The 249436-nt window shown below is 42.9% G+C and overlaps 1 protein-coding gene across 8 annotated transcripts; it reads right to left on the reverse strand.

Moving 5' to 3' along the window:
- Window positions 1–44787: 44787 nt before the first annotated feature.
- On the reverse strand, window positions 44788–237212 carry PTPN13 (protein tyrosine phosphatase non-receptor type 13). 8 transcript variants are annotated; one of them, XM_044303787.1, is made up of 49 exons: window positions 237095–237212; window positions 220483–220652; window positions 200431–200496; window positions 196592–196777; window positions 194990–195074; window positions 186264–186809; window positions 147185–147280; window positions 141615–141702; window positions 137438–137657; window positions 132194–132268; window positions 131937–132111; window positions 131420–131573; window positions 131116–131254; window positions 129072–129224; window positions 121184–121366; window positions 119920–120082; window positions 118659–119082; window positions 116566–116663; window positions 111695–111751; window positions 107499–107573; window positions 101804–101890; window positions 99662–99769; window positions 99153–99284; window positions 98004–98428; window positions 97211–97333; window positions 93211–93304; window positions 92257–92342; window positions 88293–88446; window positions 85384–85598; window positions 82127–82225; window positions 80021–80391; window positions 79146–79305; window positions 78437–78595; window positions 78123–78294; window positions 77819–78029; window positions 70954–71024; window positions 70442–70503; window positions 66775–66930; window positions 64251–64398; window positions 61805–61954; window positions 59135–59217; window positions 58735–58787; window positions 57983–58065; window positions 57545–57693; window positions 55817–55907; window positions 48910–49247; window positions 48076–48291; window positions 46387–46449; window positions 44788–45385 (listed from the first exon to the last, which is right to left on the reverse strand). In XM_044303787.1, exons 1-49 carry the CDS (start codon window positions 237207–237209, stop codon window positions 45314–45316), a joined length of 7599 nt encoding a protein of 2532 aa, XP_044159722.1. In that variant the 5' UTR covers window positions 237210–237212; the 3' UTR covers window positions 44788–45313. The 8 variants fall into 8 exon arrangements, with proteins under 8 accessions (XP_044159722.1, XP_044159713.1, XP_044159756.1 ...); XM_044303778.1 differs by having other exon boundaries at window positions 97196–97333; XM_044303821.1 differs by lacking the exon at window positions 186264–186809 and having other exon boundaries at window positions 97196–97333.
- Window positions 237213–249436: the final 12224 nt, after the last annotated feature.

Raw genomic sequence — 249436 nt, forward strand, 5'->3', positions numbered from 1 at the left:
TGTGTATTAGTGGCAAAAAAAATATTTGCCGTTCAGTGGTGAAGTTCCATTCTACTACAGCCATTTACAGGGTGCAATAATAGGATAGATATGTACTGATGGATTACTGACCAAATGGTGACCGAGTGAAGGCGGATGCTCAACAGACAGGATACGTTTTTTGGGAGTTATTGTTCTGACAGATCAGAGGAAGGGCAAAATAATCAGTGACATCAACACAAACTTACTGCTGACACCCTCTCCACTCTGTCGGGGGGCTCTTCTTGTATAAGTGTTTAATAGAACAGGTTCTGTAGACATCTATGTGGAATCAGCTGACGAGGGTGTAAAAGGAGTGCGCTTCTTCTTGGCGCTAACATTGACCTGTAAGGCTGAGTTCACACTTGAGTTATTTGGTCAGTTTTGGCCCCGTGACTACCCTAATATGTGAAGTGTGCAGTGATTCTAAGAGCGACGCCTATCATCTGCATGTCATATGGACTCACAGTATTATTTCACTACAACAGCAGACTCCATATGTGTGTAACTGCAAGGCACAGTGTTTTACACCACTATAAAGGCTCTCTGAAGCCAGGAATTAGCCTTTTTTCTACGCGTTTCACCACTAATAAATTCGGATCGAAACAAATTTTTTCCGGAAATTTGGCGGACCGGCTAAATCGAATTTTTGAAACATCCGCTCATCTCTAATTCTGGTGTCTTCTTATATAGCAGAGGGGGTAAGTACCCAAACACATTTGCACATGATGGTCTGGACCAAATTAAGGAGAAAAGGAAAGTGAACAAATTAAATCCATGGGGACGCCATCTGTAAGTCACTTTGTTAGAAAGTAGAGTCACTGTAAATTGATTCCAGTAGGGTGCTCTATATCTTATTTTTTTAAAACTAAAATATGGTCACCATAGTTTTGTCGACTAGGCTTGAGCGAATTGAACTTTGGATCATAGATCTGAATTCGATTTGTTCAAAAACGTTGTTAATGCTGTTTCCGTATTGCATTTAAATGTATTGGCTCTGTGTAGCCAAACTTCGTATTGCCCGAAGTTGCACGAGACTTCGGGGAATTAGTACGGTATTCCTATCTGCGTATTTAAAAACATTTTAAAATAGGAATCCGAAGTGGGCTTTTACTGAGGTACCACCCAGTACTAAAGCCCACTTCGGATTCCTATTTTAAAATGTTTTAAATACGCAGATAGGAATACCGTACTAATTCCCCGAAGTCTCGCCAACTTCAGGCAAGATGAAGTTTGGCTCCGCGGAGCCAATACATTTTAATGCTGTACAGAAACATTAACAATGAAGTTTTTGAACGAATCAACTTCAGATCTATGATCCAAAGCGCGATTCGCTCAAGCCAATTGTCGACCAGTACCCTGCACTTTACTTATGAGCAGTGCAGGACTAGGGTATCTAGGGACTAGCAGTAAAATTTATTTTGGGGGCCCACCATACAGATACATTAAAATATAATAAATAATCTAACAATTTTTTTGTATATGTACATAGGCTGGTTGAGGTGCTGTACATTGAATATATGTATGTAGTGCAGTAAATCTAATGTATTATGTGCCACTAGTGCAGGGGGTGGGAGACTAGGGGCCCACCTTGCACAGGGGCCCACCGGAGGGTTAACCTGTACCCCTGTGGGCCAGTCCGAGACTGCTTATGAGGGACCAGAACCATTACAGATGGGTGCCTCTAGTTTGGCTGACATGAGCTAATTTTCATACTTTACACATGGAGCATTCCCTGAAAAAAAAAAGTCTCCATATTCCATGCTGTGTCTTTTCACCAACTAAAATGCCTTAAATGTGCAAATATCTGTATAAAAATTATGTGGATCTGAAAACTGCATGTTCTTTTTCAGCCTCCATATGACTTGCTGTTCAACTATCTTTGTGATGGGTATGATGCCCTTAAGTCTTACTAGGGGTTACTGAGTGGATTCACAGTTTATCTTTCCCAATGCCAGAAGCAGTTTTTTCTTTACCTCCACGTTTCGATTAAGTTGCAAAAGTGACAACAGAATATGCAGTCACATTTGTTCTCACAGTTTGCCGGTAGTTTGCTTTTAGAAATTGTAAATTTGTTGTAAAAAGAAAATAATTGACAAAAAATGGGAACTTGATAAATGGCCCCAACTTTTAATTTTGGTTATAAATGCTCTGTTTTTGCCCATAAGCTTTAGATATAGTACAGGGATGTAACAAAAACATGGGGCCTTATAGCTCAACTTGGACACCATGACCACTTTCTGCATCAAGTTCATGGAAGCTTATCCTTGGTTTCCCTAATGAACGTTGCTAATGCACACAGTGATGTCACAGTACATATAATAATGATGTAACAATAGTGGGATAATGTATATACTGATGTAATCATATGGAATAATGTACACAGTGATGTCACAGCACAATGATAATGAACACATTGATGAAATAGTACAGGGATTATGATCATATTATTCCTGTATTGTGACATCACAGTGCTCATTATGTCTGTACAGAGACCATGAACACAATGATGTCACAGAACAGTGCTTATGCATAACTTGATGTTATAGTACAGAGATGATGAACACAGTGATGTAACAGTACCCTGATAATATATACAGTGATGTCACAGAACAGACAATGAACACAGAGATATCCTAGTACAGGTCTTATGCACACACAGTCATGTCACAGTACAAATATAAGAAAGCTCCCAAAATGTAGTAAATTTGCTATCTTTGGGTGCTTTTTTGTCTTCACTTCTCCTCTGGCCTCTTCCTTGCAGTGTCCGGCAAATGGGCGCAGCAGCCTGGTCTCTTCTCCTGGTGTGGAGGAACTTCGCCTTTCACTAGTGTCGTGCCTGGTCTGCACAACAAGATCCGGTAAGGTTTATTGACAGGGATTAGTACAGTGACCTAGGAGGTATCACACCAGGAAGCGCTCCCTCTCTTTTTTCTTTTACAGTACAAACATAATAAACACATTGACAATACAGGGATAATGATGTATTAATAGTGGGCTAATGCACATTCTGATTTAATAATCGTGGGGTATTGTGCACAATGATGTAATTACAATTAGATGCACACAGGGATATCACAGTACAGGGGTAATGAATACAGTGATGTCACAGTACAGGGATAATACACACAGTGATGTCACAGTACTGAGAGAATGAACAGAGTGTTGTCACAGTACAGGGATAATAACCACAGGCCAATTGGAAAATGTTTGATTCAGGTGGAGTTTATTCATACCCAAATTTGATTTTCTGATTCGTAAGAATTCAATTTGTTATAATTCTCTGATCTCTAATAGGGGCACATTCAATTTTCTATGCTACCATACAAACATTTCATCACTAGCTGCACCTGTCAAGTGAAGATGGGCCCCAGGACCCTGAATAGCACACAGGTGGCCGTTTTTCCCCTGCATTCCACCAGCACACAGGTCGCCATCTCTCCCTGCCTCACCACAGACCAATATATGCTTCAATGTAGACCAGGCATGCTCAACCTGCGGCCCTCCAGCTGTTGTAAAACTACGACTCCCACCATGCCCTTCTGTAGGCTGTCCGGGAATGATGGGAGTTGTAGTTTTGCAACAGCTGGAGGGCCGCAGGTTGAGCATGCCTGATGTAGACAGATCCAAAATTCCTCCTGCCACACAAGCTCGCATCTGCTTAAGGCTCCATTCACATGTCCGCAAGTGTTGTCTGCACCCGTTCCGCAATTGTGCGGAACGGGTGCGGACCCATTCATTCTTTACGGGGACTTAATGGATGTGGAGATCTTCCGGTCTGCAGCTCCGGAAAAAAATAGAGCATGTTCTATTGTATTGCAGACAAGAATAGGCATTTCTATGGGGGTGCCGGCCGGGTGTATTGCGGATCCGCAATGCACTACGGACGTGTGAATGAACCCTTAGAGTCACTTGCTTTAAAATGACGTGAGAATGTCAGGTGACCCTGTGACCAGAAGGTCCTTAACCCTTTCATGACCAAAGGTCATTGATGCCCCAGTGTCCAGGTCAAAATTTACAAATCTGACATGCATCACTTTAAGTGATAATAGCTTTGGAACACTTTTACTTATCCACGCCATTCTGAGATTATTTTCTCGTGACACATTGTACTTCATGACAGTCATAAATTTGAGTCGATATATATCACCTTTATTTATGAAAAAATCCCAAATTTACCCAAAAATTGAAAAAATTTGCAATTTTCTAAATTTCAATTTCTCTGCTTCTAAAACAGAAAGTGATACCTCATAAAATATTTATTACATAACATTCCCCACATGTCTACTTTATGTTGGCATCATTTTGGAAATGTTATTTAATTTTTTTAGGACATTACAAGGCTTAGAAGTTTAGAAGCAATTCTTAAAATTTTAAAGAAAATTTCCAAAACCCACTTTTTAAGGACTAGTTCAGGTCTGAAGTCACTTTGTGGGGCTTACATAGTGGAAACCCCCCATAAATGACCCCGTTGTAGAAACTACACCCCTCAAGTTACTTAAAGGGTTTCTACCACTTGCTTTGCACCCATTTCGTTTTCAGACACTAGCGATCCGCTAGTGTCTGATGTACAATACAAGCTAAGTATTATCTTATTCTGTCCGGCCGTTTTGTTTAAAAAAGCACTTTTATGTTTATGCAAATGAGCCTCTAGGTGCTGTGTGGGCGTCTTTCCAGCACCTAGAGGTTCCGTCTACCTTCCTAAATTGCCGCCCAGCTCGTCGCTCCAGACCGCCCTTCTCCTAGCGAATTCGATCCTCCCCTGCTTCTAGCGTCTGAAATCTCGCCAAACAAAACTCAATATTTATTACTTTGATTCTGCGGTTTACAGAAACACCCCACATGTGGTCGTAAACTGATGTAAGGGCGCACAGCAGGGCACAGAAGGAAAGGAACACCGTATGGTTTTTGGAAGGCAGATTTTGCTGGATTGGTTTTCTGAACGCCATATGTTTTTTATTTTTCTACCGATCGTCTTGTGCAGGGGCTCATTTTTTGCAGAAAGAGTTGAGGTTTTTATTGGTACCATTTTTGGGTACATAGGATTTTTTGATCATTCATTATTACACTTTATGGGACAAGGTGGCCAAAAAATTGGCTGTTTTGGATTTTTTTTTTTTTTTTTTTTTTTTACAGCGTTCATCTGAGGGGTTAGTTCATGTGACAGTTTTATAGAGCAGATCGTTACGGACGTGGCAATACCCAATATGTATACTTTTTCTTATTTAAGTTTTATACAATAATAGCTTTGGCTGAGAGCCATAGCTTTTTTATTTTTTGGGCGATTGTCTTAAATATGGGCTCATTTTTTGCGGGATGAGGTAACGGTTTGATTGGTACTATTTTGGGGTATACAGGTCCTTCTAAAAAAATTAGCATATTGTGATAAAGTTCATTATTTTCTGTAATGTACTGATAAACATTAGACTTTCATATATTTTAGATTCATTACACACCAACTGAAGTAGTTCAAGCCTTTTATTGTTTTAATATTGATGATTTTGGCATACAGCTCATGAAAACCCAAAATTCCTATCTCAAAAAATTAGCATATCATGAAAAGGTTCTCTAAACGAGCTATTAACCTAATCATCTGAATCAACTAATTAACTCTAAACACCTGCAAAAGATTCCTGAGGCTTTTAAAAACTCCCAGCCTGGTTCATTACTCAAAACCGCAATCATGGGTAAGACTGCCGACCTGACTGCTGTCCAGAAGGCCATCATTGACACCCTCAAGCAAGAGGGTAAGACACAGAAAGAAATTTCTGAAGGAATAGGCTGTTCCCAGAGTGCTGTATCAAGGCACCTCAGTGGGAAGTCTGTGGGAAGGAAAAAGTGTGGCAGAAAACGCTGCACAACGAGAAGAGGTGACCGGACCCTGAGGAAGATTGTGGAGAAGGACCGATTCCAGACCTTGGGGGAGCTGCAGAAGCAGTGGACTGAGTCTGGAGTAGAAACATCCAGAGCCACCGTGTACAGGCGTGTGCAGGAAATGGGCTACAGGTGCCGCATTCCCCAGGTCAAGCCACTTTTGAACCAGAAAAAGCGGCAGAAGCGCCTGACCTGGGCTACAGAGAAGCAGCACTGGACTGTTGCTCAGTGGTCCAAAGTACTTTTTTCGGATGAAAGCAAATTTTGCATGTTATTCGGAAATCAAGGTGCCAGAGTCTGGAGGAAGACTGGGGAGAGGGAAATTCCAAAATGCCTGAAGTCCAGTGTCAAGTCCCCACAGTCAGTGATGGTCTGCGGTGCCATGTCAGCTGCTGGTGTTGGTCCACTGTGTTTTTATCAAGGGCAGGGTCAATGCAGCTAGCTATCAGGAGATTTTGGAGCACTTCATGCTTCCATCTGCTGAAAAGCGTTATGGAGATGAAGATTTCATTTTTCAGCACGACCTGGCACCTGCTCACAGTGCCAAAACCACTGGTAAATGGTTTGCTGACCATGGTCTTACTGTGCTCAATTGGCCTGCCAACTCTCCTGACCTGAACCCCATAGAGAATCTGTGGGATATTGGGAAGAGAAAGTTGAGAGACGCAAGACCCAACACTCTGGATGAGCTTAAGACCGCTATTGAAGCATTCTGGGCCTCCATAACACCTCAGCAGTGCCACAGGCTGATTGCCTCCATGCCACGCCGCATTGAAGCAGTCATTTCTGCAAAAGGATTCCCGACCAAGTATTGAGTGCATAACTGAACATAATTATTTGAAGGTTGACTTTTTTTGTATTAAAAACACTTTTCTTTTATTGGTCGGATGAAATATGCTAATTTTTTTAGATGGGAAATTTGGGTTTTCATGAGCTGTATGCCAAAATCATCAATATTAAAACAATAAAAGGCTTGAACTACTTCAGTTGTGTGTAATGAATCTAAAATATATGAAAGTCTAATGTTTATCAGTACATTACAGAAAATAATGAACTTTATCACAATATGCTACTTTTTTTAGAAGGACGTGTATATGCCTTTTTTGATCGCTTGGTGTTGCACTTTTTGTGATGTAAGGTGACAAAAATGGCTTATTTTTTTGCACCGTTTTTATTTTTAATTTTTTATGGTGTTTATTGGACGGGGTTGATGATGTGATATATTTATAGAGATGGTCGTTACGGACACGGTGACACCTAATAGGTGTGTTTTTTGTTTGTTTTTTTTGTTTTGTTTTATAGGAAAGGAAATTTATTTTTTACATTTTTATTTATTTATTTTTACTTTTTATTATTTTCACTTTTTTTTTATCAGTTCCCTCTTGGATCTTGAAGATCCAGTGGGGCTGATGGTTGTACTATACTTTGCAATGCTCTTGCATTGCAAAGTATAATACAATCAGATGCCTGTAGGTGGCAGCACCGGACGCCTATACCATGGCAACCTGACACCTTTGCAAAGCGTCCGGTTGCCATGGCAACCATCGGGCGCTGCGATCGCAGCAGCCCTGATGGTTGAGAGAGAGGGAGCCCCCTCCCTCTATTAACCCCATGGATGTCGCTACTGCGGCATCTATGGGGTTACAGCAGTGTCAGCATAGAGCTCAGGAATGGAGCCGCCGCCATCATACACACAAGGGGGACCGCATCGGGGGCAGGGGACAGGGGGCAGCGCTGGAAACGGGGGAGAGGGGGCAGCATTTCACTTATTACAGATCGCGGCAGGAGAGGGCGGACCGCATCGGGGGGGGCAGGACAAGAACAAGAAGGGGGCACAGATCGGGGGCTTCAAGGGGGCACAGATCGGGGGCTTCAGGACACATTACCGATTTCAGGCTCTGATCTGCAGAGCGCAGATCAGAGCCTGAAACTGGCATTTTAACACTGCCGCGATCCGATTGGTTAGTCTACAATTGCACAGACTAGCCAATCGGATCGATTGCCGGCAAGGGGCCACTCTGATTAGTCCCTTGCCGGCATTACTGCACTGTATGCTGTCCGTGACAGCATACAGGGCAGGGGCAGAAGCTTTAATCCAAGCGCTTTGCAGCGCTTGGATTAAAGAGCTGCCAGAAACGTATATATACACGTGGTAGCTGCACGGGGTATGTGCAGCTATCACGTATATATACAGATTGCATTCGTGAAGGGGTTAAGGCACATGGGATTTATACAGTATACATAAAAATAGTATATATAGTTCACATAGGGGGTCATTTACTAATCTGAAATACACCTATATAATGGTTAATTGCACCGCTATCTGCGACTTCTGCCCGCTCACGCCAGGTATAATCATTGTTTGCAGACTGCTGTTGCATTGTGGGTTTGCATTTTATTAACATTTATTAAGAGCACACGTGCCTATGGGTACCTGGCTGTAGATTTATAATTGTATTGCAAAATTTTTCATTACTAAATAAAAGTGATTGGAACACTTTTGTGGTCATTTATCAAACTGGTGTAAAGTAGAACTGACTTAGTTGCTCATAGCAACCAATCAGATTCCATCTTTCATTTTAGACAGCTCCTTTGGAAAATTTAAGGTGAAATCTGATTGGTTCTACTTTACATCAGTTTGATAAAATGACCCCATTTTTGCTTCCTTTCCTTACACAACTAAACATGTTTGTGTTGGGAACAGTGGCAGGTAAGCTAACATGGCTTATTCAGTCTCAGTGTCTAGGACAACATGAGCCGTAAATATTGCCCAGCATACAGCAGTGATATACAGTTCAAGTTCTCGCGGGAGAAGGAGCTGCGATTCTCGCGAGAACTTGAGCTCCTTCTCCCTTGCTAAGAGCGGGGCGCTCTGATTGGATGCTCTGGCAGCCAGGGAGAAGATAACCACGCCCAGGACAAATACAAGTCCACGCTTAGTATAACCGAGTCGCCTAATTAGCATATAAGGCGCCAAAAGATACGGGGACCACAGCGGACGAGCGGGGGGTTCTTTAGAAAAAAAAAAAGTGCCAAGTGTTGTGCATTTTCATAAGTGTACAGTCGTGGCCAAAGGTTTTGAGAATTATATTAATATTGGAAATTGGAAAAGTTGCTGCTTAAGTTTTTATAATAGCAATTTGCATATACTCCAGAATGTTATGAAGAGCGATCAGATGAATTGCATAGTCCTTCTTTGCCATGAAAATTTACTTAATCCCAAAAAAACCTTTCCACTGCATTTCCTTGCTGTCTTTAAAGGACCTGCTGAGATAATTTCAGTAATCGTCTTGTTAACTCAGGTGAGAATGTTGACGAGCACAAGACTGGAGATTATTATTTCAGGCTGATTGGGTTAAAATGGCAGACTTGACCTGTTAAAAGGAGGGTGATGCTTGAAATCATTGTTCTTCCATTGTTAACCATGGTGACCTGCAAAGAAACGTGTGCAGCCATCATTGCGTTGCATAAAACTGGCTTTACAGGCAAGGATATTGTGGCTACTAAGATTGCACCTCAATCAACAATTTATAGGATCATCAAGAACTTCAAGGAAAGAGGTTCAATTCTTGTTAAGAAGGCTTCAGAGCGTCCAAGAAAGTCCAGCAAGCACCAGGATCGTCTCCTAAAGAGGATTCAGCTGCGGGATCGGAGTGCCACCAGTGCAGAGCTTGCTCAGGAATGGCAGCAGGCAGGTGTGAGTGCATCTGCACGCACAGTGAGGCGAAAACTTTTGGAAGATGGCCTGGTGTCAATGAGGGCAGCAAAGAAGCCACTTCTCTCCCAAAAAAACATCAGGGACAGATTGACCTTCTGCAGAAAATATGGTGAATGGACTGCTGAGGACTGGGGCAAAGTCATATTCTCTGATGAAGCCTCTTTCCGATTGTTTGGGGCATCAAGAAAAAGGCTTGTCCGGAGAAGAAAAGGTGAGCGCTACCATTAGTCCTGTGTCATGCCAACAGTAAAGCATCCTGAGACCATTCATGTGTGGGGTTGCTTCTCATCCAAGGGAGTGGGCTGACTCACAATTTTTCCCCAAAACACAGCAATGAATAAAGAATGGTACCAAAACACCCTCCAACAGCAACTTCTTCCAACAATCCAACAACAGTTTGGTGAAGAACAATGCATTTTCCAGCACGATGGAGCACCGTGCCATAAGGCAAAAGTGATAACTAAGTGGCTCGGGGACAAAAACGTTGACATTTTGGGTCCATGGCCTGGAAACTCCTCAGATTTTAATCCCATTGAGAACTTGTGGTCAATCCTCAAGAGGCGGGTGGACAAACAAAAACCCACTAATTCTGACAAACTCCAAGAAGTGATTATGAAAGAATGGGTTGCTATCAGTCAGGAATTGGCCCAGAAGTTGATTGAGAGCATGCCCAGTCGAATTGCAGAGGTCCTGAAAAAGAAGGGCCAACACTGCAAATACTGACTCTTTGCATAAACGTCATGTAATTGTCGATAAAAGCCTTTGAAACGTATGAAGTGCGTGTAATTATATTTCACTACATCACAGAAACAACTGAAACTAAGATCTAAAAGCAGTTTAGCAGCAAACTTTGTGAAAACTAATATTTGTGTCATTCTCAAAACTTTTGACCACGACTGTACAATGTATCTAATGATATTATATTCAATATGGATGATCATTGCCTTTAACAGCATGTGATCAGCATGAACCTGAAAAAAAAAAACAAGATGGGTTCATGGCAAGTTCAGGGTGTTAAAAGGGAATATATATAGAACATTATACTTTTAATTATTGTTTAGAGACATGGATTTATCTATAGGGAGTGTAATAGTTTCTCTAAACATGTCTGTCTGAGGAACAATGGGTGTTTCATGGCTAAGCCATGATCCGATAAGAAGAGATATCCATAAAACACATCTGGTGTGGATTAGATATCTATTCATATATTCACACACATTATATATTCCTGTGTGCATTTATTTAGCATTTGAACTTAATGATTCATATATACTATGCAATATTGATGTATTATAACAAAATATTGTTAATGTATATTTTATACCGTGTGTATCTCACTAAGTGGATATATAGTCTTAGGAGATGTAGAAGAGCCTTTAGTTTAAATTTTCCTAACAGGATCCATTTAGAGGAGCTGATGTTATTTCAAAAACCATTACTCAATAGCTGAGACAGTAGGGCTGGGTTCACACCTGAGCATTTTACAGATCGTTCCTATGCGCTGTAAAACGCTCGAAAGGCAAAAACCAATGTTTCCCTATGGGCATGGTTCTCACCTGAGCGTTTTACAGTGTGTACGAACGCGCTGTAAAACGCCCTACGCCCCAAGAAGTACAGGAGCTTCTTTGGGACGTATTGTCGCGCGTTCCAGCCCATAGACTTCAGCGGGAACACGTCTAAATGGCGTTTGCTTGTTTCCGCCTTTAAAAACACGCGTACGTACGCGCGTTTCTCACATGACAACAGACCACTCCCAGGTGACCAGCCACATTTCTTGGCCGACATCATGGAGGATTTTGCCATAGACAGGGAGACCCTGATTAAGCGATTCGTGTACGACATGCAGGATCCGCAGAACAAGAACAGACGAATCAGGCAGCAGGCCTGGGAAGACATTGGAAAAATTATATGGCCAGAATGGGAGAGTATGTCAAAGCAAGTGAAAGAGGCAAAAGGTACAGACATGTGTGTATTGGCATGTGTATTCTAAATGGATCATTATATTCCTCCACGTATAGTATATATACAGGGAGTGCAGAATTATTAGGCAAGTTGTATTTTTGAGGATTAATTTTATTATTGAACAACAACCATGTTCTCAATGAACCCATAAAACTCATTAATATCAAAGCTGAATATTTTTGGAAGTAGTTTTTAGTTTGTTTTTAGTTTTAGCTATTTTAGGGGGATATCTGTGTGTGCAGGTGACTATTACTGTGCATAATTATTAGGCAACTTAACAAAAAAACAAATATATACCCATTTCAATTATTTATTTTTACCAGTGAAACCAATATAACATCTCAACATTCACAAATATACATTTCTGACATTCAAAAACAAAACAAAAACAAATCAGTGACCAATATAGCCACCTTTCTTTGCAAGGACACTCAAAAGCCTGCCATCCATGGATTCTGTCAGTGTTTTGATCTGTTCACCATCAATATTGCGTGCAGCAGCAACCACAGCCTCCCAGACACTGTTCAGAGAGGTGTACTGTTTTCCCTCCTTGTAAATCTCACATTTGATGATGAACCACAGGTTCTCAATGGGGTTCAGATCAGGTGAACAAGGAGGCCATGTCATTAGATTTTCTTCTTTTATACCCTTTCTTGCCAGCCACGCTGTGGAGTACTTGGATGCGTGTGATGGAGCATTGTCCTGCATGAAAATCAAGTTTTTCTTGAAGGATGCAGACTTCTTCCTGTACCACTGCTTGAAGAAGGTGTCTTCCAGAAACTGGCAGTAGGACTGGTAGTTGAGCTTGACTCCATCCTCAACCCGAAAAGGCCCCGCAAGCTCATCTTTGATGATACCTGCCCAAACCAGTACTCCACCTCCACCTTGCTGGCGTCTGAGTCGGACTGGAGCTCTCTGCCCTTTACCAATCCAGCCACGGGCCCATCCATCTGGCCCATCAAGACTCACTCTCATTTCATCAGTCCATAAAACCTTAGAAAAATCAGTCTTGAGATATTTCTTGGCCCAGTCTTGACGTTTCAGCTTGTGTGTCTTGTTCAGTGGTGGTCGTCTTTCAGCCTTTCTTACCTTGGCCATGTCTCTGAGTATTGCACACCTTGTGCTTTTGGGCACTCCAGTGATGTTGCAGCTCTGAAATATGGCCAAACTGGTGGCAAGTGGCATCTTGGCAGCTGCACGCTTGACTTTTCTCAGTTCATGGGCAGTTATTTTGCGCCTTGGTTTTTCCACACGCTTCTTGCGACCCTGTTGACTATTTTGAATGAAACGCTTGATTGTTCGATGATCACGCTTCAGAAGCTTTGCAATTTTAAGAGTGCTGCATTCCTCTGCAAGATATCTCACTATTTTTGACTTTTCTGAGCCTGTCAAGTCCTTCTTTTGACCCATTTTGCCAAAGGAAAGGAAGTTGCTTAATAATTATGCACACCTGATATAGGGTGTTGATGTCATTAGACCACACCCCTTCTCATTACAGAGATGCACATCACCTAATATGCTTAATTGGTAGTAGGCTTTCGAGCCTATACAGCTTGGAGTAAGACAACATGCATAAAGAGGATGATGTGGTCAAAATACTCATTTGCCTAATAATTCTGCACTCCCTGTAGTATATGCACAGTTATTGCATGCGTTGTTTCTGAGGATATTATGTGATTTCTGAGTAGATCTTTCAGACTGCTGATATCACCACCAGCCAGAGTGGGTGTGCCCAAAATTGCAACATGCAAATTGTCAATAAAAAAAAAAATGTGTTCACAACATAGTCTAATCCAAATCAACTTTATTAATACAAACTACAACTACACAATGCACCACAGAACAAAGAGAAGGCAACGTCTTTATTATAATAATTAAGCTTGTACAGCTTGCAATTGCCATGGCACCTCCCCCTCCGGTGATATGAAATAGGCCGCAAACTTTTCCCTAATGGTGGCTCCATGTGTGGTACCACGGACGCCGGTGCAAGTTGTACTCTCCATGGAATGCACCAATGAATCCTCAAAATTGAATCCATCCCTTTAGCGTACAAAATTGTGAAGGCAACAAACAGCCTTAACCGCAGAGATGGCATTCTCCGATTTCAGGTTGATTGGAGAGTGCAGAAAGCGCCATTTGTTTGACAGTATGCCAAATGCACACTCCACCACCCTGCGAGCTCTGGTTAGTCTATAATTAAAGACCCTTCTCTCAAGGCACAGTCCTCGGCTTGAGTAGGGCCTCATAAGATGCTCACCTAGAGCAAATGCCTAGTCTCCTACAAATACGAAAGGCATAGCTGGATCAGCGGTGCCAGGCAGCTTGGTGTTCCCCGAAGGTCCAGAGCATTGGTATTCAACATTTGTCCAAATTCTGAATGAGCAAATACCACAGAGTCTGAGCTGCTTCCATACGATCCAACATCTATGTATCTGAAGCAGTAGTTGGCATCAGATACGGCAAAAAAGGACAACGGAAAAGTATTTCTTATAATTAAAAAATCTACTGCCACTCCTCTTGGGTTTTATCACGCGGATATGCTTTCCGTCTAGCGCTCCCACACAGTTAGGAAAATTGCATGTTTGGTAAAATGTGTGGGCAATTTTCTGCCACTCATCCTTGTTCAGTTTGGACATCACAGCAGCATGAAGGACATCCCATATGGCAATGCATGTTTCCCGGATGATGTCGCTTGCTGTCGATTTACCAATCATGAAGGCATAGTGCAGACTGACCAATGACTGTCCAGTTGCTAAATACCTAAGAAATGGAAAAGGAAAGATAAATTGCATTAGTTGATGTTTATATCTCTTTTTAACAGTCAATATCCTGAAATCAAAATAGAAGAGCCTCAGGGATGCCTCAAAGACGCAAGGAGCGGGAGTACAGAAGTGGAGCTGCTGCAATGGCCCCATCCAGCTACGTTCATTCTGAACAATTGGCTTTCCTAGTGCCCTGCACAGAAATGCATAGGTAGGTCAATTCAATACCAATGTTTGTGAGGGTTATGTGTGACAGTACATTCATTCACAATCATTTATTGCACGTCCTTATATATACTTTACTTTTTACAGCACTGACAGTAGCTGGAAGGCTACAGAGAGGCAGGATGAGGAAGATGAGGAGGCCACCAGGGAAAGTGACGCCTGCGTCTCTACTGGGCCCGCAAGTACACCGCCACCAAATCCCACCACACCATCATCAACCCCCACACCTACTGCCCCACCTGCCCAGGAACCGACCAGTGGTAGGGCAATTACCAGATCACGGAGAAAGAGGCCGGAACGAGAAGAGGACCGGCTCATTGATTGCCTGGATGCCATGGCCCATCTGGTCCCCAGGCTCTCGTGCGAGGCCCTTTTCCTCCTTAGCTTGGAGGACAAAATGAAAAAGGTGCCCAGTAGTCAACAGACTGAAGTACGGGAAGCAATCACACGCTGTATTGACTCCTTCATTCCACCTGATGGTACCACACATCAGACTATTGCGCCTCTACATGCAACACCTATGCACACACACACGCCCCAAACATACTCACAAACACCCATGCAACACCATCACGACACATGGCAGCCACACACAGATTCGTCCTATGGTTATCCCTCCACCAACCTGGGGCACAGCACCACCACCACCACCACACAAACGCAGATTGGTGCCCGCTCACGTGGAATGAGGGGGGGGGGGATGCAGGAGGACGTGCCAGACTTTGCGTTCTCACAATACCAAAACTTGTGAGTTAGATCTGTCACTCTGGGCACCTTTTTCATTTTGGCCGCCAGGGTGTTTAACCACGTTGAGGAGGCAAAATGCTGTGTACCTTGTCTTTGTTTTGTTGAAAATATTGCACTTGTTTCTTTGCAACGTTTGCACTTTTATTTATAATCATAATGTTATCAATATTGAACTCTCAAGCGTTGGTGTCTTTTTGGTTATATTTTGGGGGTTGGTAGTTTATTTGAATGTGGTTAAACTAGGTATGGTTGTGCTACACATATTTCGGACAGTCACACATGCCATACCCCCTGCACAAACACACATAGGTCACAACCTGCAGCAGCACAGGATTTTTTGTGCAGTGATTTGTCTACTTACCGCAACGTTATGAGCAGTCTTTCCACTGGTGCTATGCTGTCCCTCATGAATGTCTCCTGCCGTTGCAAATGGATGGACATCAATCCCAGAAGCTCATCAAAGCTGTTGAAAAAAAAATTGTGAGGGTTAACTATACTGACATAAAAAACTAATGTAGCATGCTACCATTCTGGACACCACTACAATAAGCTTTGTATATGTACTAACCTGTTTATGGACATCCGTGTGTACGAAAAAAAATTCTCCTTGTGTGCGCGTAGGTTATCTTACATCGCCCAGAACTGTCCTCTTTGCTGTCAGTTCGCAATCACAGGATGGACCCAGAACCGTCACCTGCTCAGTCTCCTTCTCCTCAAACGTCTTATATGCACTGCTGCAACTATTGCTGCTGTTCGCCGTCGTTTGCGGAGATCCATGGTTATTACAGACTGTTACCAACACACTCTACTCTATACAAAAACACACAGGAAATAGCTCCGCAGGAAGTCTCTTTCATTGGACACCTCAAGTGTAGGCATGGCAGTTTTTCATTCGATGCCTCTGTGGTCAATCACACAAACACGCGTACTACACACGTTTCCAAAATACAAAAACGCCCCAAAATACGCCTCAAAAACGCCTGTAAAAAACGCTTATCGAATATGCTCAGGTGTGAACCCAGCCTTAGGGTACACAAACCAGGAGAAAAGTTAAAAGATTATTGTTCTCTTATCTGACCATAAATAAGATGATCTGTTAACTGTCAAACTGGATCCGTGATGTCTGGGAAAGTGATTCTAAAGGCTCAAAGAAGGATCCCTCCTAATTGATATATCTTTGGGAAAGGTTAAAGGTTAAGTTGCATAATGAAGCCATTTATATGTGTTAATTCTTAAAATGTCTGAGATTGTTATGTGGTACAACTGTGCCATCTGGAGGTAGATGGATAATAGTATGTCATTTTCACCAGTATTTCAAGGGTTAAAATGACATTATCTGCATACGAATACACCCACCTTGTCTGATTGGAAATCCCTAATCTAGAAGAGGATGAGTTCTTAGATAACATGGGGTATAAAGTATGCATGTAAGAGGTTAGACACAACTTCTACAACAACTTACTAAAAAAGGAAACTAAAATACAACTACAACACGAGAAAATCTTGCTACAAAGAAACATAGTCCGATTGCCGAGTGGGGTATAATATATTAATATCATATATATTTTTGATTGGTCATAAGGACAGTGGATCAGTTATTCTTCCTGTATTAATCCTTGTTTATCCTTTCTATATTAAATGTTGTATGATATACATTTCATTGGTTTTCGGATAATTTTGTGCTGGTGATAAAGTAATAGTGGGTTACACCACCATCTAGTGGTGGTTTGTTGGTACTGCGTCAATTTGTCTATCCATTTATCTTATGTCTGTTTTATATTGGATTTTACTCATTTGTAAATAAATTATTACCTATATTTTTACATAAATATCTGTCCCTTGTTTCACTGATTGAACAAAACGAATTAAGATTCCTTTTCAAAGAGCTTAGAGGTGATATGTCAGCCTAGAGCAGGCATGTCCAAACTGCGGCCCTCCAGCTGTTGCAAAACTACAACTCCCAGCATGCCTGGGTAGCTTTACAGCTATTAAGGCATGCTGGGAGTTGTAGTTTTGCAACAGCTGGAGGGCCGCAGTTTGGACATGCCTGGCCTAGAGGATCCGATCATTTGATATTTTATTTTTCTAGGATCCTCTCTTTTAGGCCTCATGCACACGACAGTATTTTTTAACGTCCCGCAAAACGTGGTTCCGTTGTTCCGTGATCCGTGGCCGTTTTTGCTTCCGTGTGTCCGTGTTACCGTTTTTTTTGCGGCCCGTCAGAAATCCTGGAATGGTGAAAAAAATGGCATTTTAATAACTCCACCCTGGATACTGGTATAAATGAAGGGCACCTGAGTTTGGTTTTGTGGCCATTTTCTGTAGTCTTTCCAGAGTACAGAGGTTATTTTGGCTGCTTCTCTTTGCTGTTTCACCATGTCTGATTCAGAGGAAGAGGTCTTACTGCATTGGCTCGTTTCTCGGCAATGGGGACAGCGCACTCCTTTGTTGAATGAAGAACTGACTAGAAGGCGACGTTTTTTGGGTCCATCCGATTGTTTCACAACGCTACCGGAAAGGACACTTCCATACCCTATACCAAGATCTTCGAGAGAAGTTCTTTTCCTTCTGTCGGATGTCAGTGGGTACATTTGATCGCTTGCTGTCGTCTCTACGTACTGTCCTTATGGACACCAATATGAGGCGCAGCATTACTCCGGAGGAAAGGCTCATCGTCACGTTGAGGTAAGCAGTATTGTACTTGTAAAGTTTCACCAGTAATGTGCACTGCTTGTGTCAGGAGGAACATGTGCTAGAAAATGGCTGCTGTGAAACATGTGCTACTGTTTCCTGAAGTCACCTTCTTTTTTTCTTTTTCTTTTTTTATTGGGGTGTGTAGTTTTTTGTTTAACCTCTTGAAAACCTGCAACATATGATTCCTTTTTATTTGGTTAGGTTTATTTTGGCTGCTTTAAAACGTGTGTTCATCTAAGGGGCTCCAGACACTCCATGATTCCTCGCCATTCGCCTGTAGTTTGGTTAAAATGTTGTTTTTAGTCAGTCAGTCAGCCATGTTACTGCAGGCTGTAACATGCCTTTTTTGGCTTTTCGACAAGTTTCCACAAATACAGGTGTATGCATTTGTGTTTTGGAGTGTGTGAACGAATTGGGTCACTCTGTCAGGTTCTCTATCGGCGTGTACCACCCTATTAGAAGTCTATATCCCAGTCTGTTCACTTTTTTAGGGGATTGTGCTGCTGCCAACCCCTCAGATTTCCGTCTAACGTTCTCATAATGCCTATTGCTCGCAGATTTCTAACCTTGCACATGACTATCTGCATTTTCCAAAGTGTAGAAACACTGTTTTTGAAATAAATTAGTGTTAGTACTGCCCCCACCCCAAATGATGCTTTTGTATGTTTTGTATTCACCATTGCCAATATAATTTAATTTAAGCAACCATGGACATGGTGCAGTGATGGCAAGCCGTTTTCAGACAGAGTTGCGACTGGTCATCCATCATTTGTCTAGTTCACTGCCAAATGCACACAAGACAATTTTGCAGGAATACTGTAGTACAATATAGTTGTGCCTTTTTGTTTTTAAGCATTTGCTAGCCAATGCATGAATTAATTCCATGCTGCCTGTCGTTTGAATTGTGTGCCTTCTGCAGATGAATGCTCTGTAAAGTCGAGGGTGTATATTTGTAAACCCTCAAATTTACAATGGGTGTGGGCGCACACAGAGAGGGCCTTGAGTGCCGCCTCTGGCACCTGTCCCATTGGTTACGCTCCACTAGACATAGTGTGGTTACAATCATGTAGTGTATAGAACATTGTTCATGAATCCAGACTCTGTTGTTCCCTTACTTTTTGTATTCTTTTTCTCCACAGATTCCTTGCCACTGGGAACTCTTTTGCATCCCTGCATTTCGAGTTTCTATTAGGAACCTCAACGATCTCGAGAATTGTACGACACACTTGCCATGTCTTGTGGCAGCAACTCCGAGAGACGGTGATGCCGCAGCCCAAGGTGGACGATTGGCTTCGGATCGCTGAGGGCTTTCAAAATTCGGCGCAGTTCCCAAACTGCATTGGGGCAATGGATGGCAAGCACAAGCCGGTACTTCAATTATAAACAGTATTTCTCGGTAGTGCTGATTGCAGTGGCTGACAGTCATTACAAGTTTATAATGGTAGATATAGGGTCCTATGGAAGCACTGCGGATGCTCGCATCTTTAGTGCTTCTAGAATGGGTGAGCGGCTTCATGCCAACCAGCTTGCCCTGCCCGAGTCCAGAAGACTGCCCGGATATGCAGGTCCGCCGGCTCCATTTGTCATCGTGGCGGATGAAGGGTTTGCATTGACTCCACATGTTATGCGGCCCTTTCCAAAGCGTGGTTTGGATGTCAGGAGGCGTATCTTCAACTACCGGTTGACTCGTGCCCGTCGGTATGTGGAGTGCGCTTTCGGGATACTCTCTAGCAAGTGGAGGGTGTTTTTGTCATCCCTACAGATGGATCCGGAGAATGCTACCCTGGTGATTAAAGCTTGTGTTGTTCTGCACAACTTCACCAGGATTCACAAGGCTTCCTCTTCTGTAGACTTGGAAGATCTTCCAACGTCTTCAGATTTGGGCTTGGAAAGGACCCTGCATAGATGACCAGGGACTGCAGGCATTGCAGTTCGTGAACTCTTTGCAGACTACTTTCACAGCCCAGAGGGGTCCTTGCCATGGCAGAGGGACGCTATTCGTGGCAGTTTTTGAAATCTTCTGGGCTCTTTCGTTTTTTGTTATTTTCTAGATAGATTACTTGAATTTATTGTATTAGTGGAGTGTAGGGACTCGCAAGATAATGAGGACCCTTGACGTGGGCTTGCGGGCTGAGATTTTGTGGACATCACATATTTTATTCTATCTACACATTAATTTAAATGATGCTTTGGTCTAAATTTAATTAGACTATAACATCTTTATACTTCGAGTCTTTTGTCCATAAAATTTTCTAATACCTCATCTTGAAAGTAATGAAATTTAAAGGTGTGGTGCATCTTAATAAAGTGTTGCATTTGGAGATACTGTGCGTGTGGTTTTTTGCATGAAAGACAAATTGAGAAGGTCAATGTTTTGTGGAATGTTTAAAATAAAAAGCAGACACATTTTGGGTGCACAAATGATTTTTTACGAAAACTATTTTTTACGAAAACTGCACCAAAACAGGTAAGGTAGGACATTGCTTTGCCAAAGACACAACAAACAATTTTAACACTTAAAATCAAAAACAAAACATACAATTCACAACTCAAGAAGGTCCTGAGTAAAAGACCCCGCAGGAAAGGAGGATCGTGGCCTTCCCTGAGCCTGCTGTGGTGGGACAGTTGGCAAACTGCCCGGGTAAATGCCCTGTGCTGCACCTTGCATATGGCCATAGGGTGGGCCGTACTGGGGGTGTGGTGCAAAAGAAGGCGCATGGGTAGGTTGCCTTTCAAATGCAAAGTGTCCTGGCATTTGGGGTTGCCCCTCACTTTCAAGATCCTTCTTCCAGGTATTTAATCTCCCCAGAATGTCCCCATGATTCGGCATCGCAAACAGCTTCAAGACGACCGCAATGGAAGCCACGCACTCGTTATACTCAGTTTCAGGCACTTTCTTCATCAGAGGCCCTAATCCCCTGAGCATTTTTTCCTCCACTCCATCACTCCGCCTCTGGGCCAGAAAATCAATGACGCGTGCGTCAATAACCTCCCGACTCTCTGGCACAGAGGTGGAGGGAGGGACTTGGCGGCGTCGTCTTGGCTGCGGCTGGATGACACGGGGTGGACTGGAGAGTGGTTGTTGGGGCTGGCCCTGTGAAGAATCCTCCGGGTCCTCTGCCGGCGTCGGTGCAGGACTTCGTTCGGGAGAAAAAACAGCCGGAGTTTCACTCCCATCCGAATCAGACTCCTCAGAGGGTTCCAGACTGTCCACAGTACTGTTTTTCAAAGAAATTTAAAAACTCAATTAGATATCTCATTTTAAACTTTGCAGAAATTCAACATTGATATTAGGTGTTATCAGCCGTATACATACAATATATATATATATATATGGAGTGGCTCCATACCACATAATAAAAGAGAATACACAATAAACACATGCATATATGTGAAGAGTGCAATTCCTAATGTATTTCCAATATAAAGGGCAAGATGGGTCACAACTGGTAAAGGGCTAATGGTAATGTAATGGTAAAACATTGTTTGCTGGTTGAAGCTGTCCTGCGAAAGAAGAGGAATACTCATTCCAGGCCCAAAACCAGTGCGGATATTGACGCCATCTCACCAGTATCTGGCCTGCTTCAACCATACCAACATACAAGACGTAGGGTATAACTTGTTGAACTTCTTTTACGGCTAACAATTAACATGTACTGGGCCACAATTGAGCATGATGAGAGTAGTCATTCTGAGACGGCTGGTCAAGCCTAGAAGGAACATCATTTTAAACCATTATCATAGGATTCTGTGTTTTTTTCATTTTACACGAACAATCCAAGGAATCAATGTTGTGCCTGGTGCCATACATTTAAACCAATGTAAATGACATGGGCAATACCGAATGGGTATCAAATTCCTACTTGTCATAAAAAAAAAAGGTATCTATATGGGAACTTTAAAAGCACCCGCTAATGTCAAAAATGATATACTAATCTTGACTCCCATAAAAACGGGAGACATGCACATTTTGAGGTATAAATGACCTATCCCTAGGAAAAGTTCCAAAGATTTTCTTGGTGTATGACCAACAGGAGCCAAACACGCCGAACATCTGTATGATGAGATAATGCGTGCAGAGCGCACGTGGCATGTCGTTTGGGAAATCCTTTTCAAAATTGGTGCAGCAGGAACAAAACAGAGAGGGGGGGGGGTGCTATATGCGCACTACACGTGTCGTCTCATCATACAGCTCATCAGCGGGATTGACTGGTGTGACTCTTCCACATAAAGTGATGGACACAACCAACCCCAGGCATGTACAAACTGTTGCCCACCATCTGATGCACAACGACAACTCCAAGCAGGACTGGTTAACTTACAGCTATTCAGGCATGCTTGGCGTGTAACTTAAAAAATAGCTGGATTGAGTCATTTTGTACATGGCAGGCCCACAGAAAGTATATGCCTTCCAAAGTACAACACAAATGAACCCATTACTTTCGTGTACACATTAGGTGAGCCATACACAATCGTAAGTTTAAGCACAATGAGAAATGGAACAACAAATCATAATTTACTTACGGCCTCAAGTCCATAACGGGTTTTAGAAACTGCAACTGGGCAGTGTATATATATGGTCTCTTCCTGGAGGTACCCTCTCCACTATGGCCATTGCTGGAGACCTCACGCCGAAATTGGTCCCGGCAACTGGCCCACCGTGTTTTAGTTTGTTTCACTGTTCATAAATAAAAAGAAAACAAATTGAGCAACAAATTAAAAAGGAACCAAATAAACCTACATAAAATGTCATTTTACAAAAAAGGGAGCAAATAGGGAAAAACAAGGTACCAACAAAAAAGGACAGAATAAACAGCACATGGTACAGTCGTGTAAGCCCTGTGGCCTTAACTAAAAAAAAATATGTGTAGGTCACAACTCTAAGATGCTCAAATACAAGGACATGTGTCTGGGAAAAAAAGGGCAGAAACATGTGATTATAAACATGAGAACTGTATGCTGGAGCAAAGGGAGGGACAGCCATTTACACATAGAAATGGTGTTGTATGGTATGTAATAGACGTCACTTTAACAAACCATGTTCAGCCCTTTATGGAAAATGAAGCTGAACCGCCCAGAAAACACTATTGGGAACTCTGGGAAAAAAAAACATCTGGTTGCCACCCAGAGGGCACGGACAGCACAACTACATTGCTCTCACTTACCTAATTCGGCCTATCTGCTTTGGCCCAGTCGTTTCTGTGGAGGCTACGGGCCACCTGCTCCCACGCAGCATCTTTTCTGGTACGGTCCAAATAAAGATTGCTGCGGGTATCCCAGATCTCTGGCCTCTCCTGGACCAGGGTTATTAATTTCTCCACATTCCACCTAGGCATTTTGGCTGGAAAATTAATGTAATGGCTCCCTCACCAAACACAGAAGCTTCCAGACACAGGTGGCTAGAAATTAGCATAGCCTGTGACCCTAAACTTCCTGTACATTTTTTTTTTTTCAATTTATTGCCACAACGTTTGCCAGACAGAGTGCCCATGGCAAATGAAATAAATAAAACGGCCGCGGACGCGGGTGTCAAACGGGTGTGCAACCGCGTTTTTAACGGCCCCATTGACTTGAATGGGGCCGCGATCCGTTAGCCGTGAAAAAAATAGGACAGGTTATATTTTCTTCACGGCCTGGAAACACGGGTCACGGGCGCGGTGTAAAAACGGTGCAGAAGCAGAGTTTTCAACGGACCCATTGAAAGTCAATGGAGCCGCAGAAAAACACGTCTAACGGCACAACGGCCACGGGTGCACACAACGGTCGTGTGCATGAGGCCTTATATGAAGATTCATTTTAAATAGAAGATAATTCAACAAGTGGAGGCACTGCTGAGATTAACAGAATTCTTTGATTGTTTTATGCAAATAGTGAAGAGTTACATATTTTTGGGCTAGCCAGATTGTTGTTAACATTTGTGTGTGTAAAAAAATATATATGAGTACAACAGGCAGTGACCCGGGTAATGATCAGGCTACAGCAGGTAGTCCATCTGACCCAGAGAAGGTAATCTCTAAGGTTATCAAATATGTTTATTCCCCGTTTGACGTTAGATAAAAATATAGATGAATGGACTAATAAGCTGCCTGTTGTAGAGCCCTAGAAGAACGTGGGGATATATGGAAGCCATATGGCCTGGTTGAAAGTTACCTGACATATATGGATATGGCACAAGATAATACCAAGAAAGACCAATACCTTTTATACGCATTGCCATCTGTTTTGTATGCATTGTTGGAGGTCAATTATCTTTCTCAAGATAGGTATAAGTCTATAGCGGGTACAAAAACTTATGTATCCAAGATGGAATCAGAACTAAAAGCTAAGATCAAAGACTTAGAGTACAACCTTGGTCATCGCCATGATGCATATCAAAAGGCAAAAAGGGACTTAGAGGAGATGCACCTCCGTTATTAAAAAATTCAACAGACATGCAAATCAAAACCTGTTGTTGTCAATATTGAAAGAGATCCAGATGATATTGAGGGATTTCCTAACCCTCCAGTCCTTAAGCCCCAACATCCAGACATGTCATTACATGCTCTTAAAGCAGAGTCCATCCCAGACTCTGAGCCACACGAAGGTGATGGCATGATTGAACAGGAGGCATTGACCCAATTAAGTCAGGCATTCCAAACTGTAACCGCCTTACTTGGTGCCAGTAACACAGAAGCATATGCTGAAGTGGTCTCTAGGAAGAAAAATCCCCAGTATTCAGAAAAGGATCAGAGTGAATCAAGCATTACTAAATTTCTAAATACCACGGTGCTCAAATTCTCCAAAAAGAGTTCTTTTCAGATTGCGAACCATTTAGAATTGTATGAATCCACTATGGATTCTTTAAAGTTATACTCTGATGCTGACAGGATCAGATTTCTACCCTGGGCATTTAAAGATAAGTACCGGCACTATTTTATTTCCTTTAGTGATGGAGGAAATTAAAATTGGCAAGATGTTTTGCATGAAATTAAAATGGAATTCGGACCTTACCGAACAATTGCTGCCGCAAAACGTGATATTTATAAGCTCACATGTAGGCCCAATCAAAGCCCCCGTGAATTCCTCTCTGTCCTTAAAAATGCCTATGGATTAGTATATGGGCCCCTAAACTGGGAATCTGAGGAGTTTAAGCAGTTGTTCTATGATGCCATGCCAACCCAAATCAAACTTAGCCTAGCTAGAGACATTGATTATGAAACGCCCTTAGATTGGTTGGTGACGGCTGCCACATCACTGTATAATATCAGTGAATGTCATGCTATGGGTGAGAAGAGATCCAAAAAGTCCCCAGAACAAAATGTAGCTGAAGCTAAGGTAAACCCTAGCTTGGGATTTGAATCACAGCCACATAAGTATCCTTAGTCTACAGTCCAACAAACCCAGCGACAACAGGTAGAACCCAAGCAGTCACAACCCCAAAATGCAAATGGGTCAGAGGGGAATAATTCTGGTGCTGGGATGTCCAACTACCGTCCCTATAACAACAGTGGTCCCAAGGGATACAGGCGCTGGAATAACAGGCCCAGACAACAGAGGGGAGGTATGTCTGAACCCTCTTAATTCACCAAGGGATAGGTCACCCTCCAATAACCAGGGCGCACCACAAGACCAAACTGAGCGCAAATCAAACAGTCGATATGATCAGTTGGCAGAACAAGTGGCCAAACTGTGTGACATTGTAGGTAAATTGTCCCAGGGGTCCCTAGGAAGACAACCTGAACCTTTTTTTAGGGGCAACTGCAGGTCTCAGCTCAGCCCCATAAAGCAGATAGGGCAGGGTCAGAGCCCAGGCCAGTGCAAGGTTATCAAAGGGGTTGAGGAAGAATCTAATATGATTTTTTAATCCTATTTTGCCTTTTCAGCGTCCCTGACCCTAAAATTGAGGCCAGGAAGGAGGTGTCTAATATGTTATCTATTTTACAGTCTCATCATGTCGATCCCTGCAATGATGCATCTTCCCCGATGTGTGATCCAAGCCTCTCAGCATTACTCTGTGAGCCGTCTATAAACTGTGACATTGTCCAGTTTTCCCCAAAGGTGGGGTCTACTACAGGAACAGGAATGTCAAGGATTCACCAGAGGTCGCGACGCTGCAGAGAGGTCAAACCCTCCAGAGGAATCATATGGGCAAACATTCTAATTTCTTGTGTGATTTATTTCAGGTTAAAGGCTGATATTTTATGGATTCTTATATTCAAGATGAACATATCGGGCCAATAAGGGGTTTAATTGATACAGGATCACAGGCCACTATCTTATCATATAGTTATTTCCAAAAGGTTCTAGCTTTAACAGCAAAAAGGCTAAGATTGAAATCGTTTGATGGCTCTCTGATAAGTGTAGGTGGAGACGCTTTACAGTTAAAAGGTACATCATGGTTGACATTTAGAATTGGCAAGAAGACCATTAGACACCCCACATTGATTATGGATCTTCCATATGATCGGTTGATCATAGGAATTGACCTTAAGAAAAGGTTGAGTACCATAATAGACTTCATTAATGAAGCAGTTTGGACTCAGGTGAAGGCACGCATTGCATATGAATTCTCTTGCAATGCACAAACCCAACATAGTTGTCATGTAATTGAAGAGAAGTCTAATTCTATTGAAGTTCATTTTAAGAACAGTCAAACGCCGGATGTCTTAAAAATGGTAAGCCCAAGCAAGCTATTAACGGTGCTGCTCACATAATTACCATCCAGAGGGACAGAATCGAGAAGGTATTATGTATTGACTGTGATGAGACCAATCTCGCCACATTGCATTGGAGAAGCCTGGTTGCCCGCCTGCTTCCTTTAGACTATGGCCCCATGTTGAAACGCTTGATTTTCCCCTGTAAAGACATGAAAGCCGGGTCATTTGGTACTTGCCCTATCTGAACAGTGATACCCCAGATAGCTATGCCATGGAACCCATTCGGATAACGAAAGACTATGTGAAAGAATTTGGCTCCATGGCAATTGTATGTATGTGATCTGAGCGCCATTCAGTAATAATGTCCGCTCAGATCCAAGCTATCTGGGGGGGATATGTTAAATGTCTATGTTTACTGTAATGGTTGTGACATTGTATATTTGAATAGGGATTTCTGTCCTGTTGTCCCCACGTGTATAAGGGCGATTTCCCTTTGTCCTGAGAGATAATTGAATTACTCCTCGGTTGTCTCCAGGGCAGAGAGGATGAAACCAGGATGCATTGTGGGGATGTATTGTGTCTGTGTGTCCTGAATTGCTGCCTCTGTCCTTGGAGAGAAATTAGATTACTTCCCAATTGTCTCCAGGACAGAAGACTTTGTGTAAAACTGTGTATTTTCCTGCCTGTGATAATTAAATTAACCCATTGTGTAAGGTAATTGTATCACAGGCAGAGGGGAGGATTTTGTGTGGGAGTATCTGAGTGTATTGTACGTGGTTACTGGTTGTTTTACAAAATCCTGTTGGTTGTACTAATGTGTAAGAATGTATATATAAGAACAATAAATCTACAGCTCTGGCTGACCACTGCTTTACCCTCAACACAGAGCTTGGTCTTGTTCTTGGGGGGATTTATTGTATGCTGTTCCAGATCGACTGCTAGGAGTGTAAACCTTTCATATGTTTTTTCCTATTCGGCTGTATGCAGCATTCATATGGTTTCCAGTTCAGGAGATTGGTGTCTTTAGTAGCTGCCTTTGCATCTGGAAAGGAAATATCTCTTAAACAGCTTTTACCCCCTTTTATGTCCGGGGTGCCGTTACATTGACTATTTCTCTTGAAGGAGGAAATCACAAAGTCGCAGACCTGACCAAACATACTCAATCGTCAATGACAATTTACTGATTCCCATACAGGTGAACAATATAGCTGGGGTGAAATATGCCAAATTGGATCGGAAATCCAAAGCCAGCTAGATAAGCTTAGGACTCTTAAAACAGGTCCCCAATCCTAAAATGATATTAAAAAGTTTCTCTCCACAGGAAAAATGGGTTCATGATCTGGATGGAGAGTCAGAGTCATAATGTGGTTGCAAGTTGTCTTTTATCTATTTCCATAGGAAGTAAGACCACAGAACACGTTTTTGTCGTGTTAAATGAACCATGGCATCAGATGTATATAGGAAACGACCTTCTACACCGATTTGCCGTGCAGATTGATCTGGTCAATAATAATCTATGGTCCAGATTACCAGGAAACCCAGAGGGATTCCAAGATGTAGAGCAAGCCTTAAGATGAGGACAAAAGATGCCCTATGCCGTAAGTATCAGGGTTGCTGAGGAGGTTAAAATCCCTGAAGGATATAAACCATTTCTTCTTCCTATTCAAGTGAAGGGACAAAACTTAACGAACGCAAATGCATTGATCTGTTTGTCCAACTGGATGCGCAACTCGGCCTAAAGGTAAAGCCTGCTCCTATGATAAATATCCATCAGGATCCGTTGCATATGGTAATCCATAACATGGCCCCCCATAGCATATCCCTACAAAAGGACGCCATAATTGGTCTAGCTATGGATTCAGAATACTATACCTTTGGATTCCAGAATGATGTCATTGGACTTATTCCTAGTGAATACCTAACAGAAGAACAGGTAGTGGAACAAAGTTTTTCATCAACACCTGAGGGGTTATTTAATATCCATTCTGTTTATCCTTTCAGCTCTGAAGAAGGTACATGCAACATCGAGTCATCATTGGTTTTCAACCATGAAATCGATGAGGAGTACGAGTCCTGCCAACAAGGAAAGGATAAGGTACGCTACACCCAAAATGACTTAACTAATGAGCTTGAAGAAGCTTACATAGAAACATAGAATGTGTCGGCAGATGAGAACCATTTGGCCCATCTAGTCTGCCCAATATACTAAATACTATGGATAGCCCCTGGCCCTATCTTATATGAAGGATGGCCTTATGCCTATCCCATGCATGCTTAAACTCCTTCACTGTATTTGCAGCTGCCACTTCTGCAGGAAGGCTATTCCATGCATCCACTACTCTCTCAGTAAAGTAATACTTCCTGATATTACTTTTAAACCTTTGCCCCTCAAATTTAAAACTATGTCCTCTTGTAGTTAAGTCACGAGTTAAGTCAGCCTGAAATCTTTTCAGAATTTCAGGAGCAGGTGAAAAAACAAGTCTCTATAGCTGATGCATGCACCAAAGAGTCAGAGCGTCAACAGCTAAAAGAGCTCTTCACAGAGTTCCAGGACATGTTCGCCAAGAATTCTTATGACTGTGGAGAAACAGACCTACATGTTGCAAGAATCCAGACAGATCCCGATGCACCCCCTGTATTTGTCAAACAATACTGACTTCCGCTGGCGAAAACAGTCAGAAACAGTCAAGAACCTGGAGAGGAGGGGCATTATCCGTCCAATACATAGCTCGTTCAACCATCCTATACTTGGAGTCCTCAAACCGAATGGTCAATTCCGTCTCTGCTCAGACCTAAGACAATTAAACAAACGTGTTTACATGTCCAGATGGCCCATGCCATATATTAACCAATGTTTGGCACAAATTCAAGGATCAAAAATTTTCACCGCCTTTGAATGTGCACAAGGATATTGGACGATTAAAGTTGATGAAAGGGATCAGTACAAACTGGCCTTCACATTTGGAAAACAATATGCATGGACCCAACTGACCTTTCGGATACATAAATGCAGACCATGAATTTGCTGTGTTCATGCATAAGGCAATGCCTGATGCCACTGAACGAGGTACCTTATCCTATGTGGATAACATCCTAATCAAAAGTACGACTTTTGAGGAACATGTTGCAGAACTGAGGCATGTACTAACCCAACTGAGAAAAGCTGGTGTGAAACTTTCTTTTCAGAAGGCTCAATGGTGTTGTGCCAAGGTTAATTTCCTAGGTCACGAAATCACTGCTGATGGAATCAATCCACAGAAGAAGAAGGTGGAAGCAGTGATCAATACCAAGTCACCTACAAATATCAAGGAGTTGAGATTATTCTTGGGCATGACGAACTATTCACGTAAGTTTATAGATAATTATGCCAAAATTACAAAACCTCTTTTGCAGTTACTAAAGAAAGGAGTAAAATGGGAATGGAGTGAGCGTCATGAGCAAGCTGTTAATGAACTCAAGGCCAAGCTTGTCCAGGATCCATGCCTTGCCTATCCAGAGGGGTAAAACCTTTCTTTGTGGAAACAGGTTTCACTGACAAAAGCATGAGGGCAGTCCTTTTCCAGAAAAAGGAAAAGTTGAACAAGATCATTGCCTATGCCAGCAAATCCTTATCACCGGTTGAGGTAAAATTAAATAAATTGTGAAAAAGCATTATTGTCAACAGTGTGGGCTTTGCAATATTTCAGGGACTTTATTCAAGGTGAAAAGATCATTGTGTAAACTGCACATCAACCACTGCAATATTTGCAAAGTGATTGAATCAAGGATGGAAATCTGTGAAATAGCAGGATAACTGCCTGGACGATGTCCTTAATGGGATGGCCATTGGAGATCAGGTACAAACAAAATAATAAGAACCCAGTTGCTCAAGGATTGGCTGAACTCCATGATTGTACCAATGCAGAACATAAAGGTGAGTCACAGGAGAATGATACATAGAATTGTCCCATAAATTTTCCAGGTTTGGTCTTCCCCAACGCATCGAGTCTGATCCTGGAAGTCATTTCACTAGTGAGGTGATGACAAAGATGTGGGAGATATTGGGGGTAAAAAGGAAGCTACATATAGCTTATCGGCCAGCCTCTAGTGGTGAAGTGGAGCGCTACAACCAATCCATTGTGTACATTCTAAAAAAGTTTGTCAATGAATCTGGTAAGGACTGGGATGTCAAGTTGCCTTTGGTCCTCATGGCCATCAGAGCCACCCCAAGAGCAGCAACCAAACTTTCTCTCTTTAAAATGATCACAGGCAGGAAGATGGTGTTACCCCAACATTTGCTCTAACGGACGACAGACCACAATTTAATAAATGCTACAACATCCCATCAATATGTGGAAAATCTACACTCAGCATGCTTTTGCGTTTGCCCAGAAGAATATAGAAAAAGCCGCAGTGAGTGCTAAAACGTACTACGGCCTGAAAACTACTCAGAAGGAATACCAAATTTCCGATCAGATTTATCTCTATAATTTCGCTCGGGATCAAGTGAAAGAGAGAAAGTTCTTACCTTCCTGGAAAGGACCATATATCATCACTGACAAGTTGTCACCAGTGGTCTACAAAGTAAAAATCCCTAAGGGGGGTGAATCTGTAGAAAAATGGGTGCACATTAACCAATTACGTGTTTGTCATCCCAGTTCATGATTTCGAGAGATAGGAGTTAGATGAAAAGAGGTGAAGAGATTACAAGGTTCCAGCTAAAGATTGAAATTAGGATTGGTATTGTATGAACAAACGTGTACTAACCCATCCTCACGTGAGTTTCCTCTGTAACTAAACATCTCTTAACTGACCTCTAAAACAAGGAACTTACTCTGTTCAAGAAAAGAACCTATGCCAATCAAAAATATGATAGCATTAACTCTTTTCTTACAGGATAAAAAGTGAAAGATTGTATGTATTCATATGTGTCATACAATATTTTATCGGCAAGATGCAATCAGAGGTTATTGCCATTATCTACGCCTTCCTAATCTTGGGGAAGGAGTTCCACGCCGAGCCGATTGCTGTGCCAGGTCCTTCATCTGGAATCATGCTACCGGACACTGCGGGGTTTATACTGACAAACAAGAGGATTCTATCCCAGAAGATCTACATCAGCCTGGATCCACGCGTCTTCGTAGAAAAACAACTCAACGTGTCTGAGATCCTGTCGCCGGAGCTCCAATGCTGGTATCAGATGCACATTGGATATTCCCAAGAATGCATTACGCAGATCCTGGAACAAGCGAGGAAGACCCTAACCAGAGAACAGTTTTCTACAAACCAAAGACCAAAGCGATTCATTTCTGCAATCGTAGCCGCCATAATCTTTGGCGTACTTGGCACTGTTATTGCTACCGCTGTAACAGTGGCCGAGTCCATCTCTATCAAAACATTAGAACTCAAAGTTGGTTCATTGAAAAGGAACCTATTAAACATTCATGCGGAGATGGAGAATCAAAACAAACCTTTATCGAACTTATATCCTGTTTTGCAAGATCTATGGAATGGTTGAGTTTGTTGACCATCTAAGTCATGCGTTAGATTAGGTTCTCCAGAAGGACTTTAACTAAGCTCTGATTGAAACACTATAAACCAAATCTACGCATTAAAGAAACCATATGAAAAGCCCTTTTGAACATTCCAAATACATTCACACTTGAATGTATTTTTGGAATGAAGGGGGATTTGTTGTGCATTTTCATAAGTATATATATATTCCTGTGTGCATTTATTTAGCATTTGAACTTGTTAACGATTAATCTATACTATGCAATATTGATGTATTATAACCAAATGTGGTATATGAAGTGGTAGCTGCAAATACAGTGGAGGAGTTTAAGCATGCATGGGATAGGCATAAGGCCATCCTTCATATAGGATAGGGCCAGGGGCTATCCATAGTATTTAGTATATTGGGCAGACTAGATGGGCCAAATGGTTCTTATCTGCCGACACATTCTATGTTTCTATGTTTAATGTCTATTTTATACCGTGTGTATCTCACTAAGTGGATATATAGTCTTAGGAGATGTAGAAGAGCCTTTAGGTTGAATTTTCCTGATTGGATCCATTCAGAGGAGCTGATGTTATTTCAAACACCATTACTCAATAGCTGAGACAGTTAGGGTGCACAAACCAGGAGAAAAGTAAAAAAAAAGATTATTGTTCTCTTATCTGACCATAAATAAGATGATCTGTTAACTGTCAAACTGGATCCGTGATGTCTGGGAAAGTGATTCTAAAGGCTCAAAGAAGGATCCTTCCTAATTGATATATCTTTGGGAAAGGTTAAAGGTTAAGTTGCATAATGAAGCCATTTATGTGTGTTAATTCTTAAAATGTCTGAGATTGTTATGTGGTACAACTGTGCCATCTGGAGGTAGATGGATAATAGTATGTCATTTTCACCAGTATTTCAAGGGTTAAAATGACATTGTTATCTGCATACGAATACACCCACCTTGTCTGATTGGAAATCCCTAATCTAGAAGAGGATGAGTTCTTAGATAACATGGGGTATAAAGTATGCATGTAAGAGGTTAGACACAACTTCTACAACAACTTACTAAAAAAGGAAACTAAAATACAACTACAACACGAGAAAATCTTGCGACAAAGAAACATTGGCACAGAGAAAATTGTCCATAAGAAGGATTTATCACAAAGAAACTTGGATTCATTTTTGTCTATTGGAAAAGTTTTTGAGAACTGATCACATCCGAAACTCTGTTCATCCTTGACCCGGTAACTTATATTTGTACTTCCTGATTGTGGTATTAATAAGATATTCCTCTCAGCATATAGTCAAGAGTTCCCATACTGTGGGAACATATAGTGTTAAACACCTCCCTAATGCTAGTTGTCCTCTTAGCAAAGATGCCTATTGCTAATAGGAGATTAGCCATTATCGGAGTAGAGGAAAAAACCTTGGGAAATTATATTTCCATGGTCTGATTGCGGAGTGGGGTATAATATCATATTAATATCATATATATTTTTGATTGGTCATAAGGAAACAGTGGATCAGTTATTCTTCCTGTATTAATCCTTGTTTATCCTTTTCATATTCAATGTTGTATGATATACATTTCATTGGTTTTCGGATAATTTTGTGCTGGTGAGAAAGTAATAGTGGGTTACACCACCATCTAGTTATAGTTCATTGGTACTGAGTCCATTTGTCTATCCATTTATCTTATGTCTGTTTTATATTGGATTTTACTCATTTGTAAATAAATTATTACCTATATTTTTACATAAATATCTGTCCCTTGTTTCACTGATTGCACAAAACGAATTAAGATTCCTTATCAAAGAGCTTAGAGGTGATATGTCCGCCTAGAGCAGGGCTGGCCAACCTGTGGCTCTCCAGCTGTTGTAAAACTACAACTCCCACCATGCTTTGCTGTAGGCTGATACCTGTAGGCAGTCTGGGCATGCTGGGAGTTGTAGTTTTGCAACAGCTGGAGAGCCTCAGGTTGGCCATCCCTGGCCTAGAGGATCCGATAATTTTATATATTTTTTTTTTTAGGATCATCTCTTTTATATGAAGATTAGTTTTATATAGAAGATAATTCGACACAAGACATCAGTGGGGGCCGCACTATAAGGTAGGATAATAATTAGATTAAGGATATCCAGGTGAAAGGTCCTCTTTAAGAGCGACAGTTCAGGAGGCAGGAGTTGGAGGAAAGGGGCCCGATAAGTGGAGAAGGAACATTTTTTTCTTTAATAAGATATAGGACAGTTTATATTCGCTTGTCATAGTGATAGATGGAAAATTGCTTCGTTGTAGTTATACACTTTAAAAGGGGTTGTGTAACTTTAGCAAATGGCATTTATCATGTAGAGAAAGTGAATAAAAGGCACTTACTAATGTATTGTGATTGGCCATATTGCCTCCTTTGCTGGCTTGATTCATTTTTCCATAGATTTATACACTGTTCGTTTCTAGGGGTTACGATCACCGTTGCAGCGCAGATACGAGGTGGATGGGAGCTGCTGTGCACGCCTGCCTACGTACAGCCCCCTGGTCCCAGCCACCAGAGAGGCAGGGGCATCGCTAGGCCAAAACATCTGGGGCTTGAGCCCCGAAACTAGTGACCGCTCTATATACAACTGTATTGCCATCCTCAGAACAGCGATACAGCTGAATAGTGCTGGTTCCCATGACCCGGTGTTCACTCATAGGTCACAGGCCGGCAGGCCTAAAGCCTATAAAGAAGCACAACAGGCTGGAAGAGAAAATATCTGTCATCTGTTTCCAAGACTGCTACTTGGGGGGCATTAGGGAGCACAGCAGGGACAGTACTGGGGGTAGCAGCAGGATAACACTTTTAGGGCACCAGAAGGATGGGATGATGAAAAAGTTAGGAATCTAAGATGACTGTATGGTAAACTCTGCAGACATGAGACATGGCTGAAACATGCCATCATAGTGCTCTGCTCCCAATAAAGAAGATGAGAAAAGAGAACATCTACACCAGAGGAGACGTCACTGGATATAATCGGTATATGGTGCTGTATACTCCTGTATGTTTGGTACTGCTCAATGTAATGCCTATCCAAATTTACCCAATAGCAGGGGAAAGGTTGGATTAAGTGGTGTGTGTGGGGTGGGGGGGTAGGCAGGGCACGAAAACATTTTTCACATTCACCACACAGTGGGTCAGTCGGTTTTAAAATGCCAGGGCTGAATTTGAGTCCCAGTCCGGCCGTGCCAAAATGTTCCCATTCCCAGCACAGAAGCCATAGCTGTAATGTTGGAGCTCACTGTATGGAGCCAGACATTATTTAGTTATTATTACTACCTGAGCTTTTTTGTTTTCACTTCAATGTTTTCTTCTTATTGCTTGGCCACTCATCTCTCATCTTATCCCCTCAGTTATGTTCTTAATTGCATCTGTGCTGTGTTATGGTTACTGTTACCTACACGTTCCTGAACTAATTACTCCACATTATTGGTTTGTATGTCTAGGGAGCACACTTCTATAAATACTCATACATTGAAAGTGCAGTATGTCCCCTGGCACTGGGTTTTGTTTGATTCTGAACATATCCAAGATGCATACTGAAACAGCAACAATACACACCTAAAACCCTGGCTATGTGCTCCAGTCAATGATTTGTGGTGGTATGAACGAACATTCTTCATTTCTGGTGCTGAGAAGCACATGATATATATGGCTCACGTCTTTCTATATCTAGTACATTTACATGATGTCACGGCTGTAAGTGAGCAACACACAGTAAATAGCAACTGACCGGACCCAAACTAGGGAGAATAAAGGGTGACCCCTGTCAGACCCTAAAAACTCTCCCTAAGCTGCTATGCACATGTCCAGATCCATATGGTGGATCGAGACATGCCCGCGTACCTCAGGCTGATGACCACTGAAACCCCTACAATAGTGGAAGGGGCACGGCCACCGGTGCCCTGCTCAGTATATGGACGGAACCGGGGTCGCCTCGGATCCAGTCAGCAAAGAAACAGAAACACACAATGTCTGAACACTTATCTGACGGAGCTGCGGCTGCAGTGAAAACAGATCCAAAGTCAGCAGACAATATCCGAAGTACTTGCTTCAGCAGAACACAGATCCAGTGAAAAGATATCACACAGGTGAAGCTACTCAAGCGAGAGATACAGCTCAAATGAAAAGTATAATCCGCACCTCTACAATGGAGGAGGGGTGATTTAAAGGCAGCGAAATCAAACACAGGAGAGACAGCTGAGAGGAAGGAAACCGAAAGTAAAGACCTCGTCACAGGGGTGGAGAAACAGGGCAGAGGGAACTCCTCCAAGCTCTAGTAGTGACATCATCACAGGGGTGGAGAAACAGAGCTGTGAGAACGTCTCAAAGCTCTGGTAGTGACACATGATCTTTCTATGTAGTAAAGCTGTTTTTTATTTACCGTCCTAGACTATGACAAGCTTAAGCAGGTTGATATCAAAATTGTAGTCTATGCTTTGACTTCGGGCTAGATGTGTGGTAATATATACATATACAGTTGAAACCAGAAGTTTACATACACTATGTAAGAAGACAGATATGAATGTTTTTCTCAGTATCTGACATGAAATCAGAATAAACCTTTCCAGTTTTTGGTCAGTTAGGATTACCATAATTATTATTATTTGCCAAATGCCAGAATAATGAGAGAGAGAGAAAATGTTTTAAAGGCATTTTTATTACTTTCTGCAATGTCAAAAGATTCCATACACTAAGATTACTATGCCATTAAACAATTCTGGACTGCCCATATGATGATGTCTTGTGTTTGGAAGCTTCTGTTAAGTTTGTTGGCAACATCTAAGTTAAATAGAGACACACATGTGGATAAACTTAAATGCACACCTGAAAACACACTGCTTCTTTGTGTAGCATCATGGGAAAGTCTAAAGAAATCATCCAAGATTTCAGGAAGAGAATTGTGGACTTGCACAAGTCTGGCTCAACCTTGGGTACAATTTCAAGATACCTGAAGGTGCCTTGTTCATCTGTACAAACAATTATACACAAGTACAAACAAGAAGGGAATGTCCAGCCATCATACTCCTCAGAAAGGAGACGGGTTCTGTGTCCCAGAGATGAACGTGCTTTGGTCCGACATGTGCATATCAACCCAAGAACAAAAGCAAAATACCTTGTGAAGATGATGGCAGAAGCTGGTAAGATTGTGTCAATATCCACAGTGAAACTAGTACTGTGTCAACATGGCCTGGAAGGCCACTCTGCCTGGAAGAAGCAATTACTCCAAAAGAAACATAAAAAAAGCCAGATTAATGTTTGCAAATGCACAAAGACATGTCCTGTAGTTTGACGAAACTAAAATTAAATTTTCTAGCCATAATGACCATCGTTACGTTTGGAGGAAAAAGGGAGAAGCTTAGAAGCCTAAGAACACCATCCCAACTGTGAAACACTGGGGTGGCAGCATCATGTTGTGGAGTTTTTTTGCTGCATCATGAGAAAGAAGATTATGTGGAAATACTAAAGCAACATGTCAAGCTATCAGCCAGGAAGTTAAAGCTTTGGCGTAAATGGGTTTTCCAAATGGACAATGACCCGAAGCATACTGCCAAACTGGTTACAAAGTGTCTTAATAATAACAAAGTCAATGTTTTGGAGTGGCCATCACAAAGCTCTGATCTCAATCCTATTGAAAATGTATGGGCAAAGTTGAAAAGGCAGGTACGAGCAAGGCGACCAACAAACATGGCTCAGTTACACCAGTTTTGTCAGAAGAAATGGGCCCAAATTCGTACCAACTATTGTGAGAAGCTTGTGGAAGGATATTCAAAATGCTTGACCCAAGTCATACACTTGGTACCAAATATTAATGAAATGTATGTAAACTTTTGACTTTGCAGAAAGTAATAAAAATGCCTTAAAACATTCTCTCTCTCATTATTCTGGCATTTGGCAAAACATAATTATGGTAATGCTAATTCACCAAAAACAGAAACTTTTTCCACCTTTATTGAGACCTATAAACTGTATATTGTAAAACAAACCGAAATCTTTTAGGTGAAAGGAAGAAAAAAATAAAAACTAAAATAATGTGGTTGCATAAGTGTGCACATCCTCTTATAACTGGATACGTAGCTGTGTTCAAAGTTAAGCAATCACATTCAAAATCGTGTTAAATAAGAGTCAGCATACACCTGTCATCATTTAAAGTGCCTCTGATTAACCCCAAATAAAGTTCAGCTGCTCTAGTTGGTCTTTCCCAAAAATTTTAGTCGCATCCCACAGCAAAAGGTATCAGTCAGGAGAAGGGTACAAAAAGAATTTCCAAGGCATTAGATATACCATGGAACACAGTGAAGACAGTCACCATCAAGTAGAGAAAATATGGCACAACAGTGACATTACCAAGAACTGGATGTCTCTCCAAAATTGATGAAAAGACGAGAAAAAAAAACTGGTCTGGGAGGCTACCATTAGAGTTACAGCAACATTAAAGGAACTGCAGGAATATCTGGCAAGTACTGGCTGTGTGGTACATGTGACAACAATCTCCCGTATTCTTCATATGCCTGGGCTATGGGGTAGAGTGGCAAGACGAAAGCCTTTTCTTGCGAAGAAAAACATCCAAGCCAGGCTACATTTTGCAAAAACACATCTGACATCTCCCAAAAGCATGTGGGAAAAGGTGTTATGCACTGATGAAACCAAGGTTGAACGTTTTGGCCATAATTCCAAAAGATATGTTTGGCACAAAAACACACTGCACATCACTAAAAGAACACCATACCCACAGTGAAGCATGGTGGTGGCAGCATTATGCTTTGGGGCTGTTTTTTTTCAGTTGGAAATTGGGGCCTTAGTTAAGCTAGAGGGAATTATGAACAGTTCCAAATACCAGTCAATATTGGTACAAAACCTTCAGGCTTCTGCTAGAAAGCTGAACATGAAGAGGAACTTCATCTTTCAGTATGACAACGACCCAAAGCATACATCCAAATTAACAAAGGAATGGCTTCACCAGAAGAAGATTCAAGTTTTGAAATGGCCCAGCCTGAGCCCAGACCTGAATCCGATTGAAAATCTGTGGGGTGATCTGAAGAGAGCTGTGCACAGGAGATGCCCTCGCATTCTGAGAGATTTAGAGTGTTTTTGCCAAGAAGAGTGGGCAAATTTTGCCAAGTTAAAATGTGCCATGCTGATACTGATACCCAAAAATGATACCATGCTGATACCCAAAAAGACTGAGTGCTGTAATAAAATCAAAAGGTGCTTCAACAAAGTATTAGTTTAAGGGTGTGCACACTTATGCAACCATATTATCTTATTTTTATATTTTTTCTTCCCTCTACCTAAAAGATTTTAGTTTGTTTTTCAATTGAGTTGTACAGTTTACAGGTCACATTAAAGGTGGAAAAAGTTATTATTATTTATCTTTGGCCTCATGCACACAGCCGTTGTTTTGGTCTGCATCCGGCTTGGATGCGGACCCATTCACTTCAATGGGGCCGCATCTGTTGCTCCGTTCCTTGGCCCCGCTAAAAAAATAGGACAAGAATAGGCATTTATATTAAAGGCTGTCCGTGCCGTTCTGTAAATTGGTGTTTTTTGTATTTATATAATTTTTTATAAGCACCTTAACTAGGGAATTGTGGTTATCCACATTCTTTTTGGTATCCCCCCAGGGTCTCGTGAGGGCAACACTCGCCCAGGTTCGAGGACAGAGAGTCCCCACCATTAGGGGCCGACCCTGGGCTAAAAAATAGAATAAGGAGAGCAAAGGGACAGATTTCCCACCTCCCTTTTTCCCTGGGTGCTTATTATTGGTCTGTATATATAAGAACTGCACTGATAACCGTCTGTTTGTATTTGGGATGTCTACTCCCAGTTTTAAAGTGATTGAAATAAAGATGATTAGTTTTAAGGGTTATTTTTTGCTGGAGAATAGTGTGTAGACATACCAGTATATGCATATACTCTGTAGCCAATATGAACAAGCAAAACCACAGTGTAAGGCCTCATGCACACGACCGTTGTGTGCATCCGTGGCCTTTGTGCCGTTTTCCGTTTTTTTTCGCGGACCCATTGACTTTCGGAAAATGCACTGTTTTGCAGCCGAGACCGTGATCCGTGTTTCCTGTCCGTCAAAAAAATAAGACCTGTCCTATTTTTTTGACGGACAACGGTTCACGGACCCATTCAAGTCAATGGGTCCGTGAAAGAACACGGATGCACACAAGATTGGCATCCGTGTCCGTGATCCGTGGCCGTAGGTTACTTTCATACAGACTGATCCGAAGATCCGTCTGCATAAAAGTTTTTCAGAGGTGAGTTTTCACTTCGTGAAAACTCAGATCCGACAGTATATTCTAACACAGAGGCGTTCCCATGGTGATGGGGACGCTTCAGGTTTGAATATACTGAAAAACTGTGTACATGACTGCCGCCTGCTGCCTGGCAGGTGCTGCCAGGCAGCAGGGGGCAGACCCCCCCCCCCCCGTTTTTTAACTTATTGGTGGCCAGTGCGGCCGCCCCCCCCTCCCTCCCCTGTAGTTAACTACTCATTGGTGTCCAGTGGGCCCCCCTCCCTCCCCTGTAGTTAACCCATTGGTGTCCAGTGGACCCCCCCTCCCCTGTAGTTAACTCGTTGGTGGCCAGTGGGCCCTCTCCCCTCCCTCCCCCTCCTAATTTAAATCGCCCCCCCTATCATTGGTGGCAGTGGAGAGTACCGATCGGAGTCCCAGTATAATCGCTGGGGCTCCAATCGGTAACCATGGCAACCGGGACGCTACTGCAGTCCCGGTTGCCATGGTTGCTTAGCAATTTGTAGAAGCTTCATACTTACCTGCGAGCTGTGATGTCTGTGACCGGCCGGGAGCTCCTCCTACTGGTAAGTGACAGGTCTGTGCTATAGGCAATGCGCCGCACAGACCTTTCACTTACCAGTAGGAGGAGCTCCCGGCCGGTCACAGACATCGCAGCTCGCAGGTAAGTATGAAGCTTCTACAAATTGCTGAGCAACCATGGCAACCGGGACTGCAGTAGCGTCCCGGTTGCCATGGTTACCGATCGGAGCCCCAGCGATTATACTGGGACTCCGATCGGTACTCTCCACTGCCACCAATGATAGGGGGGGCGATTTAAATTAGGAGGGGGAGGGAGGGGAGAGGGCCCACTGGACACCAATGAGTTAACTACAGGGGAGGGAGGGGGGTCCCACTGGACACCAATGAGTTAACTACAGGGGAGGGAGGGGGGGCCCACTGGACACCAATGAGTTAACTACAGGGGAGGGAGGGGGGGCCCACTGGACACCAATGAGTTAACTACAGGGGAGGGAGCGGCCGCACTGGCCACCAATGAGTAAACTACAGGGGAGGGGGGGGGGGCAGCCGCACTGGTCACCAATGAGTTAAAAACAGGGGGGGGGGGTCTCTGCCCCCTGCTGCCTGGCAGCACCTGGCAGTCATGTACACAGTTTTTCAGTATATTCTAACCTGAAGCGTCCCCATCACCATGGGAATGCCTCTGTGTTAGAATATACTGCCGGATCTGAGTTTCACGATGTAGCTCATATCCGACAGTATATTCTAACATAAAGGCGTTCCCATGGTGATGGGGACGCTTCAAGTTAAAATATACCATCGGATTGGAGAAAACTCCAATCCGATGGTATAAAAGAACTCCAGACTTTACATTGAAAGTCAATGGGGACGGATCCGTTTGAAATGGCACCATATTGTGTCAACGTCAAACGGATCCGTCCCCATTGACTTGCATTGTAATTCAGGACGGATCCGTTTGGCTCCGCACGGCCAGGCGGACACCAAAACGACTTTTTTTTCATGTCCGTGGATCCTCCAAAAATCAAGGAAGACCCACGGACGAAAAAACGGTCACGGATCACGGACCCACGGGCCCCGTTTTTTGCGGACCGTGAAAAAATACTGTCGTGTGCATGAGGCCTAAAAGAGTGAAAGCAGTCTCCATTGAGGTAACAGGAGATGGGTTTCATACTAAACACCTTATACATTGCTTCACTGAAAAACAAGATGAGAGAAAAAAAAAAAAATTATCTATATATCAATATCTATACAAAAATTAACGCACCCAGATAGAAATACTGGATTGCTGCAAAACTTGGCATGCAGTTAAAGGGAACCTGTCATCTGGATTTTGGGTATAGAGCTGAGGACATGGGTTGCTAGATCGCCACTAGCACATCCGCAATACCCAGTCTCCATAGCTCTGTGTGCTTTTAATTGTGGAAAAAAAACGATTTGATACATATGCAAATTAACATAAGAGTCATATCTTACTTGTGTGACCAGAGAAGTCATATTTTCAAGCTCTGACTCATCTCAGGTTAATTTGCATATGTATCAAATCGGTTTTTATACACAATAAAAGCACATGGGGACTGAGTATTGCGGATGTGCTAGCGGCCATCTAGAAACCTATGTCCTCAGCTCTTTACCCAAAATCCCGGTGACAGGTTCTCTTTAAGTCTCAGGAAGGTATGGTCTGATTAAACACTGGGTCTTGCCACAAAAGCACGCTGCCCTAAAAAAAGGCTCACAGGGGCTACTTTTGAGTAGTGTACCTATTGGTGGGAGATTGCTAGACTTGCCTCTGACGCTTCAGACATTTTGCCTAGTTGACATATTTTGAGATAGGGTGCATCATTGGACTGAGCGAAACAGGATGGGCGTTTTGACAAACTGTATGCCATCTTGGCCTTCTTGACCTAGATGTTGGGAACAGAGGTTTTGTGAGAGGACATACACAGAGCGAAGATGGCCCAGACAGACCACCAACAGAAATGACTGTTTGATCCGCCGACACGCATGAGGTTCTTTGTCCACCATCCAGACCTAGGTGGCACCTTCAATACACACCCCTATCTCTGCCTGGACCATTTCCAGACGCTTAGCAGAAGGAAATTTGGTGTCACAGCGGCCCATTATGTGTCTTGCAATTGACAGATACCGCCGCTTTTGTTGGCAGTGGTGTAGAGAAACCTGGACTGCTACAGACTGGAACCGCATCGTCCTTAGCGATGAACCCAGATTCTTTTTGGGATCCAATGAAATTGGGTTCAAGTATGGAGGACTCCTGCGATTGTGCCTCAATCTTGACTTAGCTGTTGAGTGACACACTGCTCCAACTGCTGGTGTGATGATCTAAAGGGGCCCTCACATATGACAGTCGCTCACCCCTAGTAATGATACGATCGACACTAACAGCTCAGCAATATGTGCAGGACATCATGCGACCACATGTGTTGCCTCTCATGGCTTTTTTTTTTAGCAGGATAATGCTCATCCACATACAGCAAGGGTTTCCCAGGAATGTGTCCACCAGATTGCAACATTTCCTCAGCCTGTCCGGTTGCTAGGTTTATCACCGAACAAACATTTATGGGACAAGCTCAGAAACCAGCTTTAGCAACCATAGGATACCATACGGAATCTGTATGCCTCCATGCCCAACTGTATCTCATCTTGTATCCAGGCAAGAGGCAGCCCAGCCAGTTTCCCAACCGTATCTCCTCCAGGGTAGTAGAATCAAGGAGTACAATTCAGCATACTGCTTAGTACACTACCCAAAGGGTTTATATAATAAAAATTATCTAATAACGGTCAGATAACGGTGGCAGTGCACTGGCTGGCACTCCTCATAATGAGTCATATAATGACATGTGCACATGCTTAATTCAGAGAGAGGACTCAGGAACCCCTTGTTCTCAGAATGGGTGGAGGTCTCAGCAGTTGTACTTCCCTTGGTATCTAATATTTATCACTTAACCTGTGGATATGAGAGAAATCATTTTCAATTGACCCATTTAACTACAGAGAGCACATTTTTTAAATAAAATTTGAAATCCAGACAATCCCTTTAGCCTTAAATTAGTCATGTATTCTCTTTAACGAGGCAACACATGGAAACTCCCACACAGTGCCATGGGCTATAGATGACCACACATATTAGATGCCTGAATTAGGGATGAGCGAATCGACGTCAGATGAAACATCCAAAGTCGATTTGCAAAAAACTTCGGTCCAATACTGTACGGAGCGAGTGCTCCGTACAGTATTAGAATGTATTGGCTCAGATGAGCGAAAGTTATTACTTCGTTAAGTCCCGCGAGACTTCACATAATAACTTCATAAATTAAAGGGGCTCTGCAGTTATTTTAAACTAATGATCTATCCTCTGGATAGATCATCAGCATCTGATCGGCGGGGGTCCAACACCCAGGACCCCCTGCCGATCAGCTGTTTGAGAAGGCATGGGCGCTGGCAGTAGTGCCGCAGCCTTCTCGCTGTTTACCACAGGCCCAGTGACATCGCAACTAGTATCAATGGCCTGGGCGGGGCTAAGCTCCATTCAAGCGAACAGAGCTTAGCCGCGGCCCAGGCAAGTGATACTAGTCGTGGCGTCACGGGCCCTGCGGTAAACAGCGAGAAGGCTGCGGCACTGCTGCCAGCGGCCCTATGTTCTCAAACAGCTGATCGGCGGGGGTCCCGGGTGTCGATCAGATGCTGATGATCTATCCAGAGTTAAAAATAACTGTAGAACCCCTTTAATTTGTACTGTAAAAAAAACATTTCCCGAACTCTGGGCCATGAGAAAAAGACATAACAGCTTAACAGGACGTGATTAAATGAAGAGGAAAACCACACAGTTGTGTATACATTGTAATGTGCACCGTTTATTTACAGGGTAGAGAACAAGCGTGCCAATACATACAGCCAGGCACAGGGTAGTCTTGTATCCTTTTGTAAAAGTATATAAATAGTAATAAAACTCTATATAAGTAAACGTTATGAAATGTATGCAATACTTACAATAAACTTACTAATCTGGGGTCTATAGAAACAATTATTTTTAAACACCGTTTTTATGTGTCAACTACAAAACTAATTTTTTGATTGCGAAAATTGTTGGAAAAAAAAGTTATCTGTGACTATACAGGCGTACCATATTAAGTACCATGTATACTACTGTAACATGTGTCTGTGCATTAAAATACTGTCTTTATAACCTCTTTCAACCCAAACAATATAAAACAGCAGTATAAACAACTGCTCTTGGCATCCACTGGAGCTGATACCTGGCGAGCTTGGTATAAGTAAGCTACTAAAATGCAGCTCTTGTTCATTAACTAGTGGCCCTTTCATTAGGACCCGTATCTAAATTCAGAGATTATATGATCCATTACTGGTTCTCTTCTGCTTGCAGTCTTTGCAGGACATAGAGGATCACTTGATAACAAAACATGTATTGCTCCTGAAATGAAAAAACAAAAACCGTAGTTAGGTGCACTGCAAAAACAAAGTGGTCTCACTGCATATGAATGTGAATCATGCCATGTCGGGGGGCTCCAGCCCGCAGGCAGTGTGTACATCTCCCCCTTCTATTCTTCTCAATACACTCACAGGCCGCCATGCTACACAATCCGCTTTTGATAGAGGGATGAACTTAAGAATACCAGTACATGCTCTGCAGTCAGACTGCCATTGTGAGAAAGCGGCTGCTTCCTCTGCGAATTTGTTTTGGTGCAGGCCACCACCTCCTCCTTTATTAGTAGAAGTCCTGGGGTGGCAGGATGCCCTCCCTATAAGTCAGCCCTGGTTTAGTATGTGAAGCTGCTATGCAAAATACAAACTATGCATACTCTTATTCTGCAGTCATGGTTTACTCCACTCCTTCTACCCCCTGTTCTTGTAAACCTTCAAATACAGTATGAAAAGTTACAAGAGATACACAGGATCCGACTGTCCGTTTTTTTTTTTTTTTTTTAAGCAAACTTATTGACTTCAATGGGTCTATAGTCTGCATTTTGTAGATATTCTATCTTTTTGCGGATAAGACATATGGATACAGAAAGCACACAGATCATCCGTAACAAATACAAATGTGCACACAAGTCCATACACATATATGGTTGGCTTTACATACAATTTTTTTATGCTGTGTTTTTATTTTCTCTGCATTTTTTATATGCAAAATATGAAATGGCCAGTAGGAAGTTATAAAACACCCTACAAGTACTGTGTTTTCTGTAGCGGTGTTTTAAGACCTAGCATTTCCCGAGGTTTTTTTTTGTCCCTTGACATTTTTTATTTATTTTTTTTTTAATCACAAAATGTAAAAAAAAAAAAAAAAGTGAGAAAGCAGCCTTAAACACAACAAAATTAGTCACAAACCACCCATAAACAGTATAAATGTTTAGTATTCATGCCAAGATTACAATACAATGTTAGTAGCAATGACTATGATAAATTTACCTCTGTCTGTATCATCCCATGTCTCTGAAGCCTCATTGTTCGTACCAAATCTGAGATACTGAACTGGGGAACCAAAGAGAATAGCAGTTAGAAGTCATAGTATCTGCTTGTAGATATTAAATGCAGGAAGTAATAGAAGGCTTTTTATCATTCGTTTTATCTTTTGGGAGAAATAAAAACTCCCAGAAAACACTGGCCTCAATAGTACATTGCTGAGACCAGTGACTGGCTGCAGCAGTCATGTGTTGTCAATGTGAAATCACTGCTGCAGTAAAACCACCAGATTCTGGAAAACTCAGATTCCGGACCACCCGCTGACAATATATCTCTAGGCAGTCCATGCATAGCTCTGCAAGGATGTTTCTGAACATCCTTGCAGAGATGGCAACTGCATACTAACAGTGCATCTCCTGGAGTTGGGATCCCTCTGCCGGTGACAACGGGGACCCACACTGACTGTTTATTTTTACCATCCTGGCCTTCTCCATAGCTTTATACACAGTGGTCAATAAGCGCTGTGTATACAGATCAGGAAGCTGCAATACAGCCTCTTCTTGCTCCGGTCCAGGTGATTATGTCATAGCTGGAGGGCATCTGCACAAGCTGCTGGGTCTTTGCAGACCCAGATGAGCTCTGCAGTGAGGCTTTACAGCATTGTAATTGTTCATCAAATTAAAAAATAACCCACCACACCGCAGTTTCTAGCCTCACCCTTGACAGCCAAAACCTATACATCACGTATAACAAAATGAAAAAGGGACATACCGTATATAATCGAGTATAAGCCGACCCGAATATAAGCCGAGGCCCCTAATTTTACCCCCCAAAAATGGGAAAAATTATTGACTCGAGTATAAGACTAGGGTGGGAAATGCAGCATATGTGGGGGATCTGTGGAGGACGCTGTTGTGGGGGATCTGTGGAGGACAGTGTTATGGGGGATCTGTGGAGGACACTTATGGGGACCTGTGGATGGCACTGTTATGGGGTGGATCTGTGGAGGATGCTGTTATGGGGTGGATCTGTGGAGGACGCTGTTATAGGGGATATGTGCTATGACACATAGGGCCATGAGGGGGGGGGGCAGCATAAGACATATAGCATCTTATGCTGGTGCCCCTCATGGCCCTATGTGTCCCCTCATGTGTCCTTAACTGCGCACATAACTGCCTTTGCGTGTAAAGTATGTTATTCCTGTGTAAAAGCAGGAGCGTTACTAAGTGACGTCAGTCACGCGCCGGCCGGGCCGCTCGCTGCAGTGGCATTTTCGGGTCGGCCAAATCGAGACTCGAGTATAAGACGAGGGGGCTTTTTGAGCACAAAAATATGTGCCAAAAAACTTGTCTTATACTCGAGTATATACGGTAATTTGAAAGAAGGTATTTTAGTTGTACTTTGTTCACAGATAAAAATGTGGAAAACAATATATATTTCCAGTTTTTAAAAAAAATTCAGGTACAAAAAATAAATAAAAAATTACTAGAATAAAACGGACATAAAAATAAAGGCCAATAATCTGAGAAAAAAAGGTGCAAAAATTATTTTTGTAACCAAAAAGAAAAAAAAGGAAGGGTGGGGGTCGGGGGTAAATGGCCCGGTCTTAAAGTGGCTATGGCTATACATTGGCAGCAATGTTTTCATGCAGTTCTGGACTCACATCTACAACGTAGCAGACCTGTTTGGACTTACCTCTAAATCCCTGCTGATTAAACCCAGCATGACATCAATACATATAAGTGTGCCGGAGCGGCCAATGCCTGCACTACAGTGTGTGATAATAGGTCCATATTTGTAGATATATCTCATGTAGGAGATGAATGTGAGGAGCTGGTTTGGATCAGTTGGGGTATCATGATCTGGCCATGCAGTGAAGTTCAGATGGGCAATATGTCGTTTTTCTCCAGTCTATGAAAATGTCAAAAAAATAAATAAATTAACTCATTACCCGTCTGTAATAAATATGGCAAAATTGCAGATCCTCACATTACAGCTACGTTAAAGGGGTAATCTCAGCACAGATGTCAAATAATAATGCTTTTCTCAGTAAATGTTCTATACTCAATTACAGAAAATGCTTTTATCAAAAGCTTATCATGGTCTGGTGACGTGTTGATTATGCAGTTCTTCCATCCTCTGGTCTTCACCAGTGCACAGGCTGCAGCAGAATACACGTAATACATAATGCCAGGGCATGTGCTGCAGTGTGTCAGACTGTAATTAGAAACATTTTAAAGAAATCCTAAAACCCTGCAGTTTTTGCACCGGTGACAGCCTAATAACACGCAGACAATCCCTGTTATAGAGATCACTTTTCAGCAGTCATCACATTATCACAGGTAGAATTATAATGCAATTGTATAAGACCTCTGTATAAATAACATAGGATCCACCATTCACAATCGTTGATGGTCCCAGCTTATCTACTCCCCCTCCCTGCACAATGATCTCTGCACATGTCTAGAAAACTCTCCCATAGTCGATGAACATTTCATGTACTGCATCAACAAATTTGTAAATGCTCACCTGAACATCGTGTAATTCCACAACTCGCAAGACAAAACTTTCCAGCTGCTGTGTTTTTACTAGTGTAAGCTGAAGTTCACTGGTTATCCGTACAGGTCTGCGTAGCTCATCGGGCCAGTACCTCTGACACTTTATCTTCCCACCTTCCATTTCCTGGGTCATCATGGCAATCACTGTGGCTTTCTGCTCCCACACCATCTGCCAAAAATCCGAAACTGTACTTGGAAGTGGTCCTTGGCTGGCAATATATATGAATTCCTCATTGCCCACTGGCATCTTGATGTAACTTGCATTGATATAGCCATCCTCTGTACCAAGTGGTACTCTTGTAGAATCATCTGTAACAATATAGGCAAAAAATGGACCTGTAATAGCAGTTAGCACATTAATAAATCCATCTGTCTGATGCCTGTCTGTCTATTTATTCAAATACACCGCACCTGCCACATGCCCTTTACTGTTAGGCGTTTAGTGCAGTGTGTCTCAATGATGGAGATTGAGTGATTTGCCCGGTCACATCACCCTCCATCAGCAGCCATCTTATGGATCGGACCTCTATGTGCATGGCACAGAAGATTTCCTTAACAAGGGACCATGGCAAATAAAATATAGCAAACGGAACATAACATTAACAAAGGATATATTAGTAAGGCTAGCTTCACACTAGCAATCCGGCAGGCTGTTTTGGCAGGGAACAGCCTGCCAGATCTCCCTGCGTTCCAGCATTGCTGGAAGCTTCAATATTGTCATCCGGCCCATTTACTATAATGGGCCCTGGCAGAAATCCGCCAGCAACCCGGCAAATATGCTGAGAATTGGCTGGAAGAAAACTGCTGCGCTCCATTACTGTGGCTGCTTCTTAGCGTGTGCTACAGAGAGTCAGGGAACAGATTTTCCTGTTTCTCCATGTTTATGTATGGGCAGATATGAAACCAGCTAGTCTCCCCCCATTAGCTCAGAAATCTGAGAATTAGAGATGGAAAACTGCTGAAAAGTGGCAGATACAAGTCATATATGGCAAGAAACAGTATTAGTCCTCACGTACACACATATGCAGTGGCGGATTACAATAGGGACGTTTGGGTCGGCAGCCCAGGACCCAGCACCGCTAGGGGGCCAAACGCCAACCCGAACGCCCACATACTGTGGCGGGGCATGGGAGCATATAGTCCAATGCCCCACCGCCGATCACCGCCATAGGATTCAGGCCTAGTAGGCCTGATACCTATGCGGTAGTGAAATCCCGGCGCAGGTGTGCGTGATGACGTCATTGCGCGTGCCTGTGCTGGGACACAGCACAGAGAAGTGTGCGCGCCTGCCATCGCACGCTTGGACATAGGTGAGTATTTAGCCTTTAGTTTTTGGATACAGGAGGATATGTGAAGAGACAGTACATAAGGGGGAAATTGCAGTATGGGGGCAGATTACTATCCGGAGGAAAAATATTATGGTGGGATTACTGTGTGGAGGGCAAATTACTATATGGGGCAATGTGGGGGAAACTACTGTGTGGGGGAAACTGCTGCTGTGTGGGGGCAGTGTGAGGGAAACTACTGTGTGGGAAATTACTGTATGGGGCAAACTACTATATGGGGGCACTGTGGTGGAAATTACTGTGTGGGGGCAAACTACTACATGGGGCAGTGTGGGGGAAATTACTGTGTGGGGGGGCAAATTACTATGGGGGGATTACTATAAGGGGGCAGTTTTTGGGGAAACTACTATATGGGGGCAACGCGGGGGGCCTTGCTATTGGGGAGGCACTGTAGGGTAAATTCTATTATTTATGGGGACACTATACAGGGATTATTACCTGGAGCACAATATAGGGTGTTATTATTATTACTGGGGGCAGGGGCATCGCTAGGTTAAAATATTCGGGGCCTGGGCCCCGGATGTTTTGCCCCATGCCCCGAATGTCCTGCCTGCCTGCTAGATACAACTGCATTGCCGTACACAGAACGGCAATACAATTGAATCTTACACTGGGAAGAGGTGAAGGACCTTTGGTGACATCACAGGTCATGTGATCAGCAAAACAGGCTGTGATAGGATGACCTGGATGATGTCACCATCATGTGAGCAGTGCAGGATTGGACCGGAGTGAAGAGGAGAAGGAGCCTAATGCTGATGTCTGTACAGGAGAGGTAAGTGAAGGGAGAGGCAGAGCAATGCTGGGAGTTGTAGTTATTTAACTGGGATGTATGTTAGGGCTGAAGGGAGGGATGTTATTTACATGGGACTGTATGTGGAAAGTGGATGGTGGGGGGGAATGATGTTTATGTACATGGGACTTAATATTTAGGCCCGTGTTTCCCAACCAGTGTGCCTCCAGCTGTTGCAAAACTACAACTCCCAGCATGCCTGGACAGCCTTTGGCTGTGCGGGCATGCTGGGAGTTGTAGTTTTGCAACAGCTGGAGGCACACTGGTTGGGAAACACTGGTTTAGGCTACGTTCACACTTGCGTTTGGGGATCCGCTTGTGAGATCCGTTTCAGGTCTCTCACAAGCAGCCCCAAATGCATCAGTTTAACCCCAATGCATTCTGAATGATTGCGGATCCATTTAGAATGCATTCGTTCGGCTCCGTACGGCCCCCCGTTCCATTTTGGAGGCGGACCCCAAAATGCTGCAAGCAGCGTTTTTGTGTCCGCATGGCCTTGCGGAGCCAAACTGATCCGTCCTGACTTACAATGTAAGTCAATAGGGACGGATCTCTTTGCATTGACACAAAATGGTGCAATTGTAAACGGATCCGTCCCCTATTGACTTTTAATGTTAGTCAGGACGGATCCGTATTGGGACTTAGAAATTCAAATCTAATACAAACGGATCGGTCCTGAACGGATGCATTGGTTTGTATTATATCGGTGCGGATCCGTCCTGTACAAGTACAGGACAGATCTGCACGAACGCAAGTGTGAAAGTAGCCTTAGGGGGTGATGTTTACATGGGATTGTGCGTTGGAGGCAGCTGGGGAGGAGGTGATGTTATTTACATGGGACTGTATGGTGGAGGGGGGATTATAACTGCAGGGGGCACTGCAGATCCAGGAGACATTATAGGCGGTCTTATTACTACTGGGGGCTCTATAGGAGGGTCTTATAGATCCGCCTTATTTCTACTAAGTGCACTGTGGGGGTCTTATTACTACTGAGGGGTCTGTAGGGAGCTTTATCACCACTGGGGGAACAATAGGGGGCCTTATTTCTACTGGGTACTCTGTGAGGGTATTATTAATATGGGAGGGCTCTTCTAATAATGGGGGAATTGTTGAGGAGCATTATCACGGTTGGGGCAGTGTTACTAACGAGGGCATTCTAGAAGGGAATTACTATTGGTGGGACTATGAGGAGCACTATTACTATGGGGGGCAGTAATTTAGGATAGTATTTGGGGGTATTTGGGGGGGGGGGGGTTGAGGTTTTGGCATAGCAAGCAGCAGGATAACACTGTGGGGACTCCAGTTGGGGGATAATGATAGAATGTGAGGAAACTAAGATGTCCGTGTGTCACACTCTGCAGAGACGAGGCGGCTGAGAGAAGTTGTCCAGACCAAGTGGAGAAGATGATGACAGAGAGGAGACGTCACCTGGAGGCCCTGGATGTGACAGGTAAGTGCCGCTGTATAGCAAGTACAGCATAGTGCGGGGGGGGGGGGGGGGGGGGGACACACATATTTATTGGGGCTTGTGCCCCGGATCTTTTGAGACCCTAGCAACGCCCCTGACTGGGGGCTCTCTAGGGGACATAATTACTGCTGTAGACACTATAAGGACATTTGGGGTAATTTATCAAACTGGTGTAAAGTAGAACTGGTTTAGTTGCCCATAGCAGCCAATCAGATTCCACCTTTCATATTTGACAGCTCTTTTGGAAATCCAGTTCTACTTTACATCAGTTTGATAGATGACCCCAATTATGTCTACTGGGGTCACAATTTTTTCAGCAGTATAGTACCTGGGGCATTGGAGAGCACAACGGGCACAGTATTGGGAATGGCAGCAGGATGACACTGTGGGGACACCAGGATGGGGGGGGGGGGGGGTTGATGGAAAAATTGAGAAATCTAACGTATCTTTGTTACAAACTCTGTAGCGACGAGATGCGGCTGAAAGAATTTCTCATGGCGGTGTAACGGAGGAGAAGAGGAAAGAGAAGGTCTACATGACAGGAGATGTCCCTGGATGTAAGAGGTATGTGGTGCTGTGTTCTCCTCCAAGTCTTTTTTAAATTATAATTCTATGTATTTTAAATTTGGCAACCAAATTTTTTAGTTTAGGAGCCAATTTGGGGTATTTTTATTTTTTGGTCTGGAGATGTCATATGGCCTAGGAAGAGACCGTGGCGCTCATGAAGCCCCGCAGCCTTTTCATAAAAAAAATAAAATTAAAATAAAATAAAATGCACATATGGCATCTTATTCTGAAGAATTACTGAAAACAACCATTACACTTTAAGGACTGGGTGAGTCTGATGCACTCAGAATACTGAGATACCATAGACACATCCATGGGGTTTTTACCGAGGAGGATATAGCACTAATCTGTGCTGATTTTAAAGAGGAGCTGTCACCACTCCTGACATGTCTGTTTTAGTAACTACTTGCATTCCCCATGTATTAACAATTCTGGACCATCTATTCTTATGATTCTGTTGAGCCATTCCTGTATTATTCCTGCTAGAAGTTTACAAATAAATTGCCAGCAGTCTGCAGTAAAGGTACTACTGGGTGTTACCAGTAGCGGGTGTGTCTGACTCTGTCCAACCAGTGATTCTGGTGTGAGACTGTGCAGGGACACCCCCCAACAGGTAACACCCAAATGTACCTTTACTGCAAACTGCTGATAATTCATTAATAACCTTCTAGTAGAAATAACAAAGGAATGGAGTCATAAGAATAGATGCTTCAGAATTGTTATTACATGGGGAATGTAAGTAGTTGCTATAGCAGACATGTCAGGAGAGGTGACAGCTCCCCTTTAAGTGCTTGATCCTTTTTTGCCTCTCCAATACACTGTATGAATGTTTTTTTAGCGCTGGACAGGCAGAAGCTCCAAAGCCAGCACTGCTCTCCTAAAGCCTGGCAGAGGTGTGCTCTGCCAGGTTTTAGCAGAGCGGGCACAGGCAAAGCAGTGATGTGCTATGCTGAACTTCTGTCCTGTGCTTGCTCTCTCCACCAGACCCTGCACAATGCAAGGCTTTAGCAGAGTGGAACGAGTGGGCGCAGGGCAGGAGCTAAGGATGAAAGACAAAATAAGACAAATAAAGTATAATAGAAAAAAAGGTGTTTTAGGGCTTTTGCAGTAGGCTTTAATAAACGTTGTTTATAAGTTTAGGTACACTGTAGTAATAGAGAAATTAGCTAATCTGTACTGCAGTTTAAAGTCAGGTTCTGGACTATCCTCAGATTAAAGGGTTTAATCCTCACTGATCCAGAACGGATGCTCCAATGGTCTCTCCAATCTTAACAAGCAGCGAGCATGAGAGCGCTGCAGCTAATCAATGCCAATCAATTATGTGGCATACTCCTGGCATCATGACTCCCGGGTAGTTATGCCAAAAGTACAGCAAGTGACTACTGAGGCCTATGATTAACTGCAGCGATCATGTACTGGGCACTTGAAAAAAATCTTCTGTGGTTTTCATTCTTTTTTTCCAGAAGTCAGATAGTCCCTTTAAAGAAATGATATTGCACGGTAATATATTACGGTTAAAGCTGATCTGTCACCTTAAAGGGGTAATCCCATGACTAATTAAAAAAATTCTAATCAGACATCATATAGTACATGACAACCTCTTTCTAACAAAGCTAGAACTAGCCCTGTGCCTTACATGGATCCAGAGATCTCCCCATTCAATGCTCTGCTAGATTGATATCAAGCTGGCAGCTCAAAGGGAGTGACTTTTCTGCTGCAGCTAAGGGGGCGTGTCTCAGCTCTGCCTATCACAGCTCAGGTGCCAGTTGAAGGATGGAACTGAGCATGTGCGGCCATCTCAGTGAGCAGGTCAAAGAAATAAGAAAAAAAGCAAACAGCAGGTGACGCTACACAGACACATTTTATTGAATAACTCTGTAGCTATGCCAAATTTTTAATTACATGCAATTAGAAAAGTATTCAGATCCAGGTGCTGGTTTGAAAACTGTAGAATATTAAAGGGGTTCTCCCACAAAAAATATGTTGCCTGGTATACAGAGCAGGGTGAGCAATCTATATAGGTTATAGCTGTATTCTTAATAAGATGCTATTAACCAAACAACACAACTGGGGAATTTATTATTCCCCTGAATGGCAGTTTTCTGGCGTAAAAAAGTCACAAACCCGACTTATTAATTATCATTGCACCTTAATTTAGAAAAGGCACAGAGAGGGCGGGAAGGGGGCGTGAATAAAGATAGACCTCTAGGAGGCTGCAGTAGATTTCAGTCTGGTGCACAAATCTATGACGAGGCCTGCACCTTGGTCTACAGTAGGCGCATCCTCTGGCTGCGCAGTGGAAATCAAGGCTGGTGAAGAAAAACGCCCATCTTGATAAAACTCCCCCAATATTTTTTTGACAATTCGGGCATAGTGTACCTGTCCCCATACTGGGACAGCACATGAGGACCGATCCACTGATATAACCACAGGTTCTTTAAATGGCGAGATCTTCTCAATTATTACTTTATTCATTTCACCAATTTAACCAATTTAGGGTTGTTCGACCCCCATTCGTCCAAAAAATAAAAAAATTAAAATTGTGAAGTGTTTCTTATCTTTGCTATAAACAGTTTCTAGCACTCACAATTTTTTATTTTTTTTTGGGAAGGGGGGGGGGAAGGGGGGGTTTGGACAAGCCCTTTATATGGATACAAAATACCAGAAAGCATATAATAAAGTAGTATCAAACACCTGAATGACTTACATGGAAGGATATTCTTGTATCTGTTTTTCTTTCTGTTATCTTTAGATTGTCCTATAAGGCATTCATCCAGTGGTTTTAAATCTTGTAATTCCTGTGGATATGTAACATAAAAGTTGAATGGATAATTTTATGATCATATTTTTTTTTGTAGAAAAACAGTTAATAAAGAAAGCATGCTCTCTCTGATTAAGTGTATTAAAGGGGTTTTCCGGGATTATTTAACTGAGGACCTATCCTCTGCATCAGTATCTGGTGGGGGAACGACACCTGGGACCTCCAGCAATCAGCTGTTTGAGAAGGCAGCAGTGCTCAGAGTAGACCCGCAACCTTCTCCAGCTTTGCCTAGTCCATGTGACATCACGTTCATCTGTCACGTGGCCTAGGCGCAGCTCAGCCCCAATAAAGTGAATAAAGCCGCTGTATAATGGACGGCGCTATGCTTGGTGAGCAGAGGGAATGCTGCGGTGCTACTGTAAGCGCTGGTGCCTTCTCAAACAGCCTGTCAGCATGTTCAACCCTACTAAACCAGGCATACTGCCTGTAAGGGTTGAGCATGCCAAGTTAAACGATCTCTTAGTAGTTGAAATCTGTGGCCCCATTTTAGGGAAATATGTACTTTTTCAATATACTAATAAAGTGTTCGGGATGGGCGAAGGGATCATTTAAAGTTTTTTTTGGTTATAATTATTTTTTTAGCAAGTGCCCGCAGCCTGTCTGCAGAAACAGAAGATTCATACTTACCTGCTCCACACCTCTCCGGTCTTCCGCTGCCTCCACCTTCTGGTCCCCGCACTGTTTTCTTCTGGCGGTGCATGGTCGTATGCACCGCTCCAACCAATGACTGGCTCCAGCAATGATATGGCCACAAGCAGCATGTCACCACTGAAGCCAGTCTTTGGCTAGAGGGGTCCATGTGACTATGCCCATGCAGAACCGGACAGTGCAGGGATCGGAAGATGGAGGAATCATGGAGGATTGGGGAAGCATGGAGCAAGTAAGTATGAATCTTCTAATTCAACAGGCAGGCTATTGGCACTAGCTTGAAACTCATCATAACCAGAAAACCCCTTTAACTCAGCATGATCAACCCTAACAGGCAGTATGTCTGGTTAATAGGCTTGATCATGCTGAGAGATTCTCTTTAAAGCCCTATACGAGTAAATAGTCAGCCAAATGTGCAGATCATTGGGCCTTGTAAAAACATGGCAGTGATCTGCCGACATGTGAGCGGCCATGTTGGCCAGCGATGTAGATTGCATCTTTATACAATCCTAAAAATCATCATTGTCAGCAGCATAAAATCTTATAATATTTTGCCCTTTATGAGAAACCAATCAGATTGCTGATTTAAACTTTTTTTTTTTATCTGTGAGCAAACTTCCACTTGATATCTGCCCTGGTTCTATCTACATAATGGCGTGTTCACACAGCAAAACTTCTGAAAAATCGGCTGTGGAATCCATGGCAGTAACCCAGTGCAGACCGCCTGATCTGTGCCATGGATTTGCAGTTTGTCCTGCTGTGGATCTACATTTGGACGTGCCTCATTCAATGGGGCTAATCTGTATGTGAAGAAGTGGCAGTATCATTTTATTTCTTTCAACACCGATACTACATCTGCGTCGGAAAATTCAGTGACTGTGTGAACTACGAAATACGTGGAAAAACCATCATGTGAACATGCCCTAAGCGTCTTTTGTTTTCTCCTTGTAAAAGACGCATTATTACCTCAAACTCCTTGGCGGGCACGCCTTGTTCCAGCATACTGTGTATCTGACGTATAACACTCTTCAACTTATTTTCCGAGTACCGGCCCAATGGCATCACTTGGACTAGCGGAAGCGAGGACAGCTTTTCACTTGTCACTCTGAAGCGATCTGCAATGCAAAAATCATGGTTTAGCTAAAAGGAGAAAAAAACGATGTTAGAACATTGTGGAACAAGTATGACCGTTCTTGGGAATCACCAGAAAAGTTTACTAATAGGGACCACAATACATATTAAACATAATACGGGACCTAGCTCGACAATACTATAAACCTACAACGACCACCAATAGTCCCCAACAAAAAATACACATGAATAGTATATATATAAAAGAGGGAATATTACAGGTACACACTTTTTCACAATCACATCAGTATATTGTGGGAAATAAGGATTTACCCAGCAAACTGGACTCTATTTTCACGTCATAACTCTTCGTTTCACCTTTCCCTTGCTTCACGGAGTTGGACTGAGATGGAGATCTAACGAGATACAAAATGGAGAATGGAGAATGCATAAAGATGAACCATGAATAAGATTTAGTTATAATAGATGGCAGGAAGGAAAACTGTCCATTGTATACTGTATGTACTAAATGGGTGATCTCATCAGACACAACCCCTTTCATAATGCCACTGCCACATGGCTGATGTGAGGGGTACCTGCAGCAACTGATATGAAATCAGCCACTGACTGGCATCTCTGGCTTATTCAATTCTTGGTGTTGGGAGAAATTTCTTCCGGCAAAACGAGCACTTGGCCAACAGTCATATCTATGTCTTTTTAGTGTAAAACAATTCTGGAGCATCATTTCTTATAACTGTATGTTGCTCAGCTCCTCTTATTTCTACTATAAATTTCTGAACTGGGTGCTACTATTCCCCTGTGTCCCCACACAGTCTGACACCATCAGCACTGATCCGACAATATCTGGGTGCAAGGAGACGCCTCAAACTGGTAACACCCAGTTGTCAATTTATTCATAAACTTCTAGTAGGACCAATAGAGGAAAGGCACAGAATAGAGTTACAAGAATAGATGACCCAGAATTGTCATTTCATGCGGAATACAATTATTTACTAAAACAGACATGTCAGGAGCGTTGCACGGTCCTCTTTACATTCAGACATCTTTTTTTATAAGCTTCTTACCTTTCATTCCCATTAATATTGTTGTATGATCCCAAGCCATTCACGTTACCTGGCTGCAAACAAGAGAAAGTGATAAATAACATAAGGCCATCGGGCACAACTAGCCTCGGCTGTTTATTTCCAATGACCATGCTCTAGAAACATCCCCCCCCCTTAAATTTTTACTAGCCATATAAAATATTAATATTCTTATATTTAGGACCAACATACTTCTATCTAAGCAGCATATATGGGACAGACCTAATCCATTTCATTTAGTATCATAGCTCCCAACTCTAGCCACCTCCCATGAAATGTATTGTGGATACAGTCTGACAACACAGTGACATAGGACAGTCACAAACCTCTCGTGGTCCAATAAGAGACCTGTAATTAGAGCCAACACTAATCATTCCTGTACCTCAGGAGAGTCATCCGGTAATGAGAAATCATCACAATCTGTGTCTTCTGCTTTTTCATCTATGTCTTCTTCAGTTTGATCCACTATGGTACAAAAGAGTAACAAAACTAAACATTAAAAAAAGACGGTACAAAGTATTAGAAAAAAAAAAAATCGCAGGCAAAATGTGACAATATTTAAAAAATTACAGTTACATGGTATTAGAAAATGTAACTGACACTACCTAAAAGGGAGTCTGTCAGTAGTTTTGACCTGGAAAAACTGCTCACAGGGCTGGAAAGCTTCCAAAGATGCATACCGCACTTCATTCTCAAAATCTGGAAGTCTTTCATATGAAAAAAAATCCCAAGAGTTCAGTCCAGATCATCACCCCTTAATGCCAAATTAAGGAGCTGATGATCTGGATTGACCTTTTATAATGAGCTTCGGTTAGAAAGGGGTATGTTTTTTTTAAAACTCAATATTCATAGAAAACTATGTTTCAAGAACTTTTGATTTTCATTTTGGCCGTACTGTACCGCTGAAAATTAAATACAAAATACTGTCCTGAAGCAGTCAGCAGAGAAGTATGTAACCTATTGTTATTTTACTGCAGCTGTGAGGGAAATATGTCATCTGCTACTATATAGAAGATAATAGAAGATGTAGAATTGGCTTGATGGGGAGACAGCTCTATTGTTCTCTTGATAGGCCTAGATAAAGAAGCCCACGGAACAGCACTCCACTGATTAGTGTAATGTGTGATGCCCTGATCGAGTCACTCATCTCCCTTCCCTCTCTGGTCGGAGTTAGTCAAGGTAAGTTGTTTTGCCATGCTAAAAGTCCAAACAAAAGGGGGAACTTATGAGCCAGGCCATGTCCTCAACACTATCCACCTATTTTATATTTAAAAAAATTACATTTAAAAGGATTTTTTTTTTTTTTTATACTGATGACTAGGGATGAGTGAACCCGACGTTTTCAGGTTCTGATTTGATGTTCGGGTGGTTGGAGGAATTGCGTTATGGATTCCATTAGCACGGAATATAAATGAATTCTATTAAGAGGCATTCTGTTTTGCATCCCATCATAACAGCAGTTTATGGGCAGCATAACGGATCTGTCTGATTTCCTCTATGCAGAACAGGACTTTGTTTTCCGTCCTGCATAACTCTGAAAACGTTGTGTTCGATCATCCCTACTGATGACCTATCCAGAGGATAGGTCATCAGTATCTGATCTGTGGGGATCAGCTGTTTGAGAAGGCATCTGTGCTCACAGTAGCGCTGCGGCCTTCTCCGTGCTCGCCACTATATTGTATAGCAGCTGTGCTTGATATCGCAGCTCAGCCCCATTCACTTCAATGGGGCTGAGCTGCTCCTAGGCCGCATGACCAATGAATGTGAAATAACATGGCCCAGGAAAAGGCTGCAGCGCTACTGCCTTCTCAAACTGCTATTTGGCGTGGGTCCCGGTGTTGGATCCTCACCGATCAGATGCTGATGACCTATCCAGAGAATAGGTTATCAGTTAAAAACTCTGGGAAAACCCCCTTAATGTTCACATATAGGCTGTCAATATGTGACCAAAAAATTGATGGCATTGTCCCTTTAAGTGAGCTGGTAACTCATCTTCACTAAAAACAGATATGAGCAGGGAGGGAAGTGCAGAGGAAGAGAAGAGAGACAGTGGAGCCTGAGAAATAAAGGAGGTATTTTCTATAGCAGGGATCAGCAACCTCCAGCACGCCAGCTGCTGTGAAACTACAACTCCCAGCATGCACACACTTACTCGGCTGTTCTTGTAACTCCCATAGAAGTGTAAGGAGGATTCTGGGAGTTGTAGTTTCTAAACAGCTGGAGGTTGCTGATTCTTCTTCTATAGCAAGATATATTACAAAGTTTCTTAGTCTCATTTGTACTATTTGTTTTGAAACAAAAGCTTCTCTTTAAACATACTGTACCTTTGTGTATCATGGCGGAACCTCAAGTAACCTCTGGCCATTCCCTAACAATGAAGTGCTGTCAGCTCTCTGCAGTAAGTGCTCTACTACCACTCCGCTGTGCTCGGGTGATGGCTCTAGTGCCCAAACAAGAGCCCACTACAGCGGTCACTCAAGAGCAGAGTGGAGGCTGCTGGGGCACTTACTGAAGAGAGCAGAGGACTTAACATTAGGGAACGCAAAGAGGGCAATTGTGGTAGTGGCATGCGTCAGATTAAAACTCTGTCAGTCATGCTGCTAGTAAAACCATACACACAGGTATGTTTCAACAGATTTCCAGATCTAGCACAGGCAGCAGTTTAGCAGGGTCCAAAATTCTGACTCCCTTTAAAGAGGGATTATAGTATCAGTAAAGATTTGCTGTCACTTGCTGATTGGTTGGGCTCACTGATCATCAGAAACTAAGGTCCCCTTGTCATTTTATACGTATAGTGCCAATTACATTCTGGAGGACTGCAAAAATTCTGAAGGAGCTTCAGAGTTCCACGGAGCATTGAAAATATATCATTCTAGCAATCACTGGGTATCCTGGAGATTTTACCTCCAAAAAGCAGCACGTGATAACATGTCCGGGCGATATGCGAGTTTGTGACAAATGAAAAGAACCAAAGTTATTTCGGTAGAGAAGGTTTTCCTTGCAGCAGATGGTCAGTAATGGCAGGTCTATCACCATGTGCGGTTACTAGTACCTGAATAGTTGTCTTCTGAAAGTGCATTCTGACGACTAAGCTGCAGAAGGTTCTGTGTTTGTTCATGGACAACGTCAAGCAGGGACTGTATAACATCATTCTGATCCTCCTCATCGTCCTCACAGTAATTGTTATTGCTCTCATGGAGCTCTGGATTTTTTTTTTTTTTTTAAGAGTAACAAAAATACAAGAAAATGGCACAAATTGATTATATTATTGTAGTTCAACCAAATTAAGAAATAAGAAATGGAGAAAAAAAAACACCTGTAAGACGTGTGGAATACCTGCAAGTAAATCTAACCCAAGGACAATACGGACTAGATGTCATCTCCCCCTCTGTCAAGCTCTCAGTGGTTGGTCACATCACTCATTCATGTAGGTGTGCATGTAGTAATTTGCAAGGCATGTAGTTTAACCCATTAATAACACGCGTGACCAGGTCATCGGTATAATTTTTTTTTTCATGCTATTCAAGTCATTGTGTATTTCTTCGTTATTATGATTTATGGTTAAGCACAATGTATTTGGAATTTTTTATAATTATTGGGCTTTTAGGGTGCAACAAAGAGTAAAAACAATGGGGGTACAAATGTCACTCTTGATATTCCCCTGCGCAGTCGGAGAATGCACTTACACATGCCTTATCATATAAGTGCACTGTTTGGCCATCCATGTGCTTAGATTGAAACCAGTGAGGATTTAAGCCCAAAAACTTTTGTTGATGCCCTGCCCACACCCCGCCACCTTTTCAGAAAGTGGCGAGAGCAGTGTAGAAATGGCACTTGTGCTTAGATTTAGGTGCAATGGCATTTAAAAGGTCACAAACACATTTTGTAATATAATCATTTAATTTTCACTTTTTTTGTGATTTGTGAACTTGTCTCCCGGAAGGTCAGAAGAAACCTCTGGGGGACATGGACTGATTTACATTTACACTGCATATATCCTCTATAAATGGGGATCTCATTGCAGCCAAAATTACAGGTAAAAACAGCCCTGATGATCGGATACAATCAGGGCTATTATGGGTCTAGTTAGGCCCCTTGCAGACTAGCGTTCCTCCCGCAGCGAGTCCGCAATGCAGTTCCCAGCGCTGCCTGGGGTCACATAGCATTATATTTATTTATGATGCTATGTAACCCTTACAGTTCTGGAATGTATTGGATAACACTGGCAGCATTATGTCAGTGTTATCCAATACATTCCAGAACTGTAAGGGTTACATAAAATCATAAATCAACATAATGCTATGTGAATCCCGTCAGTGCTGGGAGGACAAGCCGGGTGCTGCGATGCGGACTCGCTGCGGGAGGAACGCTCGTCTGCAAGGAGCCTTAGACCTAGCAGCTCTGTAATCTGACAGCTATCCAGGAGATCATGTGATCATCAACACCAATTGTGACAGTGGCATTGGCGTTGCTTGAATTGTACACATAGATTGTGGTTGCAGAAGCGTTAAAAAATGTTTCTGCCTTTTCATCTGTCAGACACAGTCAGGTACCTGAACTGTGGCTGGATAAACCACCATGCAGTGTAAAAAACAAGGTGTATCAAAGGAGATCCCTGAATGTCTGCTAAAATACACTATATAGCGGTAGTTAAAGGGGTTCTCTGTTTTATTTATACTGATGACCTATCCTCAGGATAGGTAATCAATATCAGTTCAATGCGGGTGACTCCCGGCACCCGCTCCGATCAGCTGGTTGAAACAAAGGCTGCGGTCCTGCGAGCACTGTCTTCTCCTCAGCCATTGCAATTGCAGCAGTGAGCAGGTGTAATTGCATCTAAACCGTCTCATTCACTTCTATGGGACGGCTCTGTAGTGTTCACTTAAATAGGAAGGAGCTGTCGCATAAAAGTGAATGGGGCGGCTTAGGTGTAATTACCCTTTGCTCACCGCTGCGATATCGACGGCGAACAGGTAAACAATGAACGGAAGGCTGCGCTCGCATAGAGCTGATCTGTGGGGGTGCCCCCACCGATATGATATTGATGACCTATTCTGAGGATAGGTCATCAATATTAAAATCCCGGGTAACACCTTTAAACAATAGGTTATTTTATGATGATACAATGCATACTGGTTACTACAATATTATAGGGTTAATTGTCTCCGTGGGCACAACTGAGGAGAAAGCAGTGCTTGCAGGAGTGCGGCCTTCTATTCAAACAGCTGATCGGCAGGGGTGGTGGGAGTCGGATCCCTGCTGATCTGATGTTGAAGATCTATCCTGAGGATAGGTTTTCAAAATAAAGCAGAGAACCCCTTTCAAGGGTTAATACGAACACATATTAGTAAATCAAGTTACAACAAAAGCCATTGTTTGCTATTAACCTGTAAAAGCTCCAGTTTGTCATAAGTTTCTTACAAAGAGTGACAACTGAAGGTGCTGGACCACAAAAATGGCAGATGCAATAGAATAGTTAGAGCCAAGGCTGCTCTTACCTAAGTTTCCGTTACACTTGTCTAAAGCAAGCGATGCTTCTTTTGGCATTAGTTCACGGGCAACTTCCATTTGTACAAGGCCTTTAGCATTTCGAATACAAGACACTGCTTTGCCATGTGTAGCTCCTTTCATACATTCACCATTGACCTAGAAAATATATTGCATTTATTAGTTGTCAACGTCCTATCTGTTGTCATTAAATGATTCACACTGTCCATTTTAGTAATTTCTTAGTTGATTTTATCAATAAACAATTTGTCTGTAAATATCAGAATTTTTTGTGAAGAAAGACTTTAAACATGTTTAAAAATTCAGCATTTTCTGGACATATTGATATACAAGTAACCATGGGGCCCACTTTGAATAGTGCCCAACTTTATCATGACCACCTTCAGCAGCACGCTCAGAAGATGAAAAGCTTATGATTATTTGAATCGCTCTAATGCACACAGGGATGTCACAGTACAGGGGTAATGCACACAGGGATGTCACAGTACAGGGGTAATGCACACAGGGATGTCACAGTACAGGGGTAATGCACACAGGGATGTCACAGTACAGGGGTAATGCACACAGGGATGTCACAGTACAGGGGTAATGCACACAGGGATGTCACAGTACAGGGGTAATGCACACAGGGATGTCACAGTACAGGGGTAATGCACACAGGGATGTCACAGTACAGGGGTAATGCACACAGGGATGTCACAGTACAGGGGTAATGCACACAGGGATGTCACAGTACAGGGGTAATGCACACAGGGATGTCACAGTACAGGGGTAATGCACACAGGGATGTCACAGTACAGGGGTAATGCACACAGGGATGTCACAGTACAGGGGTAATGCACACAGGGATGTCACAGTACAGGGGTAATGCACACAGGGATGTCACAGTACAGGGGTAATGCACACAGGGATGTCACAGTACAGGGGTAATGCACACAGGGATGTCACAGTACAGGGGTAATGCACACAGGGATGTCACAGTACAGGGGTAATGCACACAGGGATGTCACAGTACAGGGGTAATGCACACAGGGATGTCACAGTACAGGGGTAATGCACACAGGGATGTCACAGTACAGGGGTAATGCACACAGGGATGTCACAGTACAGGGGTAATGCACACAGGGATGTCACAGTACAGGGGTAATGCACACAGGGATGTCACAACACAGAGATAATGCACACAGTGATGTCACAGTACAGGGGTAATGCACACAGTGATGTCACAGTACAGGGGTAATGCACACAGGGATGTCACAACACAGAGATAATGCACACAGTGATGTCACAGTACATCACTTTTATGGTAAGAGCAGTGAGACTATAGAGCTCTCTGCCTGAGGAGGTGGTGATGGTGAGTACAATAAAGGAATTCAAGAGGGGCCTGGATGTATTTCTGGAGTGTAATAATATTACAGGCTATAGCTACTAGAGAGGGGTCGTTGATCCAGGGAGTTATTCTGATTGCCTGATTGGAGTCGGGAAGGAATTTTTTATTCCCCTAAAGTGAGGAAAATTTACTTCTACCTCAGTTTTTATTTGCCTTCCTCTGGATCAACTTGCAAGATGACAGGCCGAACTGGATGGACAAATGTCTTTTTTCGGCCTTATGTACTATGTTACATGGATACTGCAGACAGTGTTATCACAACACAGGCATAAGGCACACAGTGATGTCATAATACAGAGATAATGCACACAGGGAAAAGGCACACAGTGATGTCACGGTAGAGGAATTACACAAACACTGATCACAAAGCACAGGAGTAAAGAACACCATGATATAAGATAGGAATAATGGACACAAAAGACATAATGCATAGGAATAACGCAAAACGTAATAAAGCAGAGAAGGAATAATGCACACATCAGGAGGACAATGGGACTTTACTGTGACTGCATTAGAACGTTAGGGGTCATTGATTATAGTGCTATGCCAGTTTTCTGGAGTAGAAAAGTCACACATTTTGTCAGTGCCAGTCTGTGACAAAATTTGCAGTATTTTAGCTTTCTAATACCCTTGCATCTTTCCGAAAAAAAAACACTGTTGTGAACGACAGGAGGTGGAGCGCAGGCGGAGCCTCTACGGCCTGACTGATCTAACAGCATGTGTACCTCTTGATACATTTTTTGGATCTTCTTCCAGCATGGTTTTTACTCAGACTGGGGTATGATATGCCACTGTTTAGTAAATGACCCCCATTGCCTTGTGATTCCACTCACATATAACAATGCCCTCTAGTGGCTAACATACTATGCTACATGGAAATTCACAGAAGATTTGGTTTTATTGCCTTTTCATATGTCTACTAGGCCATATTTACGTAATACAGAGACCATGCTATAATCTACAGCTAAGAGCATCTTGTAGAATATTTATTACTATGCTGATATGGGTTATTGTTTTATCATTAGAACCTCTAATAAAAGGGAATAAGAATAGTCTCACGTTCTACTTTTAGGTAAACTGGTGTATTTAAGTGCGTATAGAAAATAACATAGGACTTAAATTACCTTAAGTAATCTGTCTCCAACCTGTAAGCTCCCCTCTATGTCAGATACACCCCCAGGATTGATGGACTTGACAAATATCCCATATTCGCCTCCCACCAGGGAAAATCCCAGCTCTCCAGATAGAGGCTTTTCCAAAACAACATGGAATAATCTGGCCTTTATGGGCACACAGAAACAAAGAGATTCAGATTAGGCCACGTATATATATATATATATATATATATATATATATATATATATATATATATATATATATATAGTATAAGGGAGCAACATACTTGTTTACACAGAGTCCTATCTTATACATTTTCCAATTTAAAAAATGTTTACATTTTAAGTCACTTTCTAGTCATTTTGTTAATCATGTTTTATGAAGATCTCATAAATGTACCTATACCTTAGCCACATTCATTAAAACAGATTTTTTCCTCAATTCCTGACATTTCATCCTAGTACACATTCCCTCTCTTAGGTCAGTTAGGATCACTACGATATTTCAAGACTGAAATTTGAAGACAGTCACATGACCGTAATTTATGGGTCCGCATCTGTTCTGCAATTTTGCGGACGAGATCCGGACCCATTTATTTCAATAGGCCCACAAAAGATGCGGACAGCAAACTGTATGCTGTTCTCATGTGTATGTCCGTTCCGCAACCCCGCAAAAAAGATAGAACAGGTCCTATTCTTGTCTGCAATTGAGGACAAGAATAGGCATTTTTATCATAGGCTAGGCTGGTATCCGTGTTTTGCGGATCCACAATTTGTCCAATTTCTCTAATACTAGATACAATGATTCATTTCCGCTTTTATTTCTTTCATCACATTCCCAGTGGCTCAGAAGTTTATATACATGTGGTTAGTATTTGGTAGCATTGCCTTCATCCACAATCTCCTCACAATAAGTTGCTGAAATTTTGGCCCATTCCACCTGGTGTAACTGAGCCATGTTTGTGGCCTTCCCTTCTCACACACTTCTGTTTCAATCAAATTTATTAAAACTTTGAAAAATTATACTGCATCTCCGAATCAAACTGCGTAATAGTAAATCTGTCTTAGTTGTCCATAGCAACCAATCAGAAATCAGCTTTTATTATTTCAGAGCCCTGTAGGAACTGAAAGCTGAGCTCTGATTGGTTGCTATGGACAACTAAAACAGATTAGGCAAATAGACTCTTAGGCAGTTTGATTTGGAGATATTGGAGGTACGCTACTTTTTCATAGGCCACCCTGTACAACAAATGTATAGGCTAAATCAGCTATTGATTGTATATAGAAGATTTCTATATACAGTTTTGATGTGTATATAAATTTAGCAGTTGCTTAATTAGCATTTTTCGAGTCACTCCAGTTATTAGGGTACTTAGGGTGTTAGAATCCGGCATGCAGTTCCGGCAACAGAACTGCCTGTTGGATCCGGCAAGAACTTTTTTTTCTGGATACGTTAGACTGATCCGGTGATATACCGTATCCATCTCATCCGACAAAGTATTGTCACAAGTGGCTTTTCTATGCTGACCATGCCTCTTTCCCAAAGAGGGGGCATGACGAAGGCGGGGAGGGGGCGTCACCAGTGGGCCCAGCTAATGAATCATATTTTAGGCTAGTTTTCTGACGTAAAAAAAGACTAAAAACTACAGCAGGTTGGAGGTGTCAAGATGTCATCCATTAATACCGGCAATCAAAATGAAAAACTAATGTCAATGGCATCATTATTGCAATACAAAATCCAATCACTTCCTTTAAGGCCTCTTTCACACTACAGTATGTTGAATTCAGTGTTTTGCGTTCCGTTTTTCACGGATCCGTTGTTCCGTTTTTTGCTTCCGTTGTGGTTCCGTTTCCGTTCCGTTGTTCCGTTCCGTTTTTCCGTATGGCAAATACAGTATACAGTAATTTCATATTAAAAATTGGGCTGGGCATAACATTTTCAATAGATGGTTCCGCAAAAAACGGAACGGAAACGGAAGACATACGGATGCATTTCCGTATGTGTTCCGTTTTTTTTGCGGACCCATTGACTTGAATGGAGCCACGGACTGTGATTTGCGGCCAAATATAGGACATGTTCTATCTTTTCAACGGAACGGAAAAACGGAAATACGGAAACGGAATGCATACGGAACACATTCCGTTTTTTTGCGGAACCATTGAAATGAATGGTTCCGTATACGGACCGTATACGGAACGCAAAAAACGGACCGTATACGGAACGCAAAAAACTGTAGTGTGAAAGAGGCCTAAGGCTGTATATAACTTACTAAACCTCTCCAGCTCAATCTCGTATGCTAAAATCAATTACGGTAATCTAAATTATTAATACTAGCGCTAAACATTTCCCTAGCTACTGTATGGAACAAATGATTAAAATCACACAGCAAATAAAGTCCATTCCCTATTTAGGAATACGCTCATAGAAGTACCCAGCTAAAACCTTAATAGAAAATCATTTCAAAATAAATTTGAAACATTAAGAAGCAGTAAAATGATGCTGCACAAAATGATAATCTTACCAAAATACTCTATAGACTAAGGATTATTACTATGAAAATCCCTAGTCTAATTTGCCCTTTTTCATGCTCAAATGAATGGCCTAAGAAAATACCAAGAACTGCATTTAACACTATGTTTAAAGAGACATTGAGGATTTGGATTACCAAATTTAAAATTATATCACAAAGCTGTTATTTATGATCAATTGAAGAATTGGTGAAATATTTCTTCCAAAAATGGTCCATTATCAACCGAGGAGGCCCTCTAGATAGTAACACACTATATGCTTTCCATGGGATTGAGGTCAGGGCTTTGTGATGACCACTCTGAAACTTCACTTTGTTGTCCTTAAGCCATTTTCCCACAACTTTGGACGTATGCAGGGGATCACTGTTCATTTGGGAGACCCTTTTGCAGCCAAGCTTAAAGTTCCTGGCTGATGTCTTGAGATGTTGCTCAAGACATACACGGCCACCCTTCAGTCGCAGCTATGGGAGTACTGGCTCGGCTTTTTTTGGCAGTCCCACAGCAGTGAATGGCTTGCTCTAGATTCACTGCTATAGGATTCTTAAAAATAGCTGAGCACGCAGGCTCAGCTATTTTTGGAAGTCTCAGAGTTGAATGGAGAGGACAGCGCACATGTGCACTGTGCTCTCCTTCACTTTGAGGGCCCCATTCTGTTGATAGGAGCAGTTTCTAGAGGTGTGACCTGCATAACCTAGCTGACATTTTGATCAAAATATATTTGCTAAATAACTCATATTCATTTTATATAGAGAATAGCATAGCATTAGTTTTTATAGTCTATGTTTGCAGAGTGCTGTTGCATTGTGTTTGCTTTTATCTGAGATCTGTGACACATCCTAACGCTATGCCACAACTGTTGAGACGGGAAATCCCTTAAAGTGCTGGGATAGCCCTACCAGGCTCAGTGGCTAATTTGATGTTGATGATTTTAGTGACAGATGCCACTATGTTCTAAGTGTTCATGCTAAATTACAAGATACTGAACCGCATGAGACTTGACCTACAGTAGGAAAAAATGTTGGTGGTCACACATTTGCACTGTGAGTGGCATATAGTATTACACAACACCTATTCAAATATTCTTTACTATTGCTTTGCACTCTAGTAAAGAGGTGCTATAGTAGTATAAGCACATAATGACAATTACCTCTGAAGCATACACATCTGAATTGTCTTTTATGTGCTTCAGACGCTCTCCGCTTGAATAACCTAAAAATATAGGAATAGTGTAAGAGCACGGAAAATTACCACATTGGCCAGTGGCATGCTTGCATTCTTATGTGTCCATTTCCACAATTTAAAGAATAAGACAATATCAAGACCTTATTAAAGATATTTTAATTTTACAAATTTAGATATTTCATTTATATACTGTACATATATCATCGGGGCATAGCGAGGGGGGGCAGCTGGGGCACATAGGCTGGGCGGCTCATTTACATGGTAAAGCAGGGAGCCCTTGAGTGGAACAATGCTGGGGGAGTAATGCGGAATCCTTGTCCCAGGTGCTGGAAAACCCAGCTTTACCTCTGCATATATACACATGTATATTTTCACACATGGAGGATATGGGGCACTTCTCTATACTTTCCATCCATCTACATCAGAAACCGGTGAAAAGTAGATTAAAGAAGGCCATAACAGAAAAATGACACTTACCATTAATTTGGATGGGTTTTGAGTCCACGTTAACAAGGTTTTTATTGCTTGGAACCACTGGATTTCCCTCCCTGTGTTAAAAAGGAAAAAAATACAGACATATAAATGACACAGTAAAGAATAAATAACATGAGAATTACATAATAATGTAAAAAAATAAAAATTATATATGTATTAACCCCTTCACTACCGAGCCACTTTTCACGTTTTGCAAATCTGACATGCATCACTTTATGTGCTAAAAACTTTGGAACGCTTTTACTTATCCGAGCAGTTCTGAGACTGTTTTCTTGTGACTCACTGTACTTCATGACAGAGGTAAATTTGAGTTGATATTATTTCACCTTTATTTATAAAACAATCCAAAAATTACCAAAAATGTGGAAAAATTCTAAAATTTTCACAATTAGAATTTCTCTACTTTTAAAACAGATAGTAATACCTCGTGAAATAGTTATCAATGAACATTCCCCATATGTCTGCTTTATTTTGGCATAATTTTGTAAATGTAATTACATTTTTTTAGGATGTTATAAGGCTTTGAATTTTAGAAGCAATTTTTCAAATTTTCAACAAATTTTCCAAAACCATTTTTTTAAGCACCAATTCAAGTGATTTTGAGGGGCTTTCGTAATGGAAACCACCCATAAATGACCCCATTTTAGAAACGACACCATTCAAATTATTCAAAATTGACGTTACAAACTTTGTTAACCCTTGAGGTGTTTCACAAGAATTAAAGGAAAATGGAGGTGAAATTTCAAAATTTCATTTTTTCGGTAGATTTTTTTATGTCAATGAATTTTTTCTTGCAACACAGCAAGGTTTGACAGCAAAATAAACTTCAATATACATTGCTCTGATTCTGCAGTTTACAGAAATACCCCATATGTGGTGGTAAACTGCTCTATGGGCACGTGGCAGTGGTCAGAAGGAAAGGAGCACCATATGGATTTTGGAGGCAGATATTGCTAGAATGGTTTTTAGGCACCATTTTGTATTTGTAGAGACCCTGACTTACCCTACAGTGGAAACCCTCAAAAATGGACCCCATTTTGGAAACTACACCCCTTAAAGAATATATTAAGGGGGGTACTGAGCACTTTGACCCCTTAAGCGTTTTACGGAACTTGGAAACACTTGGCTGTAAAAATGAAAAGTTTCATTTCTTCCAATAAAATGTTGATTTAGCCTCAAAATTTTCTTTTTCACAAGGGGTAACAAGAGAAAAAACACCCCATAATTTGTTACCAATTTTATCATGAATACAGCAACACCCCATATGTGCTGGTAAACTGCTGGGAGGGTACATGGCAGGATTCAGAAGGGAAAAAGCGCCATATGGCCTTTGAAGCAGATTTTGATGGATTGGTTTACTGGTGCCATTGCTTTTTATTTTTTTAATGATTGTCTTATGTAGGGGCTCAATTTTGCGGGATGTTTCCACTGGTACCATTTTGGGGTACATAAGACTTTTTTAATGGTTGGCATTACACTTTTTGTGAGGCAAGGTGAAAAAAAATGGCTGTTTTGGCAGGTTTTTTTTATTTTATTTTTTACAGCATTCACCTGAGGGGCCATCTCATAGGATATTTTTATAGATCAGGTTGTTACAGACACGGCGATACAGAATATGTCTATAATGTTTTATTTTAGTTAAGTTTTACACAGTGAAAGCCTTTTGGAATATAATAAAATCTTATTTTTGTGTTGCCATTTTCTTAAAGCAATAGTTTTTTGGGGCAGATTGTCTTAGCTAGGGTCTAATTTTTTGCAGGATGAGATGATGGTTTGATTGGTAACATTTTTGGGTACATAAAACTTTTTGATCGCTTGATGTTCCATTTTTTGTCACCTTGCCTCACAAAATGTGTCTGTTTTGGTATATATATATATATATATATATATATATATATATATATATATATATATATATATATACACACCAAAACAGACACTTTTTGTGAGGCAAGGTGACAAAAAATGGAACACCAAGCGATCAAAAAGTTTTATGTACCCAAAAACATTAGCCCCTACCTAAGACAATTCCAAAACAAAAACAAGATTTTATTCTGTTCAAAGAGGCTTTCACTGTGTAAAAAATAATACCATCACACCATTCTTTGTAAACCCTAGAAATGGTTGTGCGTGAAAATCCCAGTAACTGAGCAGATTGTGAAATACTCAGACCGGCCCGTCTGGCATCAACAACCATGCCACGCTCAAAATCACCTTTCTTTCCCATTCTGACATTCAGGAGATTGTCTTGACCAGGACCACAACCCTACATGCATTGAAGCAACTGCCATGTAATTGGTTGACTAGATAATCGCATTAATGAGAAATAGAACAGGTGTTCCTAATAATTCTTTAGGTGAGTGTATATAATGAAAGGCTGCATGCTATATTTTAATGTCCAACTAAGGGAGACCTAAGAAGTCACAACTTATGCCAGCAGACCAAAAAAACTGTTCCAACAGGGAATCACTGCAAGATTATTGGACATATGTGAACAGGGCCTAAGTAATCAAGAAAAGCGTGCCAACCTGCTAAACTATAGTTCTGTCATTTCCATTACTAAATTAGTTGAGTTGATTTTTAGATGAGCCTAATACCCTTTACTGTACTACAATGGTTGGTCATAAAATTATGTAAAGAGTAGTGTAGTTATATATTCATATAATCTCTGATGTTATCATCCTTGTCTAGTGTTGGATAGCATGCAAGCAATGATAAGACTGCAGCAAATCTGCTTGATCTTTATTCTTAATGCCAAATTGTACCCATGGACACAATAAACCCTATAATATTGCAGTAAGCAGTCTACATTGTATCATCAGAAAATTATCTATTGTTTAAAGGGGTTTTCCGGGATTTTAATACTGATGACCTACTCCGGCAGGAGTCCAACACCCTGCACCTCCACTGATTGGCTGGTTGAAGAGAAGACCGCGTTCCATGCGAATGCCACTTTCCTTTCATTCTTCACCTGCTCACCGTCGACATCACAGTGGTGAGCAGTGTAGTTACAGCTAAGCCATCGCATTCACTTCTATGGGACGCTCCTTCCTATTCAAGTGTATAGGAACGACGAACAATCCCATAGAAGTGATTGGGACGGCTTGTAATTACACTTGTCGGACCCCCGCCAATCTGATATTGGAATTTTGGGAAGAAAGGGATGCAAATAAGCTCTTTACAAGCTCTGCCTCCAATTCCACCAGATGTAAGGCAGCGATTCTATAAATCAGCGTTTGACCCTTTAAATAGCATGTATGGCCTATAAGTCTCCTCACGCTGATTAAGGAGCTCTCTCCCCAAGGAGAGATAGTACCCCCCAAATCCTGACAGACCTCTCACCCAGTCAAGCCAGTACTCTCTGCTCTAGACTGATGAGGGGAAATCACCCCGAAACACCAGTCTGCAGATGAGGTGCTCACGTATTTATTATCAAAGTCAGGTTTCAAGGTCTATTTAAGGCCCCTTTCAAACGGGCGAGTATTCCACGCGGGTGCAATGCGCGATGTGAACGCATTGCACCAGCACTGAATCCTGACCAATTCATTTCTATGGGGCTGTGCACACGAGCGGTGATTTTCACGCATCACTTGTGCGTTGCGTGAAAATCGCAGCATGCTCTATATTGTGCGTTTTCCACGCAAAGCAGGCACCATAGAAGTGAATGGGGCTGCGTGAAAAATCGCAAGTGCGTATGCGGTGCGATTTTCATGCACGGTTGCTAGGAGACGATCTGGATGGAGACCCGATAATTAAGGGAAAATAATAGCATTCTGAATACAGAATGCATAGTACAATAGGGCTGGAGGGGTTAAAAAAAATAAAAATGTTTAACTCTCCTTAATCCACTTGCTCGCGCAGCCCGGCATCTCTTCTGTCTTCTTCTTTGCTGTGTGCAGGAAAAGGACCTGTGGTGACGTCACTCCGGTCATCACATGATCCATCACCATGGTAAAAGATCATGTGACAGACCATGTGATGACTGGAGTGACGTCACCACAGGTCCTTTTCCTGCACACAGCAAAGAAGAAGACAGAAGAGAAGCCGGGCTGCGCGATCAAGTGGATTAAGGGGAGTTAAGTTATATTTTTTATTTTTTTTAACCCCTCCAGCCCTATTGTACTATGCATTCTGTATTCAGAATGCTATTATTTTCCCTTATAACCATGTTATAAGGGAAAATAATACAACCTACAGAATACCTAACCCAAACCCGAACTTCGGTGAAGAAGTTCGGGTTTGGGTACCAAACATGCCGATTTTTCTCACGCGCGTGCAAAACGCATTACAATGTTTTGCTCTCGCACGGAAAAATCGTGCACCTTTTCCCGCAACGCCCGTGTGAAACCAGCCTAAAGGGTCAAACATTGACTTCTAAGATAGCTGCCTTACATCTGGTAGAATTAGAGGCAGAGCTTGTTAAGAGCTCATTTGCATCCCTTTCTTCCCTATATTCGACTAAGGCCCCTTTCAAATGAGCGAGTGTCACGCTGAGGGTCCGCAGTGCATCACCCGTCCTGAACTTCCAGCACTGCCGTGGTCGCATAGCATTATATTGATTTATGATGCTATATAACTCTTACAGTTCTGGAATGTATTGGATAACACTGACAGTATTATGTCAGTGTTATCCAATATATTCCAGACCTCTAACGGTTACATAGCATCATAAATCAATATAATGCTAATGCTATGAAAGGGGCCTCTTTTACAGCATCTTTTGATAAGGTTACATGGGTTTAAACAAGCAATCCATTTTTCTTGTGCCCCCCAAAAGTAACCTACACAAGCAACCCCTTTCTGGCTACTTTACTGCAGGAGAAAACAACTCTGTTCCCGACTGTTCTATGAAAGTTTATGAAGGCCATGATGTGAGTCTCATAGACTTGTAGTCTATAGTCCTGTAGTGATGACTTTTTGTTTAGCCAAACACCAGCATTAGTGTCAGAAAGCTTAGATCCCATTAGTCAATGGGGATACAGTGGTTTGCGGCAGCATCCAGCTATGCTGGAGCATTCTTCTCCTTTGCCAGAACAGGCTGCCGGAGTTCACAATGCATATGTGAACGTAGCCTAAACTAGAAAGTCAAGCAAGGCTGTTTGTCCAAACAAATGAGGACGTTAAGAACCAGGGCAGGAAATGGAATACATGGAGCGACTTCAAAAAATGATATCCTGTTAATATGTAATAAAACATTTTCATGGCAGTGTCTTTTTAAAAGATAACATGCTTCCTGAAGTGGAGGGTGCAGGCAGCCAGCATTGTATTTTTAAAGAGGTTGCCCTATCCTCAAAAAACTCAAAACCTATCCTCACGCCTGGGTGTACTAGGAAAACAATGTACCTATCACTATAAAGATACATTTAAGGTGGGTTTAGATGCTCCAATGTACAGGTGATTGTCGGGAAGGAAGCGTTCCTTCCCAACAGTCGGCTGCTCGCTCAGTGAAGGAGACCGCTGTATTTACACACATCGATCTCATTCACAGTATCAGGACGAGGGATCACTATTGTGATCACTCGTCCCCATGGAGAATCATTGTTTCTGGGCAATAGACCACACAATATGCTGCCCAGAAACGATGATTGATGTGCCTGCATGACGACAGGATCACCCGATGAACAAGCGTTTCGCTCATTCATCAGGTGATCAGCTCATTAATTAGTACAGGAATATGTATCTACAAATAAAACAAAATGTAAAATTCACTTTAAAGGCTATGGGCACCTTCGGGGGCAATTTATTTTAGGATTGTATTCTAGTTATTTTGGGCTAAAAAAATTATTTTTAATTGGTCTTTATTAAAAATGTCAGCTACTTTCCCAGTATAACTGCGTAATCTGTATCTGCAGATCATTAGGCTTTGTGTTTACATTGAATCCCTTCATCTGACAGCTCATGTGAATCCCTTATCTGTGATCTCCTGAAACTCAACACTTATTTAAGTCATATTCCTATTAGTGTGCAAAGCATTGAGCTGTAATGAGTATTTAAGAGCTGTGGAGAGTTCAAAGAACAGGGTTAGGGTACTTTCACACTTGCAGCAGAGGATTCCAGCAGGCAGTTCCATTGCCGGAACTGCCTGCCGGATCAGTCAAAACGTATGCAAACTGATGGCATTTTTCAGACGGATCAGGATCCTCGTCCGTATGACAAATGCATTGAAATGCCGGATCCGTCTCTCCAGTGTCATCTGGAAAAACGAATCCGGCATTTATTTTTTTCCACATTTTTTGCAGTCTGAGCATGTGCAGACCGCAATGCCAGATCCGTTTTGTCGGAACACTCGGGGCCAGATCTGGCATTAATGAATTTCAATGGGAAAAAATGCCGGCAAGTGTTCCGGAATTTTGAACGGAGATAAAACCGCAGCATGTGGCAGTATTATCTCCATCCTGAAAAGTCAAAAAGACTGAACTGTAGAGATCCTGATGCATCATAAAATGGATTGCTCTCCATTCAGAATATATTAGGATAAAACTGATCAGTTCTTTTCCGGTATTGAGCCCCTAGGACAGAACTCAATGCCGGAAAAGAATAACGCTAGTGTGAAAGTATCCTTACAGACTGAGCCGGTAGCTCTGCTGTATAATGGGACTCAATGTACATAGAAACTGCACATACACTCTCAGTTAACCCCTGTAGTGCAAGAACTGTTGAATTTTTTTTTTTTTTTTTATAAAGACCAATTGAAAAAAAGATTTTTGCTCATAATTAGTAGAATGCAATGATTAAAAAAATTGTCCTCAAAAGGTGTCCATAGCCACTATGCAGTCTAACCACATCTGTCTGCTCCCATTACCGCTAGTTAAACTCTTCATGAGGGCAGCAGTAGATGGGTTCTTACCTGGTAGCCTTCAAAACTACTACTGGAAGAGAAGATTCCAGAATATGTTTTACTTCCTCTAGTGTCATGTTTGAAGTGCTTTCTCCATTTATGTAATGTATGATGTCTAGTGGTCTCAAGGTTCCCTCCTGATCAGCCACGGAGCCTGGTTTGATATCTTCCACATATATCACCTGGGAAGGGCTGTTTGGACCTCCAGAGAGATTAAGACCTAGGTGAAATAATATTACAATGAAGTTAAATGCCACCAAACAGGAACAGAATATACAGCAAGTTGATCATATTACCTCTGTTAGAACCTTACCCAGAATGCCTTTGTTGCATGGAAGCGTAATATCAGGCAGGAGATGAGAAGGCACCTGTGGCTTAGGGATCTCCAGTACACGGCCAAGTACAAGGCGGACAGTTTTTGGAGCTGCCCTCAGTAGATTCACTGCTTCAGTATGGCTCATATTAGACACATCTACATCATTAACCTAATGATATGGGAGATTAAAAATTAACAAGAATTAAAAAAAATGAGAATGTGGAAAAGAAAGGCAGTAAAGGTTAATCATTTATGTGCGTAAACATATCCACATTTTAAGAAAGTCTCACAAAACAAAAAAGACTTCTCACTTTTATAAGCCGATCCCCAGGCTGTAGACGTCCATCACTTTTGGCAGGATCTTGAATGATATCATGAATATAACATCCAATGCAGTCACTGGCCTTGGTTACGGTAAATCCTAGGCTCCCCTTCTCTGATTTGGTCAGTGTGACATGAAGCTCCACCTCCTACAGAAACACGGGATATAAAGGGAGTTTTACATAACAATGCGGTACATGCACTCGGAAATTCTCAAGGAAGACCTACTGAGTTCTGACAGTAAAAATTTAATATACTGGAGATTATGTAATTAAATGGAAATAAGAAATTATAAATTCATTGAATGTGGTTTGGACCTGAAACTGGGATTAAGGCTGGTTTCCTATAAGCAAAATATGGGTATATTTTTGCACCCCTACAATGGATGCAAATTCTGGAATGACTGCAGGTCAAGTGACTATACAGCATCAGAAGGATCTAGGATGCTGTTAGTCTGAGTCATCAAACCTGTGGCTAAGGAGGAATGTGAGCCCCTAATACAGGTGCAAAAAAAGCTCCTGTATTTTGATCATGTGATACTAACTGCCAAACTGTAAGAGTGTGTGTGTATGTGTATATATATCTATTCACCAGGAAATTATAGTCTTATCCTTGATGTTCACATGGAAATTAGTTATTTACCAATGGCAATAGTCTACAGATAACAAAAAAGGTGATGAGGAGCTTAGGATGACTTACTGGCTCATAGTCTTCCAAGTCCTTCAGTCCTAGATTAAATGCTGACTGGTCATCAACAAATGTCTTAGAATTAGATAAGTACTCTTCAGAAAGGAGGACCGGAGGAATACTGGCACTGTGGGTTGGGGTCACATCTAGTGAAACTGGAGAAGGAGGACTGCTGCAGGTGAGAAATTAGTAAATATGTTTTTAAAATGCACTATATTCCATGTGATAAATAGACATACAGGGGTAGGTTCACATATTTTGCAACCAACTCCAGTAGCCTGTACCAGCAGAACAGATTACCGGAATTACCATATCCGGTGTAGCCGGATACTGACATACACTGTCGGATCCCCATTGCCTATAATGAGATCAGATAGACATCCAGCTGCATTCGGGCATAAATGTCGGCTTTTGGACAGAAAAATACTGCTGCATGACGGAAAGCAGCCAGATTCCCATCAGATCATATTGCAGTCGGTGGGGATTTGGCGGTGTGCAACAGTATCTGGCTATGCCGGATATGATAGATCCTGCAGTCTGTTCCTCTCCCAGAACAGACTACTGGGGTTGCTTGCCGCATATGTGAACCTATGTGAGCCCCCACTGATCACGAGAATAGGGACTCCGTATCCCTTGGGTCCCTGGAAATGAGTGGAAGGTTGGGCATCTGAACCGCCACTACATTTATCTCTACGCGAGTTCAGCAATCAACTATTCCCGGAACTCCTGCAGAAATGGAGTGGCAATGCACATGACCGACTTGCCATTCAGTTAATTTCAGGGGGGCCAAAGGGGTACAGGGTTCCCATTTCCATGATTGGTGGAAGTCCCAATGGTAGGACCCCACCAATCTAATAGTTATCCCTTATCCTGTGATAATTTCTCACCTGTCGGCTAGCTGTGGTTTATAAGGAGTCTGCTCTGGAGTGTAAAAGCTGGAACGAATTGTTTCTTCCTGGATGTCAGAGGTATCACACTGGGTGTGGGGCGCAGCCCGCGAAGCATTAGGTGTCTGGTAGACTGTAGCATTCCATGCTGATGTCTCCTCTTGTACGGGTATAAAGTCTTCATCATCCGTCTCACTACTATCACTATAGCTATCCCTCCTAGAAGGGTTTTTTAGCCTCCTAGCACTTGTGTCATTGACCTCCTCACTGTCATCATGGTCGGAGATATCCTCTGGATCCTGAGCAAAGAAATGATTAGCACCACTCTTGCTGCCTTGTGGTGTAGTTTGCTGCGGGGAGTTCAATGGTGTCTGCAAAAAAATTACATGCAAATATTACATTTACTAAACCATCAAACATAAATCAAACTAATAACCCCTTAAAGACCTTCGCCGTATATGTATGGCGGAAGTCCTATTCCCAAACATGGCGCCCGCTCGCATGTGCTGCGGGCACCATAGCCGCGGGGTTTCTATTTTAAATAGCAGAGACCTGCAGCACATGTATGCGATCAGCCATAAGGCTGATCGCATACATTTTACCCTTCAGATGCCGTGGTCAAATGTGACCATGGCATCTGATCAGTCCGGAAGCAGAAGTCGGGCGCTTCCGCTCCGGTAACAGCGTTCCCTAACGGAGATCGGGGAACCTGTTATATCTCTGAAATACATTTCTATTTCAGGAATATACCAATACAGGCCACTAGGTGGCAGCATTGTATTGGTATAGTGCAAATGATGTTTTCAATTATGGCTATTTAGCCATCAATGAACACAATGTTATTGTCACCCAAGTTGACTTAAAGTAAAAGAAAAATAAAAGATAAAAAAAAAAAAAAGTTCAAAAGGTAAAGAAATGTTTTTTCAGTATTAAAACGCAAGAAAAATTATACAAGTGTGGTATCGCTGTAACCGTACAGACCTGGAGAATGAAGATCACAGGTCAATTTTACCACATGGTATACAGTGTAAAAAAAAAAAAAAACACAACAACACTTTATGCGTTTTTTTCCCAATTCTACCCCATTTGGATTTTTTTTCCGCTTCCTTCTACATGGTATGCAACCATAAATGGTGCCATTAGAAAGTACAACTTGTCTCGCAAAAAATAAGCCATTATAAGGCTATGTGAAGGGAAAAATAAAAAATGTAGGACTATGGGAAAGCGGGGAGTGAAAAACGAAAATGCAAAAATGGAAAATCTCAGGGTCCTCAAGTGGTTAGACAAGTAACTGTATGAATATTGCAGAATTTAGTCTTAAAGGGGTTTTCTCAGCAAATAAAATGTATCATGTAAAGTTAATACAAAGCACTTTATTTTGATTGTCTATATTGCTTCCTTTGCTGGCTTCATTCATTTTTTCACCTCATTTTACCCTTCTCGTTTCCATGTTTACAACCACACTGCAATCCAGCAGCAGTGGCCATGCCAATCACAATACATTAGTAAGTGCCTAGTATTAACTGTCTCTACATGATAAATGCCATTTGCTGAAGTGAGACAATACATTTATTTTTATTCTCTGACCTGTTAGAAAGGTACATGACGTAAACTGTAGTGTAGATAATCTTCTCACCAGTGACTGTATTTGTGAGTTATAACCTCCCTTCTGATCCTCAGTTGTGTCATGTGGACAACACTCTGCCTCTCCAACTGACACAGGACAGGAAGTCAATTACTTCTCTATTCATTCCTATGAGACGGACATTGAGGCTGTCATAGGAATACATAGAGTAACTGACTTCCTGTCCACACATAAGATGCTGTGTTATTTGGAAATTCAGAGTGCTGGTCACATGACACAGCTGAGGATCAGAAGGGAGGTTATAACTCACAAATACAGACAACTGGTAAGAAGATTACCTTCACTACAGTTTACATCATGGACTTTTCTAACAGGTCAGAGAATCAAATTTTTTGCGGGAGTTCTTCTTTAAGGTTGCATATTTGGTGCATAGTGTTAATTTTATCCAAATGCATATTACTTAGTGTTTTGGTCTGGTGTGTGTAACATGAGAGGACACAACCCATGTACTGTTTTCTTACCTGGATTACAGAACTGATCTCTGGCAATAAACCACTGGGCGGCCTGCACATCAGCAAGGTGACTTCTGGAGAGGTTCCTCTCAAAGCAGAAATGACTTCCTATAAAGGAGACAAACGACAGTATATCGTTGATGGTTTTACATGCAAGGAAAGAACAAAAAGCTTAGCCACCTTGATGATAATAATGACATATAAGAGATAGATAGACAAATAGATAGATATGTAAAATATAAAAAAAAGAACTGGATCGCACATCCTCAATACTATGCTTTTATCTAAACTGCTTCTCTGCATAATTAACATCGCTTCTCAGCGCAATATATAGTATACCTACCCCTATGCTACATATAGTACATGAGGCATTAGTATAAAATTTGATCAAAAAGCATAGACCCACTCACCGCGACAAGGTTGCCTCATTGAATGGGACCCTAACCTAAGTATGGCGCAGCACTGCACGGCGACCACCAACGCAGCAGCAGCACCCCATCAGGAGACGGCAGGCAGCAGGACCCAGAAGCCAAACAGCACCCGCGCTGTCTGGCAAAGCCACCTTGGCACTGGGCCCCTCCAACCCATCAGGAGACTGCATTAGGGTACAAATTCCTACCTCTCAGTTGGAGTTCCTGAGAGTTACAGGGCGAGTTCCATACCTGTTCACATGGTGAGAGAATGTGATGGGGTCGGTTCCACACCTGTTCACATGGTGCAGTAATGCACGGCGGTCATTTTTTGCCTTGGTGCTGTCCCGATGGGTTGGTGGGGCCCAGTGCTAAGGTGGCTTTGCCAGACAGCGGGGGTGCTGTTTGGCTTCTGGGTCCTGCTGCCTGCTGGGGCGGTGCTGCTGCGTTGGTGGTCGCCGTGCAGTGCTGCACCATACTTAGGTTAGGGTCCCATTCAAAGAGGCAACCTTGTCGAGGCGAGTGGGCCTATGCTTTTTGATCAAATTGTATACTAATGCCTCATGTACTATATGTAGCATAGGGGTAGGTATACTATATACAGGGAGTGCAGAATTATTAGGCAAATGAGTATTTTGACCACATCATCCTCTTTATGCATGTTGTCTTACTCCAAGCTGTATAGGCTCGAATGCCTACTACCAATTAAGCATATTAGGTGATGTGCATCTCTGTAATGAGAAGGGGTGTGGTCTAATGACATCAACACCCTATATCAGGTGTGCATAATTATTAGGCAACTTCCTTTCCTTTGGCAAAATGGGTCAAAAGAAGGACTTGACAGGCTCAGAAAAGTCTAAAATAGTGAGATATCTTGCAGAGGGATGCAGCACTCTTAAAATTGCAAAGCTTCTGAAGCGTGATCATTGAACAATCAAGCGTTTCATTCAAAATAGTCAACAGGGTCGCAAGAAGCGTGTGGAAAAACCAAGGCGCAAAATAACTGCCCATGAACTGAGAAAAGTCAAGCGTGCAGCTGCCAAGATGCCACTTGCCACCAGTTTGGCCATATTTCAGAGCTGCAACATCACTGGAGTGCCCAAAAGCACAAGGTGTGCAATACTCAGAGACATGGCCAAGGTAAGAAAGGCTGAAAGACGACCACCACTGAACAAGACACACAAGCTGAAACGTCAAGACTGGGCCAAGAAATATCTCAAGACTGATTTTTCTAAGGTTTTATGGACTGATGAAATGAGAGTGAGTCTTGATGGGCCAGATGGATGGGCCCGTGGCTGGATTGGTAAAGGGCAGAGAGCTCCAGTCCGACTCAGACGCCAGCAAGGTGGAGGTGGAGTACTGGTTTGGGCTGGTATCATCAAAGATGAGCTTGTGGGGCCTTTTCGGGTTGAGGATGGAGTCAAGCTCAACTCCCAGTCCTACTGCCAGTTTCTGGAAGACACCTTCTTCAAGCAGTGGTACAGGAAGAAGTTTGCATCCTTCAAGAAAAACATGATTTTCATGCAGGACAATGCTCCATCACACGCGTCCAAGTACTCCACAGCGTGGCTGGCAAGAAAGGGTATAAAAGAAGAAAATCTAATGACATGGCCTCCATGTTCACCTGATCTGAACCCCATTGAGAACCTGTGGTCCATCATCAAATGTGAGATTTACAAGGAGGGAAAACAGTACACCTCTCTGAACAGTGTCTGGGAGGCTGTGGTTGCTGCTGCACGCAATGTTGATGGTGAACAGATCAAAACACTGACAGAATCCATGGATGGCAGGCTTCTGAGTGTCCTTGCAAAGAAAGGTGGCTATATTGGTCACTGATTTGTTTTTGTTTTTGAATGTCAGAAATGTATATTTGTGAATGTTGAGATGTTATATTGGTTTCACTGGTAAAAATAAATAATTGAAAAGGGTATATATTTGTTTTTTGTTAAGTGGCCTAATAATTATGCACAGTAATAGTCACCTGCACACACAGATATCCCCCTAAAATAGCTAAAACTAAAAACAAACTAAAAACTACTTCCAAAAATATTCAGCTTTGATATTAATGAGTTTTTTGGGTTCATTGAGAACATGGTTGTTGTTCAATAATAAAATTAATCCTCAAAAATACAACTTGCCTAATAATTCTGCACTCCCTGTATTGCGCTGAGAAGCAAATGTTAATTATGCTGAGAAGCAGTTTAGATAAAAGCATAGTATTGAGGATGTGCGATCCAGTTCTTTTTCTTATATTTTATATGTCCAATAGATAGATAGATCTGATAGATAGACAAACAAAGAAGACAGATAATTCAAAAGAAACAGATGGATATAAAGGTAAAAGATAAACCGATAAATAAATATGATTATTAGATAAATAGACAGATAGATAAATATATGATTAGAAAGCTAAACTAACAGATATACATAGTGACCGAAAGACAGAAACATAAAAGATAGCTAGCTTGCTAGATAGACAGAAATGTAGAAAATATATGATTATTAGAAAGATAGAGTAACAGATAAATAATTAGAAAGACAGATAGCTAGACAGTAACATGGAAGATAGATAAATATATGATTATTAGAAAACTAGACAGACAGATAGATATATGTTCTAGACCAGTGTTTCCCAACCAGTGTGCCTCCAGCTGTTACAAAACTACAACTCCCAGCATGCCCGCACAGCCAAAGGCTGTCCAGGCATGCTGGGAGTTGTAGTTTTGCAACAGCTGGAGGCACACTGGTTGGGAAACACTGTTCTAGACAAATGCAGATGCTAATAAAAAAAAAAAAAAATTTCATTATATATCAATGAAGGCAATTATATATATTTTTTTTAAAGTGCTTCTTTACCTGCTGACTAAGTCCTTTCAGTGAAGCTCCATTCACCTTAAGGATCACATCGCCAACATTTATTTTGCCACTTTCTGAAGCTGGTTGACCTGGGAAGAGCTTCTTCACCCGCACTATGCTTGATCCTACCTGACCAGGAATGAGGTTTTCTTCACGAGAAATGCTGAAGCCCAACCCAGAGCTATTCTTCACCAGTTTGACTTCAAACATATTTTCTGCAACATGAAACGAAGAAAGATAAAATGAATCATTTATACCAGGCAGTGAAAAGCAGTTTTTCTGTGGATTTGAGTGCTTTTCTTCTATCAAACAGAAAAAATAACGCTATGAAGGTAATTGATTTCTTCTATTTCAATATTATTGCGGCAGGAGTTTTCATACTAGACTGATTATAAAGTGAAAATATTGTGGACCACCACTAGGGGGTGGTGTTAGCTAGGATTGTGTAGAGCAGACTGCTCAACCTCACAGTGCGTTCAGAAAGTCTTCAGACCCCTTAACTTTTTTCACATTTTATTATGTTGAGGCCTTGTGCTAAAATTAAAATAAATCAAGTTTTCTCCCCACCTGTCCTCATCATGTCCTTGAGTGACCCAGCCATAGCCCTGACATGAACCCAATCAAACATCTCTGGAGAGATGTGAAAATGGCTCACCACCGATGGTCCCCATCCAACCTGACAGGTTTTGAGAGGATCTGCATAGAAGAATGGCAGAAAATCCCCAAACCAAAAATATAAACCCTTTGGCATGGTACCCAGAAGACAGAAGGCTGTAATCGCTGCCAAAGTTCCTTCAACCAAGTACTGGTAGGGACTGAATACTTATGTCAATGCAAGATTTTAGCTTTTCCTTTTAAATGAAGATTTCTAACATCCTGTTTTCACTCTGTCCTTACCAGGTATTTAGTTCAGATTGACGAGAATAAAGGTTTTTAGTTTTTTTTTGTTTTCGCACAAGGCTGCAACAGTCTGGAGACTTTCCAAATGCACTGTACAATATCACAGGAAGCCCAAATGGGCAGTGAGAAAGGCTGCTCCTTTATATGCATTCCTTGCTTTTATTGCTGTGATAACTAACGAGGTATAAATGATCTTAATTTTGCCATCTAATTGCAGTGTTATTAAGTGACAGTGGAAAATGTAGCAGGTTGCAGTTAGTAGCAATGCCTACGAGTACCTAGGGCATCCCCACACAGTTGGTATGCCCTCTTAGTGTTTCCACACAGTCGTTATGCCCACTGAGTGCCCCCCCCCACACAGTAGAATGCCCCCTAATAATAATAAAGCTGTGCTGTTAAAATAAAGACAAATCACTCACCTTGCCCTGTTCCCCTCGTAAATGGAGCTCATCCTGTTCTCCCCAGAACCTGCTAATGGCGGGACGTTGACAGTCATCGCACTTGTTCAACTGAGCACAAGATGACACAGGCCGGGAGATCATCATTCCCCAATCTCTGCGCTCTATTACGCGATGAGGTTATGACATTGTGCCTGCTGCTAGGCAGGGCACCAGCCGCCCATTGGTGAAGCCAGGACACTGCCATACACAGTAGATGGTCCAATTGGCAGGTTCAACTGATGTTCATTTAATGTGTACGATCACCTTAAAGGGGTTTTCACATCTCAGACAATGGTGGCATATCGCTAGGATATGCCACTATTGTCTCATAGGTGCAGGTCCCACCTCTACACGGAGAACGGAACCTTGAAAGTTGTGGAGGAAGCACTGCGCATGTGCAGCCGCCCTCCATTCATTTCTATGGGGATGCCGAAAATAGCCGAGCGCTGGGTCGGCTTTTTCCGTCGGCCCCATAGAAATGAATGGGAGGAGTGCCCACGGTGCGTTCCCATTTACTACTATAGGGAGAGTGATTGGTGGTGGCTGGACCCGGGGAAACCTGCAGTCCTCTGGCCACCACCTTCCCTGCTCCGTTCTATTTTCGTGGGACCTGCACCTACCAGACAATGGGGACAAATTCTAGCGATATGCCCCTATTGTCTCAGATTGGTTTACCCATTTAAGGTGCTAGACACTAATAAGTTATATCTATATCTGTGTTAGGGTCCATTTTCTGCTCTTTAAAATGGATCACACATGAAGCAGAGCTGTTGCTATCTGCTTTTTCATAGGACTTCAGGTAAACCTACTTCATTGTCATAACACAGTTATTATGATCAAGAACCCATGATGCCCTAAAGAATGATAAGTCAGCTCTGCTGCATCTGCATAGAATAGTAGGATTAATAAGCCAGCCTGATGTAAAGCAGTAGTGCTTGGAAAGCTAGACAGGCGTGAGCTTTAAACACAAATCATTCCTGTGCTGACATTTTGCAGGGCAGAGGCGATGTTCTCTTTCTGACACATGGTATTGATTATAGTCAGAAAACTTGCTGCGCAGCGTCTTTTCAGTGTAATTGCTCAATGTGACGGGGAGGAGCATTTCCCCTTCACTGCTCTGTGCCAGCACAAGTGCATTCTTCTACTGGAAAAGCTGCGCCACCCAAAGCTAGAACTTTATTACAGAACTGTTAGCCCTTCTGTTGAAAAGAACTGTAGTATAGGGACAAGGACTTATGTAGCTCCAAAAAAAAAAGCTCAACACAGATTTAGACGTTCTAGCCATAGATAGCGATTTCTGTTGAGGGTATACATCTGAAAACCCCCCCAAAAATGGTGTTCAAACATATATTGGGATGGGTACAGTCACTTCAATGGGTCAAACAGCGTTCAAAGGATTCTTTGTTGGGCTCCATTTTGAGCTGCTTTCTGTCTGTTTCTGGCTTTTTCGCTATTCTGTTCAGCAAAGAAGCCAGAAACCAGCATCTCCGCTCCATCTGTAATTGTCTTCCTAGGACAAAAGTAATGCAGAAGCAGCAATAGATGACTAGGTAGTCTATGTATCCTCACCGTCAGTAACAAAGCTGTATTCTGTGGGTGTAGTAGTCTTTTTGTTCTGCAGCTTGCTGGCATCTGCCTGGTTAGGTTGGGTGCACTGAGGAGTGACGGGGGCATGGACGTTAACAGCTGGGAGCTGCCCTTTTTCAAGCAGCAGCGTTACCACCTGCAACAATAACTAATATATTATTATTATTATTATTATAATATATATATATATATATATATATATATATATATATATATATATAGTACATAGTATTATAAGTACAATTTATAATAACACTTTTATACCAAGTCATTCCTAAACATATGTTCTTACTATGTGGATCAGGTGCACCCTGCTATCATACAGAAAACAGATGCACCAGGGTATAATGGATAATATGGCCAGATCTATAGGTGACAGTACCTTTACCTGTTCTCATCGAGTTTACAGGTTTACTAGCTTCTATCAAAATCAGACCTACTAAGGCTAGTTTCATACCAGCAGGCTGTTCCGGCATAGAATACTGGGAATCGGCAGGACAAAAACGTTTAATTCTAGGCATATTTACCGGGGAGTGACCAGATTTCTGCCATCCCCTTTATAGTGACAGCGGAATTTATTTATTTTTTTAAACTCAAACATTCTAAAAAAATATGAAAATATGTTTAGCATAAAAATGTGATTTAAAGTATCACTCCTACAATTGTTTTTTATTGAACTCTTAGAAAGGTACATTACGTAATCTGTAGTGAATGTAATCTTCTTCCCTATGACTGTATTTGTGAGTTATCCCCTTCTCTCTGATCCTCAGCTGTGTCATGTGACCAACACTCTGCCTCTCCAACTGACACAGGACAGGAAGTCAGTTACATAATACAGTTGAAAAAAAAAGACATAAGTCCATGAAGTTCAACCAAGGGATAGGTGGGGACGCGAATCCCAGAAGGAAGCGAGACTCCGATTTCTACATGTTTTCAAAAGCATTAATGTTGTTTCATGTATCTAAACCCTTTTTAAAACCGTCCACTGTTCCTGCTGTGACCACATCCTGAGGAAGTCTATTCCACAGATTCACAGTTCTTACAGTAAAGAAGCTATGACTCTTCTGGAGACTGAACTTTTTCTTCCCCAGTCGGAGGCAGTGCCCCCTTGTCTTTTGAGGGCATTTGACATTAAACTGTTTTTTACCGTATTTTTTGTATGGTCCATTTATATATTTGTAGTGCAGTTACATCTCTATTCATTCCTATGAGACTTGCATTGAGAATCCCATAGGAATACATAGAGAAACTGACTTCCTGTCCACAGATAAGATGTTGTATTTTTTGGAAAGTCTGATTGTTGGTCACATGACACAGCTGAGAATGAGAAGGGAGGTTATAACTAACATATACAGCCACTGGTAAGAAAATAACTTTCACTACAGATTACATCATGTACTGTATATTCCTGCGTATAAGACTACTTTTTAACACATGAAAATCTTCTCAAAAGTCGGGGGTCGTCTTATACGCCGGGTATGGCGGGCGCTGCAGTGCCGGGACGCCTGAATTATCAACAGAGAGAGCCCAGGCTATTGCCTGGGATCCCCAGCAGCTGAGAGCTGTGATGTAACCCACGGCATATGCCCCCCCTGCTCTGTACCTCTTATACCGCTCCCTGCTCTGTACCTTGTATGCCTCCCCCCTGCTCTGTACCTTGTATGCTCCTTGTACCGCCATCCTCCCGGCCGCTCGCATCTTGCTCCTACGCATGTGCGAGATTTCATGCAGCGAGCATGGATACACGGGATCCTCACGGCCGCTCGCATCTCGCTCCTGCGCATGTGCGAGATCTCCGTGCGGCGTATCTAAGTGCGGCGCAGATGTGCATATGTGAATGTGAATATGAAGAATAACATAACAAAAACATGTTCAGGGTATAGGTGGCACATGTTTAGGGTCTGGGAGGCAGGGAGGGAGGACAAGGAAGGTGGTGGGATGCAGGGATGGTGGTGATACCATGGGATGGCAGTGGTATCTAGGGATGGTGGTGGGATGCAGGGATGGTGGTGGGATGCAGGGATGGCAGTGGTACCCAGGGATGGTGGTGGGATTCAGGGATGGCAGAGGTACCCAGGGATGGTGGTGGGATGCAGTAATGTACTGCTGTGTGTTGAAAAAGGGGTAGTCTTATACGGCGAGTATATCCCAAACTCTATATTTTCAGTGTAAAAGTTGGGGGTCGTCTTATACGCCGGCATATACGGTACCTTTCTAACAGGTCAGAGTATAACATTTTTGTGGGATGCTTTTTTAAACAGGTTCATTTTCTGATGACACATTCCATTTAAAGGAAACTGTATAAGACTTAAAAGGGGTTGTATCAACTCAAGCATTGTTGGCATATAGCTGGGATATGCCACCCATGTCTGTCAGCTGCTGGTTCCACCTCTGAGACCAGCAGCTATCTCTAAAACAAAGCCCTCAAGTGAGGGAGAGCAGACTCTGCATGCATGGAAGCCTTCTATTCATTTATATGGTAGTGCTTGGCTATTTTTGAAAGTCCCATAAAAACGAATGGGAAGTGCACTGCACAAGCACAGCCATCCCTCCGTTCACTTCGATGGGGATGACTCTAGCAATCTGCTATTTTCGGGAGTCCATGCATGTGCGGTCTGCTCTTCTTCACATTATGAGCTCCCTTTTAGAGGTGGGACCTGCAGCTATCAGACATTGGTGGCATATCCTAGCTATATGCCACCAATGTTCGAGATGACATAACCCCTTTAATATCCTCTTAGGTGGTACTGCTTGGGAATTGAAGACTAGCTGACAGATTCTCCCACATAGATTTCAGCTGATCAGTTTATGGTTGGTGAGCTCTTCTAAGAAAGGGTCCACACAAACAAATCAAGGCAAACATCTGCAATTTGACAGTAAAATCTGAACCCACTCTATGGGTGTAAAATGTAATGCCTTCCATATGTTGCCATAAAATGGACATAGTGGAAACAGAAGAGAAACCGTTACAAAAGTGAAGACACCTTTTGCAAGATTCTAACTACAAAGTCAACGTTACTCATTGCAACACTACACACAGCACGCTCTGGTTTTCCTCATGTGGAATAAAAAGAAAAGGAAATAAAATATAGAGATGAATACAGACATAAATATGAATATAAGACTATGCATATTCATATTTAGCACTGCATTTCATCTGCGTTGAAACAAGGCCTTAACCGTAGTCCAGAAGACAACCATAGGGTTAGAAAGAATAACAGGAGAAAACAGTAACATTCGGCGTGGGACTGGCTCACCAGAGTACCAGGGCATCCTCCGGTGGGCCCGATCTCTGATACTATTATGGGCCCCAAAGATAGAGGGGGAAAATACCCACCTGGCTGCCTTTGGAGCTAATCACTTGCCACTAGGGTCTACTCCTGTGATTCAAAACCCATTAGTGTGCCTTCACATGCAGCAGTTTTTGTTGCAGAAATTTCGGCAACTGAAAATGAGCTCCATTTACCTGAATGGGATTTACAGAAATCTATGTGCTTGTCATCAAAGCAATGCTATTTAGTGAAACAAAATCAGCCATGTGTGAAGGCACCCTAAACATTATTGATGATAGAGGGGTAGGCCTCGAACATTTCCTCTGGTGGGCCTCAGGAACCCTAGTCTGATGCTGGTTACATTCATGCTTTATGACATTGCTGCATTGCATTGATACACAGCAGAAAGCAGTTATAAGATACAGTTACTCTGTGAATGCGGTTTACATGAATTTTGGGTGAGGTTATACTATACAAGCTTTTCTCTTGCGATACTCTCCTGGATGACATATTTGTATTGACTAAGGCTCCACGCATAGTCCAGCACTCATGTAATTGATCTTCAACATAACGATGATTTTATAAGCCGCTGATTACACAATTGTCCTAAATCTAGTGGAACAATCCACTCACAGGGACAAATCCGAATTGAGCTGCCTTTCAGCAAATCCTACCTGACCAGTATTTCTCAACATCTCCACTGCTTGCTTATGAGTGGCGCCCTCCAGACTGGTTCCATTTACAGACAGCACCCGGTCACCTTGGTTAGAGACAAACCGTTGTAATAATCCAACAATTACATAGATAACAAATGTATAAATTAATACCTTGAACTGAGTTAATGGTTTGTTTGAGGATTAAGGAAAAAAATGTAAGGTCAAGAGCTTCACCAAGCAACAAACTGGAGACAGAAGACAATTAGGCTCCATTCAGACGTCTGTAGAATGTGTCCAAACCCGGTTCCCAATTATCCAGAACGGGGGCGGACCCATTCATTCTTTATGGGGCAGGAATTGATGTGGACAGCACTTCCGGTCCGCGGTTTCGGAAAAAAATAGAACATGTCCTATTCTTGTCCGCAATAGCGGACAATAATAGGCAGTTCCATGGGGGATGCCGGCTGGGTGTATTGCTTATCCGCAATACACTACAGACGTGTGAATGGACCCTTATGCTGAATGGAAGATGGCTGACTTGTCTGCAGTAGATCAGTACAATAGTTGAACTTTTTGGGGCACATTTATTAAGGGTACTTTCACACTTGCGTTAAAGTTTTCTGGTATTGAGTTCCGTCACAGGGGCTCATTACCAGAAAAAAAAAATTGTGTCTAGTGTTAGTTCCTGATCAAATCAAGGCCAGAAATACATGGGAATTCTATCATAGAAGGACTTCTCAACATCACATTAGTGGTTCCCAGAAACTGATCAATGCAGTCCTAGAACATTAACCTAATCCTACCTAGCCCTAGTAAATTATTACTATTAAGCTCATTTTGCCCTAGCAGAAGTAGTCACGTGGATGGTCCTGAAATGTCCCCTTTTTGAAATTTGAGGGGAAAGTATAGAACGGTGTCTGGATACAGAAGGAGGAGAGATGAAATTGTGAAACATAAAATCTGGAACAATACCTTTTTGTATCCTGCCATCAGCTTCTGCTGCTCCTTTTGGTATTACTGCTTTCACATAGATGCCTCCATGTTTCACGCTGGTATTTACTCCCCCCTAAAAAAAAAAAAAAAAAAAAAAAAAAGTCACATTATCAAATTACATCATAATAAAATTCAAATACAAAAAGTGTTTGGATCTAAGAGGCTTGTAAATCCTCATTTTAACAAACTATTTAGTAGTAAATTAATAATGATCATAATTAATAAAAAAAATATTACCAAGGAAATAAATAAAATACAGCGATTGAGCAACAATGGTTGCAGAAGTAGCAAGGTCGGGAGGGGGGATTCACTGGACTCTAAAAGCTAGCCATATATTTCCAATAACTGGACCCCACAGTTCATGTGTATGCTCGATTCAGCTGAGCATGCATGTGTTTTCAAGCAGGAAGGCGACAGGCACTTCTGACAGCAGCTTAACTCCCTTGGGAACAAAGGATAGGGATGTTAAAATTCAACATGCCCCATCCTTTCCTCCCCAAACATAAGCCGAACATAGCATGTCATATATTGTGGGATGGTCACCCACAATAAAGCTAACTCACTGTACAGATGAATACTATATAAGTACAGTGTATACAGTGTGATGTATAACTTATATACACTGCTTCCAATTCAAGAGATAATTAGTTGAGTGGCACAGAAACATCAAGGTTTGTCTCCAGTTTACAATAAGGTGAACCTACAGGAGTAAACCTAAAGATCCCCTTACATGGGTCAATAATCAGGGCAATTATTGGGATGGAGGGTTCCTAGGAACAGGAATCTGTTGCCCAGAAACAATGAATGTGTATGGGGACAAGTGATCACTGTAGTGATCGTTGGTCTCCATACAACAGGGTTATTACTGCATGTAAATACAGCTTTTACCTCCTGTAACGAGCAAGCAATTACCGAGAATAAACGGATCATTCCCAATAATTGCCTTCTGTGTCAGCCTGTGTAAAGGGACCTTTAATCATACTATCTTCTGTCTGCCATACAAGTATATGGGAAATATAAACTGATGGCCAGGAGCTTCAGTGAAGTACAGGTATGAAAGGACTGTCTGTGCGACAAAAGACTTTGAACCTACAAGATAGTTGTGCAATGAAAATCTGCAAACAATATCTATCCAAAGACTACAAACACTTGAGCTAGTTGCCACGAAACACACAAGCTCAAACACACACCCACACGAGATGATGAATGTAAAGCACACTGTAGTGCAACATGCTGAACAGGAATAGCAAACGCATAGCAAAGCATGTACAAATGGAATTCCTGGATGATACTCTCACAGTGCAATACCCTAAAAGTATTAGATGCCAAAGAACAGGGATCAGCAACCTCCGTCAGTTGTGAAACTACGACTCCCAATATGCACCCTTGCTTGGCTGTTTTCAGTACTACAATAGAAGTGAATGGAGAATGCTGGGAGTTATAGGTTCACAACAGTTGGCGTTCCAGAGGTTACTGCCCCTGCTGTAGAAGATATTAGACGGATCTAGGACCAATATATTTATATAGTATGTCCCTTGTGGCATATTAACCACTTCCAGACCAGGCCATTTACCCCCTTCCTGACCACGCCTAATTTTGCGAATTGGACATGTGTCACTTTATGTGGTAATTTTTTCTGACACATTGTACGTCATGTTAATTGTAAATTTGTGTCAATATGTTTTACCTTTATATATTAAATAAATCCAAAATTGACCAAAAACTTGAAAAAATTTACTATTTTCCAAATTGAAATTTCTTTGCTTTTAAGACAGATAGTAATTAATTAGCATTCACCACAAGTCTACTTTATGTTTTCATTACAGTGCTTTGAAAAAGTATTCATACCTCTTGAACTTTTCATGTTACACCCACAAACTTAAATGTATTTTATTGGGATTTTTTATGATAGGCCAACACAAAGTAGCAAGTATGTGTGAAGTGAAAAGAAAACTATAATTGTATTTGCAAAATTTTTAATAAAAATATGAAAAGCGTGGTTTGTATTTGTATTCAGTCCCCTGTACTCTGATAACCCTAAATAAAATCCAATGTGACCAATTGCCTTCAGAAGTAATCTAACTAGTAAATAGAGTCCACCTGTATGTAATTTATTCTCAGTATAACTACAGCTATTCTGTGAAGGCCTCAGAGGTTTGTTAGTAAACATTATTGATCAAACAGCATCATGAAACACACCAGACGGGTCAAGGATAAAGTTGTGGAGAAGTATAAAACAGAGTTAGGTTAGGCTACTTTGACACTTGCGTTCAGAGCGGATCCGTCTGAGAGCTGCAAGCAGCGTTCAGGTGTCCGCCTGCTGAGCGGAGCAGAGGCTGAACGCCGCCAGACTGATGCATTCTGAGCGGATCCGCGTCCACTCAGAATGCATTAGGGCTGGACGGATGCGTTCGGGGCCGCTTGTGAGCCCCTTCAAACGGAGCTCACAAGCGGACACCCGAACGCTAGTGTGAAAGTAGCCTTATATGAAAATATCCCAAGCTCCAAACATTTTAGAAGCAATTTTTTTAAACTTTAAGAACCAATTCAGTTCCGAGTCATTTTGAGAAGCTTTCACAATAGAAACTAGGCTTGCGCCAAAAGATGTTAAAAGAATTTGGGGATCATCATGACGGGATAACTTTAGTCTGCAATTTATATAGTTTTTTCATGTTTTACTACTTTTGCATAATAAAATAACTGCTAATGTAGTTATCTGAGGACTTGTCTTTTGCAGGACAGACTATTTTTTATTGGTAACATTTTGGGGTACATAAGACTTTGATGACTTGATATTATGTTTTTTTAGGAGCTGAGGTGAAAAAAAAAAAAAAAAGAAGCTGTTTTGGCATAATTTGTATAAGGCGTTCACATGATGGGGTAGATCATGTGATATTTTATAGAGCTGGTCGTTACGGATGCTGCGATACCAAATATGTCCATTTTAAAGTTTAACACAATAAGTGCATTTTTGAAAAAACGAACTTGTTTTTGTTTTGCCATTCTCTTAGAGCCATATTTAGTTTTATTTTTTTGAAGATGGTCTTGTGTAAGGGCTAGTTTTTTGCAGGATGTGGTGAAGTTTTCATAGGTGACAAAAAATAGCTGTTTTGACATAATTAAAATCATATTTTTTTTACAGCATTCTGCTGATGGGTTAGATTATGTGATATTTTTTAGAGCCGGATGCAGCGATACCAAATATTTTTTTTGTATTTTTTATCATTTTTAAATGACTTAATTGGGGAAAAGGGCACTTTTTACACCTGAAAAATACTTTTTTACTTTTATAACACTTTTTTATTTTTATTTTTTACTCTTATTTTACACTTTGTGCCTCCCATAAGGTCATACAAGACCTTTGGGGGGACATTAACATTGTATCCTGAGCTAACATGTAACATGTTGTATCCTGAGCTAAAAGAGGCAAGAGAGCCAAGACCCTTTCTCATAAAAGTCTGCATCTTGTAGATCATACACCGTCTAGATCTATTCTTGCAAAAGTTATTTATCTAAGGCTGGCAAGATATATGCAATACCCATCGGCTTACCCACCCCATACACATGCATGCTTGGCAGAATGTCTTCTGAATAGGGAGAGGGGAGGAAGCAGCTATTAGACATCTCTGGTGGTGGTTTATCTGTCCAAGAACAATAGGATCAAGCAAGTTGAAAACCAACTGCACAACCCTTATCTCTCCCGACATCTGCATCATATACACCAGCCCAAAATTGGCTTAAATGATATACATCTAACGTGTATGGCCAGCTTAAAAAGTTAATATCTAATAGCCATACCTTAAATAAGTCAGTACTACAGAAATAATTGATGCTCCATGACCCTATTTAGCAAGGAGTGGTAAAAAAGTTTACTTTTTGGCAATTACTACACTTCAAATATTTCATAATAAAACATAAAGACGCTGCATGCAGGACAAAAACGAAGGAGAAAAACCGCAAAAACCTTGTCAAACAGTACCGTGACACTTATCCCCAAACTGTCATCTTTCTTGGCCAACACAACTGTGAAGACATCTCCTGGTTTAAGAGGTGTAGGTGAAAGCTTGCCTATTGTTGGTGATGAGCTTTCCAAAGACTGTTCCTTTATAAAATATAAAACAAATAATATGCAAAATCCATGAGACACGTACATTTTCAGAGGATACAACCTTAAAAGGACACTTCTATTAGAAAAGGGTATTTTTTAAGACAATATTTATAGAAAAAATATTTTTTAAGACAATATTTATAGAAAAAATATTTTTTAAGACAATATTTATAGAAAAAATATTTTTTAAGAATGTGTGCCCATTTTCTTTTGTCAGCACTAGGCAATCAATAATTAAATGCAAAATATTGTCATCTATATCAGAATCTGAGAGATAAATGAGAAAGCAAAGTAAGTAAGTCTCTGCTGCACAGGGAAGGGTTTATCTGCAAGGTAATCCTCATCAGAATAATAGGTGGAGAATCAAAGTGACTGACAGAATGACAGCTCTACTGTTCTGTAGGCCTAGATAAACATGCAAACAGAGGAGTAGTGCATTATAAAATTAATATAGCAATGTGAGAATTGCAAAAGCACAAATTAAGGTTGTAAGTACTGGTAAGGTACTGTTCACACTACCGTTTTGGCTTCTGCATCTCTGTCATATCCATCACCACTGGTGCCTGATGGACCTCACTAACCTATAATGGGGTCTTTCAGAACTCTTTCCAACATATAGATACATAGATAGATAGATAGATAGATAGATAGATAGATAGAAAACCTTCTTTATTGTATGCTGCTCCTGGCTATTAGAATATGTAGCTTCATCCATGTCAGAGTCCCCTCTATCAGAATAGTCTGTAGAATCAGTGAGTCCTGGACTTTTCCCCTTTTCTTTAAGACAGTCTGACTGAGTTTTTCTCTTGTCACTAACTTTAGCACTGACTGATGGAGAGTTCTTGGCAGAAGCTGACAAAGATGTGGTCTGATCCTTTGACAGGTTCCTCATGAGACCACAGATGTGACTGTTAGAAAGGCTTGCACTCTCTGTCCGTGAATCTTGAGAGCTTAAGCTTCCTTCTCGTTTTCCCGCAGAAATTCCAGAAGAGCTTCCAGAGAAAAGTCTTGTTTTTCCAGGCAAACTTTTATGTTCATCACATGAAGATTCTGCTTCATTATCTTTACAAGACCTATTGTATTGATGTTCTATAAAATAACAGGTATAATGTATTTTTAATAGAGTTTGATGAATATTGCTTAGAAAAAAGAGAAACAAAAATCAATTTTTTTAACCACTTGACCAATGACAGATATATCTGTCTCAAGCAGGTTCTAGTTCCCATCTCGTGGGCACTGCCCAATGTCCCCTTGAGATCACGGCAGGAGCTCAGGTGTAATACACAGACAGGCTTCCACCACAACTGCTAGGATCATTACTAGCAGCAATCCCAACAGTTAAGTGTACTTTCACACTGGAACTGCCAGATCTGTCAAAACGTATGCAAACTGATGGACCTCAATGCTGGAAAAGAATAACGCTAGTGTGAAAGTACCATTAACCCCTTAGATGCTGCAGACAGTAGTGACAGGGAGAGGGGACTTCCTGCCGAGACTGATAACTGTTACTAGATGCACAGTTTCCATATGCCATGTTGTATGGACACCTCACTGAACTGTAATCATGTACATGTCATCATGTACTATAAGTAGAGAAAATTAAGCACTGAAATACAGGTTACCGAGCTACACTATGGAAGTACTATGCCCAGCAGCACTAGGGTGGTGGTGTCATGTAACATTGCTGAAGAGGGCCTCTTCCTCACTTAAAAAGGGGGTTTCGTATTAGGACTGTTAGTTTAAACAGAACTTATGTAACTGGTCCAAATAACTCAATGGAAGCACAAGAAGGAAAGAGCAAACAACACTTTACCTTTGGGAAGTTTTTCTTTTGGTTGAGACACAAGAAGTGTGACATCCTCAGAAGAGTTTTGAAGGATGTCTAGTGCCATCTGCTTGCTCACCCCCTCTAGACTTACACTGTTCACGGATATAAGGCGATCCCCTACACAGAACAAGGAGAGAGCGTTTGCTACATTTACAAATGGGAATACAAGATAGAAAGACAGGTAGATAGACATAAAGATCGACAAAGATAGATAGATAGATACACAAAGATAATTAGATAGATGATGGACAGATACGGGGAGCATGTGCCTCATGTGCTGGATGCCAGGGGAGGCCCAAACAAGCCACATTGTCATGGCCATTATTTAGATAGAGTGAGAGCAGTAGATAAATAGAACAATCGATATATAGATATTTAACATTTGTTTCATCTTCTAATATAGTATAGTGTGTTTTCTTATACAGTGTGGAGGGCAGACAAAAACTTTCTTAATTCTCCAGAAATTTAGACTAGTGCATCATCATTTTTCTTACCTGGTTTTAAGCATCCATCTAGGTCAGCTGGCCCCCCTGGTGTTATTGAGCTTATAAATATTCCTAGGTCTAGTTTTCCTGTTGTCTCTCCACCCATGATCTGGAACCCTTCAGAAATTGAAAACCGTAGTAATGAACATCCAACAGATAAGTAGTGTCTGGCACATGACCTTTGCCGTCTTGCGGTCCGCAAACCGTGGATCCACAAGATACGTACTTTCCTCGGTCCCTATCATAGAAATGCCTATTCTTGTCGGCAAAACAGACAAGAATAGGACATGTTAAATGATTTGCGGAACAACTGTACCGATATGGACAGCATGTGGATGACATCTGTGAGCTGTCTGCATTTTTTGCGGCCCCATTGAAATGAAAGAGATCCAAAATACGGTCGTGTGCATGAAGCCCAAGACTGGAGTAACATTTACGCAGATTACCTATTGCCGCCTAAAGCTGGCCATACGCATCAGATATGCCGTGTTTCTGCTGAACCCACTAATTTCAGCAGGATCAACTGACTAATTTTTATGGGGGCTTCCCAACTCTCCCCCAAAGGTAGATGTCGGGAGAGAGAAGGGTCAGCCCTATTTATTTTCAATATTTTTGTTGTCGTAGTCACCCACTAACAGTGTCTGATAGCGTCTTTCTCCCCTCCATCATTCATAAGACTTGTATGCTTGGCCAAAAGATAGCTGTTATGTGTATGGCCAGCTTAAAGCAAATCTGTCACCATGATAAACCCTATTAAACCAGGCATACAGCCTGCTAGGATTGATCCTGATAAATCAAGAGAGGCCTGTATCGCTGCAATCTGATGTATGGCTGTAGCAAAATTTTTACTTTTATTTTTAAGGTGTGCGGAGCTTAGCCATTTGGAGCACCGCTTTACCACCTCCTCTCCCCCATAAACATACCCCCTCAATGTCTAATTGACAAGACCAGGAAACCTCACTGTTCAGATATTATTTATTATTCAAGCACCATTTATTCCATGGCACTGTACATATGAAAAGGGGTATACATACATAATACAAACAAATGCAATAAGCATGAACAAGACGAGTTATAAACTGGTACAAAAGGAGAGAGGACCCCACCCGTGAGGGCTTACAATCTACAGGATTAGCGCATATGCAGTGGATTTTTGGAGGCTCTCCCCCACTGAGATCTGCACTGTGCAAGTGCCAATGATGGAAGTCTCTTCCCAGAGGAGGACTCTCAGAGGAGGACTTTCCCAGGGAAACTGATAATGTCAGTGCTTGTGCAGCACAGTTCTGAGTGGGTCCAACCTCCTGAGATCAACTGCGCCCAAGTGTGAGATTTCAGGGCCAGGCATCCGAAAAGTGAGGCGCCTGGCCCTGTCAATCAGGCCATGAAGGGGCAGTGGCAACTGGGGAGAGGTGAAGTGGTGCTACAAGGGGCTAGACCAGCCCCTTGGTGCCTCGGGCACCTCATCGGCATAAGAATATATATAAAATTTTTGTTGCAATCATACATCAGATCGCTTCAATCGAGAGCTCTTTTGATTCACCATGATCATCCTTACAAGGCAGTATGCCTGGTTTAATAGGGTTAATCATGGTGACAGATGCTCTTTAAGAATTAGACCAGGGATCAACAACCTCTGGCACTCCAGCTGTTCTGAAACCATAACTCCCAGAGTGCTCCATTCACTTATATCGGAGTTAGAACAGCCGAGCATGTTTGCATGCTGGGAGTTGTAGTTTCAAAGCAGTTGAGTACTCGCTACTCCTGAAAACCTCGACAAAAAGGTATACTCCTAAAAAGCTCAAAGAATTTCCTGCTCTACCCAACCCCACTTAGTGCTGTCAACAGTTTAACAAGGTCAAAACTGCTGACAGACTCCCTCGGGGAAAGGGAAGGATCATCTGGTGATTACTACAACTACTTCTTTCTTGCCAGCTTAAACTAAAATTAAGGAACATCACCAAAAATGTAACTGTTCCTAATGTACTGATGAAATAGCCACAGCAATAAAAGCTGAAGAGTAATATTTTATCAACTGATGTAACCACTCTATTTTCAGTCAATGTCCTAATGCGGCCTTCCAAGTGATCAATATCTAATTATCCAGATAAGATACTGCACAATTGATTTTCAAAGTAATATGTATAAACTTACCAAGGTCATATTTGGGATCTTTCTTTAACTTCACCAGATTTATCTCTCTTTCAGGGGTAGATCCAGACATTTTGTTCTGCACAATTTCTAATGAAGAACAATAAATTTATTTAAAAAATGAATAAGAAACGGCATAGGAGATATGTGTCTTTATTGCTAGGGGTTCATCTGCAGGCACCCACACCAATGATGAAAACAGGAGTCCCACATCCCCCTGTATGAAAGGAGTGATGGTGGAACATATACACTATGCTCCACTCATCTTTGTAAGGTTTCTAGAGAAAGCCAAAGCAATCTTCAGCAGTCTTAGAGATGAATGGAGTGGCAGCTCGCTGCTGCATTTATAAAGAGGGGGCCTTCTTAAGATCAGTGGGGTTCCAGCAGCTGTCACTGGTTTTTATGTATGAAGTCATTTTCCTACACCATTCTTCCCCCTCAGACCTACCGTACTAGGGAATACAAATTCTAACTTATGTAAGAAAATAACTAAACTAATGAAACCACAACTGGCATACTTGGCTGTGCACCATGGCATTGAAATGTGTGTCTTTTGACAGTCTCACGCTTGTCATTGACGTATCACAACAACTCCTATATAAAGAAGTTCCTTCACCACTGAAAAGCCCTCAAACTGTTTAATGTTCTTTCAGAAACACCAGAGAACATCCTGATGGGTCTAATTACTTAAACAAAGAAGAATGAGAATAAAAAGAAAAGTTGAAAGTCATTTTGCAAACACTAAGAAATTAATAACTTTCCTTAATTTACCAGTTTTACAGGCTAGGGCAGCGCACCCATTAGTGTCGATGAAGTCCCCGGCAACACTGCTAGGGGGTAGCCTCCTCCTAGCCTTACCCATGGAGAGCCCGGTATGTCACCGGATCTCCCCAAAAAATGCTCCGATGCTCATGTCAAAGGGCCTGCCTCAGTGAAAATAGGGATATCTCCAGGTTCAGCTCTGAACCCGGACAGCCCCTTTAATAGGAAATGGAGTAATTAGCAAATTTACAATCACTTTATTTAAAAAATATGCCTGCATCCACCTGCAAAAAGCTGTAAAGTCATGTCCATTAGGGATCTCATTTCCATCTAATTTGCAGTCCACTCCCTGTTGTCAGGCAAGATCTCTGAATGGCTCACAAGTTATTGGGGCATGTCAGAACTAGCTGAGATCCAGAGCCTGATAAAAGAACAGCTCTTACACAGCTTTTGAAGAATATATGAGCCTCCTGTGTGTCTGTAAGTGTGATTTCCCCCTCCTTATCTGGTCTGTGAGTTCTGGAGCAAAAACAAACATAGTGGGAAGTAAGGGAAAGAACATCACAGCAGTACAATGCTGGCAGATTTCACAGAAAGGAGATGCACCCTGCTGAGTGAAATGCATCTAGCTGTGCAGCTGAAACAGGGAATACTACAGCTGAAAGAGACATTAGGGAAGCCCAAAAAAGACCCATTCCTTCACAGTTACGAATGCATGAAGACTAGCAATTTTGCAAACTTTTTTTTTTTAAACTCAGGTATGCTTTAAAGGACTTATTACTGACACAGACTGAAATGATGGGTCACTTTTTGGCCCAGTCACTCTCTTCAAATTAATACTGAGCTGCACCGACGGGTCTTGAGAACTGGAATCCACTCAATGCAATGTATGGTCTTGAGAGTAATCAGATTCATGAGCTCTTGGCTCTCTTGAACCTCCCCTTCCAGAAGCTGACTGACAGCTTTATCTCATCACACATTATAGGAAGAAAGCTGTCAATAATGCATGGGAAGGCAGGGGGAGCTGCTGCTCATGAATACAAGCACTCCAGCCCTCAGGTCCCGCTGGAGCTTCTCACCAGGGATCTTAGGAAAACAGCTGAGCCAAAAAAAGTAAGTGACCAAGCAATTTAATCAGGGTGTCTCTCACTTTATTATGCCGCCTTCAGCTAGGGCAGCATACAACTGTTGACATACTCGCTTTAACAATAGTAAGAGAGCATTAAAATACTGCATATATAGTTATTTATATATGTAATATTTTACTTTATATTGTCCAGCTCAAATTCAGTGGCTGTCAAAATGTTTCTAATAATTAATCTCTCTGGCCTTAATGGGGTTGCCCTGTCAAGACATTCATGGCATATCCACATTTGGGACCTATTTCTATTTCAAGACTGCTGCTCTGCGTGTAATGACTAAGCAGTCATCCTACAAGCTTCTTATCCAAACGCTGGAGTCACACACAGGTTTTAGTGGTGTTTCCCTTCATTTTTGTGGCTAAGTGTTTTTTTTTTTTTTTTTGTTTGCAGTAAAAGAGTCTGCTCCAGATGTTAGCTGAAGGTCTAGGGGGAATACGAAATGCAGAAGGCAAGTGTTTTTTTTTTTTTGGCTACTTGTTAATTTAATGACATTTTTTGAAAAATCTAGCTTGCTTTTTTTGTGGCGTGTTAAGAGAAAAAAACACCCAGTTGTAAAAAAAAAATAAAAAAAAAATGCAGCTAAAAAAGCCATAAATATTATATAATGATAAAATATAATACTGGAGGAAATTGTGGTCCTCCACTGAACCATGTGAGTAGCACTCGCTGACTCCTTAAAGTGTTTTTGTATTGACCAGAAGTCAGTTTCTCTATTCTCTCTTGTAAGACCCAGACTCTGGTCCACACATAAGAGGTTGCAGGTTTCAGCAAGTCTGACTGCCGAACTTGTAGATTAGGGGAGGATGGAGCTTGAATCGAGAAGCCACCAGTAAGTAGACTACCTACCCTACTATTTACATCATGTAACTTAGTAATGGACCAAAGAATAACATATTTTTCGTGGGAGTGTTTATTTAAATAAAGTGCATACACAAGCAATGGGCTGAGTTACTCTTCCATTAATATGCCTTAAAGTAAGTTGAACAATGACTGGAATCAATGCTAAGAATGTGGGCACTGAAGAATAATTACTCAGAGTGAACTTTCTGCAGTTGATCTATGGATTTCCAAGACAAAGATGGAAGTCATTAGGATAAAAAAAAAGAAAATCAGATCTGTGTTACATCAGTGATTGAAAGGTGTTGTAGAGGAACTGCTCAGCAAAACATACCCACAAGAATGTTAACAACCGCACAGCGAGCATTTCCTATTCCAGAGGGACTCTAAGAATCACCTCCAGAACTTTCTCTTCATATATCTTTACATTGAAATTTTACAACAAGTGATCCTTCCCACACAACTGGTTGACAGACAAACATATCTTTCTGGTCTGCGAACCTAAAATATAAACTACCGAAAATGTTGTTGCTATTACATACAGAATACATACATACAATTGCTTTTAATAGTAGTCTTATGGGGGAGGGGGGGGGGACATAATCTCTAGGAAAATGGCCAATATGCATAATACTAAACAAATATCACAGGAAATCTGGTCTGGAAACAGGGGTATAACAATTGCAATTGTAGAGGGTGCGATGGGTCTGGGAGAGGTAGGGAGCCTGAGACAAAACACATTTAGAGGACGCTGGAAACAGTACCATCATCTCATTCATACTCCCAGGCACAACTACTTCAGTTAGTGGTGATTGTTGGTGGCTGTCACTGCTCAATTCCTACACTGTTTAGCAGCTTCAAATGGGAGTCAAACACAAGAATATGTTCCTTGCATTGCAGCTGGCTAAACATCAAAACAGCAAAGTCTAGTGGCTGAACAGGGGCTGAAGGTATCTCCTCAGCTGGATCTTTGATAATGTACCCACCCAACTAACAGCTAAACCAGCTTCTGCTCTTCTGGGAGGGCTTTTTACAAATTTATTGTGAGAATTTATGCCGACTTATCCAGAAGAGCATTCATGAGGTTAGACACTGATGTTGGACGAGAGGGGGCCTGGCTTACAACTTTTGTTCTAGTTCATCCCAAAGGTCTTCAGTGGGGTTCAGTTCAGGGCTCTATGTGGGAATGTCAAATTCGTCCACACCAAACTCACTCAGCCGTGCCTTTATGGACCTTGTTTTATGCACTGGGGCACAGAAAAAGGCCTTCCCCAAACTGTCCACACAAAGGTGGAAGCATACAATTGTCCAAAATGTCTCGGTATGCTGAAGCATTAAGATTTTCCTTCTTGAGAACTAAGAAGCCTAGGCCAACCCCTGAAAAATAACCCCATAACATTATCCCTTCTGCACCAAAATTTACAGTTGGCAAAATAAAATCAAGCAGGTAACATTCTGGCATTCACCGAAACCCAGACCTTATTAGTAAATAGAGTCCACCTGTGTGTGATTTATTCTCAGTATAACGACAGCTGTTCTGTGAAGGCCTCAGAGTTGTGTTAGTGAACATTAGTGATCAAGCAGCATCATGGAAACCGAGGAACACACCAGACAGATGAGGGATAAAGTTGTGGAGAAGAGTAGAGTAAAGCAGGGTTAGGTTATAAAAAAAATCTCAAGCTCTGAACATCTCACGGAGCACTGTTCAATCAATCATCCAAAAATGGAAGGACTATAGCACAACTGCAAACCTACCAAGACAAGGCCGTCCCACCTAAACTGGTATCCCAGGCAAGAAGAGCACTAATTAGAGAAGTAGCCATGAGGCCCATGGTCACTCTGGAGGAGCTGCAGAAATCCACAGCTCAGATGGGAGAATCTGTCCACAGGACAACTATTATTCATGTTCTTCACAAATCTGGCCTTTATGGAGGAGTGGCAAGAAGAAAGTCATTTCTGAAAGCAATCCATAAGAAGTCCCATATGCAGTTTGCAACAAGCCATGTAGGGGACACAGCAAACGTGTGGAAGAAGGTGATCTGGTCAGATGAAACCAAAGTTAAACTTTTTGGCCTAAATGCAAAACACTGTGTAAAGGAAAACTAACACTGCACATCACTCTGAACACACCATGTGAAACTTAGTGGTGGCAGCATCATGCTGTGGGGATGCTTTTCTTCAGCAGGGACAAAGAAGCTTATCTAGGGTTGGGCGATATCAAAAATATTCCCACGATAATGATATTAAGAAATTTATCGCAATAACGATCTATATCGCAATAAATACCCATTCAGAAGAAAAAAAACACTTTGGGCCACAAGGAGACGTTATACTGTATGGGTCAGCCACAAATAGACATATTACTGTATGGGGGCAGCCACAAGGAGACGTTATAATATATGGGGCAGCCACAAGGAGACGTTATACTGTATGTGGGAAGCCACAAGGAGATGTTATACTGTATGGGGCACCCACAAGGAGACATTATACTGTATGGGGCACTGGGGCAGCCAAAAGGAGACATTATACTGTATGGGGCACTGGGGCAGCCACAAGGAGACATTATACTATATGGGGCACTGGGGCAGCCACAAGGAGATGTTATACTGTATGGGGCAGCCACAATGAGACATACTGTATGGGGCACTAGGGCAGCCATAAGGAGATGTTATACTGTATGGGGAGGTGGGCCACAAGGAGACAGCATACTGTATGGGGCAGTGTGTGGTAGTGTAGGGACGCCTCTTACGATCCATGTAACTGGGGTAAGATCCTATTAGGATAATTTGTGGTGGAAGTCTTCTTTGGGAGATTTTCAAGAAGAGGACAGGGCTCCACATTCTGTAGTGCGGTCACTCTCCACCCCCCAAATAGCAGTACATGAGGAAGCTGACTTCAAATATGAAGTTCTCCTACCCCTATAAATCACCCCCATGGACAGTGACTGCAGTCATTACCTGAAGGAGTAGTGAAAAAGCCAGGGGTTATGTTAGCAGTCAGTAGTGGGCTGTCGGTCACAAAGGGCGACGCAGCTGAAAACACAGAAAACACCATTAATGTAAACCATCAGTCTACCGGAGCCCAGTACACACAATATATACAGATATACACGTCATGTATGTACACAGTGACATCTCTATTTATATGCGTATCACATCACAGGTGGACAACCTGTGACACTGGAGTGAAGACACATAATAATGTTTGTACAAAGTCTTGGTAATGCTGCAGCAGATGGCAGCAAGATCACTTACTGCTTTATATGTTAGCTGCCCCGTGGGTCAGAGTAAAGTCTATTTGTTAGGTCCCACCGAGTTCTAGTCATATGCGTCACTCAAACTACTGCACTGACAAGAGGCGGAGGAGCAGAGCAAGACGCAAGGCAGAGGAAAAGCAGATCGAGGCAGCGGCGAAGCAGAGCAAGACGAGAGGTGGAGGAGGAGCAGAGCAAGGTAAAAGGCGGCGGCTGCGAAGCATCAGACTTGTGTGGTAGTTCATGACAGGTTTATATAAAGTGAAAAAATAAAAAATAAAAGCCTGCTCGCCCCTGCAGCAATGTTCAGGCCTCCGTGCGCTAGTAGTAATGCAGGAAGCAGAGGCCAGTGACCAGGGAACGTAAGCAGGTGGCAGGAAGCGGACATTTTAGAAGCAGTCAGCACACATGCCACCGCTCCTATGACATCATTAAATAGTGCGGTTATTAGGAAACGGCGATATCGCCATATCACCGTTTTTTTTATATCGCTGTATATTGCTGATACCGGTATATCGCTCAACCCTAAACTGATCCCAGTTGATGGGAAGATAGATGGAGCTAAGTACAGGTCAATCCTGGAGGAAAACCTTGAAGAGGCGGCAAAAGACTTAAGACTGAGGTTCACCTTCTAGCAGGACAACAACCCTAAACATACAGCCAAATCTACATTGGAGTGGTTTAGATGAAAGCATATTCATGTGTTAGAATGGCCCAGTCAAAGTCCAGACCTAAATCCCATTGAGAATCTGTGGCAAGACTTTAAAATTGCGGTTCACAGACGCTCTCCATCCAATCTGACTGATTTTGGGCTATTTTGCAAAGATTTCAGCCTCTAGATGAGCAAAGAGACATACCCCAAAAGGCTTGCAGCTGTAATTGCAGCGAAAGGTGGTCCAACAAAGTAATGACTCAGGGGGGGCTGAATACAAATGCACACCACACTTTTAGAAAATTTAGAAAACCATGTATAATCTTATTTTCAAATACACATCACAATCCCAATAAAATACATTTAAGTTTGTGGGTGTAACGTGAAAACATTTTAGTTTTCTGGCCCACAGGACTCTAGTTGAAAAGAGGGTGGTCTTCTCAAAGAGGTGGTCTTTTGGAGGGATTTCAGTATATTAGAGAGACTCTTCAAGGTTTAATGCTTAGTCCTATACATTTACCATATGAAGAAAATAAATATTCCTGCCGTTAACAGGAAGTGCTGATCTCTGCAGTTCCAGAAGTTCACAGTATTGAAGTTTGTTTTGAAAGGATAAAGCTATTCCTATCATTACCATAAATTACTTAAAGGGTGATATAAGGGACATGTGCAGAGCATATTTGAAGTACAGTATATTCACAACCAACCAAGTGCTGGCTGAGCACCGCCAGCTGTCCAAAAAAGTACAGATTATCCATAAAATGGAGGAATTTTGCCAGTGCCGTAAAATAAAATAGGAGGCTTCCATTTTTGGTTTTCCAGCTTGACAGTTATTTGTGGGCAAGCTGTTCAAAATGGAATCTGGTAATCATGTACCGAATGGCTAAATAAATAGGTAACTGCCAGCTGTACATGTACATACTGCTCATCATTTCATATTCTGCAGTTTTCCAGAACATTGGTTGTCAGGAAACCCCATTATCAGAGCCAGGGTTGCAGCCTGCGATGCTACCCAAGGCCCCTTTCACACGGGCGAGATTTCCGCACGGGTGCAATGCGTGAGGTGAACGCATTGCACCCGCACTGAATCCGGACCCATTCATCTCTATGGGGCTTTGCACATGAGCGGCGAGTGATGCGCGAAAATCGCAGCATGCTCCTCTTTGTGTGTTTTTCGTGTAACGCAGGCCCCATAGAAATGAATGGGGTTAATTCACCTTAATCCACTTGTTCGCGCAGCCGGCATCTCTTCTGTCTTGTTCTGTGAGGAATAGGACCTTTGATGACGTCCCTACGCACATCACATGGTCCGTCACATGATCCATCACCATGGTGATGGATCATGTGACTGACCATGTGATGTGCGTAGGGACGTCATCAAAGGTCCTATTCCTCACAGAACAAGACAGAAGAGATGCCGGCTGCGCGAACAAGTGGATTAAGGTGAGTTAAATATATATTTTTTTTAACCCCTCCAGCCCTATTTTACTATGTATTCTGTATTCAGAATGTATTATTTTCCCTTATAACATGGTTATAAGGGAAAATAATACAATCTACACAACCTTGAACCCAAACCTGAACTTCTGTGAAGAAGTTCGGGTCTGGGTTCCACAGTCAGTTTTTTATCATGCGCGTGCAAAACGCATTACACACGCGTGATAAAAACTGAGCAATGGAATGCAATGGCAGTCAAAACTGACTGCAAGTGGGTACCTACTCGCGCGGGTTTGCGGACACGCTCGTCTGCAAGGGGCCTAAGAGCCGCACATTACATCCAGAGTGCTACTGTTTGCATTAAGGAGGTTTCTGAACAAGCATTGTTGCCCTATGTATAATCTGGGAGAGAACTTAAAGGGGGAAATTTATCAAAATTGGTTTAAAGGAAAACTGGCTTAGTTGTCCATACCAACCAATCAGATTCCACCTTTCATTTTCAAAAGGGGCTCTGAAAAATGAAAGGTGGAATCTGATTGGCTGCTATGGACAACTAAGCCAGTTTTCCTTTACATCAGTTTTAATAAATCTACCACTTGTGTGCATGTTTAGTCATTTCTGTATATGCTGTTCACTATGCAGAAAACTCAAAAAGGGAAAGATTTATCAAAACTGGTGTAAAGTAGAACTGGCTTACTTGCCCATAGAAACCAATCAGATTTAATCTCTTATTGTCCAGAGGAGCTCTGAAAAATAAAAGGTGGAATCTGATTGGTTGCTAGGGGCAAGTAAGCCAGTTCTACTTTACACCAGTTATGATAAATCTACCTAAAATGTTAACCTCCGTGTTTGATATGTGGCACAAGGAACCCTCATCCTCTATGTGATACAAAGTAGTATATCTATGCAGGGAAGGAGAGCGTAAGCATAGAGCTGTGTACTGTACACATACGGAAAAAAGAGGCAGGGGCCTTTTGCAGCCCCAGGGTCACCAGTTGGCAACCACTGCGGCACAATATGATTTTTTTTTCACGTTTTCATGTTACTGTATAGTTACTGTTGTCACTTTTGGATAGACACCATATAATGGAGGAAAGGATATGATTATGAAATGTCCTAGATGGAATCTGTCCTCTGATTTAGGTAATTATCTGCCATCCCACCACCGGGACAGGATTTTTTTTGAACGTCAGAAGATTGGGGGCAAGATTCAAGAAATGTCCCTGTATATACCAATTTCAAAATGGGAGACGGACATAAATACTGTTACACTCAGATATATTGCTTTGTCGTACTCTCTCTTTTATTAGCTAATTATTTTGCATTTCCTCAGTTAGCTATTACCTGTTCTAGCTATTACCTGTTGCTTTTTCCCTTTCAATCTGTTTATATGATCCTAATAAATGCAGGAATGTTTTGTAGTTCCTGTGAAGAGGTTACCTAGCCTGTGTCAAGTTTTAGCTTGTACGTACTCCTACAGTTCTCGTCTGCTCCAAAAGTCACCAGCAGACTCACTGATGTGTAAGAGGTTTCTCACAATATATCAACTAGAGGGTGCAGCCAAGCGCCAGGTGTGTTAGTATGGGTCAAAGCAGTTTGTGAACGAGGAATTATGATGTTCTTAATTGCCAAGATCTCCTCCTAAATCCAACTTTTCCCCATAATTGCCAAATTTTATAGACTGCCTTTTGGGGATCTGAAAATCCCTCATCATGACATGGTGCCACCTCCTAAATGCCTGTTCGGACCCAGGGACTGTTTTGATGACACAGTATCTCAGCACCCTGCCAAATGATTTCTCAATCACTTACCATTTCCTTTGTAAAGGTTGGGTGAAGAAGGAGTTCCGAGACTATGCATACTGACACCTGCAACAGAGAACACATATCCTTGACGTCACCTTAAGAAAAAGAGTGCTATAACAAGATACCTATAAGAATCATCAAACTGGCGAAAGTAAGCAATTGTCAATTCAAGCCTGTCGGGTCACGCTACTACATGAATGAATGAGCCATCAACTAGAGAAAATCATGAGAGTAATAAAATAGTAATTATGGGCTGTATCTACTCAGAAGCTTAGGTAAAAGGTGAAATGCACAGAACTTCAAAAAGAATCTGCCTTTACTGTGAAAAGGAACTTTGCATGCAGGACTTTGTTTGCCACTGAGGGTTTTTTTTTAGCAAAGAAAAAGCTGCAAATAATTTCTGACAAATTAACAGGAAAAACAAAAAACAAAAAACAAAAACAAGCTTGTGAATAAATCAGCCCAGTTTTATTTAAAAGGAAAATATTCAGAAAACAAAAGAACATTTCCAATTCTTCTCTGTTTTGCGGACTAGCTTAGGACATTTCTACAGAAGTTAAAAAATAAATATTGCTGTGACACCCTCTGGGGATTGGTTGATCCCTAGCGACTGTCTCTTTTAATCTGGTTGATCCGGGTAGTTAACTATCTATTGTCTTCTTTCTTTCGTCTCCTACTTTTCCTTTTCTTTTCTCCCTCTTCCCTTGTTCGTCCATCCTTCCCCTTGTTCCTTGTTTTTTTTCCCTTTGCTACAGATATGACTCCACTCAAGATTGCGTTGTTTAACGCAAAAGGCCTCAACACTCCTGAGAAAAGATCCTAGGTCCTCCATCACTTCCACCGCCAAAGGGCACAGATTACATGTTTCCAAGAGACCCACTTCAAAGAACGTAAGGCCCCTACCATCCGCCACAGGCACTACACGTCCTGGCACCTCGCGAATAACGCTGAGAGCAAATCTAAAGGAGTCGCCATAGCGATCCACAAATCTCTGGCTCACCAGGTGCTGGGATTGCGATACTTGATCCTCACACTTCTTATAGGCGGACGGGAATTCACCCTTCTCGCTTATGCCCCTAATTGCCATCAGGTCCCCTTTATCACAAATTTAGTGGACAAGGTCCTGCCCCTGATTCGTGGAACGCTCGTGTTCTGCGGTGACCTTAATCTCACTCTCGACAATTCCTCAGGTAGGGCCTCCCTCTCTTATGCTGCCATCAAAAAGGTGAAAAGAGCACTGCTCCAAGTACAACTGTATGACCCAAGGCGCATTCACCATCCTGCAGATAGAGATTACACCTTTATTTCAGCTCCCCACTCCTCATATAGCAAAATCGATTATATCCTTGTCCAGCAACCCGCCCTCTTGTGGCTGGTTTCCACGTCAATCGGCAATATCCTTTGGTCTGACCATGCCCCGGTTTTCTGTTCCCTGACACTCCCTTCCTCAGCTACAAACGAATGGACCTGGCGGTTAAATGAGTCCCTTCTCCTAGACGCAGTATGTGCTGCGGACCTCCACACCACTGTAGCCAACTTTCTTTCTGACCATGCCTCAGACCCAACCTCCCTCCCCATGCAATGGGAGGCCCTAAAATGTGTCCTCCGTGGGATTCTCGTCAAGCATGGCACCCATCTTTAAAAGGAAAAGGCCATTACTCTGAAGACTGCTCTGCAGAAGGTTGCATCTTTAGAGCTCCTTCATAAGCGAGCCCTTTCTCAGTCCGTCCTTTGTGACCTTCAGAACACGCGCATGGACGCGCGACGCCTTCTGGAAGCGTCCTACAAACGGATGATCCAAACCTGTCGCAGTAAATTTTACGAGTATGGCAATAAATGCGGACGCCTGCTTGCGAGGGCTCTCAGAGGCCATATTGCCGCTTTCCATGTCCCTGCTGTCAAAAATCCAACGGGCCATATGGTGCACACTAATGAGGAAATAGCCTCTTCCTTCCACTCTTTTTACTCCCGATTGCCCCCATGATGCGGAGGTTGACCTGACCCCCGATTAACTATCTCGTGGCCCTAAATTGTCTACTGAACAAAGTGCCAGCTTGGAGGCCCCGTTCACAGAAAAGGAGTTACAGGGCGTGATCAAATCCTTACCAGGTGGTAAGAGCCTAGGTCCTGATGGATTTACCGCCAGTTTCTATAAGTCTTTTTTGGCTCCCCTCACTCCCTTTCTATTGAAGGTCTTCAATGCGGTGTCCTCTGGATGCCCTTTTCCGGCGCAATCTACCATGGCCCACATTGCAGTCATCCCCAAGCCAGACAACAACCCACATCTCTGCGCCAGCTATCGTCCCATTTCTTTGCTGAATGTGGACCTTAAGTTATTCGCCAAACTGCTTGCCAACAGACTAAATACGTTCCTGCCCTTTTTGATACACCCTGACCAGGTAGGCTTTACCTCCGGGTGGGAAGCCCGTGATAACACCCTCAGAACACTAGACATCGTCCACCACACGAAATCTACCAACACCCCCCTTATGATCTTATCCCTTGACGCGGAAAAAGCCTTTGATCGAGTTTCCTGGCAAGCGATTCGAACTGCCCTTTCAGGATTGGGGATAGGCCCGGACTTCATGGGGAAAATCTTCAGTCTATACCACCAACTCTCTGCTCGCGTTAAGATCAATGGCACATACTCCCCTCCCTTCCTCATCCGCAATGGCACGTGTCAAGGCTGCCCGCTATCCCCCCTCCTATATGTATTAGTGATGGAGCACCTCCTTGCTTCTATCCGTGAAAATCCGGATATTGCTGGAGTCAAGATAGGTAGCGTGGAGCATAAATGTGCAGCCTTTGCGGATGACCTTTTATTGTACATAACCAACCCACGTATTGCGCTCCCGTCCTTACTCCGCAAACTCACTGGTTTCAGCGAATAGACAAACTTAAAATAAATATGTCCAAGTCCGAGGCCCTGAACGTCTCCTTGTCTCAGGAATTAGTTTCCTCCCTTAAATCCTCGTTCCCTTTCACCTGGCTGCCCGCGGGAATAAAGTATCTCGACATAAAAGTCTCGGCGAACCTCTCCCAGGTCTTTCAGATGAACTTCTCTCCACTTCTCCAGCTGTTCCAGGCGGATCTGGCATCGCCGCAACTTTTCATGGTTCGGCAGGGTCAGTATCCTGAAGATGAACTTGCTGCCAAAGCTGCTGTACCTCCTGCAGACCATCTCTATCCGATTGCCGTCAACCTACTGGTTGCAGTTGAAACGATGCTTTACGCGGTTTTTGTGGGCCTCAGGCAGGCCACGGACGAAATATAAAAAATACTGACTAGGTCCAAGGAGTCAGGGGGGTTGTTCTGCCGGACTGTAGACACGTCCTTAGCGGGTCATCTTTAAAATCCCTTAATCGGCTAATAGAACCTTCTGCTACTCGCCCTAGACACACTTTTGAGTACCTCCAACTTCAACACATCTACTCATCCATGCGCAAAACCCATGTTCTGTCTAGAGCCCTTACTGCGTTTGAACAAATGTGCTTAGCCCCATCGGCGGTATTTAGGGACATCTGCACTTTTTTTTGTGAATCATCGCTTTGGTAAGGTGCAATACCGCTGGCACCCAACAGCTACTTTACAAGGAGTGCTGCCCTGAATCTTCATAAGGGACATCTGCACTATATATAACCTGCTCATACTGCAACACTCTTCCCACCTTCCCCCCTTTTGCCAAGCCTGGGAACGCGACTTAGACATCCAACTCACTCCTTCTCAGTGGAAGAGAGCTTTCTTTCTGACCCACAAGGCGCTGATTTCCACAAAGGCGCAGGAAACAAACTACAAGGTGCTCTCCAGGTGGTACAGGGTGCCCACTCTTTTACATAAATGGTTCCCGTCTGTATCCGATAGATGCTGGAGATGTCTGTCAGAGGAAGGCACCATGATCCATGTCTGGTGGCAATGCCTCACCCTGCGTCCTTTCTGGGACTTGGTACACAAAATCACACAGACAGTGACCGGGATTCCTATACCGAACACTCCTGAATCCCTCTTGTTGTCCATCCTTGACCTGACTATCCCAGCTTTTAAGACCTCCCTTCTGAAATATATGCTTCAAGCTGCAAAAACGGTTATCCCCCGTCATTAGAAATCACCTCCCCCCCCCCCTTACTAAAGGAGTGGTTAGAGGAAATTGCTCTTTATCACCCCGCTGGACGTTGCCCGTTACACAAAGGCGTGGAGCGAGTTCCGGGATGCCCATCTGTAGCAAGCGCACTTGTCTGTACCCTGCCTTCCCTCCCCCACCTCTCTCCCTCTTGTTTCTTTTCTGTTGTTTCTAATGTTTCCTGACATTTTTTGCTTCATTTTCTATACACTGTTCCTATTGTTTTAGGGGTTGCACCCCTGGTGGTTTGAACTGCTGATATTGTATTCTGATTGTCCTAAACTCATTGCTTAGTATTGTATATTTCACTACGCATTTCTGTCATTGTTTTCTCTGAAAATTCAATAAAAACCTTGAATGAGAAAAAAATAATAATAAAAAAAAAAAAATATTGGCATGAACTTGTCCGGGATTTGGGTTTTGTGGATCCGCGATTTGTGGACTGCAAAACACTTACAGCCGTGTACATGATCCCTAAAAGTAAAAGCTACAGATTCAAGATATTTCTGTGATTTTTGAAGACCATCTACGAGTCAAATTATCTTCCATTAATGATCCACTTCTGTTTTTGAGACTTTAAAAGTGAAGAAATCAAGCTCAGCATTTATTAACTTTATTAATACTGGTGTCTTATAAACTGGGCTGAAAGTCTTCGAAAGCAAAAACCAGAAGAAAACAATGTAATTGTCTGGCAATGTTAAAACAAACAAATCTACTCTACCTACAACATGACCTCTTTCAAACAGGACCATATACTGACCTACAACATAGGCATGACCACTATCATCCATAGATGAGGAGTCTGATTCAGGTTTCCGCAAATCAAGGTTCCTATTAATTCCAGAGAATGATTTTGACCTTAACCAAACAAAAGGAGAAAATATATGTTGATTACTTTGCTTCACAAAAAAAATAAAAAATAAAAAAGACGACAGTTTAACATATAAATTAATTAACTCAGCAAGTGTTTCTCCAGCTTCTTACAGCAGATGGATGGTTTTGGAGGCACCGTACACCAAAATCAGGCTAGTTTCACACTAGCGTTCGTCGGTCCGCTCGTGAACTCCGTTTGAAGAAGCTCACGAGCGGACCCGAACGCCTCCGTCCAGCCCTGATGCAGTCTGAATGGAGCGGATCCGCTCAGACTAAATCAGTCTGGCGGCGTTCAGCCTCCGCTCCGCTCGCCTCCGCATGGACAGGCGGACAGCTGAACGCTGCTTGCAGCGTTCAGCTGTCCGCCTGGCCGTGCGGAGGCGAGCGGATCCGTTCAGACTTACAATGTAAGTCAATGGGAACGGATCCGCTTGAAGATGACACCATATGGCTCAATCTTCAAGCGGATCCGTCCCCCATTGACTTTACATTGAAAGTCTGAACGGATCCGCTCAGGCATCTTGCGCACTTAGAAAATTTTCTAAGTTATTAATGCAGACGGATCCGTACTGAACGGAGCCTCCATCTGCATTAATATGATCGGATCCGTTCAGAACGGATCCGATCAAGCGCTAGTGTGAAAGTAGCCTCACTGTGCACAGAAAATCTTCTGCTCAGTACTGTGCGTGTATTTCAGAAAGGGCTTCATACTATTTGTCTATCTCTCTCATACATACTTTCTAAAACTATTGAACTCTTCAAGACATGCCTATGTCAACAATTAATAAAATAAAGTGTAAAAAAATATAAATGTCCTACTCCTGTTTTATCCTATCCCATACTGCAATCAGAACCATAAACCGTAAATAATTATTTTAAATGTACCACTATGATCACCCACATTCCTACCTTCTTCTCACTAACCTAAGATCACACCTGTCTTCAACTGTAAAGGTAATTGACTATAGATGGAGCTCTCCCCACATCTGCTTTCCCTGCAGTAAGAGAACAGTCATTCATATTTGTGTGCTTACTCACTGTATACTGTACTTATACAGTGAGTAAGCACAGAATACAAAGTCTGTGTTAGGCAGTGTTCACATCTGTGCCGGAAGCTCCACTAGGGGCCTCCTTCGCAGATTCCATAAAAGATGTGGGACAAAACAGTGCAGTATGCTGTACTATTTTATCCAGCAACGTAGCGTGTTGCATGGCGGAAACTTGAAGGACTCCATTACAGTCCATGAACTATAATGGAGCAGAATAGAAATAAATTTGAGGTGTTAACGTATTTGATTCTGCATGTAGATTTTCTGACATGCACAGCATAATCCACCCACGGTGAGCTAAAGAACAAATATTCACATACAAATGTGAACGAGGCCCAATACTGAATTTCTACACCGTTCAGCCTAAAATGTATATGATGAGGAAATTAACATCAGTGTATATGTATAACATGAAGAAAATCATATAGACTGAAACAGTGTAGGCAAATTTTCTTCAGTTCACTTTCATTCATTTCTAGGCTTAGGGGGTCATTTATGACCGAAGGTACAGCCAATAGCAGACGGCGACGAGCCTCCCTAGAGTCACAAGCGATGCTAGGGAAGCTCGTCCCCATTGTGGCATGCTATTGGCTGCTCCCTGTCGCCGGATGTTTTGATCTGTGAGATGGGGAGATGCAGTGGTGGCCGTGCAGGGATCAGAAGCGTAGCGGGTGGCGGGAAGCTTGGTAAGTATAACCAGTGTGAGGGGCCCAGGCATTAAGGGGGTCATTATAGGAGTTGGATAACCCCTTTAAGCCCGGCGTCTAAAACATCGGTCTTCATAAATGTGCCCCTTAAAGTTTCTGTTCATTACTTGGGTCGTAACTTTGAACCTGAGGACCCCTAAATGGAGTGGTTTTTATACATTTCCTCAAGTCACTATGGTTTCTTACAGCACTCAAGAAGTAAATAAAAAGTAAATATAACCTACTCATTAAGTTTCCCAAATCCAGTCACTGACTCTGTATCAGACTTTGCCATATAATGAAAAGATGCCTGGCTCATCAATTCTTCCAGTGTATTAGGGGGACTCTCCATCCTAGTATTAAGCATCCTCCTTTGTGGAGACTGAGAAACTTGACTGAGGTCATGATAAGATTTGCTAATAACTCGAGGCCGGTCTTCCCAGGGATTCTTAGTCTGTCTGTCCTTGGGTCCATTTCCTAGATGTGTTTGAAGAGCTGACAAATCAGAGCAAGAGAGTCTTTTCAGAAGGTCAGGCTGGATAGATACAGGTCTTATGGCCATCCTATTCAAAGTATTGCTTGCCAGGCTAGTTGTACTGATTGCCCTAGCTATGCCAAGTCCACGGAGAGATTCTGCCTGGATGTTCAAGCTCCACAAGGATGTTCTCTCTAAAAATCAAAACAAGACTGATGGTCACATTTAAACAGTAATTTATAATTTTTCCCCCTGAAGAATACTTCCTCCCATGGCTGACTCATGACAAGAAAACCTGTCCATAGGCCTTCCCTAATTAGAGCATATGGAGGTTAGAGAGTGGGACCCCCGCCTAGGGCCTCCCACTATGATAGCAGTTGAGTAAAAACATCAGCCATTTTTCTTAATAGATAGCCTTAAATTCTACATTTCCCTTCTATGGGCAACAGTTGAGGTCATGTATGATCATATTAAGTTTCTACCAGCTGAGACTTAAGTTTTGTATTTTTTACATGGGCTAAATGTTCATCATCAGGAACGAACTGAACATACCCAACTGCCTGACCATTAAGCTACTGTGATCGCTTATCCCCAAACAGATTCATTGTTTGCCAACACCGCATTCCTGTTTACACAGGGCAATCTCTTGGTGACAATTATTTCTATGTGCCACATAAAAGATGTGATCGCCATTCATATGAACACTAATCTCCCAATAATTGCCCCTTTTCCCATCCCCCGTAAAAGGGCTTTTAGAGAAGCTGGACCTCGTGATCTGTTAATCACAGGGCTCATTACTATAAATTTTTTTTTTTTTTTTTAAAGGGTTGACTTTGTGAAACACCCCCTTCAAGCCAACTTGTGAACAATTATATTCAGTCATTTTTAGACATGCAAGTGTTACTGAAAAAGCTGGGTGACAACCATATTGGCTGCCATTACAGTTAAATTACAAATTTTGTGATTTCTTTTTTTTCTGCTGGGCTTGATGACTAACCAGAGGGAATGGTGAAAGGCTGTGTTAATATTACCAATATCTTGTGTCTCCTGACTGCTTTGTCTGGCTCTCATTTGTAGCTGGAACTTGTGCTGGGAAGAGCAGAGGTGGAGGAGGTACTGGCAGGTCTTACTGCTGTCCGTTTGGAAAACATGTTTGATTCCATCTGAAGTGTTCTGCAAACTTATTTTTTTCTTCTGCAGCCAAAATATAGAAGAGGAAATTACGATTCAATGTGTCATGTTTGGTCTAAAGAACATTAAAAGCTTGCATATGTGCCGAGTGTGTACCCGATTTCAACAAGCCTAAAATTCTGCCTCAAAATGTTTTAAAAAAGAAATTGTCCCTCGTTTCTGTACTTTGTTTACTGCATAATCTTGGAAAAAAAGATGAAACAATAAAAAAGCAAGAGAGAAAGCAAACTGCAGTTTACCTGTTGTGCAGAATATACAGAAAAATAGCCAATTATATTAAAAAACAAAACAAAAAGATGTTCTCAAATTCTTGTTCCATGCTGAGTAGAACTAGAATCAAACAAACCCTCTATAGAGAAGTGGATACAGGAAAAACACCAGGCTTTGGAAGCAGTGCTGAGGAGTGGGAGCTTATAGAATGGCTTCAAGACATCAAAGATTATCTAGACAAACATACTGAAACACCAAGATACAAAAAAAGGCATATCGTTCCCTTCATAAGACTATGTTACCCAGAAGATATTGCTAACTATTCTGGCTCTTACTGCAAGAAAATTTATACTAGCACATCCAAAGTCTCAGGTGCACATCTATAATGCTATACATGCAAACAATGGAAATACCAATTTTTGTGGATTACATCGGTACAATACCTACCTAAAGTCCTGCTACCAAATTCTGTTTTTTCCTCTTCTTGAATTTTGTACAACAGATGGGTTTTAGAAGTAAGATTGGGCAGCACTTGTAGCAGGCTTTACGGAGGGAAGATTGTGTCCAACTCAAAGCCTGAAACAGAACTACCGTACTGTCCAGGCTTCTAATGACCTTTCCTGTTCTATGCATAGAGACATGTTTAAATTTAAGTAGTGCATCATTAGGCTTTTGGCTTCAAGCAGCTACCGTATATCTCTGTTTCTGCATTTTTGATATGCTTTAAGCGACCTTTTAGTAAATCGAAGACCACTTTCAAGCACTGCATAAAAATCATGGAACAGTAAAATGAGGGAGTATTACGGTAACTGTCCTAAGCTGTGGGCCAGATCACACTACGATTTGTAGAGGTCATGCACATTTTATTGCTGGCACAGGTGACTACAAACTTACGGTAAAAGAAATCTTCTTTGTTTCTCTCCATGGGAATCGCAGGACTGGAGTCCTTGCTCCATTGTGGACCTCAAAGATGAGTACACCTTTAGGACACACTCCAAGAAGGATGCCAGCCTGGGATTTTTTCTCAGGAAACACTCTATGAAAATGAACTCCATATTCCTGAAGCCTCTGGCACACCTACCAATGGAATGAAAAAAATTATGTTGTTAATATTTTACAATGCTGGGGGGAAGGTGGTGGTAAAAGGCCACCCTAATATTTTAGGTAGATTAAAGTAAAGAAACAAATATATCCCCACATGAGCAGTGTTCCCTCTAAGCTATGCAGGTCCACGGCCACGCAGCAATTATTGTGCCCCCGCTCACAAGTTTATAATGTCCGCTCAGCGCACTGCTCACCCTAGTTACTGGTATTCTTTTTGTACCGGTATTTTCTGGCCTATTTGGCCAGATTTGATAGTGGGCCGCCTGTTCCAGCCCCATAAATAAAGTTGTTTATTTACTTATCTGTCAGGAGTGCAGGCTAAGGACCGCAGGGCAGCAGCATTATACATCAGCAGGCACGCTGAGCCAATGAGGAGCGGGCTCTACACACGTGCCTGCTGACGCTGATAGATGCTGCCCAGCGGTCCGCGCTCAGAAGGAAACATGCAGCGGTCAGGAAGAAAAAAAACTCTGCATGCCATCAGCGGTGCTCCCCCTCCTCCTGTGCCTCCTGACTGCTCCTCTCCTGCAGCCTCCAAGTAGAAAGATAAGTGACCAATCTGTGTTTGTTATGTGTGTGTGTGTGTATAGATCTATGTATGCATGTATGTATGTATAATATATATATATATATATATATATATATATATATATAAATATATATAAATATAATCTCTGTGTATGCGTGTCTATATTTATCTATGCATGCATATATAGGGAGATATATTTGTCTATATAGATATATATTTGTCTATATACATATCTATGTATGATTGTGTGTATGCATGGGTGTATATATGCATCTATATTTATCTGTGCATGCATGTGTGTGTATATGGAGATATATAAATATATATGTATCTGTATGAATGTATGTGTATATATATATATATATATATCTCTATATCTATGTATGCCTGTGTGTGTGTATAAAGATATAAAAAATCAGGGCCGGCTCTATAATAAGGCAGACCAAGCGGCTGCTTGAGGGTGCAGAGAAGGGGGGCGGCGCCAGGGCGGAAATTTGTTTTATTATTTTATTTTTTTAAATACAAAACTTGCGGACTAGACCGGCTGCCCACCCCAGCCTGCAGGTGTGCCGTGCGTCCCCGGCCCTCGTCTCCTCACAGAGCGGCAGGCAGGCTCAGCAGCACGGCATTGGCAACACAGACAGTCACGGGGTTAAGGGGGTGTGACTGCTGAGTGTTGTTGCAGCGGCGGCGGGCGGCAGGCAGGCAGCAGCAACTGGTGTAGAGTGGGGAGCAGAGGTCTGGAGACTGGAGGCGGAGCTGTTGGTGGTGAGCAACTGTGTAGACTAATGTCTCTGAGTAGTCTGTCTGTGCGGCCCGCAGGGAGAAATGTATGTGGTATGGGAGGGGAGGGGAGGGGGGGGGCATGATGGAGGGGGGGCGAAATGTGACAACATGGATGGAGGGGGGGCGAAATGTGACAACATGGATGGAGGGGGAGATGAAATGTGACAACATGGATGGAGGGGGAGAGAAATGTGACAACATGGATGGAGGGGAGAGAAATGTGACAACATGGATGGAAGGGGGAGAGAAATGTGACAACATGGATGGAGGGGGAGAGAAATGTGACAACATGGATGGAGGGGGAGAGAAATGTGACAACATGGATGGAGGGGGAGAGAAATGTGACAACATGGATGGAGGGGGAGAGAAATGTGACAACATGGATGGAGGGGGAGAGAAATGTGACAACATGGATGGAGGGGGAGAGAAATGTGACAACATGGATGGAGGGGGAGAGAAATGTGACAACATGGATGGAGGGGGAGAGAAATGTGACAACATGGATGGAGGGGGAGAGAAATGTGACAACATGGATGGAGGGGGAGAGAAATGTGACAACATGGATGGAGGGGGAGAGAAATGTGACAACATGGATGGAGGGGGAGAGAAATGTGACAACATGGATGGAGGGGGAGAGAAATGTGGCAACATGGATGGAGGGGGAGAGAAATGTGGCAACATGGATGGAGAGGGAGAAATGTAGCAACATGGATGGAGGGGGAGAAATGTGAGGGCTGATGAGAAATGAGACATGGAGGGGGCGAAATGAGACACGGAGGGGGCGAAATGTGACATGGAGGGGGCGAAATGTGACATGGAGGGGGCAAAATGTGACATGGAGGGGGCAAAATGTGACATGGAGGGGGCAAAATGTGACATGGAGGGGGCAAAATGTGACATGGAGGGGGCGAAATGTGACATGGAGGGGGCGAAATGTGACATGGAGGGGGCGAAATGTGACATGGAGGGGGGCATGATGGCCAACATGGGGGGGCCGACTTGGGGGCTGATCTGAGGCATTGGGGGTCTGATCTGAGGCCTGATTAACATTGGGGGTCCGATTGCTGGTCTGACCTGAGGTGTAATAGAAAATATTTTTTTCTTATCATCTTCCTCTAAAACCTAGATACGTCTTAAGGTCAGACGCGTCTTATAGGGCGAAAAATACGGTCCTCAAACCAGCAATTGTCTGAAGCAGAGAGAAGATACCAGAACCACACAGAGGAGAAGCCAGCTGATGCAAACGGGACCAGGGCCAGGTGAGCTGCGCCAAAATGTAGCAAAAATCCTTGCACCGGCCCTGTATAAAATGCGTGTCTTTATGTGTATAGGTACCTATTGTCTATGCATGTATTTGTCCCACTCTGTGTGTGTGTGTATACATATATATATATATATATATATATATATATATATATATAAATAACTTTTTTAGGAAATATGTTGGTGATCATATTTATTGTATGTACCGTATATTCCGGCGTATAAGACGACTTTCTAACACCAGAAATCATTTTCTAAAGTCGGGGGTCGTCTTATACGCCGGGTATTAGGCAGCACAGGGGAGAAGGAAGCAGTCCCTCCCTCCCTCCCCCCTGTGCTGCCCGCTGCCACCAATGATGAGAGAGGGGCGGAGGAGGGGCCTGTGGTTTGTTTATTTATTGAAAAAAAAAACGATTTTATAGATATACAAATTACCAGTACCGGTACCTTTGTGCCCAAGGGGCTGTTGCCGTTTTGTGCCCAGCCGCGCCCCGAATACTGGATCCCAGCGCCGCACCTCTCTTAATTTATTCACTGCACTTCCGTTTTTTCTCTTCTGAAGCCGCTCGTAATCTCGCGCATGCGCAGTTAGTTGGAGCACTCGCTCATTCTTGCTGTGAGGTCGGAGGGAATAGAGAAGACAGCGCCAACTAACTGCGCATGCGCTAGATTACGAGCGGCTTTAGAAGATAAAAAAAGCGAAGTGCAGTGAATAAATTAAGAGAGTGGCAGCGCTGGGATCCAGGATTCGGGGCGCGGCTGGGCACAAAACGGCGGAGGGAACGCCCCTTGGGCACAAAAGGTACTGGAAATTTGCATATCTATAAAATCGCTTTTTGGCAATAAATACGGTAAACCACAGGTGGGGTTAACAAAAGTACAGTATGTTTTTTATTACAACAATGAGATTCTGGGTAACTCATTTAACCCAGTGTAATTGCTGGGCTCTGATCGGTTACCATGGCAGCCAGGATGCTACTGAAGCCCTGGCTGCCATGGTCAATTCCCTAGACTGGAGAAGATCGTTTTTGAGACAGGGAGGGCTGGGCATTTCAATTAAAATTACCATATTGAAATCAAATCGGGTGTTTTAAAATTTTTATTTAGTGTGCGTTGGAAGAGGGGTAGTCTTATACGGCGAGTATAGCCCAAACCCTATATTTTAAATGGAAAAGTTGGGGGTCGTCTTATACGCCCAGTCGTCTTATATGCCGGCATATACGGTATGTATGTGTGTCACCATCACCATGACCACAGTGTTCCTATGTCTTGACGCAGCTGCATCAGGACGTTCTGTTGGGGGAAGAAGGAGGAAGAAGAGGCAGCACCGCCAGCATGGAGTCCGTTGGGAGAGGAACAGGAAGGCACACTAAGGACGTAGGTAACACTACCACATGATCTACACTAGTGTTATCTGTGGTTTTACATAGGACTGCAGGTAAAACTACCACATTATCAGCACTAGTGTTAGCTGTGGTTTTACATAGGACTGCAGGTAACACTACTACATTTCTGGTAATCAGAGAGCCATCACTGTGTTATCTGTGCTGTTACATAGGACTGCAGGGGACATTTACTATATTATCTGTACTTAGAGATTTATCACTGTGTTACCTGTGGTGTTACATAGGACTGCAAATGATATCAACAACATTATCTGTACTTGTACCGCCCCAGAACTGGCAGGACAGTTCCTGGGAGGGCTGTGGCATGTCTTGCTCTTACCCGTCTCTATGTTTTTAGGATGCAGAGACAGTTGAGTGCAATGGTGCTGTCCTGTGTGTTCTATTCACCAGGGGAACAGGACGAGTGTTATTTTTTTAAATTATTAACAATTCAGGGGCCTGCACTACTGTGAGGGGCCACTAAAGGAGGCTTTCTACTGTAAGGGAGAATTTAGTTTTGTTGGGCCCAAAGGGGACTGGGTGGAATTGGGACATGTATAGATAGGCATTAAGCTCGGTTAGAGGCATGGCTGCTGCTGATCATGGCCTTCCTTGGGCTTTTTAACAATTAAAAGCTATGACCATCTCCTACATTATCTGTATTCAGAGAGTTATCACTGTGTTATTTGTAGTGTTACATAGGACTGCAGATAACACTTTTATGGAATATCCACAGGAGTCCCATAGATTCAGATACCACAGGTCCCATTATCCCATAGAAGTAAATAGAAGGAGCCACCGCTCCATACACTGCCATAGGAGTCAGCATCTGTCGCACTTTTATTATAAATTCACAGAAACATTAGATGAGAATTCCCCTTTTAATTATGGTCACACAGTATTGCAGGTTACCCCGTGGTTACTACATAAGAATGCACTGTTAGTAAGGCTACATTCACACGTCAGTATTTTTCTATAATACTAATTTCGGTCCGTTTTTTGCGGATCCGCAAAAAACGGAAACATGTATACATTTCAACAATCAAATAAAGTTGTTTGGATGTCTTTGAAAAAAAATAAAAAAAATAAAAATAAAATAAAAATATTTGCTATGTGTTTCCAGGAACGGATTCCGCAAAAAACGGAAGACATACGGAATGACATCCGAATGTCTTCCGTTTTTTGCGGAACCATTGACTTTGCATTGTACCAGGATCCGATTTTTCAGGAACATAATAGGACATGTTTTATATTTAAACAGACATGCGGAACGGAACAACGGAAACGGACAGCACACAATGTGCTGTCCGATTTTTTCCAGGACCCATTGAAAATGAATGGGTCCTGATCTGGTCCTGATCTGTTCCGCAAAAAACGGAACAGATCAGGAAAGAAAAAACGGACGTGTGAATGGACCCTAAGACATTGGCCACCTTTCACGACGTATCGCCCAGCTACCTAACTGCTCTGCCCAGCAACAGCATAGGCTTAGAGGGGACACTGCACACGAGCCTTGTCAATAATTTTATCAAGAATATACAGTATATTTCAATGCCCATGTCTTCAGAAGCTTAGAACTTAAGGAAAAATATTCAGTCATGGTTTTGGTATTTACAATGTCTTGCAAAAGTATTCACCCCCCCTTGCCTCACAACCTGGAATTAACATGGATTGTTTGAGGATTTGCATTATTTTATTTACAGAACATGCCCACAACTTTGAAGATGTTCTTTTTTTTTTTTTATTGTGAAGCAAACAACAAATAGGACAAAATAACAGAAAAAGTCAATGGGCCAGATATATCATTAGGCAAAGTCACTTTTGTGGAGTGGAAAAGTCGCAAAAAAGTCCCAAAGGCTAAAACTGCGCACAAATTTGCGACTTTTTTCTGCTCTGCACTATGCTCGCCAGTTTTCTGAAAGTGGGCGTGTTTTCGTATGTAAATGAATCTCTAGACAGATTTACTATTGGGACTTTTTTAAAAAGTCGCAACTTCACTCCAGTGAGGACCATGCTTATCTTCTGAGACTTTTTAATAGAACATGCGACTTTTTCATAAAAACGTGCGACTTTTAAAAAGCTGCTTACTGACGGATAAACTGCTACCGTCAAACCACATTTATTACAGTCTTAAAGGGGCGATCATAAATCTGACTTGGCTAAAACTGACTTTAGCCATATGTGAAAGTGGAGTGAGCTGTCAGAGTCATGATAAATCTGGCCCAATGTGCATAACTATTCACCCCCCTAAAGTCAATACTTTGTAGAGCCACCTTTTGCTGCAATCACAGCTCCAAGTCGCTTTGGATAAGTCTCTATGAGCTTGCCGCATCTTACAACTTGGATCTTTGCCCATTCCTCCTTGCAAAACTGCTCCAGCATCTTCAAGTTGGATGGTTTGCGCTTGTGAACAGCAATTTTTAAGTCTGACCACAGATTTTCAATCGGATTGAGATCTGGGCTTTGACTAGGCCATTCCAACACATTTACATGTTTCCCCTTAAACCACTCAAGTGTTGCTTTAGCAGTGTGTTTGGGGTCATTGTCCTGCTGGAAGGTGAACCTCCGTCCTAGCCTCAAATCACACACTGAGTGGTACATGTTTTATCCCTGTATTTAGCACTATCCATCTTTGCCTCAACTCTGACCAGTTTCCCAGACCCGGCTGCTGAAAAACATCCCCACAGCATGATGCTGCCACCATCATGTTTCACTGTGGGGATGGTGTTTCACTTTGGGTGATGTGTTGGATTTGCGCCAGACATAGCGTTTTCTTTGATGGCCGAAAAGTTAAATTTTGGTCTCCTCAGACCAGAGCACCTTCCTCCATACATTTTGGAAGTCTCCCACATGCCTTTTCGCAAACTCACAACATGCCTTTTTGTTTTTTACTTAAAGTAATGGCTTTTTTCTGGCCACTCTGCCATAAAACCCAACTCTATGGAGCGTACAGCTTATTGTCGTCCTATGTACAGATACTCCAAGTCTCTGCTGTGGAACTCTGCAGCTCCTCCAGGGTTACCTTAGGTCTCTGTGATGCTTCTCTGATTAATGCCCTCCTTGCCTGGTCCGTCAGTTTTGGTGGGCGGCCATCTCTTGGCAGGTTTGCTGTTGTGCCATGTCCTTTCCATTTAGTTATGATAGATTTGATGGTGCTCCTGGGGGGTCATCAAAGATTTGGATATTTTTTTTTTATAACCTAACCCTGACTTGTACTTCTCAACATTGTCCCGTACTTGTTTGGAGAGTTCCTTGGTCTTCATGGCAGTGTTTTGTAAGTGATGCTTCTTGCTTAGGTGTTGCAGCCTCTGGGGTCTTTCAAAACAGGTTTGTATATGTAATGACAGATCAGGTGACACTTAGATTGCACACAGGTGGACATCATTTCACTAATTATGTGACTTCTCAGGGTAATTGGTTGCACCAGAGCTTTTTATGGGCTTCCTAACAAAGGGGGTGAATACATACGCACGTGCCAATTTTCTGTTTTCTATTTCTAAACAATAGTTTTATTTATATATTTTTCTCATTTCACTTCACCAACTTAGACCATTGTGTTCTGATCCATCACATAAAATTCAGATTAACAAAACATTGAACTTAAGGTTGTAATGTAGCAAAACACGAAAAAAGTCAAGGGGGTGAATACTTTTGCAATGCACTTGTAGGTGAACAAGAACCTGGTTTCTTATAGATCATGAAAAACTGGCATTACTTTTAGGAATTCAATTTCCGTTTCCTTTTCTGTGGCTCCTGCATAGGTACTATGCAGCCTGGGCAGTTCTTCCTTAAGGTAAGAAAGATCCAGTCTCTCCGTTACTCGAACAGGAAGGTAATGTTCCATCCGAAAATAGGTTAAGCCATGAACCTGAAAATACAATATGAACAATTTTTTGTTAAAATCTTAGACTGTAACTGGTATAAATACATATATCTTTTCAGACCTTATAATCTTGAGCAGGATTAGGGCATTGTATACTGTGCATCTTTAGTTCATCCATTTTAACAGAATGGTCATTTTACACATTGTAATCACAATTTACTAGTATTGGTGCCTGGAATATGCCACTGAATTATCTAAGCCAAGCAATATATGGCAACCATAGTCAAATGGTTAGCAGCAGTTACCGTCTGGAATAGGTTACACCCTCATCAAAGAGGAGGTGGAGAACTAGCTGCCATTTTGAAATGCTTAAGAAAGGTTAAAGGCCTCGTTCACACTTCAGTGTTTGGTCAGTGATTTCCATCAGTGATTTGTGAGCCAAAACCAGGTGCAACTCTAAACACAGAACAGGAGCAGATCTTTCCCTTCTACCTCATGTCTGTGGAGGCTCCACTTCTTGTTTTGGCTCACAAATCACTGATGGAAATCACTGACCAAACACTGAAGTGTGAACGAGGCCAAACTGTTTCATTTGCAACACCAGGCCTTTTCTATATCAGATCAATAAACTAGCTGTGTACTACAAAGTGGTATAATAAAATAATGCATTGCTTATTAGGGTTGTAACAAAAATCTTTACAACATTTAGAGGGTCAACAAAAAGAAACGGCAAACATGTATTTGCCATTCCGCAAGCTCCTAAACAAAAGAGCTTCTTACAGATATGTCAGTGACAACATGGGGATCAGTCTCCTTCTGATCCCCTCCATTTTGGTTCAAGGAAGGACCACTTGAGGTGAACCTGTCATCAACTTTCTGCTACCCTCACTGAGAACAGCATAAAGTAGCGACAGACACACTGATTTCAGTGGTCTATCATTCATAAGCTAGGAAAGAGTCATGACTGCTGTAGAAGAGCCACAGGCCACCTGAAAAGATTCATGGTTATTCTCAAGCTCTTGTGAATAGCAGTTTCTATTTTGTTTTCCTAGGAGATAACTGTCAATCATTGATGGGTGGGTGGAAAGAACTGGAGACTATGAATAACTGACTCCGAAAGTCCATGACTCGTCTTCAGCACCCAGGCCCAGGCAGCGATGATTATAAAGCAGGTTCCCTGCAATCACTTAATTTTCGGTCAAGAGTGACATACTGCTGAAATCAGCATTTTATGTTGTCCTCAGTAAGGGCAGCATCAAGTTGGTTGACAAGTTCCCTTTAAAGTGTAGGGCAGAGATAAAGAGGCAGAGTTACAGTATCTTGCTTGGCCTCCTATCCCAACCATAGCCATTTGAGAATGTTCCTGCCCCTGCAGGCTCCCTTGCTGCCTCAGACTGATCTGATCTAAGGCTTTGTTAGTAAGGCAGAGTTCACACTTCAGTGATTTGGTCATTTTTTTTCCATCAGTTATTGTGTGCCAAAACCTGAAGTGAAGCCTACTCAAAGATGAGGTATAATGGAAAGATCTGCACCTGTTGCTACGAAATGCGGAACACACACGGCCGGTATCTGTGTTTTGAGGATCAACAATTTGCGGACCGCAAAACACTTAGGGTGCATTCATACGACCGTAACTGATGGAAATAACTGATCAAATAAATGAAGTGTGAACTCAGCCTAAGAGGTAAGGCAAACCAGATCCTAAAGCAAACAAGGTTTTCAGTTTGTTTGTATTTGCCATTTGGGTTCATATTTGGGGCACAAAAGTCAAAGACGACATTATTTTAATGCAGTTTTTTCCATCCGGCTATAAAGACATTTCAAGTGTCTGTTTCATATTGCAAAAGCAAGTCAACATAGAAATGGAGCAATAGCTATGAAAATATTATATATACAATTGTAGCTGAAACTGCAATGTTTAGCTGCAAGTTCTCACATCTGGGTGGTAGTCTCCATATTCTGCTTGGAGGGCCAGGGATGCCAGAAGCAAAGCCGTTTCATTGTCACAGTGTAGACGCTCTTCTAAAACATCCTTCCTTTGTTGCAAGTAGTACTGGTGACGAGTGAAGCTGTGTCTGGACAGACAGAAGAAGCCCTCAGTCTAGATAATAAAATTGTGCACATATATATATATATAAATATATATATGTATGTGTATGTATGTGTGTGTGTGTGTGTGTGTGTGTGTGTGTGTTATATGTGTGTGTGTGTGTGTGTGTGTGTGTATGAATAACGCTTACTGTATGAGACTGACATCATCCACGAAAAACTTAACACGGAAGTACATGGTGAAGTTGACCCCAGTTTTGCCTTTCTTTTTAGTATCTTCTTTCCAGCCTTCAGGAGCCACTTTGGACAATTTTTGGTCAAGATCAATAAAGAAAAACTCTGTGTCTGCAACAGATAAAAAAAAGTCTAAGTAATTGAGTCACTTAATTGGCAATCACACGTGGAGCAAAGACAAAAGTCAGGACAAGACAACTTTCCAATTCCTTTAGATGACAAAAGCATAAAAGCAGGCATCCTCAAACTGCGGCCCTCCAGCTGTCGCAAAACTACAAATCCCAGCATGGCCGAACAGCCTACAGCAGGGCACTGTGGAAGTTGTAGTTTTACAACAGCTGGAGGGCCACAGTTTGAGGATTCCTGGCATAAAGGCTTTATGGTGTTAATTTCTGAACAGCTATCAGCTTGAGTCCGAATTCTTTAAGGAAATATAAACTTGGAGAAAAATAATAACACCATACTATAACCTACCTTTAAGCATTGCAAAGGCAAATAAATGATGCTCAACCAACCCAAGGTGAGCAACCACCATATCAAACACATCTTTACATGTTGACTTGACATCACACGTTAACTCAAGCCTCTGTCCACTGAGGAGGATGATGTTTACTTTACGTCGAACTTCATCATTCTTTCCCTTTTTGGTCTTAAAATAAATAATATAGCATTAATACTGATAAATAACAGTTGCTATTACAAAAAGACACCAGAAATTCAGGTTTCTTTACCAAAATGGAGCGTGGGAGATCTAGTGACACACATGGTTCAAGAGTCATCTTTTCAAACTCTGGTCCAAAAAAATTCTGATAAGGAAAAAAATATATTGTTATAATAAAGGTTTATATTATATGGGATACAACAAGCACTACACAGTGAACTGCAGGCACTACATTAGAATGTGCAAAATAAGCAGATATGTTTTTGGGTCAACATTGTAAACAATTATCCAAATTGCCAAAACAAAGACATGGACAACATATACATTTTTATAGTGATCAATTGCTGCTAAGTAGAAGGTTTAAAGGGCATCTGTCAGCAGATTTGTACCTATGACACTGGCTGACCTGTTACATGTGTTCTTGGCAGCTGAAGGCATCTGTGTTGGTCCCATGTTCATACATGGCCGCATTGCTGAAAAAACATATGTTTTAATAAATGAAAATTAATCTCTATGAGTAATGGGGGCATTGCTGTTACTCCTAAAGGATCTGCTCTCTCTGCAACTTCCCCGTCCTCTCCACTTTGATTGACTGGGCCAGATGTGATTATGTTTTAATAATATTTATTTATATAGCGCCACCATATTCCGCAGCGCTTTACAATTTCATAGGGTTCATGTACAAAACAAAAGTAACTGGCTAATATTCAACTGAAACACTAGGAGTCAGGGCCCTGCCCCTGTCAAAGTGCAGAAGGGTCAGAAGTTGCAGAAAGTGCGGAGCCTCTAGGTGTAACAGCAACACTTCCGTTGCTCCTAACGCAGGGTAAGCAACCTCCGGCACTCCAGCTGTGATGAAACTACAATTCCCAGTATGCACACTTGTTTAGCTGTTTTCAGGACTCCCACATAAGTGAATTGAGCATGCTGGGAGTTGTAGTTTCACCTAGGGCTGCAGTAAACGATTATTTTAGCAATTGAGTATTCTATTGATTATTTTTTACTATTGAGTACTCTAATGAATAAAATGAATGAAAAAAATGAATAGAATATTTTCCTTTATAAAAACTCATCAGACTCCCTGCCATCAGTCCCCAACACTCTTCGTTCCCCCCGTGTGATCAGCCCAAGTGCATCAGATCCCCCCAGTGTCATCAGCTCCACCATCCCCCAGTGCCATCAGCTCTGTTCCCCTAGTGCCATCAGCGTCCCCCCACGCCAGTGCCATCAGCTTGCCCCCCCTAAGTGCCAGTCCGAGTGATGAACCAGGCGGCAGTGGTCCAGAGTGCCCCGGACAGCAGGAGGTAAGTCATCCAGCCTTAGAGCATGACTCGGTGACATATATTACAGAGAAGAAGACATGTGTCAGTCTTTACTGTAGTTCCGGTAGTTCTCTCTCGGGTTCAGTCACATTCCGCCTGTGATGAGGACTTCACCCCTGAGCACTCATTTATGGGTGGCTCCCCATAGTAGTTTGCATTCCTAATATTGCTGAGCCTGCAGCTCACACCCTGTTGTTTATTACATACGCCCCCTCCATGCTGACTGTGCCCTTCTCCAGACTCTTCAGCTTCTTGCTATCGTCCCAATTGACTGCGGAGTGTTAGCGCCGCTCGCTCGCAATCCCGCCGCCCAGTCAGGATGCTTTTCATAGATTGTCTGTCCGGGCTCTGGAAGCCCTGAGCTCAGCAGTAATGAAGCTCGCAAGTGCGCATCGCCTGCAGTCCCTGGCCGCCCGGATCTTCCTTGCCCGCACCATGTCACCCCAGATCTCTGCAGTGTGCTCATGGCAGCGTCCTCACTACTACTTTGCTGTTTCTTGCAGAGAGGTTGTGGACATGGAGTGGCCAGTACTTAACTTTCCTTTTCCTCAGTCTTCTTCTCCGCACGCTACACTGCCGTCCCGACGTCACACAGCGTCGGGTCATAGTGCGCGCATATGTGCACCATGTCCCGACGATGTGTCAGGATACAGTGCAGTGCGCAGGCCGGCAGGTGACCACGGAGCGGTGAGTAATAGCAAGCGCTTCACTCCTGCTCCATGGTCACATAACACAAAGGAATCCTTGATGCCCAAAATTTGCATTGAGAATTTTTTGGGGTCGAATTACGCGATTCAATCGAGTAATCGTTTCAGCCCTAGTTTCACCACAGCTGCAGTGCCATAGGTTGCTGACCCCTGTCCTAGAGGCTCGTATGCATATATTAAAACATCCTTTTTCTCAGCAATGTGGACACAGATGAACATGGGACCAACACAGAAGTCTTCAGCTGCCAAGTGCACATGTAACAGATCAGCCAGTTTCATAGGAACAAAACTGCTGACAGATGCCCTTTAAAAGGAATCTGTTACCACATTCCTGTAATTAAAACCATCTGCCTCTATAGATGTGCGCAGATTCTAATGCTGTTTGTCCTGTCTCAATATGTGCCCCTAATTAGGAGAAATAAACCGTTTTAGACTCTTGGTGCAAGGAGGACATTGCCATTGGACTTGGTACTAATGCCGTCAGTACAATTCATTACAGCTGATGTCGGGCAGGGACACACAGCATTAGGGTCCATTCACACGTCCGTTTTTTCTTTCCTGATCTGTTCCGTTTTTTCAGGAACAGATCAGGACCAGATCTGGACCCATTCATTTTCAATGGGTCCTGGAAAAAATCGGACAGCACAATGTGTGCTGTCCGTTTCCGTTGTTCCGTTCCGCATGTCCGTTTAAATATAAAACATGTCCTATTCTTGTCCTGAAAAATCGGATCCTGGTACAATACAAAGTCAATGGATCCGCAAAAAACGGATGACATTCGGATGTCATTCCGTATGTCATCCGTTTTTTGCGGATTCCGTTCCTGGAAACACATAACAAATTTTTTTTTTTTTTATTTTTTTTTTTTTTCCAATTTTTTTTCAAAGAAATCCAAACAACTTTATTTGATTATTGAAATGTATACATGCTCCCGTTTTTTGCGGATCCGCAAAAAACGGATGACATACGGAAACATTTTCAGGAACAACGGATCCGCAAAAAACGGACCGTTTTTCAGGATGAAAAAAAACAGGACGTGTGAATGGACCCTTATACGTCATCATAATGGCGTGAGATCCAATTACAAGAGCAGAGTTCAGGATGGGAAATTATGCTCTCACACTGACCGCGTTTCTGAAACTTATCTTTGTAGATTTTCTGTATTTAAAGGGAACCTGTCACCGTGAAAATGCAGTGCAATCTGCAGGCAGCATGGTATAAATCAGGAGGAGCTGAGCAGATTGATATATAGTTTTGTGGGAAAAGAGTCAGTAAAACTTATTTTATTCCTTTAAGCTTCTGTTCTTTCTAAGGCCTCTTGCACACAAACGCTGTGCATCGATTCCGTGCATTGGGGAATCGCAATTTGCGGTCCGCAATGCATGGGCAATGTCCGTGCAGCGGCTGGGACGGATCGGTCTGTGATCTGTCCGCACCGCAAAAAAATAGAACATGTTCTATTTTTTGCGGTGTGAAGGAATGGACAGAAACACCATGGAAGCACTCCGTAGTGCTTCCGTCCCGCACCTCCATAATTGCGGACCCATTCAAGTGAAAGGGGCTGCATCCGTGATGCGGAGTGCACACGGGCCAATGCCTGTATATTGCGGACCCACCGTATGCGGCCGCAATACAGCTAGGGGCACACAACGTTCGTGTGCAAGAGGCCTTATACTGAGGAGCCATGTGGGCATGACTAGGCACACAGGGAAGGCTGTCAATCGCTGAGCAGGATCACCCCCATGACTCTGATAAATAAAAAGAACAAGGGTTTCAATGAATAAATTACAAATTTGACAGACTTTTTCCTACAAAATTATATACCAATTTGCTCAGTCCCCTCTGCTCTACAACAAGGTGCCTGCCTTTAAACTCGGTCAACCTCTGCTCGATCTTCTTGAACAAGTTTCCACACTACAAGAACAATGATGAGACTCTTCATTAAGAAGACGTCACCATTAAATGCAGCAAGTAATTATGAATGAACACAAAATGAGGACACCTGAAATATTTATTTATGATTAAGGCGAACTACGATCATAAACCTCAACATATAATAAACTGTGCTAGTCACTACTATTATAATGGGTGCCGAGCCAACATGGGTGGGGTTGGTTAGGTGCCACCTTATAAATTAACTGTTCAAAAACAAATGCACAATCTATAAAATGTATGAAAAATAATATATGACTGTAACCTGCTCCGTCTATGTGCAGCATGTCAATACATCAGGAGGAGCTGAGCAGACTGCTGGGAAAACAATTGGGTTAACTTGAAATCTATTCATTTAGATTCCTTCTCTCCCTAGGCTAGTCCAGTAGGTGGATCTACTCAGTGACTGGCAGCAATTTCTGCAGGACCGCCCACTGGACTCCTAAGCCCAAAGTGAGCAGTGATTTACAGCATTGTATTCAGCTTCTGCTGCTCAGTCAAATACTACCCAGATAGCAGACAGCATGTTTTACATAACAGCTCCCCTTTAAAGGGGTTGTCCAGGAAAAGATATGTATGACTTCTCCTCAGGATAGGTCATCAGTATCAGATCCGCGGGGTGCGACACCCAGGACTTCTGTCGATCAGCTGTTAGAAGAAGCCTTGAGGGCCGCAGCCTCTACCTAGGCCGGTGACATCACTGGACATTGGTCACGTGGCCTAGTTGCATCTCAAACCCATTCAAGTAAATCGGGCTGAGCTGCAATACTACGATACGATGAATGGAGCCGTCCTTGGAAAGCTGCCAGGAGCCATGCATCGCTCACCATAGCTTTGGTGAGAACAGATGGGACTTGGATCACCTGCTGATGTGATAATGATGACCTATCCTGAGGATTAGGGCTCATTCAGACGGCCGTATGCTATCCGCAAAAATGCGGATCTGTTTTTTTGCGGATTAGATGCTGACCCATTCACTTCTGTTGGGCCCTTTTCTATTCCACGGTTCCGCAAAACCAATTAAATATGTCCTATACTTGTCTGTGAAAATTAGGACATGGCCCCATTGAAGTCTATGGGTCCACAAAAATACTGAATGCTATCAATTTTTTTGCAGATCCGCCAAAAAACGGATAGCATTTAGTATTTCTGCGGACAGTATACGGCCGTCTGAATGAGCTCTAAGTCATCGCTATCTTTTCCAGGAAAACCCCTTTAAGCAAACTGCTATAAAACCATGATTTTTTTTTTTTATCCCAAGTCACAAATCTATATCAAATAATTTCAGATACAAGGATTTTTTTTTCAAAAATTACTTGAAGTCACAAAACAAATACTTATATCACTCAATACCCTTAATTTTCTTTGTGTCATAGTTGTTTCCATGGCAATTTCTCGCATTGGATCCCTCGTGATGTCCAACATAGACGCCCGATGCATATCGCCTGTATACAAGTTTAGTCTTGACTGTTTATAAGCCATTTTGGCCTTCATTTGAATCAAATCCTCCTCCTGCCGTTTACGCATTTCTTGATTGAGATCGCCTCTTTCTGGAAGAGTTTCATACTTTGGGCTGTAAAGGTTAGAAGATGAAATATTGGAACACGTTAGCATAGCATGAGCTCATATTAATTCACGTTGGCATACCAACACTTCTCAATATCTTAAAGGGGTTTCCCCATAAAGAATATTTATTGTCTATTCACAAGATAGGAGCTCGATGTATTATGACAAGAGAAATTCCTGAGTCCCCTATGTGAATGTATGTGAATGGAGTAGTGGGGTACATACAAAACCACCACTCCACGCACTTCTATGGGGACAGCCGGGCGTTGAACTCAGCAATCTAAGACAGGTCACATATGAGCATGACTGCTCCCTTCACACAGAGGGTCCCAATGCATAGATGGCCAACAAATATACATTTGTGAACTTACCTGTATATAGGGGACAACGGTTGTTTATGGCAAACCGTTTTAGTATAAACATTTTCATTAATTTTATGGTGTCTTTTAGACAATGCTGTTTTCTAAAATGAGTTCCCAAGTAAAAAGATTAGACGCCCCCCCAACCTATCAATTGAAAGTTCATCAAATAATTGAAGAGTGAACAAGGCCTTAAGTGATGGACCTAACAGCTAGTGATGCACTACCACAGTGGCAAATGTGAGTTACACAGCTCCCATTAATACCAATGAACTGTACTGGTAATACCCGATATGCCAGGTTCTCCTCTGGGACTTCTAGGGTCTCTCTAATCTGGCTATTTGAGTCCAAAGTGAGGGACCCTAACTGGGTCTTCTTACATTTAAATACTTGGAAAGTTTGTTAAGCAGCATCCATCAATGGGATAAGACGTTACAGCTGAAGGGAACTGTAAGCACAGAAAATGCATAAAAAATGCCTCCTCAAATGTTAAAAAAAAATAAAAATAACCCACAAAGATATGAAAATTTTTATTAAACAAAGATAAATAAAAAATAAAAAAAATCCCACTTCTGAAAATGCCCGAGATATAAAAATATTTATCATTTGTGGAGAAAAAAATATTAAATTGCCAATTTGCAGTTTTTTGGTCACCTCACTGTATCTACCCCATAAAGCTCAACCCACGAAAAAAGCCCTCACACAGCTCTGTAGATGGAAATAAATGGTGTTAAAATAGGGTAATGCAAAAAAATAAAAAATATAAATAAAAATAAAATTTATTTTTTGAATGTACACAACATAAGGTCATGACATCATTTTAAGCAAACAGCAACAGCCACAAAAAAAAAAAATAAAATATGGAATTGCGTTTTTTTTTTCTCTTTTAAAATTTACTCCACAAAGCTTTATTTCCCATTTTCCAATACTCAACATGGTAAATGAAATTCTGTTATTATAAAATACAACGTGTCCTGCAAAAAAACAAGCTCTTCAACAGCTACGTGAACTGACAATTAAAATGTTATGGCTTTTGGAAAGCAGGGAGAAAAACCAAAATGATAAAAAATGAAAATAGGCTGTGCCCTGAAAGGGTTAATGCATGGTATACTGACTGTCATGCGTTGTAAGGCATAGCTGTACACACAATGCACCACCGGTGACATCACATTCCATTGTAATGAATAGGAACAGTATATATTTACAGTTCTGTATGCCACAGTTCGCTCTGTGAATAGTGAGGTGACAGAACACTGAAAACACTCCCAAACCCAAGGACGAGTCTCTTCCACACACAATTCTGAAGAATCCCAGGTTCATAGACCATTCTTAGTAAAAAGATGCACCAAATTTATTAAGAGGCATGGGCCTCTTAAAGGGGATGTGCAGCGCTAATATATTAGAATCAACAGTTTGAAGAGGCTCCTGTGCTTGTGCAAGCGCTGCATGCCACCTAAATTGTAGCGCTGATGCAGTGCAACTACAACTGCTGAGTATAGGTCATCAATATACTAACGCTGCACAACCCCTTTAAGAGGCCAGTGCCTGTGCACCAGAAATTGGCTTTAGTCATAATTAAAACCTTGGCCCATTATTAGCTCAGGGATGCTCAACCTGCAGCCATCCAGCTGTTGTAAAACTACAACTCCCACCATGCCCTGCTGTAGCATGACAGCTGAAGGCTGTCTGGGCATGATGGGAGTTGTAGTTTTGCAACAGCTAGAGGGCCGCAGGTTGGGCTTAGCTGATGTACATTTAGTAAGGCCTCATGCACGACCGTATATTTTGCATACGTGTCTGATCGGCATTTTTTGCGGATCACACACAGTCCTATTTGTTTCCAGTGCTGTCCACGCGTTCTGCAAATGATAGAACATGTCCTGTTCTTGTCCGTTTTGCGGATAAGAACAGTCCTTTTTTAGTGATGGGCGTAAGAAAACTGCAGAAGGCACATAAAGTATCCGCATTTTGCGGATCTGTAGTTTACAGACTGCAATACGGACATGGTCTATGAGGCCTATGGAAGGCCACGCCACTTCTGCTAAGCACACCTTTCGAAAAGTGGCGACAGTTGAGAAAGTTACAAAACTATTGCACCAATATAGCGTGCGCCATAATCTCCAACATTTTTATGCCACTTTTGTGGCATTAGAGCATTGTGCCCCTAAATGTTAGGGGTATCTGTGAATATCTGCCATTGTCCATGTTGCAGTTACAACAGCTGATGACCATCTCATTCATGCGGTCCCTGAAATGAGTGGGTTGTGGCACTAGCTGTGGAGTTGTCCTGCTGCCACTCCTTTACGTTTCCCTACGCTCTCTTACTAGTAAACATTAATATGACAACGCTCTATTTACTATACGGATCTGCTTGCTCCAGCTGGCGTCAGCATTTTCTTCTTACAAATCTCCAGCTGTAACTTTCTTATTCCTCGCCAGTTCCTGCTATAAACATGTTGCTAAACTCATTATGAGTAAGCAGTTCAGTCCTTTCTCGAAATTGCAAAGCAGGCAGTAAAATCAATCAAATCAAAGTGGGGAGGGCACAGGAACGGGAAAGCTGAGCCTGTAGATGTAATGGCAACGCCTCTGTTGCTCCTAGAGGCCCATTTGCCTACATTACAACTTCATTTTTCTCAGCAATGCGGGCACATATGACTATGGGACCAACACAAATGCCTTCAGCAGCCAAGTGCACATGTAACAGGTCAGCCAGTTTCATAGGTACAAAACTGCTGACGGATGCCCTCTTAAAGGTCTTCAGCAACCCAACTTGTCATGACTACTGAAATTCATAACACAGTTTACAGATGCATACTTGGTTTGGCTATTTTCCCTTGACCTGTTCCAAGGCTTGTTAAAAAGTTGGACTTTGAATCATAGGGAGCCACTTCCAGAAGGTGGAGATGTTTTTTTTCTCATGAATCATTGCCAATAAGACTATACACAGCTGGTCTCTTTAAGATGAGCCAGCAACCTTTCTAAACAAATGTGGAACTGAAGATTTCAGGGCTCTGATTGGCTGTACAAAGAAGCAGTATTGTTTGGCTGTTGGCTAGTCCTCTTTAATGACATTTTCCCACCTAAATTTATTTTCTGAAAAATTGGGTTGAGATGGGGTTGCACTCCATTGAACTAAAGCTTGTTTAAAGGGGTAATCCCATAATAGACCTGTATGACATATGACGCAGGATATGCCATAAATACCTGATAGGAGCAGGTCCAAGAGGTGGAACCAGCATCTATCTCCAGAATTGGGCCCCAATATCTGCCCAGCCTAGCCACAGCATCCAAGTGGAGGAAAAAATGGAGAGGTGACCACGCAAGTGCACTGTTCTTTTAATTCATTGGTTGAAAATAGGTGGCCAAGCATGTGTGCAGAAGTAAACATAGAAAGCTGTGCACGTGGTCGGCCAACTCATTCTCAGCAGTGGCCAGAGAGAACTAGAGCGAACACCATGCTAGAGATAGGTGCAGGACCATATATCATAAATAATATCTAAGATAGGGTTTGCTCAGGGCCCTGTACTCTATTTGAGTATGACAGTGTAGACACAGGTTTGCACCAACTGAAAGCCACTCCAGCATCCACAATTACAGATTACCTTAAGACATGCTGTGCACGATGGGATTCTTCAGTTCCTGCAAGGACCCCTGTTGAATCATATCCTCTCAGTCCTTCTGGTTTCCTCCCTTGTAAACAAACAGTTCAACCTTGTTAATTGGATAGATAGATAGATAGATAGATAGATAGATAGATGGATAGATATGAGATACATAGATATGAGATAGAGTACAAACCAAAAGTTTGGACACACCTTCTCATTCAAAGAGTTTTCTTTATTTTCATGACTATGAAAATGGTAGATTCACACTGAAGGCATCAAAACTATGAATTAACACATGTGGAATTATATACATAACAAAAAAGTTTGAAACAACTGAAAATATGTCATATTCTAGGTTCTTCAAAGTAGCCACCTTTTGCTTTGATTACTGCTTTGCACACTCTTGGCATTCTCTTGATGAGCTTCAAGAGGTAGTCACCTGAAATGGTTTTCACTTCACAGGTGTGCCCTGTCAGGTTTAAGAAGTGGGATTTCTTGCCTTATAAATGGGGTTGGGACCATCAGTTGCGTTGTGGAGAAGTCAGGTGGATACACAGCTGATAGTCCTACTGAATAGACTGTTAGAATTTGTATTATGGCAAGAAAAAAGCAGCTAAGTAAAGAAAAACGAGTGTCCATCATTACTTTAAGAAATGAAGGTCAGTCAGTCCGAAAAATTGGGAAAACTTTGAAAGTGTCCCCAAGTGCAGTCACAAAAACCATCAAGCGCTACAAAGAAACTGGCTCACATGCGGACTGCCCCAGGAAAGGAAGACCAAGAGTCACCTCTGCTGCGGAGGATAAGTTCATCTGAGTCACCAGCCTCAGAAATCGCAGGTTAACAGCAGCTCAGATTAGAGACCAGGTCAATGCCACACAGAGTTCTAGCAGCAGACATCTCTAGAACAACTGTTCAGAGGAGACTGTGTGAATCAGGCCTTCATGGTAGAATATCTGCTAGGAAACCACTGCTAAGGACAGGCAACAAGCAGAAGAGACTTGTTTGGGCTAAAGAACACAAGGAATGGACATTAGACCAGTGGAAATCTGTGCTTTGGTCTGATGAGTCCAAATTTGAGATCTTTGGTTTCAACCACCGTGTCTTTGTGCGACGCAGAAAAGGTGAACGGATGGACTCTACATGCCTGGTTCCCACCGTGAAGCATGGAGGAGGAGGTGTGATGGTGTGGGGGTGCTTTGCTGGTGAAACTGTTGGGGATTTATTCAAAATTGAAAGCATACTGAACCAGCATGGCTACCAAAGCATCTTGCAGCGGCATGCTATTCCATCCGGTTTGCGTTTAGTTGGACCATCATTTATTTTTCAACAGGACAATGACCCCAAACACACCTCCAGGCTGTGTAAGGGCTATTTGACCATGAAGGAGAGTGATTGGGTGCTGCGCCAGTTGACCTGGCCTCCATCCACAGTCACCGGACCTGAACCCTATCGAGATGGTTTGGGGTGAGCTGGACCGCAGAGTGAAGGCAAAAGGGCCAACAAGTGCTAAGCATCTCTGGGAACTCCTTCAAGACTGTTGGAAGACCATTTCAGGTGACTACCTCTTGAAGCTCATCAAGAGAATGCCAAGAGTGTGCAAAGCAGTAATCAAAGCAAAAGGTGGCTACTTTGAAGAACCTAGAATATGACATTTTCAGTTGTTTCACACTTTTTTGTTATGTATATAATTTCACATGTGTTAATTCATAGTTTTGATGCCTTCAGTGTGAATCTACACAATTTTCATAGTCAAACTCTTTGAATGAGAAGGTGTGTCCAAACTTTTGGTCTGTACTGTAGATTGAGATAGATAGATATGAGATAGATAAATAGATACTGTTCATACAATTATATAAACAAGTGAACATTCTTCTATGAAAAAGACAGACACAGTGCCATAGAAATGAAGTATCTGTTAAGCAAAATTCATCGTTCCAACTGTTTTTCCAAATCATCAGCTATTTGATCACATTCTTTTATCCAACAGTTCCAATGATGTGATCTGTTGAATTTTGGCAGATAGTACATCATCATGTTAAAAGGGGTTGTCTGAGTTATATAAAAAAAACAAAAACAAATGAATGTATACTCCCCAGCTTCTAGTCCTCACAACTGCTCTTTGTTTTAGTGGCTTCAGAGGGGACGTTCTGTGCACACAGATCACAGCTGCAGCCAATCACTGGCCTCAGCAGAGACATGACTGCGGCCAACGATTGGCTGCAGCGGTGAACTGTGCACAGATCACCACCACTACAGCCAAGAAGATATCAGCAGTGGGAGAACCGGAGAACTTTGTCAAATCCTTTAAAAACTGGCAACTAAACATTATAAAAGAGCACCCATAGACTGGATTCAATTTGTTGCATTTTGTTGTCAGCACATGGTCAAAAATGTTTGTGTTAGGCCACGTTAGGCTACTTTCACACTGGTGTTTTGGCTTTCCATTTGTGAGATCCATTCAGGGCTCTAACAAGCGGTCCAAAACTGATCAGTTTTGCCCTAATGCATTCTGAATAGAAAAGTATCTGCTCAGAATGCATCAGTTTGCCTCCGTTCCATCTCCATTCCGCTTTGGAGGCGGACACCAAAACGCTGCTTGCAGTGTTTTGGTGTCTGTCTGACACAACTGAGCCAAACGGATCCGTCCTGGCACACAATGTAAGTCAATGGGGTTGGATCCGATTTCTATGACACAATCTGACCATAGAAAATGGATCAGTCCTCCATTGACTTTCAACGGTGTTCAAGACGGATCCGTTTTGGTTATGTTAAAGAGAATGCAAACGGATCCGTTCTGAACGCATGCAGACTGTTGTATTATCTGAACAGATCCGTCTGTGCAGATCCATGATGGATCCGCATCAAACGCATGTTCTGCTCCGTTATACAGACAAAACAATGAAAATAATGGAAGTGCCAGTTCCAGGACACTTTTTATGTCTGCAGAATTAGCAACAGAGTCCCCGAACGGAGCCTCCAAAGCTCTAACGCAGATGTGTACTTTAATAACTTTTGGCCTTTAATGGCCTAATATGCTTTCAGATGATCAAGCAACCATTCATCCATGGTGCTCTTGGTTTTTCACGCTTGTTACAAACATTTTTTTGCCAAGTTTCATCAGCTAATAGCAAGATTTTAGGTTTACCATATTCAGTTATTTTTGTACCCTTAATAATTTCTATCAAGATCTAGTTTTAGTCCATTAAAGACTATGGGAGTTATTTATTATCCCGAAATATACCTAAATTAGGACTACTTATGGCGCAGATTGCGGCGCAATGGTTAGTTGCGACTTTTCCCCGCTGACGCCAGGCCTAAAAATGTGGGTGTGGCGTGGGCGGGGAAGGGGACAGGCCGGTAGGCCCGTCTCTTATCATTTTCTACGCTTGTTTAAGGCGTAGAAAATGGTCTAAATGTAAGACAGCTAGGAAGCAGGCTTACATTTAGACTGGCGCTGGATGCGCCGAAGTTATGGAGAGATCTGCGCGTCTTCATAACTTTGGTGGATCCACTGCCAGATATAGGGGTTAATAAGTCCCACGTCTTAAACGCTGGTCTTAATAAATGACCCCCTATGAATGCTATTACGCTATTTTATTTTTAATTGAATCACATTTATTATGGGAAGAAAATCTTTGCAATCGGATGTAATAAAAAATAAATATATACCATTTGTCTTCAGCAGCCTGCATGTTTCCACATACAAAGCAGGCTGCTCAGTCATAGTCAGTGAAATCACTCAGACAAGCTGTGTGATGACATATTGACAACCAAGAAAATAAAGTTAAAACAAAAATATGTTATCTTAAATGATCTTTCATAATCTGGCAGACAGCTCGTTTGGTAGTCTTCATTCTGGAGAGGACTTAGCAGCCTGCAATGTATGAGAACACATGCAGGAAGCAGAGAATTCCAATTAAAACCGATTACAAATGCAACTCAATAAAAATGATGCAAAAGTGTCCATAACCTTTAGAGGGGTTTTCCAAGACTTATGAAGGCCATTTTTTCCGTCTGCCCTCTCCGGCAGGCTGTTTCTGAAAAGAATGCCAGGAATTGGCCAGACAAAAAAGGTTATGTCCGGCCGATTCTGGCATATTTGCTGGATAGTGGCAGTATTTCTGCCAGACGCCAGAGATGGGGTCTGGCGGGCGAGGTGGCAGTAACCTGCAATGCCGGATCTGGAGATGCTGGAACAGCATGCCGGAGAGGACAGACGGAGATGTGAAACTAGACTTATTGGCGACCTGTCCTCCTGACGAAAGGTCATCAATATCAGATTGAGGAAGTCTGACCAATCAGCTGTTTCTACTAGCTGCGGTGAGAAAAATCTCAAAATACTATAATTGACAGCTGGTAAGATTATTTTTTTTATTTAATGTTTTCATACACTATGGTATAATGGTAATCTATTCCAGAGTGCAGTACCAAGATTGTAATCATGAATTTGTGTATACTGGAGATCACAAAGCAACATAGACTATTATTGCATTAATATGAATTATTTTACCTCAAGTTCAGATGAGGACTACCTTTTACAACATTCAACAAGGTAAGCCTATGTGCTGAAAAATATGACTAAAGGCTATATATTCATTGCCCGGGCTCTAGGCCAGATCATGTTGTAAGCCAATGGGAGTGTAAAATACTAAAACTGAAACAGGTGAGCAAACAAAAGAAGATTACTGGGAATCAGCTTCTACAAGGTAAAGCTAAGATAATAATCACATGACAACACATTGAATTCGGATTAGAAATGGCCTGGACACTACCTAAAGACACACAGGTGATGTTGGGGAAGGAGAAGGATCGGGCGAACTGAATTTTTTCTCTTAATCCTTTTGTTCTCCTAGGAGAAGCGTCTGGCAGAGGCTTTCTCCTCTCTCGCTACTGTCAACCAAATGTGTGTGTTTATAAGGGAGCGACAAGAGATCCGAATGATCATTCTTCTGACAGCTATTGAATGTGTATGGCCACCTTGTGAATAACTAAAGCTGCTCATACACATTCAATAGCTGCTGGCCAAACGAACGTTTGGCCTACAGGTCTCTCTCCTGACTCCCTCATACACATACATGTTCAGTTTGGCTGTGTGTATATGTGCTGTCAGAAAGCCTGTGCATGTCACGTTTGGGCAGCAGCTTAACTCCTGGGAAAACAGAATGATTGTGCAAAAAAAAAAAAAAAAAAAAAAGCAGTGGGTTGGATCCTTCCCTCCCCCAACATCATGTATTGGTGGGAGAGTCATTAGACTGCTGGCCAAACCTTCTCAGCGGGTTCAGCTGACAACACCCTAATATGTATGGGGGCCTTAAGGCTTTGGAGATAAAGGTTTGGCCTATACAGAGCAAAATGCCCTGATTTATACTTCCAATTTGCAGATATACCTTCATTAGCCAGAAGGTGTGCACTTTTGGTATATGTTTGGCTGATATACTGTATGGGAAGTTGATGGCAGGCAATTGTAACAAATAGGGTGTATGCATATGTTTAGAGGGGACTGCACTCTTTCAAAGTGAAAAGAAATATAGAATACAGATAGAGTTTTGTCATGCTAAATGTTTACCTTGCCTAAATTCTGGGTCTGATGACACAGTTGATGGACTTTCACTGGATGTGCTATAGTCATCACTGTGGGACAACTGGAGCAATCTTCCAGGTTCTGCAGCAGAGAAATACAGGGCATTTAGAAATATAACATTTTAAGGTTTCTGCAAAAACTTAAACAAGAGAAAACATAAAGTAAGCCTATACATAGACAAAAAAGGAGTACATTGTTGAATTGCGTTTTTAACTCCCTTAAAGAGGACCTGTCGCTACAAAAGGCAATGCACTCCACACGCATGTTATAAAGCGGGTGGGGGGGTTGGGTCGGGGGGGTGGTTTCTGAGCAGATTGATATATCTTTTTGTGGGAAAATATTCAGAAAGACTTTTAATTTATACATTTAAATCTTTGCTTTTAGGCATCCCTGTAAAGAGTTATCGGTACAGGAGGGAGGGGTTATCAATGTCTGGTTCACATGAAAAGGTCAGAAATTGATGGAAATACCACCGAAATGGTTCAGGAACAGCATGGAGAGGATGTCTGGATGCATCTTGGACTCCCAGGTCGCTGCCGAGCTGACCATGGAATAAATTATGGTTGAGGGTCTGTTGCTGAGCTGACCCTCAAACATTAGGAGCGAGGGCAGCCTAATAAGCATGTTGATATGATGGAGGAGAACGACGAGAAAAGGAAGATTGAACCATATACCCTTTTTTGTGGTGGAAGGGGTGCATGGGAATACAGTGTATTCAATACACCATAAAACCTACATTTAAAGTGCCTTTATGTTCAGCCGCTTTCCTCTGGTGGAGTACAGAAGTCAGAGGCAATCCAGGCCTTGTTCATTTTGATAAGAGTCAAACTGTCAGCATTTTCAGTTGACAGTTGGATGTGCTTATCAGTTATACCCCCAGCAGCACTAAATACCCACTCTGGTGGCAGGGCAGGCCAGCACCTCCAAGGCGTAGCGTGCCAGTTCGCGCCACGTTTTCAGCTTGGACACCCAATAGTTATAAGGCACAAGGGATCATTGAGGACGTTGACACGGTCTGCTACGTACTCCTTCACCATCTTCCAAAACTTTCCTTGTGAAACTAGGCCGCGCATCAGGGTGAGGGTGCTGGCGGAGTGTCATGAAACTGTCCCAGGCTTTGGAGAGTGTTGCACTGCCTCTGTTGGAACTGCTGTGTGCTCCCCTCGTCTCATATTCTCTGTTGCCCAAGAAACTACATACTCTGCTGCCAGCGTTGTCAGCTGGAAATTTTGGGAGCAATTTTTCCACAAGGACCTTCTGGTATTGCACTATTTTGCTAGTACTCTCCACCACAGGAATGAGAGATGAGAAGTTCTCTTTGTAGCGGGGGTCGAGAAGGGTGAACAACCAGTAATCGGTGTTGGGTAAAATGCGTATAACGTGAGGGTCACGGGAAAGGCAGCATAACAAAGTCAGCCATGTGTGCCAGAGTCCCAACAAACAAGACTTCGCTGTCCTCATCAGGATGACTCTCAATTTCCTCATGCCTTTCCTCCTCTTTCCTCTTTGGCCCATCCACGCTGAACAGATGGATTAAACCTGCTGTGGGTACCAACCTCTGTAGCGGAGGCAACTGTCTCCTGCTCCTCCTCCTTATCCAATTTGCGCTGAGAAAACAAACGGAGGGTGGTCTGGCTATCACCCTGTGTACTGTCTTACTGACCATGTTGCAGCTGGTATTCCACTACTGCCTTCTGCTGCTCACAAAGCCTGGCCAACATGTGGAACGTGGAGTTCCAGCACATGCTCACGTCACACAACAGTCGGTGATCTGGCAACTGCAATCGCTGCTGCAGCGTTCCCAGACCTGCGGCAGCAGTAGATGACTTTCGGAAATGGGCACACACGCGGCGCACCTTCACCAGTAGCTCAGGCAAATTGGGGTAGGTTTTGAGAAACTGCTGAACCACTAAGTTTAACATGTGGGCTAGGCATGGTATGTGTGCGAGCTTGCCAAGCTTCAAAGCCGCCACCAAGTTACGGCCATTATCGGACACAAACATGCCTGGTTGTAATTTGAGCGGTGGTGTGCCGTTTGTCACCTAAACATATTCGTTTCAGCAGGGCCTGTGGCCGGTTCCCCACTGCAGTGCTACTCTGCTTCCAGCTACTGACTGATGGCTGACTGGTGCTGCAAAATGAGAATTCAGAGGTGGAAGTGGAGGAGGAGAAGGGGGGGGGGGGGGGGGGAGTTTGCAGCCACTATTGTAGGTGGTGGCGGAAATCCTGATGGAAGTAGGGCCCGCAATGCTTGGCGTCGTTAGCACCTGTGCCATCCCAGGGTACGACTCGCTCCCGGCCTCCACAATGTTCACCCAGTGTGCCGTGAGGGAAATGTAGCGCCCCTGGGCACAAGCACTTGTCAATGTGTCAATCGTTAAGTGGACCTTCCCAATAACTGCATTGGTCAGAGCACGGGTGATGTTACGGGACACATGCTGGTGTAAGGTGGGGACGGCACACCGGTAAAAATAGTGGCGGCTGGGGACTGAGTAATGAGGGACCACCGCTGCCATCAGGCTGCGGAAAGCCCAAGTGTCCACAAGCCTAAATGGCAACATTTCCAGGGCCAGCAATTTGGAAAGGTGCGCATTTAGTGCTATGGCCTGTAGGTGGGTATTTGCGCTTTCGGTCTAAGGCCATGGATATCTGTACGCTGTGCTGGGACACAGTAGTGGATGTGATAGCTGATGGTGCTTGTGAAGGTCCAGGTGCAGGGCGGGAGGCATCCGGGCCTACATCTTGGACAGGAAATTGGCCAGCACGTAACACAGGGGAACAGGAGGCAGTGGTGTGACCCGAAGACACTAATTGTGGACGCAGGCATTTGGCCCACCTATTAGGGTGCTTTGATGCCATATTGCTGATCATGCTGGTGGTGAGGTTGCTAGTGTTCACGCCCCGGCCCCTTTTTTTGTACGGCACAGGTTGCAAATGACAATTCTTTTATTGTCAGCACTTTCCTCAAAAAAGCGCCAGACTGCGGAACACACACCCCTTGGCATAAGAGATTGCTGCAAGGGGGTGCTCTGGGGAACAGTTGCGGGCCTGTTTGGTGTGGCCCGTCTTCTCCCTTTTGCCACCCCACTGCCTCTTCCAGCCTGTTGCGGTGCTGCGAATCCCTCCCCCTCTGTACTGCTGTCCTCACTCTGCTTCCCACCTTCCCAGGTTGGGTCAGTGATTTCATTGTCCACCACCTCCTCTTCCACTTCCTCACCCTGGTCATCCTCCTGACTTGCTGACCTAACAACAACCTCACTTATTGACAACTGTGTCTCATCCTCAACCTCTTGAGACACTAATTGCCGTTGACTTATTGGCAACTGTGTCTCATCATAGTCATCCACCTCGTGAAACACTAATTGCCGTTCCCCACCGTCATCTTCTTGTGGCTGTGGATGCTCAAGAGTTTGACCACACGATCTCCTCATCTCCCTTTTCAAGCGGGCTTGGAAAGAGGCCCAAATCAAGGAATGGCTATGAAAAGAGCTGCTCGGAATATCCGAGTGCGAGATCACTTGTTTGGCAAGACTCTCCATGGTGGGAGGAAGGAGGATCAGGGTGAGGATTCTATTGACCAGACTCTTGGCTACTGAGACTGGAATTTGTGGAAGACAGGGTGGTGCTTAACCAATTGGAAGTATTATCTGCTGCAATCCAACCGACCACCTGGTTGCACTGGTCTGACTTCAAGAGTGGTGTCCTGCGCCGCCCTGAAAACTAGGACGTGAAGCTAGGTATCGTGGATGAGTGTGTTTCTTGTGCTCTGCCAGCAGGCACAGTTTCACCATGCCCAGGGCCACGGCCTCTGCGTGCACCATCAGCAGCACTTCCACTTCCCCGTCCCTTACTGCTCGCCTTCTGCATATTAAATGATATATATGCTTGCAGGTATGTTACACGTACAGTAGCGCAGGTTTTGTAAGTGTATGCGCAAATAAATTAAACTGAAAGCCACTGCTATTTAGGGCGTGCAAACGTTATACAGGAGATGTAGCGCAGGTACTGTCGCTGCGGTCACCAGCGGCTAATAAAATTACAGGGAATGTCACAGCTATTTGGGATGCGCAAACGTTATACAGGAGATGTGGCGCAGATAATGTCGCTGTCCGCATAGTCTACGAAAAAGGTACACTGGATGTCACAGATATTTTTAGGCTGCACACACGTTACACAGGAGATGTAGTGCAGATAATGTCGCTGTCTGCAGTGGCCAAACAATTGCAAGCTATTTAGCACAGGTTGCGCTAAAATATATATTGCTGCCAGACAACAACAGTCCTTAAAAGGACTTTTGGGTCTCTAACACCAACCCTGCCTAACCAAAAAATAAAATTCAATTCCCTACACTATCTGTCCCTCTACAGCACAACTCTCCATAACTAAGACTGGCCGAACCATGTGTCATCGGGTGCTTTATAGCACCCGATGACGCGTTCCGGCCAGCCAATCACTGCAATGCCAGTAACCAACATGGCTACGGCATTACAGTGAGTGGCAGTACTTACCTGCACGTTTATTGGCTGTGTAGCAGCCCAAAAACGTGCGGGAGGAGACTCTAGCATGGTGCTCGAGCACACGCGGTATCCGGCCGAACACCGCGATGTGACAAGCATCGCGATGCTCGAGCCGAACTGGTGTTCTGCCAAGCATGCTGGATCATCACTACTGATAACACCTCCAGTATGTACCTATAGCTGTTCACAGGAAGTAGAAAAAGCAAAAATATATAAATGTATAAATTACAGGTTTAACTGAATATTTTCCACAAAACTATATAGCAAACCTCTCGGCTCCTCCTGCTCTATAACATGCTGCTTTCAGACTGCATTGCATTTTGTGGTCACAAGTCCTATTTAGGGACGCAGCCTGGTTTGGTACTATAAGGGGTTGTTCATCTTTGGGGGGCCCTTCTGTAAAACCCTCCCCGACATGGCTGGAGGGAAGCATATTTGCCTGCTCCCTGAAGATGAACAACCCCTTTGCTTGGCCTTGCTTCCACTCAACTATGAACAAAAATATAGGAACTGTGGTTCCGAAAAATTACAGCGAGTGATGAGTGAAAAAATTAAAATATTTGGTTGTAGCAGAAGACAGTTTGGTCGCCGAATGGCTGGAGAGCAGTATAAAAATAAGTGTCTGCAGGCAACAGTGACGCATGATGGAGGTTGCTTGCAAGTCTGGGGCTGCAATTCAGCAAGTGGAGTTGGGGATTTGGTCAGGATTAATGGAGTCCTCAATAATAAGAAATACAGGCACGTACATATCCATCAAGCAGTACCATCAGGGAGGCACCTTACTGGCTCCAAATTTATTCTGCAGCAGGACAATAACCCTAAACATACTGCCAATGTCATTATGAACTATCTTCTGTGTAAAGAAGAACAAGGAGTCCTGGAAGTGATAATATGTTCCCTACTGAGCCCTGATCTCAATATCATCCAGTCTGTCTGGGATTACAAGAAGAGAAAGATTTGAGCAAGCCTATATCCACAGAAGATCTGTGGTTAGTCCCCCAAGATGTCTGGAACGACCTGCCTGCCAAGTAAATTCGAAAACTGTGTGCAAGCTTACCTAGAAAAATTGATGCTGTTTTGAAGGCAAAATATAGATGTGATTCAGATAGTACACTTCTATTTTTGAAAACATTTTTACTTTGCAGTATTTATTTTATTTTTTTCACACCTGGCTAAACCGTGTGCACAATATGCAGATATGTTATACGAGATTATATATATATATATATATATATATATATATATATATATATATATATTCTTAAACACTTTATTCAAAAGTTTTTTGTCCCCTTAAGGGAATTAAACCAGTGTCCTTTTGATCGCTTCCACTATACAATGTCATACTCCTATGCTACAGTGCATTGTGATCCTAACCAATAGGCCTGACAGAACAAGAAACATGCAGGTTGGGGGACACCTGGGAAATAGTGACCATAAAGTAATAACCTTTCAATTATCATTCAAAAGAGCGTTTCTTCAGGGAGGAACAAAAATACCAAAACTTTAAAACAGCTAAATGTAGCATACTAAGAGAGGCCATAGGCCTAACTAACTGGGACAAAGTCCTCAAAAATAAAAAATACAGCCACAAAATGGGATATCTTTAAAAGCATCCTAAAATCTCATTGTGAGAGGTACATACCGTATGGGAATAAAAGGTTAAGGAACAAAAAGAAACCAATGTGGATAAATAAAACTGTAAAGAAAGCAATAAGTGACAAAAAGAAAGCATATAAATCACTAAAACTATAAGGAAAAAAATAGAACATGTAAAAAGAAAATAAAAGCAGCCAAACTAGAGACCGAGAGATTAATTAGCAAAAGAGAGTAAAACTAACCCTAAAATGTTCTTCAATTATATAAATGTTAAAAAGTATAAATCTGAAGGGGTCAGACCTTTAAAAGAGTAATGAGGGGGGAGTCGCAGAGAGCGAGGAGAAAGCAAAGCTGTTAAATTTTTTTCTCTCCAATGTATTCACTGAGGAAAATAAACTGTCAGATGACATGCCGAATGTAAAAATAAAGTCCCCATTAAAAGTGTCCTGTCTGACCCAGGAAGAAGTACAACAGCGACTTAAAAAGATTAAAATAGACAAATTGCCAGGACCGGATGGCATATACCTCCGTATCCTAAGGGAATTAAGTAATGTCATAGCCAGACCCTTATTTCTGATATTTGCGGACTCTATACTGACAGGGAATGTCCCACAGGATTGGCGCATGGCAAATGTGGTGCCAATATTCAAAAAGGGTCCAGAAACAGAGCCTGGAAACTATAGGCTGGTAAGTTTAACATCTGTTGTGGGTAAACAGTTTGAAGGTCTTCTAAGAGATGCTATCTTAGAGCATCTCAACGGAAATAAGCAAATAATGCCATATCAGCATGGCTTCGTGAGGGATCGGTCATGCCAAACAAATTTAATCAGTTTCTATGAGGAGGTAAGTTCCAGACTTGACAGCAGTGAATCAATGGATGTCGTATATCTGGACTTCTCCAAAGCATTTGACACTGTACCACATAAGAGGTTAGTATATAAAATGAGAATGCTCGGACTGGGAGAAAACATCTGTATGTGGGTAAGTAACTGGCTCAATGATAGAAAACAGGGGGTGGTTATTAACGGTACACACTCAGATTGGGTCACTGTCACTAGTGGGGTACCTCAGGGGTCAGTATTGGGCCCTATTATCTTCAATATATTTATTAATGATCTTGTAGAAGGCTTGCATAGTAGAGTATCAATTTTCGCAGATGACAACACTAAACTGTGTAAAGTAATTAACACTGAAGAGGACAGTATACTGCTATAGAGGGATCTGGATAGATTGAAGGCTTGGGCAGATAAGTGGCAGATGAGGTTTAACACTGACAAATGTAAGGTTATGCACATGGTAAGGAATAATGCAAGTCACCTGTACATACTAAATGATAAAACATTCGGTAACACCGACATGGAAAAGGACCTAGGAATTTTAATAAATAGCCAACTAAGCTGCAAAAACCAGTGTCAGGCAGCTGCTGTCAAGGCCAATAAGATAATGGGTTGCATCAGAAGGGGCATAGATGCCCGTGATAAGAACATAGTCCTACCACTTTACTAGTCAGACCACACAAGGAGTACTGTGTACAGCTCTGGGCTCCTGTGAACAAGGCAGACATAGCAGAGCTGGAGAGGGTCCAGAGGAGGGCAACTAAAGTAATAACTGGAATGGGGCAACTACAGTACCCTGAAAGATTATCAAAATTAGGGTTATTCACTTTAGAAAAAAGAAAAACTGAGGGGAGATCTAATTACTATGTATAAATATATCAGGGGTCAGTACAGAGCTCTCTCCCATCATCTATTTATCCCTAGGACTGTGACTGTGACGAGGGGACATCCTCTGCGTCTGGAAGAAGGAAGGTTTGTACACAAACATAGAAGAGGATTCTTTACGGTAAGAGCAGTGAGACTATGGAACTCTCTGCCTGAGGAGGTGGTGATGGTGAGTACAATAAAGGAATTCAAGAGGGGCCTGGATGTATTTCTAGAGTGTAATAATATTACAGGCTATAGCTACTAGAGATCCATGGAGTTAGGCTACTTTCACACTTGCGTTCAGAGCGGATCCGTCTGGTATCTGCACAGACGGATCCGCACCTATAATGCAAACGCTTAGATCCGTTCAGAACGGATCCGTTTGCATTACCATGAACAAAAGAAATAATTTTTTTTTTTTTTCATGATAGTGCAAACGGATCCGTTTTGACTTTACATTGAAAGTCAATGGGGAACGGATCCGTTTGAAAATTGAGCCATACTGTGTCAACTTCAAACGGATCCGTCCCCATTGACTTACATTGTAAGTCTGGACGGATCAGTTTGCCTCCGCACGGCCAGGCGGACATCCGAACGCTGCAAGCTGCATTCGGGTGTCCGCCTGCTGAGCGGAGCGGAGGACAAACGGTGCCAGACTGATGCATTCTGAGTGGATCCGCATCCACTCAGAATGCATTGGGGCTGTACGGATCCGTTCGGGGCCGCTTGCGAGAGCCTTCAAACGGAACTCACAAGCGGAGCCCCGAACGCAAGTGTGAAAGTAGCCTTATTCTGATTGCCTGATTGGAGTCGGGAAGGAATTTTTTATTCCCCTAAAGTGGGGAAAATTGGCTTCTATCTCACAGGTTTTTTTTTGCCTTCCTCTGGATCAACTTGCAGGATGACAGGCCGAAGTGGATGGACAAATGTCTTTTTTCAGCCTTATGTACTATGTTACAATGTTACTAAAGGTCCTTTTACATGGATCATTTTTAGGCAATTATGGGGAATGAATATGTTCCTGATAATTGCCTAATCGTTGGCGGAGATAAAGTGGACGATTACATGCAGAAATTATCTCAGCAATATGGGGACAAGCATACACTACTACGTTTGCCTGTCCCCATAAATTAGAAAATCGTTGTTCATGGGCTGCAGATCCCAGTTTATACAGCATGACCTGCTGCACAAAAACAATTGGAATCATTTATCAAACTAGTGTAAAGTAAAACTGGCTTAGTTACCCATAGCATCCAATCAGATTCCTCCTTTCATTTTGGACAGCTCCTTTGGAAAATGAAAAGAGGAATCTGATTGGTTTCTATGGGCAACTAAGCCAGTTCTACTTTACACCAGTTTGATAAATGAACCCAAATGATTTTAAGTGCCGGTTGAAAGACACTATCACCTTAGTGTTTGCTCATTCATTGGGTGATGGCACAGGCCAATAATTGGGAACAAGCGTTTCTACAAACACTCATCCCCGATAACTGATCTGATTATTGGTCTGTGTAAAAGAACCTTGACAAGCAGTCCATTACAGGATGTAACAGTCATCTAAACCCTTTTTAAAACTGTCCACTGTTCCTGCTGTGACCACGTCCTGAGGAAGTCTATTCCACAGATTCACAGTTCTTACAGTAAAGAAGCTTTGACTCTTCTGGAGATTGAACTTTTTCTTCTCCAGTCGGAGGCAGTGCCCCCTTGTCTTATGAGGGCATTTTATATGGAACAGCTTTTCACCGTATTTTTTGTATGGCCCATTTATATATTTGTATAGGTTAATCATGTCCCCCCTTAGACGTCTCTTCTCAAGACCAAATAAATTCAATTATTTTAATCTTTCTTTATAACTAAGCCCCTCCATGCCCCTTATCAGTTTAGTCACTCTCCTCTTTCCTTTTCCTGCTGCAGTGCATCCTTTCTATGGCCTGGTGCCCAGAACTGAACTGCATATTCCAGATGAGGCCACACCAACGCTTTGTAAAGTGGTAATATTACATCCCTGCCCCGCGAGTCCATGCCTCATTTAATGCATGACAATATTCTGGTAGCCTTAGAAACAGCTGATTGATATTGTATTCACTTAAAAAGAGTCACTGTATTTTCACATAATTACATTAAATAGAGAAAGGTGTAATCAAATTTCTAAATCACTTAAATTTCAAAAAATTGCCTGCATACATCTGAAAACAAGCTATAAAAGGTCATGGCCACTAGTGGTCTCACTTCCACCTAAGTTGCTGTCCACTGCCTGTAGTCAAGCAAGATGATAAGTTCCTGATAACAGAGACCCAGGGCTAAAAGGAAGTGGGGGCATGTCAGAGCTAGCCAAGATCCTGAGCCAGATAAAATTGCTCCTACATAGCTTCTAACCATCACAGGAGCCTCCTGCCTTTCTTTAATGCCTCTTGCACACAAACGTTTTTATTTTCCGTTTTTGGCGTTCCGTATACGGAACCATTTATTTCTACGGATCCGCCAAAAAACGGAAGGTACTCCGTATGCCTTCCGTTTTCGTATTTCCGTTCAAAGATAGAACATGTCCTATTACTGTTCTATCAAGGGCCAGCTGTTCCGAAAACGGAATGCACACGGACGTCATCTGTATTTTTTGCGAACCGCAAAATACAGAAAAAGCCATACGGTCGGGTGCAAGAGGCCTGTGTGATTTATCCCTCCTTATCAGTATTGTGAGCTCTAGAGCTATAAACAAACATAGTGGGAAGTAAAAGAAAGGATGTAATAGCAGTACAGTGCTGGCAGAAGGGAGACGCCCCCTGCTTCTCAGTGAAGTGCAGCTGAAACCGGTAATATGGCAAAAGAAAAAAATCATAAGGGAATCCCAAACATAAAACTGTTCCTTCACAGTTAGGCCTCTTTCACATGAGCGTGAAGGATTAGGTCCGGATGCGTTCAGGGTGCATTCAGTGAAACTCGCACCATTTTGCAAGCAAGTTCAGTCAGTTTTGTCTGCAATTGCGTTCGGTTTTTCTGTGCGAGTACAATGCGTTTTGATGCGTTTTTCGCGCACGTGATAAAAAACTGAAGGTTTACAAACAACATCTTCTAGCAATTGTCAGTGAAAAACGCATCGCACCCGCACTTGCACTTGCTTCGAGATGCAATGAGTTTCACTTGTACAAGGCCAGGGCTGCGTAAAAACCCAAAATATAGAACATGCCGCGTTTTTCACGCAACGCTGGGAAAAGTTTCAGTAAAACTTGTAATTTATACATTTATATCTTGCTCACTGAGTTCATTAGTAGAGTGGGCCATCTTGTCAGTAATTGATCGCGTTCTCTGGGTAATTCTGAACACATAGTTTCAGGTTTTGGTGAATCGTTTCTGACAAAACTATAAATCTGCTCAGCTTCTCCTGCTCTATAACATGCTGTTTGTAGATTAAACTGCATTTAATGGTGACCGGTCCTCTTTTCTCTCTCTGTGGTATCTGGCACTGCTGCTGCTTGGTAGGCACAGTGCTACTGACAGTGACTGCCCCCCTCCTTTGGGAGGCTGTTTGGTGGGGGTGCTTGGAGTCGGACCCCCAAAATTCTGATGTTGGTGGCCCATTCTATGGATGGGCTATTGGTGTCCTGATCCAAAAGAAAAACTTTTTTTTTTTTATTAGAGAGGTTACTGATGACAAGCTGAATGATACTAGTTATTTCTCACAAACCTGAATGGAAATATAATTTGGCTCACTGCTGTGGGCAATAAGGGGCATTACCTTTTATTAAAATTGTTTGCATTTCAGAAAAAAAAAAAGAAGGGCGCACCTAAATATCAACTATATAGTTTTTCACGTGTTTACACTTTGTTATTCTATTCTTGTTTATACTGTACTTTACAATAAAGACAGAAAAGATGCATTACATGTGATAATAAAACTGGTCTCAAACCATAAAAATATCAGTATAGAAAAGCAAGTCAAATATGACAACCTAAGGCTCAGTTCAAGCTGGCGTCATGGTTTCCATTGTTAGAGTATCCATTACCGATATCTGTTATTAATTGCTGTTTATTTGTTTGTTTTTTGGGTTTTTTTTTAACCCAAAATAATATTTGTCTGGAAATAGAACCCAAACTAAAATCACACAGCCTTCACTGAAGTTCTATGTGAATGGGAGACTGCAATTTATTTACATAAAACCAGAACACTTGTAATCTTACCAATATAATGAGAATTCTGTCCTCCCTTTTTATTGCTTAGTCATAAAACAATATCGTATAAAGGTCTTGACTAGTACCATGGGAAAGGATGTTGTTTGTGACACTGAATAATCGTGTAAAGGAGCACAGGTGACAAAGGTTAATTGTTCCAATCCATCTGTCCCTAATGGCCTACATCATCCTTTTTCACATTGCTTGGGGAACATTTGATGGACCTTTCTATAATTGTACATAATGTTTTTTATAAGGAAGGGTATCAGTCACTTAATTTTTGAGTAGTAAAAACCCAGCAGCAACATGAACGGTCTTATTCCAAACTTAAAAAGAATATACTGCATGTACAGTGCCTTTAACAAGTATTCATACCCCTTGAACTATTCCACATTTTTTCACATTACACCCATAAATGTAAAAGTATTTTATTGGGATTTCATATGATAGTCCACCACAAAGTATATAGCATGTGTGAAGTGTAAGGAAAATGATACATGGTTTTCAACATTTTTAATAAAAATATGGAAAGTGTGGTTTGCATTTGTATCCAGCCCCTTGTACTCTAAGACCCCTAAATAAAATCCAGTGTGACCAACTGCCTTAAGAAGTCACCTAATTAGTAAATAGAGTCCACCTGGGTGTAATTTATTCTCAGTGTTACTACAGCTGCTCTGTGAAGGCCTCAGAGGTTTGTTAGTGAACATTAGTAAGCAAACAGCATCATGAAAACCAAGGAACACATCAGACAGATGAGGGATAAAGTTGTGGAGAAGTGTAAAGCAGGGTTAGGTTATAAAAAAAAATCCCAAGCTCTGAACATCTCAGGAACACTGTTCAATCCATTAAATCCATTAGTAATTAGAGAAGCAGCCATGACGCCCATGGTCACTCTGGAGGAGCTGAAGAGATCCACAGCTCAAGTGGGAGAATCTGTCCACAGGACAACTATTAGCCGTGTACTCCACAAATATGGCCTTTATGATAGAGTGGCAAGAAGAAAGTCATTTTTGAAAATAAGTCTGTTTGCCACAAACCATGTAGGTCGCACAACATACACGTGGAAGATGGTGCTCTGGTCAGATGAGACCAAAGTTAGCCTTTTTGCTTAGGACAAAAAAGTTCATGTGTGGCAAAAAAAAAACTAACACTGCACATCAAGCTGAATACACCATCCCCAGCGTGAAACATGGTGGTGGTGGCAGCATCATGCTGTGGGGATGCTTTTCTTCAGAAGGGGCAAGGAAACTGGTCAGAGTTGATGGGAAGATAGATGGAACTAAATACAGGGTGGAAAACCTGTTAGAGGCTGCAAAAGACTTGAGGCTGGGAGGAGGTTCACCTTCCAGCAGGACAACAACTAAACATACAGCCAGAGCTACAATGGAATGGTTTAGATCAAAGCACATTCATGTGTTAGAATGGCCCAGTCAAAGTCCAGACCTAAATTCCATTGAGATTCTGTGGCAAGACTTGAAAATTGCTGTTCACAGACTCTTCACCCAATCTGACTGAGCTTGAACTATTTTGCAAAGAAGAATGGCCAACAATTTCAACCTCTAGATGTGCAAAATTGGTAGAGACATACCCCAAAATACTTGGAGCTGTAATTGCAGCAAATGGTAATCCTACAAGTACTGACTCAGGGGGGCTGAATACAAAGACACTCAGGGTCCATTCACACGTCCGCAAAATGGGTCCGCATCCGTTTCGCAATTTTGCGGAACGGATGCAGACTCATTCATTTTCAATGGGGCCGGAATGTGCTGTCCGGATTTGCGGATCCGCACTTCCGCATCCGTGCTTCCGTTTTCGCAAAAAAAATATAGAACTTGTACTATTCTTGTCCGCAATTGCGGACAAGATTAGGCATTTTCTATTATAGTGCCAGCGATTTGTGGTCCGCAAATTGCGGAATCCACATTGCCAGTGTCCGTGTTTTGCGGATCCTCAGAACACTTACGGACGTGTGAATGGACCCTGACACTTTTTAGATTTTTTAATTTATTCAAATTTTTGAAAACCATCATTTTCTTTTCAAACATAGTTGCTACTTTGTGGTGGTCTATGACATAAAATCCCAATAAAATGCACTTCAGTTTGAGGGTGTAAAGTGAAATAATGTGGAAAAGTTTAAGGGGTATGAATACTGGCAAATATATTGGCAAGCCAGAAAATATATGTTTGAGCTTTGGACACGACCATAATGTTACACAGGTTTTTTTTTTTACTCGTTAAAGGGATTTGCCCATCTCAGACAATGTTGGAATATCAATAGGGTATGTTATCAATGTCAGATACGGTAGGTGCTGGTCCCACCTCTGAGATCTGTTCCTATATCCAGAATGAGACCCCTGAAGTGAAGGAGTGCACACCGTGAATGTGCAGATTTCTCTCTGTTCACCGCTATGAAAATTCCGAAAGTAGCAGAGTGAGTGCACTCTGCTATTTTCAGAAGTGAATGGAGAGTGCATTGCACATGCACAGCCACCTCTCCATTCTCCGCTATGAGACTGCTGGAAATAGCTAATACAGCACTTGACTACTTTCAGAACTCTCATAGCTGCACCAAAGCTTTGTAAAGTGGTAATATTACATCCCTGTCCCACGAGTCCATGTCTCGTGTAAAGGGATTCTGTCATGACATTTTAGGCCTATAACCTAAACATATGGCCAGGTCCCTACTAATAACCTGAATCCGAAACTGTGCGCCAGACGGCACATGCGCACTTCGCTCAACGAGGCCGCTGCCAGGAGTCCACACGGGTGCATCAGGTTATACATAGTGAGCACGCGCGGGATCTGGCTGAGGGAGTGGACGATTTCGGAGGAGGTGCCGAGGTGAGGAAGGCGGCTCTATAGAAAGGGAGGGCGGCGATTTCTAGTGGGAAGGCAGCGCTGGGCACCAGACGGAGATGGCTGCAGCCGGGCACCCTGTATGAAGCAACGTCCCCTTGGGCATCTTAGGTAGGTGAATGAAACCTGTTTTATGTACTAATAGAGCCATAGGCACATTTAATAAGGACAGTTTGGGATTCAAGTTATTAGTAGGGACCTGGCCATATGTTTAGGTTATAGGCCTCAAATGTCATGACAGAATCCCTTTAATGCATGCCAATATCCTGGTAGCCTTAGAAGCTACAAGGACACCCTAATCCTCCTCTACAAGTGACTCTCCCTGTGTAATTTCTGGTAGGACATATAATGCACGTAGAATATCACTACTCAGATTGAACCATATTTGCCAAGTTGATGCGCAAACACTCAGAATGTCCAAGTCAGCTTGTAGTTTGTGGACATCTTCCATAGACTGTACAGTACTACACAGCTTAGTGTCATCCGCAAAAATAGAAATGGTGCTATTAATCCCTCAATATTATTAATAAATAAATTATTATTAAGAATAGGAATCATTTACCATAACTGTCTACATATAGACCTTATAGACCTTACTTTACCTATTAAACGTCTATGAGGGACAGTATCAAAAGCCTTTGCAAAATCCAGAAACACTACATCCACAGCTGCCGCTCTGTCCAGGCTACTACTCACCTCCTCATAAAAACAAATCAGGTTAGTCTGACAACTTCTGTCCTTGGTAAACCCATGCTGGTTATCACTTATAATATAATTTATAGTCACATACTCCTGTATATAGTCCTATAAGAGTCCTTCAAACATTTTTCCCACAACAGAGGTTAAGCTTAAAGTGGATTTACACTGGCCGACTGAGCGGCCAATTGTTGAGAAGGAAGCGTTCCTTCCAGACAGTAAGTTACTTGTTCAGTGAAGGCGACCGCTGCATTACGATCCCTTTTCCCTCATACAGAATCATGGTTTCTGAGCAGCAGATCGTTTTTTAAACCACGCGATCTGCTGCCCAAAAGCCATGATCGGTGGTGTATGAATGAGGTTTCTGTGTCACTGTATTCAAAGACTCATAGCATTTTTACTTTTCCAACTACGGAGCTGAATGAGGGCTCACTTTTTACAGAGCCAGTTCTAATAGTTATTGGTGCCAGTTTGTGTACAAGAGACTTTATCACTTTTTGTATTTTTTTTTTATGAAGGAATGTAATTTTATTGCACAGCTTGCTATGGATATGAAAATACCAATTTAATATTTTTTTTTTTTGACAGAAATAAAGTTGTAAGTAACAAAATGTGATGTTTAAAAGGGACACTGTCACCTGGATTTCACTTACTGAGCTGTTATCACTACATCAGTCTCCACGATTTATATTACAATATACTAGTATTACTGCCCTGTGTCTTTTATTAATATGCCAATTACCTCAATAAGGAGCCCATGGGGCTGTCCCTTCGAGCCCAGCCACGCCCATTATTTTGGAGCCCAGCACCGCCCCACTTAATTTATTCACTTCTCATCGCCGACGTAATGTGTTTGTTGTGCCTGAAATCTCACGCATTTCTGGGTCGAGCGAAGCTGGCGCATGCGCACTTCGTTCTGTGATGCAGATGCCAGGACACAGCTGTAGTGCTAGTACAAGTACGGCCTTCTCTTCAAGCAGCTGATTGGCAGCTGTGCCAATAGTCGGACTCCCGCCGATTTGATACTGATGAGTAGATCCTAAGGATATGTCATCAATATAAATAAAGTGGACAACCCATTTATATGTATTTAAAACAAAATATAAAAACATTTTTAAAAAGTTAAAAGACTTCAACCTGCTATCTTCTAATCGTCCATATAATACACTGCAATACCTTTGTATTGCAGTGTATTATGTCAGTTACAGTAACTATGAAAGGATGCCTGTTAGGTCGCTGCCTCAGGCAAAGCCTAGTAGGCATCCATAAATAGGAGGCATGGAGGCCATTATTAAGCCCTTAGCTGCCATGGCAAACCCTCAATCTCAATGTGGGGGGAGCAATGGGATGAAAAAGGGAGTTCACTCACTTTCTCTAACCACTTGGATGCCACTGTCAACATTATCTCTGAACACAGCTGTTAGAGCAGGGAGCCAGCTGTGTAACACTGCTGGCACCTACAAGTGTTGGCGAAAGCACACTCCTGAGCCAATGCCATCACTGCATCATAATAGTACAGTTCTATAGGGAACTACCTTCCCATCCAAACAAATATTACGGAGCAGGATGGGAAGAGGTAAACAACTAAAAATCTATTCTTTTAACCAATTCAGCCTCTTGTATGACAAATCAAAGCAATCGAGTTTGGGCCTGCAAAAACTCATGCTTTAACCTAATTGTGCTTCACCTATGTACAGCCTATTTTAATTTTTACCCATTATTCCATAGTGAAATTATTTTATTAAAGTACAATATGCTCTGAACAAAAAACTATGAGGAGACTATAACATTTAAGTTCAGAACAGAAAATTTCAAAGAAGCAAGAGACATCCTTTCATAACCTCATCTTCAATGAGTACAACAAAATTGAAGGGCAAGCAAAGTGTTGGATTTGTACCATAACCACCGCCCAGACCAGACACTATTAAGCTGATGATCTTTCAGACAACTGGATAAACTGGATAAAGGGTGGGTTAAACAGACGCACCTCTTATAAGCCCCAGCAGACAACAGTTTGCCTCAAGGAGAGTGGAAATTGGACTTATTTAATTGAACATGGGGGAAAAAACCTTTGTGAGACTCTATAAAATATTCTTGTTTTTGCATAATACTGACAAATTGAATGCATCAAAGTGTAAACCCTGACTCGAAAGAGACACATGCACAACAAGGATACCATCATGTTTCATGGAAAAAAAATATATATGACATTTGCGTCTTTGAGCACAATTCCCTGCCTGGCTGGCAGACCATAAATGACTTACAAACATCTTTGCCCCCACAAACTTTACATCAACATTATAGTCACATATATATATATATATATATATATATATATATATATATATATATATATATATATATACACACACACACACATACATACATACACACACACACCTCTCTCTACTCCTTAGAAAAAAAGATTATTTCCAAATTTCTAATAAAATTCCAATAAAAATACATTCCAACGACTTCAAGAGAATCTGCCACCATAACACAGTCCAATCTGCAGCCAGCATATTATGGTAAAAAATATATTATCAAAATACAGTACAACAAAGTATTCTAATGCTAATGCTATGCTTATTATGTAAATTAGAGATACTTGGCAAATACATTTTGTACAAAATTATTTCGGCCCGTCTGTGGAACCTACACTCCCTGAATTGTATGGTAGCAGTCATGGCACATAACAGGTAGAGTTTAGGGTTAGGTTCTTGTCTTTCAGAGATCACCTTGACCAGGGCAGTCTTTAATATTGATTGGACCCTGGGCAAAAATTTACTTGGGCCCCCTGGATCCCGCCTTCGCACACCTTAGCAGGCAATCACGCCCTCCACCACAACACACAAAAAATCCACACATCTGGTAGAGTCCAGTGAATGACTGTAATTACTTCCAGTTCTGAAGACTCCAGCGGCTCAGGATCAGTGCTCTGGGCAGCTGGGCTCAGGCTGGAAGGGGGCACCGCTCTGCAGGAAGGAGACCAGGGCTCGGCTCACCCTAGTGTTACAGTGCACCCCAGCACCCCACAGTATGCAGTATAGCACCCTATAGTATACAGCACAACACAGTATACAGTATAGCACCCCACACTATACAGTAGAGCAGTATAGCAGGCCACAGTATATAGTAGAGCAGTATAGCAGGCCACAGTATACAGGCCCCCCACACAGTATACAGGCCCCCCACACAGTATACAGGCCCCCCACACAGTATACAGGCCCCCCACACAGTATACAGGCCCCCCACACAGTATACAGGCCCCACACACAGTATACAGGCCCCACACAGTAGTTTACAGTATATTAACATAACAGCCCCTGTCACCTTTTTCTGATGTAATCTTCACACAAAAAAGCTCCACAGTTAACTTCTGCAACACTCCTGCTAGGACCTGTGATGACCTCATAGCCATGTGACCAGTAATTGCTAGGTTACTGGTCACATGGTGATGATGTCATTAAGGTCCTAGATCAAAACTTTAACAGTACTATGCCTGTGTAGCTGACAGCTTGACACCCGGGGCAGTAGCTAGCAGGGCTCAAGAGGCAGCTGCCTTGGGCCCCCCAGGAGCAACTGGGCCTGGGGCAGCTGCCCCTTTTGCCCCTTGGTAAAGACGGCCCTGACCTTGACGTGTGGCAGATGGGCCAAAATAATTTTGTACAAAATGTATTTGCAAAGTATCTCTAATTTACATAATAAGCATAGCATTAGAACACTTTTTTTTACTTTATTTGGTTTGCAGAGAGCTGTTGCATTGTATTTTTTTACTTTGTGTTTTCAGCCACAGCAACGTGCACCTGCACATTGGGATGTGCTGACTGACCCACCTTTTTTTCTTTGCAGCATATTATAGTACAGGAGGGGCTGAGCAGATTGATATATCATTTTGTGTGAAAGATTTGGTATAACCTGTAATATGTTAATTTCCCTGCTCTTTCTATACTTAGGAGTCCTGTGGGCAGTCGTACTCAGTGATTGACACCCTGTATGAACGTGCATAGAGAGAATTGTCTGACTGATTAGGACCACCTGGACTTCTAAGCATAGAAAAATTTAGATCAATAAACGATACTGTGTTTTTCCCATAACACTATTATATATATATATATATACATATACATATACATACATATACACACACATATACACACACATATACACACACATACATATACATACACATACACATGATTAGGACTGAAAATCAGATGTAGCTTTAGGTCAAATTTATGAAGAAACAGAGAGAAGGTTTCACAAACTTCAAAACACCACTGTACATGGGAAAATAATAGCCAAAATGACTGCTAGAACAATCACTCGATATCAATGACCAGTTGAAAAATGTGCAGGGATAATTTGCTCCTTTGTGCCTGATAGAATCTTTATTGCAGGCATAAAAAAGGAGATTTTTGTATAACTTACCAGTTAAATCTCTTTCTCGCTCTTCCTTGGGGGACACAGACCTTGGGTATAGCTCAGCTCCCTAGGAGGCGTGACACTAAGTAAAACTGTTAAGCCCCTCCTCCATCAGCTATACCCTCAGCCTGGAGATAGAGGCTACCAGTTGCGTGTCCAAGTAGTGAAAGGATAACAACCAATAACGGAAACAACCAGCCAGCAACCCAACGGGGCGCCAGACCATAACCCTGTAACCAAACACAGAAGGGTGGGTGCTGTGTCCCCCAAGGAAGAGCGAGAAAGAGATTTAACTGGTAAGTTATACAAAAATCTCCTTTTCTCGCCCATTTTCCTTGGGGGACACAGACCTTGGGACGTTCAAGAGCAGTCCAAGAAGGGAGGGACCACAAACCCAAGGCGGAACACCACCAGAGCATCAGGAAACCGCTGCCTGCAAAACCAGGCGGCCCAAAGCAGCATCCGCTGATGCATGCGTATGCACCCTATAGAACTTTGTGAAAGTGTGCAGAGAGGACCAAGTGGCTGCTTTGCACAACTGTTCAGCCGAGGCCCGATGCCTCTGCGCCCAGGAAGCTCCGACTGCTCTGGTGGAATGAGCAGTGACGCCGAAAGGCGGAGGTCTGCCCTTGGCTCGATAAGCCTCAGACACCGCCAGTTTAATGAAACGGGCAATAGCCACCTTGGAGACCGCCAACCCTTTGCGCGAACCCTCCGGAACCACAAACAGGGAGTCCGTGCGCCGAAAGGACCCGGTGACCTCCAAGTAAATCCTCAACGCCCTGACCACATCCAGACGGTGCAGTTCCCGTTCTCTGGGGTGGGAAGGAGAGGGACAGAACGACGGAAGGACGATGTCCTCATTGATGTGAAAGGCGGAGACCACCTTTGGCAGGAAAGTCGGGACAGGCCGAAGCACAACCTTATCCTGGTGGAAGATCAGGAAAGGTTCGGAGCAAGAAAGAGCCGCTAACTCCGACACCCGTCGGAGAGACGTGACGGCCACAAGAAAGATGACCTTGCAGGACAGAAGGCGAAGGGAGACCTCCCGTAAAGGCTCGAAGGGGGCTGATTGGAGCGCCGAGAGCACCACATTCAGGTCCCAGGAAGGAACTGGAGGGCGGTACGGCGGAACAGAGTGAGCCACCCCTTGTAAAAAGGTCTTAATTGGCCCTAGAGGGGCCAGGGGACGCTGGAGAAGATTAGACAGCGCCGAAATCTGACCCTTCAGAGAACTGAGGCACAGCCCCAGGTCCAGACCCGACTGGAGGAAGGACAGGATTGTGGGAAGAGAAAACCGGAGAGGTGGGATGCTCCGGGACTCACAGAACCCCAGATAGGACCTCCAAACCCGATAGTAGATCCTAGAGGATACGGGCTTACGAGCCCGGATCATGGTGCGGACTACGTCCGCGGAGAAACCCCGTCGCGTTAAGACGGCGGTCTCAATAGCCACGCCGTCAAACGTAGCGAGCCTAAATGCTCGTGGAAGATCGGTCCCTGAGAGAGAAGGTCTTCCCTGGAGGGCAGTGGCCACGGTGCGTCTGCCAACAGCAACATTAGGTCGGCGTACCAAGACCGGCGGGGCCAATCCGGGGCGATTAGAATCGCGGGGACGCCCTCTGCCGCGATCCTCCGATGAACCCGTGGCAGGAGGGGTAAAGGAGGAAAGACGTACAGAAGGGAGAATTCGCGCCACGGAAGGACGAGCGCGTCGGCGCCGTATGCCTTCGGGTCCCGTGCCCTGGCCAGGTATAGGGGGACCTTGTGGTTGAATTTGGAGGCCATGAGGTCCACGTCGGGGCGACCCCAGCGAAGACAAAGGGCTTCGAACACCTCTGGGTGCAGGGACCATTCTCCCGGGTCGATGGTGGACCGGCTGAGGAAATCCGCCGCCCAGTTGTCCACCCCAGGGATGTAAATCGCAGATAAGGCCGGCACGTGCGTCTCCGCCCAGAGGAGAATGAGGGTCACCTCTTGCATCGCTGCAGCGCTGCGAGTGCCTCCCTGATGGGTTATGTATGCCACAGCCGTGGCATTGTCCGATTGGATCCGAACAGGGTGGCCCCTCAGCAGATGGGTCTAGTGTCTGAGGGACAGAAGAATCGCCCTCAGTTCCAGAATATTGATTGGAAGTCTGGACTCCGATAGAGACCAAACGCCCTGGACGGACCGGGGAGGGAAAACCCCCCCCCCACCCCCGTAAGCTGGCATCTGTGGTAATCACCAGCCAGTTCAGTGGAAGGAAGGACTTCCCCCTTAGAGGGATATGCAACCACCAGCCGAGGGAAGCCCGAGCCAGGGGAGGCAGAAGAAAGGTCCTGTCCAGACTCCTCGGTGATTTGTCCCAGGCCGACAGAATTGCCCTCTGAAAGGTGCGGGATCGGAATTGTGCGAACGGCACCGCTTCGAAACAGGCAACCATCTTTCCCAACAACCGCATGCTGGATCTGAGGGAAGGGCGGTGATGACGGAGGAGACTGCGAACCGACCCGCGAAGGGCCAGACGCTTGTCCGACGGAAGGCGGACCTCCGCCAACTCTGTATCCAGGAGCATCCCCAGGAAGATCAGCCGTCTGGAGGGGGTAAGGGAAGATTTGGGGTGGTTGATAATCCAACCGAACCGCGTCAGGGTCTCCAGAGTGAGTTCCACACTGCGGGATGTCTGAGAGAAGGAGGGTGCCTTGACCAGGATGTCGTCCAAGTATGGGAGAAGAAAAACACTTCTTGAACGTAGAAGGGCCAAGACAGGGGCCAGGACCTTGGTGAACACTCGAGGAGCCGTCGCCAGACCAAAGGGAAGGGCGACGAATTGGAAGTGATCGTCCCCCACCGCAAAGCGCAGGAAGCGGTGATGACATGGAGCAACCGGATCGTGGAGGTATGCATCCTGAATGTCGATTGAGGCCATGAAATCCCCTCTTTCCAGGGAGGCCACTGCGGACCTGAGAGACTCCATCCGGAATCTCTGCAGTCGGAGAAAACGGTTCAGGCGTTTTAGGTCCAAGATCGGACGCACTGAGCCTTCCTTCTTGGGAACCACAAAGAGGTTCGAGTAGAACCCCCTGAACCTTTCCGTCGGAGGCACGGGGGCGACGACACCCTTGTCCATTAGAGAGTGAATGGCCGCGAAGAAGGCGGCCACTCGTACGGGATCTCGCGGAGGACGGGATCGGAAGAAACGGTCTGGCGGAATGGACGCAAATTCGATTTTGTATCCGCAAGATACAATCTCGAGCGCCCATGCGTCTGAGATGTGGGCCCGCCATACGTTCCTGAATAGGAGAAGGCGGCCCCCCACCCGGGTGGGTGGGGGCGCACCTTCAGGCAGAGGGCTGCTGGCCTGTGGGAGCCCGTGCAGGCTGGGACTTGCGCCAGGTAGTTTGCGTCCGAAAAAACGGCTTCTTGCGTCTATCCTGGGCTGGGCCAGAGGAAGAAGAACTGGCCGCGGGTCTAGACCCGGTGGGCTTGCGAAAGGACCGAAAAACGGGACGAACCAGCACGACCACGGGGGGCGCCCATTGGCCTGGACTGGGGGAGGTGAGTACTCTTCCCACCCGTGGCCTCTGATATAAGTTCGTCCAGACGGGTTCCGAACAGGCGGGAACCCGTGAATGGTAGGCCGGCCAAAGAGCGTTTGGAAGCGGCGTCCGCCGCCCAAACCTTCAGCCAGAGTTCCCTCCTGACGGGCAATGAGGGCACCCGCATCAAGGGAGGCCTCACAGACGAATTTTCCCGCCTGAACAATTAGTTGGGCTAAGGAACGGAGGTCCTGAACAGGGACGTCCGACCCTAACTCCCGTTCCAGTTGCAAACCCCATTCAGAGACCGCTTTGCCAACCCAGGCGGAGGCAAAGACCGGTCTAAGGGCCGAACCAGAGGCAGTAAATATGGCCTTGGAGAGGGATTCCGTACGACGGTCCTCAACAGACTGGAGGGAAGATCCGTCCTGTACAGGAATAGTAGTGCTTTTGGACAGGCGAGCCACGGGAGGATCAACCTTAGGCGGGGATGTCCACGTGGTCACAGAATCCGCTGGAAAGGGATAACAAATGTCCAGCTTTTTGGGTGTAATAAAGCGGACGTTAGGCCGAGTCCAAGCCTTGGATACCACAGAAGAAAAATCAGCGTGTATGGGAAAAACCTTGGAGGCCTGTTTGGGGCGGAGAAAGGACACGCCGGCCTGTTCAGAGCTGGGGGGGTCATCGTGTAGCTGAAAGGTATCACGGATGCTAGTGACAAGATGCCCCACCGCGGACGCCAATTTGGACGGAAGCTCTGAGTCCATGTCCACGTCCGAATCCGCCAGTTCTCCCTCAGAAAGCGTATCCCTTTGAGAGGATAGACTTGACTGAGCTCGCACGCATGGCGGAGAGAGCAAAGCATCTGGAGAAGATGTGCGCTCAACCCTTGAACGTTTCTGAGTATGCCGGGCCCTGGAAGATTCGCTGGGAGGCAGGGAACCAGTGGGGGCGGCAGAAACGGTAGTCCCAGCGGGTGCGACAGGGATTGTGGCAGCCTGCGGGAGAGGCGGTCTATCCACGAGACGGCCCACTACGTGTGTAAGGCTTTCCACCGCCTGAGACAGAGACCTAGCCCAGTCAGGGGGTTCAGAGGCACCGGGGGGCGTAGCGGGAAGCGGGCCCTGCACCGGGGCCTGACATGCAAGGCAATGCGGCTCAGATTGCCCACGCGGAAAAAGTTCCTTACAGGCGGTACAGGCATGGTACCAGGGTTTGGGGGCACCTGTGGGATCTGACATGCTGAAGTGTGGTTGTACTCTAATATAGAGACCACAAAGGGTTATAGCAGCTATGACCAGGAGGGTTAACTGTCCTACCAGTGCCTCAGAAGAACGTCAGGAGATGGCCCAGATCAGCAGCAGCAGAGAAGCAGTGAACAGCAGTGAGCAGCAGAGAGCGCCCACAGAAGCCGAGCGATGTACACAGGAGGTTAGAGTCCCCCACCGTGTCCCAGCTTCCTGTCAGGAGTGAGGAAGCGCGGGAAACCTCAGCAGAAAGCACGGGGAACAAGCTCCGCCCCCTCCAGCGCTTGAAATGTCTCCTGTGAAGGAGAACGTAGCTCCGCCCCCAAAATGACGCGCGCGTAAGCCCCGCCCCCTGCCGGGACCGCTAAGCCCCGCCCCCCGTTCTCGGCGGGAAGGGGGAGAGAGAGAAGAGAAAAATGGAGTCAGCCCCGAATGAGGGGGAGGGGGGGGGGAGAAAGATAGCAGCGTGGGGGGGAACGGCGTGGGGGTGCTGAGGATGCTGCTGTGCTGCATTGTCCTGCAGATGAGCGCTCAGAATGAGCGACCACGGGTGCCCCCCTTACCCAGAGGGGTAGATGCTGCAGATAGGGACGGGGTATGGGCTGGAATAGCCATCTCACCGTCCGACGTCTTCACCCTCAGTCCTTTCCAGCAGGGTCGCCCCTTCAGCCACTGGCACCGCAGTGGCAGGAAGCTGGAAGAGGGGCTTGGCGTGCGGGCGACCCCCTAGCTGGCGGGATGTAGGGGAGCCATTGCTGCCCAGATCCTCCTATTGCTTCTGTGGGGGAGGCAGCAGTGCAGATAAGTTGGCACTGGCGCAGCTCAACCCCGGGAGAGCAGAGAGGTCTAATGCGTCTCTGGTATCCCTAAGAAAAAATAAAATAACAAAATTAGAAGAAAAAGTAAAAATAACAAGGAGAAAACAGCCCTGCAGTAGCAGGGAGTGTCTTGCCTCCTTGGACACTAAGCTAAAACTGGTAGCCTCTATCTCCAGGCTGAGGGTATAGCTGATGGAGGAGGGGCTTAACAGTTTTACTTAGTGTCACGCCTCCTAGGGAGCTGAGCTATACCCAAGGTCTGTGTCCCCCAAGGAAAATGGGCGAGAAATCATCATTTACTGGCATCTGTCATTTGTAATGCAACTGACACGATGGGGAGAAAGACAAGTTATTGCGTGAATCTTCACAATAACGGAAAAAACACACTTTACACACTTTTACATGGGCCAATTATCCAGAACATTATCGTGGGAACATTCATTCCAAATAATTGGCCCTATCCTTGGCAGGTGTACAAAGGGCCTTTAGAAAAAAAAATATGTAACCCATATGTGTATGTCCGACTGCTATTTAATATCAATGTGTATCATTGACAATTTCAGCCAAAACTAGAGATATCAGTTTTGAGGAGTACAATCGCACAAGTCATAGCCAAAGGGGTCCAGGAAATAGAACAGATGTAACTCCACTAGTAAGATTTGCAGGATAATAGAAAAAGGTGGAGCCTCAATCTTTAGGCCAAACAGTGGCTCTATGGGGATAAGATACCCAAACAATTGATTAGCAGGAAATGAACCTCCCTAGTGATCCCTTCACCCTTAACACTTCTATGACCGTTCAGCTGAGCACCTATGTGATCCTATTTAACTTCCATTTCTCCGATTTTGGAAGCAGTTGCATCCTTAACCTAATTCTAGAATAAACTATGCTATATTATAGGAGTCACAACACATTCTAAATATGTCAGACATCCTCAACCAAACAGACGTAATATGAGAAAATATTATATCATATGCCACAAAAAAGGGGCCAAGACAGTACTTCCATTTTTAAATTTTTTCTTTTTTTAGTAGAAAAATTGTAGTTTCCAGAGAAAATATTTACTACAGGTTTACAAGTCTCCCAATCCACCCAAACATACAATAGAAAATCTAGGTCTTTGATAAAAACTACAATAAGATAAATTATGGAAATCCTTACCTCTGTTTTATATAACAAGGGCTTCTTTCTTTTGCACCTTCTTAATTTTCTCTCTAGGCCATTATACATATATCTTACACCATTTGAGAAGGCTTCAAAAGGTGAAAATCTCTAAGCACCACCAATGAACACACTAAAATATTGTCCGATAATGAGGAATGGAGCCAGTGTTCTCTGTGTTAGTAAGTTCTAAGCAAAGTACATTGTTGTATAGGAAAGTCACGCTTTAAGACTCCATGAGCAATTTCAGAAAGTTCTCTCCACACCTAAGGTCTATTTTACAGGAAGTCTACAACCAGTTTGATTGAATTCATGTGAGGCGCAGTTCCACATTAACAAAACTGCTCAGATGATGAGGAGTTCATCATTTCATGCTTTTCCAGGAGACACCCTGAATTAACTTTACAGCCCATAATCACTAAAGCCTATTGTTAAATATTCCTCCTTGACACATCATCCACCATTGCTGTATGATTTCAAAGCCTTCTTATGTGATGTCCTCCAATGCTCTTATTTAACTTGTCTTGCAAAATCAAGGGTAGGTTACACCTGAAATGTACCATGGCAGAATAAACTTTTACAAAAACATTAATTATCCAGGTTGAAGGGTGCAAGCTCAGGCAAGACAAGCATGAAGAGGTCCGCCCTTAGGAAACTTACTAAGACACCTATTAGAATAAATGCTGTTTGAAAAATACGTCGATTTCTTAATTGCTTTACTATATACCAAGATTTCAAGCATATTACTATAAACAGGCCTAAATCTAAAAGAAACATAAAAACAAACATGAGTGGATTTAGCTTAGGGTACTTTTACACTAGTGTTTTTCTTTTCCGGCATTGAGTTCCGTACTAGGGGCTCTATACCGGAAAAGAACTGATCAGTTTTATCCCCATGCTTTCTGAATGGAGAGTAATCAGTTCAGGATGCATCAGGATGTCTTCGGTTCAGTCTTTCTGACTGTTCAGGACGGAGATAATACCGCAGCATGCTACGGTTTTATCTCCGGAACACTTGCCAGAATGCCGTATTCGGCATTTTTATTTTTTATTTTTTACATAGGAATGTATTAGTGCATTCAAAATACCGCAATGCCGGAACCGTCCTTCCGGTCTGCGCATGCATGAAAAAAAATTTTATGCCGGATCCGTCATTTCAATGCATTTGTAAGATGGATCAGGATCCTGATCAGTCTTACAAATGCCATCAGTTGGCATACGTTTTGACGGATCCGGCAGGCAGTTCCAGCGACGGAACTGCTTGCCGGATTCCTCTGCCACAAGTGTGAAAGTACCCTTACACCATGCAACTGAAAATTTAGCGAAAACTTGTGACTTTTAAAACACTATACTGATTTTTTTTTTCCAAAATTAGGATTAGGAGGTGGGCTCACACTTCCTAAGGTTGGCCATAAACTTTAGATACCTGTCGGCTGAACACAGATAGCCAGGTTGAAATCCCGCAGCTGATCTTTCCTTCTCCTACATCTCATGTTGGGGGACACTCCCATACACATTAGAAGGTGGGCTAATCCTGCCAAGCTCTGTGGACATTAATCTAATGTGTATAGGCAGTTGTTTATCGACATGTCACTCATGGGATTGTTCTACAGACTGACCTAAAGCTCACCAGACTCTAGAGCAGGGATGCCCAACCTGCGGCGCTCCAGCTGTTGCAAAATTACAACTCCCAGCATGCCCAGACAGTCTACAGCTATCAGCCTACAGTAGGGCAGGGTGGGAGTTGTAGTTTTACAACAGCTGGGGGGCCGCAGGTTGAGCAGCCCACAGGACAGATTTAAACCAACCACTCTATGCTGATTGCTCGCGACTGACACAAAAAAGCATGATGGACGTAGACAGACCCAGACGTCATACATGCAATACATATGTGCATCCCATCACCAGAAGTCCAACCTAGATCATTGAGCAGTACAGAGAGTTGTCTGCCAATTGCCAGGGATTTATTATTTCAAATCGCGGCACTTTCACAGAACAGCCATCTGAACGCTCTCAGATCTAGTAAACTCTGTGACTGACGTAAAAAAATGTTTAATGGTAAATGTATTATTATCTACGAGCCCATTTCTGGCATTATAATACACATAGGTGAGAACAGGCTCAAAGCAGATGAATGGACTGGAGTAGAGACATGTACTGAGAGGCAGGACTCAATGCCTGGGTTTGAAATTATCTATTTTGGTAGCCAAATTAAAAATCTAATTGAGCATGTTTCCTTAGAGCTGTGTTCAGCTGTTCCTCAGTAATTCCTCCTGAAAATATATAAGGTTTGTCCCTACACGGTCTAATAATGTCAACATTGATTGAAGACTGTCGGCGTGAAAAAAACGGACCTACTGACATTGGAAATAGTGAATCAAAGTAATTTTTTCGATGCTTATCATTACCTTGCAATTTACAAAGTAGATACATTGGGGGCATTTCACACACCAGTCTTCGTAAAAAAAACCTTTAGAGAAACATCCGACCAGTTTATTAAGAAGCACATTCCTTTTAATAAACTAGTTGCAGCTTCTGCTGTCCATATAAGTGAAATCTACTCCAAACTTAGGAAGAGACTGGACCTAACAGCTGATCGGCGGGGGTCCCGGGTGTCGGACCACCACCAATCAGATACGGAAGACAGGTCATCAATCATTGTACTCCTGGGAAACCTCTTTAATACATCCAACATGCGCATACACATACAGCAGCTACATAGATCATAAGGTCAGAAAGTTCAGCACTGCAATGAGGTAAAAGAACAAGTTTAACATGAAAAATTCCCATTCCGATCAAAGAAAATAAAAAAGGAACTACTTAAAGGGATTCTGTCACCTCCCCTCAGCCAAAAAACGATTTAAAAGCAGTCATGAAGCACAGTTTACCTGGATTAAGCTGTGCTCTTTTATCTTGAAATCAGTCCAGCAGTTACTGCAAAAAACGACTTTGATCGATAAGGAAATGTGTCCTGAAGGTGCCCAGAGGGGCGTTTTTTTCTTCTTAGAGAGCCCAGGACCGCCCCTCTTTCAGTGCCCAGCCCGCCTTCCTTGCACTGTCTAACCGCCCCCAGCCTGCCACAGCCTCTCCTCCCTCTCCTCCCCCTCCCTCACGCCGAACGAAGTCTCGCACAGGCGCAGTACCCACTGAAGGCTGCGCCTGTGCGATCAGCAGGAGACTGAGGGCGGCAGCTTCATCTTCGTCACTGGGCATGCGCCGAGCCCAGTGACGTCCGATGTTAGCTCTTTCCCTCAGTCAGCCTGGTAGGAAGCGCAGAGGATTGCCGATCGGCTGCTGCACCCTGCGCTTTCTCCAGTCTGCCTGCCACAGTGAAGACGGCCAGCGAATTTCTTTCCTGAAGGGAGGGTGGGGAAAGAAATAAGTATTTGTTGGGGCGAATTAGGTATTATTATATTAAGTAAAGCTTTACTTAATATAATAATACCTAATTCGCCCCAACAAATACTTATTTCTTTCCCCACCCTCCCTTCAGGAAAGAAATTCGCTGGCCGTCTTCACTGTGGCAGGCAGACTGGAGAAAGCGCAGGGTGCAGCAGCCGATCGGCAATCCTCTGCGCTTCCTACCAGGCTGACTGAGGGAAAGAGCTAACATCGGACGTCACTGGGCTCGGCGCATGCCCAGTGACGAAGATGAAGCTGCCGCCCTCAGTCTCCTGCTGATCGCACAGGCGCAGCCTTCAGTGGGTACTGCGCCTGTGCGAGACTTCGTTCGGCGTGAGGGAGGGGGAGGAGAGGGAGGAGAGGCTGTGGCAGGCTGGGGGCGGTTAGACAGTGCAAGGAAGGCGGGCTGGGCACTGAAAGAGGGGCGGTCCTGGGCTCTCTAAGAAGAAAAAAACGCCCCTCTGGGCACCTTCAGGACACATTTCCTTATCGATCAAAGTCGTTTTTTGCAGTAACTGCTGGACGGATTTCAAGATAAAAGAGCACAGCTTAATCCAGGTAAGCTGTGCTGCATGGCTGCTTTTAAATCGTTTTTTGGCTGAGGGGAGGTGACAGAATCCCTTTAAGGCTCTTTCACACCTGCGTTCTTTTCTTCCTGCATAGAGTTCCGTCGTCGGGGCTCTATGCCGGAAGAATCCTGATCAGTTTTATCCTAATGCATTCTGAATGGAGAGAAATCCGTTCAGGATGCATCAGGATGTCTTCAGTTCCGGACCGGAAAGTTTTTTGGCCGGAGAAAATACCGCAGCATGCTGCGCTTTTTGCTCCGGCCAAAAATCCTGAAGACTTGCCGCAAGGCCGGATCCGGAATTAATGCCCATTGAAAGGCATTGATCCGGATCCGACCTTAAGCTATCCGACGTTTAGCTTTTTCTGAATGGTTACCATGGCTGCCGGGACGCTAAAGTCCTGGCAGCCATGGTAAAGTGTAGTGGGGAGCGGGGGAGCAGTATACTTACCGTCCGTGCGGCTCCCGGGGCGCTCCAGAGTGACGTCAGGGCGCCCCAAGCGCATGGATCACGTGATCGCATGGCACCTCATCCATGCGCATGGGGCGCTCTGACGTCATTCTGGAGCGCCCCGGGAGCCGCACGGATGGTAAGTATACCGCTCCCCCGCTCCCTACTACTACTATGGCAACCAGGACTTTAATAGCGTCCTGGCTGCCATAGTAACACTGAAAGCATTTTGAAGACGGATCCATCTTCAAATGCTTTCAGTACACTTGCGTTTTTCCGGATGCGGCGTGTAATTCCGGCAAGTGGAGTACACGCCGGATCCGGACAACGCAAGTGTGAAAGAGGCCTAATAAACTAGTGCAGTCTAGTCAACTACAATTACCGTGTCAAATTAGAATTCCTTTGAGCAATGCATTTGCTTTCATTGTAATACCATTGTTACAATATTTCATAATACAAAGGGCAGGAATGTAAAAAATGATCAGTATCACATAAAATGAATCCACACAGGAAAAAAGTGGCGAGAACAATAGGTAGGACTGTATGACAGGGCGCTGTCCTAAGATAACAGGGCCGTTTACCTTGTGCTTTTATGCTCGATGCACAACAGCCTATAGCGCAGAAAAAGGGAGTGCTGTCCGCTGCTGCCCCTCCAGTTCGGTCAGAGCCGGAGAACGTGAAACCAGGGCTTGAGTGTGTCGCTGCTCAGACATGGGACTTCAAAGTGCAGTCACAAAACCTTTATTGGTGTGACTACGTGACTATGTGAGGTACAAGGTATAATAGATGCAGTGTGTATAGATATATAGTATATACAGCAGTGTACTGATATGTGAGGTACGAGGTATAATAGATGCAGTGTGTATAGATATATAGTATATACAGCAGTGTGCTGATATGTGAGGTACAAGGTATAATACATGCAGTGTGTATAGGTATATAGTATATACAGCAGTGTGCTGATATGTGAGGTACAAGGTATAATACATGCAGTGTGTATAGATATATAGTATATATAGCAGTGTGCTGATATGTGAGGTACAAGGTATACATGCAGTGTGTATAGATATATAGTATATACAGCAGTGTGAGGATATGTGAGGTACGAGGTATAATAGATGCAGTGTGTATAGATATATAGTATATACAGCAGTGTGCTGATATGTGAGGTACAAGGTATAATACATGCAGTGTGTATAGATATATAGTATATACAGCAGTGTGATGATATGTGAGGTAAGAGGTATAATAGATGCAGTGTGTATAGATATATTGTATATACAGCAGTGTACTGATATATGAGGTACGAGGTATAATACATGCAGTGTGTATAGGTATATAGTATATACAGCAGTGTGATGATATGTGAGGTAAGGAGGTATAATAGATGCAGTGAGTACAGACATATAGAATACACAGCAGCGGACTTATATGTGAGGTATGAGGTATAAATTATAGCTTGTACCTCACATATTAGAACACTGATGTATATAATATATAACTTTACACACTGCATCTATTATAACTCATACCTCACGTCAGTACACTGTTCTATATAATATATATTATATTATAGCGCAGTGTACTGGTGTGAGAAGTACAAGGTATAATGGATGCAGTGTGTACAGATCACGAGCAACAATGCACGGGCAACATCCGTGCAGCGGGCTGGACCTATTCAACTTGAATGGGTCCGTGGTCAGTCCGCTCCGTAAAAAATAGGACATGTCCTATTTTTTGCGGTGCGGAACAATGGAAAGAAACACTATGGAAGCACTCCGTAGTGCTTCCAGTGTTTGCGGGCCGCAGTACGGCCACAGCCGCGTGCATGAGGCCTTATTGTGTGAGGTACACAAGTTAATAGTGGTTGTAACTGCCTGCAGTACTATATGTGAGTTAAAATAGGGAAAATAGGGAATGGGGTGCAAATGAAGAGAAAGGAGGAAGGCCCACTTTCCCACTTCATTCTAGTCTCAGTGGAGAGCTCATCCCTCATTCTCCATGCTGTTGGGGGCTAAAGGACCTGTGATGATGCTGTATGCGGTCCTGTACTAGATGTACAGGACCGGTGATGCTGATGTAATCACAGGTCCTGGCAGATGCTCCTATAGAACTTGAGAACTACACTATGCTCTGTGCAGTTCCTTTACTAGATGTATAGGACCTGTGATGGTGAAGATGATGTCATCACAGGTACTGACAGATGCTCCTATCCAACCTGGGAACTAATCTATTCTTTGTGCAGTTCCTCAACTAGATGTACAGTACCTGTGATGACATAGCTTTCTATACTGATGATAGGCATAATAAACTGGAGATGGACAGGAATGAGTGTAAATAGAGTGCAGTGCCTTTGGTCCACTGCGGGCCCCTCTCCATTGGCCCCAAAGCAGCTGCATCGTCTGCCTCTATTGAAGGTATGCCACTGCCTGCGTCTGAGCAGTGCAGCGACCAAGAGCTGGTTTTGTCACTTGTCGTCCTGATAAAATGAATCCAAATACTGATTGTGAAGAAATTAAAAAGAGTAGATTATTACTCAAGTACCAAAACTTTTCAAGAAGATTTATCAGCTTCTACCTGTAATCTAAATGTAAAATGAAAAGTTGTAAAATTTTAATATACTTTGTTATTGTCTGGCTGGACGAATGTGGGAGCACTGTGACCAAGACCTTTTGAGGGGGGTTGCATCTGCTAGGTTTGCGCCTTTGACAGTATACAGGTTGTCAATGCTGCAAGGTCAAAAGGGAATTTGCTTTTCATATGACTGTCTATGCAGTAGAGTATGTTCACGCATCTCAGAAACCCTGCAAATTTTATGGAAATCCACATTTTATGGTGCGGATTTCATTGCAGAAATGCTGCTGTTTCACACAGATTTCATTCTTTACATTATCTCAATCATTCACTCATTCACAAGTGAACGTACCGGTAACATGCTCATCACTAATTAATAAAATTACCCGTAGAGCATGTTTTGGTTAATTATCTTGTAGATTCTTATGAAATTGTTTGAAAAGCCTTGATAAGCAACTTTTTAGTTTTAGACAGATTAATACATGTGCTAAAACAAAGCCAGGTTAGCGTACACTGGTATAACTATAGTTGTCGCAGCGGTTGCGGTCACTACTGGGCCCCCCTTGCCAGTTGTGCTGTACTTTTCTCTTTATAAGATGCAGTGCATCTTATAAAGGGAATACTAGCGAGCGCTTCCATAATGGAAGTGCTCACTAGTCTGCAGGAGGAGGGGGAGAGAAGAGCTGTGATCGCTGTCCAGTACTCACCTCTCCTCCTGCTCGCTCTTCTCAGGGCCCGCTCTACTGTGTTCTGGCTGCCTGCAGCATCAGGACGTACAGAGCGCACTCTGACCTGATGCTACAGGAGGTCAGGTAACTGCAGCGCGGGCCCTGAGAAGAGAAGTTACTTTATTATTTTACAGTCTGATCTGAGGTCCGACTGGGGAGGGGGTCTGGAGAGGTCCGACTCGGGAGGGGGTCTGGAGAGGTACGACTCGGGAGGGGGTCTGGAGAGGTACGACTCGGGAGGGGGTCTGGAGAGGTACGACTCGGGAGGGGGTCTGGAGAGGTACGACTCGGGAGGGGGTCTGGAGAGGTACGACTAGGGGTCTGGAGGTCTAATGAGGGTCTGATTGTGGGTCTGGAGGTCTAATGAGGGTCTTATTGGGGGTGTAGAGGTCTAATGGGGGTCTGGAGATCTAATTATGGGGGTCTGAAGGTCTGATATGGGGATCTGGAGGGCTAATGGGGGTCTTAACTGAAGTCTGATACTGGGTCGGGGTCTTACATGGAGGTCTAATGGGGGATCTGACAGAGGTCTAAAAGGGGGTTTGGTCTGAGATGGGGGGGGAATCTCATTTAGGATTTTATATGGGGGTTTGATCTGAAAGGAAGGGGGGATTTTTTTGTACTAGCGCACAATATAAAGGGGTGTTTTGTGTGCTACCAGTATTTTCAGGGGGGAATGTTTCTGCAGGAAAGTATTGGGGAGCACAGTGGCCACAGTATTGGGGGGGGGGGGCAAGATGGGGTGTTCAGAAGGTCAGGAGGAGGATGGAAAAGTCGGAAAGTAAGATGTCAGTTTGCTAAACTCTGCAGAGACGAGGCACGGCTGAAAGAAGTCACCACGGTGGTCTGGTCTGACAGGAGAAGAACAGGAAAGAGAATATCTACATGAGAGAAGAGAAGTCACTGGATGTAAGAGGTACATATGTGGCGTTGAATGACACTATGTTTTGTAGCACTGTATGTAATGTTTTCCCAAGTATGTCTTTAAAGAGGTTGTCAATTTTTTTTTGTATGAGCGCTGCCTGTTTACCTGCTCATCACTGCAAATGCTACGGCGAGCAGGTGAACAGAACAGAGAAAGAAGCTCTAATATGAGCGCTGCCCTCTCTTCAAACAGCCAATCGTCGGGGGTGCTGGAAGACCCCGGCTGATCTGATATCAGTAGTAAAAAGAGGACAACCCCTTTTAAACAGTAGGACTGGAGGGAAAGGGGGGGGGGGCACATTTCAATATTTGCTTTGGGCAGCAGAAAAGCTAGGTGCACCAGCGCTGAGGAGTAAAGGGGGGGGTCCAAGCTAAACTCTTCCACCAGGTTCCATGAGCCTTTAGCTATGTCCCTGTTAGCATATAAGGTTAAGGTAAAGAATTTATAACCCTTTACTGTCATTTTAATATCTCTCAGTTATTTGTGACCGTACCACACATTTCTATCTAGGGATACTTTATCCCACAATTAATTAAACTGTAATATTCAAGAAAAGAAATTACACATCCTTCCTGCCTGCTTCTGCACACCTAGATTAGTTTTCCCATAAAGAACACTAATCTCCTATCCATGGGATAGGAAATAAGCATCTTATTATTAGGGTCCCGACACCTGGGGACCCACAGCGATCAAAAGAACAGAGGTCCCCATCTGTTCATGTGAATAGAGTGGTAGTGCACAAGCGTGACCTCTGCTTCATTCACTTCAAAAGGACCCATGTGCACTACTGATCCATTCACACAGGGAATCCAGAACCTCCATTCTTGTGAATGCTGAGGATCCCAGCTGTTGGACCGCCAGTGATCAGTCACTAGTGGATATGGATTACATCTTCATTGTAGGAAAGCCCATTTAAAGCGAATCCGTCACCCTGATTTTGGGCTATTATCTACAGTAATACATGCATAGTACTGTACATAAGGAGTCCAGGTCACCATTTTTATTTTCTTTATTGACCCTAGTTCTCCCACTGTCAGCATTCAAAGCAGCACTGAAATACACAGTCAGGACTGCTGTGCTGTTCTATCATAATGGAGAGGACTTATGTGCGCATGCACACCAGTCCTGACAATGTATTTTAACTTATCTTTCAGCGCTGACAGTGGAGGAATGGTGGTCAGTAGGAAAATAAATAGTGATCTGGAATCCATATCGGCAGTACTACTCATCTATTAATGTAGATAATGGTCCGAAATCGGGGTGACAGATTCCCTTTCAAAACTGCCAGGTCAAGATCATGCCAAGCTAATTTTCAGCGTAAGCCATTGTGTGTGTACTTGACTAATTACATTATTCATGCTCACAATGTCATCTGTATGTAGAGTCTTTAACTTATGCACAAAAATATCAGCCTCACAAGGATGTGGAGTTGGAGCAAAGGCTTCACACTTGGACTTTCATTATCGAATATCTCAGGCATCTAGGGGTGATGTAAGCATCACTGGTGGTCTAGGTCAGTAAGGAGTTAATGCCAGCATTAATGGTGAATTAGTGTGTGTCTATAGTGTTATTCACTTCCCCAGGCTCCAGTGACATCTACTCTTATACAGGAAGCTGACTGTGACGTGCGAATCGCTTTTGGCTTCCTATTACTTCCCGTCGCTGAACAAAAAGATTGGAACAAAGACGCATAGAGAAGGCTCTGGATATATAACATAACATTTTTAACACCAGATATGCTATAATGTAGTGATATAATTAAATGTCCCTTTACAATGGCTGAGAATCAGCCAGATAATCGCTAACAAGAGTTTATAGGAATGCTCGTTATTTATTCTCTATTGGTGTAAAGGTGCCACTGATCACCCGATGAACGAGCGAAATGCTCATTTACCTGGTAAGATGCGGACACCAAAATCTTTGTTTACTGGCAGCAGATCGGGTCTTCTAAACACACTCTGCTACTGGAAAACAATTATTCAATATGGGGAGGAGTGATGGCATTAGTGATCATTCCTCCCCATAATATGGAAGAGATCACTACATGTAATAGAAACCGTCTCCTTCACTGATGAGCAGGCACGTGCCAGGAAGGAACATTTCCTTCCCGACAATCACCTGTTAAAATTGTTCATTGAAAAGGGGCCTTAAGACCTAAGCATGCTTTATCATCCAGGTAATAGCAGCCCACAATTAAAGGTGGTCTGCAATCCTTTACAAGAGCTCAGGGGCTTCATATACAGCCAGAGTGCATTTTACACATTTGTCCATACAGTTGGTTGCTCACTGCATTCAACGCTACATGAAACGCTTCATAAAGTCGATAGAAAATGAATTGTGATAATAAAATGATCACACTATCCACTGCTCAAAAATAATTCTCATAACATCTTCCTGATAAGCATATAAAAATGCCATAAGATCTTTTAAAAAAAATAATGATTTTGCAAAAAGATTTATAAAAATACCGTATTTTTTGCCCCATAAGACGCACTCCCCCCCCCCCCCCCCCCCAAAAAAAAAATGGGGGGGGGGGGGGGGAATGCCCCTGCGTCTTATGGGGCGAATGCTGACAGTTTAACATCGCTGGATGCGATGTAGAGCGAGCGGGGGAGGGACTGGGAGGAGGAGCTGGGGGCCGGGAATAGCGGCGGGGCGGTGCAGTCAGTGTACTATAGCCCCGCCGCTCTGGTATAGGAAAATTAAATGTCGTATTCAATTAAAATGTATTACAAATGCCCCCTTCACTCCTAAATTCCTAATAGTACCTTACATCCTATTCCTTAAAAGGTTCTGTATAATGCCGGCAGGCCGGGCGGGCGGCAGCGTAACTCCCTGATGTCACGTGCCTGCGCCGCCTACTTTATGAATGAAGCAGGCGGCGCAGGCAAGTGACGTCAGCGAGTGGCGCGCCGGCTGCCCGACCTGCCTGCCGCAATTGTACAGAACCTAATTGGAATAGGATGTAAGGTACTATTAGGAATTTAGGAGTGAGGGGGCATATGTAATACATTTTAATTGAATAAGACATTTGTATACTGGGGGGGGGGGGGGGGGCGGCGGCGGCAGGGGGGGCGGGTCTGATCCGTGGATGGCACAGTTATGGGCTGGGGGGGTCTGTGGATGGCACAGTTAAGGGGGGGGGGTGTCTGTGGATGGCACATATATAACAGTGCCAGCCACAGATCCCCCTGTAACAGTGCCAGTCACAGATCCCCACTGTAACAGTGCCAGTCACAGATCCCCCCTGCAACAGTGTCAGTCATCCACAGATCCCCCCTGCAACAGTGTCAGTCATCCACAGATCCCCCCATAACAGTGTCAGTCATCCACAGATCCCCCCATAACAGTGTCCGTCCTTCACAGATCCCCCATAACAGTGTCCTTCACAGATCCCCAGTAGTAGTGCCACCCACAGACCACCATTCGTTCCAAACCCACCAAAAGCACACCTTTAAAAGTAAAAATATTTTTTTTCTTATTTTCCTCCCCAAAAACCTAGGTGCGTCTTATGGGCCGGTGCGTCTTATAGGGCGAAAAATACGGTAAGTGATTAAGCACAGGGCTAAGTGACATAGGAAAATGGATAAAAGGACATATGTAGAAATAAACACATTGTGTGACTTTTTGAAAAACGTTTCTAATTAAACCCAAAAAAGGTTCACCTGACGATAAAAAAAAAAATATTACATTCAGTGGGACTAACCTTCTATGTCCATGGCATCTCTCAGTATTTGCAATTTTTTCTTCTTTTCTCTAATCCTTTCCAAAGCACTTGAAATTGCAAGAGAGGTTGGAACTTCTGGGCCATGTTTTGCTTGGTCCATTTTCTGCTTGCCAAAAACATCAGTTGCATCACTTAACTGCCTGAGATTCTTCATTTTCGCCATGGTTGTAACTCGACCATTCAAAGTTTCCGATACATTCCGTTTGTAAGGGTTTACAGCAGACAATCTTCTTTCTGTGCCCTGGCTGGACATAGACGATACATCGAATGAGGAGGCCCAATTTTTTTTCCTTTGACTGCGTTCACTGACTTTCCTTTCTAAATGTTTAGATTGGAGATAGCCATAAGCACAACGTGATTTTGCTATATCCTCATATGTGGAGCCAAGTTCCAATGATGGAAAACTGTCATCTTCATCTTGAAGATCCTTGAATGCAAGAAAACCCATGGACTTGCTGAGGCCTCGGTTAAGAAAGTTCTGCTGTGAAACTGCGTTAGCACTGACATCACATTCTATGGAACTTCCTGAAAATTTAAGGGTAACACGTCTTGTTAAATTAAGGCAATATTTCATGTATTTTCAGCATGAAAAAAAACATTTATCAGTGCTTTATAAAAAATAAAAAAAATTGTAGTATGTTTTAGGTAGGACATACAGAAAATGCGTGTTTCCAGTCTTTTGACAATAAGAGTGTATAGTCCTTGGAGTACAAGTGATGCATTTTTTGATATTTGCAAGATCTCAGGTTTACCCAACTGTATTGCTCTTGAAGTGAAAATTAGCATGACAACAAAAAAATTGCATTGAGCATTGGAAGGAGCTGTTATTAGTAAAAAAATAAATAAAAAAAATGTGGGTTGTATTTCTCACATTCTTTTTGTATTTTGATTACCTTGAAGACAAGCTCATCGGTGTAACTGGCTCCTATTTTTTTGTCTTCTGTGCAAAAAGACCTCTGCGGACTTTGTAGTAATGTCATATCAAGAAATGGATAGAGCAACAAACCACATCCTGAAACTGCTTCTGTATATCAGTGTCAGTACAGTCTTCAATTTCCACCTAAAATATAGCCACACTTCCTTGGGAACATCTGGATGATTTGTTCCCTTGCAGTTCCCACAGGTTTAAAAATACTTTCTAATTTATTATACACAATTAAAAATTGTGCATTCATATACAAAGATAGCTATTATTGTTTTTGTTGTATTGATCAAATAGTATTTCCTATAGCTCAGATTCTCACGTCTGAATTATTGATGTGTATTCTGACCTGCCCACTGGTTCAGTGACCTGAACTCAAGGCATCACAGATGCCTATGAAACTAAGTCTAGGTCAGTAAACCTAGGAGGTATGTCTCTAACAGATTAATACAGAACTGACCATACTGTGAAATAGAAGTAAAATCACTTTGCATATAGTTAGATCCTAATATACAGAATTGTCTTTAACAATCCTTCAACTCTTACTTTTGGATTAAACATTACAGTCCATTAGATATACACTCATTGACAAAAAAATATAATGCACCCAGAAAGAAATGCTGGATTGCCACAAAACTCGACATGAAGTCTCAGGCAAATGATTACAGGTGGTCTGATTAGGCTCTCAGAGGTCACCTTTCGGTTGGTACCACTTGGTAAGAGATCACAGACTGCTAAACATGGGTCTATGATGCACTCAAAGACATTTTCTCCAGCTGACAGACTTTGATAAGGGGCGCATCTCATTGGACTAAGAGAAGCAGGATGGTCGCTGCCATGAATTGCCCGCAATGTAGGCTGTTCTGACCTAGCTATTAGGAGGTGTTGGAAGCAATGTTTATGTGAGGGCACGTACACATGGAGAACAGCCTTCAGACAGACCACCAGTAGAGAGGATCATTTGATTCGCCAACAAGCACAAGCAGTTCTCACTGTTTCGTTGTCCACCATCCAGACACAGGTGGCACCATTATTGCACATCCCTGCTTAGCAGAAGGAAATTTGGTGTCACTGTGTCTATTACGTGTCCTGCTATTGACAACTTGCAACCATCTCCTTTGTTTGTAGACGTGTCATGAATGAGAAACCTGGACTGCTACAGACTGAAACTGTATTGTCTTGAGAGGTGAATCCAGGTTCTATTTGGGATACCGTAATGGTCAGGTCCGAGAATGGAGGTCTTGTGGGGGGTGCTTCAATCTTGCCTTTGTTGTGAGCAGCACACTGCCCCAACTGTTGGTGTGATTATCTAGGGAGCTACTGTATACGACACTCTGTTACTCCTAGTAGTGACACAAGGGACACTAACAGTTCAGTGATATGTGCAGGACATCCTGTGGCCACATGTGTTGCCTGTCATTGCAGATCTTTCAATTGGTATTTTTCAGCAAGATAATGCTCTCGTGCACACAGCAAGGGTCTCCCATGAATATCTCCACCAGATTGTAACACTTCCTTGGCCTGCCTGGTCACCAAATTTATCACCAATCGAGCATTAATGGGACCAGCTGGGATGCTAGCTTTAGCAACCTATGAGTGAGCAGGAACTACGGTACAACCCGGACTACAACATCTGTGGGCAAATGTGCTGCAGGATACCATAAGGAACCTGTATGCCTCCATGACCAACTGTATCTCATCTTTAATCCAGGGTAGATTGTAATCAATTACTTATATTATCATTACATTTACACATAAATGTTTTATTTGATTTTAACAACTCATCTCATACATAAATTGGACTTCCAACTACTACAGATTCTTGTAATTGCATAGTTATGGTTTTGCTACAATTTTTTCTAATTTGTTACTAAAATTTAGATTTTAATTATTTTGTTAGTAATTTGTAAATCCACCTTTGGCTTTCAACACTGCCTGAAACCTTCTGAGCATGCTCTCAAATAAATTCAAGCCTGAATGTCTCAACTGAAATCTCTTCCCAGGTCTCTTCTACACATTCCCAATGTTGATGCATACTGGCCGACTCACTTGGGTACGAATACAGCTTTTTCTTCAACTCTACCCAAAAATGTTCAATTGGGTTGAGGTCTGAGGATTGTGGGGGCCAATTCAGCACCTCTACTTCATTGTCATTGCATCATTTCTTCACCAATCTCAACATAAGCTTCGGGTCGTGGTCCTTTTCATACGAGTGTACGAAGTAACTCATCTTGTACGGAAGGATACTGACATATAGCTCAGCATTGAGACCGCCATCGATCTTGTTCAAGTATCCAATTCCTTATCATCAGACTTCCTCTACAGAACTTGACAGTTACTTTAATTTCTTGATCTGTTAGCACCCTTTTCCTTTGTTTCTTCCAGATCCATTTGCACCCATCAGAGCCCAGTCTCTTGACTTTTATCTCATTGCTCCAAATCACCCATTTCCAATCTTCTACCATCCAAAGTTCATACTTTTTTGCAAACTCGAGCTGATGCTTCTTAGGAGGATATTGAAGTCGAGACTTCTTCACCTTTTTTTTAGGCCACCATTCCAGACTTGCGTAATGGGCATCGTATTTTGCTTGTATGATCTTACTATTACGAAGCATGATGTTAGCCAAGAGAATAGCCACCTCCACTGCCATGTTTGTCGCACCATAACCGATAGAGCTTGTGATGAGCCGACTTGTTGACTCCGCTGTTTTACCTGGATGTCCACCTCTTGGCTTTGGAATGGATGGATGGACTTCATTTCATATTCTTCCAACTGTCCTGGCATGATGCAGCTTGGCAATTTTCTTGGCCAAGATACCGCTATCGATGAGCTGGATGATGCAGTTTCTCTTTTCTTGGGAAATCAACTTCATGGCTGCTCTTGGATTTGAACCAGTGACCTTTCGCTTGGGAACCAACCTAATTACACACTGAGCTATTAGGGAATGTGAGAACAGGTTTTAATTTGTAGTATACAAGAAGAAAAAGATTGTTTCAGCACCAGGAGCAAAACAGTAACAATGCAGTAACATGACAAGAATCTGCATAACTAATCATATGCTAAATAGTTGCAAGTCCAATTCATGTATGAGATAGCCAAGAAGACTGTCTATAAAATGATGGTAGTCTCACGTTCGAAGCTGTAGTGGATGGTGAGATATGGAGCCTGAAAGTTGAAAGTTCAACACATTGTTACCCTTTTGCTCATCAGTGTATATGGCAACAGGGGCATTGTGGTATCTGGAAAAACTAAAACAGATACTGGCTGACAGACGTAGGGGAACACTTTTTTCTTCCTCTCCTGGGATTTAAACTGTTGGCAGTAATAAAAGGTGGGAAAATAGATTGCTAAACGGATGTCTAACTGGGCCCTCTGTCTGTGCATAACAGTTCATGTGACATAATGTGAATGGAATGAAAGTTTCCTAGATAAATTCAAGGGCCACAATCGAGGGCCCTCATAATATATTAGGTTGACCACCAGTGATATAAACAATGGATGCTCTTATTTTTGTTGTCGGCTACATGAATTCATCTGCATGGTAATTATGTATATTCGATAAGTGAATATATCCATACACAAATGGCACTGGATATAGTCATAGCAATAAAAATTAAAGGGACATTAAATGTAGAAAATAAAATAACATTTTTAAACTTAAAATAAATAGCTGCAACGTTTACCAGCCAAAACTGGAAATAATTAAAGGAGTTATCCGAGAAAAATAAATAAATAAAAAAAAGTACGGCATACGCCCGGGCCCTTCACACTGAATATACTTAACTGGCTCCCTTCGCCGCTTCTGGTCCCCACACCTCCACTGCTGCTTCTCCCCGTGCGCGGATCAAAACATTCAGTGTCGGAGGGGGTGCAGCCAATGGCAGGCGGTGACAGGGATGAGCCTCTCTAGCATCGCGGGTAACTCTAGGGAGGCTCGTCCCCGGCCGCCATTGGCTCCCCCTTCCCCCGACACCGGATGTTTTCATTTGTGCACGGGGAGATGCAGCATTAGTGGTGCTTTTTTGAGTCTCAGATAACCCCTTTAAGGAAAACAAATTGAAGTAATTGTTCCAATTACAACAATTTCTATTTATATGCTCTATTACCCAAAGCAGAGATCGGCAACTCTCAGCGCCCCCCAGCAACAAAATATATAGCTAGTCACAACTTCTCTCATGACCACAGCTTATCGCCAGGAGCTTTACCGGGGGTTTTTGTAATAAGACAAACCTTTTAGCATCTATCTTCTGTGTAAAGCCTATACAAAATGGCTTGTTTCATTAGTGTGGGTTTTTATCATTCAATTTACTGTGAAATTATATTTTTCTGTATCTGTAATGCTTTTCTGGATCATGGAAGCTATTACTATGCCACAAAGCATAACAAAGAAAGATAGTAAACCTAGAAAACATATTACTAAGTAATGGCCTATCCCCATGATAGGCCATGACTAGCCGATTGGCAGGAGTACAACAACCCACACCTCTGCTGATCAGTTGTTTGAGTATAGCTCCTTCGCTATAGGCCGGTACCAGAATTATACAACACCGTCAACTATGCAGAGGAAGGACCTCTTTATTACAGCGCTGCTCACACTGAGGTCAATGCTAGGTCACTTAGTTAAGGATGGACAGCCTCTTCAATTGGGAACATGTTTCATAAGACACAAAAACATGACAGCTTCTAGTGGAAGAGGAGAGTAAATTAAATAGGATCAGAGTAAAGTAAATAACATTAAAAGGGGCTCTCCGGGAATTAAGAAAATGAAAATACTTAAATATTACTTTTTTTTATAAATGTACTCCCAAATACCTTTGATTAGTTATGATTGCTTGTTTTGTCTAAGGAGCAACATTTAGGAGGAATAAAATGGCAGCCGTCCTATTTGTGCACACAAAACCTGTCCTAATCAAACAAGTGGATGAGTTACTTTACAACACTGAGGTAAAGAGCTGCCTCATCCTCCTCCTCCTCTCTACTTGTCAGGAATTATGATTCTGAATACAGCTGATGAGAACTTTAGCTGAATCTCTGTGGGAATGGAGTTTACGAGGAGACATGAAGTACAGAGAGGACGGACAGGACAGACTGTACATGTTGTGGTAATGGAGACTGCATACACCTACTGCTGCTTATTATCCCCACACTGCTCTCTGTACTTCATGTCTCCTCATGAACTCCATTTCCCACAGATTTAGATCTTGTCAGCTGTATTCAGGATCATAATCCCTGACAAGTAGCAGGAGGAGGATGTGGCAGCTCTTTAGCTCAGTGTTGTCAAGTAACTTGTTCTGCTGTGTGATTTGGACAGGTTCTGTGTGTACTAATAGGACAGCAGCCATTTTATTCTCCTTGCTCCTCAGACAAAATAAGCCATTGTAACTAATGAAAAGTATTTCGGAATATATTTACAATAACCTAATATTTAAGTATTTTCAGTCATTTTATTTTCTTAATTCCCGGGGAAACCCTTTAACCTACGCAGATTCTTACATGTATGCTTATAAGCCCATCACAAAGGCGGCCACACATGTTCATAAAGGCATTCAGTAGTACTAGAAGCCAATTCAGTGTAAATAAAGGTCATTGTGCCTACATTTTTGTAAGGCAATCTGTTCACTCTCAATCAATGTTGGGTAATGAAGTCTGTGTAGGAACTTGATGTTATCTGCAGGGCGCTGAATCACATCCTGACCAACATATCTCTAGTCTTGTTTAAACAATCGATCCCTTCCCTACCTCGTAGATCTATAGCATACATTCTCCCGACAATAAATCACAAGCACAACATTTAGTAAGATCTGGGCTTAAATCAGGTTACAGCTGAACTTTTTTCAATAAAAAAAATGGTGTAACTGATGTTTCATGTATATCGTAAATATACGTATTTATTAAAACAGATATGTCAGGTGTGGTGAGATGTTCTCGTTAAGCTTCTGGGCCCAAATAAAAAAAATGTGTAACAACTCCCACTCCCCCTCAAATACCAAGTTCCAGGCAAGATGACTATACAGAAACCTGGCCCTATCAATAAAGGAGAGACAGGAGGGCCTGGCAGAGGATGCAGAAGGAGCAGGAGCAAAGGTGCACAGAGTAGCTTGGGCCCATCCTCTGTGCACTTAACTGCTCATTTGTATCTTCCAGAATGCAGTAACGGATGGCATCATTATATTCAGTTACAAGGCATAGTGCCTGTTTAACAGTGAATTACGTGATGACAGATTCCCATTTAAGGGAATCTGTCACCAAATACCTCCATATTAATCCAAGTGCAGTGACAAGGTATGTGCAGGTCTCATTGTTTCAGATGCCGTTTCCTCCATCCCGTTCGGTGCCCGCATAACTGAGAAATACTTTATTTTATGATCTGCGAATGAGCTGCTTGGTGCAACAAGGGCATAGCTGTTTCTTTTAAGTCCTATTTCACATTTGCAGCAGGCGTTTTGGCAAGCTGTTGTAGCAGAGAACAGCCTACCAGAGCTCTCTGGTTTCGGCAAAGCCAGACAATGTCAGGATTCAGCCAGACAAATACTGCTGTGTGCATTCTGTTCACGATCTGCAATGACGGATCCAGAAAGCTCCAGCAGGCTGTTCTGTGCCAGGACAGCCTACCAGAACTCCTGCCACAAATGTGAAGCAGGCCTAAGTCTTGGGTTCTTAAGCTAAAGCACTAAACCATTTTTATTATGAAATATTTTTATGGTGGCGCAGTACTGATATCTGGGGTGGGCATGGGTGCCGCATCTCCTACCATGCTGCTGCTCTTCAGGATTCCTCCTATGCTTCCTCCTGCACTGCAGGCCGTGGTCTGCTCTTCCTGTTTCTCTGGCTGTGCCTTCCCATCTCTTAAAAGGCCATAGTGCACTCACCGTAATCTTCTCCAGTCTACAGCTGGCCGCCTCAGGGTATTTAAGGAGACTTCCCCTAATGGAGGGTGTCTGAGCAATAGGTGTATCTAGCTTGTTAGTCCTTGTGTAAGGTGTGCAGTTCCATTTCTCTGCCCGTGTACAGACCTTTGCTAGTTTACAGATTCTGACCCTCCACTGCCTGACCTGACCTCTGCCCGATTACTGTATTGAACCTTTGCTGCCTACCCTGACCTTGGAATTGTTTCACAGATTTGCACAAACTCTGCATGCCACTGACTACGACTATGGTGTTATCCAACAGTGCTCTCCCCAGTGTTTCTAAACCCCTGTGAGTGAGCTGTCAACAACACCCAGACTACTCCAGGAAGTAGCGGCATGGTGGCTACCCAGTAGCGAAGTCCAGATCCCCGTACAGGGGTTAACCAGTAAAAACCAGGGACTGCCAGGATAACGCCTTTAAGATTAGCCCACAGTCAAACCAGTTGGTTAACACAGTGGTTCCACGCCCATGTGTTTGGCATTAGTATTGTACGCCAGTCATTCAAGGGAATGGATGGAACAGGTTTGTCAAGACAAGAACCACTGTTTTTAGTAGGTCATCACTCTGGTTGGTAGAGGAAAAGGGTCCTAAGCAGAGGATCCCAGCCACAAAGTCCATATACTCTAACAGGGCATAAGGAAACAGGTTGTCAAAATGAGACAACAGCTTCAAGGGTGTTATTTTTTGCTTTACAAACCCTAGTGGGAGCTAAGGTATGGCCCAGTTTCACAAACCCTGGTATTTGCAGGGAGAATATAACAAAGAGAATGCTTTTACTAGGTTATTGAATTGACAAAATAGAACAAAAATATATGAGTTGAACTAAAAAAAGAAAACAAGAAAAATACATAACTTTACAAGAACTACACAAACCTGAGGGCAGACCTTTCCCTCGCAGTCTGTCACGGATTGCCTGGCTGCGATCAGGTTCCTTCACCTTGGTGCCCGTCTGATCCAGCTGTACAGAATAGCAAATTATCAAAGACATAAGCAAATAGTTTATAAGAGAAAAAGTGCTAAACTGACCATACATAAAAGTTTCATGTTCTGAGCAATCAGTCAACCTTCTGTATGGGGGTACCCGGACTATTCACCTTAAGCAGATGTCAGGGAAAATACATTTTATTCTAATAAACTTAATTAACAGCAAGTGGCACAGCATAGTAAAGATGACAGTCATGGATGACCTCTACTGGCAATGAGAAGCTCACAGTTACGTTGGACCTTTGCCTAACTGTTCATTTATATTAATATCAATCATACTACTTATCATGGCACCAAACCATCTAGAACAGGCATGCTCAACCTGCGGCCCTCCAGCTGTTGTAAAACTACAACTCCCACAATGCCCTTCTGTAGGCTGATAGCTGTAGGCTGTTCAGGCATGCTGGGAGTTGTAGTTTTGCAACAGCTGGAGGGCCGCAGGTTGAGCATGCCTGATCTAGAAGAATTATATAAAAGGAACTTTGACAAATATGTACTAAACTTTATAAAATAGAATATAAAATTTTTCACACTATGGCCCAGATTTACTAATCTTAAATCTGGTGCAAGTCTAGACAGCCTTTCTAAGGCTACTTTCACACTTGCGTTCGGGGCTCCGCTTGTGAGTTCCGTTTGAAGGCTCTCACAAGCAGCCCCGAACGGATCCGTCCAGCCCTAATGCATTCTGAGAGGATACGGATCCGCTCAGAATGCATCAGTCTGGCACAGTTTGTCCTCCGCTCCGCTCAGCAGGCGGACACCTGAACGCTGCTTGCAGCGTTCGGGTGTCCACCTGGCCGTGCGGAGGCAAACGGATCCGTCCAGACTTACAATGTAAGTCAATGGGGACGGATCCGTTTGAAGTTGACACAGTATGGCTCAATTTTCAAACGGATCCGTCCCCCATTGACTTTCAATGTAAAGTCAAAACGGATCCGTTTGCACGATCATTAACAAAAAAAAAATAAAAAATTTTTATTTTTTTTTTTTGTTCATGGTAATGCAAACGGATCCGTTCTGAACGGAGCCACCATCTGCATTAATATGAGCGGATCCGTTCTGAACGGATCCGATCGAACGCTAGTGTGAAAGTAGCCTAAGCTTACGTCATCTTTATCACAGCATCTGAGGCTGGATGATAGATGTGGTGCAGGGTTAGACACTTTTCTCTGACTCTATAACAGCTATCGTTTGGCTTACTTTCAGACAGATTTTTATGCCAGAATTGTGGCGTATCTTAGGCCCTGCCCCTTCCCCACAAAGCTCCACAACCTTTCCGCTAAGCCCCACCCACTTTGTCAAGCATGTTGGAATGAAATGTAGAAACCCTATATAGGCCAACACTTTTTAGACAGATTTTGACAGTGAAACCTTTTTAACATTGTACTTTTATGCTGAGGATGCATTACTGAGACTTGTACCTAAATCCTGAGGAGGCCCTAACATACCCCCTTCAGATTTTTAGCAATACCATTTTTAAACATAACTCACCCAAGTTAGGCTGCCAAGTACTAGCTTTACCAGCTGTTTGATGTAATAAAAGGAAGGTGCACAGTTGCTGTTGCGAATGTAGGCACTGCAGCCATCTAAAACAGTGCGTGTAGTCAGCCTTGTGATACAACTGTCATCACACATGTCCAGCAAAATACTGTTCAAGCGTTCCCCCAGTTTGATAGGCTGCATAAAACAAAACAAATATATCTATATCACACAACATAATGAAACATAATTAACAAGGGCAGGAAAACAAAGACATATACTGTAGGTGCGTGCAGTTATAAAGTAATCTTGAAGCGTATTTTGGCCAAGAATGACTATTTAAATAGCAACTTCCAGTGGCCGTGCACATCAGTCGCCTGTCTGCCGCAGGAGAAAAGCACTTGTCATACACCTTTACCTCCCCTCTCCACACTGAAATAAACATGCATACTTATTCCAACCAAGTATGCATATTTACGCGGGAGTAGAAGAGAGAATGTTATATGGCCAAATGAGCATTCGGTCATCTCAACACTGGAGTAAAAATTTGGCACCCTGATACTTTTGCTGTGGGCATAACAACAAACATTTAAAGTAAAAAATAAAATAAAAAACTTTAAAAAATACAAAAAACGCCTATACAGTATATATAATAATACAGACATCAAAAAGAGTCAGATAAAAAATTTAACAAGGAGAGATGGCGGGTGACGCTAGGGAGGCTTGTCCCAGTCACCGCCTGCCATTAGCTGCTCCCACTGTCAACGGATGTTTTCACCTGTGCATGAGGAGAAGCAGCAGCGGCGATGCAAGGACCTGGATCGACATGGGGAGCCAGGCAAGTAGATTCAGTGTGAGGGGCCCGGGTATATGTGGGGGGGAGAGATATTTCCAGGCTCGGATAACCCCTTTAACATGTCTCTATAGCCAAATTATTGGTTTTTTTTTTCTATCTTTTCTAGGGGTACCATCATTTTGTCCATTGTGCAATGTCTCATTTTATTTAGTTGATTTTCAGTACATTTTTTATAATTAGTAGAAAAGTATGGGATGGGCACTCGTATATGAAAATATAGGACACTTTATTCATAAAATGTAATACAATAAAATTACAATATAATAAAACAATCTATCAAAACACAGTATACTTATTCTCACTGTTGGAGAAGATGTGTTTTGTAAAAAAAAAACATTTGGGCAGAGGCTGGTAGCTCCAAATTCTCTCTCTCTGATGTTCCTCAACTTGGGCCCAATAGGTCCTGGGTGTTGGATGCGTACCATTAATTTCGGAGAAAAAAATGGCGCAAACAGCCTCCGCTTACTTGGGTGATTTTTCTCCTACAGACTTCATAAAATAATGACATACACCAAATCTGTAAGAAACACACCAATTATAAAAAATAATGACACAAATCGGTCCTATATTTGATTAAAAAAATAAATAAAATCGCACCGTTATGCTGATAAGTCACTGGACTTCAATGCTGTCCTATGTCGGTACGGAGTATATCCAGGGATAGGTATTCAAAGAGTGCTCCACATATTCGATACTTTTTAAGCACTTAGTACTTTTTGTGAGCTGTATCTATATGCTGTTGCAATTTGTTGAAATTCAATTGCTGACGGAAAAAAGTACCGTATATACTCGAGTATAAGCCGACCCGAGTATAAGCCGAGGCCCCTAATTTTACCCCCAAAAATGGGAAAAATTAGTGACTCGAGTATAAGACTAGGGTGGGAAATGCAGCTATAATGCAGAGTGTATGTGTATATAATGCACACACTCTACATTATATACACACATCTGCAAGAGGGTGACTCAGATTGATGGGAGTCTGACTCTGACTCCCTGTATTTAATGCAGAGTGTGTGCATTATATACACACACACTCTGCATTAAATACAGGGAGACATCCACAGATCTCCCCCCTAAACAGTGCCATCCACAGATCCCCCCCTCCCCTAAACAGTGCCAGGATGGCACTGTTTAGGGGAGGGGGGATCTGTGGATGGCACTGTAGGGGGATCTGTGGATGGCACTGCCATCCACAGATCCCCCTACAGTGCCATCCACAGATCCCCCTCCCCGACGCTCACAGCAGTATATTTATAAAGTAGTATTCATCAGTATTCTTTAACTTTGGATATCTTACTTTGTCTTTACTCCGGTAATAGCAGCCGCAGGCAGTGCGGGGAGCGGCGCTCACTCACTGACGTCACGCGCCTGCTCCCACTAGGCGGCGCAGGCGCGTGACGTCAGTGAGTGAGCGCCGCCCCCCGCACTGCCTGCATTACCGGAGCAAAGACAAAGTAAGATAGTAGACTCGAGTATAAGACGAGGAGGCTTTTTGAGCACAAAAATTTGTGCCCAAAAACTCGTCTTATACTCGAGTATATACGGTATTTAGTGAATATCTGGAACAGTTCGTTCACTTTCACTGTTCCAGATATTCACTAAAGACTTTTTTCCGTCAGCAATGGAATTTCAACAAATTGCAACAGCATATAGCTGGTTTAATAAGAAATAGATACAGCTCACAAAAAGTACTAAGTGCTTAAAAAGTATCGAATATGTGGAGCACTCTTTGAATACCTATCCCTGGATATACTTTGTACCGACATAGGACAGCATTGAAGTCCAGTGACTTATCAGCATAACGGTGCGATTTTTTATCAAATATAGGACCGATTTGTGTCTTTTTTTATAATTGGTGTGTTTCTTATAGATTTGGTGTATGTCATCATTTTATGAAGTCTGTAGGAGAAAAATCACCCAAGTAAGCGAAGGCTGTTTGCGCCATTTTTTTCTCCGAAATCAATAGTACGCATCCAACACCCAGGACCTATCGGGCCCAAGTTGGGGAACATCAGAGAGAGAATTTGGAGCTACCAGCCTCTGCCCAAACGTTTTTTTTTTTACAAAACACATCTTCTCCAACAGTGAGAATAAGTATACTGTGTTTTGATAAAACAATCTATTATATTGTAATTTTATTGTATTACATTTTATGAATAAAGTGTCCTATATTTTCCTATACGAGTGCCCATCCCATACTTTTCTACCATTTATATCCAATTTTGAGGGGTGACTCAATTTTTGGTTTGGAGCACCTATCCTGAGAGAACAGAGGTGAGCGGATCTCCTTTTTCCATTTTTTATAATTACTTTGGTCATTTTCAAGTTATTTCAGCGACATTGTAGGTTTTTCTTTCTTTAAGGCCTCATGAACACAACCGCTCCGTTTTTTTTGCGGTCCACAAAAAACGGAAGCCGCTCGTTTGCCTGCCGTAATCTGCAGAACGGAACGGGCGGCTCATTGTAGAAATGCCTATTGTCTGCAAAAGGGACAAGAATAGGACATGCTATATTTTTTTTTAGGAGCCACGGACCGGTGCAACGGATGCGGACAGCACACGGAGTGCTGTCTGCATCTTTTGCGGCCCCATTGAAGTGAATGGGTCCGCATCCGAGCCGCAAAAACTGCGGCTCGGATGCGGACCCGAACAACGGTAGTGTGCATGAGGCCTAAGAGAAGGGTAGCAACAATTTTCTCTACTTGTGTATAATCTATGCATTCGTTTGCAAATTGCTGTTGCATTGTGTTTCGTTTTGTATTTTCAGCGACGCACACCTGTGCAATTACTTTATTTTACAGGATGTGCGGACTAACTTTGTACTTTCCAAAAGGTCAATTTGCTTATTGCTGCCCCTATGCTTTAGGTTTGAACTTGAAAATGTGCCAAACTACCCCCAGTCGTCCCTTTTTGTTAAAAAAATTAAGATAATTTTTTTTCCAATAAGAATATGTTGGAAAAATATTGTGTTCAAAAATTTCTGTGCATATATTTACCTGACTCTGAGGTACATTATAGTCCGCTCCCCAGTACAAGGTCATTCCAAGGGAATAAATGTGAATCTATTGGGAAAAGAAAGAACCATCATTACAAATACAAGAAGTTACAATGCGTATGTAATTTACATTATATACACAAAACAACCTATATACAGGGGTGCTTGAAAGTTTGTGAACACCAGAATTTTCTATATTTCTTCATAAACTTGACCTAAAACTACACAAAATTTTAACAAATCCTTTGATTTGAAGGTTAATTAAAAGAGTTAGGTGTTTTCAATCAATAGGATGACAATCAGGTATGAGTGGGAGACTTGTTTTCATTTAAAGAACAGGGATCAATCGAACTCTGACCTTCACAACACTTTTCTGGAAGTGTATCATGGGACAAACTAGTGCGATTTTTAAGGACCTCAGAAGAAGAGTTGTTGATACTCATCAGGCTGGAAAAGTTTAGAAAAACAAAATTTTGGACTCCACCAATCCACAGAACGAGATGTGTAGAAATAGAGGAAATTCAGGACCATTATTACCCTTATTTACCAGCATTAGTCGACAGCAAAGATCATGCCAAGGACAAGGCATGTAATAGTCTGTGGGGTCACAAAGGGACCCAAGGTAATCTCTAAGAAACTAAATATGTTTCTCACATTACATAATGTTTATCAGGGTAAACCAAACAACAATGGTGTGCATTGAAGGATTTTAAGGAGAAATCCACTGCCCTCAAAAAAGAACATTGCTTCCCATCTGCAGTTTGCGGAAGATCACCTAGACAAGTCAAAAGGCTTTTGCAACCATGTCTTATGGATGGATGAGACCATAATATAAGTTTTTTGTTTAAATGAGAAGCATTATGTTTGGAGAAAAGAAAACACTGCATTCTAGCACAAAAAAACTCATCCCATCTATAAAACATGGTGGTGATATTATCATGGTTTAGGTCTATTTTGCTCTGTCTGGGCTAGTATGGCTTGCTATCATTGATGGGACAATGAATTATTCATTATAGCAGCAAATTCTAAAAGAAAATGTCAGGACATCTGTCACTCAGACTGTGGGTCATGCAGCAAGACAATGACCCTAAGCACACAAGTTGTGCTACCATAGAATGGTTAAACATGAATAATGATAATGTTTTGGAATGGTCAAGTCAAAGTTCTGATCTTAATCCAATTGAAATGTTGTGGAAGGACCTCAAGCGAGCAGTTCATGGGAGGAAACCTACTAACATAACAGAATTGAAGCTGTACTGTAAGATGGAAAGGGTTAAAATTCCTCCATGCCATTGTGTAGGACTAATCAACTATTACCAGAAACGTTTAGTTGCAGTTATTGCTATACAAGGGAGTCACACATATTTTGGCCAATCACAGATGTGTGATACTGGATCATTTTCCTCAATAAACAAAGTCTAATATTTTTGACTCATTTGTTTGATTTGGTTAGCTTTATCAACTTTTAGGACTAGTGTGAAAATCTGATGTAGTTTTAGGTCAAATTTATGCAGCAAAATTGACATTTTTGAAGGGTTCACAAACTTTCATGGACCACTGTACATATACAGCAAAAGAGTTTTACAAGAGTTAAATATTGATGGCTTATTCTCAGGAACTGTCATCAATATCAGATCATTGGGAATCTGACCCCCTGCACCCCCGCTGATTGGCTATTTGAAGAGGCTGCAGCGCATAGTGGCTGTGCGGGTGGTATTGCAGCTCAGGCACATTCCCTTGAATGGAACGGAGCAGCAACTAGGCCATGTGACTGAGGAAAGTGACATCACTGGCATAGGAATGGGACGCAGTGTTCAGTGGAGTTCTGTGGCCTTTTCAAACAACTGATCGGTGGGGAAGGGGGCCTGGGAGAATAGGACATTAATATATAAATCCCAGAAAACCCCTTTAAACAAAGTTTTAAGGCTACTAAGAAAAACGTGACCTTTTTACTCAAACCTTAATGTAACAAGACTGCAAACATATAAGAAAAACAACAAACACAATATATATAGTAAATGATATGAACAGCTGAACCTCACAAGATCACAAAAATCCCACTTACTGAAGCTATAATTGGAATTGCATACATTCCCTAAGGGCCATATTAGTTGAGGAAATATTTTTTAATTAACGAGCAACAAGCGTCGTTTTAGAAAGTAGTTTACATTCAATAGATGTTCAATTACACTAACTATAATCTAACAATAATTTTCACTGCTTGTTTGCCCCTCTGATTATATGGAGGGGATTTGGTGGTGATCATCTTTCATCCAGACAGATTATTTCCATTCTTGGAAAAAAAAGTTATTTATTGATCATCGTTCAATCACTGCAAGCTATTACTTGCAGTCATAATTTCTTATATTTTAACTATACGAAAACTCAAATTACGTCATCTAGTCCTTTATCAATGTACTTCTCCAAATATAAAGGTAGAACTAAAGGAACATAAAAAGAAATAATGTGCAGGAAGTTGAAGAGAGATGAAATAGTCAGACTGGGCTCCCATTTACACAAACAGTAGGATAACATGAGATTAACATTCCATGCAGATGAGAGGAGCGTCAACCCCCCAGCCTCATGATACAGTCGCTGGATTCACTTTACCCGGCGTTTTAGGTTCAGGATAAAAGGCATACAATACTTTATAATAATAACCTTCTGTGGCCCAGGAACAATGCACAAAACCTGGGACGTTCCTTACTTCTTCAGATTTAAATGTTATATTTACAAATGGTCACTTATTGTGTCAAAAGATAAACATTATATTTTACAGTTAGGTTAGGGCTACATGGCCACTGTGCGTGTGCTTCTACAGAAAAGCAACTTGTACAACTTTTCTGCAACTCTTCCTAGGCTAGTGACGTCACGTTCATCAGTCACGTGGCCTAGGCACCACTCCGCCCTATAGAAGTGAATGCCAAGCACAGCCGCTGTACAATGTACGGTGCTATGCTTGGTAACTAGTATTGAGAGGACTTCTGTTTTCAAGATCGGCATACAAAGTTTGGGTTCAGGATATGTAAGAATTCTGTTATGGAATCCGCTACCACAGACCATAACTTATGGTCCGTGGTAGCGGAATCCATAACGGAATTCTTAGATAACCCGAAACTTGTACGCCAGAACTTGAAAACAGAAGTTCGCTTATCCCTATTGGTAACCTGTGAGGAGGCCGCAGAGCTCACTGCTGGGGTGGCAGTAGTGCGACCCCTAACACACGGAAAATCCCTTTAATGGAAAACATGAAGCAAGCCATGACGCTAAAGTCAACAAAGCCAAAAGCTGGAAATTCACATCAGATGCTAATCAGCCGAAACTCACGATTTCAGCATGCTGAATGAACACTGAATGCATATGAGGGCCTCCCGGCTCTCCCCAACAGCAATGTTGGGGAAATAGGTATTGCGCATGTAGGGCAGGTGTGGGCAACCTCCGGCACTCCAGCTGTTGTGAAACTACAACTCCCAGCATGCATACTTGCTCTGCTCTTCTTAGAACTCTGATAAAAACGAATACAGCATGCTGAGAATTGTACTTTCACAACAACTGGAGTGCCGAAGATTGCCGACCCCTGGTGTAGGGTTTCAATTGCCCAATCATTCTATCCTCGGGAATAAAAGCTGCTGCCCGAGCAGGCTCAACATGGGCTCAGGAATGAGTGTGGTGGGCTGAAGACAGCAATGTATATGTTCCGACTAACGCTGTTAAAAATATCACTTTCACTTCTGCTAATATTGTCACTTGTAAATTTGACTGCATTTGTATGGCATGGGAGGAAAATGACATTTTAGGGGCTCATGCAAATGAGCATGTGTGCCCAATGCCTGCGCTGCAGATCGCAAATAGTGGTGCGCAATGCACGGGTACCGGCCAAGTGCGCGCCGCCTGCGGATGCAGACCCATTCACAAGATAATTTTCTATTCCACACTGCAAAAAAAAATTTGAATATGCTCTATTTTTTGCTGTGCAGAGGTACAGACCGAAATCCCACAAAACTGCTTCATAGTGCTTCCGATCCGTGCCTCCCCTCCACTCTGTATCTTGCGGATTGCAGACCCATTCAAGTGAGTGCATATGGACTGCATATGGCTGGTGCTCGTATATTGCGGATCCGCTGTTTGCAGTCTGCAATACGGGCACGGGGCACACACCCTCATGTGCATGAGCCCTAAGTATAAGCTAGGATTTGACATCAATATGAAACCTACCATTATTGTTATCTTTAGCATTACTACTATTATTATGCAAAAAATATGGGTGATGTTTGCAAGATTATTTGCTTTTCCTTTAGGATTCATACACACTAGCGAATTTTTTTCCTCGTCCGTTCCATGGCTCTGTGTGCGTTCAGTGTCCGTATGTCCGCTCTGTAATAATAGAGCATGGCCTATTATGGTCTGCATTACGGGCAAGGATAGGGCTGTTCTATTAGGGGCCAGCCATTCCGTTCCGCAAAATGCACGCGGCTGATATCGGTGTTTTGCGCATCCGCAATTTGCAGACTGCAAAACATCCAGCGGTCATGTGCATGAGCCCTTAAACTTTCTTTTGCCAGATAACTGTTAATGTTTTTAGGTTGTTTGAATTAGAATCTGCTTTGATTAAAGTCTGTATATTTTAAGCAGCCCCCTGCTCCTGATAAAGATAAAGGTGTTCGGCAGACAACATCAGAGAACAGAAATTTACTCTTAACATTTCTAGGTCTCTCCTTTGAAATTTGGGCTTCAAAAGGATTTAAAATCTTTAACTCTAGGGATGTAACACTTTTATCGCCTGAGGGTAAAATGTGGTTTATGCTACAGTTCATTAATTTTGTAGTGGTGTATAGCATGCAGCATACAAGTACACCAGCAGGGTTGCCAACGAGAATTTTTCTGGACAAATTATCCCCAAATTACGGACAGCCAACTTTTTTTTTTTTTTTACTACGGACATACTGGAAAACTATAATTAATGATAAAGATTATAAGTAATACATGTCCGTAGCTCAATATACTGATAATTACCATGATTTACTGTAAACTATAAAATGATAATTACCACCAAAATAATCTAGTCAAATACAACCAGCCTTAAAATAAATAAATCACGGAGACACAGGAAAAAGTTGCCTATCATTACGAACTGTCCAGAAATATCTGGATAGGTAACCTGTACACCAGTGTAACTCCCTCTACAGCAGAAAAGCAGTTTCAGGGAAACGTTATGTATGAAACTTCATATTTTTTAACGCAGATGTTAAATTTCTCAAATGATGTTAAGTTCCTTTTTTTCTTTTAATTAATGCGATATGCAAAAGCAGTCAGTCAAATCTAGTGCCATCATTCTCATTGCTTTATGCCAATTATTTCAAAACACATTAGCAGCTGCTTATACAGTACCTCTTTCCCCAGTGAGAAGAGTACTGGAGTAACATGGGCCAAATGTGGTAATTTGACGCATCCTTTGGCAGTCCATGCCCCAAAAAAGCAAATCTATGCCAGCTATGAGCTGACGTAGACGTGTATTATAATTTAAAGGGGTTTTTCACGCTCCTGATATTAATGACCTATTCCTCAGATATATCATTAACCTCTTAACGCAAACTCCGTACATGTAAGGTATTATGCTCAAGGGCTTGTATGGAGCGGGCTTCTGCGCTGAGACCACTCCATGCGCAGTAGGTGCCAGCTGTATAATACAGCAAGCATCTCGCTGTAGTGACACTAAAACCGGCCATTTAACCCATCAGATGCTACATTCAATAATGATCTGTGGAGTAGTGGTGCTCCAATCTGTTAATATGACAGCCTGGGGCCTGCTGAAAGCTTCCAGGTGTAATCACAGCACAGCTCAGCAGAGTGGCAGAAACCTATTCACCATAAGGCCCCTTTCACACGAGCGTGACGGATTAGGCTACTTTCACACTAGCGTTCGATCGGATCCGATCATAATAATGCAGACGGAGGCTCCGTTCAGAACGGATCCGTCAGCATTATATTGGCAAAAAAAAGCTAAGTGTGAAATTAGCCTGAGCGGATCCGTCCAGACTTTTACATTGAAAGTCAATGGGGGACGGATCAGTTTGAAGATTGAGCCATATTGTGGCATCTTCAAACGGATCCGTCCCCATTGACTTACATTGTAAGTCTGGACGGATCCGCACGGCCAGGCGGACACCCGAACGCTGCAAGCAGCGTTCAGGTGTCCGCCTGCTGAGCGGAGCGGAGGCTGAACGCTGCCAGACCGATTCATTCTGAGCGGATCCGCATCCATTCAGACTGCATCAGGGCTGGACTGGGGCGTTCGGGTCCGCTCGTGAGCCCCTTCAAACGGAGCTCACGAGCGGACAGCCGAACGCTAGTGTGAAACTAGCCTTAGGTCCGGATGCGTTCAGTGAAACTCGCACTATTTTGCAAGCAAGTTCAGTCAGTTTTGTCTGCGATTGCGTTTAGTTGTTCAGTTTTTTACACGCGGGTAGAAATGCGTTTTGATGCGTTTTTCACGCGCGTGATAAAAACTGAAGTTTTACAAACAACATCTCTTAGCAACCATCAGGGAAAAACGCATCGCACCTGCACTTGCTTGCGGATGCAATGCGTTTTTCACGCAGCCTCATTCACTTCTATTGGCCCAGGGCTGCGTGAAAAACGCAGAATATAGAACATGCTGCGATTTTCACGCAACGCAGAACTGATGCGTGAAAAACAACGCTCATGTACACAGACCCATTGAAATTAATGGGTCAGGATTCAGTGCGGGTGCTATGCGTTCACATCACGCATTGCACCCGAGCGGAATAGTTCTCTATTATGGTATATGAGACAAGGGATTAAAAGATCCCAGGTTCTAGCCCCTTAAGGGGACTAAAAGTTATCACCATATGTGTCGCTTTATAAGACGCACCCCAGGTTCAGACAACAGGAAATTAGAACCCACTAAAACACATTGAGTAAGCAATGGTCTGTGTCTTTTCTACTACCGATGGCCATAAACATAACATGGCTGTTCTCCATTTGACTCTCCAATAACCTTGCCTACTCAGCTTGGAATATTTTCCAAGTCTTTGAAAAAGGAGGTGGAGAAAAGAGGTTAACTGACTACTACAGTGGTGGAAGCAAAGCATCAGTCAGGCTGTTCCATGCACATAAGATTGTTACATACCCCATCAAAATTGGTAGAATACTTTTCAAAGACCTCATCGACATAGCCAGCTTGATACACAAGAACGTATATGGTTGTGTCCAGCCACCATTAGCTTTGGATCATTTGAAAACTTTGTTAAAATCCCATCTGGCTGCTTTTAGTAGTGGACAAGTGTCTGGCAGTTGGCCAAGTCCTACACATTTTCTTTGACCTCTTTACTTTCTCACCTAGTTTTAACTACTCTCTTTACTGCCATAAAACTTGTATGACTACAGATATTGCCATTAACTTACCACCAGTGGAACATTCCTTTTCTAACCAATGTAATGCTAACTTAAAAATTCTGTATAAGCTACTAAATAGCATGTATTTATCTTTTTTTAAACACTGTACAACGGCAGCCTGGAAGGAGTGTGTGGAAGATGGGAGTGATTGGGGCTCCGACACATGGAATACAGTAGCAATCCTTACACCTATACCCCCCTAGTGCAATGCAGTGAGAGTAGGGCGCACCCTTTCCTCCTACAGGGCACACCTTAATGTTGGGGCTCCTGGCTGATGGTGATTAGGGTGCCTGTGGTTGTTGGTGTTTTGGCAGGGTACAAGGCAGGAGTGTAGATGCAGATACAGTACAATGGCTGACAAATGGTGTCGAGTCAGTGACCATGGCACAGTTCAAAGCCATTTATAACACAGTAGAATCCTTCCTCAATAGCAATGTATGGTACTTCTCCCTGCGCCGGCATCTTCGGCACAGGGAGAGGTCCGACAGTCACTGCGCCTGCGCTGAATACAGAAGCGCACGGCGCAGGCGCGAGAATTCGGCCGAGATGGAGCGAAGTAGGCTGTCAATCTAGACGAGAGGGGCGGGCAGGAGGGACGAGATGGGCGGCAGACATGGTGAGTAGACGGAGCCTCTAGGTGCTGAAAAGACGCCCACATAGCACCTACCTAGAGGCTCATTTGCATATCAATAAAAGTACGTTTTTAAGGTTAACCGCAGCAGACAAAGGTAATACAAGAACACGGTTAGGTACAGCAGACACTAGCAGATCGCTAGTGTCAGACAACTAAATAGGTCAAAATCTGGTGGTAGAAACCCTTTAAACGAGCACAGACCCTTGCTGACTGACTCCAATGCATGGCCTTGCAGTTCCTGGACCTTCTAATCTCCCTTCTTTCTCTCTCTATGGAGCACTTTGGGTAAAGCTGCAACTGTCTCAGAGATGATGGCATGTGTGCTCTTAGCAGCACAGCTAGGCTAGAACTCGCTCTACTATGTAGGGATGGATCGCGGTCCATCTCCTAGCAACCTAAAGGGACTGAGTCAAGGTTGTTAACACTTCTCTATCAATACTATACTACTGAGTAAGCAAACACAAGTACAATATATCTCAACATTTTACTTAACAATCCAGCAACAAAACAAAAAATTTTTGCAGTGTTACTGCAAATGCAAAGGGAGTGCAGAGTACAAGGATCATTAGTTAAGTCAACATGAAACAAAGAAACTTCTGCAGATTTTTAAGGAATCAAATTACAGAAGTTAAATGGTCTTCCTTCTAAACCTAATGAAAATGTTCAATATAATAAAATGTCATCCGTGGTATGGTCAAGACACAGTAGCCCAATGAAATGTTTTCTGAGGCGGTTGTACCGCAGACTGCCTTTGAAAAGCTATGGTTGGCCGAGCAGACATTTCTGGCAAACAACGTAGGAAAATACTACTACATTCCTCATGGTTTCCATATTGACTCATTTGTATAACACTCGTGCCAATCTGTGTTTCCAACATAGTTAAAGGGACAAGAATATAAATAATTAGGTATAAGGAACTCACAAAAGAAACCAAACTAAACTAACAACTGCAGGCTATAGAGAGACGGGGCTGTAATGAGGGAAGCTGTACACAATTCATGAAGAAATCGTGTTAATATTTCAATTATACACTTTTTCCATGTATTACCTGATGTCGCACCCATATTTAAATCTAGCTAGTGTGGAGACTGTTGCTAATAGGAGGTTAATAGATCCAATACAATTGTGTAAAGGTACTTTCACACTAGCGTTTAAGTTTTCCGGTATTGAGTTCTGTTATAGGGGCTCAATACCGGAAAAAAACACTTCCGTTTTGTCCCCATTCATTGTCAATGGGGACAAAACTGAACTGAACAGAACGGAATGCTCCAAAATGCATTCCGTTCCGTTTAGTTGCGTTCCCAGACCGGAGAGGAAACCGCAAAATGTTGTATTTTTCTTTCCGTCCTGGGATGCGGAGCAAGACAGATCCGGCGTGACCCCCAATGCAAGTCAATGAGGACGGATCAGTTTTCTCTGCCACAATAACGGATCTGTCCCCCATTGACTTTCAATAGGGGTAATGCCGGATCCGTCTCGGCAATGTTAAAAATATGTTAAAGATAATACAACTTGATCCGGATGCAGACGGTTGTATTATCAGTAACAGAAGCATTTTTGCTGGACCATGCTAGTGTGAAAGTAGCCTAACAGTAGTTAAATCCTGCCAGTGAGAGCTAATCTCAGCGGCCAACCAGAGATAAGTGGAAACAAAGTTTTGCTTTCACTGCAGAGTCCATCTGGGAGTTCACTGCTAAAGAGATGAGCTATGTGCATTCACAGCTGTTGACATGGACCTGATAATGTGAACAAATCTTCAGTTGCTAAGACCTAAGGGACCAAATTTTGACAGGGTTTCTGACAACATTAATAATTTTGTCCATTATATTCTATGTTTACAAGTCTACTGCAGCTCTAACGTCTAATTTACCAATAAAGTAATATGCTTAAAATTCAGCCTCAGGACCTCCTGGGTTCATATTCTATATTTACCTAACCCTCTGAGCCAGAAGGCCCCACAATGGTCAAGGACAAGTGGAGTTTCCTTACTGAAGCTTAGTGAGATCTTTCTGTGCTTTGGTGTCATCCAAGCATCTCCCAGAAAACTTCAGACTTTTAGAAGGTACAACAATAAGTTATCATGCTGAAAATTGCTTGTGATAAACATATACACAAAAGTTACACGAGTGACATAGAAAATTCTTAAATATTAACGCAAATGTTTCACCTACAGTATCAGTGCAATCAGATAACCTGCGATTCCTGCCACCCAGGGTCTTCACTCCTGGGGCACTGCTGCACTTTGATACCACTCAGCCTTTCAGTGCTCAGACCATACGCCGCACACTGAATCAAATTGGTCTGCATGGCTGTCATCCCAGAAGGAAGCCTCTTCTAAAGATGATGCTCAAGAAAGCCCAGAAACAGTTTGCTGAAGACATGCAGATTAGGGACATGGATTATTAGAACCATGTCCGGGGGGGTGATGAGACAAAGATACACTTATCTGGTTCAGAAGGTGTCAAGCATGTGTGGCAGCAACCAGGTGAGGAGTACAAAGACAAGTATGTCTTACCTACAGTCAAGCATGGTGGTGGGAGTGTCATGGTATGGGGCTGCAAGAGTGCTGCCGGCTGTGGGGTGCTACAGTTCATTGAGGGAACCATGAATGCCAACATGTACTGTGACGTACTGAAGCAGAGCATGATCCCCTCCCTTCTGAAACTGGGCTGCAGGGCAGTATTCCAACATGACGACCCCAAACACACCTCCAAGACAACCACTGCTTTGCTAAAGACACTGAGGGTAAAGGTGCTGGACTGGCCAAGCATGTCTCTAGACCTAAAACCTATTGAGCATCTGTATGGCATCATTAAACAGAAAGGTGGAGAAGCGCAAGTTCCCTAACATCCACCAGCTCCGTGATGTCATCATGGAGGAGTGGAAGAGGATTCCAGTGGCAATCTGTGAAGCTCTAGCGAACTCAATGCCCAAGAGAGTTAAGGCAGTGCTGGAAGATAATGGTGGCCACACAAAATATTGACACTTTGGCCATTTTCACTTAGGGGTGTACTCACTTTTCTCGCTCATATCATTGGGGGACACAGGACCGTGGGTATAGCTTGCTGCTGCCACTAGGAGGCGACACTAGGCTGAAAACTGTTAGCTCCTCCCCTGCAGGCTATACCCCCTCCAGCCTGGAGAGAGCATTTCAGTTTTTAGCTTAGTGTCGTAGGAGGCAGACCTCCCTGGCTCTTTTGGAAATTTTATTTTTATTTTTTATTTTATTAGGTTCATGGGGCACAGATTCTTCCTGGGAGGCTAGCCGGTGTCGGTTGTCCCACCGCCTTGCCGCCCCCCCCCCCCCCCCCAAGAAGACAAGTGGACCAGGGCAGCCTCACTCCCCTGCTTCCCACCAGCAATAGGGCCACCTACTCACCAGCCCTATACTGCCCGGACCCCTGATGCCTTCTGCCAGCGGTCGTTGGGTGGCCCTGCTGGGACGACATCTAAAGGGCGAAGTCCACAGAAGACAGGTGAGTATTACCCCCCTCTCTCCCTCCCTTAGCTCCTCACCCCTGTCTGCTGGGTAGCGATCTCCCTACCTGCGTCCTCAGATCCTCAGCGGCGGCGGGACGGCACTGCGGGGGTTAATGTCGGCTGCAGCGGCTACAAGGAGAGCGGTTCGATCTCTCCCTCTTCAGCGCTCTTCCTCCCCACTCCACTTCTTTAGTCTCCAGGCATCTCCTGAGGCAACATGTCCGGCGCTGTATTAACCCTTTCCCGTCTCATGGCGGCTCCTAGCATGCGAGCGGGGGGGCGGGCGTGGCTCCTTCCCGGCCATTTCCTCACACGACCCGTGCGGGGGCGGAGCCTATTTTCACACCGCGGCACTCCGGAAGACCTCTCCAGGCCCCTCTGTCCCGGCAGTAAAAGACCTCTCCAAAGTCTCCCATTCTACTCTTTCATTACTGGGTCGTTTGGTAGAGAGATCACCCACAGTGCAGCCCTCTCCTTCCCAAGGCACACAAACTAGGAGCAGGCTTAATAGCAAGCGTCCCAGATCAGGTCGTCATTCCTCTTCTGACGCCTCTGCATCCCCTCCCCCTCCCGGTTCCCGATCTCAGACGTCCTTCATTTTAGGTGACGCACTATCAGATGGCGAGATTGCAGATTCAGATAAGGAGATTGACCTGGAGCAGTCTTCCCAGATTGAGTCTATAGTAGATAGTCTGATTTCCGCTATCCGGGACACTTTCCAAGTTCAGGAGGAACTCCCCTCCACCAGCCACTAGGGAGTGTTGTTTTTGCGTACAAAGCAGACCCCTAAGTCCTTCCCTGTACACGACGATTTTTCCATTGTTGTCGCAAAGGCTTGGGACCAGCCAGGTTTGCGCTTCATTGTCCCAAAGCGGTTAGACTTGTTCTACCCTTTTCCAACTGATTGTGTGGAAAAATGAGCCTCACCTCCGAAGGTGGACCTACCGGTCGCTCGCCTCGCAAAGAACACGACTATTCCGGTGGCTGATGGCTCCTCTCTCCAGGACCCAGTAGATTTGCGCATTGACTCGCTATCGAAGTCGGTCTTTGCAGCCAGTGGTTCAGCCTTACGCCCGATCTTCGCATCGGCATGGGTAGCCAAGGCGATTTCGGAGTGGGCCCTCCGTTTGAACCAAGACCTTGCGTCCAATCTTCCTCTAGCGGAACTGTGGCTTAAAGTCTGGTCGGCGGATTCATCCTCCAAACGTTCTCTTTCAAGACTTCCCTTTGCTGGGTCCCTTTGGTACCTGGCTAGATGATATTATTTCGGAAGCAACAGGGGGAAAAAGCACCCACTTACCGCAACCCAAGGCGAACCGTTCCTTTCGTCCTAGGGTCACATCTTCCCGTTATCAGTCCTTTCGTAGGTTTGCGGGCACTCGTCTGGCGGCCCCACCTGCATCTAGGCGATCAGGACCAGCTTAAAGGCCCATCATTCAAACCCCAGCCAACATGTCCAAACTTCCCATCGACATACTGGAACTCCGGGCCATTTATCTCTCCCTTGTCCATTGGACTCCACTTCTGCAGGGTCGTCTGATCAGGGTGGCCTACATCAACCACCAAGGAGGGACTCACAGCCTTCTGGTGATGCAGGAGTCTGCGAAGATTTTGCAGTGGGCAGAGTCCCATATTCCGATGATTTCGTCAGTCTTCATCCCGGGAGTGGATAACTGGACAGCAGACTTTCTCAGCCGGACAACAGTGGACCCGGGGGAGTGGTCCCTCCATCCAGAGGTGTTTGAGGCCATCTGTCTCAGGTGGGGACGTCCGGAAGTGGACTTGATGGCGTCCAGGTTCAATCACAAGCTCCCGCGCTTCCATTCTCACGCAAGGGATCCAACAGCACACGGCGTGGACGCTCTCGTGGCGCCTTGGAACGGCTTCGCGTTTCTTTACATGTTCCCACTGTTACCACTTCTACCTCGGATCCTACGCAGAATCAGGAAGGAAGGCATCAAGACGATCCTGATCGCCCCAGACTGGCCCCGACTAGCTCGGTATTCAAAACTCATTTGTCTGCTAGGAGATGCTCCGTGGCCTCTGCCAATCAGAATTGATCTACTCCCCCAGGGCCCAGTCTTCCATCAGAGTTTAGGTACGCTACGTTTAACGGCGTGGCTGTTGAAACCTTTCTGTTGGAACGCAGAGGTTTTTCTGATGCGGTCATTCGAACCATGATTATGGCCAGGAAACCTTCCTCTTCTAGGATTTACTACCGGACCTGGAAATCCTTCTAGAGTTTCTGCGAGGAACGAGCTCTTCCTCCTAGGCGTTTTTCCAGGCTATGAGCTGTGCTCTGCGATTGGCCAGCAGTGCAGCAAGGGACACGCCTCCTACAAGAAATCAGTCAGAGGGAGCGCAGACACCGGAGCCTATACCGGGCGAACGGAGCGGCGCCCAGACTTACTAGTAAGTGCAGGGGGACCCGTGGGCGCCGCTCTGCCCACTGATCTAGTTAGTTTTTAGTTTGTAGAGTAGTGAAAGGTCCTCTTTAAATAAGAGTATCGGTACTCGTACTCAATCTAAAAAAAAAAAATGGTATCGGGACATCCCTACTATGAACCACTCGTTCTGGTACAGAATTAACCCTGTAATGTTTTTGTTGTTACTAGAAGTCAATTGACTAGTTACAGATACCCGAAATTGTGAAAAATGACATATAAAAGTATAACTATTAACGTCTCCTTGTGGCTGCCCCCATACAGTATAACGTCTCCTTGTGGCTGCCCCCATACAGTATAGTGTCTCCTTGTGGCTGCCCCCATACAGTGTAACGTCTCCTTGTGCCCCTAAGTGTTTTTTTCTTCTAAATGGGCATTTATCATGATAAATTTCTTAATATCGTTATCGTGGGAATATTTTTGATATCGTCCATCCCTAGGTAACATCCAGTCATATTGCAAAATAAAAGTTGCCACAGTTCAGTTTGCAGCACTCTACAACAGTCTAGAGGTGTAGCGGGTATCGAATTATCCATACTCAATCGATACTTTTGCACTGGTATCGATTCGATACCGGGATTTGACATTTACCGATATTAGGCTGCGCTACTGAGCAGCCTAGCATCAGAGAACATGGCGCATGACGCTCTCAGCGCGCTCCATGTTCTCCTCAGCAGCACAGTGGAGAAGGAGTCTCTCCCAACCTGCCCCTGTGCCACTGCTGTTAAGAAGAGAGAGGGGAAGAGAAGGGAAGGGACTGATTATGATAACTCACCCATGTTCCCTCAGCAACGCAGGGGAGAAGGAAGCAGTCCCTCCCTTCCCCCTGTGCCGCTGCCATCAATGAGAGGAGAGAGGGGAAGAGGAAGGGAGGGGCTGTGGCCACTGCACCACCAATGAAGTTAACTCACTCATTAATTCAAATACAGGAGGCGGGTACTGGCTGCAGAATCACATAGCCGTCTCCCGACCTCTATGAGAGGTAGCTGCGATCCACGGCAGTTAACCCCTCAGGTGCGACACCTGAGGGGTTAACTGCCGTGGATCGCAGAGCCCTGCTATAGAGGTCGGGTGCCAGCACTCACGCCTCCTCTATTGGTTTTAAAAGTTTACTTATCTTCATTGGTGGCGCACTGCTTCCCCCCCCCCCCCACCAACCTCCCCAGTATTATAATTATTGGTGGCAGTGGCCACAGGGTCCCCTCTTCATTAGTGGTGCAGTGGCAGCTTCTGATTGGAGCCCCAGCAGTGTAATCCTGAGGCTCCGATCAGTTACCATGGCAGCCAGGACGCTACTGAAGCCCTGGCTGCCATGGTCTGCCCCCTGCTTCAGTGTGTATTATGCTGCCCAGGGCAGCAGGGAGAGTGTGAAGTCCTATTCACCCTAATAGAGGATAAGGGATTAAAAGATCCTAGGTTCTAGCCCCTAAGGGGGGGGGGGGGGAAATAGTTATTAAATAAAAGGTAAGACAAGATAAAACAGTTACTGGAGTGGACGGACAGTGTGACAGAACCGCACACAAAATGTCTCCTGCGGAGTGAATAAAGACCTTGCTAAGTGCTAACCTGACACTGGCTAGGACATCTAACATACATCTTCTTGTATATAGTGATATGGACTATGTTGGTATAACCTGGGCATCTCCTGTATATAATTATATATGTACAGCTGGTATAGGTTATACATCTTTTTGAATATAGTGATATGGACCATGTTGGTATAACCTGGGCATCTCCTGTATATAATTATATATGTACAGCTGGTATAGGTTATACATCATCTTGTATATAGTGATATGGACCATGTTGGTATAACCTGGGCATCTCCTGTATATAATTATGTATGTACAGCTGGTATAGGTTATACATCTTGTATATAGTGATACGGAGCACGCTGGTATAACTCTGGTATCTCCTGTATATAAATTATATATGTACAGCTGGTATAAGTAATACATCTTCTTGTATACAGTGATATGGAACATGCTGGTATAACCCAGGCATCTCCTGTTGTATATGGTTATATATGTTACTTTTCCCCCCATTTTCCTTGCTGAGACAAGCAACATTGCCAATGCAAAACCTGAAGGGAATGCAATGCTGTTCCAGAGAGACTCACTCTAGCCTCTCTAAGATGGCGGCGCCAACCAGCATTCCCTTGTTTTGCATTGGCTAGTCTGCTGTGATAAAACCTCCCATACAGTACATGCTGTTTTCATTGCTTTCTTAGGTAACACAGACACAAGTCCTTCATGTGGGTAGCAGGAGCTATCACTATCAGGCTAGGCCAGAGAGACTCATTCACTTCACTCACTCTAGCCTATAGGATTAAAAATAACTAAGATTGTTTAGTGTTCTCCCCTACTACTGACATTCTACCGTCATTGATTGCTGAACTGGTCTCTCCTGGTATTTCTAGAGTGTTAACTCGTGACAAGAAGTGGAGAACAGCGGGGGACAATAGTGGCACTAGTAGTCTACTAGTGCCACTATTGTCCCCCGCTGTTCTCCACTTCTTGTCACGAGTTAACACTCTAGAAATACCAGGAGAGACCAGGTCAGCAATCAATGACGGTTTCTAGGATTTTACTTATTGTAGGTAGCCCATAAGAGAATCTCAGTCTTACTCTAGTGTGTGCCTCTGGCCTGGCTCTAAGATGGCGGCGCCGCCGCCACTACTGCACCTTACTGCCTGCTGCTGCTCAGTCCTCCTCTTCCTGCAAAAAGAAGGAGGAGGCAGAAGTAGCGCGGCAATACGTGGTAGCTGGTAGGCGGCGCCCCGCTGAGCCGCACAAGACTACGAGGAGGACGTCGGCGCCGTCACGCAGATGAGTCTGACGACAAGTGCTGGCATTTTGCCAGCAGCGTTAGCGAACTTAGCGGCGCGCTGTAGGCTGAGTGAGCGGGCATTAAAAAATTGTGAGCGGGGCCACAATAATTGCTGCGTGGCTGCCCACCCGCACAGCTTAGAGGGAACACTGCTGACCACTCCAGTCATTTTAGGGGAGCTGCAAGGGGCCTGTAGGATATGCGGGGCCCCCGTTCTCTTGATCGGTGGAGGTGTCAGCGGTAGGATCCCCACCAATCTTAAATGTGTCCCCTATGCTGTGGATAGGGGATAACTTGTATCAACCAGAATACCCCATTAAGCCCTTCATCAGGTATGCTAAGGTAAGGAGATTTGCACAGTGGCACACGTGTTTTGGTGAGGAGACTTGCAGCAGCACTAGTCTCCTCAATTGTTGTCAACTGAGCATTTGCAAGGCGAAGGGTTTCCATCGGAAATATTACCTTATGTTTGCCGATTAAATGACTACTCTGTGAAATGATTAAAGGGCTTCTGTCACCCCCCAAAACAAATTTTTCATTTTTGGGCATATTAAAATCCTTATTGGACGACTATTCCCTATATAGGGCTCTTACCTTGTTCTGTGGCTTGGCTTCATTAAAAATCGATCTTTTAAAATATGCAAATGACTTCACTACCAGCAAGTAGGAAGTCTACTTGCTGGTAGCCGCCGCATCCTCCTTTAAAAAAAAACGCCCCCTCCTCCTGTTGATTGACAGGGCCAGCGAGCGCTCTCCTCCTCCGGCTGGCCCTGTCTGCAATTCAAATCCCGCGCCTGCGCCTTACGTGTCTTCATTCGGTGCAGGCGCTCTGAGAGAAGGACGCTCGCTTCCTCAGCACTCCCTCAGTGTGCCTGCGCCGATGTTGTCTTCTCTTTCGGGTTTAGGGATGACGTCATCGGCGCAGGCACACTGATGGAGTGCTGAGGAAGCGAGCGTCCTTCTCTCAGAGCGCCTGCGCCGAATGAAGACCCGTAAGGTGCAGGCGTGGGATTTGAATTGCAGACAGGGCCAGCCGGAGGAGGAGAGCGCGCGCTGGCCCTGTCAATCAACAGGAGGAGGGGGCATTTTTTTTAAAGGAGGATGCGGCGGCTACCAGCAAGTAGACGCCCTACTTGCTGGTAGTGAAGGCATTTGCATATTTTAAAAGCTCGATTTTTTGTGAAACCAAGCCACAGAACAAGGTAAGAGCCCTATATAGGGAATAGTCATCCAATAAGGATTTTAATATGCCCAAAAATGAAAAATATGAGTTTTGGGGGTGAAAGAAGCCCTTTAAACATGAGTGCTCTTCATTTTTTACGCACATGTTCATAACTGGGGCAGTGGCCAGACCTGGTAGGCTTTACTGGATGGAGTGCAAGTCTACTTAGAAATCTTCAGGTCATTATGGAAAAAATTGCCTTTGCTGTCACAAAATGTAAAGTAGATACATTAATAAACGCATTAGAACTGTTTATGTAAAGACGTGTAAAAAGTCTTGGGTTATGTCTAGGAATTTCTTTAAAGAATTGTCTTTATTTTATCTGAACATTAGGCTAAAAGTAGGCATGCTCAACCTGTGGCCCTCCAGCTGTTGCAAAACTACAACTCCCAGCATGCCCAAACAGCCTACAGCAGGGCATGGTGGGAGTTGTAGTTTTACAACAGCTGGAGGGCCGCAGGTTGAGCATGCCTGGTCTAAAGTGTATAACCACTTTAAGGGTTCATGCTCCCGACTGTTATCTGCCCGGGAAACACGGTCTGTATGTCTTCCGAAACTCCTGGACTGACCGTGGCTGTCTGTTTATATGACAAACGTGACATTTTATACACATGTAGGCCAAAGTGAAAATAGTGGTACTACAGATAGATAGCTATCAGCTTATCAAACATTTCAGGAATGTTTTTTCTTAAAATATCCACAGGTCCATTTCCTGTACTTGATGTCTGGGACCTTTTTTTTTTTCCAGTGGAAAAATGAAGCCGCGACTGGGAGTTTGATTGTGATAAACTAACCATCTGTGTACCATTTGCTAAAGTATAGTTTGATGCGGGACAGTAAAAATCATCTGCCTTGAGCTGGAATAGAAGCATCACAGGCGGTTTCAATAAAAATGCAAATTGCAATAGGTTCTGATACTTATAGTTAATATAAAAAAGGAGCAGAACTGGTCTGAAAAAGCATAATTATCTGTACTGGGATGCAATTAGCTTTATGGTATACATGCATCATTAAGGGGCAGTCAAAGGGAAAAAAAAAATCGAAAAAAAGCTAATAGGGGTCATTTATTATGACCCCCATGCTAGAAACTGGTGTAAAAAAGGTGCATAGCCCTGGTTTGAGACTTTTATTTTCACAGCCATGAGCCTAAATTCTAAGTTTACGTCACCTCGTCAGTAGGGAGTTGTGGGGGCAAAACAGGGCCATCAGCCCTGGAAAATCCACTATTATTTAGGCTAGCTTTCTGATGCAAATGTAGACAGTCAAAGGCTGGAGTAGATTTCAATCTAGGCACAAGGACCACGGGAGGACGCGCCTAATTTATGAAGAGGTCTGCCACTCATCTTCTGGCAACACAAGGGATATCAAAATTTAGTGTAAAATACCAATCTTTGATAAATGACTCCCCCCTTGCCAATATATATAATTGGCACCCCGACTGGGAAGATTCACTCTGTGTGAAGGAGAATGTCTCTGTAAGTCCTAACAGGATCCAGGCATTTAAGGGTAAAAAACAGATTGCTCATACTGCGATCATGTATTAAGACTGAAGAATGCCAATCATTAACAAATTCTTTTTAGAATGGTATTTGGTCAGCAGGGCAGCCTACATTGGCTTTCCGGTTACTGAAGCATGCCCTAGGCTGCTGCACCGGGCAAATGCCTGCATTAATAATTAGCACTGTATATTTCACAAGTATACCAGCTTTGAAGAATAGAACATTTTGTTCTTTGTGAGAGACTGAGAACCCTAGCTGCCATCTAATAACGTAGGAAGTAACGCACAGCGAAAGGAATATGCCGACACAGCTAGACGCAAGGACTAGAATACAAACAAAATATTACCAGCGCAACAAAAGTCGAGGAACTTAACCTCCCAAAGAACAGAGCTCAACTTCATTTGTGCACATCACCCCAGGCAATGTCTCGAATCTGTTCCCCAAATTCTTTTTTTTTTTTTTTTTTTTTTTTTTTTTAAAGGGGTCTTTGTTTTCTAGTCGACAATGTCAAAGCGTCTGGCAAAGTTACCTTTTCAATGTCTGCAAGAGATGACAGGGACTTGGTCTGTAGCACCTCTGGTGCGGTGAAAGCGCGCAGGTCCTGATTGGAAACATTTTCATCTGTGAAGGTTATGCTCCCAGAGGGCAGCAGCAGCAGAGACCAGGGGGAGATAATGAAGCTAAGACTTGCAGGGTCCGCTACACAGAAGAAAAATAAATAAATAGCGTTAATAAAATCATTCATTACATGAAGTAAAGGACAAAGAAGGATGAAATAAAAATCTATTCTAGTTTAGGCTAAATATATATAACATACTATTCCATGCATATTGGATGATTGGCCAATCCCTCTGTCAATAGGTTCAGCCAACTTTTAACTGATGAGTACGGTCAGCTTTAAACAAAAGAAAGTTGTCAACAGGGGCGTAGCTAGTGCAGAGGTAGCTGTCGCTACCGGGCCCAGGAGCCTGAGGGGGCCCAAAGACCTTTGTGCCACATAAGAAGACACCAGTATTATAGAAAGTGCATGCTGTTCAAGTTACACCTCTGGCTGGAGGGAAGGGGTTACGTCAAGAATTTTGTCATGGGGGGGGGGGGGGAGAGATGCCGTTTCAATTTTTGCCTCAGGCAGCACGAAGGCTATGTGCTTCCCTGCCGCTGGCCACAAAGCATTTAGGGGAGGAGGGGGCCCAAGCTGAACTCTTGCACTAGAGCCTATAGCTACGTCCCTGGTTGTCAACAATTATCTCCCTCACCTTCCCCACATACATTTCCCATTTGTGTTGGTAGAAAAGGACAGGATACTGCCAAACTGGTCTGACAGCACTTATGTCCTCGTAGAACAAACGACCTGCAAGACCTTTTGCACTCCATTGAAGTAGTTTTCCAGGGAGAATAATGAATGGAATCAGGAGTAAAAATAAAAATCAGGAATCCCCTACACCAATCACAAGCCGCTGCTGCAGTCCCTGATGATCTTTATGGTCAGGTCTTGTCTCAATATACCAGAAATGCCAGCAAAGGTCTGGGCATCCAATGACTGGCTGCAGATAATAAGCTGAGCAGGTCTTCTTGGCATTTTTGGTGTTGAGCCTCGACCAAGAGGTGAAGAGCAGCGATGACAACAACAGTGTTGGAAGGACAGCAGCAAGAGATCAGTAGAGGTAATGATTTATTTTTTCATTTTTGACTGTTAGCGTGCCTCCACTATACAGATTAAAATGCATATGGCCAGTCCCAGGATGCCAGTCAGAACACTGGGTGTATTAAAGAAAAACGTAAGGTTTCATGTGGTGAAAAAGGATGTGGATTATAGGGGCCTTAGACCATACTCACGTGTGGTGTATTTCTGGCGGTACACTGTTCTTGCACAGTATAATAACAGGGAAGCAGGGGGAACAGGGAATCTAGAAAGCTATGGTTTATCCTACAGCTGCCCATACACGTTTGATAGTAGTTGGCTGAACAAGTTATTCCTCCTGGATTTTCGATGTATGTTTAGCTGAGCATGCATGCATTTTCCACAGGTAGTGCGTAATAAGAAGCTGCCAGGACCAAAGGATCAGATAAGCTGAAATTCAACGTGCCAGGTCCATCTTTTCCCTGATGGCAGATTTCCGTACATCTCCATACACAATGGAAAGTCTACCAGTCCTGCCAAAATCCAGGAGTTCAACCAATTTTCATCTAATGTGGAAAGCACTTAACCAAAGATGGAACTGAAGTATTTAAAGGCTAGAAGAAGCAATATTGAACATCGTCTTGAGAAATTGTAAGCTCTTGTTTTCTTCATTTCCGCAAATTTATAGCACTTAAATGGATATACATTTTGCCTGGTTATGTACGTGACTTGCAGAAGCAGCCACAGATGGGAACTAACTACTACATACTTCCTATATTATATTAAACACTTAGGGCTCTTTCACACGAGCGGATCCAGTGCGCGAAATCCGCTGCGTGAAACAGAGCCAAGCCTCAATCCGGACAGCAGAGACACGAAGCATTAACATGGTTAATAATGCGCCGTGCCTCTCTGTGACCTTTTTACTACAAAATCACAATGAGATAAAGTTGTCACCGTGATTTTGTAGTAAAAAGATCACAGAGAGGCACAGAGCATTATCAATGTTAAAGCTCTGTGTCTCTACTGTCCGGAACGGGGCTTGGTTCTTTCACGCAGCGGATTACCCGCACGGCATCCGCTCGTGTGAACGAGCCCTTAGGGGCACATTTATTAAGACTGGTGTTTTAGACCCCAGTGTTAAAGGGGTTTTACCATCACATACAATGGGGGCATATCGCTAGGATATGCCCCCATTGTCTGATAGGTGTAGGTCCCACCTCTGGGACCCGCACCTACAACAAGAATGTAGCGGGGAAATGAATGGAGGGCACTCTGCGCATGCGCAGCCGTCCTCCCTTCATTTTAATGGGGCCGCCGAGTGCTGGGTCGGCTATTTCTGTCTGCCCCATAGAAATTAATGGGAGCAGGGGCAGCTTGCGCTCCCATTCACTTGTACGAGAGCAGCGGGGAGCAGCGCTTGGTGGTCGACGGACCCTGGAAAACCCGGGGTCCTCAAGCCACAGCTTTCCCCGCTCCGTTCTTCTTGTAGGTGCAGGTCTCAGAGGTGGGACCAGCACCCATCAGACAATGGGGGAATATCCTAGCGATATGCCCCCAGTGTATGTGATGGGAATACCCCTTTAATAAAGGCCCTGTACTGGCAGTGGATCCACTGGAGTTATGAAGAGGAGCAGGCCTCCACCAGTTATAAATGTAAGACAGCTTCTGAGCAGTCTTACATTTAGCCTGTTTTCTATGCCTAAAACAGGCTTAGATGTTGAATGAGACTGGCCTGCTGGCCCATGCCCTTTCCACCACGCCCACAATTTTAGACCTGGCGTGAGCACAACCATTGCGCCACCATCTGCACCTGAAATACACCTAATTAAGGGGTATTTAAGTATAGTAAATGACCCCCTTAGCATATACACAATTTCAAATTAAAGGGACACTTCTGTCAGAAAGGTGTATTCATAGAAAGTACTAAGCCATTGAAGAATATATTGTCCTTCTGCAGCAGTCAGCACAGAGAGATAACACTGCTGCTGTCAGGAAAAGATGTTATCTGTTAGTATAATAGCAGTTATGGAAAATGAGGATAACTGTATGACAGCTCTGTTGTTCTCTTGATAGACCTACATAAAGATGTCCACAGAAGAGCACTGCACTTATCAGTGTGTGATGCCCTGAGTCACTCAACCCTCTTGCTCTCTGACCGCAGTAAAAGAGAGACTGTTTGCTGTGCTAAAAGTCCAAACAAAGGAGAAAGTTAAGAGCCAGGGAAGGAAGCAGGATGCATGGAGGGACTTCAAAAATTAAAAACAGAAACCCATCCACATTTTTTTTTTAAGTAAATAAATAAAAAATTATATATATATTATAGATCATAATTATATATTTTATAATGTAGAATATTTCACATACAGGCTGTTAACATGTGATAAAAAAAATAAAAAAATGACGGAAGTCTTGTTTTAATTCAGCAATGACTTTGCTAGTTTGGCATCACGGACTGGAACAATTTCTAAAATTATACAGTGTATTTGGATGTGTGTGGTTTGCCTCATCTGCCGAGTTGTTTTTCATCTTAATTCAACCGTGATGCACCACTATTTCTGTCAACTTCTTGGGGCATATTAATAACTTTTGTGCTAATCTAATGGTCAACATATTTGATTGTCAGCTTCTTCCTATGAGGCAAAACTGTTTCTGGTTGTTGAAAATTTATAAAATGGCAAATTTAATGGTGTAGACAGACTCCCATCAGCAGATAAGACTACTACTTGGAGAGGTCAGGCAATATTATTATTTTTTTTAGGTATCAAGCATGATGCGGAAATATGAAAGCGCTATATAAGTAATTCAAGTAAATAGAAAACAAAAAGTTCAACACTATTAGAGGTTTCCACCTGGTACTGGGATCGGTTCAGACTTACTGTCAATACCAAGTAAGAAATTAAGTAACTAATCCAGAGTACCTCCTAAAGAATGTTCCTGTCCCATACCTAAAACTAATCGGCAGATACGCAATAGAGCCTAAACCTTATACACAGCCTAAAGCTGGCCATACTTAGGCTACTTTCACATTTGCGTTCAGAGCGGATCCGTCTGCATTATATTGTAAAAAAAATTCTAAGTGTGAAAGTAGCCTGAGCGGATCCGTCCAGACTTTTACATTGAAAGTCAATGGGGGACGGATCCGTTTGAAGATTGAGCCATATTGTGTCATCTTCAAACGGATCCGTCCCCATTGGACAGGCGGACACCCGAACGCTGCAAGCAGCGTTCAGGTGTCCGCCTGCTGAGCGGAGCGGAGGCTGAACGCTGCCAGACTGATGCATTCTGAGCGGATCCGCGTCCACTCAGAATGCATTAGTGCTGGACGGATGCGTTCGGGACCGCTTGTGAGCCCCTTCAAACGGAGCTCACAAGCGGACACCCGAATGCTAGTGTGAAAGTAGCCTTACTAAATAAAAGAAAAAGTTGGCCAAAATTTTAATGTGTGTGAGGCCTGCTCACTCTCCCCTGACATTGGGTAAAAGAGATGGGGCATCTTGTATTTTAAAAGGAGTTGCCCGAGTTAAATAAAAACGAAAAAAATAATAAAAAGGAAAGATGCTTACCCCTTTTCTCTCCCGCTTCTTCCTGTACTATGCTTTGGTCCATCACGCCGGTGGCGTCATCTTCCTGGCTTCAGCGATGACATTTTGAGCACATAGATCCTTGTGCAACCTATACTTTGCCTCAGCAATACACATGATGTCACTGCTAGGGCCTGCGATTGGCTGCAGCAGTGACCTGTGCGCATGGAATGTCACCGCTGCAGTGGTGAAAACAAACACCAGTGGAGAGGACTAGAGCACAGCATGGGAAGAAGCAGGGGAAAAAAGGAGTATCAAATCCTTCTGTTATTTCAGACCATTTACAGTGGCTGCCCAAGTTTGCATTTAACTTGGACAACCCCTTTTAACATGGCAGATCCTTTGTTCCCATGGAATATAAACGTGATCCATAGGGGGTCAGATCAAGATTTATTGCAGCTCCCAATTGCACACATATTTATGGTTGGGTTATTATGAAGAGCTGTTGACTAAGGGTACTTTCACACTTGCATTAGAGTGATCCGGCAAGCAGTTCTGTCGCCGAAACTGCCTGCCTGATCAGGCAATCTGCATGCCACCGGACAGCATTTGTAGACTGATCCGGATGCGGGTCCGTCTCACAAATGCATTGCAAGAACGGATCCGTCTGTCCGTTTGTCATAGGGACAAACGGATCAGTTTCAATTTTTTTTCACTTTTTTTTGGTCTGCGCAGAAGGACGGATCCGGCACTAATACATTTCTATGGAAAAAAAAAATGCCAAATCCGGCATTCAGGCAAGCGTTCATTTTTTTGGGTCGGAGACCTCTCAATCAAAAGCTAGACCACGACAAGTAATTGTGAAATATCTGGACTACGCCGACAAGGCGGCTATACTGAAAGCTTACAAGCAAAGTGGCAATGCGATTACCCCGAGAGGCCACCGGGTATTGATATTCAGAGACTTCTCGGCCGAAGTGACGAAACGCAGGAGGGCATTTGCACCTATCTGCTCCATGCTTTTCCGAAACCAGATCCGGTTCTCGCTACTGTTTGCAGCCACACTGTGGATTTTCAACTCAGATGGGAACTCAGAGTCTTAAGCGGATCCAGCAGAAGCCATCTGGGCTTTGAAGAGCACCTACAAAAGTCTGAATCAGCTTCCAGCCCTCACATATCCAGTGGTCATCCCTGCATCCCCAAGGGATGTTGGATTGTCAATGCAACCCTCTTCTCCCACTCTTCACACACTGATAGCAACACCGCAGGAGAAATGCTAGCACAGGCTTCCAGTATCCATAGTTTCAGGTGCTGCACATCTCGTATCTTCACAGCATAGACAATTGCCTTCAGATGACACCAAAGATAAAAGTCTAAGGGGGTCAGATCGGGAGACCTTGGGGGCCATTCAACTGGCCCACGACGACCAATCCACTTTGCAGGAAACTGTTCATCTAGGAATGCTCGGACCTGACACCCATAATGTGGTGGTGCACCATCTTGCTGGAAAAACTCAGGGAATGCCCCAGCTTCAGTGCATAAAGAGGGAAATCAGTGTGTGAAGAGTGGGAGAAGAGGGTTGCATTGACAATCCAACACAATGGGCAGCACATTGAACACATTTTATAAGTGGTCAGAAACTTGTAAATAAATCCTGAAAGAATAAAGTTACGTTAAAACCAAGCACACCATTGTTTTTCTTGTGAAATTCCCAATAAGTTTGATGTGTCACATGACCCTCTTCCTATTGAAAAAACAAAAGTTGGATTCAAAATGGCTGACTTCAAAATGGCCACCATGGTCACCACCCATCTTGAAAAGTTTCCCTTCCTCACATATACTAATGTGCCACAAACAGGAAGTTAATATCACCAACCATTCCCATTTTATTAAGGTGTATCCATATAAATGGCCCACCCTGTAGAACACCCTCAGTAACGGATGTGTACTTACACACAAAAACTTGCTTTAATACGGAAAGAGTGGAGGCAGAAAATTTGTTAACACTTTTTTTTAGTAGATGGGAGACTTTTATTAATATAGCATTCACTGACAGAGCTGAAGGAGGTAATGTCACCCTTTGTTCATACAGAGTGGTATCTAAAAAGGAAAATTGCTAAGGATTTTGGAAGACTTCTGATAGACTAGTAAATGATAAAACACTTGGTCAGACATTGAGAGTATATAGGGAAGGGTGGGAAGGGAAAGTCCATGGGAATTTTTGTAAAACGGTCAATGTTATTACTCTTTTACGATTGTGAAACCATATGTACCCATTGTAACATAAGGGTATTGTAATTGAAAATGTATAAACCCAAATAAAGTTTCAGATCAATAGGCCACAGCACTCTTTCAAAATTTCCAAAAATGGCAAGGGTGGGTGCGCGTCCGAGTTGTGTTCTGTAGCTCCACCTCAAGAACTGTAGATATCACACAAATATTTAGACAGCACTTCGTGATCATGATGATAATAAGTGGTAATTTATCTCATATTATTTCAGCCGGAAACAGTGGTACAGTGGAAAGCAACTGATGTACCACTGTTTCCGGCGGAAATAATATGAAATAAATTACCACTTATCATCATGATCACGGAGTGCTGTCTAAATATTTGTGTGATAAACCCAAATACAGAGTATATTTTTAAAAAAAGATTTCCCCTCCTGCTGGGAGAATAATGTGAGTTAAAAAAAAACAGATAGTGAATGGTAATTGGGAGGATGAGCAAGCGACGCTATGAGAAACATCTCACACCTTCAAGAAGCATGCAACAGGTCAACACAATAAAAGTAATTATAGGTAGGAACAGTAACAATTATTCTGAAACTTATCATTATAAATATTTTATGCAAAATGGCTGGTGCTAAGGATTATACATGTAATGGGACATAGAAGTAAACTTGTAAGTCAAATGCTCGCACTCAACATTAATGGTGACCTTCTAAGTTAAACTACAGTATTAAGAACTACTTTATGATAATCAAGGCTTTAACAGACTTGACATGAAAAACGAAATAAATCTAACATAGAACTAAGCATATTAGCCAGTAAATAATCTAAAGAAATGCATGCATTTACCCTTCTTTCGTCTTTCATGACTCATAGGAAGCCACTTCCAGAAAGTGGCACTAGTAAGACAGAACTTTTTCTTTGGGAGACACCTCTTTGCATATTAATTTTCCCATGGAGAATTGCCACCAAGTCTCCATACACAGCTGGTCACCGTAAGGACAGTGAAAAAAATCTCCTAGGCTGCGTCCAAGGAATCTCACTCAGCCAGCCAGAATCCTTCTTACTGATGAGGGGCAAACACCCCAAAACAGCTGTCTGAGGATGCATATATGGCTTGACTGTTTTCCCTTGTAGTGCTTAAAGGCTGGAGACAATGACTCACAGTAAGCCACTTCCAGACAGTGACACTAGCGAGACAGCTTTCTTTCTTTGGGGGATGTGTCTTTGGGCACTTCTTTTATGATATGTGAAAGTCCATACGCGCTGTTAAAGGGAACCTGTCATGAGGATTTAGGCTCCCAAACCTCCACCAACCTGTTCTCTAGAACGGTGACAAGTTCTTAATGGTTAAACAAAATAGAAAAGTAGCAAAACAGTGTAAATGCAACTCATGAGTAGGCAATGACCAATTCTATGAACATTTGTTGCTCGCTGTATCGGCCTGTGTAGCAGGTCCCTTAGAAACCTTACTTATTGATCACTAGGCATGAAGGCAAGTAATGGGAGAGTTATATAGCAAGAAATATTTCTCCTTTAATCCCACTTCCCATCAACTCACAATGATCTTGAGGATCCACATCCCAGTAGCAGGAGACATAGCAGATGCACTTGACTTTTACTTTACTTCCCAGCTACAATAAATGGTGGGGTATCTGTGTTCTTTGGTCTGAACATAATTTTAAAACAGATTCCTGATCTGTATAAACTTACTTCTCATAGTTAGGAAGAAGTGTAAACGTCTATTACTAGCTCAAAAGGCAATAAGAAGAGTCCACCAAGATCTTGTCGTAAAACGTGCCAAAGTTTAGAGCATTTCTGGGGCATGATGACTCTTTAATAAATATACCTATTTATGAAATTAATGATCCAAAAAAGAACATTCTGCTGTGCCCAGCTCGTCTTTGCTGGTTTCCTGGCTTGACATTAAGATGTGCCTTGCTCTTCTAAAACTGCCTTAACCTATGAAGAACATGCACAAATTTGTGCCCGTACAATGGGTTACCCAGATTCCGAATGGCCAACAGTGGAGCAGGTGAATCTCCCAGTGGGCCCCTAGTCCCCATGCCCTGCACAGGTGGCACAAGGCAAATTACACTGACTGCACTGCATATAGAAAGGCAGTGTACAGAAGCTCAACAGCCTATGAGATTGGGTAGTTTATTTATCATTGCAGATGTATCAGGTGGCTGAGAACACTTCTAGCTACAAAGCAACAACCGCCAGTATGCTCCTTCCTCAGGGACCAGTCTTTCCTGCCAGGGCCTCTATCCTCAATCATCTTGCAGCTTCTTTCTACTGTCAGCCGCTGTGTGAGCATAGCTAAAAGTCGCCATATACCGGCTAAAGTTGGTCAAAACAGACAGACAATTTCAACCAAAATGAAAAGGTTAACAGTTAAAATTTAACACCCGACCAATGCCAGACCATTACCATATGAAAAGAAGTTGTCAATGCTTAATATTTTCGCTCAATAGTCGGACTAAAGATTTTTCGATCAAAGAAAGAGTTCGTGAACAAAAGATATATCTTTGAAAGAACGTTTCTAGAAAGATCTTTTGTCCATCGCCCGATTTCACTGAACGTATATGGGCAGTTTGAACAACTGTAACGACCAATATAGACAAAAATGTGTATGGACAATTATGAGAAATGAATGTTCACCAAATATTTGTTTAATCAACTGATGTTCAACCATCAACCAACTTCTATCTAATGATTAGGCCAGCTTAAGAGGGCCAATACAAGAGCCAGCCAGAATAATACTGACAGGGTCTCTAGGCCTCCATTGTCTTATAGGGACCCGCACCTATATCGAGAACGGAGCCCCGCAAGGTGGTGGCTGGATGACTCCGGATCGGCCATCACCAAGCCGGCTCCCCATAGAAGAAACGGGGCAGTGCGCCCTCCTTCACTTGCAGGTCTCCGTTCTCGATATAGGTGCGGGTCTCCCAGCGGTGGGACCCGCACCTACAAGACAATGGGGGCATATCCTAGCGATATGCCCCCATTGTTCACAATGAGACAATCCCTTTAAGTGCAAGTGAAAAAATGTGTATGCAACAGCTCTGTGACAAATTTTTTATTAACATTTTTGGATGTCACATAAAGCTGTTGTATTCACATTTTTCACTTGCACTTTACATGTACCGGTCACTTTAGAGATGTGATTCATGTACTTGGCACCTTCTCTCAATGAGATATATTTCCCCATTAGGAGCAGAGGGTGTGGAAGGAGGGAGGTGGAGGTTTATTTATTATTCTTACCACATAGCTTCCAAGTGAGGCTACTTTCACATTAGCGTTTTTTGTGGATCAGTCATGGATCTGCAAAAACGCTTCCATTACCATAATACAACCTCATGCATCCGCCATAAACGGATCCGGTTGTATTATGTCTTCTATAGCCATGACGGATCCGTTTTGAACACCATTGAAAGTCAATGGGGGACGGATCCGTTTCTTATTGTGTCAGAGAAAACTGATACGTCTCCATTGACTTACATTGTGTGTCAGGACGGATGAGTTTTGCTCCGCACCACATTGCGGACAGAAAAACGCTGCTTGCAGCGTTATTCTGTCCGTGATGGGAGCGCAACCAAACGGAACGGAATGCATTTTGGTGCATTCTGTTTCGTTCAGTTCGGTACTGTCCGCCTTGACAATCAATAGGGACAAAACTGAAGTGTGATGGATCTCAATAGCGGAATTGAAAATGCTAATGTGAAAGTAGCCTAACATTGTTTTTAACATTTTTTTGTGATCATGTTTTGGACATTAATACATTTTGGGATTTAATCATGTGATTTCTTGTATGTGCTCTTTGTTATAATTGGTTGCAGTGCCCTTGCACATAGGCAGCACCCTCTTTGTCTAATTGATTTTGTGGTGCCCGCTTTCTATATCTTTATAACAGATTAGGCAGTAGGCTACTTGACCTAGCATTAGTCACAGATTTTATATTACCTACAAACCAAGTCTGTTGAAGATAGGGTAGGAAATAGGTAGTAGGGAAAAATTCTCTTTATTTTGTAGCAGACATAATGATGTAAGCCACAATATTTGCCGCTATACACCATACAAGAGCCAGTAATATACAATGTGATGTAATATACAGCCAGTTTAATCATCTTACAGCAGTTTTAAAATAGGTCGCATTTCATTGTTTATTCGCCACAAGATGTAGCATGTCTATCACAGATGGTACTCCTTCCCCATAACAAAATGCTTATTGCATGTAATTACGTAGGAGGGTTGATAAACCAGATTTGGGCTAGGCATGCTGAATAATACAATCCCTATGTAGCACCTACACAGGGATGTCATCACATAAACCTGTTCTATAATCTGTTTATATAAATATAGTTTATGCGTGCATTCTCTCGTAATAACCATTCACTATAATCACAGTAAAGCACCTTAGCAACACACACTACATGGACCAAAGTGTTGGGGCAGCTACGTAAAACAACGTAGGAGCCACAGTCAGCATCTAAGGTGTTAAACAGGTAAACAGACAGAGGGGAAACTAGATGGGCACGTGCTCATCTTCTCACTCTTTATGAATAAAAAAAAAAGCCCCCCCATCATATAGGACTTGTGTGAGAATCGGAGTGCAAGTAGGTTCTCTCAATGGAGGGATATAACATGAAGGAGTAATGTCCAGGCCCTTACAGGCACAGGAGGAAGGTTTGATTCATCAGGATAAGGCCTCATTCACACCTCAGTGTTCCACGGATGTGTGCTGTACGTCTTCTCCATGGACAGCACACGCCCCCATTCATTTTAGTGTATGTATTCACACATCCGTGTTTTAGCATGGTCCGTGGGTCTGTTTTTTTAGCGCGGATGCATGCTCTATTTTGTCCATGTTCACAGATCCATCAAGCCCATTATAGTCTATGGGTCAGTGAAAATCACAGATGCCACATGGATGCCATCAGTGTTGCATCAGTGTTTCACGGATCATTAGGAAGAGATGCTTTGAAAATAATTTTTCAGCTGTGCAGTGTCAGTGAAACACGGATGGCACACTGACAGCAAAAAACTGAGACATGGACCCCAAAGGGATCCTTCACTGATGCATACTGACCACCTTCTCACGGATTTGAGCACGGACACGGACGTGTGAATGAGGCTTAATAGTGATGATTTTACTAATATAATAATGAGGCATTTCTGACTCTGTTCTGCTACAGGGCCAGAGTCATTTGGTTGGGATCCTGAACATGTTGACTGTGGAGTATACTGAGAGTAGTATTGTGTTTGTATATGTGTGTTCTGTGTATACACAGTTAATACACACTGTAAGTCCATCAAGTTCAACCAAGGGGTAGGTGGGGACGTGAATCCCAGAAGGAATTGAGACTCAGATTTCTACATATTTCCATAAGCATTAATGTAATTAACTTTTAAGAATTCATCTAAACCCTTTTTAAAACTGTCCACTGTTCCTGCTGTGACCACGTCCTGAGGAAGTCTATTCCACAGATTCACAGTTCTTACAGTAAATAGGCTTTGACGCTTCCGGAGACTGAACTTTTTCTTCTTGAATTGGAGGCAGTGCCCCCTTGTCTTTTGAGGGCATTAGACCTGGAACAGTTTTTCACCGTATTTTTTGTATGGCTCATTTATATATTTGTATAGGTTAATCATGTCCCCCCTTAGACGTCTCTTTTCAAGACCAAATACATTTAATTATTTTAATCTTTCTTCATAACCAAGACCCTCCATGCCCCTTATCAGTTTAGTCGCTCTCCTCTTTCCTTTTCCAGCTGCAGTGCATCCTTTCTATGGCCTGGTGCCCAGAACTGAACTGCATATTCCAGATGAGGCCACACCAACGCTTTGTAAAGTGGTAATTACATCCCTGCCCCGCGAGTCCATGCCTCATTTAATGCATGACAATATCCTGGTAGCCTTAGAAACAGCTGATTGATATTGTATTCACTTAAAGAGTCACTGTATTTTCACATAATTACATTAAACAGAGAAAGGTGTAATCAGCAAATTTCTAAAATCACTTAAATTTCTAAAAATTGCCTGCATACATCTGAAAACAAGCTATAAAAAAAGGTCATGGCCACTAGTGGTCTCACTTCCACCTAAGTTGCTGTCCACTGCCTGTGGTCAAGCAAGATGTAATTTAATCTACCACCCACAAGGACACCTAAATCCTTCTCTATAAGTGATACAGTGTTACATCACCTAGGAAATATGAAACACAGAGATTATTACTACCAAGATGCATAACTTTACTCTCATTTGCCAAGTTGATTCCCAATCACTCAGAGTGTTCAAGTCAGCTTGTAGTTTGTGGACATCTTCCATAGATTGTACAGTTTTACACAGCTTAGGGTCATCCGCAAAAATAGATATGGTGCTATTAATCTCTTCCTTGATATCATTAATAAATTTAATAGAGGGCCCAGCACTGAACCTTGGGGTACACCACTTATAACCTGGGACCATTCTGAACAGGAATCATTGACCACAACTGTCTGGACACGGTCCTTCAGACAGTTTTCAATCCAATTACAAACTATACTTTCCAAGCCTATAGACCTTATTTTACCTATTAAGCGTCTATGAGGGACAGTATAAAAAGCCTTTGCAAAATCCAGAAACACGACATCCACAGCCGCCCCTCTGTCCAGGCTACTACTCACCTCCTCATAAAAACAAATCAGGTTAGTCTGACAACTTCAACATGGGTTTACCAAGGACAGGTTATCACTTTTAATATTATTTACAGTCACATACTCCTGTATATAGTCCTTTAAGAGTCCTTCAATCATTTTTCCCACAACAGAAGTTAAACTGTTCTATAATTACCTGTAGAGGACCTAGGTCCTTTTTTTAAATATGGGCACCACGTTTGCCTTGCGCCAATCACTTGGCACTGTACAATTACCTAGAGAATCTTTAAAAATTATAAACAGGGACACAGCAATGACTAAACTGAGCTCTTTAAAAACTCTTGGGTGTAATCCATCTGGTTGGTTTTAAAAATACACTATAGGCACAGATAGATTTACACAGATACAAATGTCAAAATGAGGAAGGCAGAAATAAGAACTGCTACTTCATCTTTACTTTACGTACTTCATCTTTTTGAAAGTTGTCACAATAAACTTTTGTTAAAAAGGAACCTGTCACGATGAAAATGCAAATTATTCTGCAGACAGCATGTTATAGAGCAGGAAGAGCTGAGCAGATTGATATAGTTTTGTGGGAAAATATACAGTAAGACGTGTATTTTATACATTTACATTTTAATTAATTCTGTGCTTTGAAGTCAAGGAGAAGGTCCTATTAGTGATTGACCGCTATCTGTTTATACATAGTCATTGGGTAAAGGCTGTCAGGCACTGATAGAACCTCCTCCTTGTCTTCAGTGACTGACAGCTATCTCTGTATACACAGTCATAGAGGGAAGGCTGTCAGTCACTGATAGGACCTCATTGTCTTCAGTCAGTGACTGACAGCTATCTCTGTGTACACAGTCATAGAGGGAAGGCTGTCAGTCACTGATAGGACCGTCTCCTTGTCTTCAGTCAGTGACTGACAGCTACCTCTGTATACACAGTCATAGAGGGAAGGCTGTCAGTAACTGATAGGACCTCCTCCTTGTCTTCAGTCAGTGACTGACAGCTATCTCTGTATACACAGTCATAGAGGGAAGACTGTCAGTCACTGATAGGACCGTCTCCTTGTCTTCAGTCAGTGACTGACAGCTATCTCTGTATACACAGTCATAGAGGGAAGGCTGTCAGTCACTGATAGGACCGTCTCCTTGTCTTCAGTCAGTGACTGACAGCTATCTTTGTATACACGGTCATAGAGGGAAGGCTGTCAATCACTGATAGGACCGTCTCCTTGTCTTCAGTCAGTGACTGACAGCTATCTCTGTATATACAGTCATAGAGGGAAGGCTGTCAGTCACTGATAGGACCGCCTCCTTGTCTTCAGTCAGTAACTGACAGCTATCTCTGTATACACAGTCATAGAGGGAAGGCTGTCAGTCACTGATAGGACTGTCTCCTTGTCTTCAGTCAGTGACTGACAGCTATCTCTGTGTACACAGTCAGAGGGAAGGCTGTCAGTAACTGATAGGACCGCCTCCTTGTCCTCAGTCAGTGACTGACAGCTATCTCTGTATACACAGTCATAGAGGGAAGGCTGTCAGTCACTGATAGGACCTCCTCCTTGTCTTCAGTCAGAGAGTGACAGCTATCTCTGTATACACAGTCATAGAGGGAAGGCTGTCAGTCACTAATAGGACCTCCTCCTTGTCCTCAGTCAGTGACTGACAGCTATCTCTGTATACACAGTCATAGAGGGAAGGCTGTCAATCACTGATAGGACCGTCTCCTTGTCTTCAGTCAGTGACTGACAGCCATCTCTGTATACACAGTCATAGAGGGAAGGCTGTCAGTCAGTGATAGGGCCGCCTCCTTGTCTTCAGTCAGAGAGTGACAGCTATCTCTGTATACACAGTCATAGAGGGAAGGCTGTCAGTCACTGATAGGACCGTCTCCTTGTCTTCAGTCAGTGACTTGCAGCTATCTCTGTATACACAGTCATAGAGGGAAGGCTGTCAATCACTGTTAGGACCGCCTCCTTGTCTTCAGTCAGTGACTGACAGCTATCTCTGTATACACAGTCATAGAGGGAAGGCTGTCAGTCACTGATAGGACCGTCTCCTTGTCTTCAGTCAGTGAGTGACAGCTATCTCTGTATACACAGTCATAAAGGGAAGGCTGTCAGTCACTGATAGGACAGTCTCCTTGTCTTCAGTCAGTGACTGACAGCTATTTCTGTATACACAGTCAGAGAGAAGGCTGTCAGTCACTGATAGGACCGTCTCCTTGTCTTCAGTCAGTGACTAACAGCTATCTCTGTATACACAGTCATAGAGGGAAGGCTGTCAGTAACTGATAGGACCGCCTCCTTGACTTCGAAGCCCAGAATGAGAAGAAATTTCGATGTATAAAATATATAGTTTTATGGGGAAACATTCAGTAAAACTTATAGTCAGTATGCTCAGCTCCTTCTGCTCTATAACATGCTGCCTTTCAGCTCAGGTACCATTTTTAACGTGACAGGTTCCCTTTAAACTGCACAGAACATCAGGATGGTCTTTGAGATAGGACTCCAATCGAAGGCCAGAATGAATTGTCCAGTGGATCTTTACGCATCCCTGTACTCATATCCACTTGTGTGCATTTTTCTGCATTGGAATATCCATAAATGGAAATTGTGAAAAAGCAATCACGTTTCATTAAAAACAAAAAACTTCACACAATATCAACCAAATATCAAAATCCCATACAGAAGAAAAAAAAAATAATTACATCTATTAAAGAATATGATCACAACCTTAAAACTATTAAAAATATTAAGCCCAGTGCAAATACAGGTGTACAAGAAAGTAATAATTTGCATCCAGAATGGAGGAATATCATAAGCAATCTTAAGTACCCTAGTGATAAATAAGCACAGTGCAAGACGGATATAGCATCCAGGACCAGAACACTGTACGAAATCAAGACAGAAGCACAGAACATAATACAAACCAGATTGCGTTTTATTTTTTTTACAGAATGTGGGTACCACAGACCCCATGTAATCAGCTTTTTCAAAGGCTACGAGCAAAAAAACAAAAAAAAAAAAAAAAAAAAAAAACGCTTGCAGAAACACTAGGTTTTTCTACAACTTCTTTTTCCAATGTGAGCAGATTTAAATATCACCTAAAGAAACATTACCTTTTCTCATCAGCTGTTGCAAGCTTTCAGTACTTTGGTTCAATACAGCCCATAATTCCTCCTCTTCCAATGGACCTCCTCGCACCTCCAAAGCTTCAGCTAGTGACACTTGCATATTCTCTGCGGAACAAAAGGAAACAGACAAAAGCATAAGCAATACAAACATTGTCTTTATTAAAATCTAAGCCTTTGTTCACACTTGCATTTGGGAGTTCCACTGAGGTTTCATCTCGATCGTGTTTTCTACAGCAAGAATAGCGGCAACTTCTGCACCACTCTTGCTGTAAAAATAACTATACCCAAGAGACCCATTTGAAGTTAAAGTGGTTATCCCATGATTAATGTAAAAAATGAAAATCGGACATCATATAGTACATGTCAACCTCTTTCTAACAAAGCTAGAACCAGCCCTGTACCTCACATGGATCCAGAGATCTCCCCATTCAATGCTCTGCTAGATTGATGTCAAGCTGGCAGCTCAAAGGGCGTGTCTTCTCTGCTGCAGCTAAGGGGGCGTGTCCATGCTCTCCCTATCCCAGCTCAGGAGCCAGTTGGAGGATGAAACTGAGCATGTGCAGCCATCTCAGTGAGCAGGTCAAAGAAAAATAAAAAATAAACAGTAGGTGGCGCTATACAGATACATTTTATTGAATAACTCAGTGGCTTTGCTACATTTTTAATTAATGAGCACCAAAATGACTCACAAAAGTGAGTACCCGTGCAGAGCCAGCACGTGTGGTAAGACACCAAAAAAGAGAAAGTAGGGCTCGCACTAAATAGTATTATAAGTATATAAATTTTATTAGTGTCTCCATATGAGACAAATCACAATTAAAACACATAGGAAACAATGGATGGTGAAAAATGAGCACGCAGAATGACATGGAGCACGACCAAATTACTAAAAATGGCAAATAGATACAAAAATGAGTATATAAATATAGCACTAAGTGTGCATGTAAAGCAAATAGAATATTAGTAATACATGTAATCAGGCAAAGCTATACAGGCTAGGTAATGATATCATACATAGTGAAACCAAAGTCTGCATATAAAGTGACCAGTGCACATAGTCAGAATAGATATATAACCAACGCTGAGTAAATCATTATAACGCCATAAACCAACTACCTGTATAGTGCTCCAGCAACCCCGACGCACGTTTCACGCAAGGCTTCTTCAGTGAGCAGGTCAAAGAAAAATAAAAAATAAACAGTAGGTGGCGCTATACAGATACATTTTATTGAATAACTCAGTGGCTTTGCTACATTTTTAATTACATGCAATTACAAAAGTATTCAGATCCAGGCGCTGGTTTGAAAACTGCAGAATATTTTTAACTTAATCAGGGTTCTCTAGTATCTGATTGAAGAGGGACTCAGAAAAATTGGTCATAGCCTTGATATAACAGGAAGCCACAACATTAATGTGGACAGGGCCCTACAAGACTCATGATAAAGGTATCTAACAACACAGGCTCTTAAAGGAGTTGTGCCACAAAAATATTCTATTTTTTTTTAAACTAGCACCTGGATCTGAGTACTTTTGTAATTGCACATAATTAAACATTTATTAGAGTTATTCAATTAAATCTATCTTTATAGCGCCACCTGCTGTTTGTTCTCCTCTGTGAGGTGGACACGCATGCTCAGTTCTATTCTTCAACTGCCTCCTGAGCTGTGATCGGGAGAGAGCTACAGCAGAAAGGACACACAACTTGAGCCGACAGCCTGAAATAAATCTACCAGGTACAGGGCTGGTTCTAGCTTTACTAGAAAGAGACTGATGTACTGTATGATGCCTGATCCTTTGGTGTAAATAAAAAAAAAAAAAAAAACAGGAGAAAGGAAACATGGCCGAGGAAAAATTTTGAAATCTTTCCCTTCTTCCTAATTTTTGTAAAAAATGGTGGACGGGTGAAGGGTCTCTTATCTGACTGATAACAATGGAGTGGTCCCATTTTCATCCCAGTTTTACAGCTGTAACATGTTGATAAATCTGCTCCTTTTGTGTCTTATGCAAACTATCTTTTGTTCAATTCTGTAAGATTTATTTCACTTTTTGTGGACCCTCTGAAAACAGCTGATAAAAAAACGTCTTGTATTCTGCATGTACAAGATAACCTGCAAACTGGCTTGAAATATAACGACTGTAAATGATACACAAAAACATTGACCTCTGTTTCATGAGCAACCATCTTTATCTAATCAGGGCTGCAGAGTATCCCGTGTCGGTGGAAACAGTCACAAAGCCTGTTTGTGCAGCATGGTAACGGGCACATTTTACTGTAGCAGGACATTTTCTCGTAACCACTGGCATCAAGCCAGTACCGTTGTGTAGGTGATTTGTTCACTCCCCTGAGAACCTCATTAGAGAAAGGATGGAGAATCACAAGACCTCTTCATCTAAGGTGAAGAGGAACATATGCACAGCTTGTACCTGGCAATCTGAGGAAGAATTATATACACAGGGAAGAAACAAAGCCGTCTGCCTCCTTTTTGAGTTTCCTTAATGAGATGCTACCACGCCAAGAAGCAGAACATGTAAGATATAAAAGGTTGTATAGAGCTTCATGAACATGGTTGCGTCCATATTAAAGTGGACGCACAAAATACGAAGACCTTCCATGTTCGTTCTGTATTTTTCTCACTCCCATCAATAGCAAGGCCTATTCTTGTCTACAATATGACTTGTGATGCTTCGAGTTCCTTCCGAAGCTCATATCTACTGAACTGTAATCCCATAATGCTGCGAGTACATACAAGAGACCCACATTTAGGCACCAACTCACAGCATCCTAAATTGTTCTGATGCTGTGAGTTCCAGTCATAGGAGCTGTGTTCAGTCCAGGAAGTGCACCCACCACACGGAGCATGGTTCCTGGAAAAAAACACTTGTGTGAAACTGGCCTAATTCTGCTGTATGCGGCATGGAATCTCCCAACGCATGTCAAATGTATCCATAGGCCACAACGCATTCACTCAAAGGAAGCCAGTGTAAAGATGGGTCCACTCTTAGCTTTCCGTGAATTTCTCAAAATACTGATTTTTATACATTCTCATGTAGACACATATAACCCTTTTTCAAAGGTCTCTTCACAGCACTCATCTAGGCTCATAGCTAGGGAGGAAGCAAGGTCACATCAATACCCATTTTTTCATTTGCGGTATTGGTATAGAACAGACCAAGCTACTGCAAACAGAAGCATGAAGTTAAAAGAAAAAAAAAAAATAAGTATAATTTTTTTTCTTACAGTGGCAGCCTATGGTATACAGAGCAATCTGTCAAAGGGGAAAAACCTCCCTATCTATACCTCCGACAGACACTGCAACACATAATGGGTCATTTATCAAACTGGTGTAAAGTAGAACTGGCTTAGTTGCCCATAGCAACCAATCAGATTCCACCTTTCATTTTCCAAAGGAGCTGTCCAAAATGAAATGAGGAATCTGATTGGTTGCTATGGGCAACTAAGCCAGTTCTACTTTACACCAGTTTGATAAATGATCCACATAGTGTCAAAGTAACCTTACTTTTCACCATCAAAACTACCTTTTGCCACCAATATTTCACTACCCAGCTAGGTAACTGCTAATACCAACATGAACACATCTATCTCCTTAAAGGGGTTTTCAACTTAGCATCAACATCCTTTAAAATAATTCTGAATGAAGGTAGCTTTAATTTTAAATAGTTTTTCTACTTTATTTGTAATGTATTTATTTTACCTTTATTGCTCTTATCTTCCTGTTATATTATGTGCATGGGTGGGGCAGTGATAGGGGCGTGTATGTAACTAGATGGCAGTTAGGGGCGGGGCTGGAGCAGAGAAAGGTGAAGTGCATTATGGGTTTGGTTGGACACGGCAACCGGAAGTGCTGCATACATGTAGGTCCATGGGCGGAGAAGTCATTAGGGCGTCTATATATAATTAGCTGGGTAGGTGGAAGGAGCTATAAACTAGCTGGGCTTTGTTAGGGGCGGCGCTGAAGCTGTGGCAGACAAAGGAGAAGTGCATCCTGGGTTTGGTTGGATACAGGAACAGGAAGTGCTACATACAGGATGTAAACAACTCAGAATGATGTGTTTACATGGTGAAAATGGGTCCAAATTGATAACGAAAAAGCATGGAGAAGATGTATGTGAAGTAAGCAGTTGCATGCGTATATCTCTTAAAAACCACAGTAATCCCAGAGAACCCTTCTAAGGCTACTTTCACACTTGCGTTCAGAGTGGATCCGTCTGAGACGGATCCGCTCAAATAATGCAGACGGTGGATCCGTTCAGAACGGATCCGCATCCACTCAGAATGCATTAGGGCTGGACGGAAGCGTTCGGGGCCGCTTGTGAGACCCTTTGAACGGAACTCACAAGCGGAGCCCCGAACGCAAGTGTGAAAGTAGCCTAAATGCTGCTTGCTGTTATTGTTACATAAACACACAGTGTAACAAAGAAACCTCAAGCACTATGAAATAGGAGCGAATTGAAGATAAAACAGTGTGTGCATCATTGCGTCAAAAACTTTGCAGAGTAGCTAATGATGAAATTAGTGAACATACAGTCAATAGATAAGATATGGCTTTTCTCCCCAGCTCCTGACTAACAGTGCTCTTAAACTGCTCAATTATTCATCTTGATAAATTAGTGAAGGCTGCTCACAAAGTACTATTGTGTGTTAAGGGGGTTATGTCCACCGCCATATCCGTTTATGATACCCCATTATTATTATTATTTTTCTTTCAGCAGCAAGAGACATGTGGATATTGCAGAGGATCAAAGCAATTTTCATGCCAGGCTAGCAGTCTCTCTGGAAAGAAGCCAGGAACAATAGCATATGCAAACGTGTGGCCCGCAAGTGTGCGAGGAAATACCACACGTTTCACATTACTCATAGACAGAGAAAATAAAGGGGTCAAATTCAAGAGCAACTTGAAAGGCACACTGCCCGTATTAAAATGGCTGTTTGGTCAGACATGGCATACAGGCCATATCTATAACATCCTCTTTCCATTACTAGTTATAAATCATCCTCAATAACATCACAAACACTAGAACATACAAGATCTATTATCTCTGTAATATAGCTTCATTATTTTATGTTGGTTTCAATAATTTTTCATTGCTCAGATTGGGGAATCTGTAGAGATCTCATCTATAACCTGGAAAGTGTCAACAACAATGTTAGCTGCTGATGCTGATCTTATTGTTAGTATTTCATGTGTAGCGGTCATATCATTTTTCAAAAACCCAATTTTTAGGGACCAGTTCAGGTCTGAAGTCACTTTGCGAGGCTTACATAATAGAAACCACCCAAAAATTACCCCATTCAATAAACTACACCCCTCAAGGTATTCAAAACTGATTTTACAAACGTCGTTAACCCTTTAGGTGTTCCACAAGAATTAATGGAAAATAGAGATACAATTTCAAAATTTCACTTTTTGGGCAGATTTTCCATTTAAATTTTTTTTTTCCAGTTTACAAAGCAGGGGTTAACAGCCAAACCAAACTCAATAGTTATGGCCCTGATTCTGTAGTTTACAGAAACACGCCATATGTGGTAGTAAAACTGCTGTATGGGCACACGGCAGGGCGCAGAAGGAAAGGAATGCCATACTGTTTTTGGAAGGCAGATTTTGCTGGACTGTTTTTTTTTTGACACCATGTCCCATTTGAAGCCCCCCTGATGCGCCCCTAGAGTAGAAACTCAAAAAAAGTGACCCCATTTTAGAAACTATGGGATAGGGTGGCAGTATTGTTGGTACTAGTTTAAGGTACGGTACATATGATTTTTGGTTTCTCTATATTACACTTTTTGTGAGGCAAAATAACAAGAAATAGCTGTTTTGGCACCGTTTTTATTTTTTGTTATTTACAACATTCATCTGACAGGTTAGATTATATGATATTTTTATAGACCAGGTTGTCACGGATGCGGCGATACCTAATATGTATACTTTTTTTTATTTATGTATCTCAATATTTGCGGGATGAGATGACTGTTTGATTGGCACTATTTTGGGGTGCATATGACTTTTTGATCACTTTCTATTACACTTTTTGTGATGTAGGTGACAAAATGGTTTATTTAGCACAGTTTTTTTTTTTTTTTACAGTGTTCATCTGAGGGGTTAGGTCATGTGATATTTTTATAGAGCCGGTCGATACGGATGCGGCGATACCCAATATGTATACTTTTTTATTTATTTATGTAAGTTTTACACAATAACAGCTTTTTTAAAACAAACAAAAAAAAATTATGTTTTAGTGTCTCCATATTCTGAGCTATATTTTTTTTTATTTTCTAGGCGATTGCATCTGCACATCTCCAACAACTGGGTCCTCATACAATTATGGTGGCCACTTGGTTAACTTGTGTGCCCTTTTTATACTAATAGAGTAAACGTCTTCGCAGTTGATAGAACTAGTGGAACCAAAAGCTGGTTTTTCAAACCTTACTCCAAACCTATAAAAAGGGCCAAATCAGGGCTGTGGAGTCCAAGTTGCTAGACATGTACCCTAATGTACTCTGGATTCAAAATAAAAATACATTCAAAGAGCTGGGGTTGTAGCCAATGTGTGGAAAAATAGGGTTGGAGTAAGGGTACTTTCACACTAGTGTTGTTAGAATCCGGCAGGCAGTTCTGTTGCCAGAACTGCCTGCCGGATCCGTTAGACTCATTCATTGAAATACCGAATGCGTCTTTCCAGTATCATCCGGAATAACGGATCTGGTATTAAATTTTTTCAAGGCTAGAAAGACGCGCAGAGCGGAAAACCGGATCCGGCGATGCAGCAATTTCCGGAACACTTGGTACCGAATCCGGCATTAATACACATCAATGGAAATTAATGCTGGATCCGGCAAGTGTGGTAGTGTTCCAGAATTTGGCCAGAAAGAATACTGCAGCATGCTGCGGTATTTCGTCCGGTCAAATACCGTACGGAACTGAAGACATCCTGATGCATACTGAACGAATTGCTTTCCATTCAGAATGCATTAGGACAAAACTGATGCGTTTTTTTTTCCGGTACCGAGACCCTATGAAAGTACCCTAAGCAGTTTGGCTTACCAACTCCACTGCCCTGGCAAGTGGTCTGTTCCCCTTAAAAGATCATTTATTATGTTCAGTGCTCATCACATTTCTTTATAAGGACCAATGATTTCTATAAATTCGCTTCTCTAAATAAAACTATACTAAAGAAAACAATGAAAATTAAAAACGGGTGTTAAAAATCCTTCTTCATGAACACGGATAGAGAACTGCATACAAGACTAGCAGGTAAGAGAATACAGAAAGCTAACCACCCATTTCCAAAGCTGAAGGAGAAAAACAAGGTTGGTTCCCATGAGCTGGCTTTGGTCATCACTTAAAAATGCACGGCTTCCAACCAAGACTTTGTAATTCTAGAGAGAGCCTGCTATAAGCAAGCTCCCCACAATTACCAGATCCATGGCCTATAAACACAAATTCTTTGTGGTTATATCTACTCCGGAAATGGGGAATTTAAGAAAAACAGAACCTCAACTTAGAGGAAATTCACTTTCCTTCAAGTCATTAAAGAAGCAAATACAGTAAAAGGTCCACCTCTCCTCCTGGTTGGCAGAGTCTTATAGGCACATTCCGCTCTATTCTCAACGCTGAATAGGCAAAACTTAATATGAAATCATAACAACTGCTTAAATCTTTATATACAAATGTAGGTTTCATTGCCAACAAAGTCCAGAGAGAATATCTGTTGGTGTGACAGGAACTCTGAGCAGAGATAGATTTTTGAGGGGTTTTTCTTATTTTATACAGGTAGGTTCCCTTTTCAGGGTTTCATCTATTACCTCGAGTGGAGACTGGCTACAAGGTCCAGCACTACACAGACAGTCCAATGATTTCAGGTAGAGCTGTACACTGCTTCATTGTGGCTGTGGTGGCACTGCAGAAGAACTGACCACTTACTTCCGCTCTCCCCCAAAGATTAAAGTGGACTGTTGAGTAGCCCAGCAGAGGATTAATGTGTGTACAGCCTTTGTCAAGGTACAGTTCTTACAAGAAGGAACAGTACTAAGTTTAGAATCCATTTAAGCTAGCCATACATGAACCAAAGTTTAGGTCCATTTATACAGGATGATGATAGGAGGAACAGTCCTTCGTTCACGAAAACTGCACTGTGTAAAGATGTCCAGTGATCAAAACACAAAACTAGTGCTTATTTGTCCCAGATTGCATCTTTCTATGAGGATTTTAAAATCATCATTGTTCAACAACCCTGCTATAATTGCAGCATATTGGCACAAGTCAATATGCTCTAGCTATGGACAAATTATTTGCCTGAGGAAATAGGCCCTGCCTGACCAACCAGGCAGTGTAGAGAAGAAATAATTAGAAGCGCTAGCTACCATAAGGATGCCCCAACACGCATCTAGGCATATCAACCTCTAAACAAGGGGGCACATCTGAGCCGGAAATACGCCTAATAAAAGTTCATAAGTTCATAAATGACCCTCAAGGTCTTTTGTGGTCTTTCCCAGGCAGCAGATTTTGTTGCAAACATTTTCCGCAACTTTAAATCTGTTCCATTCATTTGAACAGGGCATGCAGAAATCTATGTGCTACCCACCAAAAATCTCTATTCGGGCAAATGGAACTGATTTTCAGCTGCAGACATTTCTGCAACAAAATCTGCCACATGTGAAAGCATTCGAACAGCACTGGGTACATTCTTTGTGATTTCTATTTGTTGGTTGTGCACTGATGTGGGGCTAAAAAACCCAAACAGTGCTGTCTACAGATGGGTGTCTCTGGTTAGGTTGATATGGAGCATTGGTTAAAACTACGTTTTCAAAAAACTATTGCTAAGTCTCTCCTTTGAGAGCCATCCCCCAAACCTAAGGCTACTTTCACACTAGCGTTCGATCGGATCCGTTCTGAACGGATCCGATCATAATAATGCAGACGGAGGCTCCGTTCAGTACGGATCCGTCTGCATTATTTTAGCATAAAAACAGCTAAGTGTGAAAATAGCCTCGTACGGATCCGTCCAGACTTTCAATGTAAAGTTAATGGGGGACGGATCCGCCTGAAGATTGAGCCATATTGTGGCATCTTCAAACGGATCCGTCCCCATTGACTTACATTGTAAGTCTGGACGGATCCGCACGGATCCGCACGCCTCCGCACGGCCAGGCGGACACCCGAACGCTGCAAGCAGCGTTCAGCTGTCCGCCTGTCCGTGCGGAGGCGAGCGGAGCAGAGGCTGAACGCCGCCAGACTGATGCAGTCTGAGCGGATCCGCTCCATTCAGACTGCATCAGGGCTGGACGGCTGCGTTCGGGTCCGCTCGTGAGCCCCTTCAAACGGAGCTCACGAGCGGACAGCCGAACGCTAGTGTGAAAGTAGCCTAAGCTGCATTCTAAGGCAGTGGTCCCCAACCACCGGTCCGTGGCCCAGGACCGGGACCTGGATGATTGTTTGCCAGGCCGCGGCAATACAGATGAGGAGAGGTGCTATGCATGTGCGCAAGATGCGCACATCACACTCAACTTCAGGTGGCAGAGCAGGAAGGAAGGAGAGGGCTTCTTCCTTCCAACTGTGATGCTGACCAGCCACGGACACCAATGAAAAGCCTGACAAAGGGGTTGTGAGGAAGGGATTGATTAGGATGTCACTGCCCCACCATTTGAAATAAACATGACGGCCCGGTGTTGAGGGGTGATTTGGGTCGGCATCCAAAAGTGGAGTTGTTTCAGCTAGTATCGGAGGGAAAGAGGGAGCGGGAGAATGACCTTGGAGCGCAGTTCCTCTTCCTGTCATGTGGACCTTGAAAATATCACAGTGACAGACATCAGCAGAGCCCCGTGACCACTAGACCCTAGTTAGTTTCGTGCAGCCAATTCAGGAATAGTTATGATGTCAGCATGAAATAAAGGCAGGCAAATATCAAAGTAATAGTAAGGCCTATTTCACACTGCTGGCATAGTTCCTGCATGCTGTTCTAGCAGAGAACAGTCTGCCGTAGCCATCTGGTTCCGGCATTGCCAGATGTCACCAGAATGTCTTTCGGTCCCATGGACTATAATGGAGTATGGCAGAAATTTGTTATGCGCGTGACTCAGTCAGCGCCGACCCCCCAACCCCCCCGGGTCCCTGGGAAAATTGTCTTGCATGAAACTGGTCCTTGGTGCAAAAAAGGTTGGGACCACTGTTCTAAGGGGCATCTCATTCCTTGCTTTGTACCGATGAGGGGCAAGAACCCCAAAACAGTCCGATATACAAAAGGCTCTCTGGATTTGGCGGATATGATCTGTTTTGCATACTTAACCAGATAAAGAGAATAGGGATTGTCTACAATGGACAAGCCCTTTAAGTCAAGAAAGCAATGGTAGAAATTACCAGCCCAAAAAGACAAAAAGTACATTGTATGAAACAAAGAATGTCCTTCTCATGTTTCTTACATTTATAAAAAAATAAAATAACATAAGTAGCAGCTTTTTAACAAATAAGGATACTGATTTTATTAAGTTCTTGCACAAGGGGCATACTATTCTGTTCCATTTCTGTAATAACATTAAAGGATTTAAACATTTTTTGTCTGTCTTTCTCCCCTCCAGCATTGAAGGAATTTATCAGGCATTCTTCATTTCACTATGGAGTAAAAGTGATCTTTTTCCTGAAAAAAGAAAATGCCAGTCAGAAGGAATCAGGTTCAGCAAAGACCTGTCTGTGAACTTTTGGATGAAAACGCTCCTTTATCATTACTTTATTAGCATACAGCCTGCTTAGAACATCTTGCCAAGCTCTTCAAATCTGCACTTAATGGATGGTGGCTTGATTGAACACAGGCTAGGTATAAACTGGATTACTCTCACAAAAAGATACAGTAGGTGTGGTATCTAAATTCTCCTATTACTCCTGACAGCAGGGCAAAGGAACATAATCATTGCTTACATATACAATGGGTTTTTTTATATTCCGGATTGGCATTAGATTTGTACTGCAGACAACTGAAAGTGCAATGCATTGCCAAAAAAAGACCCCAAATAAAAGGAAGAAATACCAGCATCCAATAGAAAAGTTTCCTTTAAGTGAAAAACTCTGTGTTAAAATGTGACACTTGAAATAAAAATAAAAAAATTCTACTGGACGATGGTGATTGTTTCCTGCATTTTGCATTTAGGAAAGAACAATGAGGCAACAATGGACTGACAATTTAAAGCACAAAATTTGGGCTGGCCACATCTAACATATCTGCATAAGTAAATAATTGTATTCCACATAAAATAACAATTCTGCAGTTTTTCTCATAAGTCTGTGCTATACCGTTACAACTTTGACTAAATTAAGTCAGTGTTCCTCCGATACCCCCAGGACTTGAACTGAGCAGAATTATCTAACAGCTGGGTGGTCATAAGAAGATATCCATGAAGCATGTATCAGTCAAAAAAAATAATAATATAGAAAATAATTAACTCATTGACAAATTACATAAAATGGCATACAGGTGTAGAGCAATTAATATTAGTAAGAAGAATAAAACTCAAAAAGCATAAAATGACTGAACTACTAACGCTAACTAGACCGTAAGAAAAAAAAAAGGTAATTCTGCAGCTCCCGCCTCCTGTATATGAATAAATTAGAGATTTAACTTCATTGGTGGTGCAGTGCGCCCCCCCCCCCCCCCAGCCCCCCAGTATATTACTCATTGGTGGCGCAGTGCGCGCCCCCCCCCTCAAGCCCCCCAGTATATTAATCATTGGTGGCGCAGTGCGCCCCCCACCCCCACATTAAAAACATTGGTGGAGCAGTGCGCCCCCCCCCCCCCGTATTAATCATTGGTGGTGTAGCGGATCCCCTCTCCCCTGCTCCTCCGATCGGAGCCCCAGCAGTGTAAGCCTGGGGCTCCGATCAGTTACCATGGCAGCCAGGACGCTATTGAAGCCCTGGCTGCCATGATAAGCTCCATGCTGCTGTGTGCACAAAGCACAGAGCAGCAGGGACAGTGTGAGCTCCTATTCACCCTGATAGAGATCTATCAGGGTGAATAGGACAAGGGTTCTAGTCCTTAAGGGGGCTAAAAGTTAGAAAGAAAAAAAAATAAAACACCAAAATATTAAGTATAAATGAAAAAAAGATTTACAAAAAATAATAAAAATACACATTAACAATAAACATAAATTTTCAGCAGATTTGCGTAGGAATTTTTATTTTTTTTCAAAAATGAAAATTCCCAGAATATCGGTATAAATTATCGGCTATCGGCCTGAAAGTTCACAAAGTATCGGTATCGGCCCTAAAAAAATCAATATCGGTCGATCCCTAGAGAATGCTATCAATCACTGATAACACCTCC

The sequence above is a fragment of the Bufo gargarizans genome, chromosome 1 (genome assembly GCF_014858855.1).
Source record: "Bufo gargarizans isolate SCDJY-AF-19 chromosome 1, ASM1485885v1, whole genome shotgun sequence".
Taxonomy (NCBI): Eukaryota; Metazoa; Chordata; class Amphibia; order Anura; family Bufonidae; genus Bufo; species Bufo gargarizans.

What these genes read in the sequence shown, in the direction of transcription:
- PTPN13 (XM_044303778.1), bottom strand. Translation starts at nt 237,209, where the DNA reads ATGCAAGTGTCACTAGCTGAAGCTTTGGAGGTGCGAGGAGGTCCATTG. An exon ending in CGTGCACAGCATGTCTTAAG is followed by an intron (nt 137,658 to 141,614) that starts GTAATCTGTAAT and finishes TAACCTTTACAG; the next exon opens with CCCAAAGTATGAAACTCTTC. An exon ending in TGGAATTACACGATGTTCAG is followed by an intron (nt 48,292 to 48,909) that starts GTGAGCATTTAC and finishes ACATTTTCATAG; the next exon opens with ACTGGAGAAAAACGACATAT.